The 288,358-nt window shown below is 44.5% G+C and overlaps 5 protein-coding genes and 1 non-coding gene across 10 annotated transcripts; 2 read left to right on the top strand and 4 right to left on the bottom strand.

Moving 5' to 3' along the window:
• The first annotated feature begins 46,108 nt into the window (after positions 1-46,108).
• Positions 46,109-69,141, top strand: HTR1D (5-hydroxytryptamine receptor 1D). The gene is made up of 3 exons (XM_084815497.1): positions 46,109-46,479; positions 65,991-66,165; positions 67,224-69,141. The coding sequence occupies exon 3, from the start codon at positions 67,361-67,363 to the stop codon at positions 68,492-68,494; it is 1,134 nt and encodes a 377-aa protein (XP_084671623.1). The 5' UTR covers positions 46,109-46,479; positions 65,991-66,165; positions 67,224-67,360; the 3' UTR covers positions 68,495-69,141.
• A 17,868-nt stretch (positions 69,142-87,009) lies between these two features.
• On the top strand, positions 87,010-155,934 carry LUZP1 (leucine zipper protein 1). 2 transcript variants are annotated; one of them, XM_084815495.1, is made up of 3 exons: positions 87,010-87,252; positions 144,891-148,175; positions 155,738-155,934. In XM_084815495.1, the coding sequence occupies exons 2-3, from the start codon at positions 145,002-145,004 to the stop codon at positions 155,918-155,920; spliced, it is 3,357 nt and encodes a 1,118-aa protein (XP_084671621.1). In that variant the 5' UTR covers positions 87,010-87,252; positions 144,891-145,001; the 3' UTR covers positions 155,921-155,934. The 2 variants fall into 2 exon arrangements, with proteins under 2 accessions (XP_084671621.1, XP_084671622.1); XM_084815496.1 differs by having other exon boundaries at positions 87,010-87,256.
• An 8,792-nt stretch (positions 155,935-164,726) lies between these two features.
• KDM1A (lysine demethylase 1A) lies at positions 164,727-217,661 on the bottom strand. Of its 3 annotated transcripts, XR_014785128.1 has the most exons (21): positions 217,252-217,661; positions 204,908-205,073; positions 197,404-197,463; positions 188,975-189,108; positions 187,307-187,385; positions 185,541-185,633; positions 184,367-184,473; positions 183,001-183,082; positions 180,026-180,120; positions 178,354-178,496; positions 176,260-176,350; positions 175,826-175,960; positions 175,448-175,521; positions 173,925-174,036; positions 172,283-172,415; positions 171,067-171,254; positions 170,274-170,388; positions 168,876-169,003; positions 168,155-168,444; positions 167,287-167,433; positions 165,211-165,782 (listed from the first exon to the last, which is right to left on the bottom strand). XR_014785128.1 is itself a non-coding variant. In XM_084815511.1 (20 exons), exons 1-20 carry the CDS (start codon positions 217,573-217,575, stop codon positions 165,597-165,599), a joined length of 2,592 nt encoding a protein of 863 aa, XP_084671637.1. In that variant the 5' UTR covers positions 217,576-217,661; the 3' UTR covers positions 164,727-165,596. The 3 variants fall into 3 exon arrangements, 2 of the variants coding, with proteins under 2 accessions (XP_084671637.1, XP_084671638.1); XM_084815511.1 differs by lacking the exon at positions 168,155-168,444 and having other exon boundaries at positions 164,727-165,782; XM_084815512.1 differs by lacking the exons at positions 165,211-165,782; positions 168,155-168,444 and adding an exon at positions 166,413-166,534.
• LOC146337957 (U5 spliceosomal RNA) lies at positions 171,417-171,536 on the bottom strand. Its single transcript, XR_014785230.1, has one exon. It is a non-coding gene; the product is annotated as a U5 spliceosomal RNA (small nuclear RNA).
• A 1,409-nt stretch (positions 217,662-219,070) lies between the features above and the next one.
• Positions 219,071-239,403, bottom strand: ZMPSTE24 (zinc metallopeptidase STE24). The gene is made up of 10 exons (XM_084815513.1): positions 239,210-239,403; positions 233,765-233,911; positions 232,122-232,208; positions 230,683-230,799; positions 229,428-229,580; positions 228,318-228,459; positions 225,826-226,013; positions 224,803-224,907; positions 221,679-221,822; positions 219,071-220,981 (listed from the first exon to the last, which is right to left on the bottom strand). Exons 1-10 carry the CDS (start codon positions 239,330-239,332, stop codon positions 220,757-220,759), a joined length of 1,431 nt encoding a protein of 476 aa, XP_084671639.1. The 5' UTR covers positions 239,333-239,403; the 3' UTR covers positions 219,071-220,756.
• Positions 239,404-249,896: 10,493 nt separating this feature from the next.
• Positions 249,897-285,683, bottom strand: RLF (RLF zinc finger). Of its 2 annotated transcripts, XM_084815510.1 has the most exons (9): positions 285,517-285,683; positions 282,545-282,719; positions 273,175-273,329; positions 271,562-271,643; positions 270,397-270,529; positions 267,306-267,508; positions 265,306-265,442; positions 264,143-264,284; positions 249,897-261,486 (listed from the first exon to the last, which is right to left on the bottom strand). In XM_084815510.1, exons 6-9 carry the CDS (start codon positions 267,465-267,467, stop codon positions 256,738-256,740), a joined length of 5,190 nt encoding a protein of 1,729 aa, XP_084671636.1. In that variant the 5' UTR covers positions 267,468-267,508; positions 270,397-270,529; positions 271,562-271,643; positions 273,175-273,329; positions 282,545-282,719; positions 285,517-285,683; the 3' UTR covers positions 249,897-256,737. The 2 variants fall into 2 exon arrangements, with proteins under 2 accessions (XP_084671636.1, XP_084671635.1); XM_084815509.1 differs by lacking the exon at positions 282,545-282,719 and having other exon boundaries at positions 249,905-261,486.
• Positions 285,684-288,358: the final 2,675 nt, after the last annotated feature.

Below are 288,358 nucleotides of genomic sequence, written 5' to 3'. Positions count from 1 at the left end.
AAATATTGCGTATATTTCAATGTTTGCCCCACCCCTGAATTATGTGTTTTTTCCATGGCTTCAAATTTCTGGAAATTTTATCTTTTCTGGCACCCTAATCACAGTCAAACTACATGATACATTAAATATGTGGGATGTAATTGACCCTCTCTTTCTTTCTTACTCTAATGTAAGTGTGTGGGGCCCTGATCTGGATTGATACCACTATGAACAGTTAGGCGAGGTTTCAGCCTCCCCAGCCACTTGTTTTCTAACATACCCCCCCCCCCAATGTTGGGGCTACAAAAAAAAGAGAGACTCCCCATTGGCGCCAATGCTGTATGCTGCTTTTTAAAATTATTTACCTGCTTCGTGGACATTAACAAATGGTCAGCGTAAATGGATTCTCCGCCCCCTTTTGACAGCTAAAAGCCTGATATTACAACATTGGAAGGATAAATGCTCACCTCCTATAATGCAATGGACCGAGGACCGTGCAACATTTTCAGCATCTGAACAGGTGACATGTAGATGCCACCTTCACATGGATACTTATTTGGATATTTGGTCCACTTTTTTTTTGAAGCCTATGTACAATTGCTAGAAAGCTGTATGCATTTCATATGCATTACTATGGATATATGCAAATCCATGAACATATATTAAAAAAGGGGGGGAGGTTTGAAAGTTTTGCACACATTTTGGGGACCCCTGAGCTGGCATCTGACCATGCCCATTTAGGCCCAGCATTGTCTGCTCTGGCTGGCAGCTGTTCTCCTCAGTCTCTGTCAGAGGAGGCCTTTTCCATCACCTTCTACTTCCGATCCCTTTTAAGCAGCAGTGCCAGGGATTTGAACCAGGGACCTTCTGCATACTGTACAAAGCACGTGCTCTTCTGCTCTTCAATGGCCTTCCTCAAGGTCTTCATGTCACATATTTAAAAATTGGCAAAGTCTCCGTGAGGATTGCTAAACGTGACAGTCGGGGGTTGGTGGGGGCAACTAAGAGGGGCAACGGGCTGAACCTTCTGATCGAAAAGGTTCTACTACCATCTCTGCACGTTGGGAAATTGTACCAGTTGAATTTCTGCCTCTCCTGGAGCTGCTGGGCAGAAAAAACATACTAGGAAACGATAGCAAACCCTAAATTCAACGGAAGAGTTTCCACAATTGCAAAAAACCAAAAAGAAAAAGAGGAGAAAAAAAAAAGCTGTGAGGAAGGGGGGAGACACTACTGTTCATCTTTATTTATTTATTTATTTCTATACCACCCAATAGTTGAAGCTCTCTGGGTGGTTCACAAAAATTAAAAATATTTTTGTCTTCATATTCTGGTCCTCAGTGGTTAAGTTCTTGCTCACTTTCCCCAACACTCTTCCCTCCTTGGTGCCTGTGTGCATTATCCTTTTGTTTTCTGCCAAGGATTTGTTTGCTTCTTTGTTTATAATACTTGTATACCACTTAATATAATAAAATTATATTACCTGTGTCCAGTTCTGGGCACCACACTTTAAGACGGATGCAGACAAACTGGAAAAGTTTCAGAGGAGGGCAACGATGATTATCAAGGGACTGGAAACAAAGCCCTATGAGGAGAGATGAGAAGAACTGGGCATGTTTAGCCTTGAGAAGAGAAGACTGAGGGGAGATAGGATAGCGCTCTTCAAGTACTTCTGAATGGTTGTCACAGAGAGGAAGGCTAGGATCTCTTCTCGATCATCCCAGAGTGCAGGACACGGAATAATGGGCTCAAGTTACAGGAAGCCCGCTTTTGAGATGTTATGTGGCGACATTCAGTTGATCATGGAATGGCCGGCATGGCCTCCTCCAAAGATCTTAGAAGTTGGTTGGGTGTATAGAGGAGTGGTGGGGAGGTCTGCTAGGTACCCTGGTCCCGAGTTATTTAGGGCTTTGTATGTTAACGGTGTAGCTCAGTACCTAATAGGCAGAGATCTTAGCTTAGAAGAGAACTCAGTTTGCCTTTCTTCGTGCTTTCCTGAGACTCATGCCCTGGGCATCATCTTTTTCATTTCCTATTGAAAAAAGCAGAAGATACATTCCCCTCCATGGAGAGATCAGATATGACTTTATTAGATTCTGCCTGAACATGGCTTTTAAGCAAAGGGAGGAAAAATGCCCAGTTATCCTGGCTAAGCCTGCTTTGATTAGGGTTGCCAACTTTTCAACTGACTACTGTAGCTATGCCTTTAACAGTGGCTCTGTGCAGGAATTATCAGGGGTGCTTCCAGATGAGGCTTTTATTGTGCTATCGCCCTGTCTCAGTCACAGAATTTTACAGGGGAACCAGATGTTGTCATTTATTTATTTATTGCATTTATACCCCGCCTTTCTTCCTCTCGCAAGGAACCCAAGGCGGCTTACATTATCCTCCTCCTCTCCATTTTATCCTCACAACAACAACTCTGTGAGGTGGGTTGGGCTGAGAGTCTGTGACTGTCATCATCTTCCACTTATAACATTCTCGTTTTTTTCCCACTGCTGCTTCTGTCTTTTTTCTTTCTGCAAAAACCAAAAAAACACTGATATGGAGGAAAAGAGTTGGAATAGCTGCACAATGTCTTTTAAATGGTAGCTAGGAACTCTCCATCTTGAAGCACCTCTGGATAATCTTCCTTATTATCTCCATGCAGTAGATGTGCCGCCTGTTAATGCCTGCAGATAAAGCCTTCCTACCCTCCATCCCCACCCCATGGCACATCTCACCATGTTAAAGGCATAGCTGCAAGGGCTGATTAAAAAGTTGGCAATCCCGTTTTAAGATGATGACCACAGAAGTGCAGGAAATGTTGGCTTTTCATCCTAGATTTGCTCCTACTCTCTCCATTTTCTACAGCCCTGTCCCTGGTATGTCACTGCCATTATTTTTCCCTTTAGAGAACGTCTTGTTAAAATGTTTCTCTCCACTGTACCCCACCCTCAGTTTGAGAAAGTGGGTAGGCAGAAGTTTTTCCTCCCTCTCTGATAGGGATATCATAAAAATCTGCAATGAATTCAAATTAGTTCAGATTTCTATGAATCTGACCTGTGGATTCTTCAGTTGACCGACTTTTTCCGAGTCATGCGGATTCCATGGACAAAAGTTTTTCACTTTTGGGGAAGATTTGTGCTAATTTGCATTAGCGCAAGTGTGCATTGACACTAATGTGCTAATCCACATTCGTCAATGTGGATTAACACATTTGCACAAGTGCAGAAGTGTGCATTAGTGCTAATGTAATTTACCTCTAATGCAAATCAGCCCAAGTAGAACAAAATTATGGTTTAACAAATCTGATTCCATCAATGAGTGGATGATAAAATGAAAGACCCCTGACAATTGGCAAAACACAGACAGAATGGATTTAACCAAATCCGTACATCCCTACTCTCTCATAATACTAAAACCCAATGGGGGTGTCATCCAATGAAGCTGAATGGTGGGTGTCAGGAGCGCCCTAGCGGCCTCTTTCAATAGACTCCAATAGCCAACTCAAGACAGACGTAAGGAGTCTTTTCAAGGCTTTAATCCTTTTGCAACTTAATGACTCTTTCAGATGCTAATCACCAGCGACTAAGCAAGGAACAGCAGAGTAGCCTATGCTCTGAGTAGACAGTTGATCCCCATTTGCAGGAGAGTCACTTGAAGACCCTGAACTTATGGGCTAGGGAGAGATCCTCCCTCTTTCACTTGGATCCACGGGTGGCGGCCGTTGCTTGTGTGCCAAACGGGCGCTACTCCTCCTTTCTGCACCCTCCATTGCTCGTCACTCCCTGAGTCTGCATCAAGCGTCTAGCAAGCCCCCCTCCCGCACTTTCTCACTGCTAGGATCACTATCTCAGGAATGCCAGCAGGAGGAATCTCTGCCAGCTGCTGTGCCTGTGAGAGATGAGCTGGCTCCTCTCCCACGGATTGCTGATCCTTCTCAGAATCAGAACTGCTCTGGGGTTCTATCCACTCAGTTTCCACCCTGACAGTGGGAGATTCAGGAAAATAAAAGGAAGTACTTCTTCACACGGTGCATAGCTAATGGAATTTGCCTCCTTAAAATGTGGTGATAGCCATTAACTTGGATGGCAATAAAAGGGGATTAGGCAAGTCCATGAAGGGTGAGATTATCAATGGCTACTAGTCCTGTGATGGCTATATTACCTCTAGTATCAGAGGCAGCATGTCTCTCAATACCAGTTGCTGGGGTAAGGTGGCTGCTTGCACATCACCAAAAAGAGGAAACACATCACCCCAAAAGAGACATGGATTTGCATGAAGTTTGCATATGCTGATTTATAGAAAGAGATGCAAATTTGGAAATGATTACTATAACTGAAATAGAAATACAATACATTTCACCATGGTGGAGAAGCCCATGTCCAGGTGACCTCTGTGCCTGCCTGCTCAGTCTGCTATCCAGGTGCTAACAGCAATGGATGAGCAACTTCAAGCCCTCCCCCGGCCCCAGCTCTCCCTTCTTATGGTTTTCTATATTTGAGCTGGACTTGAATCAAACAGCCCTTCAAACGGAAGATGCCTTAAAAATAGATGACTGTCAAACAGAGACACCCTGTCAAACAGAGAACTGTTTGTTCTCTGTAAAGTAGGAAACATGGCCACCCTAGGCTGCACAGCCTCAGTTTCTTATTCTTTTCGACATATTTTGGCTATTATTGGCACAGAGGCATCATGCTTGACTGTGTCCTGAGTTCAAAGAAAGCACTGGGCTAGACACGATTCAATTCCATCTCATAGAGGACACTCTCCCAGAGGTGTGAGTGTATCCTTTGGGATGGCCCAAAGATAATTGTGGGATTCATACTGCTGGTTCTTTATATGTAATTGTCATCTGGGGTCATTGTGCATTAATGTGCATTGTGTGAAAATGACGGTTTTGATTGATGATCATTATTGCATCTGATGAAGTGGACAATGTGCACGAAAGCTTATGCCAGAATAAATGTGTTAGAGCTTTTCTATATGAGGGATTTATTGTGTGCTCCTGATTCCTTACTCATGGTTGTTTATAGGTTCTTTAGATGACATCATGATCCTCCAGTTTCACTTCTGTTTTTTCAGAGCACTTTTCGGGTTGTTCTTTTAAAAAACAACAACAACCCGGGGAAAAGCGGTTATTATTTCTGAACCTACTGTTTCTACTTGTGTATTCACACTATTCCCCTATAGCAGAGCACCACCTAGAGGTTATGTAGTAGAAAAGCAGAAAAGGAAAAGCTCTTTGTGTAGAGCTCGGATCTCAATTCTACAACGAAACCAAAAGGAGATAAAGTGATTAACAGCCTCGGGTGGCGAAGCCCTTAGACTTTAAGGTGCCACAAGACTCTGTTCGTTTTGGTGCAACAGATTCACCCTCTAGAGATAATGATCTTGAAGGGGTCAGTCCCCCAATCACGAAGATATATGAGACGAGATAGTCCAAAGCTTACTTCGAGGTGCAGGGGGATATAAATTTTAGGTCCTTTTTCAGCTTACTGATAGAACTCTGCTTCAAATCTCCATGCCAATAAGGAACAGGGAACTAGCAGCCAACTTCAGTGTCATCCATGTCAGGTTCCTTGTGAGGGCTGACCCTGTGTCAACCTGCAATGTGGATCTAGGGTGATGGTGTGTGAAGGATGCATGCTTTGGGCTAGGGTGGCCACTGATGCGTCACCAAAAAAGAGGACATGCATTGGCACATGTTCATTTATATGTATGTACATGTTCAATTTTTAAAGTTACTATAATTTAAATAGTAACATAACACATCTCTCCCTATGGGAAGATGGTGCCCAAGTGACCTGTGTGCCCGCTTGGTCCGCTGTCCAGGTGTTAACTGTGGATGGGCAACTTCAAGGCCACTTTTGGCTCTCCTTTCTTAGGGTTCTCTGTCTTTAAACCAGGGTTGGACTGGACAGCCCTTCAAACAGAGAGCACCTTCAAATACAGCACTCTCCTCTGATAGCCCTTTAATTAGAGGACTGTCCTCTGTAAAGTAGAATACATGGTGACCCTACTTGGGCATAGGGGACTGGACCTGAAGAACATCCGGAGGCCCTCCTGGTTCTGTGATTTTACAAATCTACTCGAAAGGAGGAAGCTGTCGTATTTCGCTCATTAACGGTCAGCTCAGTTGTCCCGGCTGAACTGCACAAAGGCAAGGCGCGTCGGATGCCTCTCTGTTTTGCAAGAGAAGCAGGAAGGAGACACGCAGAACGAGCCTGGGTAGAATAGGTGTCTCTGATATCCCTCCCCCCAAGATACCCATTTGCCTCTCAGCAGCCTCCTTTGTAAGAGAAACTCATCCACAAAGCAGATTCCCTGCTGCTGTTCCTTCCTCGAGAACAAGCTATTCCCTTTCGACTGACAAACATGCTTTGATTGTCTTCGCTGTCAGCCATCTCCTGTTTGAGCTCGCACAGCGCCTTGTATGTATGATGGAACTGCTGTTCTCTTCATCTCGTGCTCAATGGGGTCAGGGTTACCATGTTTTAATCATCTCCGCCTCTTCATCCCCCAGGCTTAAGAGAGATCCCATTCAGCTAACAAGGAAGTGTGGCAAATAGCTCCACTTCTCTCTCTAGCTGGCTCCAGCGTAGGTAGGAGAAGCTGCAGATGGGAACAGCCAGGCCCCCCCCAAAAAAGGGGGGGCAAGAAAGAAACAGGTGCACAGAATTCTACGGCTATTTGGTAATTGAGGCCAGCCCTACCGTTATTTGTTTGACAAGGTGGCAAATAAAGAAAAGTCTAAAACTGAAAACACAACAATATAATATAATAAAATGCTGACGTTAAAGAATACCCCAAACACCAACAATATAATTCAGCCACAGTGAGAAAACATCCATAAAACAGGAGCCAGACCAATGGTGTAGTGGAGCCAGGACTTGCAGGAATGTGGTGCCAGGGACATGGACATCACCTGCCACCCTCCTCAGAACTCCCTGTTTCTGCTGAGCTTAGTTGCAATCCTCACAGTAGCTGGGGGGAAATGAATTTTCGCAGCATCAATATATTGCTCCCTGTTGCATTTGTTGTGATCTAGCAGGTCTCTTCTCATGTCCTTATAGCCAATGGCCATGCTCCCTGGGCATGATGGGAGTTGTAGTCCAACATATGTGGAGGGCATTAGATTAGGGAAGGCTGGAATGGAATGTGCTGAACAGGAGCACTCCATGCTGCAGCCCTTTGTTGCAGGACCCAGTGGTTCTTAGCTAAGAGCCACTGGCAAGTTGGTGCTCCCATGAATTCGTCTGCTGATAATCCAACGTCTAAGAGAGTTGGCCATTGCTGCATCATTTTGCTGGAATGCATTCCATTCATTATGCATCGTGTGAAGAAACACTTTCGTTGGTGTTTCCCAAACTCGCTGCCAGCCAATCAATTTCAGTGAGAGGGACCCCATGTTCTAGTCCTTTAGAGAGAGAAGAATTACCGTCCCTCCACATCATACATAATGTTATTAAGCTGACTAGCAAAGTAAGCATACAAGAATAGGATGGTTAGACTGGAAGAGATCAGAAGGTCTTCATCTTTCCCACCCACCCCCACTCCCACCCGAGAAGGATCATCTTATCATCCACATAACTGCCACCTACAGGTGCACTGAGGGATTTGTTTAGTTCTGTTTTTCTTTTCTTTTTTAACCTCCTTCTGCCCAGAAATTATACTTATTGTGTCACCCACGCCTGCGAACGTCACCTTGTATCCTTCCGCACAATGCGTTCCTTTGTCTAGTGGTCTGCTTTTAACCTTGAAAGTGGTAAGATCTTTGATAGTTGTGTTTGCTGGGCTCCAAATCATGGGAAATTGGCTGCAGGGTAAGGGGAGGGGGAGCTTATAGGGTAAGGGGGAGGCAAGAAAAGTGGTAATCCTGGAAAGGGGGACTAGGAAATGTGCCCGCAGGCCCAGAAAAAATGTAAAATGTGCCTGCGGGCCCAAAAACAATGGTCACGTATGCCCACTGGCCTGAAAATGTTGCCTACCCCAGCTTACACAAAGAACTTTAAGGGTGCAATCCTATCAAGTGTCTGTTTCTCCTTGTGACCACAGGTAATCCTGCTTCCTTTTGCTCCTTGGTATATCTTTGCAGTTTAAAAATAAGCACACTGGGAGTGCAGTCCTGTGCATGTCTTAGGGTGCTTCCAGATGGAGGACCGAGAAGTTGGACATGAGCGAGCACAATAGCACCCTCCCACTCATGTTCCCCAGCTTCTAGCATTGAGAGGCATGCTAGTAATATAAATGGTAAACTCAGCTGTAAATATAAAATAGTACATTGAGAGGTAATATACAGCCACCACAACTAGTAGCCAGAGGGATCGGGTTGGCTACTGTGAGAAACAGGATACTGAACCGGCTGGGCTCTTCTTTTGAGCTCTTCCCTCACCACAGCAGTTATGTGGTTCTGTAGGTTGTTAGGCACTGCCAGTGTTCAAGTATTTGTCACTGCTATTCTCTTCGGTTCTATTCAAGGTTTGTTTCTACTGATGTTCATTGTCACAGCATTTGATCACCTTCCAATGGTGCATTAGGCAATCTGACTAACATTTTCTGTGTACCTCATTCTCTCTCTCTCTCTCTCTCTCTCTCTCTCTCTCACACACACACACACACACACACACACACATGCCCAGGAAAAATCCTGCATGCAGCGTAAGTTTTGTTAGAGGCTCTTTTGACATGTGTGCAGGGGCGGGCGGGGTTGAGTTTTTCAGAAAATGGTCTTTGCAAAAGAAGATTTTTAGTGTTTTGTTTTTTTTAGAGGGCTTTGCCCATAGGAATAGAAATCGCTGCAGACAGCAACACATGTCAGGAATTTTTAGGTGTTCCAGAATTGGCCTCAGGACTGACCAACATAGAAGCAAACCTAGCTGACCTGATGTGTGATGCAGTGGCCCAAGTATGCTGTTCTTCTCTAGTGTCCATACTTTGCAGGATTTCGCATGGGATCTTGAAAACTGAAAGCTGCGAACCAGGGCCTTTCATTTGTTTGTTTGTTTACTAAAGCAAGTTCCTAGTCCTCATGGTTGGGAAGGATTCTGATGTCCAGGGCGGGACTTCCATTCTTGCCTCACCTGTAGTTATATTTCCTAGACTTTGGTCATACGATATGGGTGCAACTCGCTTATTTTCCTACTTTTCCTACCACGCTATTCTTTGCTAAAAATTACAGGGGGGGAGGGGGTAAAGAAGCAGTAGCAGCAAGAAAGGAGACAAACAGGGCCTGGGGTTGACAGTGGTGTGGGCCACAGCAGGTGCCCGTCAAGGTCAGCTCCTGACACTGCCCCTGCACGTGAGCTCTGGACAGCATCCTGGCACACCCTTGGAGCTGGTAGGCTATATATTTGAATGGTACCAATCGGAAGTGTAGTGGAGCGGGGCTCATAGGGATGCAGCACTTTTTTAATTAGCAGGGATGGTGATGTCATCACCCCACCCCAGAACTGTTCCCTCTGAGTTTAGCTGCAATCCTCACAGCTCCTGGGGGGAAATGAATTTGGCTGTAATTCCCTGATGTATAGTATCAATTCCCTGCTGTAAATGCTAAATTCACTGTTGTAATGCAAAGTACTTTGTGGTTGTTTGGCCTTGAATGACCCATTAGTTTTTTGTTTGTTTTTAAGGCCAGCTCCTGGTGGAGATGAAAACTGCTAGAACAGGTTTGTTGATAAGGAGCAACATAGCTGCCTGAATTTTTGGACTCTCCTTCGGGACATGACTGTAGGCTCTAGACTAGCACAGATGGGTGAGAATTTCATTCGCTTCATTGTTCGATAAGAACATGCCAAAAATGGCAGATCTCTTCATATTCAGGATGGAAAAAACTTGAAATTTGAAAATTTCCAATGCAGGAGAGAGCAAAAAACATAAACACAAACAGATTTATTGGTGCATAGGTTTTTTGTGGACTAGAGCCACAATGCATCTGTTGATCTTGAAGGCATCACCAGACTCGGGGGGGGGGGGGGGGAGTAGCTGAAACAGACTAACATAACTACCCTTCTGAGTGGAACAGAATGCAAGTTTCTGCCACTGCCCCCAGCAAAGTCAGTCTGCCAGCTGACAAAACAAATTCACTGCAAATTCATGGAAGATAAGGCTATCAATGACTACTGGTCTTGATAGCTATATACTACTTCCAGTATCAGAGGCAGTATGCAGTAGCACCATCCTGCTTGTGTTCCCCAGCAACTGGTATATATAGGCATATTTCCTCTGATACTGAATGCAGTGTATAGCCATTGGGACTAGTAGCCATCAATAGCCTTATCCTCCATGTATTTGTCTAATCCCCTTTTAAAGCCATCCAAATTGGTGGCCATCACTACGTCTTGTGGAAGTGAATTCCATAGTTTAGCTAAGTATGTGCTGTGCAAAGAAGTCCTTCCTTTTCTCTGTCCTGAATCTCCCACCTTTCAGCTTCATGGAAGGACTCCATTGGGTTCTAGTATTATGAGAGGTGCATAATTTTGTATGCCTTTGTCATGTCATTTGCACGCAGAAGGTTCCAGGGTCATTCCCTGGCATTCGAAGGGCCAGGTAGTGGATGTGATAGCAAGGAAATCTTCTTGAGGCCCAGGAAAGCCACAGCCAGTCTGAGTAGATAATACTGGGATAGATGGATGAAGACTGACCTCGCATGAGGGCAGCTACATACATTCAGATAGTCCAGAGGGTTTCCACCATTTCGCCCTGCTGGTCTTAAACCTGTGACCACCTGACAAGCAGAAATGATGCAGGTGGAGCTTTTCTTGCCTCTTGATCTCCATGCTTGAGAAAGCTTTACCTGCTTAATTTCTTCATGTCAGGCTGCAGGTTAAAGGCTCAGAAGCAGAGAAAGAAAGAAAGAAAGAAAGAAAGAAAGAAAGAAAGAAAGAAAGAAAAGCAAGCAAGCAGGCAACCAGTGTGAGAGCCAGTGTGGTGTAGTGGCTAGAGTTGGACTGGGAGTCAGGAGATCCGGGTTCTAATCCCCACTTGGCCATGGAAACTCGGTGGGTGACTTTGGGCCAGTCACAGACTCTCAGCCCAACCTACCTCACAGGGTTGTTGTTGTGAGAATAAAATGGAGAGGAGGAGAATTGTGTATGCTGCCTTGGGTTACTTAGGAGGAAAAAAGGTGGGATATAAATGTTTATAACAACAACAACCACAAAACAAATGCAAAGAGGGGTGCCTGGTAAACCTTCCAGAAGTGGTTCTACAATCCCAACACAATCCTTATTGGTAGTTCCATTAAAAAATGTAACTGAGTTCCTGTGCGTGTTCCAAATGCCAATTAGATAGGGGTTGCACCATAGAGATGCTGAGGTTAGAGAGCGATGCTACTCTCCATCCACAACATGAGGGATTGTTTAGCCTGGAAAAAAGGCAAGTAAGGGGAGACATGATAGAGGTGTACAAAATTATGCATGGTGTGGAGGAATTTTTCTCCCTCTCTCATAATACTAGAACCCAGTGGGGTCATCCCATGAAGCTGATTGGTGGGAGATTCAGGACAAATAAAAGAAAGGACTTCTTCACACAGCACATAGTCAAACTATGGAATTTGCTATCACAAGATGTAGTGATGGCCCCCAATTTGGATGGCTTTAAAAGGGGGGTATACAAATTCATGGAGGAGAAGGCTATCAATGGCTGCTAGTCCTGATGGCTATATGCTACCTTCAGTATCAGAGACAGTATGCCTGTGTACAGCAGTTGCTGGGGAACATGGGTGGGAAGGGGCTGTTGCACTCATGTCCTGCTTGTACATTTCCTGTGGACAACTGGTTGGCCACTGTATGAACAGAATGCTGGTCTAGATGGACCCTTGGTCTGATCCAACATGGCTCTTATTATAAAGGATCATGGCAATGTTGGCAGCTTTCAGTTTTACCTGGATGTGTGTGACTCTTGTCCAGTCTTCCCCAACCTGGTGCCTTCCAGATGTGTTGAATTACAACTCCCATCATCCCTGGACACTAATTGGCACAGTTGTAATCTGACACTTCTGGAGAGCACCAGGTTAGGGCAAGATGCTCATAGAGTCTGTCTCTATGGTCCACATTAGACCACATCATTCCAAGGCTGGATGCACCTTTAATAGTTGTGTAGAAGAAGGATTTACAGCAGATTTGTTTCCTACAGACTTGGTCCCTGATTCTTTTCAGTGCCTAGCAAAGCCCCTGCATCCGGCCATCCTAAAAGAGAAAGGAAATATCCCAGGGAGTGTGAAATGCTAGAACATTCCTCAAATGACTGTACAGGGTTAAACAAAGTTTGGGGGTAAAATGGAGAAGACCACAGTTTGCATTGCTTAGTTACCATGGCAAACACCCACTGAATAACTGGAGTTTTAAAAGCTTTTCTACACTTTTATTAACACAGGGAACAAGGGGAAAAATTGGGAATGCATACAAACTCTTTAAGAATACACCAAGACTTCCAGTTGAACAATTTGATTTTTCCCTGCAGGAATTAAAATCCCAGTTTCAGAGCATTTGATGGTACTAACTGTCCTTGGGGGAAGTCTTCCTCAGTGATCTCTGATGAAACAAATGAAGGCAAACACAAAATCGACAGAGAAGCAGCAAGCTAGGGCCATTTTCACAAGAAATGAGTTTGCTATGGTTGTGTTTGTACATTTCGCACACTTGTAATTCTAAGGGGAAATTGACATTGGCTAGAAATGGTGTGTTGTTGTTGTTGTTGTTGTTCAGTCGTTCAGTCGTGTCCGACTCTTCGTGACCCCATGGACCATAGCACGCCAGGCCTTCCTGTCCTGCGCTCTCTCCCGGAGCATGCTCAAGTTCATATTCATTGCATCCGTGATGCTATCTAGCCATCTCATCCTCTGCCGTCCCCTTCTCCTTTTGCCTTCAGTCTTTCCCAGCATCAGGGTCTTTTCCAGGGAGTTTTCTCTTCGCATTAGGTGGCCAAAATATTGGAGCTTCAGCTTCATTATCTGTCCTTCCAATGAGCACTCAGGGTTGATTTCCTTTAGGATGGACTGATTTGACCTCCTTGCAGTCCAGGGGACTCGTAAGAGTCTTCTCCAGCACCACAGTTCGAAAGCATCAATTCTTCGGCGCTCAGCCTTCCTTATAGTCCAGCTCTCACAGCCATACATTACTACTGGGAAAACCATAGCTTTGATTAGACGGACCTTTGTCGGCAAGGTGATGTCTCTGCTTCTTACTATGCTGTCTAGGTTTGCCATAGCTTTCCTCCCAAGGAGCAAGCGTCTTTTAATGTCATGGCTACAGTCACCGTCTGCGGTGATCTTGGAGCCCAAGAAAGTAAAATCTGTCACTGCTTCCATTTCTTCCCCTTCTATATGCCAGGAAGTGATAGGGCCAGATGCCAGGATCTTAGTTTTTTTAATGTTGAGTTTCAAACCAGCTTTTGCACTCTCCTCTTTCACCCTCAACAAGAGGCTGTTGAGATCCTCTTCGCTTTCTGCCATTAGGGTGGTATCATCTGCATATCAGAAGTTGTTGATAATTCTCCCGGCAATCTTAATTCCGACCTCTGATTCATCCAACGCGGCGTTTCTCATGATGTACTCTGCATATAAGTTAAATAAGCAGGGTGACAATATGCAGCCTTGTCGTACTCCTTTCCCAATTTTGAACCACTCGGTTGTTCCATGTCTGGTTCTTACTGTTGCTTCTTGACCCTCGTACAGGTTTCTCAGGAGACAGGTAAGGTGGTCTGGTACTCCCATCACTTTAAGAATTTGCCACAGTTTGTTGTGATCCACACAATCAAAGGCTTTAGCATAGTCAATGAAGCAGAAATAGACGTTTTTCTGGAATTCTCTTGCTTTCTCCATGATGCGGCGAATGTTGGCGATTTGATCTCTAGTTCCTCTGCCTCTTCGAAACCCAGCTTGTACTTCCGGTAGTTCTCGGTTCACATACTGCTGTGGCTCCCTCCTGTGTGAATGGGACAAGAAATTTGTTCCAGACTGAGGCCACTTAGTTTGGAGTAAGCCCCGTTGACCTCAAATGGGATGTATCATGGTGTAAAAAAAAAAAAAGTCAGTAAAATCGGGCTACATGGTTGAAATCTTAAATATCTTCCAGATAGAGTGTCCAGGTGAAAATGAGAGCATGGCTCATGTACCTTTAACAGTGGTGTAGAAGAGAGAGTGTCAGCAGGCATTGCCTGTACGACAAGTGACACTGGCAGCAATTCCCTCTTCTATACCACTATTCAAGGTGCACAAGCCCTGTTCACTTCTGCATCTGGCCACCCTAATTGGGAGACTGTTATACACATCCCCTTGTAGCAGCTAGATCTTTTTTTAAAAAAAGGCAAGACAGTATTCCGTCATAGGTAAGCTTCTGGGGGCCACACACTGGTGAAGCAAAAGCCAAAAGTGGGTGCTTTGTTTTGTAGTTGTTTTAATGGATTCATTTTAACTTGTGCTTTATTGTAATTATATTTATGATTTTCTTTTGTAAGTTGCTTTGGGGGGAAAAAAAACAGGATATAGCTCAAGTAAAAGGCAAATTGAGGTAAAGCTATTTTTTTATCAAGATATGCGAGTCTTAGAGGAGAGAGAGGAGTGCTCCAAGTTGGATTATTTGGCAAACTCCTTTCCCCAAAAGTCGATGGTCTCCAAAGAACATAAAAGCACAAGAAAAGGTGTACTAGATAATAGCACCACAGACTTGGAAGGGACCTCAAAGGTCATCTGATGCAGGAAAGTTTCTGCTACAGTACTCCTAATGTGGCCATCCAGCCCTGATTAAACTGCTTGTGCTGTCAGGAAGTTCTTCCTAATGCTTAGTGTACCCCCCCCCCCCGCATTTGTAATCTGAACTTGTTGGTTCGGGTTCTACCATCTGAAGTGACAGAAAACAAATTTGCTCCATCATCTATGTGACAGCATCACACAGCGTCATCAATATTTGAAGATGGCTACCATATCTCCTCTTAATCATCTCTTCTCTAGACCAAAGGCCTATCTAGTCCAGCATTCTGTTCCACATGGGCAGTGGGAGAGGCTGTAGATCAGTGATAGAGCACATGCTTTGCACACAGAAGCTCCCAGGTTTGATTCCCGCTACCTCCACAATAGCATCTTCCCACTCATGTTCCCCAGCAGCTGATCTGAAAGGTGCATATAGCCATCATATGACTACTAGACATTGATAGACAGACCGTCTGAAAATTTGACTTCTTTTATTATTAATTTTTATTGTAAAATTTCAACAAAACAAAACAAAAAAGAGGAAAGGAAAACATGTAGCTACATAAATTTGAATATATCCATTTTGATGCATGCATGAAGTGTGTGTGTGTACACACACACAAAATATGGCTTTCTAAGAATTATACATAAGCGTCAACAAAAGCAGACCAAATATCCATATAAGTATCCATTCACAAGTGGCGTCTATACCCCACCCATTCAACTGTTTACAGCGTTGTTAGGTCTTCCATCCATTGCATTATAGGAGGTGAGCATTTATCCTTCCAGTGTTGTAATATCAGTCTTTTAGCTATCAAAAAAGCATGGAGAATACATTTGCGCTGACCGTGCATTAACTATCCATGAATTTGTCTAAGCCCCTCTTTAAAGGGGACAGTTCTTGGCTACCGACAGAAGCAATGATAAGTTGATTCAGCCTCTCCCGAACATTGGGTAAGGCTGAGATGCTCTCATTTATCAAAGTTGGACTCATTGGGGGGGGGGGCAGGATTCAGAACCACGTTTACCGATCACCACATGGTAGATTGCAGAGGATGATGAGTTGCAACCCAGAACATTCTTCCTGATTAAAACAGTATTTGTGTGGTACGAACACCTGAGAAGCTATCAGTGAAGGTGGGAGGGTTCTTTGCCTCTTTGCATCAAAGGGGGCCCAATGGAATCAGAGCGGGGGGGAGGGGAGGAGGAAGGACTGTATGAGTGACAATTTGGCACAGCATGGCTTTTGTCATTCAGTCCCAGTCTCTCCCCCTTACTCCCATGAGTCCCATCACACCTCCTCCACATTGCCTTGTCCCTTCTTTTCCACACAGCTCATTCTCCAAAGGCATTGCCTTTTGGAGCACCACCAGAAATTTCGCACATTTCTGAAAATACTTAGGAGTTTAAAAGCCAGTTGTTAAACAAACTAGGAAAGGTAGCCAAAACCACCCAAAGAAATGTTGTAATTGGTGTCTGCCTGAGAGGAGCAGAAACCTTTGCTTTTCTTCATCTTGAGCAGGTGTTACGGGGTGCAGGAGCAAGCACACAGGCAGGTAGTCCTGAACAATGCCAGCACCCTGGAAACTTAAAAAACAACAACAGCAGCTTTTCCTTAGAAGCCTAAGCAATGGGCAGCCTATTCAAACTCAAACTGCTGCTATTTGGCTTATTATCTTGCACATATACTGCTATAGCCAACACTTTTCTACATGAGGCATTTATCGTGGACTCATAATTTCCCTACTCATGGTTGTTTACAGATTCTTTAGATGACATTGTGACCCTCCAGTTTTGCTTCTGTGCCTAACCGGTACTTTCTGCAAGTTTTTGTAGAGCAGGGAAAATGTGACATTTAATTGTGAAAGTGAAAGGAAGTGTGATTTCCTCTTGTGTATTTGGGCTATTCTGCTATATCACAGTGCCACCTAGAGATTATGTAGTGGAAAAGCAGGAAAGGAAACGCTCCTTGTGTAGTGCTCGGATCTCACTTCTACAATGAAACTAAAAGTAGATGGATTAACAGGTCATTAACAGCCTCATGTAGGAAAGCTGTGAGTCTGGGTATACTAGTTTCAGATTCCACTTTACCACTCTTACTGGTAGAGGTGCTATCTATCCACCCAGCAAAACGTCATCACATGCTTTTCTACTGGGGTTACCAAGTCTAGAGCTGTTAAGCACTCCTCTACATTTAAGAGTTGCTAAATATAAACATATATACATTTCACCTGGTATGGTTTATTCCAGCCTTTCTGAACTTGGTGTTCTCCATATGTGTTAGACTACATCTCCCATCATTCCCAGCTAGTCTGACCCCCCAAATGTGTATTAATTTTTTTTTAAAGGAAAAGACTGGTTTTAATTGAGCACTGTTAGCTGCCTTAGATGTCCTTTGTGTAAGAAAGGCAGGATATGAATATTTCAGAGACATACATACAGGCCTCTAGAACCTGGACAACAGGCCTCTAGAACCTGGATCCGGCTCTGCCTCCCCAACTGTTCCTCTGATCCCAATGGCAACAGAAACCCCATAAGACCTTGTGAGGTGTGTGGCCCTTGAACCAAATGGGTGGGGTTGATCGGGGGGGGGGCGGCTCGTTCCCATGCGTCTGGCACTCTACTAGGAGAGAGGATGCTGATCTGGTGGAAGAGACCTATGTGAAAGGCCCTGTCTATGTGCTTAGAAAATCCATACACTACATCAAGGGGCACCTCAGCCCCAAAGACTACATCCAGCCCTCCTGGGGTCCCAGTCCAGCAACAGTGCCCAAAGGGACCAGAAAAAACAGCTATAAGGCTGGAAATCAAAGTCAAAAAAAGAAACAGCTGCACCAACTGAATTCCCAAAGCATTTCGACCCTTGGTCTTTATCAAGGGAAAAACTCTTGGAGATTCTTTTGGAGATTCTTTCTTCCCTATCCCTTGCTTGGAAGAGCAATCCTCCAAAAGAATCTCCAAGAGGTTTTCCCCTTGATAAAGGGAATTAAGTTGGTGCAGCTGTTTCTTTTTTGACTTTGGGTCCCATCCAGACCTCCAGCTCCCCAGATAGCCATGCTCCCTTCCCCTGGCCCCACCTGTTTTCCCCTGAACACTGATCATTGGGTGGTTTCCTGGCTTTTGTGAGGGTTCTCCCCATTCTAAAAAGGTTAAAACGCCTCTCCTAAGGCTTAGTTCCTGGTAGTAAGAGCTTTAAGCTAAAATATGTTGGTATCACCAGAATTTTTGCCCCTGCCCCTTTTGCCTCCCCCCCACCCCAAAATGCACCCTCTCCTGCAAGAGCTCCTCTGAAATGGAATTCTGCCCTCGGCTGAAAAGTCAACACTCTACATGACACACTCCCAAGCAGCCATGTGAAAGACCCTTCCACCTTGGCAAGAGTCTCCTCAACTGCTGGATAACTGTATGAAAGGAGCCTTAGTGAACAACTCTTTTTTTTTTTTTTAATTCACCCACTGATAGAAGCTCCTTGGCTTTTAAAGCCTACCCACAGCAGAGGCTGACAATAATAAATAACTGAATGCTTTTACTGATGTACCCATTAAAGACCTTAACAGATATTCATAAGGAGCCATCACAATGTTTTAAAAGCATCTGTTCATCTTGTGTGAGTGTCTAAAACAGTGCTCAAGATGTGTTCAAGGATATTGGCGGAAGGGCTGCTTGACCCTTCCCTTACCACCACCGTATTGTTTTGCCCCAAACCAACACCCCAGATTGCTTTTCCACATCACAGAGAAAAGACACAACCCTATCTTCCCCACCCATCCCTACACCTGCAATTGGAGAAGCAGCTAGGGGCAGGTGCCTTTTTTAATTGAAAACAGATGGACAAGAAAGGGTTAGGAAGTCCCTCCCCTCAACCATTCTATCATGCCTCCCATAACTGCTTTTCATTTAAACACACACATGCACTGCAGTGGGAGAGAGTGTATGCATCTCCCTTGTAACCTCTGGTTCCAAAGAGACCATAGGGTACCACATTGAGAAGGAGTTCTAATGGCTATATAGGGATGTATCGAAAGAACTCTTCCATGCACTGGGGTATATGTGGTATAGACAGCAGGACCATGCCCACTGGCACTATCTCCCACCCATATATTCCAGCCTTCTCTAACCTGGTGCCTTCCCAGATGTTTCAGATTACAAATCCCAGCATTCTGGACCATTGGCATTGCTGGCTGGGGCTGATGGGAGTTGAAGTTCAAAGGTCAGTGCAATGTTTGGCACCAGCTGTCAGTGTCATGGCTCTTCCTTCGCTCAGGAGTTCCAATCATGCAGGGTTCCGGCTTGGAAGAAGAGCCTACTCATGTACAGTTGTATGCACACAGGCTCCCTTTGGGATGTTGTGCTGTATACACAGATGTTGAGGCAGTGGTGTATTGGACTCAGGGCTTGCAGGGACTCAGCAATTGCACTTTTTTTTATTAGCAGGGACGCTGATGTCATCTGCCACCCCCCTCAGACTTCCCTGTTCCCTCTGAGCTTGGCTGCAGCCTTCACAGCTGATGGGTTTGGCCAGTGGGAATGAATTTTCCCAGCAACAATATATTGCTCGCTGTTGAACTGCAAAGTATTTTGAGGTGACCTGGCCTTGAATGAACAATTAAGACCCATTCGCTTTGCAAGAGGCCCGTTCCTGGCAGAGATTAAAAAACAGCTACAGCTCGTTTGTTGACATGGATCATCACAACAGCCTTAATTTTTGGACTCTCCTTGGGTGCATGGCTAAGGGGACTGTCGTGATGAGTGTCTGCACTTCAACACTGTGAGTTATCAGGGGCTTCTCTGCTGCTAGCTTCTCTCTCCCACCTCCTCTGTACCCAGTGGAAGCTGGTGGCTCCGATGCCAGTGGGGCGGTGAATCCGCTCTGGGTTTCAATCAGAACCAGCCAGAACTCTAAAGGAGAGAAGCACCTTGGATACCTCCTTTAGAGTTCTGACTGGTTCTGACTGAAACCCGGAGCAGATTCACCGCTCCACTGACATTGGAGCCACCAGCTTCCACTGTCTGTACCCCACTCCAAAGAGCCCCTGGGGCCCCCACTGACTGAAGCTTGACCCCATTCTCCACTGTCCTCCTTTCCTTATTAGAATTAGGGGTTCCTCCTGTGCACTTGCATCCAGGCATTGATGTCTTCATTGGTTTCAGCTATGTCATATTTGTAATGGAATGACTGCATATATGGTGCTCTGATCTTTCCATATTTTTAATTTGTTGGATTGTCTAAAAATACATATTGTTGTTGAAGTCTGTGTGAGAAAAGACAGAAGGCTGAGCCCAGGCCAAAAGAATCGGTTGTGATGCACCACAGCCCTCTGTATATGGTGCCCTCTGGCATGATCTCTGCCATGTCAATGCCCACCCCCCCTGTAAACCCAATTGGGTAGAAAAGGGAAGACTGGGACAGAGGTCAGCAGACAGGGCCCCCAGCACCTGCCCAAAGGTACCAGGTGGTGGCGCCAGCCCTGGGTGCATGGACATTGCAGGTGGGTGTGATCCTGCTTCCTCATCCACACGTCTGGCGCGTATATATATATATATATATATATATGTATGTATATAGTGCAGAACCTTAGGCTAGGGGTCCCTATCCAGCCCTCCAGTCCAGCTCTCTAGGGTTCCCAAGAATGCCCAACTCCTTTCCCCAGACCACCAATCATTTGGTGGCTTCCTGGCTTTTGTGCATTCCCCCCGCCCCCATTCTGAAAGGTTGCAAAGCTTTAAGTTAAAATATGCTGATATTTTTGGCCCCACCCCATTTTGCCTTCAGACCCTTGCCATACGGGCATGTGGCCCCCGAGAGCTTCTCCAAGAGGTTCTGCACCCCAGATAGATAGATAGATAGATAGATAGATAGATAGATAGATAGATCGGTCATGATATATTATGATTCCCACTTTCTGTTCTTCCTCCAAGTAGTAATAGCCACACTAGAGCACTTTCAAAGTGGCTTTGAGAGTAAGGCACCGGGGGCGGGGGAGTTGGGAAGAGCCACCCAATGCATTTTCTTCCATTAAACAGCAGCCACACAAGGAAAGTGCATTGCCTTTGGGTGGCTCTTTCCGCCTCCCCCTGCCTCTCATAATGTTTTCATTCCAGCTGGCACCAAGGCTGAAAAAATATTGCAAATTTAAAGGAGCCAGCAGCAAAAAAACCCAACAAAAAATCTGTTTAAGAGTCAGAACTATGTGCTTATAAGAAAGTACTTCTTGAAACAGTCTATCATTAATTTATGGAATTTGCTGCCCCAAGATGTGGCAATACAGCCTGGCTTAGAGGGCTTTAGGGTGCAATCCTGTTCATGTACAGAAAAAAAAAGTCCCACAAGCATGGCTCACTGGGGAATGCTGGGAGTTGTAGGACTTTTTTTCTTTTTAAACATGCATAGGATTGCATCCTTAGAACAGGATTAGACAAAGTTATGTCTATATATGTATATATTAGACAAAGTTATGACAAAGATTAGACATAGATCTGCATTAGCCAGGATTGCAAGATGGAACCTCTGTTTTCAGAAGCAGCATACCTCTGAATATTGGATGGTTCTAGAGAATGCTGGAGCAAAAGCAACAAAGAGCCTTGTGGCACATAAAAGACTAGCACATTTACTCTGGCATAAGCTTTCGTGGACTATAGCTCATTTCATCATCAGATGCATGAAGTATTATGGAGAGCTTCAGGCTTATATCTAGTACATATGGTGGTAGGAGTATGTACTATATATAAACCTGAAACTCTCCATGCATCTGCTGAAGCGGGATACAGTCCATGAAAGCTGATGTCAGAATAGTGTGTGTGTGTGTGTGTGTGTGTGTACATTACCTGCAGTTACCTCCAAGAAATACTTATTTTAGGAGCACAGTTACTAAAAAAACTTATTGCATTAGACAATTGGTAATATGCACTTCCACTAATGTGATTTGTTTAACTGAATGTAAAATGGGGGGGGGGTGTCGTATGCAATATGTAGGGAAAACTACAACTGACCTAAGAACAAGATTCTGGAACCACAAATTCTTACCAAAAAGCTAGAGCAGGCTGTTGCAAGATATTTTAACTCACCTACACATAGTCTCTCAGATTTATAATTGCTTCCAGTTGAACAAAGGACAGTGACATGCTTGACAAAAAGGAAACTGTCTGGATCTACAGACTCAGAACTCTTCATCCATATGGCCTTAATCTGCAGGACAATTCATAAACATTATACCAGTCATACCTCCGGGTTGTTTTTTTCTCCTCAGGAATTTGTATCTCCCAGCATTCTAAACTACCATTATTGGTATCTATTCAACATCACAGCTACTGATGAGGGTGGAAGCCGAAACGTTTAGCTCTAAATATATTTTGAAATTACTCTGTTGTTAGTCTGTCTTTCATACACACACACACACATAAATAGCACGCATGCACGCACGTGCACACATAGCAGCACTACATAGCACAATGCCCATTTTATTAGGATCAGCTGCCAGTATAGAATACTCAGCTGGCAAAGGATGGTGTATTGGTTAGCAATACACATGGCGGGATATAAATATAATGATAAATAAAAATAAAAGAAAATACCCACCCTATGTGCCATGGGCATTTGGGCTATGAAGATATTGCACTCATGTGCACAAACTTTTATGATGATACATGGGCTGATTCAGAAACTTCTGGACATTCACGACAGACTTCTGTTCCTGAATAGCTTCTTATCACCTCAGAAAGAGACGTGAAAAGGGTCATGCATTAAGAAGGCATTTTATACAGCACATGGCACACTTCTGTAGTGTAATTAAATGCTTATAGGGCATTCATCTTTGTTCTTGCTGGCTCTTTGTCAGTTTTATCATGTAAAAGTCAGGAGAGCCCCCCGCCATTTTAAAACGTCATAGCTGGAAGGGTTGATGCCCATGACATTTGGCACAGTTCCTGCTGTGGTAGGTAAAAGTGTTTAAACTGTCCCTGGCTTCTCCTCAGGACTGTCCTGCCCTTCATTAGCCCTCTTCTGTCTGTGCAGAGCTCCCATGACTGTAATGGCAAGAGACAGTGATGGTTCAAACCAAGTGCAACGTTTCCCAGGCACACTTCATGGGCCTCCAAGCATAGGTGTGGAGAATTTCAATGTGTAGGGGGTTTATTTTTTTTTACAGAGATGATGATGATGATGAAGATGCTAATAATAATAATAACTATTATTATTATTATTATTATTATTATTATTTCATTTCTATACCGCCCAATAGCAAAGGCTCTCTGGGCAGTTCACAACAATTCATAAAAATAAATACAAAAACTACAACATTATAAACATTACAAACATTATAATACAGTATTATAATAAAACATGGTCTAATTTTTTTAAGATACAAAAATTTAAAACTTGTTGTTCAGTCGTTCAGTCGTGTCCGACTCTTCGTGACCCCATGGACCATAGCACGCCAGGCCCTCCTGTCCTGCGCTCTCTCCCGGAGCGTGCTAAAGTCCATATTCATTGCATCGGTGATGCTATCTAGCCATCTCATCCTCTGCCGTCCCCTTCTCCTTTTGCCTTCAGTCTTTCCCAGCATCAGGGTCTTTTCCAGAGAGTTTTCTCTTCGCATTAGGCGGCCAAAATATTTGAGCTTCAGCTTCAGTATCTGTCCTTCCAATGAGCACTCAGGGTTGATTTCCTTTCGGATGGACTGAGTTGACCCTATTAAATAGCTAAAAACAATTTCAGTAACAGACCTGTTCAAGACAGCCTACATAAGTGCCCCATCATATGCCATTAAAGGCCATTAAATGCCTGAGCATGGAGGGCAGTCTGAACTGGTGCCAAAAAGATGACAGTGTTGGCACCAGGCGGTCCTCACTGGGGAACAGTCAGGGGGCCACCACTGAGAAGTCCCTCTCCCTTGTTGCCACCTTCTGGGCCTCCCTCAGAGGAAGTCCCCTGATATTTATTCTAGCATCCATGTAGGTTCATGTCAGGAGAAGCATTCTGTCAGATACTGTGGTGAGATGTGTGAGGGCAGGATAAAATCTAAGCCCCACTGAACATAGTGGGACTTACCTACACGCAGGGTAGCACTGTTAATCTGCCTTTTCCAGTGTTCTGTGAGTGAAGGCTTCCATTTCAAATCTTACTAACCTTTTGTGGGGTAAAATGGTTTTCTTACTACTGCAAAGAAAAGAAAAGAGTTTGGGTATCCAAGGCAAACAAGTTAGGTTGCTTCTTCACAGCCTCTGGTCAGCCTCCTTCTTTGACAATGAAGAAACACTTCCAGAACGGAGCAAGGCACAGGCGTTGCATACAGATGCCAATAGCACTTCTTGGCACGATGGGTTTTGGGGGGAAACCCGACACACCAACATGTGCAATTGGTATTGTGTTAGAGGTCATCTAGTCTAGCGCAACATAATTTAGGTGAGCAGTAGCGTCGCACAGGATACTGCCCCGTATTTAAGATTGGGAAAATGAGAAACAGAGAGAAACCAAAATTGACAGATTGGTCTACCCCTAGTGGGGACATGCTGCAACATTACCTTGCAGGAACCACTTTTTAATAGTAACAACAAAAACAACAACAACAACAACAACAACTCAGTGAGCGTAATTGCTACCTGACTCTAGAAAACTCCACTCAAGGATTGTGAAAAGTTGTGGCCACAATAAATGTCCCAATGGGAGCATGTAGAAGGAAGAAAATAGGCCTCCTCTTCCAGTTTCCTTCTTCAGTTACCTACTAATAAAATCATTCTCTCCCACCCCCAATAAATCTTGAAACATATTCTACATATGATTGCCCATGAGAAGGGTGGGTTTGCTGAATCCCTAATGGAGCAGCTCTCAGCGTGGCTCAAAAGAGTGTCCCTGTCATGTTACACCCTAGTTGTCTTTTTGAGATCCAAGCAGCTGGCTTAGCCAATGCAGCATCTTCCCTGTAGAGAGAACCTCACTGATGAAATCCTCTTAAAAGCAAATGGCTGTGATGAATGAAAGGAAGGAGCTGCGCTTTCCTCTCCAAGTGACAATTCTGTATATTTGGTGCCTAGTCCAGCTCTCAGTCCCATAATTCCCTGCTGTGTTCAAAATTAAATGAGAAATATGCCCAGATCTCGACATCTCCGTAAATGGATTTCTATGCCATTTCAAAGTACTTTTAATGGATAGCACACAACAGACCACCTTCTGTTCCTTCAGCATCCATGGGGAGCAACACATGCAACATTTCCAGAAATGTAAAATAATACAATCTGGAGAAGCCAGTGGTATGAAGGCAAATCCCGCTGAAGATGGATTTCTCCCCAGAAAATTACACTATCCAATGTTTCAGAGATGAAAACAGAGACACCCTTGTGACACCCCTATTGACATACCAAAGCGTTACTATCCAAGCTTCCCCAGTCCCTTACATATTGCTGAACGCAATGGCTGAAGTTGTCATTCATTCCTGAGTGTTTGCTCTCTTCATTCATTTAGGCTGCAATCCTTTACATACTTACTTGGGAGTAAGTCCCATTGGACTCAATGGGGCTTACTTCTGAGTAGATATGTATAGAATTGCATGGTTATTCTGCAATATCCCAGTCCTCTACTGATTAAAAAAAAAAAAGACAACAAAAGGATAGTTGTTTTGGTTAAATATGTATTTACAATGTATAAATATAATTGCCCCGTGTTTAGTTATTGACTGTTTAAAATGAGCCTCACCAGTATGTGAAATTGCAGGCAGGCTGTGCACTACCTTACAGCACAATCTGGGGTGGTCACTGATGCACTGCCCCCCCCCACCCAAAAAAAGAATGCATCACCAAAAAAAGAGGACAGATATTTGGATAAAATGTGCATATACTAATCTGTATGCATAGATGCACATTTGTAAATAACAGCAATAATTTAAATAGAAATACATCTCACCATAGTGGGGTAAACTGTGCCCAGGTACCCTGTTTGCCTACTTGCTCAGTGTGCTGTCCAGGTGTTTACTGTGGATGGGCAACTTCAAAGCCCCTTCCCGCTCTCCCTCCTTAGCAGTCTTTATCTTTAAACCAGACTGGGACTGGACAGTCCTTCCAACAGAGGATGCCTTCAATAGAGGACCCTAGTGCAATTCGACATATTTACTCAGAAATAAGTTCCACTGAATTCAGTGGGGTTTGCTCCCAATTAAGTGGACACAGGAATTCAGCCTTAATGTTCATGGGTGCGTGTTGATACACATGTATATTAGAGACAAAATACCTACATGCATACACACAGTTCAGAAATGTAACTTCTAGAGAACCTGCCGAGGGAACTAGATCCTGAGAAATGACAACAATACTGACAACACACAATTACGAGATTTGAGCAAGGCATTCCTCAAAGGCAAAAATAGGACAATCCAAAAACAGGGATAGCTGGAGCCCATCTAGAAAGTTCTGTTCTGTTTTTATACAGCAAACATGAGCTTCTGTGCCATCAGTAAAGCTTGGTTCTCTCAGAATCATGCATTGGATTCAGAGCATGCCAAATACGGTGCCTTTGAAGACCAGATACAAGTCAGATTGGCCATAAAGCACTGACAGAAACTGAGGACCACTTCACACACACATGAGGAGCAGCAGCAAAAGCTTGTTTTTCAGAGGACCAACCCTAACATTAGGCAAAATGAGGCATCCTCCACAAGCAGAAGATGCTGGGGGCAGGGAATGGCAGGCAAGGTGCTGGGAGGACAGAGCTGTGTGTGCCATGCAGTCCGCCCTGCAGCTCCTAAGTCAGTGGTGCGGAACCTGTGGCTTTCAAGATGTGGTTGGACTACAACTCCCATTATTTCTGACCATTGGCCATGCGGTCTGGGGCTGATGGAGCCCAACCCCATTTGCAGGTCCCCAGGTGCCTCACCCCTGCCCTGTTGCCTACATGTGCAATGGAGGATGCTGTCCCAATGCCAGTACTGAACTGAGACTAGTGCTTAGTTCATAGTCTTGAGTTCAATATTAGTCTTAGTGTTAGACTAGTCTTAGTTCATAGTCTTGAGTTCAATATTAGTCTTAGTCTTAGACTAATCTTAGTTCATAGTCTTGAGTTCAATATTAGTCTTAGTCTTAGACTAATCTTAGTTCATAGTCTTGAGTTCAATATTAGTCTTAGTCTTAGACTAGTGCTTAGTTCATAGTCTTGAGTTCAATATTAGTCTTAGTCTTAGACTAGTCTTAGTTCATAGTCTTGAGTTCAATATTAGTCTTAGTCTTAGACTAGTCTTAGTTCATAGTCTTGAGTTCAATATTAGTCTTAGTCTTAGACTAGTCTTAGTTCATAGTCTTGAGCTCAATATTAGTCTTAGTCTTAGACTAGTCTTAGTTCATAGTCTTGAGTTCAATATTAGTCTTAGTCTTAGACTAGTGCTTAGTTCATAGTCTTGAGTTCAATATTAGTCTTAGTCTTAGACTAGTGCTTAGTTCATAGTCTTGAGTTCAATATTAGTCTTAGTCTTAGACTAGTCTTAGTTCATATTGCCAGTCCAGCCAATTCCCCGCACAGCTCCATCAGAGGTATACAGACTGCATCACTGCCCTGCACCCATTGGATTTCTGCCTGTGTGCAGCTACTAAATACACCAAGCATCTGTCGGGAGAGGGGGGTGTAATCAAACATAAAAAGTGACGCTTGGCATCCCGCGCAATCATGGAAATGATATTCCAGAGGGATTAGTTGTTTGCCGCTAAACCCAGCTGCGGGGCCCCAAACTGTTGTCTTGATATGTGTCTTGCAGCAAAGAACAGGTTGCTCACTCACTCCTGTAAGGCAAGATAACTCAAGCTTACCCCATCAGCTAGAGAGAGCCACCTGGAATGTTCAGCATTTGCATATCTACCCGGTTTAATTTCCCAGTCTTCTGCTGCTCAGTAATGTTCAATAAAGCAAATTACTTTGGAATTGATTTACATATAAATAGCAATTGAAAAAGTAATGTTGAACGGCACTTCTTATTCATGGGTAGAGGGTAACAAAGGACAGCTGTGCCTTGCATGCTTACCATGTGGGTCCCTTCCTGCTTGAGAAAAATGTGGGTCTTCTTACTTCATGCGGTCTGCTTGCGATAGGGGGTTCCCACCTCTTCAGCCCACACCCCGATCTGCCAATCCCACACACTGTTTTCAGACCCCTGCTCCTACTGACACAGAGGCTACCAAGCAATGTTCTGCTGCCATCATAACTGAATCACTAGTTCTAAGAAATGTCATGATCAGTTGTCATCTGGTTTGGGGTTTACTTCTTCTCCGAGCGGGATGTAGTTTCCTTCAGATGAGACACCATTGAAGATGTATGGCTTTGGTGGGAATAGTTTCTTGATTTACTAATCAGCTGTCTGATCCAACCATTGGGTACACCTGTGCGCTGTAAGTTACTCAATAAAGTAGTCCTTGTAAACAAACCTGGATCTGGCTTATCATTATCTTGGCACCTCCAAACCTTAGCAGTCCACAGCCGGGGCATACACCCTGCAAAATTAAGTGAGGTGGGTGGCTACTAAGGAGAGGGTGGCTACCACGACCCTTCTCAAAATAGATCCAACCATTTGGGCCTCTGCTTGCTTGGGTGTGGAAGTCCCACCACATAGAATCATAGGGTTGGAAGAGGCCTACAAGGCCATCGAGTCCAACCCCCTGCTCAATGCAGGAAGCCTGATTCCCAGGCGGTCTCCCATCCAAGTACTAACCAGGGCTGACCCTGCTTAGCTTCCGAGATTGGGTGCATCCAGCCCTTTACTCAACCTCATAGAATCATAGGGTTGGAAGGGGCCTAAAAGACCATCGAGTCCAACTCCTGCTCAGTGCTGGAAGCCTGATTCCCAGGTGGGCTCCCATCCAAATACTAACCAGGGCTGACCCTGCTTAGCTTCCAAGATCAGACGAGATCATTTAAGGCTTCATTCCTAAGCATACTTACTAAGGAGTAAATTGCGCCGAACTCAGAATCCTTAGAATTGTCGGCAGAGCTGCTTCATTTTTGTGTTGCTCGCCATCTCTGGGGCCGTTTAATCCCATCCTTTGACTTATGAGTAATGTTTGTTTGTTTGTTTAATTTGTATCCCACACTTTCAGCAAAAAAAGCTCCCAGGGTGGTTAACAAGACATGTAAAAACCAATACAATTCATCAGTAAAACCCAATAACATTGGATAACACCAAGCCAATTAATGCATCAATGTGGTATCCATTAGCTGCAGAACTCTTTTGTTTTATTATCCTGCTTGTTAATTTACTCGAGTTACTCAAATGGGAATCTGAACGATGTTTAGTTTAATGTAATAGAACCTTGATTTAATTTCTGCAATCATCTACCTGCTGAGGCTTCTTAATATAATTGTAATGAATAGTTCACTGTAATATATAACAAACCAAGAGTGCATTCTCTTAAGCCACCAGAGAGAAAGTAACTTCTTCAAGAATACTGAAGAAGAGCTGTTATTAAGAAAGCCGAGAAGGTGCAGACCAGTTTGTCCAGAGAGGCAGAACATGGTGTCAGAATAAAAAGCAAAATTAAAAGCTGGAAGTAAAAAGGAGAGCAATTAGAGATGGTTTCCAGGATCAGATTAGAATCCCCTGAGACTGGTGGCTGAAAACTGGGTTCAGTTGAGGAAGCTCATGAAGCTGACACAAATGGTCTAAAACAGGGGTGTCGAACCTCTTCCAGGTAAGGGCCAAATTCAGTTTCAGAGAAGCTCTTGGGCTCTGCATTCCAGAGATGGGTGAGGCTAAAGGCAAAAGGAGGTGGGAGCAATGGCAAAAAGGGGAAGGGGTATAATTGTAAAAAATCTTTCAGCAAGTTTTAGCTTAAAGCTCTTACAGCCAGTAACTGGGCCTTTGGAGAGGCATGTAATTGGCAGTCTCAGATAAGGTGGGGCCAGGAGAAGGGGTGTGGCAATCTAGGAGAACTCCAGAGGGCTGGAATGGAACTCAAGGCAGGCTGGATTTTGTTCACAGGCCTGTGGTTCAACACCTCTGGTCTAAAAAGTACAAAAGGCTGCACATGCTTCCAGATAACTATTATGCTAAAGGGCAGAGATATCTGTGGGGCTGTGTGTGTGTGCACACACGTGCGTGTCTGTCTGTCTGTCAGTGTACAAGTGACAAGCTCTCTGCAGAGGATCTCCAGAAAAGAACCTCCAAAATTCCTGCAATGGTTTGAGATATACTATAAACACAGAAAAGTGTTACGAAAAACAGCAAGAGGCAACAGAATCAGTGGATGGGTGGGGTTACACAGTTAAAAAGTAACTACAAAAGACAACCTTTCATGACAGTGGTATGAACATCCCCCCCCCCATGCATTAAAAGAAGAGGATTCAGACACCTCCACACACATATTGGCCACAACACCAATGCGCATGATGGCCACAGCCCCTGCCACCAAGCCCAGCAGCAGGGAGTGAGCAGGGGAGGAATGTTGTGACACCATTCCCCTCCCTTTCTCCATCCAGCCCCTGTTTCTGTCCCCCAGAAGCTTTCCTGAGAACTTCTGGCTCAGCCTCACCAGAGACAGACCATAAGTCGTTTGAGAAGATGGTGGGCCAAATCCAATTCAGCCCTTCTTCTGGTGTCAGTGCACTGGCTTCACCTCCATTGTCCACTTGGGGACATCCCGTCCATATGGCGGCCATGTGCGTAGGTCAAAATTCCACAGTTGATGCCTCAGAAAAAATCCAAGGATTGACAATCCCATTTGAACCTACGTGCATAGGATTTTACATATGTAGACCTGTTTGAATGGGCTGTTCCCATATGAATGGCAGAGGTTCAGGGTGTCAGGGCTGGATCACAGTCTTGAAGTCTTGTCCGAATGAGCCCAATAAAAAGCCCCTAGGCACCAAACAGATCTGAAAGAATTATATACAGTTTGAAAATTGCTTGCCGACAGGGAAAGAAATAGCTGTAGCAGACACGATGGCTGCATTCAGATATGGTAAGCCAGACACCTGGAGAATCCTGGCTTGCCATGTTGCTCCTAGCTTCTTGCATTTGTTACAAGCTGGAATCGCAAACCAGGGTTTGTTCTTGGTTTATGGTTCTTGGTTTGTTTGGGAGCAATGCACCAGGAGCCTTGCTTGGACGATGCAGTAAGTGTTTAATTCCTGGTAAGTTTAGCTGCTCCCACTGGCAGGAAGGGTCAAGCAGGAACAACCAGGCCCCATGCACCAGCTTATTCACAGTAACCCAGGCTTCTTCAAGATTCTGGCTTAGTATTACGGGAGAACACAGTCGCTATCTACAACCTTTCTACCTGGAAAGAACGCTAAAGGGAAAGAAAAACCGGAAGAGCAAAGGCCCATGATATTTGAGAACTTTCTAGCCAACAGCCCCAATCTCCCAGAGAAAGATACAACTATGCCAGAGTAAAAAGAGGTTGGCCAAAGCCAACTTATGCGTGGCATGGGGAATGAAGGACATCGAAGAAGAATTAGACATCTGCGGCATCGAAGAAGAATTAGAAGAGAAAAAGGATATACCCTGAGAAGCATGAATTGTAAATCCAAAATTACTGAGAGCAACCATGTTGGGAAAATAGGACATTTGGGTATAGTATTGTGCAAAAATAAAAAAGGGCACATGGCACGCTATTGGCCTGCCAGGAGTGCTGAGGTAGAAGACAACTGTCCCTCCACATGTTTGAAATCCAAATGCTCCACATGTTTGGAATTCCAAAACACAGTCAATGACACTCAGAGCCATCTCTGCCAGGCCGTGGGGTGGCCATGTGTCCTACGTTACAAAGGACAGTCCTCTATTTGAAGGATTGTCAGGGCACAGTCCTCTGTTTGAAGGTATCCTCTGTTTCAAGGGCTGACCAGTCCAAGCCTAGGGTAAAAATAAAGAACCATAAGAAGGGAGAGCAGGGAGGAGCTTTGAAGTTGCTTGTCGACAGTTAGCAGCACCTGGAGAGCAGGGAGAGCAGGTAGCCAAACAACCTTCCCCATTATTATTATTATTATTATTATTATTGCCTCTTTTTCTCTTGCAAGGAACCCAAGGTACCTTACATGGTCATCCTCTCCATTTTATCCTCAAAACAACCCTGTGAGGTAGGTTAGGCTGAGAGTCAGTGTCTGGCCCAAAGTCACCCAGTGAGCTTCATGGCTGAATGGGAATTAGGATCTGAATCCCCCAGGTCTTTGTCCAACACTCTAACCAGTACATCATACTAGCTCTACACTATGGTGAGATGTATCGTATTTCTATCTATAGTATTTCCCCTCCCCTCAAATTTGCATCTGCATTCTCTTTTGTCCTTGTTTTAGCAATGCATTCCTCTTTTTTGAGGATGCATAAGTGGCCACCCTGCCAGGCCATAGCAATAAAGTGGATCAGATCTGTTCATATGGGAATGAAACAACAACCTGTTCATTGTGAACATCACGCGAAAACCCATGGTTAGGAAGCTTAACTATGCTTTGACATGATATTTGAACTGACAAACCATGGTTTGCGATTAGCCAGCAAACCAGAATCAGAAACCATAGTTTACAGTAACTATGGATTGGTGTGATGTCTTAATTGACAAACCACATTTATGTTTTTACTTACATTTTTAGGTTTGGTAGCTGCTTTGAAGGCCTATGGGAAGAGAAGTGGCCTATATATACATAAACACATATAGAGCCTGTTCAGACATCACATTAAGCCATGATGGTTAGAGTTTTTGATCTAACCATGGTGGCTTAGTGTGATTTCTGAATGGAGGTCAGACCCTACCTTGGTGGTTTATTAACCATGCACAAACCATGTTCACTAACCACCTGCTGCAAGATGGTTAGCGGTGCTAACCATGGCTTAACATGACCTCTGAACAGGCCCCGTGATTAACAGAGCACATCCATAGAGCTCCACAGTAAGAGAGGCCAAAAATGGTCATTACAGAAGTGGGGCTACTGTTGGCAGCCATTTTCTTCCTTCTTTCTGATTCTGTTACAAAAATAAGTACAAAATAAATAAAAATGCTGAAAAAATGTGCAAAAATCACCATATCACTAAAATGTGCATTTGTGCAAAATTGCTGTATATCGCTGAAACGCGTGTTAACCCCATATATCGCTAAACCGTGCATATGCGTTTTAGCGATATGGTGATTTTTGCACATTTTCCAATGATTTAATTTATTTTTTTACTATTTTTGTAATGGAATCAGAAAGAAGGAAGAAAATGACTGCCAATAGCCATCAGCAGCCCCACTCCTCTAATGGCCTTGTGAGCTGCTGAGGGAGTGGTGGGAGGACTGCAGGAGGGAGGGTAGTTAGAGAGTGGTTAGGCTAACCATAGCTGCAGGCCATGCTTAGCTGCACATGTGGCAGGGGCTCTTACAGTGGTTAGCAGTAACCACCCCGCACCATGGTTAGCCTAACCACCCTGCATCAATGTGCGTCTGAACAGGGTCACACACAAACACATACACCTTTGTTATTGCCGTCACTATGAACCTGAGGGCTGAGAGAAGAGGAAATTAAAGCAGACAAGCAACTCTCTAAACCACAGTTGTATATTTGGCCTGTTGTATATTTGGAAATGCAAACCCTGGAGTGCATTCTCAACTATGGTTTGCACATAGCTGTGCAAATCACAGTTGATAGCTGGTGAGGCCTTAAGGGATTAACTTTCTTATATTAGGCAAAACCCTGCTTCATCAGATATGTGAGCTACATTTCTATAAAACATGCAAGGTGCTCCTGTCTGAAGAACATAAGAAGAGCATGCCTGGATCAGACCAAAGGTTCATCTCTGCCAGCATCCTGCATCCCACAGTGGCCAACCAGGCACCACTAAGAAGCCCACAAGAAGTTCTAGACAAGCTTCTGTTGGTATAGGAACAGGTATGTTTTAAAGATTTGTCTGGCTGAATTCTGCCCAGTGCAGCTCAAGTGTTTCTGCACTGCTACATCAGTGGTATTTTGGTCCAGTTAAACAAATCACCATATTTGACTGGAATCTTATATAAGAATATGGTAGTTTAAGGCTTATGACTAGAGATCTACCAGACTGATTTTTTTTAACTGAAGCTTGAGCAGTGCAGACACGCAGAAAATTTTGAAACTTAAAAAAGTTCTAAGATCGAGATTTGGGCAGCTCCTGAAGGGAGAGGGATGAGGCAAAGAGGAAGTTAATGCATATGGCCCACACTGTGCATGTAAAGTAACGTGCAATGTGTGTGTGCACGTGTAATAATGCTTAGTCCTGTGAGCTGTTAGAATGCTGGGCCAATGAAAGGACAGACACAGAATGTTGGGAAGCGGACTGAAGAAAAGTCAGTTGGTGATAGACTAGGAGGAAGAGAAACTGAGGAGAAATTGCTGAAAGGACACCAGAAAGAGAGAGAAAAAATCTTACATCATGTGTTTTTGACCTCAAACTTTAAGAAATGGTAAACAATCGTTTTAAAAAGAACATCTTTTTTTGGTTTTCATCTTTGCTGGTTTATTTGTAGTACATTTATTTTAAAAGTGTGAAGTTCTTCCAGTCACAAGGGAAGTAGGGAAATTTATTTTTATCCAATCATTCTCAGACTACTAGCCCCTGTGGTGACATGGGATTTACACTAGTTGTCTTAGAATTTAATTGCTTTTGCTAGTGGTTAGAGAGATGCCGCTTCTTGTAAGGGATGAGATGTTTTGTGTGTGTGTGTGAGAGAGACAGACAGACAGACACAGAGACAAAAAGACAGAGAGAAGGGGGTGCAGGACTTATAGGCCTGATGTATTGCAGCTGTTTATATTTCAAGCCATCAAGCAGACACTTCTTAGAATCTCAATTCCACAATGCTTTGAATTTTGGTATCGCACTTGTCAAAACACATCATTAAGGCCATAACCACAGTTGACAGACGTCACCATTTTGTCAATAAAATCAAAGCACATTGTTTCCCAGGATTTAGTATTTTGGGGTTGAGATTCCACTCACATATTTAATTGCAACCTAGGCTGCAAGGCAACGGAGTGACAGAACAAGGGCTACAAAACTATCACTTTTAATCAGGAACAGAAATATGGAGACACGAACATTGAAATGCGCTGCTCCCAGGAGTCATGCAGAATAGTTCCTGTATAATGAGGGTCAATATTGATCAGTTCAGAAGAGCAAACTTTATATCTACCGTGAAGGAAAATAATGGAAGATGTCCATCCACAAGTGATTTACTTCACAGTAGTTCCATTCAGGTCTCATTGTAATCCATGGAAGGATTCTAGTTTTTGAGCTTCCTCTTCTTCTCTAAATGATAGGAATTTAGGACAGCAGGACTGGAGAACCTATTGCCCCCAAATGTAGTTGGAATCCAATTCCCATCAACTCCAGCAGCCAGCATGGCCAATGGCCAGGAATGACAGGAGTTGTAGTCCCAACAACATCTGGAGAGGCACCGGATGCCCATCTCTGCATTGCAGGGAAAAATTCCTCTTGAAGAAAGTGGCATGGAGACTTAGGATGATTTTGTAAGAATGTATTTACAAATGTATAAGCTGAGTAGGCATTATAGAGCTACAGAACAGGTGCACTGGGAACAGGCAGGCAACACAGCATGAGTTTTTTCTCTCAAAATCCCATTCCTCAAACCTGTTACTTTCCACTTTACTTGCACACTCTTCCTGGCAAAACTGAACCCCATTTTGGGTGCAATCATGGAGGTATGTCACATGGTTATAAGGGCCAGCGTTAAGGGTAGGCATTTGGGCACCTTCCAGGGACCCACATCCCAGCAGAGGCCCAGTGACAAGAGCCCCCTGGAGCTGCTCTTCACCATTGCAACCTTCTTGTCCAGAAGCCTTTCACTCTGGCCCAGACAAAGGTGGCAGTGAGAAGGAGGAGCAGGAGATGCCACTGCCTACTTGCTCACGGGCTCTCTGCCTGTCAAGCAAGCAAGTAGTAGCAATGATGACAAAGAGGATAAGGAGCAATACCAGCTGGTGGTGACAATGGTGGTGATAAGGAAGACTCACCGAGGGGGCCCATTGAGGGTACCTTGCCCAAAGGCCCTCAAAAACCTGGAGCTAGCACTGGGTTGATGACATTTGGTGCAGCTGGGTAATTTTAGACTCCAGAGAATCAGGAGTAGAGATGAGGGAAGAATTTGCATTTTAAGCAAACCAACTTAATTCTCATTTGCCAGATTAATATATGGATCAGAACACAGTTATGCTTCAGACTGCATTTCTCAAAATTTTGTGATGCAGTTCTCGGCTCAAAAGTTGTATTAAAAATGCATACATTAGGGAACATTGTGTACAAAAATGCATATGTTAGGTGGAAATTGTGTACGAAAATAAATGCACTTAACAAACAATTTGCAGACTGATGCAGAAATTGGATGGAACAGAGTGATGACTGAATACATGGAAAACTGGCATGGACTACAAATAGATGGTTTCCTCAATCCTTAATGAGGAGAATGAGTAATTTATGCATCTGTATACACCACCACATCTTCTGTTGAACATCCAAATAGGTTCTTAGGTTAAAGACAGAATGTGTATGATTAGGATCAAAGAAGATAGCTTTAAACTGGGATTCAAAGTCATCACAGCAATACAAGAGACAAAAGCTGATAGGACACTCATGGCCAGAGGTAAGAAATTATAACAGTGTCTGCAAGCATTGTTAGGTAATCCTATTGCAGTTTATTCTAAGTAGAGGGTAGTAATTTCTTTTTCTTTTTCTTTTTCTTTCTCCTTTCCCTTCCCTTCCCACATTGTATTTCTTAAGTTTTGTTAATGATACAGGCCAATAAGTCCAGTTAAGCCAAGAAAAACCAATGAAACAAATAAACACAAGAACCAATACCACAGCCAACTCCAATGGATAATTCATTGTATAAGTATGTAGCTGCAAGATGTCAAACATAGATGTCAATGGAGAAATCTCTTCAATCAGCAAGGCTCAATGTGTAACAGGTAAATAATGACTATCTCTCAATTGATGCCTACGGCAGCCCTGCAACCTCCTCTCAGCTCATGAGTCTAGGGATACAGATTTGATGCATCAGTAAAGATGTATGCATTACATTCTTTCATTGTGTTTTTCAGGGGGTAAGCTTTACAAGCCCCCAAATTCTTCTCCATCTTGGATTAAAATCCAATTGCAGAAGCCCTTGAGAGGCTCCCATAGTCCTCCATGTTCCAGCACACTGTTGGCCCAGCACAACAGTGGGAAAGAGAAGGACAGTGGGGAACCCTCTCTTCTCTCTGTGTGGCTTTGCTGTCATGCTGTTTCCACCACTGTTGATTGAAGGGAAGGGATGGGAAGGGGAGACTGTGTTTTTCAGTGGGGGTTGGTGAAGGCGTGGGAGTCACTGCATTCTTCTGAGCCATTGGATTGGCTTGGGAAATTTTCTGGACTTTTCCCAATTTCCCCCCAGGAAACTCAGTTCAAGGAGAGCTTTGGAGACCTCTCCCATCAAGGAAGGAAGGAAGGAAGGAAGGAAGGAAGAAAGAAAGAAAGAAAGAAAGAAAGAAAGAAAGAAAGACTTCCCTAACTTGACACATAAGCTTTGGATAAGCCATTATGCCCACACTTTTGCCATCCAGTCCTTAAGACTAGAAGATGGAATCCTTCACTTTTCTGCTGAGGCTGTTTTAGATGCCAGGGACAAGAAAAATAGTAAATTTCTATGGGAATACCATGGACAATCACCATTAATATTGTGCAATGCCACATGTTTGAGGCACATCAAACCTTCCCTACCGTTTGCCAGCATCAGGTTCCAGAATTCTGGGGCACCTGGGCACTCCCATCCTATGTGGAAGAATGTGCCAACCTGACCACACTATTTGTCAGGACCAGCCCTACAATTAGGCAGAGTGAGGCACCACTTCAGGTTGCAGATGCTGGGGATTCGCGACAGATGTCTTGGACTAGCCCTAGGGATGAACAGAACAGACCTTGGGGTTCTCCACGTAGAGGCTTTTTATCCTTCGATTTTACTGGGGCTTCTGCTTCCTGATTCTTTGTGGAATTAAGCTCAGCCCTTTACATGTGCTTCCTTTTTCTCTGCCTTTTCTCCCCTTTATCTGTGAGTTCTATATGTTTCATTATACAGCCACTGGATGGCACTGTTGTTATAGTACCACTTCCTCTTTACATGGACAAATTCAAACTGATTCTTTTTATTACCTCATTATTTCCATCTCAAATTCAGCCATGGAAATGGTTGGAAACCACAGGAGAGGCGCTGGAGGTTGATGACATCATGTAAAGGAACCACAATCTTCTACTAGCAACCAATCTCAATCGCAGGATAAAAACCCCATATGGAGAAGCCCTTAATCTGTTTCAAGTCCATTTCACCTGTGTTCACCAGTAAATCTATTCCATCCCATTTCTGTGTGCATTTTTTAAAAAGGAAATCCTTTAAAACCTGCCCTGTTTCACTGAAGGCAGCCCTCAGGCCACATCTTATGGGGAGGAGTGTGGATTCTGGGATGGACTATGTTCTGGTCCACAAGTTAATTTAGAATCTGCAGATCAGGTCAGTTCACTCCCGAACTCAGAATCCCCAAATTTCTTAAGCATCCCTAGTTAGCCCTGCCAATTTCTATCGCTTTGGACTGTGTACATTTTGTGTAGTCTGACAGATGTGAGCTACCTTGTACTCAATGGGTAGGTAAGGTAGCACCCATGGGCACCAATACACTCCTGGACACTTTTTTTGGCACCAACCAATGTGCCCTACCCCTCCCACTTAAAAAAAATTGACACATTTTCTTACTAGCAGCTGGGATTGCTGTACAATAGGTTTCTGTTGGTGATAAAAACTGTGGGTTCAAATGCATTGTTTAGTGTATTGGGGCTCAGACTCCACCTCTGCCTTCTACTCAGTCTCTTGGGAAGGTTACTTGTCTTTGGCCACTCCTCCCATGGCAGTCATTTTGTAGTGGTTCCCAGGACAGTTTCTCAAATGCCAATTTATTTATTCTTTAATTTCATTTCATTTCTATACATTTCTGTGCTCATGGCCCACAAAGTTACGCCTGATTGACTCATTACCTTAGTTATAGGAGAGTGTGGAGAGTCATAGGTCCTTGCAGGGTGGGAGCTTTGCCCAGACTGTTTGGTGGTGGCTGGTGGGAGATAAAAAGGAGTCAGGGGAAGGGGGCCAAGAGAACAGTGGAAGGACAGGAGGGAGAGCACAAGGAGGGAAAACACTCAGACAGGACACCCTGCTGGACAACGGAGATTCCATTCCGAACAGCTGATAATGAGGTGGAAAGTTCAGGGCTGGCGTTAAGGGTCGGCATGTTTGGGCATCTGCCAAGGGTCCGCACCCCAGCAGGGGCCCACTGACAAGATCTCCTGACAAGGGTGGTGAGAAGGTAGACTCACTGAGGGAGGGGGCTCATTGAGAGTGACTTGCCCAAGGGCCCTCAAAAACCTGAAGCCAGCAGCGGGTGAGTTCCCCTGCCTGAACGACCAGCTATAGGGCAGGTAAAAACTCAAGTCACTCAGCTGTCTGTGTACTTGGAGGCCCTCCTCTGTGCCCTGAAAACTCAAGGCACAGGACAGGGCTGCATTCCCTGAGCTCCCACTCTGGAAAACATGCAGGGGCACACTTGCTAGAAGTAACTTTGGGAAGGGACACAGTTCAGAGGTAGAGCACCTGCTTTGCATGCAAATGGTTCCAGATTCAATCACTGGCATTTCTGAAACCCTGGAAAGCCACTGCCAATCAATGGAGACAATACTGAGCTTGACGGGACAATGGCCTGACTTGATATAAAGCACACCTCTCTATGCCCTGATAGGAAGTGGCGTGTGACTCAATAGGTTGCAATTTCTGACAACTCCTTTTGGGTCCTGTCAAGTTCTGTGACTTCCCCTTCTCGTTCACTATTTCTTTGATAATGACTAGCGTGATTGGTGCTCTGTGAAAATGCTCAAGTCTTTCCCAAACCTTCCTCCTCGGACCAAGCTGTAGCCTCACTCTGTTTCGTTTTCACCCTTTCCTGAGGGATGTCTTTAGATGCCCTTTGACAGAACTACAAAGTCATTCTCTGTGAGCCCCTACCAAAGAAAGTGAGGTGGGTGGCTGCTAGGAGGAGGGCCTTTTCTGCTGTGGCGCCCCGGCTGTGGAATGAGCTCCCTAATGAGGTTCGCCTGGCACCTACACTGTATTCCTTCCGGCGCCAGGTGATGACCTTTTTATTTTCCCAGGCATTTTAGCATTTTAGCTTTCTAGTCTTTTAGCTCCTCTGTTTTAAATCTGTATTTTAAATCTCTGCATTGCTGCTAGGTTTTATTCTGGTTGTATTGTAACATTGTGGTTTTAATGCTTGTATATTTAATATAGATTTATTGTGTCCTTTTTGGTTTTAATTTTTGTGAACAGCCCAGACAACTTTGGCTATTGGGTGATATAGAAATGAAATTAATAACAACAACAACAATAATACATGACACCCCCCCCCCCCATCCTGCTGCTTTAAGGACTGCACCTGTTCCAGCACTGGGGTAAACTACAAAGGCCTTGTCAAATTCCCAGGTGAACTCTTAATTGTGGCAGTTCTTCAGGCCTCCTTCTGACTATCAAAAGTCTTCTGACAGAAACCCATCCAGCATACTCCATCTGATCTATCTTTAGAAAGGTGCAGCCATGGAGCTGACATTTGGAACAAAAGCCCAGCAATAATATGCAATGCCTATGAAAAACTGAGCATTTTTTGTGCGCTGGACCTTTATTTATTACATATCTAATGCTGCCCAATAGCTGAAGCTCTCTGGACAGTTCACAACAATTAAAACCACAAAATACAGCATAAATTACATTATAAAAATGTAAATGTTTTAAAAATTACAGTATAAAATAAAAATAAAAACCCAATAAAAACCTAGCAGCAAATATGCACAGCAGTGTTGGTAGCAGTGGATAATTAAAAGGTAGTGTGGTGTAGAGGCTAGAGCAAGGGTGCTGGGGAACATGGGTGGGAAGGTGTTGCACTCACGCCTTCTTGTGGGTTTCCTGTGGGCAGCTGGTTGGCCGCTGTGTGAACAGAATGCTAGATTGGATGGACCCTTGGTCTGATCCAGCAGGACTCTTCTTATGTTCTTAAATCTAAGGCCTGAGGGCAGGAGCACCTTACCAGTGTCAGCACACACACAATTCCAGCAGGCTGTGCTAAGGGAGATGAGAGGGGAAATAGGGACATTCTACCAGCCCTGAAGACCATCTTCCTGAAGGCTGCTCCTTGCCCAACATCACCACCAGCAGCCTTTCCAGCAGGCTGTTATTGAGGGAGATGAGGGTGAAGCAGGGCCATTCCACCAGCCTGCTGACTGACTGTCTTCTACCTCTGTCTTCCCTCCCCATCCCTTTTTCTTTTTCTGTTGTGTCTTTTTAGATCAGAAGCCTGCGGAAGGGACTGTCTTCTTGTACTGATTATTTGTAAGCCATTCTGGGAGCCGTTTTGGTCAAGAATAAAAATCATCATCACCACCATCACCACCACCATCTTCACCATCACAGCAACATACTCATGCATCCCACACATATGACTGAACCAGGATATCTCAAGGACTGTCTGTCCTCATTTGACCATGCTTACTCTTTGACGTCATCTGGGGAGGTCCTTTTTTGGGTATCCTCAGTTCAATCAATCAATCAATCAAACAAACTTTATTTGCAGTCAACAGACCAATAGTACAACATATGAAGTATACACATATTCATATGCATATTAGTAAGATAGATACAAAATCAGTGAAGAACTAAACATTAAATATGTCTTCATAAGGGGTGTAATTAAGCAATCATAAGTGGTCTAGTGAGGATAACCAGGTTCAGGAATTTAGCCACTTGCTCATTAATTAACTTGTTGATACCCCAGGATAAAATAATCATAAGGGACTCAAAAGAACAGCCAGGGAAAAACTGTGTCATAGGATATATTAAGTCTTTTCTGGCCTCTTGATAATAGGCTACAATAAAATAGAACATGTAAGATGGACTCTACCTCAACATTGTTACAGGGGCAGCATCTCTTATTCACTGGATTTTTATTGAATCTGCCCTCTAATGGTTTGGAGGAGAGAACATTAAACCTTGCCAAGGAGAATGCCATCCTATATTTAGGAATAGTAAGCCATCCTAAATAGGGCATTCCATCTTTAGAAGAGAGGCATGGTAGACCCAATAGCTGAGGGGAACATGGCCCCTGAGCAGCTCCTTGGAGTTCCTGATAATCTATGTCCAATAATCTCTGGGGTTCATCACACAAGGCTGTTTATTTTGCAATTTACCAGGGCTTTTGTTTCCAGATTCTAAGCAAGATAAAGATCAGCTCTTTACACAGACAGATTCTCCACAGTCTCGGGGCAGACAGCAAGCGGTGAATCAGTGGGGCTCCCAAGGGATTCAAGTATTTCTCACTTGCTCTTTCTGTCTCCCTCTCTGCAAAGCTGTGTAGGTGTGTCTCTGTGTGTGTGGCTTCGTTGCTGTCAGCTGTTTACATGGGGAGTTGCCATCTTCTTCCTCCCCTGGCCAGCTCTGTGTTCGCTTTGAGCCTCTCCTTGCCCGGCCAAGAAAACTCTCCTCCCAGCCCAGGTCAACAGGCAGATATGCTGGAAGAGGGGATAGCAATTGTGATTTTCCTGATCTTCTCAATGGCTTCTTCTTTCTAGGCTGTGGTTATAGCAGAACTGTACATTTACACACAGCCATTAAAGTGGATTTACATTTAAATAGTGGATTATCTCAGTTTTTTTTTTAAAGTGGGATGAAGATCAAATATAGCATGATGTGCCCTGGAGGTTGACGGCATCATGTAAATGACCAGCAAACTTCCATGAGTGATCAGTCACAAGCCCATGATAAATGCCTGGTGTAAAGACAGCCTCTGTTTAACAACCAGTCTGGCACTTTCTAGGTCCAGAGATAACAAATAGGAAGGCACCCTCAAGTTACTGAGGTTAGGCAGGTGGTGACTGAGGATTGGACCATCTCTGTAATGGAATTCCTGGCTCTGGTATGCCCTTCCTAGGACCATGTGGCTGGAATCCCTATTCAATGACATTCTGATATTCCTTACATAGTAGCCTATTATACCTTATGGTAGTAGTGCTGGGGAGAATTCTTAGGTGTCCCCTGGGCTGTGAATTTGCATGAGACATCTCATTTTGATAGATTTGTGGGATTCAGAATCCAAAACTCAAATGTTAATTAGTCATACCGGGCTGCCTTTTGGCAGAAATGGCCAATGTTCCTATTGTGACAGTGAATCCCATCCATAACCAGTGTGGGTACCTTTTTAATGAGCTGTTATGTCCAGCAAACATCTTTGGTTAAGCATCTCTTAGCATAGGGCTGGCGAAATGCCCCTTGAGATGTTGCTGTACTCCAACTCCCATCAGCCCCAGCAAGCATGGCCAAATGGTCAAGGATGATGGGGGCTGTAGTCCAACAAAATCTAGAGAGACACAGGTTCCCCACCTCTGGTTTGGAGGGGGTTATTGCCTTCATGTGCTTACTCATGGGCATCTAGTTGGCCACTGTGGGGAAACAGGGTGCTAGACTAGATGGACTCTTGGTTTGATCTCACAGGGCTCTTCTTATGTTCTTATGTCCCTGTAAGTCTCCCCTGGAACTTCCTACCAGTTCGAGGGTGTTGAAACAGCAGTATTAGCAACTGCATCATGCTTTCATAATGAAAGCTCCTTTTTTTCTTCTTTTCCCTAGGTGCTTTAACATTTGCTTTTTAATAACAAATCTGTCACTAAGAAAATAATCTGTCGATTGGAATACACACTCAACCATCTAAGTATTTGTCTAGTCTTTTGAGTTCATGGAATTCTTGTATGCTGTATGACTCATCAGCTTTTTGAAAGATTGTGTCATTTTCTCACATTCATAACTTCTCCCCTTCCTATGAATTTCCTGCTGTGCATCTTCTTTCATCTAAACCATCTTTTCTTCTATGGCTACCCTTAGCAGTGAGGAAATTAAAATCAGTGAGGTTAACATCTCCTTCCGCACTTGCCATGTCCTATCAATAATTTGATCTTTTAGCTTAAAACCTGTGTTTTGGAATGTGTTTGATGGAGTTTTAATAAGGTAAGCAGGACCCTTCTGTCTCCTTTGCCTTCTGGAACACACGTTCAGAAAAGAGGCATAAACAAGGGAGGAAATTAACATTCACTTATGTTCCCGTTTCAAATTCTCTTTTGGTGGGAAAGGATGCTTGTAGCGGTTAAGTGACTCCTTTACTGGATAGACCTGAGGCATAAATAAAATGCTATTTGCATTTAACTGCAGATGAGGGAGATTTCCCAGGGTCTTGTGTCTCTGACTGGGCCAACCATATGCTGTGCAGGGCCTTCACCCTCTTGACAGCTGCAACCATCTCTGGTAATGGTGGTTTCTTCATCTCAGCCTTCACATCATCACCCCAGTTATATGGGAACCGGGAAAAATTGAAGTCTACTCAGTGAAGCTGGAGCTATAGTGATGGTGGTGGAGAATCAAAACAAAACACCCAACAGGTAGAACATCTCCTGGTATAAAGATGTAGTGGTGGTGGTAGTGGGGAACAGAATCATCTGTTCTGTTTCTTAAAGAACCCTGCCAGAACAAGAAAAAAGGTGCCAACCTGACTCCCGCCTTCAGGCTAAAACGTTCTGCAGTTTTAAACATATCAAAGCTGCATTATTCTGTGGCAAACCACTGGTCCATCTAGCCACGCTAGCTTTAAGTAAAATAGCACCCTGGGTGGGGAGTGCTGTTGGCACATACGTACACACACACACACACAGCTGGTCAGCTTACAATTTCTTCTATTATTTATTTTTATTAATTAATTTCTATACTGCCCAATCGGCAAGTGTTCTCGGAGTGCTTTACAATCATCACACACACACACAGACACACCAAAACCAATAATAAAATAACAACCAAAACAATAAATAAAATTTCAAAATATTACATAAATCTATACTCCTGTATAGTATAGTATTTGTAGCTCTTATGGTGCTTGGTAATGTTTTCTCAAAGTAAAGCAGTGCTCTGTTGATTTTTAGCTAGAACAAATGACATTAAACTGGAAACTCATGAAGGAACATCGATGGGAGTTCATTTTTATAGTCCCCAAATTGTACAACTTTGAAAAAAAAAGCTTGGTATCTTGGGCAAGTGCCCAGCTTGCCCTTCCTTAAGGCTTGCCCTGCATCTAGCCTAGCACTACTGATCTAGACTTATAGCAACTATTCTTCCGTGAAGGTCACATTCCCTGCCACTACACCTGAGATCCTTCTAACTGGAGATGCAAGAGACTGAATCCGGGGAAAGTATTCCTCTGTCACTGAGTTATGGAGCCTCCCAGACCTTTTTCTCCCTCCTCCACCTATAAGCAGGACTTTAAATCTTCCCACTCCAGAAACAAGGCATTATTTAAATGCATCACATTACATGTCCCCAACAGCACATATGACAACCTTCCCCAGTCTGGTGCCCTCCAGGTATTTTGGACATCACTTCCCAGCACCCCCTGCCCACAGCCAGCATGACCAGTGGTCAGGAATGCAGGGGATTGTAGTCCAACAACATCAGAAGGGCACCAGGTTGAGGAAGGCTAAGGTATGGCCTGTTTGATAAAGGCACTACTCCAGCCAATGATTTCCCGCTGCGGACAAATGTGCTTATTCCATATCCTGAAGTTATCTCAACAGTCCTCTTGCGATGGTTGCAACAACTACTACTGGATTTTCTGGAGGTCACTACTGTGGTTGCAACAGAACCACCATCGGGGTTGAAAAACTCCTTTCAGTGGTACTTTGGGCATTATAAGTCTCTGATAAAATGAGTGCAACCTCGTGTTTTGGTTTCTAAAGGAAAAGCTACTAGTTATGCTGTCGTTTTAAGATGCCCTTACTGCTCTCAATCTTTTTCTCCTTCTTAAATTTCCCTGAATTTTTCGAAGCAGAGAGGCACTAATAAAAGCTAAGCTCTCTCCCCTACACCCCCCCCCCCAATTTGGAAATGGAAATCTAAACTTGTGTTTAGGCAGAGCCTTCCCTCGAAATAGAAACGACACGTCTCATCCCATTTAGGTTTTCTCCTCTTCATAATCAACACGGGCGCTGGAAAAAGGCATGATTTCCCTTTAAATCTGCACTGCACTTAATAGTGGATTAAAAAACAAAACAAACACACAACAAGCATCCGGATGGCTCGGTAAACGGTGGGAGGGCTCTAATATGGAATAAGTGATTTTTCATGCAATAAAAAAGGAGGAATCTTTCTCCCCGGTGAGATCTAGGTTTGCAGTAATCGCGACGAATTCTGTGTCCTATCTGAACAGAAGTCGCCCTCCGTCCCCCCGTCCCCGGCAGCTCCTTATCAAGCTAGCTTCTCACACTTTCTTTGCCACTTCGGGGAGATCGCAGCCGCCCAAGCAGGGCAGAGAACCCGAAAGACACCTCCAGAACTTAAGAACTGACCACCAGCCCCTAGACGGGAAATAGACGGCGCTTCCTTGGTCGGGCCGGAGTGAGAACCGCGCTTCAGAGTGGAGACGCCGTCTGTCCAGCCCCAGGCGGAGGTGGCTCCTTCGCTGAGCGGATCCGAGCGGGAGCTGCTGCGTTCGAAGGGGCCCACCACGTGGAGCGGCGCAAGCAGGCTCTGTTCTTGCGCGCCGCTCCTTCCGACCGGCGCACGCCCTTTGCAGCCACGCCAGGGGGGAGGGGGGAGGGGGGAGGGCCCTTTCGCTCTTCCACCCCATTGATCAGACCTGATCGCCTTCTCGTGCAGCTAAACGACAACCGATTTGCTCGGCAGTCCTGAGGTTGCTGCTGGGGCCGACCACCTGCAAAACTCCGCCAACATGGGGTCTTTTCTCCGTCTCTCCCGTAAGTCGTGTGGATGTGTGTTTGCGTGTCGGAAGAGGAATGAAAGCTGTGGGCGGCGGGAGGGACGCAGCCAACGCAGCCTCAGACCACTTCAGCCGGGCAATGCTTGGTGCTCGGGAGTCATTAAGCCTGTCCGTTGGCCGTGGCAATCCACAAGCCGCTTGAACGATCGTTGCGTTTCAGTCGGTGCCGTGAGAAACCATCGCGCTGGAATTCCAGTTCTGTGCAACTTAAAAGTGGTGTGTTGCGTTGGCTTGCAAAGGGATCGCGAGAAAGGGCACTTTCGTGCGCGCGCGCGTGTGTGTGTGTGTGTGTTTTCCACATCTGGGAGCCCAAATTACTCAGGAGAAAGAGCCAAGGGTAATAGGTAGCATGGTGGCCTGCGTAGAAAGGGAATTCGGCTTGGCGAAATGCGGTGTTTGATGGCAAAGGTTCAGACAGTCTGATTTAGCCGACGTTTGATCCTCTTCTTCAACCCTTGGCTTCCCAGTCGTTCTCCTAGAGATCTGGGGCAGCCCCCCCCCAATCTGGTGCCCTCCAGATGTTTTGGACTACCACTCCCAGGACTCCTGACCTGATGGGAACTCAAGTCCAAATCATCTGGAGGGCACCAGGTCGGGGAGGGCTGATCTGGGGAGCTGGTACCTGAAATCTAGGCACTTGGCCTTTTGCCTTGCCAAATCAAAGTAATAGGGGTTGGCGATCCGACCCACCCTGTCTGTGGCTAACTGGTATGAGAGAAAAGGGGAGTCCTGTGTGTTTTCATTTGCAGGCTTGACATTTTTCACTCCAGTTCTCAAATCTTGCTCTGTTAATCCCCCCACCTCACCCTGCCAATCTGATCTGACTAAAGAGCAACCCACTATAAACTCTCTTCTCTTTATGTAGAGATGTGCCCAAGCTAACCTTGACCTGGACAAGCTGAACTGAATTGAAATTGGGGGCAGTAGAAGCAGAAAAACCACAGTGAAAGAGTCCTGTGGCTCCCTGAAACTTACACATGAACTGAACTGAACTGAATTGAAATTGGGGGCAGTAGAAGCAGAAAAACCACAGTGAAAGAGTCCTGTGGCTCCCTGAAACTTACACATGAACTGAACTGAACTGAATTGAAATTGGGGGCAGTAGAAGCAGAAAAACCACAGTGAAAGAGTCCTGTGGCTCCCTGAAACTTACACATGAACTGAACTGAACTGAATTGAAATTGGGGGCAGTAGAAGCAGAAAAACCACAGTGAAGAGTCCTGTGGCTCCCTGAAACTTACACATTTATTATGGTATGACCTTTCATGGGCTAGAGCCTGAATTTGACAAAGTGGGCACCAGCGCACAAAAACTTGCGCTGATATAAATTGATTCATCTTTAAGGTGCCTGGTACTCTTGTTGGTTTTGCTGCAATAGACTTAATTTAACTGTTCCCTTGAAATTTTTATAGTTGTGGAAGGCAAGCAGGGAAAGATATCTCCAAATTGAATTGTGCAGCAAAAATTGCTGCCTCCTCCTCCTCCTCCCTGTTTATTACTTGTTGCTCTTCCTGCTACACATCCAAGAATTATGTTAGCCTATTCTGTCATGTTCAAGGAGTTGGGGTCATTTGCTGCTTCTTAAACAGAAATAATGTTCTTGCGTATGTAGATTGAGCTTAATCTGGTAAGGGTTGACCTTCCTGCCTAATAAATCCCACTGATATATCAGTGAGGCTTGAGCCTTCTGCTCCGTTTTTGATATTGACTAATGGATGTATTTTATCTTTGATATCAGGTTGCCTCCTGTTGAATCAGCTGTTAAACTGGAGTTTTCCTTTTCTATACATCTACCTGTGTGTGCGTGTGTGTGTGTGTGTGTATCTCCTCTCCTTATCTCTCCACACTCATATCCTGCTTTATTCATGCTGGTGACTTCCACTCCACTGGATCGACTCTGGGCTCCCTTGAATAACTGTCCTTTCTCCCCTGCCGTCCTGGAACTCTCTCCCATCTCTTCCAGCAAATCCCTCCCCAAATCTACCCTTTCTGCAAAGCTTTTGTCTTTTACCCCTTAGTCCTCATCCTGTAAAGAAAGGATATTTAAGCCAGTCTTTCCCAATTTGGCGCCCTCCAGATGTGTTGGACTGCAACTCCCATCATTCCCAGACAGCTGGGGATGATGGTGGTTGGAGTCAAGTACACCTGGAGGATGCCAGGTTGGGGAAGGCAAATGTAAGCTGAACTGAACCCAGAGGATTATAGAGTTGGAGGGGGTCTTATAAAACCATTTAGTCCAACTCAATGCAGAACTGCAATGTCCTGAGCAGATAGCTGTTCTATCTCTACTTGAAGACCCCCAGTGAGGGGGAGCCTAAGCCAGCCTTCCCTAACCGAGCATGCTCCAGATGTGTGGCCATGTACGCTGGGAATTATGGGAGCCGCAGTCCAACTCTTCTGGTGGGTGCCAGTTTGGGAAGGCTGGCCTAGGTAATTGACTCTTGCCTTCATCTTCCTCCCCTTCCTCTGTTGCCTCTCCTTGTGTCCGATTTTAGATTGTTAGCTCTTTGGGTCAGGGACCTGACCTTTTTGCTTATGTTATTCTGCAAAATGCCATTTGTATTGTGGCGCTCTGTAAATTATACAGATCCATACGTACCCTCCATTGTCTTAGTCTGGGCATGGATCCGAAGGATGTAGGCTCTTCCCTATTTGAGATTCAGTACAGCGTAGTGGTTAGAGTGTTGGACTTGGACCAAAGGAGACCCAGGCTCAAATCCCTGCTCAACCAGAAAGCTTAGTAGGTCACCTTCGCTTGGTTGATCACTCTCTGTCAGCCTAACCTACCTCACAGCATTGTTGTGAAGATAAAAAGGGGGCATAGATGTTGCCTTAAGCTCTTTGGAAGAAGGATTGGATAAAAATGTAACAATAATTCCTGTGGAAACTCATGCTAAAATAAACAGGTGAGCTTTTAGGGTGGCACAAACCTTTTCACCATTGCCATTTGGATCTCCTGGGCCAAATGCTAAAATGTGATTCATCTCTCCCCCACCTGCCCCTTCACAACTCCCTAGATTTTGAAGGTAGTAACTTTTTCTTTAAGATACAAAAGGATAAAATGTCTTATCAGACAATGTGAATATGGTGAGTGTCATTGCACTGTCTTTTAATAGTTTTTAAAAATCTATTCTGGAGTACATACATTGTAAAGAATAGTAAAAGCAGTTATTGATTCCATTATAATGGGTATACCTGTGGTATCACCGAGGAGGAACTTTACAGCTTAAGATGTGCCGGGCTTATAAAAGAATAAAAGCAATTATGTTCAGCATCTTTGGATATCAAAATCTGATCTGATGTTTTGCTTATCTGACTGTGGAATAAATGCCAGTCCTCTTGTTTTTATATTGGATTTTTCTGGCCTGGGCCTGTGGTTCTCCTCTCCAGCCTTTGTTAGCTATAGTGACCTTCCTTCCAGGGCTGTAGCCATGATGGTGGTGTGTGTGTGTGTGTGTGTGTGTGTGTGTGTGTCAGGGGGACTTGGGCCCCTATGGATTTATCACCAGTCCAGCTCCCTGAATTTTTAGCCTTCATTTTAAAAAGAAGTATGTGTTTGCCCTTTTTACTTATCAAGCTGTATGGATGGAATCCTACGCAATTAAAAGAAACAAAGAGTCTTGTGGCACTTTCAGGATTAGCAAATTTATGATGGCATAAGCTAGACATGTTAGCCTTTATGGTGCCACAAGACCCTTTGTTGCTTTTGCTGCAAGCAACAGACTAACATGGCTACCCCTTCGGAAACTATCCAGTTAAATATCTTTTAAGCATATTAGTCTATGTACACCGGTTGCTGGGGAACGTGGGTGGGAGGGTGCTGCTGCGCTCATGCCCTACTTGTGGGTTCCTGGTCGACAGCTGGCTGGCCACTGTGTGAACAGAATGCTGGACTAGATGGATCCTTGGTCTGATCCAGCGTGGCTCTTCTTATGTTCTTAGCCTACCTGTATTTGTGTTGTGGATGTTCTGCAAAGGTTCTCGGTTTCCTTACCCTGCCCCCCGCCCCCAGGCCATGTGCATGCCTCCGTCACACAGCCTCTCATTTGCCACCCAGCTATGCTGCCTTGGACTGGGACTTGATCGCCCTTTCTGTTTGCCACTAAGCCCTGGATATGACAGCTTCAGACGAGCTATGCACCAGTGCTGTCCCACACTGCATAGGGGTGCCTATTGCTTAGCACTGGTTGGGCAACAAGGACTGTGTGCTGTAGCAGTTGGACTGGGACTTGGGAGATTAGAGTTCTAGTCCCCACTTTGGGCCAGTCGCTAACTCCCAGACTAACCTACCTCACAGGGTTATTGTGATAAAATGGAGAGGAGGAGGATCATGTAAACTGCCTCAAGTTCCTTGCAAAAGGAAGAAAACGGTCAGCTATAAATGTTATAATAAATAAATTAACAGTGTTACATACATAATAGCACTCCCCCTTGCAGCGCCTTCAGTTTTTTTTGAGGTCCTTGGTTAAGACACCTGTAACGGGCCCCCTCCCCCAGTGAGTCTACCTTCTCACAGCCAATGTCACAAGCTGCTATTGCTCCTTCTCAAGAGGCAGGGAGTAAGTAGCCAGTGGCATCTCATGCTCCGTCTTCTCACCACCACCCTTGTGTAGGCCAGAGCAAGAGGCAGGTGAACAAGCCGGTGGCAGTGGTGAAGAGGAGGAGCAACTCCAGGGGGATCTTGTCAATAGGACCATGCTGGGCTGTGGGCCCTTGGCAGGGGCCCATCCATGCCTACCCTCGATGCCAGCTCTGCCCCTTTGCACTCTGTTTTAATTAAGATGGATTCTGCTGTCTGTCTTCTGAGTATTGGTGCCTCTCACAGCTTCCTTCTTGGGATGAATAGCTGCTTGCGGGGATGATGGTTTTCATCACAACTGTGGAGGGGAAGGGAAGGGTTAAATCCCCCACGGGTCTTGATCTTGATCGCCTCCATCCCAGCTGGTATTTAAAGATAAATCAGGCATGCTATACATGCATTGAACATACTGTCTAGCTTGGCCCTAAGAGAACTGATTGTGTGGTGTCATTAACAGTCTGTGGGCTGACTCAGGGTAATGTAAAATGACATGCTGTTAATTGTATGAGTGCAGGAAAAATGTATGAATGAAGGCAGAGGGGCTGAGCAGTATTGAGACCACAGGGGGTGGCGAGGGAGAGTTTGACCCTTCCCCTGCCTATGGTCCCAAAGAAAATCCCCCACAAGCTGCTATTTGCATCAGGAGGGAAGTGGAGAGCGAATAATTAGATTCTCCTCCCCATGCCCTGTAGGCTGGTGCTGTGGAATTAACATCACATCTAGTTTGGCCTTAACATAAAGTAGATGTGGGGAAACCTCTTTGTTGACTAGTAACTTCTGTGAATGTATTTGCAAGACTGGCACAGACTTGCATGAATTCCAAGTTGAAGTGGTCACATTAGAAGTCTGACATGCGTGCCTGCCCCATAAAGCCAACGGTTTGGGGCAGAGTATCCACTTTAATGGGACTCCAGTTCCAGAAATGTAACAGGCAGGACTCTTCTGGGGGTTGTCAACATACAAAGCTGCCGTAAACTGCCTGATTCAACTAGTATCCGCTTTCTAGAGCAGGGATGGGGAATGTGTGACCCTCTAGATGTTGCTGGACTGCAACTTCCAGTATCCCTCACCATTGGCCAGGCTGGCTAGGGCTGATGGGAGATGGAGTTCAACAAAATCTGGAGGGCCACATTCCCTGGCCCTGATGTAGAGCTGAGGTCTCTCTTGGTGCCCACCAGGCTCCCTCTCCCTCCTGATTTTTACTTTACTTTTATTTTTAAAAAGCTGAGATGCTGCAAAGTGAAGAGCTGCCTTTCAGCACCATCTTCATTTGCGTTCAAAATAGTCTTTTTGTGTTTTGGAGCTCATATGCCACCTCTGCCTTGTATTTAGCATCTTAGGCAAGTTACTTTTAGCCCCCCCCCCCCGCCCCAGTTTTCCTTCTGGGATTGAGTGACTGGCCATGCCCACCACGGCAGCCATTCCATGAATGGGCAACACCCCCCACCCCCATGGCAGCCAGTTTTTGAGAGCACTCACGGCACTCTTAGAATTCCAAATGTGCCCACTGCCCCAAAAGTATTTCCCCAGCCTTCTGCCTGAGGTCCTTTTCACTGGAGCTGCAGGGGATTGAACAGGGGACTTTATGCACGCATACCATATGCACCACCACTGTACTGTAGCCTCTCCTTTGATATGCCATGGAAAATATTGGCAGAACCACATGCCAATTGCAGTGGAACTTTTTTCCTCTGCAGAGAAATGCGTGTGAAAAGTTTACATTGAAATGCCAAATCCACATCATTTTTTTGCCAGAAAGTCCAGAGGAGTTCTGTGGGTGGGAGTCTAATCTCTTGCAGGTGAACCTTGCCAGCACTTGCCTCTCCTTTCTGGGTGGTCTAGTTTTGACAACACAGCCTGAGCTGAAAGCCAGTTCTAGGCTGCCCCCTAATGTCAAATCCTGGTCAAACTCAGAGGGTTAAATCCAAATTTAGCCGTACTTAAAGTAATTTAATTGAAATCAATGAGACTTACGTTAGTCAAGAGGAACTTATGTCCCATTGGTTTCAGTGAGTGTCCTCCAGGAATGACTAAGGGTAAAATCCAACATAAGTCCTACTTCAGTTAGTCACGATTTCAGTCATGACTAACTGAAATCCTATTATTTCAGTGGGTCTACTCTAAGTAGGACTTATGTTGGATTTTATCCCTAAGTCTGGATACAACTCAGGGAAACTTGTGCATTTGGACTGGGAGCATGTTATAGGCCAGCAGTGATCTTCAGTCTTCTCAGACTTGGGGGTGGTGGAACCCACCTTTAACCACAACCTAAGACATGGAACCCACTTTTAATTGTTTCATAGTTTACAAAAACTTGAAATAAAATGTTAACAGTAAAATCCAGGCCATAAAATGATTTATGAACCATAGTGTCCCTTCGGCTTTGGCCCAGCCGCTTCACTCTTTCTGGCGCTACTTGGAAATTCCCTCTGCTCTTCCCCAGTAGTATATTGGACACCTTCCGACCTAAGGGGCTCCCTACAGCGTCATATCTTTCAGCCTTGCGATACGTTTGATGGGGTTTTCTTGGCAAGAATACTGGAGTGGGTTGCCATTTCCTTCTCCAGTGGACCACATTTTGTCAGAACTCTCCGCCCTGACCTGTCTGTCTTGGGTGGCCCTGCACAGCATAGCCTATGGCTTCACTGAGTTACGCAAGCCCCTTCGCCACAACAAGGCAGTGATCCATGAAGGGGACAATTCAAACACACAGCGCCATATAAGAGACAGAGCAGCAGCAGTAGGGCAGCGATAAAGATAGTCATCCATTAAATGTATGCATAATGAACTTGTGGAACTCATTGCCACCAGATGTAATGACTGCCGCTAGCTCAGTTTTACGGGAGGAGTGGACAGGCTTCTTGATGGCTATTGGCATGGCTAAACGGAGCATCCATGCTTGGAGGCAATATGCCATTGCGTACCAGTTGCTAGGGGTGCAGGGTGGGGAATATTCCCTGTGAGTGGGCTTCCTAGAAAGCCTTTCGTTGGCCCACAGTGGCAGTCAGGATGATGGACTAGATGGGCCATTTGTCTGTTTTAGCAGAGCTTCTCTAGCATTTCAGGGGAAGATATCTCACAGCCAGGGTGCCAGCACAGAAAAGGCCCTGTCTGTGGTCGCTGCCTGCCTCGCCTCTAAAGCAGGGATGTGGAATGTGTGGCCCTCCAGATGTTGTTGGATTGCAATTCCCATCAGCCCTAGCCAGATAGCCCATGGTGAGGGATGATGGGAGTTGCAGTCCAACCAATGCCAACTCTGGGTTTTTGAGGGCCCTTGGGCAAGACACTTTCAGTGGGGCCCCTCTCTCAGTGATGCTACCTTCTTGCCACCATTATCACCAGCTGCTATTGCTCCTCCTCCTTTTTTTCAGCATTGTTACCACTTGCTTGCTTGACAGGCATGGAGTCAGTGAGCAAGTAGGCAATGGCATCTAACTGCTCCTCCTTCTCACCACCACTGTTGTCTGGCCCAGAGCAAGAGGCAGGTGTACAAGCAATGCTGAAGAGGAGGAAGAAGTCTAGGGGGCCCCTGTCAGTGGGCCCATGCAGGGGTGTGGGCCCTCAGCAGATGCCCAACCATGCCTACCCTTGATGCCTGTCCTGAGTCCAACAATATCTAGAGTGCCACATGTGGCCCACTGTTGCTCTAAAGGCAGAGGCACCTGAAGAGAGCCTCAGATAATCTTGAGGAACAGGCAGGTACATACAGAAGAAGGAGAGGATAATTTCTACAAACCCTACTGTACCCATGAGGCTTTCTTGTACACTTTAGATCTCACTGTTCCCAATCAATATATTTTTGGCCCTTCTTTTTGTATTTGTTGGACAGATGCCTTGGTCTGAATGCTGCAATTCGGGAGAACTAAATGAGCCCACAGTAAGGATGGTTCCAGCTTCCATTGAATCCCTTTATTACAACCTCTTGAGTCAGTAATTTTCAAAATTAAGAGTGCTGGGCAATATGCGACAGTGGAGACCTAGTCAAGGTTAAGGATGGGAAACCCCCAACATTGGCGTATTGTAGTCAACATCCCACAATATAATAATTGCAACCATATGTTATCTCAGATCAGAGATAACAGTGGGGATTTACTGCAGGGAGGATTTTTTCCGGGGAGGAACCTCAGGAGGCTCCGCAGGCCAGATTGGGGAATGCAGCAAGGCTGGATTAGGCCCGAGGGGTGGGCTTTCTGCACCCTGTCATATGATGTCATCTCATGGAGCCTATTTGTTCTGTTTGTATCACACACTTTCTCCAAGCAGGTCAGAGCATCGTTTTATATTTACAGCAATCCTGTGAAGTGGGAGAGAGAGTGATGTTCCCAAGGCCAGCTAGTGAGTTCCACAGTCGATTTAAGGTCTGAATTGGGGTTTCCTACATTTAAACCCAGCATGTTACCCTCTAAACCACATTGATTCTTGGTGGAGGAGGCTGTTAGCTTAGGAAGTAAAGACTGTATACCCAAAGTTTTGACCCTAAAGAGGGACTCAGTCTTTTCTGTGGTAGTACCCTGTTTTGGAACATGCTCCCAGGAAAGTGTTCCATCTGGTGCCTTCTTTTTGGTGCCAGTTGAATATGATTGTATTTGCCCAGGCCTTTAATTGACAGATATTTTGTTTGATTGACTCCAGCTCTCTGATAAACTTTTATTGCTCTTGCCATGTAATACTGGGCTTCTCCGCACCAGCCTTTTTATCCCACAACTTTACCAAGGCTTCTGCTTCTGTATTCTCTGTGGGATTAAGATCGCCCCTTTTCATGCACTTCTGCTTCCCCCCGCCCCGGGGAGTTCCTTTATCTGCAAGCTCTATATGCTTCATTATACAGCCACTAGATGGCACTGTGTTATAGTGCCACTTTGTCTTTTCATGGAGAAAATCAACTCACGCCATGGCTAAATAGCTCATTATCCACAATCTTTTTATAAAAAGGATAAAGGTCAGAAAGCACATGAGAGGTCTTGGAGCTTGCTGATGTCATGTAAAGGACCCACAAACTTCCGTGAGTAACCAATCTTGATTGCAGGATAAAAGCTCCATGTGGAGAAGCCCACTATTTTTTAAATTACTCATTAGTTGTTGTTTTTTGTGTGCTGCCTCTTTTGGCAGATACTAGGAATGGCAGGCTATAATCAAAAGCCAAAATAGTGTAGTGATTAAGAGTGTTAATCTATGACCACTGAGCCATGGACCAAATTGCACTGAGCAATTTTGGACCAGTTACTTTTTCTCAGTCTTACTGTCCTCCTAGGATTGTCGTATAGATAAACTGTGTGTGTGTGAGAGAGAACTTTGTAGACCACGCTGAACTCTTTGGAGGAAGGATAGGTTATAAATAGAATAAATATCTTAAAATAAATAAGCATAGATTGTTGTTTTTATTCTAATGCTACTTGATACAAATCTGAAACATAGGAAGCTGCCTTATATCAGGTGAGACTACTAGTCCATTTAGTCCAGTATTACCTACTGCTGAGATCTCCAATGTGGTGTCTGTGGTCTCTTTTCTTGGCACCCTCCTGATTTTTATTTTATTAAGATTTTTTTTAATTAAAAAAAAATAACTGGAAGTTTGGCATGCCACAAAGCACAGGGCTGCCCTCCAGTGCCATCTTTATTTGGGTTCCAGTTCTGCCTTGTACTTAGGTTCCTCGGCAACTTACTTTTCTTTTTGCTTCACCAGTTTGCCTTCTGGAAAATGAGTGTTTTGTGACTAGCCATGGCAGTCATTTTATGAACTCGGGACTGAATCTAGGACCTTCTGGGGAGTAAGTCTGGGACTATCTGCATGCTCTACTACTGAGCTATTGTGCCATCCCACCAAAAGATACCTGGATAGGTAGCTGTTGGAAGAAGAGTAAGTTGTCATCACAGGCTGCAATCTTAAATGCACATATTCATATATGATTTCAGTAAAGTTTATAGCAGGGGTGCAGAACCTCTTTCTGCCTGAGAGCCAAATTCCATTTTGGAGAAGCTCTCAGGAGCCACATTGGATGGTGGGTGGAGCCAAAGGCAAAAAGGGGCAGGGCTAAAATACAAAAAATACCAGTATATTTTAGCTTCAAGTTCTTACTAGGAGAGGCATTTCAATGGGGGGAAAATTGCACAAAAGCCAAGACACCACCAAACGATGGCTGGGGGAAAGGAGGGTGTGGCCCACTGGGGAATCCCAGGGGGAATCCCAGTAGGACCCCAGGATGGCTGGATTTGGCCCCTGGTGCTAAGGTTTTGCACCCCTAGTTTACAGGGCCAGTGTCACCACCTGACATCTTTGGGCAGCTACCAGGGCCCCAGCAGGGCCCAATGCTGAAGCTCATTCTGGGCCCTTCTTGGGGAAAAAAATCCATCCTGCCACTTCAAGCAGCCATTTAAATTTCCCATAATGCCTTTGAGATAGCATTGGGCTGAGCCACTGTGAGAAACTAAAATGGTTGCTTAACCCAGCTCCCTGCCATTTTTTAGTGTACTGCCACCGCCAGGTAAACCTAATAGGTCTCACTAACAGAGGACAGGCCTCACCAAAGAGCACTGGGTTGAGGGCTGCCTCAGACCTGGAGCAGGTCCTGCATGCTTATATATAACACTGTTACGTAATGTGTGTCAATATTCACCCTTTATGGGAGTGGGAAGTCTAGATGATCATAGAAGTATGTGGTATGGAAGTGTGGAAATCCTTTCCCAGCATTCATCAACAGTACAATTTCCTGTTTTTAATCATTCCCTCAGTATCTGAATTGTGAAGACGAAAATTGTTGTAGATTCTTGAGCTGAGAATTTTTCTCAGTGCTGGACCGGTTTGCTGTGCTGGTTCCAGGTTTTTGAGGGCACTTGGGCAAGACACCCTCACTGGGCCCCCTCCGTCAGTGAGTCTACCTTTTCACCATACATTGTCACCACCAGCTGCTATCGCTCCTCATCCTCTTTCTCATTATTGCTACCACTTGCTGGCTTGACAGGCAGAGAGTAACCCAGGAAGCAGGCAGTAGCATCTTCTGCTACCCGTTTTCACTATAACCATTGTCTGAGCCAGAGCAAGGGACTGGTGAACAAGCAGCTTGCAATGCTGAAGAGGAGGAGCAACTCTAGGGGGCTCTTGTCAGTGGCCCCCACTGGGGTGCAGGCGCTCGGCAAATGCCCAACCATGCCTGCCAGTTTGTGCCAAAGGTCACTGAAAAGCACCACTTAGTTTTTCCACAGTTGCCAAAATAACTAGCCGATGAGTGTTCTGGCTGCTGCCTTGGTTGAGTTAATTCACCTCTCAACTTTCGTGCGTAACTCAGGGAATATTTAACCAAATTCATGTAAACCAGGCGGCCCAAAGTTTATCAGAGGCCTGGGTGGCAGGGGGGGGGGGAGCATTTAACTGGAGGCCTTTAATCCTGTGACAATTGATACTGCATTTCCTCCCCATATATGTACACATATAGCATAAAAATGTCCATGTGGCATAAACTGCAAACAAAACTACTGATGATAAGGATGGCACTGAATACCAAAAATAACACACAATATTTTCTGAAGTGAAACTACTTTCATTATAAGTGATACAGAGCAGCAATAATTAAACCAGAGGCAGGGAACCTCTTTCAGCCAAAAGGCTGAATTCAGTTTTGGAGAAGCTCTTGGGGGCTGCATTCAAGTGGGGGGGGGGGTGGGACCATAGGCAAAGGGGGGCAGAACCAAAAATATCCATATATTTTAGCTGAAAGCTGTTACCACCAGTAACTTAGAGCCTTCCTACATGAGGCTTTTATTGTGAGTTTGTGCTTCCTCACTCACAGTAGTTTGCGAGTCCTTTACCCAACATCGTCATCCTCCAGGGCCTCTCCCGTGCTTTGTAGCTGTTATCACATTTTTTTTCCTAGCGAGGAAAGTCTAGTATTTTTTCTCAATGGCATTATAGAACCCTTGTGTAAGTGTGCAGTTCCACTATACCACAGTGCCACTTAGTGGTTGTGTAACTGAACATATAGAAAGGCAGAGAAAGAAAAAACCCAGGAAAAGAACATGTGTAAAGAAGCCAATCTTAATCCTGCAAAAAACCCAGAAGCAAAGCCTAGGTAAAGGTGTGGGTTAAAAGCCTCATGTAGAAAAGCCCTATGTCTTATGAAAGGCATTTCAACCTTTTAGAATGTGGAAAAAAGTGCACAAACCTGGGAAGCCACCAAACAATGGCTGGTTGGGGGAAAGAGGGCAGACCGTTTGAGAACCCCAGAGGGCCAGATTGGAATCCTAGGATGGCTGGATTTAGCCCCTGGGCCTGAGGTTTCCCACCATGCCTTAAGAGTTACCATAGGGACCGCCATTGCTTGTCCTTTGTAGACCATGTCTTTGTATGCTAGAGTCACAATATGTGACTCCTTGAAATGTTTCCAAATTCAGCTCTGGACACAATTATACTGAACAAGTAGGGAGAAAGGAAAGAGAAGCTGATTAATGTAGAAACTAGGCAACATCATCTTGGCACCTAGGAATGTTTCCTTATTCCCTTCAGCCAATGCCAGCCTTCCCCAATCTGGTGCTCCCAGATGTTTTGGACTACAACTCCCATAATCCCTGACCATTGGCCATGCTGCCAGGGCCTGGTGGGAGTTGTAGTCCAAAACATCTGGAGGGTACTAGGTTAGGAAAGGCTTCCCTACATGTTCAGAACAACTGCATCAGAGTGCAGAAAGAAATGTGTTTGTATTTATTTTATTTTAATTATTTATGCGTTGCATTTTCCCCCAAAGTGGCTTACAAAAATTACAAATATAATAACAAATAAGGACAGCCATTAAAACAAAATGAAATATCAAAAAAAGACAAGAACCTGACAGTTTTTTACAACCCAAGGAGATAACATTTAAAAAACCAATAGAGATTGGTTATAAAAAGCCTTTCAGACTAAAAAGGGCTTCAGTGCCCATCTAAAAACAAGGAGAGGGGGTTTATTTTATTTAGAAATATTTTAGGCCACCTTTAAGGGTCTCCCAAGGGATAGAATGTCACAACTGTAGTGCCACCACTGAAAAGGCCCTGTTTGAGTCTATCATTTGCCACTCTTTGCTATAGAAAAGGACTTTCATTGGCTTTTCTTTGCGGGGGGGGGGGGGCATTATCATGGTCCTATGGAGCACTGTTAAAAAAATAACTGATAATAAGACTGATTTCACAAGTTGCCCCTTGCCACTCAAAATGGGATCTGATGCAAGAAACACTACCAGAAATTAAAAATTGGGTTGAATACACTGATGCTTTTAAATTCTTTTCTAACCTACCATGTTATTCCAGCTGATTAATCTAGCTGATGTGTGCGTGCATCTCTAAGGCGAGGGAAATATACTTCTTTTGTATTTCTCTTGTTGAATTCTTTTGTCACTAACTTAATGGGTTGACTCACTGGATACTGTTAAATTAACTTCCTGGGCCTATGTGTTGTAATAATAGCATCTTTTAACAACAAAAGGTGATGTGATGTGCCCAGGGTTCTTCAGAAACAAGGTTGCTCTTTGGTACTTGGACAGCTGCACTGAGAGGAATAGAATCTAAAAGTGTTATGCTTTGGGATTTCAGCAGCTTCAAGGCTTGTACTAAGCCTTGGCGTCCAAGGCTCTTTCTGGCTGTCTTTAGCCTAGGCCTCAGTGAAGTGGTAAGCCTGCATCTGAGCTGTATCGCTTCAGCGTTCAGGTTGGCACTTGCATGATAGATGAATGATATTGTGCCTCCATACAAAATAAAACAATAATAAAAATCCCTGCAGATGCAATACTAAAGCTGTGCAACTGCATATACCACGGGTAGGCAACACACAGGCTGTGGTTTGCATGTAGCCCACCAAGGCTGTTTGTACAGGCCCCTTGGCTGCATTGCCAGCCTGCTGACAATTGCTGCCACTGTGCCACAGTGATTCCAGCCTCCTACTTAAGGCTCAGTCTTGATCTGCTCCTTGCTGGAGCAGACAACGCTGTCTGGCTTCCAGCCCCAGCACCACTTAGAGCTTTCTGTGGTGCTGGTCTCTTCCCATCTTGCTTCCCTGAGGAACCCGACCCCTGCTAAAGATCGGACCATAGCAGAGCCCTGCAACTCAGGCTATATCATAGAGCATCATCTGAACCCATTGCCTGAAATGATACACAAGGGCATGATCAGCTCTCTAGCTCTGACACTGGTTGGACCATTCCTCGCTGGCAAGGATTCCAAAGTTGCAATGTGTGTCTGAGTTGGCAGAGTGCACAGAAACGCACATGTATGCCCCCCCTCCCTGGTCACACAATATAGAAATGTTCCCTCCACACAGAAGCGCCACCTGTCATAGCGAAGGGCATTTTACTAGCATATATAAATGGCAGAGAAGCTTCAGTTATGCACGAAGGACATCTTACTGCTTGTAGTGCTGCTACTGCTCTACTTACAGTGTATTCCTGGGCTAACACACTTTGTTTCCTCCTTTAGATCCAGTCAGGAATAACAAGCCATGTCAGCCAGCCAAGCCTTTCTCCTCTCTGGGGTCATGTTGCTTTGCAGTTAAGGATAACAGTACATCCCTGGCCAATCAGGAACAACTTGCAGAAGTTAAATTCTAAGACAGTTGTCCATTCAGAGTGGTAGGTGGCAGCACAATCAAGGAGTGTGTAGCAGTATACAAGCAATGGTGCTAGTGCTTGGTAGCAACAGTGGCGGAGGCCTATTACCTTCCTATGCTGTTTTATGGGCCTCCCAGAGGCATCTAGTCAGCCACTGTGAGAAATAGGATTTTAGACTAGATGGGATGCGAATAGGATTTTAGATTAGATGGGATGGGAATAGAATTTTAGACTAGATGGCCTTGCTCTGATCCAGCAGGATTCTTTTCATATCCTTATGTTATGTTCAAGTACTGTATCATAAATACTGTGATTCCTCCATTAATTTGTCTGGCCTTAAAAGGGGTTAGACAAATTCCTGGAGGAGAAGTCTATCAGTGGCTACTAGGCTTAATGGCTATGTGCTACTTCCAGTACCAGAGGCTGTATGCCCATGTACACCAGTTGCTGGGGAAAATGGGGAAGAGGGTTGCATTCATGTCCTGCATGTGTTTTCCTGGTCGACAGCTGATTGGCCACTGTGTGAACAAAATGCTGGACTAGATGGACCCTTGGTCTGATCCAGCATGCCTCTTCTTATGTTCTTATTTATTTATTACATTTATATCCCGCATTTTTCCTACTTAAGGAACTCAAGGCGGCATGCATAATCCTCCTCTCCATTTTAGCCTCACAACAACAACCCTGTGAGGTAGAGTCTGTGACTGTCAGGGATGCTCTGACTTGGATTCCTGCACTGAGCAGAGGGTTGGACTCGACGGCCTTGTAGGCCTCTTCCAACCCTACTATTCCATGATTCTATGACTGGCCCAAAGTCACCCAGTAAGCTTCCATGGCTGAGTGGGGACTAGAACCTGGATCTCCCGACTCCCAGTCCAACATTCTAGCCACTACACCACACTGGCTTATGATTGTGTTCTGCCTGTAAAGACTTTGTTTGCATTAGCACTTAACCCTGAATTTATCATTCAGTGTGTACTGTTACTTCTTTCTTCACATCTATAGCTTGTGGTCTCCTAGGGGCTTGAAGAAAGTCACATGAGTTTCCTCGATTGTGATACCGAAACAAATAATTTTTATCCATGTTCCTGAAGGCCTTACAATTTAATGGTGCTTAGAAGTGGAAAATAGCATATTTAAAAGCTATTTAATGCTTCAGCGAACCGCATTCCTTTTTCTCTTATGAATCACTGCAAAACGGCAGTGGAAACCTTTCCGTGCTGAGGGAGCCCTTATTTCTGTCACAGAAACATAGGAAGCTCCCTTACGCTGAATCAGATCCTTGGTCCGCCTAGCCCGGTATTTTCTACCCTGACTAGCAGTGGCTCTCCAGGGTTTCAGGCAGGAATTTTTCCACCTGGAGATGCTGGAGATTGAACCTGGGACCTTTTGCAGGGAAAGCTGGTGCTCTGCCACTGAGCCACAGCCTGGGCAGACTACTGTGCTAAATGAGTGGCCTTTGTTGTTGTCCTTCTTCCTTTCCCAAAGAAGTTATTATTTTTTCTCCGGAAGCTGCAATACCTGAGAATGGAGGAAAGGCAGTTTGCTAAGGAGAACAATTGGGCAGGTGAATCACTACTGTTATGAGAATTCAATGAGAATCTACACATATGTACACAAAGTAACTTACTATCTGAGGTTTTAGTTGGTGAAAAAAATGCAACCCAAGCACTAGAATATCCAGGGTCAAAAAACCTTTCAGTTTAAGAGAAAAGGTGATTACACATTGGGGGGGGGACGCAATCCAGTGGCCCCTAGATAGTGTCTAGAGGAACATAAGATATTTTGGAATCCTGGATCCGAGGTCAGAGACAGCGCTCTGTTCTTGGATCCAGGAATCCGTGCTCCAACTCCCCCTTGCAGCTGGCGCAAGAAGAACCACACTGGCTGACTCTCTGAGGCTGGAAACCCAACCTCAGAGAGGGGGTAAAGGGGGTGTTCTGGTGGGTGGGGAGGGGACTGGAGAGGCCGAGATACAAGCTATCCCAAGGCCTTTCCAACCTCCTTCCCTCCCCCTCTGAAACGCCCCAGCTAGACAAGCAAAGAAGTGAAAATGCAGAGTGGGAGGTGTGAGAGGTGAAGATCACCTCCATTGCTCCTCCCACTTTGCATTGGATGACCATAAGCCTCCGGGTTCAGATCCTTATGGGGATCACGATAGGATTGCGCCCTAAGTCTTGGAAATTCTACTTTAAGGTGTCTGTCTTAACTTCCATGCCATGTAAGCAGTAAATCCATTCTGCAGTCTCATGTATTATGCTCACTTACAACTTCGTCCCTGTGCACCCACACCTTGGTCCTGTTTCTCTGCAGGTTGGGGGCAACACTGAAGCTCAGGACACTATGACAGCACTGGCTACCTAGCTGCATGCTGTCCCCTGCCCCTGCTCTCCTTATATGGTTTAATTGGGGTTTGAGAGAATTACATGTGTTAGCAGTGTTGGTATCTGGCATGGGGAACCTCTGGCTCACAACTTGGATACACCCCACTGGGGTTCCCTCTCCAGCCTGCCAGCTTCTGCCCCAGGCCCCTTCCCCTTTTCCCTGGCAGATAAAAGCTCTTATCTGTGATTAGCAGTTGATCAGAGATAAGAACTTTTCCTTGCTGTGTGGTAAGAAAGGGAACCTTCTTCAGTGCGCAGTGGGGAAAAGTTTTTCCTGCTCAGCTCTGAGAAAGTGAGCTGAGAAATACTCCCCCTCTTCAGCTGAAATGCATGGATCAGCTGAGAAGAGGATGCTAGGAGGTGGTGTTTGTGTGAATGTTGTGTGACAGAGGGTGGTAGACATGCTACATGTGAGCACCAGGAAATTTCCTGGGTAGAAGTCTGGCCCTTGGGTAGAAGTCTGGCCCTTGGGCTGATAAAATTTACCTACTCCTAGTATATGGAGAAGAACAAGGCTGATAGATGGACATAGTAGAGAGGGACACAAGACAGTCATTGCGACAAGTGTCTATATTGTGCTTCACAATGTGTGTTGGCAAGAGAAAGGAGGAAGTTAGTAAGCCCCGCATTTATGATCAAACCTGAATAGGATTGGCCTTCGAAGCAAGTTGGCTTTGTTTAAAACAAATTAACGAATGAATGAATGAATTGAAAATACAGATTAAGCTCTGGAATACAATTGAGAAATGCAATCACTTTTAGAATGGCTGTGTACCTATTTTTTGTTTTTGTTTTAATGCAAGAAAATATGGCACAGCCATAAGCTTTGAGTCCACCCACTCATCAGGGAACAAACAAGAAAAAGAACAGGAATAGTTCATTCACCAAGTCAATTGTGGCGACAAGCCATTGCGGCTTGTTAACCCTGCCGCACGTGCCAGTTGGAGTCCCTTAATTACCCTCACTAGTGTGACTTGCTGTATTGTCTGAACCAATAGTTTGTTTGAAGGGGCAGCAGCCCTCAAATAACCATGGCTGTTGTTGGGTTATTTGAGGGTTACTCCCCCCCCCAAACAAGCCATGCTGCCTGGGTTCGGACAACACAGCAAGCCACACCAGCGATGCTCTGACTTAGATTCCTGCATTGAGCAGGGGGTTGGACTTGGTGGTCTTATAGGCCCCTTCCAACCCTACTATTCTATGAATCTATGATTCTATGAGGGTAAGTAGGGAAATCCAGCCAGCCCACAACTGGCATGTGCAGTGGAGGAAATAAGCCACCATAGCTTATTTCCCTCTCTGTATTCGTGCAGACTGGCACATTGTATGTGCAAGTGACACAGAAATGAATTTATTGGTGCAAAAATTAATATAAGAGTATAATCTGGCATAGTTATTGCTATTTAAATGTGGTAGTTCAGGGGTGGGCTGAATCTGGATCTACTGATAGATCTCTGGGTTATTTGAAGGAGATCAGCAAGGATTTCTGACTCCCAACCACTGGAATAACAATGTGGGGCTAATCATACAAAATGCTAACCCACACTCAGTGGTTGAGTGTGTGCTGTTGTTGAACTGTGGGTTGTTTGTTGAACCGTGGGTTAGTGTATTGTCTGAACCCAGGGCATTTTCAGCAGGGTGGCTTGTTAACCATGCAGTGTGGCTTGTTAAACACCCTGAACAACCCAACAACAAACCATGGGTTCTCAAGGTGGGTTGTCCAAGAAAAATAACCTGCACTGCATGGTTAACAAGCCACCCTGTGGAATATGTCATGGGTTCAGACAACACACTAACCCATGGCCCAACAACAACCAACACTTAACCACTGAGTATGGGTTAGCTTGTTGTGTGAACCCAGTCAGTGAATCCCAATGATAAAATGTGTGAAAGGACGGTGTGCTCATGGCTCAGAATCCTTTAATTCTGAGTGTATGTTTTTTGCACTTGGCTCCAGTTGGTGGATCTCGAGGTTCTGGTTGAAAACAAAGTAGATCCTGCAAGCCTGAACTCTGCCCTCCCCTGTGGTAGTTGACTGCACAGCAAAAGAACTACCTTCTCTGAAAACCACATTATATCTTTGGAAAGACAGATTAACCTAAAAGCGGTGGGGTGGGGAAGAACAAAGAACCGTAAGTATTTCAGTGGTTGTTCAGAGGTACGCTCCAGCCTTGCTAACTCCAGACCTTTTCAGTTAGAGGTACTAGGGACTGAATCTACATTCAGCTTTCAGAGTATTAACTTTACCACTGAACTATGGGCTGTAGTGATGATTTTGATGCAATGGTGAAAGTTATGAAATCAAGGCTGCAGACTTAATCCTGTCTGTGGTGTAAGTCCCACTAAACTCGATGAGACATAGGGCCAAAGTAAAACAGAGGTGGGCAGAAGGTAGATCTCCAGATATTTTGGACTTCAGCTCCCAGCCATCATGGCCAATGGTCAGGAATGCTGGGAGTTGAAACATCCGGCGATCTAATTTCTGCCCACTACAAAGTAGAAAATACATGAAATTTGTGATTGTAAACATGTGGCCCTCCAGATGTTGGACTACAACTCACACCATTCCTGACCATTCCTTTACCCCTGTTGTAAAGGTTTAGCTCTTTAAAGCTTTCCTTTCCTTTTAATTAATTCGTTTGTTGCATATCTGTCCCACCCAATAGCCAAAGCTCTCTGAGCAATTCACAAAATAGAGCTAAAAACCATAAAATAGAAGAACTTAATAAGACAGTATAAAAACCTATTTTTTTTAATTATAAAAGCTACAGAATAAAACCAAAGTAAAACCCACAAGCAGTAGAAAGATGTAAAAAGGACAAGCACGGCTTTTGAAAATAGCGTTTTTCCTCCAGGGCCAAATAACAGTTGGGGGTGATTTTTGTTGGGACATCAGAAAGGGGGGGGAATCACCCACCCACCCACCCACTCTGGTCCTGCTGCTCCATTTAAAGAAAGAACACAGATACATGAAGTGCATTCATGCATTTCCCATGTTGTCCACTTATTTCTGAGTAAATATGTTTAGGATTGCACTGCAGTAAGGCAGTAGCCTTCTATTCTCACTAGGGATTGCATATTCTAAGTTAGTATGTACCTGAGGATTAGCTACTGGAGTTGTATCTTTACCAAACACTGTAGTCCATGCTTGGTTAATACTTTTGTTGTTGTCTTGGCTTCTGTTTAACAGTGGCGTGCTCTCTCCCCGACCTTGAAGTCCCAGTCCACAAAGCCTGGTTTCGGTAAAGTCTGAGAGAGACATTCTCAAGTGTATGAAAAGGATTAAGTTAAAAAAAAAGGAAGAAAAAAAATCCAACACTGCCAAGGATGACCCAGTACAACTGGTCCACGGAGTTTACATTCCAGAGCATGTCCAACAAATCTCTCAATGCCAGCGAAATGCCAGAGGGGTGGGATGAGGCGACATTGCTTGGCCTAAAGGTTTCACTGGCTGCCATCTTGGCTGTGATCACTCTGGCAACGATGCTTTTCAATACCTTCGTCATCATCACGATTATTCTTACCCGAAAACTCCACACTCCAGCCAATTACCTCATTGGCTCCTTAGCGGCCACAGACCTCTTGGTGTCTATCCTCGTCATGCCCATCAGCATCGCTTACACTGTCAGCCACATCTGGACCTTTGGCCAAATCATGTGTGACATCTGGCTGTCCTCAGACATCACCTGCTGCACAGCTTCCATTCTGCACCTTTGTGTTATTGCTTTGGATAGGTACTGGGCCATCACAGATGCTCTCGAATACACCAAGCGCCGGACTGCCGGCAGGGCCGCCCTCATGATTGCCATCGTTTGGGTGATTTCCATTTGTATCTCCATGCCCCCGCTTTTCTGGAGGCAAGCCAAAGCTCATGAAGAACTGGCCTACTGCACAGTGAACACAGATCAGATCTCCTACACCATCTACTCCACCTGCGGCGCCTTCTACATTCCAACCGTCTTACTCATTATCTTGTACAGCAGGATTTACGTGGCTGCTCGATCCCGAATTCTGAAGCCACCATCTCTCTATGGGAAGAGGTTCACCACGGCCCACCTCATCACCAGCTCAGCGGGCTCTTCCCTCTGCTCCACTAGTTCAAACCTTCATGAGGGGCATTCTCATACTGGTGGCTCCCCAGTATTTATCAACAATGTGAGGATCAAAGTCACCGATAGCGTCCTTGAAAGGAAACGGATTTCTGCTGCCCGAGAAAGGAAAGCCACAAAAACTCTGGGGATTATTTTAGGCGCGTTCATTTTCTGCTGGCTACCCTTCTTTGTGGTCTCCTTGGCCTTACCCATTTGCCAGGATGCCTGTTGGACCCATCCCATCCTGCTTGACATTTTCACATGGCTAGGCTACCTGAACTCACTAATCAACCCTGTTATATATACTGCTTTTAATGAAGAATTCAAACAGGCTTTCCAGAAAATGATACAATTTAAAAAGTGCTCCTAGCCATCTGGTTCCAACACGACTGCCAATGCATAACCTTTAGCTCACCTGTGCACATAGTTTCCAGTGGGATAGGTGATACATTGTTGCTCTCTTTGTCTCATTAGCTGCATTTGGGTGATCATATCTCAGCTTAATAAGCTGATATGAATGAGCACTTTGGCTACAAATGCAGCCCCTTTGTTCCTCCCTTGGCAGAATGAGCAAACAAACCAGGTACTCTTCAGTTAACTATAGTTTGCCATTTCATCCAAACCAGGAAACTATAATTAATGACTTTGGAACAAGCCAGGATATGAAACCATGGTTTGAAGTATGGCTTAATATCCTGGTTTGTTCCAGAGTCATTAACCATTGTTTCCCAGTTTGCATGAAATGGAAAACTATAGTTAACTGAAGAGTTCCTCGTTGTTCACTCTTGCCATAAAGAAAGACCCAAAGGTTTGTTCATATCTCAATTTATTAAGCTGAGTTGTGATTGTCTAGACCAGCCCATTGTTGCTTGTGACTTTTCACTGTCCTTTCTTTGGCTCTCCGTAGTAATAACTTCCAAGAGTTGTTAGTCTGTACAGTGAACACATGTATCTGCATCACCAAGCCATAGGACAAGATTTGTAACAAGCAGAATGAAATAAATAATGGAGGAGCTGTTTTGTTATTTATTGTGTTGCTTTAATTAATGTGAATTAGGCAGTAGTAGCAAAATACCTGTCTACATTATTTGTCTTAGACACACACACACACACACATACATACACACATCTGTAACATGGGAATAATGCTAGCCTAACTAGGGTTGGGTGGGTGTGTTTTTTTTTAAAGGATTACACAGCAAATCATATGCAACACTTTAAGCACTCAGGAAAAGAGGTATGTAATTCCTAATTATAATTATTAGTTGAATCCAGACTTAGGGCACAATCCTATTGAGATAGACATCAGCATCCAAACTCGGAGGCCGACGCCTATCCAATGCAGGTCAAATGCAGCATGGAGGGGATCCTCTCCTCCGTGCTCTAGCTGTCCTGCATTTGTGGCTAGAGGCATGTTTTCACGTGTTTAGCTGCAGGTTTGGGAAGGGAAGGGGCCTGGAGACCGAATAGGAAGCTGTCCACAGCACCTTCTGCAGTCTCCTCCCCTCCCCTGGTACCGCCTCCTTTTCACCCTTTCTGCACTCTGTTTATGAGCATGGAGATGGCGGCAGCACAGAAAGAACCACACTGCCTATGAGGGGGAAGGGAGCGTGGAGTACGGTTTCCAGAAACCGAAAAATCCTATGGCTGTCTAGACGGCGTCTATTTGCCATAGGATTGCTCTCCCCATCATACTTACAGTGGGCCCATTGAAATGAATGGCACTTAAGTTAGCCATGACTAAATTAAGTCTCATTGATTTCCATGGGCCTACTCTAAGCATGACTAGGTCTGGGTCCAGCTTGTTATTTATATACAAATTATCGGAAGAAATTGTACATTGTTGGTTGTAGGAAGATTGTAGCGAAGCAAATGGGTGGGAGCTTTACATCCTGTCATCCTAAATTCACTTTTCCTCAAGCACAGCTTTTCTCTCTAGTTGAAATGCTTTAGCAGTTTTCATCCCCTGTTCATGATGTTGTGGGACAACAGCAAATGTAGGTTCCCTCCTCCTCACAAAAAACTGTTCTCAATACCCAGGAGGAAGCTTACGATGGGACTGTTTGATGAGGACAATTAACCTGCAAGATAGCTTGTCTGCCATTATGGATGCACATAGGAAACATGATCCTGTATCAGTTATTGTCTACTCCAGGAGTTGGATCATGTACCTGTTATTGTCCACTCCAGCCTTCCCCAACCCAGTGCCCTCCAGATTTGTTGGACTGCAACTCCCATAGGTGGCTCTGCCAGCTGGGAATGATGGGAACTGCAGTCTAGCACATGTGGAAGGTACCAACTTCGGGAAGGCTACTGTACTCTAACTGGAAGCACCTCCCTGAGGTCTTAAGTAGTTTTGCTACGTGAGGCCATTTTGCCAAGAGATGCCAGGTAATGAACCTGAGTCGTCCTGCATCCAAAGCATGAGCTCTTATTGCTGAGCCTATGCCCCTTTCAAACTCTTTCCTTCCAGTGAGGCACTATGGGAAAGCGCTGAGCAACCTTCTAAGGTAGGGGTGCCAGCTAGGCCCAGTGTGTCTTAGAACATGCCTCCACAGTTCTTTGCAACAAGTAGGAATTCCACAGGTCACACACAATTATGTGACAGAAAAATCAATACGGAAGAGATTCCATCAGGATACTGGAACTGAGCTATTGAGCAGGGGCCAAGAAATAACTGGTGTAGCTCAGGCAAAGTCCCAGTTTCAACAGGAAGCCTTTGTGGTATTTCCAGGTCAGGAGGAGTCAGTGGTTAGCCTGGAGTCCACAAACCCTTTACTGCAGGGATGGAGAACCTGCGGCCTGAGGACCTTACGCAGCCCTCAGCTTGATATCTTGCAGGCCTGCAGAGATGGGGTGGCACAGAGAGAGGGATGGCATGGCATACATACAAGCGATGTTGTGCTGTGTATAATCGTGCAATGCTGCAAACTTCACACACCTTTGCCTTGGTGTATTAATTTATCAAAATCCAATAAAGTTTTCCTGGCCAACTTTGCATCCTGTTCGTGATGCCAAATGTGTTAACACACACACACTTTGTGTGTATTTGTGCTAATGCACTTGGGCTCCACTTACCGTTGGCATGCAGCCCATGACAGAAAAAAAAGTTCCCCACCCCTGCTTTAGTAAGTAGACATACTCCAGTGTGACAACTTTAAGGCTTTGCATACAAGGCAGCAGCCCATCTTATCTCTGCTAGGTCCCTAGTTTTAGTTCTAGTCTGTTCCTACTGGTAGGAAATCCACCGTGCTAAGCTATGGATTTCTGGGAAGAAAATCGGCATGCTTGCTATCTGAAGCACTTACACATTTCTTTTTAATATCACTAATTATGTTTAGGAACCAAGTATTCTGTGATTATTTTTCGCCCTTATAAAATGAGAGTGCTGATTGAAATTATTTTTCTACATATTCTCATGTCAAATCTGAATTGTCTGATCAGATCCAATGTCCCAGCAAAATAAACAGCATGAGAAATTATTTTAACAATGTGTTTCTTTTCATTTTTATGCCTTTATTACTTTTCTTGAGAGAAGGCAGAGAAATTTTTTTTTATTTTATTTATTATACACATGTCCTGCAGTTACATGAGATTCCCAGTCATCTCTATCTAGATTATTGATTTAGGGTGCAATCTAATGCATGTTTAGACAGAAAAAAGTCCTACAACTCCCAGCATGCCCCAGCCAGCATGGTTGGCTGGGGCATGCTGGGAGTTGTAGGATGTTTTTCTGTTTAAACATGCATCAGATTGTGCCCTAAATCCACACCTGCCTAGCCTCAACAATGCCACAGGAGCTGTGCTTTCAGACTAGCCACTGGGCTCGAGAGAAAAGAAATTATTTTGTGATTTCATTCTAGGAAAGAGATCCATTACATACATACATAGCTATGCATTCACGGTGGTTTACATGTTAAAAATGAATCAGAAGCAATATTAAACAAAGCTAAGCAGCATAGCAAAAAAAGAAAAGAAAAAGAAGAGCAGAACCTAATCAAAGTCTTTCTGAAAAATAAAGGTTTTAACCTGCCTTTGAAAAGATGTCAGGGATACAGCAGTATATACAGAAGAGAATTCTAGGGTTTGGGGGCTGCTTCCAAGAAGGCCCTGCTTCTTGTAGAGGCTGACCCATAAGATCTGGAGCATGACCTCATCAAAAGATCTAAGTGTCAGGCAGGGGTGGAACTTGGAGTGAGATGTTCTCAGATAATCAAGACCTAGGCCAGTTTGGGGTTCAAATGCTAAGCCAGCACTTCAAGCTGGGCCCAGAATCTTAAAATAACACCATTACAATCTCACTGTATACTCTGGTTACTCTGAAAATCAAAATGTATGTGGCACAACGCAAGGACCTCCTCAGATTTCTTTTTGAGCCTTTTAGCCAGCCACCAACGCTTTGAGTATAAGACTCTTTAAAGCAAGGAGGTAATCAGATGAGTCAGTCACCGCTCATGTAGGGGGAGAGGAAGCAATCAAGCTCATAGCCAGAGATTTTGTGGTGAAGGCACCTATGGCTTGGTTTCTGCTCAGTGATAACATCCCACATACACATGGGCCCTCTTCCCTGCCTTCTAAAGGTGTGTGTAAGGAAATGCAGCATAGAAGAAGTCCATGAAGGTGAGCCAAACTCTTGGCCCGTCTAACCTACCATTGTCTGCTCTGATTGGCAGCCATTCCCCATGATTTCAGGAAGATATTTTCCCTGTGACTTGCTACTTGAGCCTTTAAACATTAGAAATGCCAGAGAATTGACCTGGGGCCTTCCTCATGCAAAGCACGTGCTCTGCCATGGAACTGTGGTCACTCCTAGGGATGTCAGAGAATTCCGCCATAGATCTCGGTGAGGCCGAATGCCAGTGCATTCGGCCCCCCGAAATCCATGGCAGAACAAAGCCCCCCGCCCCATGAAAGGTGCGCGAAACGGGACACCTACCTGCTGCCGTTCGCGCTGCGTTGCGAATGGTGGCTGCATCCACGGCCGCCATTCGCTTCATCACTATAGCCGTGATAGGCTATGTAAATAAATGGCATCCCTGCATCAGCCGTGATAGGCTACATAAATATGTAGCCTATCACGGCTAACGCAGGGATGCCATTTGCGTCCCTGCGGAAGCCATGATAGGCAGTGTATTTACGTACCTATCACGGCAAAAAAAAAGGGAATGCAAATGGCGGCAGCCACCATTTGCGTTCCCTTTTTTGTGTGGCCGTGATAGCCTATGTAAATATTTACGTAGGCTATTACGGCAAAAGAGAGGGGCGCAAATGGCATAGTGACCGCCATTTGCGCCCATCTCTTTTGCCGTAATAGGCTACGTAAATATTTACGTAGGCTATCATGGCCACACGAAAAAGGGGACACAAATGGCATCCACCGCAGCAGCCGCTGTTTTGGGTTTTTTTTTGCCATGATAGGCTACATAAATATTTACGTAGCCTATCATGGCAAAATACAGGGATGCAAATGGCAGCGGCTTTGGCAGCTGCCATTTGCGTCCCTGCAGGCTGCCCAGTGGCCGGATGTCTGGCTGCGCCTGGAGAGAATTTCGGGGGGGGGGACGGAGCGCCTCCCCCCCACCGCGAATGTCACCCTTCGAAAGGTAAGTGACTACGTAAATCCCTAGTCACTCCTCAATGACCTCCAGCAACTGTATATTTCATAGGTGTGTAAAAGATGGAATCTTGGCAGGTGCAACTTGTCAAGCAGAAGAAACAAAAGTCCATCTCCCTTATTGTATAAAATTGAAATTTTGTCTGATATTTCTATTCTGTACATGTAAGTGTGTAGCATGAAGAGTGTTTTTTAAAAATCATTAAGCTGGTCACCAAAAAAAGGGGAAATTCATCACCCAAAAAAGAGGACGTCAATCTGCATAACATAGGTGCAAATTTAGAAAGAACTATAATTTATATAAAAATACGATGCATCTCACCATAGTGGAGAAGACTGACTAGATGACCTGTGTGTCTGCTCAGTCTGCTGTTCGCTGTGGATGGGCTACTTGAAGGCCCATTCCTACTCTCTCTCCTTATGGTTCTTTGGCTTTAAACCAGACTTGGACTGGGCACCTCTTCAAAAGGAGGGCACTTTCAAATAGAGGACTGTCCTCTGCCAGCTCTCCAAAGTAGAGGACTGTCCTGTGTAAAGTAGGACATCTGGCCACCCTAAAAGTCTTAACTGCTAAAATTTCTTCTCCCAATGACTGAACATTCAGGAGCCCTGTCTTCTTATGCATTTTGCCACTCAATTTGAACCGCTAAGGCAGAGCTTTCCAAACTGTGTGCCGCGACACATTAGTGTGTCGGCGGCAGTGTGTAGGTGTGTCACACAAAATGCAGAAAATTGTGTGGAAGGGCACCGTGGAGCTCCCTTACTCGCGTTTGCTTCCCTTGGCCCCGCCCCCGGAACTTCCTAAAGCAGCTAATGTTAAAGCAGCTAAGGCTTAGCTGCTTTAACATTAGCTGCTTTAGGATCATGTGGCGTCTTGACGTAGGACGCACAAGATTGGCGGCGTCGGAGCAGTACGGCGAGGTAGAGGCGTGGGGCAAAGAGGGGAGGGGAGGTGCCGCCCTGGGAGCAGAGCTTGGCCGACGCCAGCGCAAAGTGGCAGCGGTCACCAGCCCTGCGAGATTTCAAGCGTGCCCTTTGCGGACTTCTGCACCGCGCTCCTGCGCGACCAGGCCAGAGTAGCACGCAGGTGGAAACGCCGCCTGGGACTGCACCAAGCGGGCCGTCTGCCATCTTGGCCAGTTGGAACGGAGCTCAGTGGAGGCCAGAAGCCTCAGAATCAGCGTGCTCCCAAGCACCCGGGCGAGCGCAGCTGCAGGCTGTCACCCAGTCAACCCACCTGCTGCTGGCTGAAGGGAGGCCACCCTCCCAAACCCAGTGTGGCAAACAGCAAGCCACCCACCACGTGGCACTTATAATTTGATTTCTGCCATTTATTTTTATTTTTACTCTGCTGTAATGGTGGATTAACCACCCACTGGCAGTGTACCACCATAGAGTGCTGGAACTGGACTCTGGACAGAGGCATTGCAAATATTTACAGCAATATAGCCTTGTAGTGAGACATATATATTTATACCATTTGTGTTGGACTTTTGCTTCTTTACTACATGTGTTTTTGCAGCTGAGCTCCTACCTGGGCCTATGTGTCCTAATATGTATTGTAAATACTTCAGTTAATTTTGTTTATTTTTCACATTTTATTGCACTTATTTACATACTGTTACTCATAAATGACAACAATGTATGTTATTATCTCACAAATCATATATTTTTAAAAATCTAAATGAAAGGTTTTCATGAGATATGTTCTATCCCCATTGCTGTTCAGTCGTTAAGTCGTGTCCGATTCTTCGTGACCCCATGGACCATAGCACGCCAGGCCTTCCTGTCCTCCACTCTCTCCCGGAGTGTGCTCAAGTTCATATTCATTGCATCGGTGATGCTATCTAGCCATCTCATCCTCTGCTGTCCCCTTCTCCTTTTGCCTTCAATCCTTCCCAGCATCAGGGCCTTTTCCAGTGACTTTTCTCTTTGCATTTGGTGGCCAAAATATTTGAGCTTCAGCTTCAGTATCTGTCCTTCCAATGAGCACTCAGGGCTGATTTCCTTTAGGATTGACTGATTGGACCTCCTTGCAGTCCAGGGGACTTGTAAGAGTCTTCTCCAGCATCACAGTTCGAAGGCCTCAATTCTTCGGCGCTCAGCCTTCCTTACAGTCCAGCTCTCACAGCCATACATTACTACTGGGAAAACCATAGCTTTGATTATGCGGACCTTTGTCAGCAAGATGATGTCTCTGCTTCTTACTATGCTGTCTAGGTTTGCCATAGCTTTCCTCCCAAGGAGCAAGCGTCTTTTAATTTCATGGCTACAGTCACCGTCTGCGGTGATCTTGGAGCCCAAGAAAATAAAATCTGTCACTGCTTCCATTTCTTCCCCTTCCATATGCCAGGAAGTGATGGGGCCAGATGCCATGATCTTAGTTTTTTTAATGTTGAGCTTTTGCACTCTCCTCTTTCACCCTCAACAAGAAGCTCTTTAGATCCTCTTCGCTTTCTGCCATTAGGGTGGTATCGTCTGCGTATCTGAGGTTGTTATAATTCTCCCGGCAATCTTAATTCCGACCTCTGATTCATCCAACCTGGCGTTTCTCATGATGTACTCTGCATATAAGTTAAATAAGCAGGGTGACAATATGCAGCCTTGTCGTACTCCTTTCCCAATTTTGAACCAATCGGTTGTTCCATGTGTGGTTCTTACTGTTGCTTCTTGACCCTCGTACAGGTTTCTCAGGAGACAGGTAAGGTGGTCTGGTACTCCCATCTCTTTAAGAATTTGCCAGAGTTTGTTGTGATCCACACAATCAAAGGCTTTCGCGTAGTCAATGAAGCAGAAATAGACATTTTTCTGGAATTCCCTTGCTTTCTCCATGATCCAGCGAATGCTGGCGATTTGATCTCTAGTTCCTCTGCCTCTTCGGAACTCAGCTTGTACTTCCGGTAGTTCTCGGTTCACATACTGCTGAAGCCTAGCTTGCAGGATTTTGAGCATCACCTTGCATACATTTCATTATTACAATTTATGTATGCGTTTGTATCTCTTATAACGGGTTAGTTTAACCTCCAGTTTGCTAGTAAAACTGAATTACCATGTCACGAAATGATGTATGTCTAAAAAGTGTGTCACCAACATGAAAAGTTTGGAAAGCTCTGCCCTAGGGAAAGACACATTTCTAAACTTAAAGCAAATTGTTTAGAAAGAAGCTCGTGTCAGTCAGTGTAATCATGGTCTTGTGTCAGGAGATGGCGCTAACTGCATGCATTTTGAAGAGCAGAGCGGCTTTCTTTAAGGGGCAATGTTAAAAGAATGTTCTCAAAAGATTGCAAGGACAATCGGGGGAAAAGAAAAAAGAATCCAACCAAATTGCTCTTCTGTTGTATGAAGTATGGTGTCTGTTGAAAAACTGAGATAACGTAATTAAAGACTATTAATATCTAGAGCCCTTTCTTTAAAGATACAGCTGGAGAGATACAACTTAATGCACGCATTTATTTCCTAGTGAAAGTGGCCAATGCCATGCAGCAAAATACAAGAAAGAAGCCAAACATGTCTGGCTCCACGTTTTAGAGGCCCATAGGCAAAATACTCTCTGATGGGGGCCCTTCTTTGTCAGGGGGCCCTGGCCAGCTTACCTGGGGATGGGAGGTAGCAGTGGCAGAGCTATGAACAGCGTGAGGAGTTGGGTCTAACCACCATTCCCACAATGGCCCAGGGAAGGGAGGGTCCTCCTCCTCACCCTTTCAGCCCCCTGCCTCCCAAAATCTGCTCTGGGGAGAGTCCCCCCAACCCTCCAGAGAAGAATTTGAGGTCATGCAGGGGGGCTGAAGGAGGGAGATCACTCTTTCCCATTTCGCTGATGGAAGCAGTTCCATCAGTGGGAAGACTTAACTGGATACCACCCATCAGGTGCATTGAGGGAATTAAAATGGCGGCTAGACCCAGGCTCCTGGCACTGCCCAGAGTGCTAGACTGGGGGGGGAGAAAGGGGGGCACAAGGCTGGTATTGGCACTGAGGCCCTGACACCTGCCCAAGAACGCCCAGTGTGGACGCTGTCCCCAAGTAGAAAAAACTGATGTCTTTGATGGAAAATAGGAGGGACCATGGCTTAATGGTAGAGAGCATGCTTTGCATGCATAAGGGTGCTAGTTCAATTACAGGTATCTCCAGTTAAAAAGGAACAGATAACAGGTGATGAGAAAGGGGCCATTGTCTGAGACCCTGGAGAGCCATTGCCAGTCAAAGGAAATGATACTGATGTAGATGGACAAATAGTCTGACCTGCAGTAAAGCAGTTTCTGAAGTTATCTTTCCAATATGCCATTTACGTGCATCTTCAGACTTGTATATGTATACCTATGTTGTAAAATATGAATGCCAAAAGCAGATCAAACGGTTAGAAGTATAAAAAGCTGAATAAAAGTACATGGGGAGATCCCTTTATTGGGCAGCTTCTATTGGTAAAAAAGTTGAATCTCTATATTCATCCCCCATGGAAAAACAAATAAACATGTGCTTCTTGGTACAGTGGACAACTTAAAACCAAGTAAGGAGAAAGCTGTAGAATTCCTAAAATCCTGCATCTGTGTAAAAAACACCCCAAATCCAATGTGAGTCAGTTTCAGGGAGCTTTGCCAGATGTGTGCATCATTCAATTATTTACGATTTGCACATCTCTGTAATTTTCTGTCCGCTTTCCTTACCTAGTCCATATCAACCATCATAAATACAGCCATTTTAACTGAGCAAGAATAAAGGTCCTGACAAAGTTGTACTGTCCAACCTGTTCCTTTGCATATTTTTACTGACAAGGGAGGCCACTGAATCTAATGGGATTTACTTCTATATAAGTGTGCATAGAATTCCCCCACCCCACGCCACCTCAGTTTTTGCTCACATGAATCTTTTGTAGGCTGATCATGATGTTCAATTTGTTGTTCAGTCATGTCCAACTCTTTGTGACCCCATGGACCATAGCACGTCAGGCCTTCCTGTCCTGCGCACTCTCCCGGAACGTCCCACAGTAGTAGATATAATTGTCACCTGAATTAAATTCGCCCATGCTTGTCCATTTTAGTTCGCTGATTCCCAAGATGTCCATGTTCAATCTTGCCATCTCATGTTTGACCACCTCCAGCTTACCTTGATTCATTGATCTTACGTTCCAGGTTCCTAAACAATATTGTTCTTTACAGCATCGGATTTTCTTTTCACCACGAGACACATCCACAGCTGAGTGTCCTTTCGGCTTTGGCCCAGCCGCTTCACTCTTTCTGGCGCTACTTGGAAATACCCTCTGCTCTTCCCCAGTAGTGTACTGGACACCTTCCGACCTGAGGGGCTCATCTTCTGGCATCTTATCTTTTGGCCTTGTGATAGTTCCATGGGGTTTTCTTGGCAAGAATACTGGAGTGGGTTGCCATTTCCTTCTCCAGTGGACCACATTTTGTCAGAACTCTCTGCCATGACCTGTCCATCTTGGGTGCCCCTGCACGGCATAGCTTATGGCTTCACTGAGTTACGCAAGCCCCTTTGCCACAACAAGGCAGTGATCCATGAAGGGGATGATGTTCAATAGTTCTCTATTAACATTTTTGGGCTCTGCTGTTTTGAGAAGGGGACATTGGAAGAAGATTAGATAGTCCGTTCCACAACTCAGTGAAGCTAATTAACTTAGATTTTAAAGGCACAATCCTATACATGTTTAGACAGAAACAAGTCCCACAGCTCCCAACATTCCCCTGCATGGCTGACTGGGGAACACTGGGAGTTCTAAGACTTTTTTTTCTGTCGAAACATGCATAGAATTGCACCCTAAGTTCATTTAGGAGGGACTTTGAAAGATCTTTAACATGCTGAATCCATCTCTTTCCTTTCCACACACTGACATGCATGTCTGCATATGCTATCATGTTGCTGGGCGCTGATAGAGCTTCCTTACATGAGAATTTATTGCACACTTGTGACTGGTCACTCACGGAAGTAAGCGGGTCCTTTACATGACATTGTCAACTTCCAGTACGTCTCCCGCACTTTTCCCCGTTTATCCTGCTTTCAAAAAGATCAGAGATAACGCAAAAAGGGAGGTTGTTCCTATCTATCTATCTATCTATCTATCTATCTATCTATCTATCATCTATCTATCTATCTATCTATCTATCTATAATGTGCTATAATGACTGAGCGATCTAGTGGATGTAAACTGAAATGCACAGAAATGTATAGAACTTGCTGAGGAAGGACTTTCCTCGATTCAAACCACGTGTGTAAAGAAGCGCATCGTAATCCCGCAAAGAAACCGAAAGCAGAAAGCCCTGGTAAGGATGCGGGGGTTTTGCTTAATGTTGAGAAGCTCATAGGAAGCTGCTGCAAACAGAGATGAAGGTGTTTATAGTGTTCTCTCCTCAATATCATATGATAACATGAGGACATTGCATGTTGCTACATGATATCAAAATTCACCCAGAAGGAAAATAAGCCATTCAAGTGGTTAAATAAAAGTAAATATTCATCTACCCTTTGAAATCTGTGGCATGCACCAGCCTTCCCCAACCTGGCATCCTCCAGATATATTGGACTAAAACTCCCATTACCCCCAGCCAGCATGGTTGTTCTAGCTGGGAATAATGTAGTCCAACACATCTGGAGGACACCAGGTTGGGAAAGGCTGGCATACAGCTGAGAACTTGAGCTCAGCTGATTTGCGGATCACAATCCAAATCTTGTTTAGAGCACAGTGACATAAAAATAGCACAGAGATTTCCCATATTCATTGATTCTGCTGCACATCCTCCCCTGACCTTCATGTGGAGTTCAGTAAAATTGCCAAAGAATCAGATTTTCCTAAAGTGAAACCAGAGAGCTGCATAGAACCCATGGGATCTTGGTTACTTTTTGAAAGCTGGAAACCTCTCAGAATAAAGAAGTGCCAAAAGGAAGCCAAAGAACACAATCACAGCAATATAATATGCCATCAAAAAGGACTCCTTGCTTTTCAAATATTGTGGGAGTGCATTGCTTCTCATATGGTAGGAGCCATCTGTCTTGCCCCAGCCACCCCATACCCCCTGTTGTGGCTTAAGCATGGATGCTCTGGGAAGAGATCATGAGGAGAACAGCCCCATCTTTGCATGTTCTCCCTGTCCATCCTGAAGATCATTTGGATTCTAAAGGCTGGCATACCAGCCAAGGGACTATCTTTCTCCTGGGTTGGAAATTATGCTGAGAAGCACAATCAGCCAGCAAGCAGAGCAGAGATTTAACCAAGTAATTGCCGGCACGATTTTGCACTGCAGCAGCACACGCTGCCTCCATACTGGGATCATTGTGCAATGCTGCATTTCACAAAAGCAGCTGCCTGCCCCAGCATGACTGGAAGCAAGACTTCTTCACCCTACTTCCAGGTATTATTGAGTTTCCCCCCCTCCCTCCATTTATTTCCTATTGCCTAGTTAAAACAGGCTTTTGTAAAATCCGGTGATTTCTCTCTATGCTTTATTGTACTGCATTATGCTATGAAAATATGATGGTAGGATGGGATGTGTGTATGTGTGATCAGGATATTAGAATACGAGTCATTTAGAAACCTGAGGTTCAGCATACTTAGAAGTAAGTGTAACTGACACACCAACAGGAGTTCCTTTCAAGGATATGAGTTTTAATAGTGTAGGGCTACAATCTGCAACCTCTTGAACTCAATGGCAAACTTGTCAATGGTTCAGTGTTGCACCATCACATCCTGATTTACATGGGAGTAAGTACTACTGATTGCAGTGGGACTTACGTCTAAGTAAAAGTGCATAAGGTTGCACTCTTAGGAACAGTTCACTGTAGTCAGTGATGGCTGCAGTCCTCAGTTCAAATATATATCACAGTAGCCTTGTGAGTTTTGGTAGGATTACTCTAGAGTAGTTTATATTTGATGGCTTTAGGTTAACCTGCACAGGTTTGTTGACTAAATGTTCAGAACTCATAACTGGATGATGTCATAAAACAAAACAAAAACATTGAATCACTACAAAACCACCTTGCAGTGCCTATCTGTCCTGTATAACCTTGATGAGCTTGCAAATTGTTAAAGTCTATGGAGTCTTGAGTGTGCTTCTGTTCTACTATGATTTCTTAAGGGAAAAGGAGTTATATCCTATAAGACTGAGGATGTATCCTAAAACCCCTTATGGATCGGACAGGTTATACTGGAATGGGAAATACAGGAAGGAGAAATAATGCTTGAGTTAGCAAAGGACAGAAAAATGTGTCTCAAAGCAATGAAAAAAAGCAGCTGCCACATGGAAGATCAGGATTTGCTGACATTCAAATGCGAACATACGTGACTATCCCCCACCTGCCCTGCTAGATTCACTTCTATAAAATATTAAAACACTGGGAGTAGTGGTGGAATATTGATTGCATTGAATGCCTCCCATTCTCTAGCAACATTATTACTGCTGCATTCGCCCATCTATTACTTCATGCAGTTAATAATTCTATGGGCAGAAACAACACACTGTAAATAGAGTCTATATGCCAGAATTTAAGGCTTTTAAGGTAATTAATTATTTATTACCATGTCAGTAAAGCCACTATAAAACATCAAGATGAGTGGAACTTTTTCTTCTCTCGGTGTTGGATAAATCCATTGTACTAATACTCTGCAAATGTAACTGATTATTTCTTCCCTTTCCCATGCCCTAGTGTCTTGCCCACTGCTATGAGTGGAAGGGTGTAAGCTTTTATGAAGTGATCTTAGATCATACGTAAATAAGGGAAAAGAATCAAAGGAGAGTCTATAAATTTAATAGGCCTTTTAAAAGGAAAGATTTGGGGGCGGGAGAGAGAATGGGAAAAAGTTATCTGAGACTAGAGCAGTTAACCAATATAAGCAAGGCTTAAATAAGTTCCAAAGCACTCAGCAAAGGACAACCATATCAGGCAATCCTCAAGTTTCTCCCATTTTTCTATAAAACAGTTTGTACTTCGCTGATAATCTAACTAGTTGCACCAGTCTCTTATGCACTGATGGCAGACATTAAGATTTTCATGCTGCTATTAGTTACTTGGTAACTGGAAGAGCTTGTTACCCATCCTGAAAAGTCCATATAGGCAGCATTTAGCATAACACAGCTTTTCCGTATCTGGTGTCCTCCAGATATGTTGGACTACAACAACCCACATCAGTTGACTCATAGACTACAGTCCAGCAATACACACTTACCTGGGAGTAAGTCCCATTGAAAATAGAACTTACAGATATAGACCTATAGATAGCACCATCAGTGTGCATGGCACTTTACAGAGTATAAGAAGACTGTCTTGAGGAGCATACAGTTAAAAAATCGACATGGGGAAAACAGTGGAAGGGGAGGGAAGTGGAGGCATGGGTAAACAGGGAAAGATATACAGCTGTTTCTGCAGTTACTCATTCAAGCAGCCCTCTGAACAGTGTGTGGTCAAAGCAACAATCTCATGCAAGATCACCCCTTCCCTTCCATGAACTGGGGGTGGGTGGGTGGGAGGACATCACAAGGCTGTGGTTTTTCTAAAGCTTCCCTTAAATATGAATTTCAACAGCAAAAACTGAAGATGTTCAAAATTTAAAAAGTTGCATTCATATGCTGAAATGAATTTTGAATGTGTACTAAATTTAAATGACATGGGTTGAGTAATCAAGCGAAGACGACAAAGCAAGTGATAAATATGCATGTGTGTACTTGGTCCTTAAGATTACTGTGCACATGTTTAAGGGCATCTCCACATGTGCCAACTGCTCCTATTTAATGGGGACAGTATTTCTAGTAAAAGTGCTGGATTAAACATTATCCTTGTTTTGCCTTGTGGGCATTTTTTTAATAGAATGTACACACCTGTGCAGTAAACATGTGCAGTAGTGGAGTTCTTTAAGTCTCAGTCCCTTTTCTTGGGTCTTTAGAAGTTAAGTGGAGATGCCATGCATTGAACCTGGGATCTTCTGGATGTAAAGCACGTGTTCTGTCACTCTTCAAATACCCATGCAGTGCTTCTTCCATCTCCCCATAATCGCCTGTCCAAATACTAAATGTTGCTGAAATGTTGCAGCCATTTCATAACCAGAACCATTCTGTGGCTAAACATTCTATCAAACGTTCTTAAGCTATTAAAAAAGGAAGAAAAGGAAACAGTTATGCAGTTTACTCACTCCCGTTTCAGAAGCCAGTGCTGAACAGGACAGCAGAAACTATGAGAATACAGCAAGTGAAGAAAAAGAGTTGATGGACTCTGTGTGAGGAGTTACAAATTCATGAGCACTCCTATAATTCCATATATAAAATATCTCCATATATAAAACGCTGGAAGGTTTATATGCACCCCTTCTTCATGATGACTTCACTTTGTTGCAGGGTGTGTCACAGCACTGGACACTGGTTCTGGGGCTAAGCCCTGGCCTTCTGCGTGCTGGTCCAAATTAAGCCCATTTTTAATGGAAAAACCCCACACCCCATGGAAAAGTTAGGAAGATGGTATGATTGCCAATTACCGCTGCTGTGAATGGTGACCACACTTAGCTTGTATACATTGCGGATATGCATAGATTTGTCTCAGACTATGCCGCTTGAATCTGGTGTAGTCTTTGGATTGTTGGCTGAGGAGTAGGGAGACCTGAGTTCAAATCTCCAGTCAGCCATGGAGCTATACTAATTCATATATATAGTACTAATTAATGTATCTCCAATCATTCTGGATTTATATGTAAAATCTGTTAAACATGTAACTAGTAGTTATTTAGATGATGCGGACGCTGTGTCAATTATATTTAATTATATTTATGCATTGATGTATTAATAATAAAAATACATTTTAAAAAAAAGAACCTGGTATAGCGCTGGGACACACAGTGCAGTTAAACTATGAAACTCACTACCACAACATGTTGTGATGGCCACCAATGTGGACAGCTTTTAAAAGGGATTAGAGAAATTCTTGGAGGATAAGGCTATCAGTGGCTACTAGTCATACATGACTTCCAGCATCAGAAGTGGTACGCACAGCTTTTCTTTTGTCTGTTGGATGAGGAACAGGGAGAGCAGAGCAGGCCTGGCCCTAGCATTAGGCAGAGTGAAGCGGTTGCCTCAGGCGGCAGATGCTGGGTGGTGTGGAAGGGCAGCAGTGGCAGCCTCTTGGCTGCTTTCTTCTTCAGGGACAAAGCTGTGTGTTCCAGGCATCCTACCCTACACCCCTAAACTAACCTTCTGCCATCACGTGGGGTGGAGAATGCTGTCCTATCACCAGTATTGAAGTAAGATTCAACTGCCAGTCCAGTTGGCTGCAGTAGGGGATGGAGGCGCCATCTTGTCCTTTGCCTTGGGCAGCCAAATGTCTTGGGCTGGCCCTGAATCAGATTTCAAACCCCAGTCAGCTATGAAGCTCCCTGGATGGCCTTGGGCCAGTCACACACACCCTAACCTGCCTCACAGGGTTGTTGTGAGGATGAAAGCACAGGCAGTGGTGGTGGGGAGAACCATGCGTGCTTTGGAGAAAGGCTGGCATTTAAAACAATTAATAATAGTAATAGTATATGCAACTGCTGAAGCAGCCCCTAGTTCAGGAAACCTGCTGCCACCACAAATACCTTAGCCTCAAAGGTGCCACACAAAGCCGCGGGCACAATCCAACACAAGTCCTACTTAGAGTAGTCCCACTGAAGTGAATGAGGCTTAAATTAGTCAGGACTACCTTAAGTCCCACTCATTCCAATGGGCCTACTCTAAGCAGGGTTTAGGCTAGACCCACTGAAATGAATGGGGGTTAAGTTAGTCAGGACTACCTTACATCCCACTCATTCCAGTGGGCCTACTCTAAGCAGGGTTTAGGCTAGACCCACTGAAGTGAATGGGGCTTAAGTTAGTCAGGACTACCTTAAGTCCCACACATTCCAGTGGGCCTACTCTAAGCAGGGTTTAGGCTAGACCCGCTGAAGTGAATGGGGCTTAAGTTAGTCAGGGCTACCTTAAGTCCCACTCATTTCAGTGGGCCTCCTCTAAGCAGGGCTTAGGCTAGACCCGCTGAAATGAATGGGGCTTACGTTAGTCAGGACTACCTTAAGTCCCACTCATTCCAGTGGGCCTACTCTAAGCAGGGCTTAGGCTAGACCCGCTGAAATGAATGGGGCTTACGTTAGTCAGGACTACCTTAAGTCCCACTCATTCCAGTGGGCCTCCTCTAAGCAGGGTTTAGGCTTGACCCGCTGAAATGAATGGGGCTTACGTTAGTCAGGACTACCTTAAGTCCCACTCATTCCAGTGGGCCTCCTCTAAGCAGGGTTTAGGCTTGACCCGCTGAAATGAATGGGGCTGAAGTTAGTCAGGACTACCTTAAGTCCCACTCATTCCAGTGGGCCTCCTCTAAGCAGGGCTTAGGCTAGACCCGCTGAAATGAATGGGGCTTACGTTAGTCAGGACTACCTTAAGTCCCACTCATTCCAGTGGGCCTCCTCTAAGCAGGGCTTAGGCTAGACCCGCTGAAATGAATGGGGCTTACGTTAGTCAGGACTACCTTAAGTCCCACTCATTCCAGTGGGCCTCCTCTAAGCAGGGCTTAGGCTAGACCCGCTGAAATGAATGGGGCTTACGTTAGTCAGGACTACCTTAAGTCCCACTCATTCCAGTGGGCCTCCTCTAAGCAGGGCTTAGGCTAGACCCGCTGAAATGAATGGGGCTTACGTTAGTCAGGACTACCTTAAGTCCCACTCATTCCAGTGGGCCTCCTCTAAGCAGGGCTTAGGCTAGACCCGCTGAAATGAATGGGGCTTACGTTAGTCAGGACTACCTTAAGTCCCACTCATTCCAGTGGGCCTCCTCTAAGCTGGGCTTAGGCTAGACCCGCTGAAATGAATGGGGCTGAAGTTAGTCAGGACTGCCTTAAGTCCCACTCATTCCAGTGGGCCTCCTCTAAGCAGGGCTTAGGCTGGATTTTATCCCGTGTGTGTGTGTGTGTGTGGTGTTTACACGTGTGGAGAGGACACCGCTCGTTCCTTACCGGCGCTTCTGTGAGGGGAGCCCCTCACCGACCCGACGCGCGGCTCTCCTCGCAGGCCCGGGGCGTTCGGCGGGCGGGCGGGCGGGCGGGCGGGCGGCTGAGCGGAAGGCGGCTTGGGGCGGCGGAAGACGCTCGTGAGGCGCGCCGGCCGGCCAGGCCCGCTCGCCGGCCTCCTCCCTCCCTCCGCCGCCGCCGCCGCCGCCCCGCTCCTTCCTCGGCCCGCCTCGTTCCCTCCTCCTGACGTCAGGGCCGCCAGCCAGCAGCCAGCCAGCCAGCCAGCAGGGGCTGCTCCCCGCCTCTCATTGTCAGGAGGAGCCCCAGCGCGGCAGCCCTCGGGTCGCGGACCGGATCCAAGCGGGCCGCCGCCGCGCGTCGCGGAGTGGCCCCCGCCGCGCCCGCCGCGCCCCGCCGCGGGGGTCTCCGGCGGCCCACGGCGGGGAAAGCCGGGCTGCTGGGGCGGCGCAGCCGCTGCGGTCCGGAAGAAAGCCCCGGGCGGGCTCGCATCCCTCGCCCCTAAGGTGGCGGATCTGGCGCGGGGAAGTCGGTAGGTGAGATTTGGGGGGGGGGGTGCGGGGGAAGTCGGGGGGGCGGCTCTTGCTTTCGCCTCTTGCTTTCGCCGCCGCCTTCTCCTGCTGTTGGGCTGATCCTGGGCTGCAGCGCGCTGCCAAAACCGAGCTGGGGCTGGGAAGGAATTCAAGGCATCCGCTTTGTTCAAGTTGCCAGTGTGTAGACGGATCCTTAGGAAAAAAAAACCCAATTAGCGATTGGAACTGGGGGGGGGGGGGTTTCCTGTGGCTGCCTCGTTCCCCCCCCCCGTCTTTATTAGTATTATTACATTTTTTTTTTTTAATGATGACTATTATTTACAGGACGAGGGCGATTGCCTTTGAGGTCACCTTTGCTTAAAAGAGATTCTCTCTCTCTCTCCCTCCCTCCCTCTCTCTCTCTCTCGTTCTGGGAACTTCCCAGCCATCCAACTTTTCTCCCCGGGTGACTCTCTTTGCAGGAGAGGGCCAGGCCCTTCCTGCAGAGGAAATGCCGCTAGGAAAACGGCTTTGGGGGAAACGTTGCACCACGCCAAGGAACAAGAGGGAGGCGGTGGATTGGCGGGGGACGTTGGCGCCCGATCCTAGGCGTAAGTTTACTCAGAAGCAAATCTCATCGGGTTCCGGGCGACTTCTACCCCCCTCCCACACGCACAGACAGACAGACATGCAAGTAAATGTGCGTAGGGTTTCGCAGCCCTTCAGCAGAATCTTAAGAGGGTTTACTCAGAAGTCAGCCCCATTGGTTTCAGTGGGACTTACTTTGGAGGAGGACTTAGGACTGCAGCACCCTTGCTGATCTGCTTCAGTAACCTGTTAAGACTCACTGTGTAGAAAGGTTGTTGTTGGTGTTTGTTCCTCTAAAGAATTCTGGGCGGTGTAAATGGTTCCCCTACTTTGATCCTCACAACAGTCCTATGAGGTAGGTTAGGCTGAGAGAGAGTGTGTGGGGGCAGTGGGGCTGACTTGCCCAGTTCTGTGGCTGAGCAGTGATCTGAACCTGGTTGGCTTCTGTTATGAGTCACAACACTCCAGTCACTGTACCGGATTTCCCTAATCTGGTTCCCTAGATGCGTTGGACTGCAACTCCAAGCATTCCTGACCGTTCGCCATGCTGGCTGGGAGCTGATGGGAGTTGAAGTCCAAAACATCCAGAGAGTACCAGATTAGGGAAAGGCTGAATTACACTACGCTTGTTTACTCAGAAGTAAGCCCCACGGAATTCAGTGGGATTCGAGGTCTAAGTACATTTACTTGGGAGTAAGGATCCTTAAACTCAGTAGGATTTACTTTGAAGTAAACTTGCACATGAATGAGCTGCCACGCTGCAGTCCTATACATACTTACTTGGGAGCAAGTTCCCACTGCTATCCAAGAGATAAACTTCCAAGGAAGTGTCCTTTTGCGGTGTCACATTTCAAAAAACATCATACTGGGAAATCTCTGACTCCTGTTGATTTTCTGGGTATTCTTGGAAAAGTTATTCTGTTGGGACTTAGTTTCCCAGTCTTGAAGATGGGAGTAATTGTGACATATCTCACAGGATTGTTAAACATTAGTGAGGGAGGGAAATGTTACCTCCACGAATCCTATGGGGCAGCCTTAGGGTTACCACCATCTTTTTCTAACAGGATTTCTGTGTCTTTTACAGGGCTGTGACAGGTTGAAATTCAGCAGATGTGGCTTCCCATATCTGCTGAATTTCTGTCTGTTATGTAGCTGTTATATGTATAAGAAAACTTGCTAGAAAAAAGCATGCAACCTTCGAATAAGGTTAGCAATGAATAAGGAATTTAGCTAGGATGAAAATTTTGTATGGAGCACATGACTCTGAGGATGTGAAAACTTGCGATTTGGAATTTGAATTATGGGATCAGGCTTGACTGCTTAAGTATTTGGGAGATGGACTTCCCAGTGGTGGGCTCTTTATTGCTGGAACAAATATGGCTTATATTTCTGCAATGCGCTGTTTTGTTTATTACATTGTATCCCTCCCTTCTTCCAAGGTGCTCAGAGCACATGACTGTCTCCCAACCTTTTGTCCTCACAACAACCCTGCGAGGTAGATCAGGCCAAGAGATAACAACTGACTCCAAGTCACCCCATGTACTTCATGGCTGAGCAGGGATATGAACTGAGCACTCTCTGATCCTAGTCTGGCATTCTAACCACGCTGCTACACTGCTCAGGGTTCTGTATCCATGGACACCCACCAAACCATGGGTAGGAATGGAGCCTCTGTCTTCACCTAATTGAGTTGAGCCTTGGCCTTTACCTTTGCCAATTTTGAAAATGACAGAAGTGGAAATGGTGACTGTTTAAGGAGACTTGTAGTACCTAAACCAATCCTGGTGGCTGCACCTTCTGCAATAATAATAATGATGATTATGATATTTTTTACAAAGGAAAGAAAAAAGAACAAGTACAGCATAGCACATTAGGGTTCCTGGCTCTCTTTGTCTACATTTACAGTTTCAAATGACGTCATATCAAACACATATTTGTCAATACAGAAGCTGGACTACTTTGCAGAAGGTCATTATGGGGCAGGGGGAGGTGAATGTGGATACACTAGAAAATGTCTGCTGCTTTTAACATTAGGGCAGGACACTGTATAGGTTCAACAGTCTCTGAAACGGGTCAGTCTTAGTGTGTGTGTGTGTGTGTGTGTTTTGCTTTGCTTTGCTAGAACTGTTGTAAAGGCGCATAGTGAGCACCTCCATAGAGCAACCCTTCCTATGTGCAGACAGAGCAGGGAAATCTTTAAATGTAGTAAGAAGTCAAGAATTCTTCTGCATCAGAAAGATTTATTTTAATCAGACTTCACCCCCAGGGCAGCGATGCTTTTGCTCAATTTACTCTAAAGAATTTTTTTTCCCTAAAATGAAACCATCTTCCTTGCTCACAGAGGCAGATGCTGGGTGTGAATCTAAGCATGTTTATTGCCTTGTAAGTCCATTTTTGTTCATTCAGGGCTGATGAGTGAGTGAGTGAGTGAGTGAGTCTGTTTGGGGAGGACTGGAAGAAGCCAGCCCGTTAACTTTCCGAGGAAACATGGCATTTGTTTTCATTGAAGAGCCATGGAATTCAGCCCTTTTGGCTGTGGCCAGGCTATTGTCTGCAAGAGATGCAGGGCCAAGGGCTTCAGCTTTCTTTAATTATTAAATGAGCCTGGTTGCTTTGCTGTGGCCACAGTACTAAATCCAAGGTGATTAGTAAGCCATAGGTGGCACCCCCTGTCAGGTAACTTTCTGCCCACCCCATCCCTCCCCCATCAGTAGGAACTTCTCATGTACTCGAGAAAGCTTGATGCTTTCAAACTGTGGTGCTGGAGAAGACTCTTACAAGTCCCCTGGACTGCAAGGAGGTCAAATCAGTCCATCCGAAAGGAAATCAACCCTGAGTGCTCATTGGAAGGACAGATACTGAAGCTGAAGCTCAAATATTTTGGCCACCTAATGCAAAGAGAAAACTCTTTGGAAAAGACCCTGATGCTGGGAAAGACTGAAGGCAAAAGGAGAAGGGGACAGCAGAGGATGAGATGGCTAGATAGCATCACTGATGCAATGAATATGGACTTTAGCATGCTCCAGGAGAGAGCGCAGGACGGGAAGGCCTGGCGTGCTATGGTCCATGGGGTCACGAAGAGTCGGACACGACTGAACGACTGAACAACAACAACAAATCAGTATTGGAGTAGAAATATTTAAATAAATAAATACCTGTGTGCACCGTGAGGTGGAAAAGTTGACCCTCTGGGCCGGGGATTTTTAACACCCTTCCCCAACCTGGTGCCCTCCAAAGCATGCTGTTCCCACAGTGGCCAGCCAAATGCCCCCACTGGGAAGGCCACAAGCAGGACATAAGTGCAACAGGACTCTCCCATCGGTTGGGTTCTCTAGCAACTGGTGTTCAGGGGCATACTGCCTCCGATACTGGAAGTAATGTATAGCCATTATGGCTAGCAGCCATTGATAGCCTCATCTTCCATAAATTTGTCTAATCCCCCTTTAAAGCCATCCAAATTGGTGGCCATCACTAATTCTTTTAGAAACGAACCCTCAAGTTTAGACTATGCACTGTGTGAAGAAGTAATTCCTTTCACCTGTCCTGAATTTCCCACCATTCTGCTTCTTGGGATTTACCCCCATTGGGTTCTAGTATAAGAGAGAGAGAAAGACCTCTCTCCCTTTCTCCACACCATACATCATTTTATATACCATTATCACATTTCCATCAACTTTTCTCATAAGGGAGTTGCTCCAGCCCCTCGATTATTTTTGTTACCCCATTTCTACACCTTTCCCAGCTCTTTATGGCATTTATGGGGTGCCTCTTGGTGTCCAGTGGTAATACAGAACAAGGGATGTGCAGATCTCAATCAAGGAATGTCATTTTGCATTGTGGATTTTGTAGCTTTAAAGATGGATAAACAACGAAAGTGCTTTTTTTTGCAATTCTCATGCATGCACATTTAACTTGTTAGGCTAAAGATGGCTTGGTGCTCTCCTCCCCCCCTTTCCACAATGCACTTTGCCTTGCCATGCAAGAGGGTGATTCCTGCTTCAGACATCACTATAAGGGTGGATAGATGAAGTGGTGTCTAGGTAGTGCAGCAACACTTGAAAAAAAGTTTGCTCTAGTGAGAGGGTGAACCAGAAAGGATAATACAGTGCTGGTGCAGAGTAATGTTACAAACCTTTAATATAACTCTGTGCATTTCAGAGTAACAATTCCTTCTTCAGGAGCTTGAGAAAAAAATGGGAAAAATAGTTGCAGGAATTCTTCACAAGTGCGGAGAATAAGAAAGCTTTGCTCCTTTGGTTTTGCAAGATTGTCTACATACCTACAGAACATGCACTTCTCCTAAGTCTGAAGAACTTTAATTATTTATTTATAAATTTATTAATGTATTACATTTCTTAAACGCCGCATAAAATAAATTTCTCTAGGTGTTTTAGTAATAAAACTACAAATGCAATCACAATGAAATCAACAATATAAAATGTGCCAGCACAATGCAAGATACAGTATCAGGCATAAGAGGCAGAACTACATTGTAGAGAGTAGGATAATAAAACACAAAAACAGTAAAACATTTAAAAATGTTACATCTGAAGTGTGTTACATTACATGTAATGTAGCGTAGAGCTACAAAAAAGTACCCCTACAAAAAAGGGGCCATGGTGACTTAGTGGTTAAGACGCTGAACTGCAGACCGGAAGGTCGGCAGGACAGCAGTTCGACCTGAGTGCCGTGTGACGGAGTGAGCTCCCGTCTTCAGTCCCAGCTTCTGCCCATCCTAGCAGTTTGAAAGCAAGAAATTGCAAGTAGATAAATAGGTACCGCCTCGGCGGGAAAGGTAACAGCGTTCCGTGCACCTTGGTGTTCAGTCATGCCGGCCACATGACCACAGAGGCGTCTTCGGACAGCGCTGGCTCTTCGGCTTAGAAATGGAGATGAGCACCACACCCTAGAGTCGGACACGACTGGTTGGGGACACCTTTACCTTTTTACCTTTTAGCGTAGAGCTACATTAAAGTTTTCTGCCATTACTCAGCACCCAAAGTTATATTCTCCTTCCTGGTTTGCCTATTGGAGGCGCTGTTTCCCCCCCTCTTCTTCCCACTTTAGTGCTGGGGGGAAGGCACCATTTTTGCACTGCTTCAGGCAGCTAGCTTGTGCAAGCTGCCTTTGTCGACACAGTGGGGCACATTGTTAGGAGTGTGCGTGTTTGTTGGTGAAAAAATAGGCAAAATTTGGCCACCAACTCATTAAAAACAAACAAACAGGGGCCATATTTTAAACTGAGCAAGGACTCAAAACATCAGCATGGGCTCACAGAGACAGAACAAAGGCACACAGCCCTCATTTTTGCTTTCTGTCTGGATACTGCTGTATGCAGGGCAGAAGGCAGAGCCAGGAAGCCACTTGACCTCCAAATCCCTATGGTTCCCTGCCTTTTCTTTGCGTTGATTGCTCCACATGTTCAGTAGGGAACCAGCAATGTCGCTATAGTTTCATTTTGAGTCCATCATGACCCCTTCGAATTGGCTCCACTTTCTGACTCAGTCCCCATACTAGGTGAGACATGGGCAAAGGGCTCTTTAACTTTCATTCCCAGTGCAAATAGCATTATGAGGCTTTGGGCAAAAGTCTCCCCCTTTCTGACTACCTCTGCTGCTGTATGTGAACTAAGGCAGGAGTGAGCAGACTTCAGGTTTGCAAGACCTGCTTTGGTTTTCTTGTTTTTAATAGAAACACCCCCCTCCCATCCATTCATCATCAACTGAAGCTAGAAGCAAAAGACATCATTCAGAACTAAGGAGTTCTCAGTCCAGGAATTTGTTACGAGTACCAGAACTCAACAGAGCTCACGGTTCTTCTACACAAGCATCCAATCCTGGTTGAAACCAGCTTTCTTCATTTCAGCAGTTATTATTTAGAGCAGGAGGGGAGTCATTTCATGGCTGCTATTTATTAAACAATTGGAAGTGAGAAATCCTTGCTGATCTACTTCAGATGATCTAGAGATCTATCATTGTGGGCTCTTTACATTGCACCGTGATCGTTCAAGGCATCTCCTACACTAAATGCCCTTTGTTCCGTTTTTAAATAATGAGCTATCAAATTACCTGGTTGTGTTCCACTTCAGTTTGTTGTGTTCCACTTCAGTTTCCTCCTGAAAAGAATAAGAGCGGCGAGAAGAGCAAGATCAATGAAAAATAATGGAAGACTCAGATACGGGGAGAAGGAGAGGGAAGGGCGGGGGGAAGGAAGCACATGAAAAAGGGAGTCTTTGTGATTCTGCATTTAAAACAGAAGCAGAAAGCCCCATTTTAAATGCAGGATTTTAGGCTGGTGTAGAGATGCCCAAGATAGCGCCCTTCAAGTACTTGAAAGGTTGTCACAGAGAGGAAGCCCAGGATCTCTTCTCAATCATCCCAGAGTGCAGGACACAGAATAATGGGCTCAAGTTACAGGAAGCCAGATTCCAGCTGAACATCTTGAAAAACTTCCTGACTGTTAGAGCAATACAACAATGGAACCAATGACCTAGGGAGGTGGTGGGCTCTCTCACACTGGAGTAGGGATGGGGGAGAATTTCTCCCTGAAACTTCGGGGGGCCGAGCGCCAACGTATTCGGCCCCCCAAAGTAGTTTCGGGGAGAAATTCTCCACCCCCCGCCCGCCCCCCGGGATGGGACTTACCTTTCCCGAATGTCCCTCCCGGCGGCGGTTCAGCAGGTCTTCGTCAGGGGCGGGGGCAGCAGCCGGTCTTTCGACCGGCTGCCACCGCCGCCATTCCAATAAAAGTAAAAAAAACAACAACGCCCCCGTGATAGGCTACGTGACGATTAATGTAGCCTATCATGGCTAGATTTGCAAAGTCAGCCGTGATAGGCTACGTAAATCGTCACGTAGCCTATCACGGGTGACTTAAAAAAAAAAAAAAAGCGTGTACGGCTAATGGCGGCCCCCATAGGGAGCCGCCATTCGCGTTCCTTATTTGGTCGCTGTAGTCTACGTAAAGATTACGTAGACTACAGCGAAAATAAGGGCAACGCTATATAGAGGGAGAATTCCCCATTGGCACCAGTGTACACATTTCTTCATTAGGCAAGTTCTATCGAACAATGCTATGTAAGAGAGGATAATGCCATAAAAGATGTCACCCTACCTATTCTGAATCTTTCTTCTACTTTGAGGTCAGTAAGACAGCAACCAGTTATACCTGGGTTTTTCAAACTTTCTCACAGTAAGCCTCTCCTAAGTCAAGAAACAAACATTTGAGCCTCCCCTCAACCCCACCCCACCACTGCAGTGGAGATAAAGCCAACCTGAACCATAATGCAAGGTGTGGGAACAGGTAGATCAGTGGAAAATGTTGAAAGCAAGGCCCAGAAGAGGCCAAGGTATGCTTTAAGGATTAGAGGACGGGGTGGAAAAGTAATTCCTCAGTTATCTCCATCACGCAACAGAAGTATGAAACTGCTGGTTGTAGGATGGTTGGAATTTGGGTGTGTGTCTGTCTGTAAATGAACTGGCCCATTCAATTTGCACACAAAATCTTGTTCTTCAGCCAGGAAAAGGCTAGAGTCTAGTGGCCATTTTGACTGAGAAGGCAGTCATGTATTTGAAGGATCTTTCCAAACTAAGTATTTAAAATTATCATAGAAGAGTCACGCCTTGTAGCCACTGTACATGAGATCAAGGGTGGAGGGTGGCAAAACTGTACAATTGGATGGGCAATTTGTTATGAAATGGTAGCTATCTTGAAATTATCTATTCCACATATCATTCCCTGTATTTCCAGTGCTCAGGTATGAGTGCTGATTCTTATGCAGAAAAAACAGCACCATCCATGCACAGGAAGGGAGGTATCATCAGGCTTGGGGAAACTCAAAAGTTTTGCAGATGGACAAAAAATCTTCAGGAAAAAAATCCTAAGGGAGAAAAGCCCTAAGGATGCTCAGAGGGCACAGAATGTTGACTGTTGGAGGGGTGGCATGGAAAACTGGGGGTGGGGAGAATGAAATGGAATATCATGGAGGAGGGCGTGGCTCGCTGGCTGGAACAGGAACGCTTCACAGTGCAACATTTTGTTGCAGATCCCACTTGTATTATATATTGCATATATTTTATATTTCACAATGGTATCTTCCTCATACTTGGGGAACTTTTCTACACTATTTAAAAATTATCACAAGAAGGAAATGCCTTGTAACTATGGAAAATGTCAGCCTTTAAAAAAAGTTATTTTAAAAAGTTCAGGGAAAAGCTATACAGTTGTGCGGGCGAGAGCTCTTGATAAATCCACTCAGCTGTTTTGAAATGGTAACATTTTGAAATTATCTACTCATAGAGGCGATGTGAATTACCATATTAGTCACTTGAGTTCCCACGTAATTCCTTTTCCTCCATTTATGATTAAATGTCAGTTGTTGAATATTTTGGTTGTAGTTTGGGACACTTTATGATGCAGTAGACTCATAGTGTTGGATCCAGACTTAGCCATGTGTAGAGTAGACTCTTTGAAATCAACTGGATTTAAGTTAGTCATGAGTTAAATTAGGGCACAATCCTATGCATGTTTAGACAGAAAAACGTCCCACAACTCCCAGCATTCCCCAGCCAGCATGCTGGAGTTGTAAGACCTTTTTCTGTCTAAGCTGCATAGGATTGCACCCGTAAGGGCACAATCCTATGCAGGTTTAGACAGAAAAAAGTCCTACAACTCCCAGCATTCCCCAGCTAGCATGGCTGGCTGGGGAATACTGGGAGTTGTAGGACTTTTTTCTGTCTAAACCTGCACAGGATTGCACAGTAAATCACTTATTTCAGAAGGTCTATTTTTAGCATGACGAAGTCTGGATCCAACCCAAGGTTTAGAAGATGCATTCATGAGAACTGTTAAAACTTCGGGGGGGGGTTGGGGGGTAGGAGAAGGGAAGAAATCTGACTAAGCAAATATGACTTTCACAGAAGATCTTAGAATCGTAGAATAGTAGGGTTGGAAGGGACCTATAAGACCATTGAGGTCAACCCCGTGCTCAATGCAGGAATCCAAGTCAAAGCATCCCTGACAGATGACTGTCCAGCTTCATCTTAAATGCCTCCAGTGTGAGAGAGCCCACTACATCCCTAGGTAACTGGTTCCACTGTCGCATTGCTCTAACAGTCAGGAAGTTTTTCCTAACGTTCAGCTGGAATCTGGCTTCCTGTAACCTGGGCCCATTATTCTGTGTACTGCACTCTGGGATGATCCAGAAGAGATCCTGGCCTTCCTCTCTGGGACAACCTTTCAAACACTTGAAGAGTGCTATCCTATCTCCCCACAGTCTTCTCTTCTCAAGGCTAAACATGCCCAGTTCTTTCACTTTCCTCATAGGGCTTTGTTTCCAGTCTCCTGACCATCTTCATTGCCCTCCTCTGAACCCTCTCCAGTTTGTCTGCATCCTTCTTATAGTGTAGTGCCCAGAACTGGACAGTACTCCAGATGAGGCCTAACCAGTGCTGAGTAGAGGAGAACTAGTACGTCACATGATTTGGAAGCTATATTTCTATTGATACAGCCCAAAATAGTATTTGCGTGTTTAGCAGCCACATCACATTGTTGGCTCATATTCAGCTTGTGATCTACAACAATTCCAAGATCCTTCTCACTTGTAGTATTGTTGAGCCAAGTATCACCCATCTTGTAACTGTGCATGTTGTTTCTTTTTCCTAGGTGCAAAACTTGGCATTTATCCCTATTACATTTTTGTTTCTGTCTTCCAGGGTATTAGCTATCCCGCCCAATTTTGTGTCATCTGCTAATTTGATCAGCATTCCCTGCACCTTCTCATCCAAGTCATTAATAAAAATGTTGAAGAGCACTAGGCCCGTGACTGAGCCCTGCGATACCCCGCATGTTACCTCTTCGCAGTTTGAGAAGTTACCATTGATAAGCACTCTTTGAGTCCGATTCTGTAGCCAACTGTAGATCCACCTGATAGTTGTTTCATCTAGCCACTTTTAGCTAGTTTGCTCATCAGGATATCATGGGGCACTTTGTCGAAAGCTTTTTTGAAGTCGAGGTATATTATGTCCACAGCATTCCCACAGTCCACAAGGGAGGTTACCTGATCAAAAAATGAAATCAGGTTAGTCTGGCAGGGTTTGTTCTCGACAAATCCATGTTGGCTTCGAGTAATCACTGCATTGTTGTCGAGGTGCTTCCAGATGGATTGCTTTATCATCTGCTCCAGAATTTTCCCAGGGATTGATAGCAGACTGACTGGTCTGTAGTTCCCTTCTTTCTTTTTGCCCTTTTTGAAGAAAGGGACAACATTAGCCCTCCTCCAATCATCTGGCATTTCACCTGTCCTCTATGATTTATCAAAGAGAATAGGCAGTGGTTCTGAGAGCTCCTCTGCCAATTCCTTTGCTACTCTAGGATGCGGTTCATCTGGCCCTAGAGAACTCATTCAAAGTAATTAGGTGTTCCTTGACCATATGCCTATCAATCTAAGCTGCAATCCTGCCCCTTCAGCCTGTACTTGGCCTTTGCCAGGGGGGTCATAGACCCTCTTTTGGGAGAAGACTGAGCCGAAGTAGGAATGGTGCACTTCTGCCTTTTCTTTGTCATCTGTTATCATTTTGCCATCCTTATTTCATAGCTGAACCACCATTTCTTTCCTCTGCCTTTTACTATGCACGTATCTGAAGAAAGTCTTTTTGTTGCTTTTAGGATCCCTCGCTAACCTCAGCTCATTCTCAGCTTTAGCCTTCCTGACGCCATCCCTGCAATTCTGTGCTACCTGCCTGTAGTCTTCCTTTGTAGCTTGGCCTTCTTTCTTATACGTGTCCTTTTTTGTTTTCAGGTCATCTCTAAGCTTTTTGTGAAGCCACATCGGCTTCTTCTGTTGTCTTTCACCCCTTTTTCTTGTTGGAATTGTTTGTAATTGTGCCTTTAGAATTTCCTTTTTTAAGGACTCCCACCCATCTTGGACTCCCTTCCTCCTTAGATTCACTTGCCGTGGGACCTTACTTAACATTGTTCTGAGTTTATTAAAACTGGCTTTCCTAAAATCCAGGGTATGCGTTCGGCTACACTCGGCTTTTGCTTCTTTTAGAACCAAGAACTGAAGTATAACATGGTCGCTTTCCCCCAGAGTTCCCGTAACTGCTACTTTATCTTCTGTAATAATGGGATGTATATAGCACTTTTCAGTAATTGTTTATTTAAGGCTGCAATCCTATACTCACTTACCTGGGAGTAAGTCTGATTAATCCCAATGGGGCTTTCTTCTGAGTAGGCATGGATGGGATTGCACTTCACAATACAAATGTTTCATTGTATTTTATTATTTTAACGGTCTGTAATTCACCCAGAGAACATTCATTACTGGGCAGATTGAAAATATAATAAATAACTAAAGTAAATAAACTTATACTCCTCCATTCTTAAAAAATAGTCCAAGGTGGTTAACAACTTCACTTATTAAACCTATAAAATTAAAAATTAAATTACAATGCCTAAAAGTGGCTTAAAACAGTAGGATGAAATATAATCTATAGAACCTGCAGCAGAAAGTAAAACAACAACAACATTAAGCACCTTATCTCAGTAGCATAAAACTATATCATCCAACTATTAAAGCCAGATATTACAGGCCAAAGGGCCTTTACAAAAGAAAGCTCTTTACTGTCTGCCAGGACATCATAAGGGAGAGACACTTTTTCTGAGTGCTTTACAGATTCTATACATGTCTAGTCAAAAGTAAGTCCCATTGAATTCAGTGGGGCTTACTGCCAGGAAACTGGGCATGCACACTTGGAATAAGTCTTATTGAACTCAATAGGGATTTACTCAGAAGTAAGCATAGGATTGTACTGTAAAGCTTTTTAATCCATCATTGCAGTAATCTTTACAACAAAACTGTTAAAATCAGCCCATATTGAACATAGGAAGCTGCCTTATGATGAGTCAGAACCTTGGTCGGGTCCATCAAGCTCAGTATTGTCTACTCTTGATTGGCAGGGATTCGGGCAGAGAGGGAATCTTTCTCAGCCCTGCTACCTGATTTCCTTTTGGCTGGACATTACATGCTGGGCCTTCTTTATGCAAAGCATGTGTTCCAACACTGGGCAGTGGGCTTTCCCTAATAAGCATTGCTCCATCTAGCCAAGGGGTGTTGAACCTCTTTCAGAACCTGAGTGCTGTATTCCATGTTGGAAAAGCTCTTGGGGGCTGTATCCAAGTGGTGGGCATGGCCAAAGGCAAAAGGGGTGGAGCCAAAACACCAAAAATACCAGTGTACCTTAGCTTAAAGCTCTTCCAATAACTAAGGAGAGGCATATCAACCTTTTGGAATGGGGAAAAAGCTGCACAAAAGCCAGGAAACTACTACATGATTGGTGGCTGGGGGGAAAGGGGCACGGCCAGGGAAAGGGAGCATGGCTTCCTGGGCAACCCTAGAGGGCCAGATTTTGAACCCAGGTCTCAGCTTTTGCAGCCTTGATCTGTCTACTTTACCAGTAGTTCTCCAAACAGTCAGTAGACTATTTGCAGCCTTATGGCCTGAGATCCTTTAAACTGAAGATGCCAGGGATTTAACCTTAGACCTTATGCCTGCAAGGTATGGGCTCCATCACTGAAGTAGAGAACATAGGAAGCTCCCAAATACCAAATGTGTCCATTGGTCTATTCAGCTCTGGATTGTCTTTAAGCGCTAGACTAGGGGTGTTGGAAGTTCTTTCCACCAAATTCAGTTTCATAGAAGCTCTCGGGGGCTGCGTTCCAGTGATGGGTGGGGCTGAAGGCAAAGGGGGCAGTACTAAAATCCTCTTATTCCCAGGAACTAAACCTTCAGAGAGGCGTTTCAATCTTTTAGAATGGTGGGGGGGGGGACATGCAAAAGCCAAAAAACCTCCAAAGGATCAGCAGTTGGGGAAAAGAAATGTGGCCAGGGGAAGGGGGTGAGGTCATCTGCAGGGTTTCAGACCGGAGTCTTTCCCAGCTCTACCTGGAAGTGCTGGGGATTCATTAAACCTGCAACCTTGAGCATGCAAAGTATGTGCCCTGCAACTGAGCAATGGCCCAACCCTCCAGAGCCTGAGGATGTTTAAGGAAGGAGCTTGCCTAATTGGTTTCATTACCGAGACTTGAACTGAGGACTTCAAGTGTGCGATTCATGCACTGGGTAAATGAGGTATCTTTGAACTTTGTTGGTTTTTTGCATCTTGTAATTGGCCGTGGTAGTCACTCTGCCATGACCTGAAGGGTGAACAGCCATGCTATGTATACATCTATTTATTTAACAAATCTTCCACAGCCAGGCATGCAACTTGTTCTGGAGTTTTAGCAACTCATCTTGCGCTCTTTCGCACATAATTAGCCATTTGCATCAATCTAGTGGACAAGTCCCATCTTGCTGGAAGAGATAACAAAGGGCCCAGGTATTGTTAGCTCCAAATGCTAAAAATAATGACTTAGCCGCAGAAAATAAAGAGATGAGCTTAGAAGACATGAGCATTGAAAACAGCATCAGTGTGTGCAACTTCCTTCCGGCAACAGCTACTGGGTAACACTGATTGGATGGCAGCAGTTTGCTACCCACCAGGGATATAAGATGAGACCAAAGATCCATCTAGTTCACCATCCTGTTTCGCTGAGTGGCAAACCAGATGCCTTTGGGAAGCCCACAAGCAGGACATAAAGGTAATCGCCCTTTCCTGCCATTGTTTCCCAGTGGCATACTGGCTCTGAATACACTTAGCCATCATATTTGGTGGTAGAGCTGTCCTCCATGAGTGTGTCTAATCTCCTTTGAAAGCTCTCTGAGCCAGTGACCATCAGCACATTTCATGCCACCAAATTCCATAAGTTAATTGAGCCTCCAGTGAAGAAGCATTCAGGCTCTTCATTCTGGGCTCTTTGTTCTAGCTGTGAAAGCTCAAATTCTCAGCAAAGGCTTCCAGACCGAGACACCTCTACTCTCTGCACTCAGTTTTGTTTTCATTGCCACAGTCTGTAAATTCATGAGAAACACTACTGGCTGACAAGCTCTTCTTAAGGGCTAATTCAAATGTTCACCAAAAAGGTAAGCTTGTACCATTTCAGAATGCCGGTCGAGTTTTGCATGTTTGCAGTGTACCCGTCCACTATGTTCAGCATCTAAGGCCCTTCTTCAGGTGCCTCCTCTGAGGAAGGCTCAGAAGGTGGCAACAAGGGAGGGTCTTCTCGGTGGTGGTCCCCCAGTTATGGAACAGTCTCCCTGATGAGGCCTGCCTGGTGCCAATATTGTGGTTTTTTTGGCACCAGGTTAAGTCTTTCCTCTTCTCTCAGGCATTTGGCAGCATATGATGAGGTTTTAATCAGGTCCTGGATTTTTCTTACTGTTCATTGTTTAAAACTGTGTGTGTGTATGTGTGCTATCTGTTTACATGTTTGTATGTAAATGTTTTTATAGATGTATGATGTATTTTTAATGGTTTTTAATCTTTGTAAACTGCCCAGGGAGCTTGGGTATAGAAATGTAATAAATGAAATGAAATGAAAAATGAGTGCTTTCATAATGTGGAAAACTTCGCACATAAGGAAGAGGCTGGAACTCTTTTCCTTGACTTGATAGCTCTCCAGATAAAATTTGATAGAATTCAAGTGTGTGATTCTCCATCCACATCCCTACATCCCCAAATATTTCTTCTGAGATGATATTCTTCTGGGAGGACTGTACCACATGCTTTTCCTGTTAGAATTGGCTCTCCCATATTGGACAATGAGAGGATGTTTTTCTCAGAGTTCTTTCCCATGTTAATTTTTTCCGGACATAGGGATTAATACATGCCTCTGTCTCCATATATATATATATATATACATACACACACACACACACATACACACACAAATTAGGAGCTAGACAGACATGTGTATCCATTTCCACATTATATTTTATCCTTTTGATTGACACAGTTGTTAATATTCTTGTTAATAAGGAAAAGAAACTTAGGGTACAGCCTCAGTTTGAGAATAGTTTGACAATGAATATTACTCTTAGCTTTCGCTTAAAATCTTTGAGGGGTTATAATTAGAAAAGTGTTCAAATTTCATCCCTCTGCTTTTGGTAAGAATTTATAATTATCCTGTCAATGGAGCTTCTAAATCAAATTAAAGAAACCTAGACGAGCTCTTAAAGTGTATTGCTGCTAGCTTTTCAAGGCTCAGATTTTAATCCCTCGATGTCAGTAATCCTTAAAGTCTCCATCTCTCTTCAAAGTCCATCAAACAATGAAGTGATCGTAATAGCAATATGCATAGAAGAGTTGATTGAGGTGTGAGGGTATGTGTTTGTCATGCACATTTGCGCATGCGTGCACACACACACGGTGTAGTTGCATTGCTTTTAAATGTGTGAGATGGACTTCCCTAAGAAAATGCACAAAAAGAGTCTTGTGGCACCTTAAAGTCTTTCCATATTTACTGGGTTGCATCTGGACTAAGTTAGTTATACTAATGCCCCGTTGAGATCAGTGTGAAAAGTTGGAAACAGCTAACTAGCCCCATTGATTTCAGTGGGAACTAAGTGTGACTTAGTCTAGATCTAACCCATTGTAAAGTGCCACAAGTCTCTTTTCAGTATCTGCCTAATAGGTACCTTTCTGGAATTTCTTCTGTAAGGAAGTATGGACAGTTGTTATTGGGGTCAGTGGGCATCAGCATGAACTTTCTCTTAAATAAATAATTTTGTACCTTCAGGGACATTTTCCACATTGGTGTGTTTACCGCCAAATCCTTCTGCATTGTGAAGGATTTTGGAGCATGTTTTAGGGCAGCCTGGTACCATCCAGATATTTGGACTACAACTTCCATAATCCCTGGCCACTGGTCTATTGGTTGGGGCTGATCGGAGTTGTAGTCCAAAGCATCTGGAGGCTGCCAAGTTGTGGAAGGCTATGCCATGACCCAACTATTAAGGAATTCCATTTCAATTTAATAAGTGGGCTAAAATGGACCAGGAGTAGGGGTGGGGGGAGAGAAATAGGAACCAGAAGGCATATTTGAAGGGTCAGTTTTCACAAAGGAGCGAGATCAGCAGCAGAGGAATTTTTCTGGGGTGTGGGTTCTCTGCAATTTTTTAAAAATGTATTAATTCCAATAACTTACAGCAACATTAGAAAACACTGAAACATTAAGAAGAGAGGAGAGAATCATTAATAACAACAAAAGACCATAAGAGGTGCCAAAATAGACAACGGAAAAATATCATAGGAATCACATTACAAATATTTGGGAGGAAAACCCACCTCCTCTCTGGCTGCAGTGACTTGCAGGACTTTGGAAGTGGTGGATCATCCACCACATAACTCCCCCCCCCGACCGGTGCACTCTCTCTCTCTCTCTCTCTCTCTCTCTCTCTCAAGATCGCTCTGTAAAACACAGCCCTGAAACAAGGAACAGCGATAAGAACACATCTTAAAAGACCCTAACCAAGGTGAAGTGAACCTCTCTGGCCAGCCCCAGCCAACATTGCCAGTGGTCAGAGGAAGTCCGCAAGAGCAAAACATAACACCATTCCATCAAATACATCATTATACTCCATGCAAGAATCTGTGGGGGTTTTTGATGCATACATTAATCATGTTGGAAAGTGAATGCTTGAGTGAAGCAACAGAGTTTGCAGATAACACCAAATAAACTTCAGGCCCTGATCCACAGTTCTGTGGTACCGTGTGGCACTGGAAAGCACTGTGCTGATGATGCCCCTTTCCCCAGCCAATGTTGGCTGTACCTGGGGTCCACAGGCTGCATAGCTTCCAGTAACACTGTTAGGAACTTGGAGAGCTGCATAATGCCAGGCCTGACTATTTGTCCATCAAGCCCAGTATCGTCTGCTCTGACTGGCAGAGGCTCTGCAAGGGCCTCAGGGAGAGATCCTTTCCATCACCTATTACCTGATCTCTTTTTTTAACCATAGATGCCAGGTAGCGAACCTCAGACCTTCAGTATGCAAAGCATCTGCTCTGTGGTGTTGTGGCTGGGAAAGCAGTTTCAGCAGCTGTTGACCAGGAGCTGCAGCCTTGCGGCACTTGATTCCCAGACTGGGGGCTCTTGTGGCTGGTCTGACCAGTCGCAAAAGCTCTTGGCCAGGAATGGGGAAGCGCCGCTGGGTTGTTCAGGGACTGCAGTCTCTCAGGCTCCCAGGCATGCCTGGTTTTTTTCCAGGGCTTGGCTGCCTGCACCGATGTGGGTGTAGAGAGGCACATAGGTGCATTGCGCAGGATGGAAAGTGGTGGATTGCCCCCTGTAGCCATAAACACACTTATTTCAAAGTAAGCCTTATTGAAACAATTGTATGGGACTACCAGTGGAATAATTTGATTTGTTTTTTAAAGAGGGTAGTCAAACTCATGAAAGGTAGTCATTTCAAGAGGTATTCAGTTGCATGCTCAAGGCCTCCATTGATTTTGTGAATATGTTAAACATAGTTGGTGGACACGTGGGCTGTTCACACAACATGGTAACCCCTACACAGTGGTTGAGTGTGGGTTGTTTTGAACTGTGGGTTGTTCGTTGAACCATGGGTTAGCATGTTGTCTGACACCAGGACACTTTCTGCAGGCTTGTTAACCATGCTGTGTGGCGTGTTAACCACCCTGAACAACCCGACAACAAACCATGAGTTCTCAAGGTGGCTTCTTCAAGAAAATAAGCCACACTGCATGGTTAACAAGCTACCCTGACTGCATTCAGACAACACACTAACCCACGGTTTATAACAACCCACACTCAACCACTGAGTGTGAGCTAGTGTGTTGTGTGAACAGCACCATTGCCTTTGTTTTGTAATAATCTTGATTTTATTCTGCTCCATTTTTGTCTTTTGTTTTAATGTTCATATTATGTTTTTGATGTATTGTACCCTGCCCAAAGAACTTTGGTTACTGAACAGTTTAAAAGTTCACTTAATCAATCAATTACTCATTTTGAAATATCTTCAAATGTACAAACCATTGAGTTGGCTCTGAAAAATCATGATAGTAAATGGATCTGAAATTGTGTGAGTTGGAAAGCATAATGACTTTGGCTTGTTTGATAATGTGCTTCATGCTTATCACGCCTCATATCACATTGCCAGACCTATCACTCTAACCATGTGATCTAAAGTATGTTCATTTCTGCTAGAGGTTTTAGGGAATGGAGCTGCAGGTTATTCCATCTGGCAGGAACTGTAGCAAATCATGTTGTTCATAAAAGGAATTGCTGGATCTCATGAGAGAGACCTATGTGCACACAGGTGTGTATGCTCATGGGTCTCGCCTCACATGTTCTGTGCTGGGCTCATATCTGCCTTTCCTCCAAGGTTCATTTCCACACCTCTCAGTGCATGAAGACAGAGCATGGCATTTGTGTGAATCGGCCCATAGTTGTCATATTATCAGGTCAATTGATGTCATTATTTGCAAGCCAAAGGCCATGAATAAAACCTATACAAAATTACAAAATGTACAATGTATACTTACCTGACAGGGGAGACTCCATGATCATGAAAGTGGTTTTCCCAGTCTGAGGCTCAACCATTGCACTCTGAGTGTGCTGACCCATGCAATTTCCCCAAATGCAGGAAACTCAACTGTTATCAGGTAGGACTCCCAGGCCTGATTTGCACGTAATGACAACCCAGAGTCTTGGTTGAGTATGGGTTGTTGTTCAATCATGGGTTGTTGTTACATGTGAATTCTGCACCCTGGTTTAGCTATGGGTTGCTAACCATAAACAATTCAGAAGACAACCCATACTTTGTTGTTGGGCTGGAAACTCTGGGTTGTTCATGGTTAAGAACTTATAGTCAAACCATAGTGCAGGGTTTGCATGTAAAACAACCCATGATTTAACAACAGCCTATACTCAATGTGTACTCTGCATTGTCATTATGTGTGAACCAGGTCACTGACTTCCCTCAGTTGTTTCTAACTGAAGTCCACTTCCCATTAGTCCTCAAAGTGCATGACTTTACACTTCATTCCTTTTCCACTTGTGAAGTCTAACTTACTGGATATAACTTCCTGATCCTTTCGTTTGTCAAAAGCACCACCTACAAACTTAGTATCATCTGCAGATTTCAACAGACCTACGTCCCTTCATGAGGCCATTAGTAAAGTGTATGAGTAAAACAGATCCATGACTGATACCTGAAGAACTTCACTACTTCCCTCCAACTCATTTAGGAATATTTGCACTGTTAGCAGCATGTATTTTTTTCCATCTGTATCAAGGCAATTGAAAGCCAATACAGCATCTGTTCAGTGTTTGTCTCTTTCAAGGCTTCACAGAGATTTCTTTCTGTGTCAAACTCTGAGCCTGGTTGTTTATAGCAATCTCCAGATTCTGCTTCAGCTGAACCTGCCCTATCATTCTTTACACACATTAATCCTGCATTAACCAGCTTGTCATTCCTTGTTTCATCACTATCAGTGGTGCTGTTGATGAGAAGGTAGATCTCCAGATGTTTTCAGCTTCAACTCCCCAAAATGTCTAATAGCATGGCCAATGATCAGAAATGATGGAATTTGAAGTCCAAAACATCTGGATACCTACTTTCTGCCCAACCTGTGCTGTTGAGATAACAATGCTAAGCCTTTATCAATGCTAAGCCAATATTGTAATGCCTTTATAGAAATATATAGAGGAATACTGTGTACAGCACTAGACATCACACCTTAAAGAGGATAGTGTAGCGCTCTTTGGGGCTATTTACTTTAGACAAATGGGGAATAAAGGACATGATAGAGGTGTATAAAATTATCCATGTGTGCAGAAAGTGGATTAGAGTCATTTTTCTTTCTCTCTCATAATACTAGAACCTGGGGTCATCCAGTGAAGCTTAACATGTGTGTGTGTATATGTGTGTCTGTGTGTCTGTGTCAGGATAGACAAGTATTTCACACAACGCATAGACAAATTTGGGAATTTGCTTGCATAAGATGGAGTGATGGCTGACAAAGGTGATTGGGCAACAGCAAGAGAGGGCTATTGCCCTCATGACCTCCTTTGAAATTTCCCATAGGCGTCTGGTTGGCCACTGCGTGAAAAGGGATGCTTGATGAGATAGCTCTTTGGTCTGATCCAGCAGGGCTTTTATGTTCTTACCCATCTTCCATTATTTCTGGTTTTCCTATGTGACATGTATCCATTACTGTGCATTTCCCATTTGTGCCTATTTCACCAGGTTTTATTTAGCACTGTAACATAGTTTCACGGGTTGGATGATGGTTCCAGACTTCATAAACTATCGTTTATGAAACAGGGGACTAGTGTTGGAACTTCACAGTCTCCTTTACTCCTTTCAGATATGTTCTTTGGAAATCTGCATGGCCAACATAGAGATCATCAGTGCTAATGCTTTTCTGTGATGCTTCTGTTTCTCCTGTGAGCTGCGGGCAAACAGCACAGAACTATGATCTTGCACGACTTTAATTTATTTCAGGAGGTGAAGAAGGGAGTCCTTTCTGTGGATCGGGCCCCATATTTTCTAATGTGTTTTTCATCTCACCCTGGGTCTATGAAACTTGATCTTCCCCTTTTCACTTTATTGCTTTTCAATCCTGGCTGTAATAATGCAAGTCACACAATGCTTCTGGTATTTGTTGCGTAATCTCTTCGGAAAATGAAGATGGTATATCACTGAACACGTTGAGGATGGGGGGGCGGGCAGAATCGAAAGCAGAAAGCTTTACTCTATAGTTTATAATTAAGCTAATTAACTCTGCTGGAGGAAGAAGCCTTTTTTAAATTCACTGTTTAGTGCTAAGTGGTCTGTTCATGAGATATTAAGAAGAATCTTGGTACATAATGCAGGGCTTCATGTTCTTACAATAACTTTATAAAGCAGGCCCATATTATTAATCCCATACTACTAGCTAGAGCAGAGAGGGATTAGCTTGCCTAAGGCCACCCTATCAGTTCATGGCTGAGCAGGGATTTGATCCTGGTTCTTCCAGGTCATAGTTTATGTTTCCTAGAGTGTCTCTTAATCAGCTTTGGCTAAGTTCCCAGTGGTACCAACTCCTGGAAAAGAGGGACATTGCAACTACCAACAATGCTTTGGTAACTTACAGATGATATGCACTCTACATGGGGCTGCCCTTGGAGATAGTTTGGGAAGCTCAGTTGGTCCAAAATGCTGCTGCACAAATTCTAACTGGTTCTAGCTGCATGGATCATATCATGCCAATGCAAGAGAAGTGCCATTTTGTTATTGAACTAAACTCAAAAGTACTGGTGAGGTCCTTTAGAGCCCTACATGTCTTGGGACTAAGCTACCTTAGTGTGGACCTCCTCTATGAGCTTAATTTGGCATTGAGATATTTTAATGGCAGCTTCTCTGGCTGAGGTGACATCGATATCTATAAGGAGCAGATCCTTTTTAGTGGTGGCACCCCAGTTAAGGAATGCTATCGCCTAGCAGTCCCATATTGCTAGCTTGCTAGATTTATTTTTCCAAAAATGGGTTAAACCTAGGGATTTACGAAAGTCACTTACCTTTTACAAAAGTTGATTCGCGGTGGGGGGGAGGCGCTCCGTCCCTCCCCCCGAAATTCTGGCAGGGGGGGAGGCGCCCCGTCCCTCCTGCCGCGAATTCTGTCCTGCCGGGACTGCAAATGGCGGCGGCCATAGCCGCCGCCATTTGCGTCCCTGCAGTCAGCCGTGATAGGCTACGTAAATGTTTACGTAGCCTATCATGGCTGAGTTAAAAACAAAAAACCAAAAACCACGTGTACGTAAATGGCGGCGCCCATGGGCGCCGCCATTTGTGTTCCTTATTTTGGCACGTGTAGTCTGCATAAACAGTTACGTAGATTATGGAGAAAATAAGGGGAACGCAGATAGCGTAGACACTACGCTATTTGTGTTCCCCTTATTTTCGCCGTAGTCTACGTAAATGTTTACGTAGACTACACATGCCAAAATAAGGAACGCAAATGGCGGCGCCCATGGGCGCCGCCATTTGCGTACGCGCGGTTGTTGTTGTTTTTTTAAACTCAGCTGTGATAGGCTACATAAACATTTACGTAGCCTATCACGGTATTTTTTTAAAATCTAGCCGTGATAGGCTACGTAAATCCTTACGTAGCCTATCACGTTTTTTTGGTTTTTTTTTTTAAATTTGGAAATGGCGGCGGCGGCAGCTGGTCAGAAGACCGGCCGCTGCTGCCGCCGGAGCTACCGCCGCCAGGGAGATTCGCCCAAGGTAAGTCCCATCCCGGGGGGGGGCGGGGGGGCAGACCATTTCGCCACTGATTTCGGGGGGCCGAATGTGCTGGCATTCGGCCTCCCCGAGATTCGTGGCAAAATTCTCTGACATCCCTAGTTAAACCCTTCTCTTTGCTCCTGGACTTTTGAGGAATACACATCACCTGTTGTGTTTATTGCAGCCATATAAATATGCCCACAAAACTTACTAGCCTGCAGAAATGTTTACTAGCCTGCTGAGGGCTGGCTGAGGAGGAATGGGAAGCTTCGTCCTGGCTCTTGCAGCAATCTGCTGCATTTCTATACAGAGCACAGAGATAGGGGATTCCCTCTTCTAGCAGCCCACTTGGTTTCTATGCTGGATGCAGAGGAAGGATGGAGTACTTTGTCCTCCTCTCCCAGCCTACTTACTTGCCTGCATGGAATTCTATGTGCTCGCCTACATGCAGTTCCTTGTTGCCTATGGCTACCAGTCTAGTGCTTAAAGGCAAGGCTGATACATCATAGTACTACTGTTTTAAATGTTGGTATTTTATTATTTCATTGTGCCATTGTTATATACCCTAGGCTGGGATGGGGAACCTCAGGCCCCAGGGCCAATTTGGCCCTCCTGGGGTCCAAATCTGGCCCTCCACTGTTCCCCAGATGGCCCTGCCTCCTTCTGCTCCCTGGCCTCTTCCTCCCAGCCCCCAATCAGTTGGTGGTTTCTTGGCTTTTGCGCAGTTCCCCCCCTCTTCTTGAAGATTGAGATGCCTCTGCTATGGCATAAGGGCAGTAAGAGCTTTCAATTACAATATGCCAGTATTTTTATATTTTTGGCCCCATCTCTTTTGCTATTGGCTCTGTCCCCATTGCAACTCTTAATTTGAATTCGGCCTTCTGGCAGAAAGACGTTCCTCATCCCTCCACAAGACCAGCCTTCCCTAAACAGATGCCCTCCAGATGTTTTGGACTTCAGCTCCCATCAGCTCCAGCCAGTATGGTCAGTGGCCAGGAAGTCTGGGAGTTGTGATCCAAAACACCTGGAGGGCACCAGGTTGGGGAAAGCTGGCATATGCTGGCTCCCACTGCAAGACATGATCTGGCCTGATTGTCCTTGGATGTTCTTTTCTGATCATCGTTTACAAGCTGCCTTGGAGTCTTCTGTCGAAGGAAGTATTATTTCGTTATATATCTGCACTGATTCTCAGGATTGTGTCTGCTGAAAATAACGGGAGACATTTTTCTCCCTCTCTCAAAATACTAGAACCCATTGGGGTCATCGCATGAAGCTGATTGGTGGGAGATTCAGGACAGATAAAAGGAAGGACTTCTTCACACAGCGCATAGTTAAACTATGGTATTTGCTATTGCAAGCTGTAGTGATGGCCACCAATTTGGATAGGTTTAAAAGGGGGTTGGACAAATTTCTGGAGGAAAAGGCTATTAATGGCTACTAGTCTTGATAGCTATGTGTTTTCTCCAGTACCAGAGGCAGTGATCCTATGTACCAGTTGCTGGGGAACATGGGTGGAAGGGTGCTATTGCGCTCGTGTCCTGCTTGTGGGTTCCTGGTCAACAGCTGGTTGGCCACTGTGTGAACAGAATGCTGGACTAGATGGACCCTTTGTCTAATCCAGCATGGCTCTTCTTATGTTCTTAATGCACTGTTCTAATCTGAGAAATTGGCACTGGTTGTACTGAGGGTGGGGCCATAACTTGTAAGAACAGCCTTCCCTGACATTGTGCCTTCCAGGTGTGTTGGACTAAAACTCCCAGCATCCCCAGTCAGCTGGCTAGGGATGTTGGGAGTTGTAGCCTAACACACCTAAAGGGCATCCGGTTGGGGGAGGCTGCTTTGGAATGTAAGAAGAACCCTGGCACCTGATTGGTCAGAACGCTGGAGTAGGCAGGCCTTTGGTCTGATCCAGCATGCCTCTTCTTATGACTCAGGCTGTATAGTTTACCCCCCTCCCCACGACAAGAATGTTTCACAATCATGATGATTTCATTAGATTTAACATAGGTTTTGATTAAAGTTAGCGACGTTGACCTTCTCCTTGTTTTCTTGTTGTACTTTTGCCCAGCTCTGTTAGTGAACCTCTTGAAGGCAGCATGTTCATTTTTAGCCACTCTTTGTGCATTCAGCCCTTCAGTTGATATCAGTAGTAGTTCATTCACATGCAACAGACGAGATCTCTCAGAACGTGACATTCTTCTATTCAGTGCTGAGAAAGATTACTTAACTGTAGTTGATGCGTATGGAAGTAGCGGGAGATGAATTCGTACTTTGTTCATTCCAGGAAACATAAGCAGCCAGACTGGATCCATATTTTTTCGCTCCAGTTTGAAAATGGAAACACTGCATCTGACAAGTTGATCTTGGGTGTGGGTTTGGAGAATTTGGGCCTGGTTGTGGTGGTGGTGTAGGACATGAAAGCAATCACCTCACCCTGTTGTTGTGCCCCAGCAGCTCAGTGCTAGAGCCGGTATGTTGCATGCTAAAGGGCCCAAGTTCAATTCCTGGCATCTCTAGCGAAGTGGATCAGGTAGCAGGTGATTGTAAAGGCCTTTCTGGTGCCGGAGTAGAGAACACTGAGGTAGGTGGACCAATGGCCTGATGCAGTATAAGACACTTCCATGTGATCATTCTTGGTTTTCTCCATTTGATCGCTGGCATGTGTATATTGGTGGGTGGACTAGACTGATGATGCAGAAGTGGTAACTTATCATGGGTTGGATCCAGGAGCTGCCGTCCATGAGAGGGAGAGACCTTCTGCAAGAGGAGCCTCTCTGCTTGATTGTTGGGGCTCCCCCCCACCAGAGCTCACCCTGTTCAGCAGGGTCTCCTGATTCTCTGTGCAGTATTTTTGAGGGGGCTGTCATGGGAAAAAGGGGGCAGGGAAATCCACGTCCGCCAGCACAGTTGATCCAGCTTAAATGTGGATCCAACCCATACTGTGCACCTACAGTTAACCATGGGGCTACACTAGCTGCTTATGTATGACTTGTGCCTACTCAGAAATTTCCGCAAGCCAAGAAACCACCTGGCTAGATTTAAATCTAGTGACCTTATTTATTTATTTTATTTATGTATTAACTATATATCCCACTTTCTCACCAAAAATGGCATTCAAGCCTGCTGCATTTATATCCTAGCTTTTCTTTAAGGAGGTCACGGCAGCATTCCTGGTCCCCCTTCCCCCATTGTATCCTCATAACCACCAGCTTAACCAACCTGTGAGGGTGGTTAAGCTGAGAGATAGCGACTGGCCCAAAGTCAATGCTCTAACCTAGCCTTCCCCAGTCTCACACCCTCCAGATGTGTTGGACTGCCATTAGCCATCTCAGCTGGGAATTATGGGAGTTGTAGTCTAACTCATCTGCAGGGTGCCAAGTTAGGGAAGCCTGCTCTAACCACTATGCTACCCTGGCTCTTTTAGAACCACGGTATCATTGTGTCACCTATTCTTGTGAGTTATGAAGGGCATCTTTGCTGCGTCAGCCCACAGGCACCAGTTCTTGTACACAAATGTTGAACTCTTGCTGTTGACAGCAGTTTAGGGGAAGGCAATGGGGTGGGTGGTTCCCCTGCTGAGGCTGCATCATAGTGGCCTGACCATAGCCCCCCGCTCCACACATGTTGGACAATGATGTCGTTGCACCATGTAACATGGGAAAGGCTTACTGCTTCTTAGGAGCCAGATGGAGGATATGAGTCAATAGGCTTTGCCGTTTAATATACCTCAATTGGTTTTAATAGGCTCTTTCAGGCTCACGCTGGTAATCTGACACAAAATTAATCTGTTTAAAGTTTGGTTTTAATTATCCACTTGGAGCTACACCCTGGTCTCAGGCAGGCTTGCATTTTTAACATCTCCAATAGGAACACAAATATCTCTTAACAGCCTTGAGAGAGTGTTGGCTTTGTTGGTTGCTTCCTAGCGCTACCAATCAAAAGGGATTGGGGGAGCTGTTCTGTCATTTCCTCCTTAATCATTTTTTCCCAGTAAGAACAAAGATGGAAGAAGCAGTGGGAAAACTTGGGAGGGCTACAGATGGAAGACTTCATCATCTGGACCTCCCCATAAAGTTCTGTGAAGGAGGCAGGGCAATTGCAGGATAAAAGCCGGGTCCGGACGCACCCTTTGTGAGCACTTCCTCTTGAATAGTCTTCTGCAACATGGCAACAGAGAAGGTTTTGAGGCCTTGGGTGAACAGAGATCCCTGAAGAAAGCAAAGGGGGTGTTCAGCAATGACACGAGCATGGATTGCCCAACAATGTGCAATTTTAGGAGTATGGAACCCAAATAATGAGCCAGCTGGATGTATGAACACTACCCTCAGGTTTCAATGTGTTTTCTACACTGTAACCCAGGGGTCAGGAACCTGAGCCCTTCCAGATGTTGCTGGACTCCAACTCCCATCATCCCATGCTGGCAGGGGCTGATGGTAGTTGGAGTCTAACAACATCTGAAGGGCCCCGGGTTCCTCATGCCTGGTGTAACAAATAAACAGTAAAAAATGGAATTAGTGGCTAGAATAACGTTCTGTTGGACCAAGGCAGGGGGGCAGACAAGGCAATGGAAGAAAGAGGGAGGAGGGACACCTCTTAATCTCATAGGAATTTAGATGGTGGCCTTATGCTGGGTCAGACTATTTGTCCATTTAGCCTAGCAGTGTTTAGTCTGACTAGCAGTGACTCTGCAGGGTCTCAAGCAGAGCTTTGACAGGGAGGGTTAGGTAGAGCACGAGCTTTGCATGCAAAAGGTCCCAGGTGGCATTCCTGGCATCTCCAGCAAGGGGTGGAAAAGATTTCTGTCTGAAACCCTAGAGAAGCCACTGCAGACAATACTGAGCTAGATGGACCAATTGGTCTGACTTGGTGTAAGACAGCTGCTCCTGTGGGTTTCGCATCACCTGCTTACTGACCCTTATACACACACACGCATATGCACAGGCACACGCACACTGGAGTTGCCAGAGATGGAACTGAGGAACTGCCGCATGGATTGCATGTGCTGTTCCACCTACCTACCGTCCCTCCTCTTCTGTGTTTTAAATCTCCAATAGAGAGACATTGGAGAAAAGAAACATTGCCCCATCAGTCCAAACAAGCTGGCCATTAGAAATTCGGAGAGGCTGAGGAAGTCGGCATCCTGCCTTGTGAGCAAACTTTGGATTGCCCAATTTGGAAGACACGTCCCCCACCCCCGTTAGAAGTGAGCGGGCCTGTTTTGGGATCTTTGCCATTAGATGGTTGTGTGAAGGAAAGTCCCAGGAAAGAGCTCAAGTGAGAAATACACTCTACACCAGGCTTTAGGAACCTGGGGCCCTTCAGATGTCCTTGGACTACAAGTCCCATCACCCCCAATTGTTGGCCACGGTGGCTGGGGCTGATGGGAGTTGGAGTCCAGCAACACCTGGGGGACCACAGGTTTCCCCACCCCTGTGCTGGGCCAGTGAGCGTCAGGACTGCTCCTAAGATATTTGCCCAAAAGTAGGAATGTGTTTTGTGAAGTGTGTCCAGGGCTGGGGAGACAACAAAAGCAAATAGCAGTAGATGAGTTGTCCCCCTACCTCCTGCAGGCAATAACCAATTGATCCATGCCTGAGAGAAGTGCAATTTTAAGATAATTTTTCCCCATCCCCCCACTCCTTTTCAGGGTTGTGTTCTTGAACTTGCCAGTATCCAGGCTAGTCTACATATGCAGGAGGATATGGAGGAGTTCTAAGGTGGTAGAATGAGCAGTAGCATGTCAGACTGCAAGTGTGTGTGTGTGTGTGTGTTGTGTGATCCAAATGACACTCCCTGCAAGTAGAAAAGTAGGATGTCAGGGGGAAAGGTTCATTCTCAGCTCTTTGCCTGCTCTGCTGGTTTTCTGTTTGCAGAGTTAAAACTAAACGGACATAGGCAAGCATTCAAAAATGGTATCTCCCACTTGCAGTCTGAAGCAATGCAGTCCATTCCATCGACTTATTCTCACCTCATTCTACTGTGTGCATGAGCCAAATGGCAATTCAGCTCCCTTCACTTATTGGATGTTGGGTCTTCATCAGCAGAAAGTGGAGATGGCCAGCACCTGCAAACCTGGAATGTTCTGATTTAATTCAGTATAATCCCATTGTATTGCCTAGAAGCTCAGTGACATATCTGCCATCCTCTGGGCGTTTGCTCGACCTAAGGAGAGGGGCTGTATGTGGAGAGGCTTAATGAAAACTATGAATCTCCCACTGTGATTCCACCCCCCCTACTTTTAGCCAACTCATGGCCTACCTCATCTTTCCCCAACCTGGTGCCCTGCTGATGTGTTCAACTACAACTCCCAGCATGCTGGCTGGGGATGCTGGGAGTTGCAGTCCAACGCATCTGGAGGGCACCAGGTTGGGGAACATTAGCCTCCCTGTTGCCTTCTAAAAATAGCAGCGAAGGGGGCCATGTTCTCTTTGATCCCCCTGTAATTTGGGCCTTTGCTCTGCCTGCTGCCAGGTTTGTTTGTTTATATGTTTACTAGCTAATTTGAACTGCATGGAAATTGGTATGGGTTGAAGTACACACATAATATACTTAGGGCCTGACTCCCACTGGAGAATGTTACCATGTGTCTTTTACACCTTCCCCACTGAAATCAAGGGGAATTCAAAGTGTTTAACTATGGCTGGGTCACGCTCTCCCCACTTTTTGCATGGCTCAGTGCAAATGTAAAGGTCAGAATACATGGGCAAGGAACTCCTAGTTTGGAGATACATGTTTGTGGGGGTGGGGTGGAGGGAAGCATTTGATTGGGGCAGGGGCCCGTTACCTTTGTTGAAACAACTTCAGGCCTTGCTTGTCAGATCTCAGCAGAGAACAAGATGTCCCCTGCATTTGCCTCAAGGGAGTGACAGGAATGTTGTGATTTGTCGACTTACAGACCATCCTGTAACAAGAGATTGGGATGGACGACAATAACCATCCACACAGTAACCCTGCAAGGTAGGTTGCCTTTCCCCCCCTTTCTTTGCAGATTAGGGAAGTGAGGCTGGGCCAGTGATTTGCCAAATTCTAACGAGAATTCACATGCTCGTGTTCATCACTTAGCTGGTTCACATGTCACACTAAACTATAGTTTAGCACAGCCTTTCCCAACCTGGTGCCTTCCAGATGTTTTTTATTACAGCTCCCATCATTCCTGCATATTGGTCATCCTGGCTGAGGCTAATGGGAATTGTAGTACAAAACATTTGAGGGGCACCAGGTTAAGGAAGGCTTGTTTAGCAAGACATAGCACAACCGAGAAGAGCCTCGGGCTTGTGCTGTTTGGCTGCATTTAGTTTTGTTGTTACAGAATCTTGGCTTGTTCTTGTGTATAAACCAGAAATTGTGGTTTATAGCAAGCTCTGGTTAGTTTAACATGCCAGCTTCATAATCCATGGTTTGATGTTGGCTTGTTTTGAAACTGACCAGAATTTGTTATAAACCACAATCTCTGGTCTGTATACAACAAGAAGCCTAGATTCTTGGAAAGCAAAGCTAAATACTGCCAAGGTTCTCCTCCTGGCCATGTGGGAGAACGAGAGGGGAAGAAGTGTGTGCACGAACTTGAAACTTGTGGCTGCTACTTCCTTCCCATGCACATAGCCCTAAACCATGGTGTTGCATGGGAATGAATGCCTGCCACAGCAAGTGATGACTTGCATGTACAAGACACAGGTCAGACACCACAGACCAAGGGGGCTTTCTTGTCCCCTGGCCCTCCTCCATCAAATGTAGTATTTTGTAAGGGAAGCAGTTCACGTATTGAGCTGTAAGTGGCATAAACCGACGGGAGAGACACATCGTACATTCATGTATGGATCTTCCACCTGAGATGGTGTTTGCTGTCGAACTTTCACCAAACAGGCTCCTGACAGAATGGGAGAATGCCAGCTCTTGAGCAGGTCCAACCTGGAAAGAGGCTGGTGTCAACTTTGCTTGGAGCGGAGTGCAAGTTTGACTAAAATATCAAACTAATGGACTCAGAGCTGGTTCTGACAGGGTGGCTTTTTTCCTTCACTATTGGAATGCTTTTTGGTGTGATATAGATAAACACTGCACCAGAATGGAACATCCAGGAATAAGAAAGAATGCCAAACATCAGGAGAAAAATAATGATTATTTTGGAAGTGACTTGTTTCATCTTTATGGCACACCTATACACTGCATCAACTGCTTTGAATCCTGTCCCGCTGTCATGAGTTCTTCCAAAGGACCCTGGCAATTATAGTCTTGCAAGGCTGCCGAGGCTTCTTTAAGATCTTTCGCAGAACTTATAATTTCCCAGGTTCTTTGATTGAGATCCGAGACAATTAAACCAGTTTGATCCTGGTTTAGTAGGTGTAGGGATTCCTAATGCAGTTTAGTTGTATTCAGAATGGCATGATTCTTTTAAATTTTAATGCACTGATAAATTACACTTTTATCCCACGTTTCTTCCAAGGAGCTCAGGGCTGCTTTTATCATTATGACAACCCTTTGGGGTAGGTTAGGCTAAAAGAAAGTGACTGGTTCACCTGGTGAGCTTTGTGGGGATTTCAACCCAGGTCTCCTCAGTCCTAAACCAACACTACAGCTTGTACACTTCTGTCCCTTAGATCAGGGTGGGCAACCTTCTTCCCACTGAAGTCTGCATTACCTCGGTCAAAACCTGTTGGGGGCCAGAGCCAAAAGTGGGTGGAGTTACAGATGTTAGCACGTTCAATGTGCAACGGGGGCGGCGGGGAGACATTTGCATCCAGATATTCTCCTTCCTTAATTTGTGCATGGTTCCCTTCATCAGCTTTGTAGCTGGGGGGCAGAACGGGACAGAGTAAATAATATCCTTAATCTGGAGTGGAACTGGTGAGTGTGTCCTGGGGAGAGTCTAGGAGCCTGGAGTAAGACACCTGGAGGTCAGAATTTTTTACAATACATCATTATTCAAACCAAATGTGTTTAGTTAGTTCATAGAATTTTCCACATATTTAGTACATAAAGCGTTTTTAAAGCCAAACAGTAAAACCAGGATAAATTAAGACATGAAAAAGAAATAGAATGAGGTTTAATGAGCTTCCGCCACTCATTAAAAACGTGGTTGTTCAGGCAGGCATTTGAGGTGGGTTAGGGTATTTTTAGAAATATATTGTTTTAAAGTAGAATTTTCTTGTTTTAAAATTGTATTGCTGTACATCGCCCAGAGTGGCCAGGTGCCAGATGGGCGATTAAGAAATTCCATAAATAAATAAATAAATCAGAATATATGATCCAAACATCATGAAGAGATTCATTAAAAACATAACACAGAATCAGCAACCAACTTTGCATGATAAAAAGTGCTCATTTATCTCCCAATAACCATTACTGTCAGCCATTAATGAATTGCAATCTCATCTTAATTGCCACAGCAAAATATTGAGTTGTTTGTTCTGTTTCAGTCATTATTATATTGTTAGACCCTGTCTTCCTCCAAGGAACTCAGGGTAATATCTAAGGTCCCCTTCTCTGTTTTATGCTCACAAGTGTGGCAGGTTGGGTTGAGAGAGAGAAAGAGAATGATTGGTTAAGCATTACAGCCAGTGATCTTGACGGCTGAGCAGGGATTTGAACCTTTGTCTCCCAGGTCCTGGTCTGACACTGTGTAGCCACTACACCACGCTGGAGATACAGTCTGGTGAAAGCAAACTGTAAATGCCAGCAGGTATAGAGGCAGCATCCCTCCCTGGCTGCACAGGCGTGGTTGTCTGCTGACTGTTCTCTTAGCCTGCTGTAGTTCTACTGCATTGAGCAACACCGTTGAGCATTCTGAATGGCAGATTCTTTTTTTGCTGCAGTGCTGCGGATTTCTTGTGTCCTCCACCAGAGTCTGCCCTAGTTGTTATTTTTTTGTTGTTAGTTCACTTTTATCCATCAATGAGTTTAGTTGTTTTTAATAGACCGTGTCTTCCAAAAGCCAAGGAATGCTGCTTGTATGATTTGGGGAGGGGGGGAGAGAGAGAGAGAGACTTTCTCAGCAGAGGTGATTGCAAACACTGGAAATGCACGCAGGTCACCTGATTCCATTGCAGCTCTTTTTCAGCTAGCTCATGCCTTGTTGGCCCATCCCCTTTCTCATGGGAGTGTGAGAAGCAAGCTTGAAAGGGGGTGGGGGGAATCTGACTAAATGTCTTTGTGAACTTGTTGTTACATGTGGTACTTCAGTGAAACATACCAGAGGAGAAAGCAGAGCAGAAAGTGAGCTGTCTTTCATTTTCCACCATTGGTTGTCGTTAATAACCTGGGCAGGCCTTTTGTTGTTGTTGTTTTCCCCCCTGTTGAAGAAAACGATTCTGTTCTAGTTTGCAAAATCAATCTATTAATTTGATTTCAAAGTGGAGATCCTTGATGTGGGCTGTGGAATCCTCCTCCAATCCAGAAAGTTCTGAGCGAGTGTTACAGCTAATTTTAATCTATTCTGGCAGCCCAGGGCAGATGACAGCACAGAGGTTGCCTGGTAACCTCCATTATAGACTACTGCAATATGTTGTCCATGGGGCTGCCTTTGAAGATTACCTGGAAAGCTGTTAGTATGCGGCAGTTAGGTTACTGACTGGGACCGGCTATATCTTGCTGTTTCTTAAGAGATAGACTGCCTACTTACTGGGCTGTTTCTGGGCACAATTCAAATTGCTAGTGCTTACCTATAAAGCAGAGGTTCTCCAACGACAGTCTGAGCGCCATTCAGGTGGTCCACAAAAAGTTTGTGTAACAGTCAGGAATATCTATACTTGGCCTGCGCTTGATTTACTTTTTCTGATGATGGAGACCAATGCTCTTTTGACCAGGGCCGGATTATCAAACAGGCTAACATGGCCCTGGCCTAGGGCCCATTACTTTTGTATTACGGCGCTAGTGCAGTCTGCTGATTTTTCCCTAAACGTTTATCAGTTAAAGAGTCCCTTCTCAGTGGCCTGTCAAGTGCATAATATGGAGCCGGTTTTGCTGATGATGCTAACACTAATTTTAAAAAATCAAACTTTGAGCTATGCATGTGCTTCAATTTGTAGAACACAAACTTATTAAAGGGTCTGCCAAGACCCCAACAATTTTCAAATAGTCTGCAAAAAAAAGTTTGAGAACTGTTGCTATAAAGCTTGGGCTCTGGGTCCCTATGAGGAGAGACTGAAAGAACTGGGCATGTTTAGCCTTGAGAAGAGAAACCTGAGGGGAGATAGGATAGCGCTCTTCAAGTACTTGAAAGGTTGTCACAGAGAGGAAGGCCAGGATCTCTTCTCGATCATCCCAGAGGGCAGGACATGGAATAATGGGCTCAAGTGACAGGAAGCCGGATTCCGGCTGAACATCAGGAAAAACTTCCTGACTGTTAGAGCAATACGACAATGGAACCAATTACCTAGGGAGGTGGTGGGCTCTCCCACAGTGGAGGCCTTCAGGATGAGGCTGGACAGCCATCTGTCAGGGATGCTCTGACTTGGATTCCTGCATTGAGCAGGGGTTTGGACTTGATGGTCTTATAGGCCCCTTCCAACCCTACTATTCTATGATTCTGTGATTCTACCTAAAGGACCCTCTTCAGCCACATGGCCCTGCCCAAACACTGCGTCTATCCACAGAATTCAAATCCCCCCAATACCCAGCTGAAGTTAGGTGAGAGGTGACTGCAGGGAGGGCCTTCTTGGTCATAGCACCTCCTATGTGAAACGCCACCCCTAGGTAGGCTTGCTTGGCATGGCACCAACTATGATGTCATTCCAGCACCAGGCAAAGCATTTTTATTTCCGGGGCATTCCAGCACTGTGCTGCATTTATATGTTGTACTTCTGTTTTGTGGTTAGTGCACTTCTGTTTTGTGATTTTATATTGATGCTGTTACTTTTGTTGTAAGCTGCAGTGATAGTTCTGAAGGGTGGCATAAAAATCTTTTCAATAGGTTGAAGGGGTCGGGGGAAGAAGACCAAGGGAACCCCACACCCAAATACACACACTCACACTTGTTTAACCCTGTCCACTGTGTGGAAAAGGTCTTGCTGCCCTTCCAGAACTGCTCTCTAGTGGCAGGGAGTTCCACAGTTGTACAGTATCCATTGAGAACACCTGTGTCTATGCATGACTCACGACACAGATGATACTGTTAATGGGGCTCTCTCGGCGAATCTTAAAACTGGCTTGCACATTAAGATTGTCACATTAGTTAAAACTGCCTCAGTGTGACAGTTGCAACAAAGAGAATGAATTGCCACAGATTTTGCTTTAAAATGTAGAGAGAGACATGCTAGGTATTCTCTGGTGGTGGCTTGGGAGTTCTTTCCATGATGGGGAATGGCGAGCTGCTGTACGTATTATGGCTTTTTGCTGCAACTGTTTAATGCAGGCTTCATGTAGACCAGGGATGGAGAACTTTTCCCCTGTTCCTTGAGGGGTAATCTGTTAGGGGCCATATGCTGGCAGAGGGTGAGGCCAGAGTCAAAGGTGGTGGGGCCTCCTCCTTTACTCTCTTTCTGCCACCCCTTTTCGATCTCGCTCTCTATGCCACCCCCTTCTCTCCCTCCCTCCCTCTTTCTCGCTGGCTAACAGGCTTCCTGGGTAGGAACATATTTCTCTTGCCAAAGGTCTGAACTGATTGCTTGCAGAGGGCTTTTGAAATTAGGCCGAAGACCTCAGACTGCCTACCCCTGGTGTAGACCAACTCTTAGAGGACATGGTGGGACCATTTTCTAGTGTGATGATGCACACATTATCTTCCTTCCTAAGAGTGCTGAACATATAATACATAGTTGGTGTCTTCTTGTGTGTTCCTTTTTATCTCTGTGTTGAAATAATTATAGGTTTGTATGTGTGGCCAGTCCTACTCCTGAGGCCTGTTTATTATGGAAATGTTGGCCAAGAACAAATTCATGAAGGATAAGCTATCAATGGCTACTAGTCCTGATGGCTATATGCTACCTCCAGTATCAGAGGCACTTGCCTCTGTAGACCAGTTGCTGGGGAACACAACTGGAAAGATGCTATTGCACTCACGTCCTGCTTGTGGGTTTCCCACTGTGGTTGGCCACTGTGTGAACAGAATGCTGGACTAGATGGACCCTTGCTCTGATCCAGCATGGCTCGTCTTATGTTCTTATGACCTCTAACAGAAAACTCTCAGCACTGTTGTAGGTACCTAATCACACTATAAATATGTTCCCTTATCTATCCCCAAGGAATAGTGAGAACTGAAGTTCTGGGAAGAGTTGGGGCATATCTACACTACATGATTATATTGGCTTTATACCATTTTTAATATTATTTTTCAAAACTGCAGTTTTCCAGACTGTCAGGAAGGTTAGAAGGGACTATATGGTGGTGGTCAGCTTTCGGTCCTCAAACAATGGCCAAATCCCCATGAGTTGCAGATGGATTATGTATGTGTGGGAGTAAGTTTCTGTGAAGGCTGACCAAATGGCAGTTTACGTATCCATAAGTTGCTTTTATTATTATTATTAATTGCATTTATACTTTGACTTTTTCCCTCTTGCGAGGAACCCGAGGTGGCTTACATAGTCCTCCTCAAAACTGACAGTTCATAGATCAACATGGAAAATAGATCCTCAATCCATCCGTTGTATTGATGGCACAGATCTTGCTTTCTTTCCAGTGTTGTAAAACTAGCCATTTGGCTATTTAAAAGATTGGAGCATCCATCTCTGCTGGAATATTAATATGTGAATATCCTTAAAATATAGCAAGGCCTCTAAGACCAAGTGAATAATCACAGGGCACCTCCATTTTAACTGTTCCCAAAGAATCTTTGGAACTGCTGGTTTGAAGGTGCTGAGAATTCTGTGCTAGCAATTCTCAGCTGACCTCCCCAAAGAACTATAATTCCGAGGGTTCCCTGTGGGGTAGGTATACCCTTGGAAAACTGCTCACCAGTATCTAGTGTCATAAGTAATTTCTCTTTTCTGAGTGGGTATGAATGACAACAGATTTCTCAGTCTGGCAACACTGTTCATAAGACATGGCTTAATGTTGGTATAAATTGTGCTAAATCGATGAAGGGCATAATCAATTAATTCAGAGCGGTGTACACATCTGTTATTCATCATACATGTGAAATGGACTCTTGTCCACTAGGGCATTGCAAGTGAGATCTGGAAGAAAAAAAAGTTGCAGCATAGAGCGCTCCTATTCAGGATATTCCATTCCATTTCCCTTACCCCCACCCTGTTTTCCACTCCCACCCCCCACAATCAACATTCCATGGCCAATAAGCACACTCAGTGCTCACTGGATTATTTGGAGGGTTTCCCCTCCTTAGCTTTTTTTCTAAAGGGTTTTTTGTCCTTTTGCAAACCTTGGGGTTTTTCTGAGCCCACTGATATCTCCTTCTTGTGCATGGGTTGTGCCATTTTTGATACGTAAGGAACCTGAACATTGGAAATAGAGGGAGAGATGAGAAATAACTCAAGACAATAGAAAAGTATGGACAAATTCCATTCAGGAGAAGTTTTCATTATGGACACAGCTCCTGAAATATGTGAAGAGCTATACAAATCATGAACATGTGGCAACCTTTCTCCAACCCCACCTCCACTTAGGAGTACATTTAGTGTGTCCTGATTGCCTGGCTTTCCTGCGTGGCTCAACCAGAGTTGTGTTTGGGCGGTATCGGTTGTGCATGCATCCAGAAATAGAACAATGGCTTACCCACCCGTGTTTCGCCATAAGAGCAATTGCTTGAATTGGTCGTAATTAAGGGCTGATTCATTCATAAGTGTACATTAGTTGATGTCTCACCACTTGATGACTTGCAGCCACAGATGTGAACTGCCTCTGTCGAAAAGCACTGTGTCTGAGGTGATGATGTTGGGTGTTGAATCTAAGATGGCTGTTTTGGACATACATGTCATCCCTTGAGATTGCAGTCAAATGATGGACACACATGTGAATGCACCCAAAATAGTAATGAAATTGCTGTTTTTAAATAGTTTTTATCATATTAATATGTTTGAAGAAAATGCTTCATTTTTTATATGACTAAGGCTGTGATCCTATACATCTTGATTTGGGAGTAAGTCCCGTTGAACTCAATGGGACTTAATTCTGAATAGACACATAGGATTACGCTGTAAGAATGGCATAAAAGACCATCTGCATTCTGGATGTAGCTGACTGGGATTAGGTAGCGTATGATGGAATTCAAGAAGTGGTGGATCATTTTGGTACACTTGTTTAAGAATTCCATAATCTAGGGAAGGATCTTCTAATTCATGGGTGGGCAACCGCAGGCCCGGGGAGCAAATATGGCCCTCTTGCGGTCCCAGTCTGGCCCTCTGGAGTTCCCCAGATGGCCATGCCCCCTTCTCATGGCCCCACCCGCTTTTCCTCAACCACCAATCTCAGTGGTTTCTCAGTTTTTGAGCAGTTTTTCCCCCCCCCGTTCTAAAAGGTTGAAATACCTCTCCTAAGGTTTAGTTACTGGCAATAAGACCTGTAAGCTACAAAGACATTGGTAGCTTTTGTGTTTTTGGCCCCCATCTTTTTTGCCTTTACCCCCCACCCCTGCCTTCGCATCTCCACCACCACCACCACCACCACTGAAATGCGTCCTCTGAGAGCTGCTCTGGACTTTAATTCAGCCCTTGGATGGAACTAAGCTCCCCACACCTGTCCTAACAGGAATATGTCGCATTGATATAGTTTATTTCTGCCAAAGCAAATCAAGGTGGTTTACAGTTTAAAAAACGACTTTACAATCCAAGAGATGTGATACAAAAGGAAAAAAAGGAGTAGAGAGGGAAGAGGAAATTTAGGTACCTTAAACGTTCATACTGTTACATAATTTTGTTGTTCATTCGTTAAGTCGTGTCCAACTCTTCGTGACCCCATGGACCATAGCACGCCAGGCCAAAACTGATCTTACATTCCAGGTTCCTAAACAATATTGTTCTTTACAGCATCGGATTTTCTTTTCACCACCAGACACATCCACAGCTGAGTGTCCTTTCGGCTTTGGCCCAGCCGCTTCACTCTTTCTGGCGCTACTTGGAAATTCCCTCTGCTCTTCCCCAGTAGTATACTGGACACCTTCCAGCGTGAGGGGCTCATCTTCCGGCATCATATCTTTTATCCTTGTGATACATTCCATGGGGTTTTCTTGGCAAGAATACTGGAGTGGGTTGCCATTTCCTTCTCCAGTGGACCACATTTTGTCAGAACTCTCCGCCATGACCTGTCTGTCTTGGGTGGCCCTGCATGGTATAGCTGATGACTTCACTGAGTTACGCAAGCCCCTTCGCCACAACAAGGCAGTGATCCATGAAGGGACTGTTACATAGTAAAGTTATGCAGTGACCCATTGGAGTGGCTGCTGTCGGACAGTTTGGGGAGTGGAGGAGCCAAATGTCCCCTAGTCCCAGCCAGGTGGATGGACAGAGCCTCTCCCTCAGATGCAGTCAGATGCAATGGCCCCTGATGGAGCCAGTTCTAAGAGGGGAGGAGCTACAAGGCAGTTGGCCTTAGGGCACAGTCCCATATTTGAACTGGCTGGGGAATGCTGGGAGTTGTAGCCCTTAGCACTTTTTTCTGTCTAAACACACATAGGATGGATTGCGCCCTTAGCCAGGCTGACGGAGGACAGCCATCTTGTCTCACCTCTCCCTTTGATTTTTTTCCCTTACAGGCAACCCCTGATGCCTTCAGATGGGCCTAAAAAGGAAATTGGGAGCATAAAATAAATCAGAGGTTAAAGATTTTTTTCTGGAGGCAAATAGTAGGCATCTTATAGATATAAAATACAGCTTCAGCCAACCTCTCTCCTTTCACTGAAGAACTAACTTTCCTCAATTAAGGAAGAACAATTTGGTTTGTAGACAAATCTTGCCTCAAGCAAGAAGCTGTACAGTTCCTATCTTTGCTGAAAACAAGGTTCTTTCTCCTCTAATGACTCAGGAGGGGGCATTATCTAGTTGCAAGTAGGCTGTCTGAATGTGCTATTTGCTATTAGCGATGGGTTTTGGACCCTGGCAAAATCATCTGAAGTCTAGCTCTCGTGTTGTGGGAGGACTGTATTTAAGAATGTAAGAAGACCCCCGCTGGATCAGATGAAAGGCCTATCTAATCCAGCGTTCTGTTCCCACAGTGGCCAACCAGATACCCCCAATGGGGAACATGAGTGCAATAGCACCCCCCTGTTCGGGTTCCCCGTACAGCCTCTTGATACTGGAGGTAATATATAGCTATCATGACTAGTAGCCTTTAATAATCTTATCCTCCGTGAATTTCCCTAATCCCCTTTAAATGCTGTCCAAGTTGGTGGCCATCACTACATCTTGTGGTAGTGAATTCCATAGTGTGGCTATGCGCTGTGTGAAGAAGTCCTTCCTTTTCCCTGTCCTGAATCTCCCACCATTCAGCTTGATGGGATGACCCAAAATTCAAGTATTATATATGAGAGAGAGAGAACCCTTTCCCTATCCAATTTTTCCACAACATTCATAATTTTTATTTTATTTTTTACAATGCAGACAAAAGTGTATAAAAGTATACAAACAAATAATTGGACCAAGTATTATCAACAATTTAACAATAGAGAATATAAACAAATTTACCTACAAAACCAATGAATACCACAAGTTTCCCAGTAACACAAAAGGTTGCACATTCTCTTGAGTCTTTTCTATAAATCTGTTATTTTGTTGTCTTCCCTCCCTTACCCTGTGTATTATTTCCCATAATGTAATAATCCAATCATCAATTGTGGGAGCTTTCATTTTTTTCCATTTTGCAGATATCAGAATTCTGGTGGCCATTAGTAAATACACTATTCTCTCTATGTCATCAGACCAAACAACTTCTTTGACATAACTGAAGAGAATAACTATTGGATCCAGTGGTAGTCTATACTCTGATATGATTTTAATTTCATCTATTATCTTTAGCCAATAGTCCTTAATCATTGGGCAAACCCAAAAAATATGGGCCATATCTACGTTAGGCATTTTACATCTCCAGCACCTGTTTACCAACTTTAGGATAAATACGGTTAAGCTTTGCAGGCATTAAATACCAGAAGAAGATACATTTTTTAAAGTTTTCTTTCAGATTTGTCTTAGTATTCTGCTGTGATATATTATTCCAGATCCAAGTCCAGGTGCATACTGGAATCAGATAAGTTGCATAATTTTATACACCTCTATTGTGTCCCTTGCATTTTTTCTAAGCTAAAAGCCCCACTGTAATGTTTTCTCATAATGTAATGTAATGTTTCCTCACAGGGGAGTTGCTGCAAACACCTTATTGTTTTGGCTGACCTTTTCTGCACCTTTTCCAGTGCTATAATATCCTTTTCAAGGTGCAGTGAATACTCAGTAGTTCAAGTGTGGTCCCATAGGTTTGTATAAAAGCATTATACAAATGGAGTACTGCGTCTGGAGTACTATGCATCTGGAGTACTGTGTCCAGTTCTGGGCACCACACTTTAAGAAGGATGCAGACAAGCTGGAGAGGGTTGAGGAGGGCAACAAAGATGATGAGGGGACTGGAAACAAAGCCCTATGAAAAGAGACTGAAAGAGAGAACTGGGCATGTTTAGCCTTGAGAAGAGAAGACTGAGAGGAGATAGGATAGTGCTCTTCAGGTACTTGAAAGGTTGTCACAGAGAGGAAGGCCAGGATCTCTTCTCGATCATCCCAGAGTGCAGGACACAGAATAATGGGCTCAAGTTACAGGAAGCCAGATTCTGGCTGAACATCAGGAAAAACTTCCTGACAGAGCAATACAGCAATGGAACCAATTCCCTAGGGAGGTGGTGGGCTCTCCCACACTGGAGGCATTTAAGATGAGGCTGGACAGCCATCTGTCAGGGATGCTCTGACTTGGATTCCTGTGTTGAGCAGGGGGTTGGACTCAGTGCTCTTATAGGCCCTTTCCAACCCTACTATTCTATGATTCTATGATTATGATATTGGTGGTTTTTATCTTTGATTCCTTTCCTAAGGAAAACATGAAATTTGCCTCAGACCCTAATGTTGTACTAGTTGCTAATCATACCAGAGGGTCAAAAATTCATTCTTTTCCTCTGTCAAGCCCTTGCCTTGTTTAAATTCACACCTAGTGTCAGTCTTTGGCTAAAATGCAGGATGACAGCTGTCTAGTTTTGATTACAACTGCCTTGACAATGCAGCAATGCTGTAGGGAGGCTGTAGGGGAAGATGGAAGCGTAGAGTGGAATCATTTTGCTTTTGATGGCTTGGAGGCATAGGCCGTTTGCATTGTCATCTTTGTAATGGCTTTCTTGTATGAGACATGGATAGAACATGTTTTTCCAAGCTCACAAAGGTCAAGAGTAACGTAACTGGCTAATCCATAATTGGGATGCAAATGGTAGGCCCCCAGGAAGAAGCTAGAAGGCTTTGATCAAATGTTATTTTCAATTGAGTAGTCCGCCTGTTTTGATTCCCCAGAGCAATGTGAGCTGAAGAGTTAGTGTAGATCAGGGGAGCACAAGCTTTTTTGCCCCAAGGGCTGCATTGGGCAGTACCAGAGGGTCACAGATGTGCATGCATGCTTGCAGACACACAAACACAAGACCTAAGAGTGGGATTTCCCTTGCTAGCACTAGTGCTAGCAAGGCAATCCCTGGGTATTCTCTTGCTAGTGCCAGCAAGGGAATCCTCTCCTTATCTTCAATCTCTCATCAGAGACTGGAGATAAGGAAGGGATTCTCTAGCTGGCACAAGAAACCCTAGGTGGTACCATGGAAGTGACAGATGCGGGGCTGGGGGTCCATTGAGCCCACTTGTGACACATGGGCGGCACATTTTGCACCCCTGGTGTAGATAAATTCAAGGTGCATACAGACGTAGATAACTTGAACAGGAGAGCTGCCGTGAAGGTACACTCACTGTGTTTTGTTCAGATGTATAATATTCTCTTGGGGATCGAGCTCAAGGGAAACCAGTTCGGCCAGCTTGCAGAAAGAAGCCAGCTGTGCAATAGTGCAGATTGGTTGTCACTGGTGCTGTCATGAATTCACCTCCCTCCCCCATATATCTCCCTGAATACATTTTTCTACTTAGAAAAAGAAATATTCTTGTTCTTTTCTTTCTCTTTTTTTAAAGGTGCCAAATCAACTTTGAATTGCATAAACGCACACGTGGCACTTAAAAGAATGATTTTTAGAAAGGCAGACATTGCAGAAAGGACAAAACCAGGGCATAGGTCCACCTTGGTGACAAGTGCATCTATCACTTGCAGGTTGAAGCTGGGAGCACCTTGCAGGAGAAGCGGACAACAACCCTGTGCTATCCACCCTTTATACTTTGTAAATACTTTTGTGCCCCAGCTTTCATGAGCTAAGGCAGGGAAAGGCAGAAGGTAGATCTCCAAATGTTTTGGACTTCAACTCCCAGAAGCACTTGTCAGCATGGCCAATGCTCAGAATGCTGGGAGTTGAAATCCCAAACATCTGGAGATCTACTTTCTGCCCACCACTGAGCTAAGACATACAAAGCTTTAGAAGCCACCAGAAAATATTGTTTTGAACATCTCTGTCTACCGTACTTTCACTGGCTCTACTATTTCACAATGGCAATTTGCTTCTAATTCTTCTGTAGTTATTTGTTATATTTATATCCTGTCCTTCCTCCAAGGAGCTCTGGGCAGTATATGTGGTTTTTCCCTATTTTATCCTCATAATGAGCCTGCAAGTTAGATAGGCAGAGGGACAGTGACTGTTCCAAGGTTACCCAGTGATTTTTGTGGTTAAAAGGAGATTTGAATTGATGTCTCCCTGTTCTTGGTCCAACACTCCAACCACTATGCCAAATAGAGGATGGGAGCCTTACCTTGCCTTACCTTGATGTCCCCTCACTCACCTTGAAGCTTCCGACAGCCATGGGGCACCAGAGGAGGCCAACAGAGGGGTTGGCAAGGAAGCATATGCAGTGAGGATGTCCCAATTCCTGTGTATGTACCTGGCCATGCTAGCAGGGGATGATGGGGGTTGTAGTCCAATACATCTGGTGGGTGCCAGGTTGGAGGGGGCTGGCCTAGAGCAGGGGTTCGCAGAAGGTAGACCTCCAGATGTTTTGGACTTCAACTCCCAGATACCTCTGCCAGCATGGCCAATGGTCTGGAATGCTAGGAATTGAAGTCCAAAACATCTGGAGATCTACTTTCAGCCCACCCCTGGCTGAGAGCAGTTTTAAAAAGTTACTTGCTAATGATCAGTAAGACTGGAACAATAGGCCACATGTCGTCTTCAGCTCTCCATGGCTAACTTCCATTCTGATTACTCAGAGTTTATAAACACAGATAAAGTAGGCCATGGATTTTTAAACTAGTAGGTGTCACAGGGGTTCTTAGAGGTACTCCACCTCTCGCTCTCCACCCTTTTTTTGGAGTCAGGTTCTTATCCGGCTCTTCCTCCCAGGAGCACAGGGTGGTGGTGGTTTCAATTGTTTAAAACAGCCCCTGGGCTGAGAGATAATAATGTGATCAAGGGTAGGCAGAGATGTTCATGGCTGAGTGAGGGTTTGGAGGTGAAGCTCCCACCTTCACACTCTATACTGGGCATATGTGCCCTCCTTCTGCTGCCCCCCCCCCAAATTGTAGCCCTCAACATTCAGACCCAGGAGAGACCCACCCCAAACTACAACATGTGACAGGGGACACACTCTTGATTGTTTACCCACACATGTGAGGTTTTAATGTAGGGAGTCTGAAGTGAGGCAGTTCACTCTACCACCTTGGTCTGATGCATGTTTAGACCAGGCCTGATTTTTTTCCCACTTGTAAAGGATTCTCCTTCCCCGCTCCCATCCTGTGGAGGAGTATTCAAGCATGCAGCTCCTCATCTGCAGTCTGAAGTGGTACAGTCCAGGAAAAGCTGGACTGTACCACTTGATCTAGCTGCATGAACAAACCAGGCCTAAGGGGCACTTGCCCTGTGCACAGCCCGGATAGGGCGCAACATCTAATTAGACTGACAGTTTATTAAAATAACTTTAAATTACATGGTGTTTCCTTTTCAGTAGGGAATAATTGGATGCGCTTTCAAGATGAGAAACCAGATATTGGAGGCTTAGCGAGGGCACTATTGTGGTTCCTTGTTGGCCCTGTTCTTACAGCCTAACACAGTAAAGCGCATTCAGCCGCTAAATATTGCAGGCAGAGTAGAAGAAAATTGGAGGCATGACAGTGGACAACGTTACGTTTGGGGTTTTGTTTTTGATTTGGCATGATAGCTGCTTTGCAGGAGCAGTCTGAGTAGTGAGGACTTTGAACTTCAGCAGTGGGACCCTTAAAAGTCTGTAGATATTCATAACATACACCGTTTACGGTTCTAGGGTGTGTGGGGGGAGAAGTTCTAGAACTGGGAACCTGCCTCAGGCATTGCAGTTACAGCACTTGCTAGAAGCCAATTTTTTGAAGAAACAAAACAACAAAACGAAAGCCGAATGTTTCAGGATGTTGGCTTTTGCTCCAGATACCAAATTCCATATATCCATTTGGTTAGTTCACAGGCAAGTCAAAAGGCCTGGCAATGCCAAACCAAAGACCAGTTGGGCCAGCGGCAATGTTTGCACCCATTTCTTTGCGGTTCTGCTCCGTGTGGCGCTGGCAGTAGTCGTGTGAACCATTCTTGTGGGTCTGTGTTGCCCCGGTCGTTGAGGCCCGAGCTCAATTTTGCGTCTCGTCAAGCTGGATTGCAGGGGCCCGGCATTGTTTTTCTTACAGAGAAAACGCCATGAGGAAGTCTAAGAACAATAACCACAGCATGGAATGCTGTGAGCCAAGCAGCCAAGTTCCGGAGAGTATGTACAGCAATAAAGTTTCAAGGATTCAGCAATTTCCTTGCTGGCCGTGGTTCCGCCACCTAGCTGAAGTGCAATTCCAGTGAAATCGCATCGAGGGTATTCTCCTGGTGAGCTGCCCAGCTCTGAGTCAGTGTCTAGCTGAAAGGGGTGGGTTATCTGTCATTTCTGATTAACCCAAAGGCAGGGTTTCCTGATGTGCAAATCATAACTTGCCTTGCCTGTCCCCTCTGCCTGTCCTTTGCTCCCAGTACGGAGTCACCTGGCTGCAGTGAGTGTAACAAGGCAGGGCGCTCAAGTTGGGCAAAGGCAGGCCTGGAATCTGTTGTTTTCGACACCCTCGCCCCAACAGGGTGGGCAACATGTGGCCCCTGCCGCCCTGCTGAATTTGGGGTGCCCCCCAGCAAAAAAATCTAAGGGGAAAAATCACATTTGTAGCTGCTCCAGAGCACCAAAAGGGTCAAATTTAGTTTGCAAGTAAGCTAAATTTGATCTTTTGGGCAGTTATGGACACAATGTTTTCCTTTAAAAAGTGTTTTGTTTTAGTTTTTTAAAGCAGATTGCGGCAGTGTGTGTGTGTGTGAAAATGGCCTCTGGACCTCCCCAAATTGCCTGCCCCTGTGTTAGTATAGGTGCAGAACATCTTTCAGCTGTAGGGCCAAATTCAATTTCTGAAGAAATTCCAGTGGTGGGTGGGGCCAAAGGCAAAGGGCAGGCCCCAAATACCAGCATATTTGAGCTTAAAGCTCTTACTGCCAGCAAATAAGCCTTAGAAGAGAAACTTCAGCTTTTTAGAATGGGGAAAAACTGCACAAAAGCTGGGAAGTCACCAAATAATTGGTGGCTGGGGGAAAGGGGGTGGGCCCAGAGAAGGAGTACATGGCCACCTGGAGAATGAATGACAGAGGGCCACTTTTGGTCCCCAGGAGAGCTGCTTCCGGTGTCTGGGCCTTAGGCTCTGCATTCCTGCTTTAAAGTAAGGGTGAGCAACTTGTGGCCCTTCAGATGTTGTTGGACTGTAACTCCCATCAGCCCTGGCCAGCAAAGCGAATAGTAAGGGGTGATGAGAGTTGCAGTCCAACAATTTCTGGAAGGCCACAAATTGCCCACCCTTGCCTTAAAGCAAGCATCGGTTCAGCTTGATTCAAGGCAGATCTAAGGAGCGGTTTTTGCAGTATGGCAAGCCAGAATGTTGGCCTTCTCTGCTGGGACACCCAGGCATTGGAACAGCTTGCTTTGAGAGGTTCATCTGGGCCTGGATTGCTACCCACCCTTTCTGCAAGGAAAGACATGGCAGCTCACGAGAATATTGAAACAATAAACAAGCCAGTGCAACAGTAAAATATAAATAGCAGCAGTTGAAATATAAATAAAAGAGGCCAGAATGCTCTGGCATAAACCATTGTCATTAGTCTTGGAAAGGTGATGGTTTCATTCCAGGGTGCATTTTACTGGCCTCATTTTTGGTATACTTTGATGCTATTTATATTATATCTCAGGTTGGTAGTCATAGGTGAACAGGAATTCCATACAGATGAGCGAATGTGCTGGTGGGACCATCCCTCCTCCATGCCCAGCATAGAAATGGAGCTCTCTCTGTCTCCTCTGCCAGCCCCCCAGCCCCAAGCAGGTTACTAAAAATGTGTTTGCAGGCTAGTAGCTTTTGTGGGTTTATTTCCAAGCCTGTTTTATCTTTGGCTTGGCTTGGCAGTTGATTTCCTTCTTTGAATAGTCTCATAAACCACCATGAGTGCATTTGTTGCAGAAAATTTGGGTAGAAATTCTTCTAATAAAATCATTAGTAAGTGTGGGGCTTGAGAGCAGTAGTATTCAAGGAAGTCTAGGGGTCATTTCTCTATAATGAGTCCCCACCCCCAACCCTAAACATGAGCATACTATCATGGAGAGAAGTTCCCCTACACATGCACTGTGTGGTGGCCAGAAATTGGGCCCATCCTTTACGTGTATATCACATGGAGAGCAGACAGACACACACCCAGTCCTGCAACATCACTACAGTTACAAACCTGACTGTTCCCTTGCATGGCAGTGTGTGGGAAATTGGGAAAATGGAATGTGAGAATTGACTTTTAGCATGCAGACCATGGACACAGGCTGCCAGTGGAGCTCAATCCTATTTAAGAGGGAAATCACAGTGGAGGATCAAATTATCAACAGCTGTTAGATGGGATAAACAAATGGAACCTCCATGTTCAGAGGCAGTGAACATCTGGGAGAAAGAGCATGGGAAGGCTGTTGATGTCATGCGCTGCTTGGGGTCTTCCTGGAAGCACCTGGTTGGCCACTGTTGGGAACATGATGGGGAGCTAGACGAGGCCTCAGTCTGATCCAACGGATGTTCTCAGTGCTGTGTACCTTCTTAAAGCCACGGGGGCTGTCATTAAGCTGGCCGGTGACCAGCACTGTCACTGCTGCTGCTTCAAACTCCAAACTTGCCCTTGGTGCGCGAAAAGGAGCTGGCTGTGTAAAAGAGGTCATTTCAGGTCTTCTGCCTTGCTCTCACCCATCCAATGCCGGTCGTGGCAGCGTGGATCGGTTGCTCTCGTGCTCATGGTTTGATGTGCTCGGCCTGCCTTGGGGTTGGGGGATTATTTGTCCTGGGTCACATGTGGCTATTGACCAAATGTAATTGGGGGTGGCGGTGGTGTTGTGGTCTTTCCAAGTTGTTTGACAGAGGCATGTGGAAGCTATTGAGGTGCTTGCGCTCTGGTTGTGTCACACGCACTCTAGTCTGCATGGTATAGATTATTTGGCGGAGTGTGGAACAGCGGTTCGGATGACACAACGGCTCACTGCGGGTTAATTCACCCTTGGGATGCCATCCACCATTACGAATATGCACGCTTCAGCCTGGGGCTGCCATGGCTGGTTGTGTCATCTGAACCTGGGTGATGGGGGTTATTTGAGGGTTAAACAACCCGCGCATCACTAGGGATGTTGGAGAATTCTGCCATGGACTCCAGTGAGGCCAGATTATTTAGAATCCAGCCCCCTGGAGTCTGTGGTGGAACGGACTACCCCCCCGTCACCCCCTGAAATCCCCGCCGAAACGGACCTACCTGGCAGCGGCTCCGGGGACAGCTCCAGCGGCGGTGGCGGCTCTGGGTTGTATTCTGGCCGCAGCTGGGCTGTGGCCGCAAATGGCAGCCACTATGCTGGCCGCCATTTGTGCCCCTGCTCTTTGCAGGCTCCCCACAGTTTGGCTTATCTGGACATGCCTAACCAAAATGGGTCCTTCCTGCAGCCAGTCAGTTGCATAGCTGGACAAACGGGTGTCTGTTTTTCCCTAGAACATCAGCAAATCAACAAGAAACCTATGTTTGCTGGAGTCTCACTGAATTGGTGTGTTTAACTGTGTTTCTGAAGGAGCTACACTCAAGAAGTGGTTGAATTTTTGGATCCAGGTTGAAGCTGGATCAACTGTACTGGCAGAAGTGGAGTTCTCTGCCCACTCCTTCCCACGGCAGCCCCTCCAGCCTCCTGAATACGCTACACAGAGAGTCAGGAGACCCTGCTGAATGGGGTGAGCTGTTCGGGAGGGGGGAGGCATATCCCCTAAAATTGGGCAGAAAGATCTTCCACGAGAGGAGCCCTTTCTCTCACAGAAGGCAGACCCTGGATCCAACCCCTGGTGTTTTCAGGATAAGAAAGGAAACAACTAGACAGAACTGGGACGTGGGGGGAGCAGAGATGGTCAAGATACTAAATTCTGCATCATTCCACATTTCTAGGGACTTGGAGTCCTGTGTTTGAGGGTCACTATAGTAATCAGAGCAGCATTAATATCTGAGGAGGGAGAGGGCATTTTACATCTTTTCCCCTTCCCAAAACAGACCTCACTCGCTGCTGCTGCAGGGAAGAGACACAGATTGCCCAGCTGTCTGGCTGAGGGGACATCCTGCCCCTTAGAGAAGAAAACATCCGGTGTTACCTGGCCCAGGTGGCTAAGTAACAGACTCCCAGGGACGGGGTCCCCCTGGGCTCTCTTTGAACGTTTAAAGAACAGCAGCAGTAACATGTAAGGTAGCCTTCCCCAACCTGGTGCCCTCCAGATGAGTTGGACTGCAACTCTCATTGTCCCACAGCCAGACAATGGCCATGCTGGCTGGGGGATTATGGGAGTTGTTGTCCAACTCATCTGGAGGACATCGGGTTGGGGAAGATTGATCTAAGGACTGGGGAGAGGACATTTTGCACTGTTTCCCCACCCACCCCCATCACATTGTGCCTTCATCACCAGTGCTTTATTCTTAATTTTATTACGTTTATTGTGCCTTATTTTTCTCATATGATCAGCTACCTTGGGGGCCTGTCATTGAGGAGAAAGGCAGCATTTAAATATTTCCAACCAAAGAATCTTATCCTTCTTCAACACTCCAGTTTTCTACAGCAGTCAGGCCTATGCATGTACCCCACATTTCTGGAACCGCACCACACTAGCACCAAATTCAGCATTCTGACTGCCGGAGCATTATTATTTATTTTTAAACATTTCTGGCCTCTAAGGCTGCAAAGATACAGTAGGCTTAGAAAGTGTGGGGGATCTGTCCTGTCAAATTAAAAAGGAACAAGAGCGGTACATGCTGCATAATTGTGCGGAAGACCAGAATCGATGTGGTGTGGTTGGAATGCTGTGGGGGACCTCAGAATGGGTGGGTATGTGGGGGAAATTTATAGGTTCTGTGTAAGAACAGAACACTTGGTAATGACTTGTGTATAGTGCTGGACAGGACCTAGTCTACTTTTAGGTGCTTAAATACTGGGATGAATCCAGGTTTATACTGCATCTGCTACACTGGTGGAAGTGGACTTCCCCGCCTGCTCTTTTCCGGGATCTTGAAAACAACCCCTTGTGTGACTCACCACTGGGAGATCAAACCAAGGAGACTGAACATCTCAAGTTTCCTGGTGTGACTCAGTGATTGCTACCTCAATGATAACTTCCTGGATATTCCACAGGAAGTGTGTGTGCGTGCGTGTGTGTGTGTGTGTGTGTGTGTATACTAATGGAAGCAGGTCTTGCTGCTGCTATTGTTTTCCTAGTACAAGGGCCTTTCCAGACACTGTCCTTTTCCCAGGAGAACTGTGTGACAGTGACTGGAGCAGCCAAGTGATGTTGTTTCTGGGAGCACTCCTGTTGTGGGAGAAAATTACTATTTGACATCACTCATACCTCTAAACAGCAAGCCCTGTTCCCAGCTAGAGTGACTATTGAAAGCCCTTTGCTGTGAAGATGGTGGGTATTTGTCATGGGTGTTGATAAAACAATTGGGATAGGCAAAGTGGTGAAGATAAAAAATATGCAGAAACATCTGATAATATTATTTTATCTATGCAGGCTAAAAATATAAATTAAAAGACAATAGGGGAAAATACAATACCGTTGTGCTGTAATATCCAGCAATACCAGCAGTAACCTGTACCAAGCAAAACCAAACACGTTTCGACCTAAAATCTTCGCCAGTGGTCTAGTGCATAAAAATGGTCTAGTATGTAAAAGGTAGATAAGAAGATGAAAAGGTTTATATATAGACACACATTTTACAATCCAAGTTCCTCACAATGGTAAACAATATAGGACATTGCAGTGTCTCCTCCATTGAATGTTGCCTGTGATGTCGGTGGGGCATGTCAGAAGTCCATCACCAGGCTACCTGTAACTCTCCCTCCCTTCACCAAGTCTAGCACCCCAGACAGGAAAGAGTTCCTAAGGGCATCACAGCCACCATCCAGTCATTGCCTACGATTCATAACGTGCAGACACAAACCTATCTGCATGTTTGTTAGAACAAGGATGTTGAACCTCTTTCAGCCCAGGGGCCAAATTCCATTTTGGAGAAGCTCAGGGGCCGCATTAAAGTAGTGAGTGGGGCCGCCAGTAAAAGGGGCTGGGCCAAAAGTACGAATACTCCCAGCATATTGTAGCTTAATGCTCTTACTGCTGGAAAATAAGCCTTAGGAGAGGCATTTCAGCCTTTTAGAATGGGGAAAAACTTCATGAAAGTGGAGAAACCACCAAACGATTGGTGGTTCAGGGGAAGGGGGTCAGGCCAGAGAAAAGGGTGTGGCTGTCTGGGGAACCCCAGAGGGCCAGATTGGAAGCCCAGGTGGGCTGGATTTGGCCTCCAGGCCTGAGGTTCCACACCCATGGTTTAGAAAGATTAATCCTGTTAAATAGCCATTTTGGGTACAATGAGAGTACTCACAGGGATATCACTTGGCTGCTTTTGAAAACTACAGGAACTTTTTCCCAGGCATTTGGCAGCACATGATGAGTTTTAATCAGTTCTGGATGTCTCTTTAGTTATGACTAACAGTTCAAAGTTGTTTTTAGTTATATGTTGCTTGTGTACATTGTCTGTGTGCTTTTATGTAAATGGCTTTTAAACTTTTTATATTGTATTTAATGTTTTAACTTTGGTAAACCACCCAGAAAGCTTCGGCTATGGGGCGGTATAGAAATGTAAATTATTATTATTATTATTATTATTATTATTATTACTATTAATACTGGGAAAAGGCAGCTGTCACAGGAAGGTTATCCAGACAACAAGGCTAGCCCCTCCCCTTTTTCTTATGTAGAAATGGGGTTGTTGCTGCCTGGCATCAATAGAACCCTCCGAGATAGCTGTGCACAAAGGAACTGTCTGCCTAGAAGTGCATTAAAAGTAAAACCGCTTAAATGTATATTTCCGAAGGGCGTGCAAGTGCTTCTTGTTCAGTGTTTGTTAAGTGCTAAGCCCTTTTAGGTCACGTTTCCAGGTCACCTTTTCCAGTCTGGTTTCTGTGCTGTCTACAGGACAGAGGCAGTTTGCCCTGGTAGATGATCTTTGTCGTTAGCTTGATAAGAGGAATTCCTCTTTGCTGATATTGCTGGACCTGTCGGTAGCTTTTGACCCTGTGGACTGTAATACTCGGTTGCACCACCTCATACATCTGGCAGGTCTTTCAAGGAAAACCATCCAGTAGATTTGCTCCTTTCTGTCCAAAAGGAATTGGAGGATGATCATTGCTGAGGCTGTCATCTCCCTGGGAATTGTTGTGTGGGGCTCCACACAGTTCTGGGTTACCAGGGATGCCAATTAACATCATTTAATGTTGTTGGACTTCTTTCAGCCCGAGGGTCAAATTCAATTTCAAAGGCAAAGGGCATGGGGCCAGAATAACAGGATTTTTTTTATTTATTGCATTTCTATCCCACCTTTCTTCCACTGTGGAACACAAGGTAGCTATGTGCGGTTCCCAGGTGGTCTCCCCTCCAAGCACTGACCAGACCCAGACCTGCTTAGCTTCAGCACTGTGGCTGCCTCATGTGCCTTCAGACTATGGCCTGGGACTTATCTTAACTTAAAGCTCTTCCTGCCTGTCACTAAGCCTTTCGAAGGGCATTTCAACCTTTTAGAATAGGGGGTGGGGGAAGGCACAAAAGCTGGGAAACCACCAAATGATCAGCCATCAGAGGAAAGGGGCATGGCCAAGGGAAGGGGCCATGGCCTCCTGGGAACCCTGGAGGGCCAGATTTGCCCTCTTCTCCTGATGTTTTGCACTCCTGATCTATATGAAGCCACCAACAGGGATCACCCATAGCTTTGGAGCAGTCTAGCATCGATAAGCTGGTGACACTCGGGTCTGACGATCTTGAACAAAACATCCAGGAGCAGCTGTCTCTGTCCAGAAACAGTGTTTGGATGATGAGGGATAATTGTTTGAAACTGAATCCGATCAAGATTGAGGTGAGGTTGGAGAGCAGAGAGGGGAGCGTGCGACCCCAAGGCTTCCTGTAGCTCGTCCTCGTAACCCTAAACCAGAGGTGGGCAACTTGTGGCCCTCCAGATGTTTGGGCTTGCAACTCCCATCAGGCCTAGCTAGCATAGCCAGTGGTGAGGGATGATGGGAGTTGTAGGCCAAAATACAAAGTTGCCCACACCTGTCCTAAACCATGGTTGAGGGTTATGTGTGAAACTACTCTATTCCTTTAAAAGTGTGGTGGAGGCGTTACGTGCTTGAGCGGGCTGCCTGCAAAAAATTCCAAGTCGAGCAATGATACAGTTTGTGCTTTTTGCACATGAGTGATTGGTTTCAGTATTGTACCCCACAGACTGCTGTGCCACTACAGTTTTGTCAGACTAAGGCCGGGTCTGCAGATGCAGCAGAATTTGGTGTACAGTGCTGAGGTAGTTGAATAGATTGCAGCAATTCAGAGTGCCTTTGAATACTTCCCTACATTAAGAAACAACACCACCACACACCTCCCTTCAAGTAGAAAACTAACCCAGCAGGGAGAGGACTTGGAGGTAATTTTTCTCCCCAATGTGCTAGTGTTCTACTTGCAGGGAGTTTTTATATGGCGGAGTATTTAAAAATGGTATTCTCCACCTGCAGTCCGAAGTGGCCCAGCCTCACTGTACCACCTCAGAATTCTTCCACCTTGCTGTACTGCATGTATAGATTGCATCGTATGTGGTTGGAATCCAATTCAAAAAGCCAGAAGCATAGGTGGCTGGGGTATGCTGGGAGTTGTAGGACTTCCTTCTGTCTAAACATGCATGGGATTACACCCTTCCAGTGCAATCGTTCTGCCTCATTCACAGAATTTTACAGGGGGATCCAGATGACAGCGTCTTTTGCTCGAAGCCCTCCCGTCTTTTCTCACCATGTCTTCTGTCTTTTTTCTTACCGCAGATAATCCATTAAGGGGAAAAAGACAATTGCTGGCCAGTATCTTCTTGACAGGTAGCACCAGGAGCCCTCCATCTGGAAGCAACCTAGGAGAGGTCCTAGATCCAGCATTGCTTTTAGAGAAACAGAATGTAGCTGTTGCCAGGAGTGCTTTGGCACATCAGCTGCTTTTCTCTTTTCTGGACAGGCCAGACCTTGCTGCACTCTGGCCCATGCTTCTGTAAATTTGAAACTTGATTCTGCAACACATTTTACATGAGTCTCCCCTAGGGGACGACTCGGAAGCTTCAGCTGGTGCCTAAGGCTGCTTGCACACTTTCTGGCAGGTGTTAGGAGCTACCTCAGTTTCGCATTGACTGGCAGCAGCTCTCCAAGTCTGGAGAGATTCCAAGGATCAAACCTGGGACCTCTTCCCTATGAAGTGCATGGTCTACCACTGAGCTGCGGGAGGCGCTGCCATTTTCCTACCTGTTCTGTGCTAGTTTTGCTGGTGGTCCATTTGCTTTTGTGATCCAGTTCAAAGTCTTCCCTGGACTGCAGCAAGTATGGGGCGGTCAGACTGAAAACCCAGCCTCCAATCCAGGCCCAGTCTCACCTCCCCAAATAGAAAAGAGTCACTTCAGGACATTTATAGCAATAAAGCAACAGAGCAGGCTCGTTTCCTCCAGAGAGTAGCTTGTCCTGCCCCGTATTGTCGTTCAGCAGTAGACAGGGAAGCAGAAGTTACTAACCCTTTGGAGAAGAACAGAGACTGCTATTTGCTAAACGGAGGGCTGTGTTATGACCCTGCGTGAGATTCTCGTCTGGGTGGGGATTGGGGCAGGGGCTTTTGGCCTTGAAAACAGATGGCACTGGGATGTGTTTGAAAAGGAAGGTCACTGCCAAATAAAGGAGGATACAGGAATATATATTTTTGGCTTGCTTAAATATGTGATATCATAAAGTTACAGAGAGTCTTGTGGTGTTTTTTATCACTCTTTTGGGGGCCTTCTCAATAGTTTCTCCTCCTCCTCCTCCTCCTCCTCATAATGGAGCTCATTATGATCTGAGCTGAGGATGTTTTGTTCACTTCCACAAATGCAGCCTCCCCCCATCTGCCAAAACCGGGGTGGGCTGCTGCACTCCCTTGAAATTCTGGCCACAGGTGGCCTGGAATGCAGCCCGTGCCCTCTGCTCCCTTCAGGAAGGGAGCCTGCCCTGCCCGCACAGAGGCTGCAGGTGGCTGGGCTGCTGCTGAACGACCTTCTGCCTCTGGGATATGAGTCACTTCCAAACAGGCTTCACAGCAAGGTGCCACAGTGACCCTTTGTGCCCCCAACAGTGTTCTTCTTCTCTTTCCACTTGGACCCTTGGGAGGGCACACTCAGAAGCACTGGCCACCTCCGTCTTGCCTTTGTCAGGCATTCTGTGTGGCAGTGTAGCACGTTCTGAACCTGCTGTCCTTCTCTCACTGAGGCCTGCTCTACATATGCAGTAGAATTCTTTCATGGAATTTATATCCCACCTTTCCTCACAAGACGCTCATGGTGGCATACCTGGTTATGCTCCCCATTTTATCCTCACAACAACTCTGCGAGGTGGGTTAGGGTGGGGGAACGTAGCTGGCCTAAGGTCACCTGGTGAGCTTCATTGATGAGTGGGGATTTGAACCTGGGGCTTCCTGGTCCTAGACTGGCAATTAAACTGCTACACCACTTTGGCTCTCAGTAATGAATGTGGTGGTGAAGTGCTGAGGAGGCAGAGCACCTGCTTTGCATACAGAAGGTCCTGGGTTCAGGCCCCAGCATCTCCAGGTAGGACTAGGTAGGAATCCTGCCTGAAACCCTGGACTGCCACTGCCAGTCAGCACTGACATTCTTGGGCTAGATGGACCAATGGTCTCACTCAGTATAAGGCAGCTTCCTATGTTCTTATGTTCCTGGACTGTAGCACTTGTGGATGGAGGTGAGGGAATCACTTTTTGGAACGTTCCCCTACATTAAAGCCTATTTGCAAGTGGAAAACCATCATAGGAGGGAAAAGACTGGGCAAGAACCATTATCCTTGAGATGCTAGTTTTCTGTTTGCAGGGAGTTTTATTTTTTTTAAACTGGAGGAGCAGTCAAAAATGGTCCCCCACTCCTGCAGTCTGACATGGTGCAATCCATGTTACCACCTCATGCTCCTGCATGTACAGACCAGTCCTAATTGTAGTTTGACATTACCATGACCCAATTCAGGCATAACACTAAACCATTGTTTAGCATTACAAGGATGAGCCACAGTGAGCCTTTGGCATGTGAACCCCTCCCTCCTCTCTGGCATGACTGTGAGGAGGAATTTGAAAGCTTTTGCTTCCATTTTAGATTAACCACAGGTTGCTGTGTTGTTCGAACCTGACAAACTGGTTAATCTTAACTATGGTTTGTTGAAACAAGCCAACTCATACCCTAGTTTAAGAAGCTAGCTTGTTTCAATAACCCTCCATAACGGAAGCAGAAGCTTCTAATCTCCTCATCATGGCTGTACTGGAGCTGGAGAGGAGAAAGGGGAGCGTGCGACCCCAAGGCTTCCTGTAGCTCATCCTTGTAACCCTAAATCAGAGGTGGGTAACTTGTGGCCTTCCAGATGTTTTGGCTTACAACTCCCATCAGGCCTAGCTAGCATAGCCAGTGGTTGAGAATTATGTGTGAACTGAGTCTATTCCTTTAAAAGTTTGGTGGAGGTGTTACGTGCTTGAGCGGGTTACCTGCAAAAATGCTAAGTGGAGTAACGGTAGAGTTTGTACTTTTTGCACATGAGTGACTGGTTTAACTGTTGTATCCCACAAACTGCTGTGCCGCTACAGTTTTGTCAGACTAAGGCCGGGTCTGCAGATGCAGCAGAATTTGGTGGTACAGTGCTGAGGGTGATTGAATAGATTGTAGCAATTCAGACTGTCTTTGAATACCTCCCTCCATTAAAAAACAGCACCTCCACACACCTCCCTGTAAGTAGAAAACTAACCCGGGACAGGAGGTATTTTTTCTCCCCAATGCGCTGATGTTCTGTTTGCAGAGAGTTTTTACTTGGAAGAGTATTAAAATATTGTATTCTCCACCTGCAGTCTGAAATGGCACAGCCTCACTGTACCACCTCAGCATTCTTCCACCTTGCTCTACTGCATGTATAGATTGCATCTTATTTTGTTGAAATGCAATTCAAAAAGCCAAAACAAAAATAATCATTAAATCCCCAAGCCTCTGCCAGCTTGATCTTGGTTTCTGAAAGTTAAAACACACTCACACACACAAACAACTTCACCTGGGACCTTCTCCATGCAGAGGATATGCTCTACTACTGAGCTTCCCCTTCCAATCAGAGGGAATTGGATCACAGCTCTTGAAAGGAAAAGTAACAGGGAAGAAGACATTCCTTTTCATTATACTCATTTTCTGCTTTCTCTTTTCAGGTGCCAGTCCTCTCCCTGAGAAATTTTATGAAACAAGGAGAAGAATAAAGCGTTTACAAAATTCCTTGCTCCCATCTGAAGAATAGGGAACATAAACTCCAGACGTCAAACATGGCAGACTATTCAGCTTATAAAGAGACCTCAAACCGCCATTTGCGCTTCAAGCTTCAGAGTCTCGGACGCCGCCTTGACGAACTGGAGGAAGCTACCAAAAACCTCCAAAAGGCCGAGGATGAGCTGCTGGACCTGCAGGACAAAGTTATCCAGGCAGAAGGCAGCAACTCGAGCATGTTAGCCGACGTGGAAGCTCTGCGGAAACGAGTTCTGAAAATCGAAGGGAAGGACGAGGAGATCAGGAAAGCAGAAGAGCTCTGCCAGTTGATGAAGGAGAAGCTCGAGGAAGAGGAAAGCCTCACCCGGGAGCTGAAATCCGAAATCGAGCGGCTTCAGAAGCGAATGGCAGAGCTAGAAAAGTTGGAGGAGGCCTTTGGCCGGAGTAAGAATGACTGTACGCAGCTGTGCCTCAGTCTCAATGAGGAGAAAAACCTGACCAAGAAAATTTCTACGGAACTGGAAGTTCTTAGGGCAAAAGTAAAAGAACTTGAACAATCTGAGGACCGGCTGGATAAAACCGAGCAGAGTTTAGTGAGTGAACTGGAAAAACTGAAATCTTTAGCTCTCGCCTTTGTTAGCGAAAGGAAACACTTCACTGAAAAGGAGAAGCAGAACGAGAAGTTGATACAAGAGCTGACCCAAAAGCTAGAGCAAAATAACAAACTGAACCGAGCAGATCAAACGTGGAACACATCGAACCTGCTGGAAAGATCATCCAATGCTATCCTTGAGAGAAACGACCTGAGGATTGAAGTTGACTTGACCACTTCAGCACTGTCCTCGAAAGAAACCCGACGAAAAGGGAGTCTAGACTACCTGAAGCTTGCAGAAAATGAAACTCGAAACAAATCAGAAAACCAAAAGAATAAAAATCAAGAAGACAACAAAGTGAAGGACCTCAACCAAGAAATCGAGAAGCTGAAGACTCAGATCAAACATTTTGAGTCTTTAGAAGAAGAACTGAAAACCTTGAGAGCCAAAAATAATGACCTGCATGATAACTTCTTGAGTGAGCAGAATAAAAACAAGCTCCTCATGGGCCAGCTTGAAGAAATAAAAATGCAGATGAAGAAGCAAAAAGAGCTGGAGAACGGTGAGGCAGAAACCGAGGAAATTAACTTTCCCGGCCGAGTGAAGCATGACAGACCTAAACACCGAGCGGTCACAGCTGAGTCAGCGGTTTCAAAGCATAAGTCTCGGGAGCTTTCTCCTCAGCACAGACGGGAGAGGATACGCAGCCGAGAATTCTCATTTAATAATGAGAGCTATGGCCAAGGTAGCAAGCGGGTTACGAGCCCTAATCTGAACAGGAGAGCAGCCAAAGCTTCTAGTACGTCAGCATTATTAGACACTTTAGCAACTGATGTTAAACGAATGGAAGACAAACCAACCCCAGGTGTGCACCTTTCCTCACAGAAAGATGGTGGCACCCCACCAGCTGAAGTGAAAAAATCTCGAGAGCAGCCGTCAGTGCTTAGCCGTTACCCACCCGCAGCGCAGGAGCACAAATCTTGGAAGGCCTCTTCAAAACCCAAGACTGAGAATGCGTTGAGGGGCAAAGTCGAGAAAGCGGGCCAACCTTTTAATGACACTCATCACTGTAAGTCCAGTGAACTTGAAGTCAAGCCCACCAAAGCAGAAACAACTCTGTCAACTTCTGAAAAGGGAATTAAGACACAGAATCCTGCAGAATCACCTGCTCTTTTGACAGAGGCTCGCGTCTCAAAAACAAACCGTGGGCCATCCAATGGAGCTGCTTCTTCCTATAGGCATTATCTTTCTGCAGAAATATTAGCCACTGAACCCACCAGCTTAAAGGCAGAAACCTCATCTCGCAGACAGCACTTGGAAGAGAGCTCTCCAAAGATACTGAACTCCCAAGAAAGAGAGTTTATTGAAGCTCCACTTGAAATTGCAAAGGCCTCACCTTTATCAAAGTCTAGGCTCATTTCAAGAAGTCAGGAAGATCTCTTGCAGAGCCACCCAGTTCCTCGGAAGGAAGAAGTTGATCAGTCCACTGCCTTAGCTGTAAACTCAAACAACATGGGCATAAAATCCACTCCTGCAAGAGCCAAAGCTATCAATCCCAGTAGCTATGAAAAATTCAGCACTAACGAAGAGACAAGCAAAGTCACAACCACTCCTACAGCTTTCGATTTAGGGATAAAAAAGGAACCTCTTTCCAGAGAATTCACAGGCTCCAGGGGAGCTGTTCGAACATCTCCCTTTGAAAATGACAAAAATGCTTGCAATGAAGAAGAGGTTGGCAGGTCATCCAGAACATCTCCAGCTACTGCCCCCATAGGGTTGAAATCCAGAAGGCAGTTCAGTCCGAGGGAAGCTCTGAGATCTAAAGCAGTCATCAAGCCTGCGATTGTGGAAAAGGACGTGAAAGAAATCATGGGTGGTACAGGCTCAGGGCCAGAGGCCAGCTCTGATAAACAGCACCCTATCTTTAAGACTGTGTCGCACAAGATGACAAGCAGCATCACCATTTACCCATCTGAGCCAGTGACTCCGAGGACCAGCACAAGCGAAGCCCCAAAGGAGCAGCCACATGTGTCCGCCAGCAATATTAGGGTCATTCCAAACGTGAGCTCTTCAGGAGTGAACGCAGCCAGTACGCCTTACGAGATATCGATAAACAAGGCCAATATATCCCTGAAATTACCTGAGACTGATAAAAATGGGGACTCCATTCTGAGAAACAGGGTGGAAACAGTAGTCTCCAAAAGCAGCATTATGATAAAACCTTCTGAGTTCATGGAGAAGAACAGTGAACCGGCCGTAGAGACAATCAACTGGAAGAGCCATGGCTCTTCTGAGACAAACTCAGCCGAGACCAAACACGTCACGGTGAGAAGCGCGTGGCGAACGAGGCGGGGCTTGCCATCTTTGGAAGACTCTGCAGCCAAAGTGGTTGAAAACACAACCCCTCGGAATCCGTATAGGTCATCCACGGACCCTGCAAAACCGGAAGGAACTAGTGCACGCATATATGCGATTGAGCAGAGTTCCAGAAGGGCCAGCGCTGGCATAAACTCCTGGAATATGCCAGAATTAGACTCTAGAAGGACCAAAAGTAGCTTATGTTCATCTGAGATGCTCAGCCAGAAAAGCGGCATCAATGATCCCGTGACAGCTTCATCTTGGAATTGCACAGTATTACCAGTAAGTGTGTTCTGCGTTCTTTTATTTTAAAAGTTTTGCATTCTTAAATCAAGGTTGTGGGGAGGGGGGTGTCTTTTTTTTTAAATCAAGGGGGAGATGACTTTTTTGGGGTAGCAGCACTTGCCTTAGGAAAAGTTACATTCTTTCTCAACCATAGCTCTCCTCCCATTTCTAATATGATCATAATAATACTGGCTTATTTTATTTACTGATTTTGGCAACTATCCTAAACTCTCCCCTTAGGACCTTAGGAAGTGGCACAAGTGCCACTCTGCCAGGAGAGAGAGAGTTCTGCTGGTGGGACAGCATGTACACCGTCGGAGGTCTCTTGGTACACGCACAGAAAGCTCTGCAGGCGTAGATGTCCCTCTGACAGTGTTCTGCCAGCCGTGTACGGGCAATATGGGCATGTTGGGGCATTGCTGGGAGGTGTGGATTTGCCAGTTCTAAACCCTCCTTGTTTCCCCCCAATATGCCCAAAGAACCACCCCAACACTAGTTATTTCCCTCCCATTGCAATCAGTGGGAGGGAAGAATAAAAAGCTCCACCCACCCCCCAATCCTGGTTGCCGCCAAATCTCAGAACACTGGAAATGGTGATTCCTTTGCCTGCAGATCCCCCACCACCACCCTGCTCACCTTGAATGTGAGCTATGATTGCTTTGTTAATATATTTATGCTCTGCCCTTTGGCATGACTCTTTAGAAGGCAGCTTGCAACGATTCTGAAAACATCAGAGAGTGTAATATAAAATACTTTATGGGCAGGGGTCCACAAATGTTGGCTTACTAACCAGCCATTATACATGGTTGCTACCAGTCCCCTCCTCTGCATTCTCTGGCATCAATGGGCATAAGGCAGAGGGGTGGGGGCTTCTCTCATTCATGTGGCTATGGAGAAGGTAAGAAATAGCAGGAGTTACTTGTGTTGCTCACAAGGGACCACTGTTATTTCTTACTTGCTAAAAACCTGCAGTGGAAATGAGACCTCTGGGGGTAAGGATCCACATAGTGCCAGATTTCTTGCACACCAGAGGCCTGTGTGGACATTTGCTGCTGGTGAGCTGACAAGTAGGGATACTGGAGAAATTCAAGATGGATTAAAATGAGCTCGGATTTCTAAGAATCTGGCCTGCGAAATCTGCTGCAGAGCGACCCCCTCAGGCCGTGCGAAGTCCGTGGGCTTTCGGCCCCTTCAGGCCGCGTGAAGTCTGTGGACTTTTGGCCCCCTCAGGCCATGCGGAGTCCATGGACTTTCAGCCCCCTCAGGCCATGCGGAGTTCGTGGACTTTTGGCCCCCTCAGGCCGTGCAGAGTCTGGACTTTCGGATGATTTTTTTACTTTCCCGAAATTTACGCATATAAATCCGTAGAAAAATACATAAGTTTCTGCTGAGGAAACGTTGAATGGAATGGGGGACAATACACTAAATGTTACGCACTGAGGTAAATTATGTAAATACTTACGTAAATACCTAAATATTTACGTAATTACTTCCATATTTTTCCGCATGATGAAAAAAGATATTCGCATCCGTCTGTGGGTGGATGATGGAACGAAAGGCGCCTGACAATCCACGAAACACAGACGGAGCAGATTTTACACAGTCCATACATCCCTACTGACAGGTGGGTCTGTGGATGCCTGCTTCTAGCTAGGCCTGGCATAAGAACTGCTGAGATAAGGTACATGGAACACTTTGAACACTCAGCAAAATCTCTATGAGCTTATTGTTCAGCGTTATACTAAAAGAAAGAGAATTAGGGTGTGTGGGCTCTTCCTTGCCCTTATCAAGGCCTATTTCTAAGAAGTCGGGAAGATCTCTTGTACAGCCTCGTAACTCTTCGGAAGGAACACATGGATAGCTTTAGTGGTGGAGTCTTAACAATGAGACCTGTTGACTGCAGGTCATGGGATCTCGAGGGAGAATCCCATAGCCTACAAAACAGAGAGAAATGATCCTCGATCCAAGTGAGGAGTCAGTCATAAGAAATGGCTGCTCTGTGAGGCAAGGTGAAGCAGCTGTCTCAAGCAGTGGATTGATTTTATTTTATACATTTATCCACCACTCTTCAACCACATGATTCCCAGGGTGGGTTATATCAAAATAAAATAACAAAGAAAAATCTATTAAAAGGTCACACATCGACAGACACGTGACCAGCAATTAAAAAGCGGTAGATGCCAGTTTAAAAAATCAAAACTTGAAATATCTGGGAGAATAAAAAGGGGGTTACCTAGCTCCAAAAAGATAGCAAAGTGGGTGCCAGGCAAGCCTCTCTGGGCACTGAGTTCCATAAATGGGGAGCCACTCCTAAAAAAGGCTCTCTCACTTCAAATGGAGGGGGCACCCTAATTTTGGATGCCATTAAAGATGGCAGAATGGGAGAGATGAGGAGATCTGTTCCACTGGGCACAATCCATAGTGAATTTCTCAAGGGCAAACCTAACTGCTATCATGCCCTTTAGTATAAGTTTTATTATTTCACACACCATAAATTTCACATTCACTTCATCAGCTGAAGGTGCAATCCTATGTGTGTTTAGACAGGAAAAAGCCCTACAACTCCCAGTATTCCTCATCCTCTTTGCTTAGGGCTATGGTGTAGAAATGGCTGCTTTTTGGTCATGCTGTTATATGAAATGAAACCCCTTATTAGAGTGGCATTTGTCCTATTGCCTGTGTTGTACAGCAGGGGTTGGCAGAAGGTCGATCAGCATCGCCTGGTGGATCCCTGGGTCCTTCTGCAGTAGGACTTTTCCCTGTCTAAACACGTACAGGATTGCGCTATGCATTAAGTTGCTTTCTTATAATGGGGCCAGCTTCCTGGAGGACTGTGCCCCGTAGGGCTGATTGTGCTCAAAAGCAGCCCAGCGAGGACTGAGCAGTCTCAGTGGGCCCAGAATTCTGAATGAATGTTGTGGGGGGAAATGCAAAACCTTAGGGTTAATAAGTAATAAATGATGGAGATAGGACTAGATCAGTGGTGGGGAACCTCTTTCAGCCCGAGGGCCAAATTTAATTTCAGGGAAGCTCTTGGGGGCCACATTCCAATGGTGGGTGGGGCTGAAGGCAGAGGAGGCAGGGCCAGTGGCAAAAGGGGGTGGGGCCAAAATGCAAAACATACTAGCGTGTTGCAGCTTAAAATGCTAAGAGATGCATTTCAACCTTTTGGAACGGGGGAAAACTGCACAAAAGCTGGGAAACAACCGAAGACATCGAAGGCTGCAGGAAAGGGGGTGTGGCCAGGAGAAGGGGGCATGGTGATCCAAGGAACCCTGGAGGGGCACATTTGTCCCCCAGGCCTACCATTTGTCCCACAGGCCTGCCAGGTTTGGCCCCCAGGCCTTGACAGTGGTTATAGGATAGTGTTCTATAATCCTTTCTTATACATTTTAATCCTTTCTTATACATTTTGGCACCTTTAATCTAGAATGCAGCGAGGCAGGAAGTGCTTGTTACACCCAAATCAGCTCTCCTGTCTTTTAAACCTGCACTATAAATATCCTGTGACTCAAACAGCTCCTTCCATTGCCCCAGTACTGTCACAGGTAAGACACGGTTGTTGTTTTTCCCTAACAGAACTGCGCAGACATTCCACAAACATAAATGCCTGCTGAAAGTGGCGATGACAAAAGAACAAGAGCAGCCCGCCACGAAAAACATAAAACCAAAATACCATCCAAAATGAGCGTGTTGCAAAGTCTGATACATAAATAATGGTATTGGCAAAATCATTATCGAACACTCGGCAACAAAACCGAAGTCGTAGTCACTCAACGTATAAGGGGAACATCTGCAAATTAAAATTATTCAGGAAAATAGACCAATTGTACCGATAAAATCCACAAATAGCCATTTGATGATCCAACCACAAGGATGTTAGATAGTTTAAGAGGGAAGCTGCTCAGCCAGCCTGTCTCTTTAACAGCTTGCATCACGAGCCTAAGATGCACAACTTGAACAGGTCCTGCTCAGTATTGGCTACTGTATTGGCTACTGGAGGATTTTTATTTATCCCATTTATATATCCCTTTTCTTCCATTGACCTCAAAGTAGTTTTCCTATCCAGGCACATTGACTCTACCCAGAGCTGCCCAGCTTCAGCAAAGTTGGCACGTTTGCGTGCCTTCAGCTCATGTCCTGAGGATGCTAGGAGTTGTAGTCCAACACATCTGGAAAGCACCCATTTGGGGAAGGCTGCCTTGAAGGAATAGTAAGCATTTTGGGTGCTGCCAAAAAACCTGGAGACATGCCAACCTCCTAAAAGAACTGGAAGGTCTCAAGTAGTTGGGGACCTATTGCTGAATTGCCGTATAAGAGCGGTGGGCAGACTTCAGGCTTACAGGATTTACTTTGGTTTTTTACTAGAACTCCAAGATCTGCCAGATCCAGGTGCAAAAGACATACACTTCACATTACAGAATTCTGAGCCCAAGAATATGTATCGAGTACCAGAACTCAACAGAGCTTTGAGTCCTTCCGCTCCTGCTTCTCTCCCCCGGCTCCTGCTGCTGCCTCCTTCATTTCAGCAGTATAATTTAAGGTGGTTGCAGGGACACTGCTATTTTTAAACAGTCGGGAGTCCTTGCTGATCTACTGCAAAAGTACCCACACATCTGCCAGTAGATGCTGATCTACCCTGTGCCAACCCCTGCTGTACAACACAGGCAATAGGACAAATGCCAAGGGGTTTCATTTCATATAAGAGCATGACCAAAAAGCAGCCATGTCTATGCTATAGCCCCTGAAATACTTGAAGCTGCAAATTAAATTGTCTTGCTTTTGCTTCTGATGGTGCAGCCGCACTACGTATGAGTTATCAGACGTGGGCAGTGAAAGGAGGTGGCAAGGCTGACCTAAAGGGAGGAACAACACTAAGCACAGTGCTGTCCCCATCACTAGGATCTCTCATTGCACTGCAACCAAGCTTGTTTTAACCCCAAAGTGGAAGCAACTCAAAAACAGCAGCACCAATTCCTAAGGTCCATAGTCCAAACAGACCCCGGGGTGCCACCTTAGGAACAGCCTTCCGACTGGCTTTTGCCAATAGCCCTTCCCTGTCACCCAAAGGTTCAGAGTTTAAGGGAGCAACCCTATGGCCCACTAGACACTGTCTAGAGGGCCATAGGATATGCTGTTTTCCGGGAACCGACCTTGGAGCCCGTGCTCCGAGGTCGGTTCCCGGAAAACTGACCCCCTCACACACATCCGCACTGCCTCGGAGGCAGTGTGGAGAAGCCCCATCCTCCACACTGAGAAGAGAAGCATGGAGCATCTGAAAAGGGGCGTTCCGGGGCGGGGAGAGCGGAGCTGCGTGTATGACACATCCAATGTGCCATACAGCAGCCTCCTCTCCCAGTCCCCTCCCCCGCCTCTCCTGCCTTGCTTTGGATAGGCAGTCAGTCACCTCCGAGCTTGGAGGTGGCCACCTATCTTGATAGGATTGCGCCCCAAATATGATTTTCCAAATTGCTCTATTCCAATCAAATGGTACAGGCTTATAAATAGCAACCAGCCTAATCACCTGGGGTGAGTACTAATTGCTTCCAGGTGAAGCCTTTGTAAATTGGAACCAGCTGGTTCTCTCTCCCCCCCCCTTTCAGGTCATTTATGCACAATAAACAATAGGAATGCCTAAACAGGTTAACGGACAGCATTTTTCTTGTGGACTAGTAGCCTTCGTAGACTTATTTATACGGCTGAAAAAGTAGCTCCTCCTAAGCGTCATCTCCAGAGAAGGCCCTGGCACCTCTGCTTGCGGTGGAAACAGCTTTTGAGTCCGCTGGTGCTTGTGCGGGTGAAACTGGGAATGCTGGAGTCCAAACCTCTGACATTTGGATAATAAAATCCTGTGAAATATCATAGAATGCACATTCCTTGTGGCAGAGGAAAAGCTTGACACGGTCCCGCGAATGCTTACAAAACCAGAAGGGGACAATTTAAGATGTGTGTACATCTTTTTTTAAGACACATGATTTCGAGGGCAGCTTAGTTGTGAGCATTGCAGGGTTTGTACTTGGATAATGCAGCTAGCTTGGTCTTGTGGCATAGTTCCCTCTGCTGGTGGCAGCATGTAAGTGCAGTAAGACCATTAATTTAAAACCATGCAAAGCCATTTAATAATAGAAAGCAATCGGGAAACAATATCTCTACCATAGGATAGCAAATGATCCCCACTCCATGTTAACAAAATTTCTTATTAAATGCCACCCAAAGCTCGGCAAACATTTTCAAGCTAGCAAGCTGCACATCCTATAATCATCATCACAGGAACTCCTGGGGTCGTAAAGCTAGATCAGCCCTTGAAAGAGAAAACTGCTTGGGCAGAGTGGAGGCATAAAGCCAGGCCCACATCTAACAAATCTATTCATTAGAACCATAGAGTTTTAAAAGTTGGAAGGGGCTTTGGAGGTCATCTAGGAAGAAAGCTAGGCTCAAATCCTTCTTGCTGATACACTAGATTTCAAGCATGTTGAAATCTGGAAGAAGCAATCAAGCATGCCCCTCCTCTCCCCAATACCTGCAGTATGAAGAAGCACACGTAGCTTTTTCTTCCTGTTTAAATCAGCTCACGACTGGAACGGCCAAGCTTAAATCAGAGCTGGATGAGAAGGTGGCACATTGCTCTCAGGCTAGGCAAAAGCAGGCTATGAATTCCAAAAAGCCCTGAATGTCTAGTCTTCCCAGGGAATGGCTCTGTCTTTCTCAGGCATATCCCTCTTAAAAGGACTGACCTAGCTTAGTGACCCCAGAAGTTTCTTTGTTGATTTGGGGGTAGGGTGCGCAGTTACTAGAATTAGCTTTTGGCTACTTTCAAGCCTATAACAGCAGTCGTAAGGACTAGAAACTTAACTTTTTCAAGAAACAGAAGCTGATATTCTCAAGGTGCTAAATTCTTCACCCAGTACCAAAATCTGCCCTTGTGAGGCAAAATCCTAGGATGCTCACAACCCTGATTATGCCTATGTCTTCCTCCCTCCCTCCCCTCTCCATCCACCTGATTTTTATCCCACCCTTCCTCCAAGAAGCTCAGGTTGGCATACATGGTTCCTGTCCTTTACCCTCAGAGCAACCCCGTGAGGTAGGTTAGGCTTGGAGAGAAAGAGGAAGAGAGGGTCGGAGAGGGGGCAAATGAGAGTGAGTGTCACCTAGTAAACTTTTAAATTGACTGGGGATTTGAACTGAGGCTCACCCATATGGCAAGCTTCTCCCTTGCCTCCATTTTTTCTGCCTGTTTAGTGTCTATTTTTTTATTTTATTTTTTACTTATTATTTGGCCCACTCACTGCAGCTTGACCTCATGGGTGGGTGCTGCAGTTAGGATTTGATGCTGCTCTAACGTTGGCACCTGTGCTATTTGGCATTTCTCAGTTGATGATGATGCGTTTTTCCACAGCCATCCCAGTAAAGCTACAGTGCATTTGGGGTGTAGGAAATCACCATGAGGGAAACGAGAGGGCTGGGCCAAACGGCTTTGCCTGCACTGCTTGACTGGAAGCGGTGACAGCAGGGCTCCACCCTATTAAAGCACCCAACCTTTTTTCCTGGTTTTGGTACAGGAGGAAAACAAAGATTTTGTTCCCAGTTCCAGAAGAAAACCGTTTGGCTCTTCAGAGCAGCTTGCCTGGGCTGACACGCCGAGGAAGAGGCCAGACACCAAACTGGAGCCATCCCGCCAGCTACCGGGCAGCAAGGCCGAAGAACGGAGACGTTGGTCCAAAGGCTACTCAGAAGACAACTGAACCAGCTGAGGGTGAGGCAAGTTCTTGTGCTCTTGTTGTTGTTGGCGAGAGATCCTCATGCCCACTTAGTCTGTTCATGGTCCTCGTGCCCGCTTTGTCCTTACAAGGTCCTCCTGCCCACTTCATCCTTTCATGAGAAGTGCCGAAGAGCTGATTCAAACACTGAGCAGACTGCATGGTATAGTTCCTGCAGGGCTGAACCATCTTAGCTATGCTCTTAACTGGCAGGAAGGTGTGCGCGTGTGTAAATTGTTTGTTCAAAAGCATCCCCAGATTAAAATCTGACCCCTGGCCCCTGTTGTGGTCACTTTGCTCTTCAGGGGAGAGTTTGATGTGTGGTTCTTGTTAAACAAACCATCCGCCCTCCCCACCATACATATCTGAGGCAACACTGAGTTTGAACTGGCTTTTACACAGGACAGCCAGTTGGGAGTTGGGGGGCAGTGTCGGACTAGGACTAAATCCGCTCTCAACCATGCAGCTTTCTGGGTGACCTTGGGCCAGTGACACAGTCTGAGCCTGACCTGCCTCACCAGGGTGTTGTGAGGATAAAATGGGTAAAAGGGTGGGTAGAAACGTGTATGCTGTGTTGAACTCCCCTGAGGAAGGGGTATAAAAATGCAGTAGTATAACCATGTAATTTAATAAGTGCGGAGGTTGTAGCTAAGACTGATGATGTGCCTTTCCTGCCCCAGCAGGGAGAAAATGGTATTCAGTAATTATAACTGTTGGACACAAACTCATGGAGTGGGTGCCCTCCAGGTTGGGGGAGGCTGAACAGAGCTGATGGGAATTGTAGTCCAACATATCTGGAGGGCCCCAGGCTGCAGAAGGCTGTCATAGAGGATAGCTTTATGAACAGCTGCCAGCTATCATACCTAAATAGTTCACAGCAGTGGAGGCTGGTGGGTCCCATGTCAGTGGGGCGGTGAATCTGCTCCGGGTTTCCGTCAGAACTCTAAACCAGCATTAGAGCAAAGCACCTTGGAGAGCTCCTTTAGAGTTCTGACTGAAACCTGGAGTGGATTCATTGCTCCACTGACATTGGAGCCACCAGCCTCCACTGGTTCACAGTATGCCACTGGGTACCAGTTGCCCAAGGGAGCAGCGGGGAATTTCTTGTGGGCTTCCCAGAGACATTTGCCTCCTTATCGTGGGAAATGGGCCACTGGACCAAATGGAACCCTTGGTCTGATGCAGCAGGGTTGTTCTTCTGATCCAGTGACCCTCCTTATCTGTGCCTTTTGCTGTGAACGCAGGTGATGCTTGGCTTGAGTTGTTTCCTCCAGTTGCCTCAGTGGTGGCAACGTGTGAACCCCATGCACGAAGCAGCTGCTCCCCTTTTTAAACCACAGCCAGGAGTTGAACCCTCACATCCAGGCTGAGTAGGGAAGGCAAACACAGAGGTTTTGGAAGGTGGCAGTGATTGGTGCAAAAGATGGATAGTTGTCCAAAGAGTCCAGTGCTTGATTGGTTGTTTCTCTCCCTCTCTCTCCCTCTCTCTTACTTTCTCCCCTCCAGGGTCTTTCCCACCCCAGTTGCATGACTCCCAGAAGCTGAACCTCATCCTTCCCCCTCCACTGGCCTTCGGTGCAGCCAGTCCACCACAGGGACATGTACAGTGCCTGACTTTTAACCCTTTCAGCGCTCAAGGCTCCCCTTCCTCCCCCCACCTTCCCCTAGCCTTGGGTGGACGTTTTTGTGTTTTGTTTTTAAAGATGGCTTTGCGTTTTCCTTCTCCTCCATGGAGGAGGCCGCAGAGACTTTGCTCAGGGGAATCCCACTCCACAGTCTTACCAAGCTTGAATCAACGGTAACCCTTGGCTAGTGACCAACTGAGTCTCTGTAGAGGCATCCAGGAGCTTTGGATCCTTGGAGCAGAGGACCATGACCTCCATCTTCTGTTCTGCCATGTCCTGGAGAGGCAAGAGGTGGGGGTGTTTTTTGCAGGGCGGGGAGTAACCACTGCACGTGGAGAGCTACGATCATCTCCTTGCAGAACCTCAAGGAGCCCAGACTCTACACAGAAGCCACGCAGCAGCACCCTACGACTCGTCGTTGCTCACTGTGGATTTTTGCTGCTCTGCCTTCTGAAAGCGGTTTACACTGAACCTGGATGCCGCAAGCGCCCCCTGAGACGCAGCTCTGGAAGGGGTTGTTCAGGCAGAGGAGGCCACTGCTTCACATGTGCCACAGCTTCTCTCCCCCCTTCCCACCTGCACTGCAGTGGCTTGCCCACTCATAAAAAAACCTTTGCCTAAGCCTGGCATACAAGCAATAACCTGAAACCCACCCTGTACACGCCCATCTCCCACTCCGCAGACTGTGTGAGAGAGCAGCCCTCTCTCCCCTCGGCTCATAAGAACCTAAGAAGAGCCCTGCTGGATCAGACCAAGGGTCCATCTCGTCCAGCATTCTGTTTGCACAGTGGCCAACCAGCTGCCTGTGGGCTCCCCGCACCCAGGGCCTTGCTTTCTTCCTTGACTGCGAGCCATGCCCCTCAGCTCCTTGGGCTTCAAGGCTAGCAAGATCCGGACGTGCAGGCTCTGGCTGGGATGGATCAGGCGAGCAAAGATGCCTCACCACCTCCTCCAGCCGCATCTCACCCAGGCCGAGGAGGCAACACTCCCTGGGGCTTCGCATGCTCGGCGGAGCCTTCCCTGCATTACTTGAACAGCCTGAGGTCTCAGCGTGGGCTGCATTGCTCCTCCTCACTGGGATTTTGGGCACCGTAGCTGGTGGGGCAGGAGGGAGAGAAGAGTCTCCTTCGTTCAGCACCTCAACACATCGGGGCGGGGGGCATTCCTTTATTTCTGCTACCTCACTCTTCACTCGCTTGGGCAAAGGCACCAGTGGGGAGACTGCCAGAGGCCCTCTTCTTCCACAGTCAGCAGCCTGAATGTTGAACTCGCTGCTGTCCCCGGCCGCCACGCACCTGCCTCTCCTTCTTGGTCTTCCTCCGTGCATCTGGCGCAAAAGGCTCTGATGCTGCTGCACTGTAAGTCTTCTGCTCCACCTCGCCCAGCCTGCTCCCGAAAGGATGGCACAGCATAGGACGCCACCCCCCTTTTAGAACACTCCCCTTTGGGTCTGTCCACGCATGCCTGCACGTCACGCAGCGGCTTGCTGGATGTGTAAATTCATGGCACTGAAAAGTGCTGGCCGTGGAGAGCGGAGGGGAGTCCTCTGGGCCGTTACGTCTCTGGGACCCAGTTTGTACATGCGAGCGACTCAAGGCTCCACTCATCATCAAGCAACAAACCTGTGTGTGCAAAAAGGGCCCTTTGAGGATAAAACCACTCATTACTCCAGCAAGCAAGTGCGTGATGGCCAGAGAATGGTAATGTTAGTGTGGGGGGGGATTTGCAAGGGAGGATCAGCAGGCAGGAGGGAGGGATGCTGAACTTCTCCCCTGCTCACCTATACTCACACCACTTTTTTCTGCTGCCCAGGCAACTGGGAGCAAATATGGGGAGAATTTTTTACTCTGGAGGTGGGAGAATCATGGGGTGGGAAATGAGTTAATCACCTTTCCATCAGTTCTCCCTTGCAAATACATCTTGTCTCTCCCCCCAGCCCTGCCCCACCCTCCACTCTCACATTAGCGTTAGGAAGCAAACACAGGTTTGGGAACACTATTGATCCTGTGTAAGGTCCCATTGTGCCCCAAGACTTGCATCTAAAGTCTGTTTTAACAGTAGAATTTGAAGAGCTTCTCTTTTCAGCTCCCAGCTCCATGGGAAAGACTTTCCATTCCCCCAGTTCTTTTGCCAGTCTGCTATCAGCAACCCTCGTCGTTCTTCTCAGGAAGGTGGCTGTTGTGTGTGCACTCCAGATTAGTCAAAGCCATAGTACCAGCGTCCCTCTGTTTGCAGAGAGCAAATCAACACGCAAATCAATTTCTCCCTCTCTTGTTCTGCCTCCAGCCCATGCCTGGCTTTCCTTTGATAGGAGGTCCAACAGCTTGGCCTAAGGATGCAGCGTTGCTCCTTTTAGAAAGACTTGCCTACCCCTCTCTCGCCAAGCAAAGGTGAACAATCCAGACATATGCTGGAGGCAGCTCAGTTGCAATCCCCACCAACAGGCATCAGGAACAAAGTATTCTTTTATAAGTTAAGTGGGGCTGTCTCTCTGTCCAGGGCCAGAGGTGCATAAGCCCACATCCATTTCTCTCTCTCTCTCTCTCTCAGAGGTGCATAAGCCCACATCCATTTCTCTCTCTCTCTCTCTCTCTCTCTCTCTCTCTCACTCACACACACACACACACACACACACACACACACACACAGTTAGGTCTGGCCTACAACTGTTGCAAAATGAACAGCCTGGCTGACCTTTTGGAGTTTCAAACCAAGAGTTTGATTTGGGAACAAGGCCCGGCATTCACTCCTTTGCCTTGTAACATTTCAGAAATCATAGCTGAGGCTTGTCTGTGGCTCCTATTCTCTCCCTCACACACCATTTTTTTTTAATGTAGCACAGGTTTTTAAAAGGAGACATTTACTGCTCTGCTCCTTTACTATGTGAGGCACAGAACGTGGACAGTGGTACCTTTTGTTGGACAAGCTTTTAAAAGTGTCTGTAAGCTTCCCAGTAAGCAGGGCATCAAACATGAGTTTCTTGGGGTGGGTGGGGAGAATAGTTTACATGTCCCTGGTTTGGCTAATAAAAAGGTACTATTCCCACCTGTTCTTATCTCACAGTGGATGAGTGGAAGGTTGTGTGCCTTGTTTTTTGTTTTGTTTTTTAAACACAACAAACGACCAAGCTCTGTGCTTACAAAAGCTAAGTTCTACAGCATGTATAAATTACTTACATTTGCACATGTTTGATAATGTGTTCACCTGCAAGTTCCTTGGAAGGGCAATGCGCGATGGATTCTACTGAACCCATAAGCCGTGCCGGCTGAACAGCTTGCTCAGCAATTGAGATTATATCAAGTATTGCTCACTCACTTTTACACCCAGCTTCACAACCTTGAGATCTAGAACTTCATATTTCAAGCTCCAGTACCTTGGTGATACTGCCCCATTTTTATTCACAAACTATGGGCATGTCATAGTGCCCCTGTCCCAGGGCAATACTCATGGACTAGTTGAGATAAGAGCCATGCCACTCAGCTAATTCTCTTCCTTCCATTGATGGTAGCATGTTTACATAAAGGTAATTTCTCTCAGTAATAGCAGATCTGGGGAGGCTATTTTAAATTAACGAAACTTGCATGTGCTAACTGTGCCCATCAGGCGATGAACAGAGGCTTGCAAATTAATCCAAAGTAGGGTGTGTGTTTTTGCTTCACACACATACACGGACACACCAAAAGCCATTCCACTGTTGATTCAAGAAAGCACTTTAAGCACCTGAAACATAACACACGTCATCCATTCCTCTCAAGCTGGAAGCAACACTGATGTTGGAACTCAGCCTACTTGAAAATTAAAGCAACCCACCAACCGTGTATGCTGTGTGGCTATCCAAGCCATTCCTTTGGCAAAGTCATAGATGCCTATAATTTCCTGTGAGGGGCAGCAGCTGATGTGAAGTCCAAGACCCGTAGTGATTTATAAGTGATTTATAGCTCCTTCATAACATATTTATATGAAAATAAATTCCCCTGGAATTTGCTTATTGGTAAGTATATTAAGGATTGTAGCTTAAATGCCCCCCTTTCCTCCTCTGCATGATGAACTTGCTGTAATTTTCATTGCGCAATAACACTTGGGCGCCCTTAGAAACATCCTGTGATTTTCTAGTGCTGAAGCTACCCCACACCAAGGATAACAACCCAAGAGATATATTATTTCTTACAGGAAAGATTATCAGCATCCAACACTACATGGCTTTTCCCACAGGACCAGGAAAACCATCATTTCCTCCTCTTCCTCCCCCTCCCCCCAAAGCAATCGAGTTCTCTAAAGTTACATTGCTCGGGGCTGCCACTTAATTTAAAATGGCTACTTTCTGCATTACTGTATTCATAAGTTCAACTCCCACTCCAAACACATGCACACACTTCATGTCACGTGTGGATGGCACCCATGGTCACCCGTTCCTCCAGGATTCAAAGCTCAAGGCCAAAGAGCTTGATGATAGAGGTCAATAAAAATTTGCCCCCCTCTCCAAAATAAGGGTTCACATTTGCGCGGAGGAGCAGCCGCACCAGGGGGAGGCTGGGCTTTGTTCCTAGGCAGAGTCACTCTTAAAGATGGGATGGATGCTTTTCCCCCGTCAAGTGGACACAGCAAACATCCAGCAGCACACCTTCATCTCGGCAAACAACAAGCAACATCCATTTCCATCCGAACAGTCCACAATCTGACATAAAGGGGAAAACCAAGAGGCACCAGCTGTCTATTTCTTAGGGCCCTTATTTCTTACAATATACTTGAACAGCCGGGAAGCAGAGCAATGAAAGTAGTTTCCTTGAAATCAGTTTGGGAGCTTTTATAACATTAACCCCTGGACTCTGCTTCTGCTCTTTTTAATAGGGCCAGAATGGATCAGGTAGCTTGCCTCTTTTCTGTAGACACATTATAGAGTCCAGAGAGAAAGACTCAAAAGCAGGGGCCTCCAAAAGAGCTGGATCTGCCCTTGATTATGTTTTAGCCAGCTTGTTCACTATTTCAGGGTAGAGTGTTTCCTGTTTTGCTGTCCCCAGGGTCTTTTAATAGTCTTACATTTCACTAGGCATAGATAATGAATGTAAATATCCATTATAGTATAGGTTGGGGGTTATCTGATTAATGGCCCCATAAAAATCAGAGGATTATAAAACCCTACAGGGACCCTAACCCCGAGTGCAATAGGAGCTGATTGTATTATTGAACAGAGACTTGTTTGGCTCAAGTTGCACACTTTAAAAAGAAACAGCTGTAAAGTGTATTTGTAAATATTGGCCAGTGTTTGGGCAAGTTCATTTTTGTTTTAACTGTAGCATATATAAATACAGTAGGGAATCCCCCGGGGACTTTTCAAATGCTGAAAATGTGTGTGTAAAAAGAAGAAAAATCCAATGTTGTAATTGTCTGTGCTGCATGTGTTAATTTCATTTTCTGTCAAGAAGCGAAAAATGCAACTTCTTCCAACTGGAGGTTAGGAGAATTGTCCTCATGTGTAGGCTGCAGAGCGTCGCATCAGTTCTGCTCCTTCACCTTCCTTCATTGTGAAAAGCAAAGCTGCAGCTCCCATCAAGAGCCAGAGAGGGGCCATAGCCTTGTGGTAGAGCAGATGCTTTGCATGCAGAAGGTCCCAAGTTCTCCAAGATAGCTGCTGCTTGTCAGAGTAAACAGTACTTGCTAGATGACCCACTATAAGGCAGCTTAGTGCATTCATATGCCATTACGGGTCAAGTCTCTGATGTGATAAATTTGATGTCTTGAGTGCCAAGAATCTAGGGTTTTAGCCATAGGTCAATCAGAAGGGACCCTATACAGCAGGGCATTTCCTCTCAAGCTTTGGATCCCCGCCCCCAATGTGTATGAGATGGGAGGGGTTCACAGAGAGGCTTACATGCCTCCCCTCCATGCTGGGCATCAGCGGAAGAAGAGACCACAGAAGATTTTGCTGCTTGTTGAAACCCCAACTTGATATCCAAAGAGGGAAAAGGGGTGAAGGTACTGCTGTGCAGGGGTCATCCTTCCTCCTCTTTTTCTTTCCTCTTGGCTGGAGACCAAAGGAACTGCTCACCCTTTTTGCAGCTGTTGGAAGTGCAAGTACACTTTCCACGTCTGCACAAGGGGGGAGGCACTTTGGTCTTCCTGCCATTTATAACACTTGAGAATCCTTCAGATTGTGTGGAATGTATTTTTAAGAGATAAAAATATATTTTTTCTATTTGCTAATGTTAAGACTGGGTGGAAAGGGATTGCCAAACCCTGACATGTGAGTGCTACAGGCAGATGAGCATCTCCTGCCTTACATATTCCCTCACTTTCAGGTTAAGAAAAAGCAAGTGCAATTTAGCAAAGTGACGCGAGGTCCTCATTTGCCAGCCCTCCAAAATCCAGCAAACTACCAGCACTGTCTCAATCACTCCTCCCCACCTGACTCAAAAGGAAGCACTGTGGTGCTAGCATGTTCAGTTGGGGGAAGGCCCCCTCTTTCACCTTCCAAACTTGCCTGTGTACCGGACAGCAGGTGGTGCTGACCTGCCAGTTACACAGCAGTATGTCTGCATGCTATGTTGAAACACAAACGTTTGTCCGCATGGTATCTTCTGACTAATGCTGTCTGTTCTACAGTACATAACCAATAAAAACTATTTGCTATTCAAATGTGTGAATTACTTGAAGATAAAAGAGACCTGTTTCTTCTTGGGGAAAAAAAAAACCCTGGCCAGTATTGTACATCCTGCCCGAACATGCTGACTTTGTCAAAATATAGAAAACTGCATTGAATTGATCAAGATCCATGTTGTTGCAGACTAGTTAGCACTTTTAGGGCATTTTTAGACCTGTACGACACAGGTGCTATTCCTGAAGCTAAGCCCAACAATAGAATAGGGTTTTCAAGAGCACCTGCTTTTATGCACACCAGGATACAGCTTGCTGCCCACTTCCAACCACCCATGTCAGAACAGGGTTGAATTAATTTCTGTGCCCTAAACACTCATGGATTCAGAACCATGGCAAGACAAGTGGTTATGGGTGAGTGAGGAGCTGATGATAAATACTGCAGATGTTCAGAGATTGCCTGGCTGCTTCCAAACATGCATTCTAAGAAGGCTGGATACAGATTTTGTTTTTGAAATTAAAAGGTTGATTCTCATATAACTAAATACTAATTGGCAACTCTTAAGGGACAGTATGCAGTCCGATCGATAAGAGTTTACTTCTCTGAAAGAATATCATGACAAAACAAATATTGGCATTTCCAGTTATTGTGGCCTCCAATTTAGCTCTCTCTTGCATTGGCCTTTGATGTACTATGTAATAACTATACAAAGTATGACTGACCATTCCTTTAGCCTCCCAGTTCAAACTTTGTCTGCACCAACTATGATTATGCTTTAGCTTCTTAGCAAGAATCAACGTTTAACTGCAAACATCCCAGATTCAATATACCTACAAGTATCCATTTCTAATTGCCTTGGCAAAAAGGCAGTGTATAAATGCAATACGTAAAGAGCAATGGGTTACTGAGCTCCATCCCCCCCACACACACATTTGAGTGAGTCCACATCTGGCATGATGTGCAACGTCTTAGATGCACGTATGAAGAAGTAGGGCATGCTTTCCATTGCAGTCTAACAAAAAGGAAGGCTTTTGGTGTCTTGGGTTGTTTTGTTTTTTAAAAAAAGCTTTATTTTTTCTTTCCAAAACAAAATCCACTTAAGAAAATCTTACCTTAATTACTAACAGCAGCTAACTTAAAAGAGTTCCTAAACCCTGGGAAGAATCTGAACCAAACACACATCTGTACCAAAACAGATCCCACTCAAGAGAAACCAGGAGTCTGTATTCCACAGGACAAGCACCACTCCAGCAAACTGGGATTGGGCTGGAACTTCATGCTCAGACGATGGATGTCTTTGGAAGGCTGCCGAACGGGGTGATGCTTTTGACTCCTGGATACGCCTTTTAATTGGTAGTGCTACAGACCAGGAAAGCCATTTGCTTCTAACAACAAGTCCATGCAAGGCATTCTGAAGCCCCTGCACCACTTCCTTCTGGCATCCTTACATGGTAGAAGCCTGCTGTGCAGTTGCCACAGGAGTGGCTTGGCGAGGCAGAGTGTACATTGCACCGAGGAACTGGTCTGCAATGCGCCCCGCTTCTCTCAGTCCACTCAGCAGAGCTCCATGAACAGTTGCTGGGTAGTTGCGAATTGTATGTTCTCCAGCAAAGAACAGGCGAGGAATGGGCTAGAAAACAAATAGGTTGGCAATGTTATGAGAGCCCCTTTATACCTATTGAAGATAACGAAGCACATGCAAAATGAGGAAGGCTGCAGGAAAGCTGTTGTTTCCAACAATGCCCCCCTTCCTCCAGGATCCCAGACTGCTGGAGATTCAACATGGGAATGGTTTATTGTTTCTGCAGAAGCAGGCATGTTTCTGTAACAATTGCAAATCTGTCAAGCCTCCCATAGAGATGCCTGTGGAGGGGGCAGCAGAAAGGGGGGAGATCTTTTCGGGGTTCATTTTGACAGGTGGTCATATATATTCAATTTCCCTCCCTGTGGTATATGAGGAAGAGCAGAGTGCAAATTTAGCCACATGTTGCCATGAACCTGAAAACAGGCTCAGCATCTCAAGCTGGTTTGTATTGATTGTTTCTGCATGTGCTTGGGCAAAATGACTTAGCCCAAGTTTACTGGGGTAGGGATCTTGGATCGGATCCCTAAGTAGATAGCAGTCACCACTGTCATCTCTTATGCACCAGTCTCCAAGATATACCTTATTTTTAGCCTCGGTTTCCACTTCAGGAGTTTGCACAGAAACCCATGTGTGTGAAGTTTGTCCCTTCATTCCCCATTACTCAAACATCCTTCCCTGTCCGCCAAATGTGGACTGAAAGCCTGCAGGGCAGGGACCAGGTCACTTCTATAGCCTGTACTGCACCCAGCATTTGGCTGCTCCTAATAAATATTAATGAATAGCAAGGCTGTCAAGTTCTGTGGGGAAAAAGAAACCAAAGAATTGAAGAGTCCAAACTGCCACAGACAAGTAGAAAAGGTCATTTCAAGGAAGACTGATGTACATCCTCAACAAAGAGCAGCCTCCTACCAAGGCACCTGCAAGCTACAGAAGGAAGTAAAGTTATATCTCAGATTAAAATTATGAAACAAGGGAAAAAGTGCCAGAGTCAAATCAAAGTTTCTCAATTTCTGCTTCCTGGTGCTAAGATTTAATGCTGTGGTAGGCAGCAGTATTGCAACTGAAACTCTCTCCATGACCTGAGTTCGATCCCAGAGGAAGCCAGGTCTCAGGTAGATGGCTCAGGTCGACTCAGCCGTCCATACTTCCGAGGTCGGTAAAATGAGTACCCAGCTTGCTTGGGGAAAGGTAGTCAAGACTGGGGAAGGCAATGGCAAACCACCCCGCTATAGTCTGCCATGAAAACGTCAGCGTAAGCGGCATGCCTCTAGGGGTCAGTAATGCTTCACAGGAAGAACCTTTCCTTTCCTTTCCAGTTCTCCCTAGGGATGATGGAGAAATCTGCCGGGGACTCCAATAAGGCCAGATTCCCAAGAATCCGACCTGCAGAGTTTGCAGCGGAGTGGCTCCCCTTACCTTCGCACCCACTGGCCTCTGTGCGGGACAGCTTCTAGGTTTTAAACAGACAAGGTCCGCAAATGGCAGCTGCCCTGTGGTGAACCTCCCCCCCACTCCAGACTTCAGGGGGTTCACCCATCCCTAGTCTCACCTGTGGAGCTCCTGGAATGGCTGGTCCTGGAGTAATTGGCTGAGCCATCAAGTCATAATCATTTCCTGAAGATCCAGCTGCTACATAGGAATAGGATCCTCGGGCCCAAGGGTCAGCCCGCCAACGAGATACCACTGTCTCCTTGGGCTAAAACAGAAGGGGTGGGAGGAGAGAACAAATGCACTGAAGTGTTTTGGTCATTAATTGAGATCCACTGCAAGTAAGGCTTCATGAAGCCCTGGTACGAGGAGGCATGAGCATCTGCACATGCATATACACATGCATACAAAACATGCTTTTTACTAGGTTGAAAAAACCCTATACGAAACAAAAAACCTCAAAAGATACAGAAGTATTTGTCCAAAGATTCTCTTCTCAGCTGTGTTTTGAGAGGTGTAAGATCACTTAATACCCAGAAAGGGTAACTTACAAAGTGACTGCTGACATCACATCTCTTACCCCAATTTATGCAAATAGGAAAGGACTTTTTCAAGTTCATAAAAATCCCTTTTAGGAGCCAGCAATGTGTTTGGGATGCCATTGCCTGGGACTCAGTCAACCACTGTTATTATTTCCACTTAAATTCCCTCTCAAATTAGAGCTGAAAGCAGATTATATTAATAAAAAATAAGTAACACATCAGCAATACTAGCATTAAAACACTAAATTATCGAAATGTGAAGAGATTTCCTACATACAACTCCCTGTATGAGGATCTACTCTAACTTTCCCGGTGCTAATTTTGAATGTATAGAGTTTTTTTTACATGGAGGGGGCAAGTCAAGCATCCAGTCCCCCACCTGCATTATGAAGTAGTAAAAGTCCTACAACAGACACTTCGCGAGAGGGTCCCAATTGTGCATTTCACCTGTTAAATTTATGCAGAATGAGGTCTTCCACAACGAGTAAGCAAGCAACCAATTCCTCTGTCCTAATGATCTGCGAGAGTGCAATAAATATCACTGCAACCCAAGAGTAATGTGGGTTGGCATAAATGCTGGCATGCACCAGCTGAAGTGCATAGATGGGTAAAAGCCGTCTGTCTGGACCAAAAGATTTCTCATCACAAGGCTGACCAGGAGCGCTAATACCTCAGTGCATCACTGAGAGCAGATGTTGATGCTGCCCACTCTTCCTGCTTTCAAGGCCTGCTCATATCTGCAGAACAGAAAGCAGGGACATCCAAAGAGGGAGAGAGGGACAGGCAGACAGGAAGGGAGTTGCTCCCAGTTAATGGCAGAAGGTGGCAAAAACAAAGCAAGCCTAAAGAAGTGAATACGCAGTCCATATCTAGCCTAAGTTATACATCATAGAGGTTTAACCTATTAAAAATATAGCTGTGGCCTTGAAACAGCACTCTTTCCCTCATTTTAGGAACAGCTTCTCTCTGTTTTGAAAAGTCTGGTCCAAAACTAAATCCCTTTAATGAAGTTGCAAAACTCGATCATGATAAAGGTAGGTAGACAGAGCAGCTCTTTTTATGGTGCAGCAGCCTCAATGCCACACTGCACCATACAATGATACATATGCATTTATCAAGGAATTTGTGAGTTCTTGCACAGGTGGAACAAAAGGACTCAACATGGTACCTGAGGGACAGCACTGCTGCCAAAAATGCCCTTGAGAATTGCAAGGCAGCGCCCAACAATGACATCATCACTGATATTCTCCATGATTCCAGCTGCTTCACCTGCTACCAAGGCCAGAAGAATTGGTGCTGTGTGGGGAAAAGAGATTATTAGGACATCAGCAGACAGCAAACACTAGTCAACGGCTTTGGTTCCATCTTCTGTTTAAGAGTATTTTGTTACGTTCTTTGGCAAACAGCCTAAAAGTGGAACAGATTTCTCATGAAGATAAAGACCCATCAAAGAAACTGAGGGAGGTTGGAGGGGGAAAATTTTATCATCTGCAAAACAGGACATAAGGCAGAGAAGGTGTAGGGTGGGGGTAGGTTCCAGTCATTTGAAAAGGGGGGAGGGAGAATCAAACTGAGTTTCCTATTCAGTTATGTCTACTGTTTCTGGTTGCATCTGACTAAACATACTATCTCCAATTGAGAACAAAGAAAAGGGAACTCTCTCCTAATCAAATCATGTTCTGCTAGGGACCTTAAGGCATTCTTATACCATGGTTGCCAAAGGGCAGTCTAGCTCAGTGGCAGAGCACGTGCTTTGTATGCCAAATCTCCCAAGGTTAAATCTGGGAAATTCCCAGTTAAAAGGATCCAGTAGCCAACCTGAGACCTTGGAGAGCCGCTGCCTGTCAGAGGAGGCAATACCAGCCTAGATGAACAAACGGTCTGACCTAGAATAAGGCAGCTTCCTCTGATGCAAACACTGGGTGCTGGGTGTTCTATACGCTAAGACTTTTTCTATGTAGCAGTTTGCCAGGCAGATAAACTGCACTACTACCACATTTATACCCATATTGTTGAGACTCTATCAGTTCACAGAGGGAGGTGTGCAAGGCTTGGAAGGTCCAATCTACTCTGCCTTCTGATAATATTGGTAAGCCATGTTAGCTGATGGTCAGAAATGGTCAAATGACCTTCCTGTGCACTGATACCTTCAACCTATTACTCTGTAGCCTCTACTGAGGTGTTTATGCCACCCCATCAATGCAGATGTCAAAATCCTGCCTCTGGCTCCACACGCCTTCCTGTAACATGGCCAAACCCTACCAATTCCTCTCCTTTGAGGTCCCTGCAGCTGTGGAACTCCACAGCATTTCCTGTATAGTTGTTTGTTTGAGTTTCAAACAGCCCCAGCATACAGAACAAAAGTGCTTGAACGGAAGATAAACAAAAATATATACAAGCTGTAACAGGATATACTGGTTAACATTTTAAGAAGTTTGATTTCTGTTTCAAAGTGCTATCTTAAGACCTTACTATAAAGTATCCAGCAACTCCTGCTTAGGTAGATTAAAGTATTCTCCTGTTGCTCCCATGAAAACAACACAGTTACATGCTTTGCTGCAACTACCTTTGTAAAGATTCCAAAACAGGAAAAGCTCTCCTCTGCTCGCCGTTGTGCTGCCAACATGACCAAACAAATTAACACTTGGATCCCAAAATACACGGTCAAAACATAGCACAACCTAAAGAGAAGAGAAATGTTAGCATCTAGGAAAGACTATTTTGCATTACAGGTTGATTACATTTTGAAAAGCTTCAGAAAACAACAGGTATCTTTTTGTTCTTCCAGGAAATATTTCAGGCATTGACATGCACACATTTTATTATATATGAAACGCACACACATAGCAGGATATATAACGAAGGCTATGCAGCTATACGTAAGTTTTGAAAATGTCTCTCCAACTTGCACCCAAGATCCACTGTTATTCCCAGTGGTGTAGTATTAGGCAACACAAGAAGAACAAGCTGAGCCTTCTGATTCAATGTTGTGATGTGCTGAGGTCTGAGCAGGAATTGATTGATTGCATTTCTGTACCGCCCAATAGCTAAAACTGCTATGTAAAGTGCATGATCAAGAAAATCATGCCCTAGAAGAGACAAGCCGATCCCAGCACCTGAAGCAGGAAAGGTACAGGATTTTTCTATCTTCTAAAAGGAGAGATTCCGCTCCAAGCACCCTTAGAGGACTCCAGAAAAGGGTCTCTTGTATATACAAATGGTACTACGCTTTTATTCTCAGCTGTGGAGCACTGAAAGAAACTGAGGAAGAAAGCTCCCACCCATTCCAGTAGCAAGTAAAACTATAGCCATTATGCTTGTTCCCCTGCTACGCAAATCCCATGCGCATTTCAAATTACCTTGTTAAGGTTTCCAAATCCCATTCTCTGCACAGCAGATGTCTTCCACTCCGGAAGAGGAGGCACAAACTGTACCGCAGGAGGCTGCTGTTTTAGCACTCCCAAGGGAAGGGTACACAGAACAGCATCACACTTATAAATAAACGTCTGGCTGGTGGAGCGGGTGTTGACAGCTATCACTTCACATCCTGGTGAAATGGAACAGGGAGGCGGGGGGGGGAGAGATTGCCATGTAATCATGTGACTGCTATTATTGGATACATTTATAGGGGTGGAGACACCCTATAGGCTGCATAGACACCCTACATGACTATTTATTTATTTCATTTCTATACTGCCCGATAGCCGAAGCTCTCTGGGTGGTTCAAAGCCTCAAAAATTAGTTGAAAACTCATAAATGTTCCTCCTCTCCATGGAAATCTTTAGTAAAAGGCGAAAGATTTATACGATCTGAAGAGAAACCAGAGTATCACATCTACTTTTTCAGTTCCTTGCCTTTGACTATTAGGTGGATTTAGGTTCTAGCAGGTCAGAATACTATGATCCTTTCTGTTGGTCTTTCCAGTCTACAACTTGCTTCACAACCTCAGATAGATTCACTACCACTTTGCAACATTGCTTGCTGAATGCCACCTTGGGAGCATCATAGCTAAACGGAGTTTTAAACCTGCCTCTCCCTTCTCCAAACCAAGAAATGTCCCACTAGCACGGCATTATCTTTGACCCGAAGCCACTGGGTTAAACCATTTCTCACACATCTCCCCTTATTTCTCACTTCAGTCCCCACTGTTCTATGCAAGCTCATCCGCTATCCCTTATTTTACCACCACATCTGCTTCAGGCATTGCTCCCTGTACCTGAACAGCCGCCCACAGCCTCAGTTTGAGCAGGTGCCTCTTTCCTTCTGTATCCTCCCTCAAAACAATGTTCGTAACATTCTCATAGCCCACCATAAATCTGTATTTTTGGCTGCTGATAGTTAGTCTCCCACCACCTTCACACTCTGGTTTTCCCCTTTCACTCTCTACGTACATCAGATTCTGAGACCAGGGGCACCATGTCAGCTCTGCATTAGGTAGGAAACACATTGCCAAGCAGTGACAGATGGTGCGCGATACGAGTGTGCAAATCCAGCAAGTGGTTTGTCCCAGAGTGGTGACCCCAAAGCAGTCTTATTTTAACAGAACAACCAGAGAGGTCTACAAGTTTTGCTCACCTGAAGCAGTGTAGCGAACCTGTCGAACGGCTGTGTTTAGTTTAATGTCTAATCCTTCAGCCAGAGCAACAGGCACACAGGAATAGCCATTTCTCACAGTCAGATGACTGCCTGTGAATTCAAAGTCATCATCCTAAAATGGAGGGGTGGGAAGGAGATTCAGCAGTCCCATCAGTGCATTTGTAAGACAACCGGTCCCAGTGAATTCCCCTCATATTGTGCCATGTTTACTATGTGGTGACAAATCCCCACGGAGGGTAATGACAAAAGGCTACTGCTTATATGAGTGTGATCAGCAGGAACAGGATTTTACAGTCCTATAAAGTCTCTAGGTGTGTTGTTAAAATCATTCATCTGTATGACTTACCTGCAGCAACAGATGAAAAGAGCTCTCTGGAACTGCTTGCAATATCTCACGCTACCACACTCTGAATGCTCTGAGACAAGAGGGCTATGATTCCCTTACCCAGATCTGCTCTCACATACATGGGGGTGGGTGGGAGAGAAAGCAAGCAAGAGCATGCCTTTTCTTCCTGCCTGCCCAATGTCCTTGTCCCACCTCGGAAAGCCGACACATGAGAGCAATACTCTTAAAGACATACCACATGTAAAATCCAATGAACATGAGGCCCAGATTGTGTGGTCAATTCCTTTATTTTATTTATTTATTTATTTATTTCATTTATATCCTGCCTTTTTTCCTCTTGCAAGGTACCCAAGATGGCTTACATTAACCTCCTCCTCCTCCTCTCCAATTTATCCTCTCAACAACCACCCTGTGAGGTAGGTTGGGCTGAGAGTCCGTGACTGGCCCAAAGTCACCCAGTCAGCTTCCATGGCCGAGTGGGGACTAGAGCCCGGATCTCCCAGCTCCCAGTCCAACACTCTAGCCACTACACCACGCTGGCTCTCAATTTTATCTGGAATATCAACTGCACAATTTAGGCCCATGTGCATTGAATTTTATGTACGCATGATTTTAAGAATGTGACACCATGCATGGGCATCTGGTGGTGCTAGAAGTGTGCCAGGTGGACAGGGAGGGAAGGAGTTCCCTCATTCCACACCATGTGTACATAGGAGAGCTAATTCAGGTAACACCCCATCCAGCCCAAAGGACAACTGCTGAAGCAGTAAATTTAAGTGGCATCTAGTCTTCTAAGGTCTGTAACATTGCAACAGATACCAACAAAAGTGCAGGTGGTGAATTCTGGAGCACTGCTTCAATCTTATATGTCTGTGCCTCCAAGTTACATTTTAGAAACATTATGAGGGTGCTGCATATCCTGCAAACCTATCTCAAAAGCACAGAAATTGGGGGGTGTGCATCTGTGTGTTGGGGGGAGCAATTGAGAAATATTTTCAATGATCAAAGGGTGGAACCTCTGTGCCTTAAGTGGTTCTTTGCCTCTTCCCATGACTAGCAGAAGCAGAATTATGAAAAATACAACAATCAGGCTTCTTTAGGGTATAGAATTTGTGTGAGCCCCGGTGCAGAATTATAATTTTTGTTGAAGGAAGAACATATACAGCCTTGACCAAAGGATGCTCTACTCTACCATCAATTGCATACTGATACATTCAGACTTATTCTGAAATAGACCTATTTAAACTTCAGCCTGGAGAAAAACTGCATAGTTACCTGGTCCCAGTGTTTCAGCGACAGAGTAGAGAGCGGTGTGGCGTTTGCAAACTCAAGATTTGCAAAATGCCAGTCAAGAATCTGTCTGTCTCTTGATGATAAATAAACATCACTATAAAATTTTAAGAGAGAGGGAGAGAGACTGACGGTTAGGGGATGCTAAGAGTGGATGCTCCCCACCATCAGTTGGCCTGCAACTCTTTCTTTCAACAAAATTACACAGCTTATGCCCTTGCCACTCTTACATTCATTTTTGACATTAGTTCATTCGTTGGCCTGCAGTACAACTTGGTTTCTAAGTGCTGTTCAACATTTTGCCAAAATATATAAAAACTCCTTCACGCTAGGGCTTCAGTTACTGGCCAGAGGAAGAAAGGCTGTTGGAAGGTCACACGCTCCCTCCCAGCAAGAACATGAGCAATTATAAATGATTGTGTAAGTCATTCAGAACCTTTAGGGCAGAGATTAAATGAATAAATGTGAGAAAGCCACTCTTAGCTAGATTTTATCATTTAATAGTACTCTGCTTTTAAAATTTTGATTACAGCGCATATTATGCCATGTGCTCAGGGTAGGTGTATAAACAGGAAGAGACTCCTTCCTGTCCTGAAGAATCACTACTTACATTAAACACAGGCTACAGAAAGAAAACAAGGAGAAATATGGACCTAACTCAGTCCCTTACACTGCTGCCCAAGAGTCCTCTTCTCCCTATGTACAACTCGGCACTCTATGGCCTCCTCTTTTCCTTTACCACCCAGTCCCAAAGGTTCCATGTTACCCCAATTGCACCCAACCCAAATCTTCCCCACGCTGCTTTTCCCAGAGTTCCACCTCTTCCTTTCACATTTTCAGAATTTTAAGGGACGCTTATTAACTTCTGTTATTCTCTGCTTAATCTGAGCAAAGGTACTGGCAACATCTACTTCCGGCTTTCCAATTTAATGTGCCGTGGTGGCCTATTGTGGTTTCGCCTGTTGTGAAGGGGTAGGGGGTGGGGGGGTTGCTTTACAATCCATTACTTACTTGCAGCTTCATTTCAACAATGCTGTATTGAAGACATTTCTTTCCCTTATGGCCTACTGTGAAGGATGATGCTTGAAAAGCATAGGAATCAGACCTCAATTGCTGCATTTGTCATCTACCGTTGCAACAAAACCAAGCAGTATATGCACAAGGGATACAAAACTGCACAGAGCCAGAAGTTTCTTTGAGGTTTCCACTGTATGAGAGGCAAACCACTTTTTGGTTTAAATTGTAATGTTTAAACTGCAAAGCAAATTCCCTCTTCAACATGTGGTGGAAGCGTCAAAGAAACCTCCAACTCTTCAGAATGTGCAACTTGGGGGACAAGTTGCAACCCGCTGGTAGTCCGCAGACCACAGTTTAAGAACCACTGGATTATTCTTTGCCCTAAGTATTCCACCACATCTATTTGACAAGCCCAAAGAAGGGACATTTAAGAGCACAAAACCATCCATACTAACATCCAGCCACTCACATAGGCAGGTTTACACTTTTACCTTGGAGGATTGGCTTCTAGTTCCTGAAGCTTCTCTTCCAGCTTTGCTTGTGTTTCTGCCAATTCATCATATTCCTAATAAGAGGATTACACAAGTGCATAAATATGCAGGACACACTGGAAGACAATGCTGAAGAAATCTCTTATGAAGAGTAAGGAGATAGTCTCCCTACTGCTATAATAGAGGTTTCCACATTGACTGCACAGACTTCTAAATCATTATTTCTTTATGCATCAATCCAAAAACAGATTGCCAAATTCTCAGGTCAGATGCAGCAGAGCTAAATATTTGAGCTGTGACATGCAGCTATTGAAGGGGTTTTCCTTAAAATAAAAACACACATTCAGAAAGCAAAGCCATTTTCATGTTGCTCCATACCTTGCAGAGAGCAGTAAGATCTCTATGCTTGCTCTTCACAAGGAATTCTGAAGTAATGTCTCGAGGTGGTTTGACTTCGGATGCCTCCTTGTATTGCTGGTGGAGCTCCTTTATTTTTTCTTTTAAATTCACCATCTATATAGAGAAGGTGGGGAAGAGAAGGAAAAACCATTAGCAGAAGAAGAGAGAAAAAACACTTCATACTCCCTCATCCCGACCCCTTCAGAACTCCAGAGGATTCTGTGGCAATGGCCTACTGCACTCTCAAATGTAGGACCGCACAGAGGCCACAACGAAGAAGTTCGCTTATAATCCACTGCAGTGGTTCCTGAATACTGGTGGAGTAGGAAACCTCTGCCTATTCCATGGATTAATGCAAGTTTCAACTGGAAGGAAAAGAGCAGTACGTGTCTCAAGCTGGCTGAACATCTGACCTTATTAAGGAGATCTTTAAGTTCTTCTTGAGTTTTCACTATCTTCTTCCAGTGTTCAATCTGTTCATCTTTCACATGCTTCTCCTGTAGTCTAAGTAAGGGAAAGAGAGAGAGAAGCCATCACAATATGAGAAACCACCTCAAACTGTGCCACTCTTAAGTGAGGATGACCAGGTGGTGTCATTTCTGCTTTAATCTTCACACTGATTCTTCTCAGAAGGAAGAACAACCAGAAATCTAAATATGGGACTACTACACAATTTGCTAAAACAACACCATACAACCCGCTAAAGCAAATTATGTCCAGTGTGCGCAAAATGCTTGGTAATCTGGTCTTGTGAAGGTGAAAGAATGCCAGATGGTGAAACAGAAGAAGCTGATAAAGAGCAGAGGTAGACAGACAGACAGACAGACAGACAGACAGACAGACAGACAAACAGACAGACTGAGGATTTTAGGCTGCAGCAGCATCTAGGCCATATTGCTCCCTTAGATCACAGTTCAAGCAGTTGCCTCAAGCAGTTGCACAGGACACATGTAAAACTGCCTTCCATCAGCAGCCAGGACCATCAGTTCTCAAAGTCTTAAGAAGAGAACAGAGCTATTGTCCTTATAAATGTGAAGGAAGCATGTAAATTAATGCTTTGGTCAAGTAAGGTCCACATGATGCAGATCAGGTGGCTGAGATTGCAGAAAGGTTTGGCAAACATTTTGAAAACTTGCGCAACACATGCTTAGCAGTAAGGGGAAAGCTGCAAGACACACACACTGGCAGGGCCCTTTATCCCTTGGATAAAGGTATAATAAAAATATGTACGTATCTAAAAGTTTAGTTTGAACTTATACAAGATTCCTTTGATGGCCCATGGAAAGGAAGAAAGAGCTGACAGTTAATATACTGCAAGACACATTTCAGTGAAAAGGAAAAATACTTTACACCTGTGTCAATCACACTGAACTCAATCCAGGCTTCTGTCTTCCTGGTTTGAAGAAGTGTGGGAAAACAGCTTTAGAAAATATAGGTTGACAACCGATGATGCAGGAGACAAAATGTGTTCCCTTAATTGTCAAGTTGCCCACCCCCTCTCCCACTTCAGTCTTCTTTAAACACCTTGGAGGATAAGCAGAACTGAGTACTTTAAGCCAAAAGAGGGACCAATTCTCTCACTAGCCCTGACAGGAAAGGAAGAACAAAGATCAGGGCATCTCTGAAAAAGGAATGGTAGCTGTGCTTGCCAGAGTGACATGCTTGAATATGACAACTTGTCATCCCAACTCCACACTTATATTCTTTCCACATGCAAAACCAGCTTTTAAAATTATTCCCCAGACCTTCAAATGTGACAAATACAAAAGAAACTAAACTAGAAATTCAACTAGAACTTTAACCAATTTAAGCCCTACCTAGTCATTTTGTCCCTCACACCATTATAAGCACATGAGGAAGAGGAAATAGCTGGCCTGTCTCTGCCACCATCCACATGTTGGGCTTGAGGGGCTGAAGCGGGGAACCTCCTATACACACCTAGGCTCCCTGCGTGATTTGGAACCCTTCATGATCAGGGTGTGGAATCACCTGGGGTGCCTAGGCATGTACAGCAGGCTCCCAGCTTCAGACCCAATGTGCATGTGTGGAGAGCGGTGGGGCGGGGCCGGGCCATGAGCAATGCAATGGCAGGGGTGGGACCAGCAGGTGCAGCCCCGCTATCCTGGTCCATGCAACTGTAATTGGATGGCCCGTAACAGCAGAAGAGGGCTCATGTTCATATTACATGTACATGAATTTCACCTGTGGTTTTATTTGCCCTTCATATAAAAGTGGTATATGATTCTAAGCCATCAAGAATACTTTGTGTATTCAGCCTATTAAAATCCCTTGAAGGTTTAACAGAACATTTTCATTCTAAAGGGACTAATATGATTACAAGGCACAGTGGGAACTCGCATGGGCAGAAAGATGCCTGCATACAAATCATGAACACTGAACTGAACAGAAAATCACACCATGCATCGCAGGGAATGTAAATAGTTTCACTTTCTCCACCACCGAGGACGATGTTTTCCAAGTTATCAATGCTATGCAATCCCACTTACTGTATGACAACTTCCAGAGCCTGACCCAGAGAGACAGGCTTGTTATTGAGGACATTGAAGTCCAGCTGGTGGCTGAGATACGAGGTGGCTTCTAGCAAACGATTAAACTCTTGCTCTACCATTTCATCTTTCTCCTTTGGAACCTGCAAGAATTATGCTTGAAGTTAAGAATGTGATATACAGCAATGAACGCTCAAGAATGGTCTTCACATTGGGGAAGTATTTTCTGCTCATGTATTGGGGGCGGAGGGAGATAGAGAGGAGTGCTGGATCCCAGCCATGGAGTTGTCCTATTTTATCTTCATAAATACCTTCTGAGCTAAGAGGAGAGATAATGACTTGCCCAAGGCCATGGTGTTAGCTTCATGGCTTTGTAATAATTTGAACCCAGGACCTTTTGACCCATCCAATTCCAGCATGCCATCCATTACATACTACTGGCTCTTTTTACATAGCATAAATGGTACCATCATATCTAAGACTCACAATGTAACATTCTGGTAGACTCAGTACTGGCTGCTTAGCTTGCTGCTTAGAATTAGGTTACCACATTTCAGGAATGCAAGCAGGAAAGGAATCTGAGAAAGTTATGGGGCTACTTCACGCATTCCAGAAAAAATGGGCTCCTATGTTTCCAGAACAGACTGATTGTACCTTCTGAGCAATAACTGAAAATATGTGGAAAAGATGTGTGTGTGTGTTGGGGGGGGGGGGGAATAGCTTGTTGACTGGTTGAGTGACCCAGAGAGGGCACATTTACTTCCTCCCCTCACCACTTTAAGGCAGTTCCATGGTGCTCCAATTTCTACTGGAGCAGAAGTACTGGGAAGACAGCCTTTTCTTTTAAAACCCATTCCCCCTGCACCAGATCTCCACTCCAAATTGCCATCCTGAAGCTATTAGATTTGCAGCAGAAAAAGGACAGGTACAACACAGGTAGCTGTATATTTTCCTGGTAGGGCAATACCAGCATGAGGTGTGGGATCGATGTTAAATCAGGGGAGCAGCATGAGGCAAAAGGGTTAACCCACCCCCTCCCTAAGCATCTTTGCTTAAAACGTAACAAAACCCAGAGCTCCCCCACTGCTGCTTGGAAGTGTATGTGTGGGGGAGGGCGAAGAAAGTGGAGATCCTGCATCATGAATGCTTTGTTTTTTATACCCCATTTTTGTGCCACATAGCAGAGTTTTACTGAATTTTTGGGATACGCAAGTACTCTTCCAATGTTACACAGTGGACACAGTCAAACAGTGGAAATGTGGAATCTCGGCTTTTTTTGTTCACATGAGAATGAGTCCTAAAAACCATTTCTTCTGGGAGCCAGGAACATCTAGGTCAGGAATGGGGAATATCTGGCCCTCCAGATGTGGCTGAACTGCAACTCCCATCAGCCCTAGCTAGGAAAGCCAATGGTGGAGGCATGATGGGAGATGCAGTTAAACAACATCAAGAGGACTCTGTGTTCCCCATCCCTGATCTAGGCAAAACGATAATAAAGCGGGGGGGGGGGGGAATACTTATTCCCCATATGCAAAGTAGTAATAGGGCGTTAAGTTGTAGGGAGGAGGAGTTTGGTTAAACAACAGGAAAATCTTCTAACATATGACAGCAGAAGTCGTTTGGCTCCAAACTATTCCATCCATAGAAGGTTTCCAAGAATCATCGGACTTACTGCTTGGCCGTTGGCTTCATAAAGTGGACATTTTTGTTTTATTTTGGCCAGTTCCATGTTTACTTGCTTGCTCACCACAGCCATGGGGTTTCCTCCTGCAAAAGGGTTTGTACAGAGAAGAACGTAGTCTAACAAATGAAAGGGTCAAAATCTGGAAGTATCTTGTAGTACAGTTACAGGAGCAAAGCACTTCACCTTTGAAAAAAGAGCTAGATAAAACATGGCAAATATTGTATCGCTTGAATCTGGTGGGGGATCTCAGTAGTGGCCTACTGAGAGCGGGAAGGGCTCCTCTTTCTCTTAGGTTTCACTTCTTTTCTTGACTCAAAGAGAGAATGGATTAAGACTGATCCACTATTTAATGGCATGACCTCCCCTCGAATACTGTGTCCAGTTCTGGACACCACATTTCAAGAAGGATTCAGATTAAATCAGGACAAGTTCACAGAAGGGCAACAAAGGTGATCAGGGGACTAAAACTTAAGTCCTACAATGTAGACAGAATGGACTGGGTATGTTTAGCCTTGAGAATAGAAGACTGAAGGGGGATATGGTAGCACTTTTCAAGTATTTAGGGATGCTCTGACTTGGATTCCTGCATTGAGCAGGGGGTTGGACTCGTTGGCCTTGTAGGCCCCTTCCAACCCTACTATTCTATGATTCTATGATACCTAAAGGGGTGCTGCACAGAAGAAGGCCATAACCTGTTCTCTATGATCCAAGATTGTCAGACACGAAGTAACAGGCTTAATTTACAGGAAGGCAGATTTCATTTGAACACCAGGAAAAACTTTGTAATGGTCACAGCAGTCAGACAGTGGAACCAAGTCCTTAGAGAGGTGGTGGGCTTTCTGTCAGTGGAGGTATTCTAGCAGAGACTGGACAGCCATCTGTCAGGGATGCTTTAAACTGGATTCTTGATCTGAGCAGGGGGTTGGACTTGATGGCCTAAATGGCACCTTCCAACTCTATGAACTAAGAACATGAGAGTAACTCTGCTGGATCAGACTGAGGGTCCACCTAGACCGGCATCCTTTTTCTCACAGTGGACAGTCAAATGCTTTCAAGGAAACCCACAAGCATGGAGGCTTCAGTTAGCTGCCATGGCTAGTAGCAGTTGACAGACATATCCTCTGGTGAATTTGTCTAAACTAATTTTTTTAAGTCATTTAAGCTATATCAATTTAAACTAGCATGAGAGGCTTTCCTTTCAGAACTTAGTGAATTCTGTTTGCCCACTCAGAATTTAATGGTTTAACTGCCTTGCCACAGAGGTAAAATGATATGTAGACCACCCTAAACTTGAATACATGGTTCAGCCTGTTGGGGATGTTGGTATTAAAGATCCTACCTCAGTGTGTAACTAGTCTCATGACATTCTGGTCACCTACAGCCCTCCTATTCTAGGTTTCCATAAGTTGCTTCTAAAAAGCAGGTGCCTTTTCAATAGAGTGCTATACCTGCAGGCAGAAGCAGGTTTTGACACTGATTACTATTCCAGAAGAAAAACGAATGACTCAAACTTTGTTACAGAGGAGACAGCCTTTTCTGTGCTGGTGCCCCGAAGTTAAAATGCCCTCCCTAGGGAAGTTTGACTGGTGGTGACATTACAGTGGTCTTGGAGCCAGGTCAAGACATTTTTATTTGTCCAGTCATTTTAACTTGATATACTGCCTGTCCTTGCTTTAGTGTTGTTGCTTTTCTTTCTGGTTTGTAGCCTCTCAGTTTTACTGTCTGTATGAAGGTTGGTTTTGCTATTTTTTATAGCACTGTATTCATCATTATAAGGGGGCCGCGGTGGCTTAGTGGTTAAGACGCTAAACTGCAGACTGGAAGGTCGGCAGGTCAGCAGTTTGAGACCCGAGTGCTGCGTGACGGAGTGAGCTCCCGTCTTCAGTCCCAGCTTCTGCCAACCTAGCAGTTCGAAAGCAAGAAATTGCAAGTAGATAAATAGGTACCGCCTTGGCGGGAAAGGTAGCAGCGTTCCGTGCAGCTCGGTGTTCAGTCATGCCGGCCACATGACTACGGAAGCGTCTTCGGACAGCGCTGGCTCTTCGGCTTAGAAACGGGGATGAGCACCGCACCCTAGAGTCGGACATGACTGGTTGGGGACACCTTTACCTTTTCATTCATCATTATATGTTTTTATGTCTTGTACATCACCCTGGAATCTCTGGAATTCTCATTTCCAGGGTTTCTCATGCCCTGGAATGCTTGGACAAGGGGCAGTTTTAGAAATTTTAAAAATAACTAAAATCAATCACCTCAATGTTCACATAGATAACCAAAATTTTAAGAACCTCCCAGTATTTCACTGCCTTGATAATATCAACAGAGGCAATCCAGAAGTGGCTGGAATCATTTAAGGATGGTGGCAAGGAAGGAGAAGCATGTTGTACTCATCACTAAACATGCATTTTCTCCTACAGTTTCAGGCTGAGATTTCTCCCTCTGTTTGGCACCAGGTCTCAGTTTCAAAGCTGCATCTTCAACCACAGAGAAAGCAGCTTTGAGATTGGCCGCCCACAGGAATGTTCAACTAACACAACCTTCCCCTACCTGGTGCTCTCCAGATGTACTGGGCTGTAACTCCCATCAGCCCTAGCCAGGTGGGCTGGGGATGGTGAGAGCTGTAGTTCAACACATTTGGAGGGCACCAGGTTAGGGAAGGATGAACTAACATGTGATCGATTTGACTGAGATTACTGGGCATAAAAGTGTAAGACTCGCCTGTCATGACCTTTTCTTACTTGGAAGGTCTACCATTGCAAAGAACAGTGACAAAAGGAACTTGGGTCTCAACTCATACCTAGAAGGACAAGACGCAGAAGAAAGAAAAAGAAAAAAATCCCTCTGAAGAAGTTCAGCTGAGTACCGCTATTGCTAAAACAGACACCAAGGGGTTGTAATTTGCGCAAGGCTACTTAGTAATAAGCAGTGTTTGAATTCAGGCTTGTTTTTAAGTTAAGCCTCACCTAGTCCTGTTACTACCATGGCTCCTAGGTCTGCAACATAGTTTCCTTTGCGAAAAGTGGCAACTCGGCCCCCTACACGATCCTGTAAAAAAAAAAAAAAAAAAAATATATATATATATATATATATGTAATGGATTAGATTTAAAGGTTCAAGGCATTCAATAACACTATACACTAATGTTAGTAAATCCTCTAAAATACAGTAGAGAAAGTAGCTTTCAGTCTGGCTACCCATAGGAATGTTCAACTAACACAGCCTTCCCCAACCTGGTGCCCTCCAGATGTACTGGGCAATAACTCCCATCATCCACAACAGTCCTCCAGGGTGTCAGGCAGAGAACCCAATGGCTCAAATTAAGAACAGCAAGACCACAATGTTGATCAAAATTTCACAGTAATGCTTCTAAATGTATTTAAATAAATGTTTATATGGGCCACTTCATTTTTTACAGTGGCAAATTCTTATCTTCTGCAATGACCACAATCAATTCCAATTCCTTAACACTCACATCCCTATTATACAAGCTACACTTGAAGATGTACACATAACGCTGCAGTTGTACATCTTAAAATGTGAAAGCCCATTCAATAGTAAGAAAAGGCCAAGGATCCAGAAGACATCTTTCTTTTTTTAAACACACTGTTATACCTTGCCTGAATTCTACATTTCTCATCTCTTTCTGAATTCATTGTAATTTGTCACTGTAATCAAACCTTGTGGCAATGCAGGCGGGGAAATGAAGAGCGTAAACAAGGCAGAAAGAAACAAATCTTTGATATGCTTATTTAATTATTTGTTATTTGCATTTTGTTGTATGCACAGCCCCCTAAATGGTTTACAAAACAAATTAAGAGAGTATCAAACACACACACATACATGCTAAGATAAACACAGTAAGCCATCTACAACACACTACCAAAACAGCCAGATAATAAAATAAAAAATAGTGCCAAAACAGCCACTAAGTAACAGCCTGATTAAAATGCTATGCAGCCATTTAAAAAACAGCACAGACCGGCCTGTATGAAAAAAACTGTCTTTAAAGCTTTCTTTAAAAGCCAGTTGTTTACCTGGCAATGAAAAATCATCCTCCAGGGGGCCTGATGCACCCAGTGAGAAGAGTCCATACTCTAAGTTCCCCTAAGAGAAAGGCCATCCCCACATCCTTGGGGCTTTCAATTTTGCAAAACTACTATACAGAATATCATCCTTAAACGCAGTTTTTTTATATGCTTTGGTGTGTGGTGCTATCACATGAACTGGTTGTCAATGGGCTACAAATGACTAATACAGGTATGTGTGAGCATGGGCCAGTAACCTCTGGGCTTAATTCCAAGGTTGAGAGGTACTGCCACAGGCACTTACCCTTGCTTCTAAGAGTGTGACATCCATCCCAAAGCTCTGTAGTTGGCGAGCTGCTGCCAAGCCAGACACCCCAGAACCAATAATGATCACCTTGCCAGTCTTCTTAGCTAAAAACATAAATGCATGATGAACAGTGGTGTGTTGTTAGTGAACTGCTTAACATAATCTGGGTTCTGACAAAATGAGCAATTGTGAGCTATGTTCACTGTGTGTGCACTCGCACGCGCGCGCTCTCTCTCTCTCTGAGTTGCTAATATATTTTTAGTTTACAAAATTTCCTTAACACTTCATATTACTAGAAAGGAAAGCAAAATATAGGCGGTATATTTTGAACAAAAGGCAACCTGCCTGAAAAAAATCCTGAGCTAAGTTGTTCAAGAGCATCAGAAGATAGCAGGAAATCTGTAACCAGGAAAGATGCTCTGGATCAAACTTGGAATTCTGGAAGAAAATCCTTCCAAAGGGGGCAGATTTCCAGAAATAGTGACCTTCTGAACAAAGTAAGATGCTTAATAGGCATACAGTCAGGCCAGATCAAATCTCTACGAGCACACAGTATCATTGGCAGCCCCTTTACTGGCAGCCAGACACTCTGTAGCTTAGCAGAAGAACAGAAAGAAGACATTGGCCTGCTTGGCCCAACTACTACCCAGCCCTTCCCTTCTCTGACTCCATCAGTGGCCAACCATTCTGCAGGGGAAGAGAGGGAGGGACCTTTCATTGCACTGCTGTGACCCATTCAGATTTTATATTTCTTTTGTTAGCTGCCTTGAGTTTTTCTGTTGGAAAAGGAGGACTGGGGTCAGAACCAGCAGCTCAAAGGCTCAATCTGGTCTCCAACCTGCCACCCTTTAGCCCTCCTACGTAAAGTTCTTCAAACAGCTCAAAAGGGAAGGGCTGCAACATAGGAGGTAAGCCAGACAGGCTGGGGTGCAAGAGAAAGAGCCTTCAGCTTTCAACTGCAATTTACACATGGCATAAACCACATCAGTGAAGTCTGTACCTCAGAAGGACAGCACCATACGACAAATCAAGTCTGAAAGTGAAGAGGTATACAAAAGCAACTATCCTACCATCTATAACAACTGAACTAAAGTCTCAAACCTTGATTCTAAAGATAAGTCAGGCTACACATTTTGACTCAAAGAAAAAGTCTTGAAATTGAACTACTTACTTGGTAGGGGCTTCACTCTTTTGTAGATGCCAAAATTGATTAAGCCATGCCGTTCCAGATAACTGTGTACTCGGTGAACTAGCACAGTATCACCTATGAAATCAAATTTCAATACACATTAATTGCAGTGGGAAAAACCTCATTACTGAAAAGCAATATACTTTTGCTCCAGTCCGTATCTCCAGTTTGCTCCCATTAATAGCCAATACATTGTTCAATGAGAGTGAGGGGAGAGGTCCATGGAACCGGAATTACATGTACATAGACAAGGCTCTTCCAGAGAACACCTCCTTGCTTCAACACAAAGCTGGGAAGCCCTTTGTCCAGAAATACTCCAATTTTCAAAGTCACAAGAAGCTTTTAACTCTGAGCATTGCTCTCTTCTCCAGTTCCTAATCTATCCAGGGAAAGGGAGACATGCAGTGTACAGATTTAATGTAGCCCAGATAGAATCAGTATTAATTGTGCCCACTACATATATATCAATACTTCTTGGCACTGACTGCATGGATTTAGCACTGATTTGGCACCAAGAATCGATCTTCTCGATCATCCCAGAGTGAAGGACACGGAATAGTGGCCTCAAGTTACAGGAAGCCAGATTCTGGCTGAACATCAGGAAAAACTTCCTGTTAGAGCAATACGACAATGGAACCAGTTACCTAGGGAGGTAGTAGGCTCTCCCACGCTGGAGGCGTTCAAGATGAAGCTGGACAGCCATCTGTCAGGGATACTTTGACTTTGATTCTTGCACTGAGCAGGGGGTTGGACTCGATGGTCTTATAGGCCCCTTCCAACCCTACTAGTCTATGATTCTATTATTTTTGTTTATTATTTATATCTAGGCAAACCATCAGGGGCATGTGGCCTTAAGGGGGGGCCTAAGGCACAGAATGGAGCTCATAGCCCTTTACCAAGGGTTCACAACATAAAGTTAAATTAACAGAGGCAACCAGGGGAAAGGAGATAGAGGAAAAACAGAAGCCTATATAACCAAGGCCAAGAGCCCATACTGTTTTTCACTAACAGTGTAGAACCAGTATTTTAATATAACTGTATTCTCTAAAAGAGGTGGAGAAAAGTTAAAGAACGTTTCCAAAAGAACTAGGCTTTCAGTTGAAAGCACATTAAAGATATTACAAGTGACAGACCAGGCAATTGGGGAGGGAATCTGTAGCATCAGCAGCCATATGTGTGACTGCAACACACATACCGAGAGAAAGGCTGAGAAGCACTGTTTTGAAACTGTGTTGGTAATATGGTGAAATCTCAGAAGCTAGAAGGGCCCCCAAACAAGACTCCCAGTAATCAGGGGATCTTGGGCATCAATACTCTACATAACCCTTTGCCTATTCCCATGGCTAGCAGAAGCAGAACAAACAATGTAAATATAAACAATTTTGTTTAATTTGCATAAACTGTACGGAATTTAATTTGCCTTGGCACAGAATTTTGATTCTTGTTTTGCAAAGCACAGACTATGCACTGCTTTTGACATAAGAGACAAGAAGAGAAATGTCCCAGTATACATGAAGGTGACAGCTCTAAGCACGAAGGTCAACACCGTTGGAGGTAAGAAACAAAATTGTAAGGGGAGAACTAAGTAGAGGCTTGAATGTGTAAGTGCCAATTTGTGGCAGCTCTTCAGATTTACTACTTCAAATGTTCTGCTATTGAATGATTTGGATTGTTTCCTTTATTCTACCTTCACCAGTCAAAGTCACAAAGAGATCACAATTGCATGTAAGATAAGAATGGCAACTCACTATTATAGGGTGCTTCCAACTGCTGTAGCGTTGCTTCAAATGTCAACTGGATCTTTGGGTTATCCAACCAAAGTTGCAACTGTATTTAAAGGATACAAACACACAAAATTGTTGTAAATGCTGTAATTGAGCTGATCTTACTAGAGAGCATTTTTTTTAAAAAAAACCTACAGATTTTCCATTGCTATTTTACAGGCACAAGCATTAAATTAAGAAAGCTCCATATTGTGAGGAGCCATCTGTATGTAGAGCCTGCCAGATGAAATACATAAATGCAATGTTTCGGCAACCCTGCCCCCTCCTCCTCAAAGCAACTGACTGGAAAAAAAACATGTTACACAGTACATTACTTGGCACCCATACCCGAAACTGAGAGGAGAACCAAGTTTGGAAAGAGCAAGAAATGGGAAAGCATACAGGTCACAAGCCCAGGTGGTAAAGCGGAAGCTCAGAGTGTCCAATAAGAGGAGGGGGCTCTCCCAGCTGCAGCACTTTGGAAACAGAAGGGTGACTGAGACCTGTCATCACTTTAAACTATTTAAGACTTCTGTATAGGAAGGGGCTGTGCAGCCTCCAGCAATTGCGACTGGAGGCTGCAACAGCATACTGACTAGGAATACCTCCTCCCTCGAGCCCTGCATCCCAACCACCCAAACATAATCCACTATTAATCCACTTATTAAGCCTACTTGCACCTTTATATTAAAAATATTATTTTCCAGTTACAGAAGGTAACATTTGGTAAGTTGATTTTGATGCTTTGTTTGCATAACCACCACATAATCATGAAACTCCAACCTCAAACATCTTCAGTTGACATAATGTGGTTACTAGTCTATCATTTCAAAATGCTGCCCAAACTGAATGAAACATGGTGAGTCATCTCAGTCATGTTGGGAGAAAGAGAGATCACTGAAAGTGATTAACAGGAACAGATTTTTGGATCTGCCACATATATGCTTTGTAAAGTTGAGCATGTTACTTAAGCATTCTAAAGCCTGGCAGTTAGCTGCTTACCCTTTATTTTATGGGTAACCTTCTTAATATATGTGGAAAGACTGACTGACTGACTGACTTTCTCTTTCTTTCTTTCTTTCTTTCTTTCTTTCTTTCTTTCTTTCTTATTGCTTGCTTGCTTGCATTTATACCCCGCCTTTTTTCCTCTTGCAAGGAACCCAAGGCAGCTTACATTATCATCCTCCTCCTCTCCATTTTATCCTCACAACAACAACCCTGTGAGGTGAGTTGGGCTGAGAGTCTGTGACTGGCCCAAAGTCACCCAGTGAGCTTCCATGGCCGAGTGGGGACTAGAACCCGGATCTCCCAGCTCCTAGTCCAACACTCTTGCCCAGTGATCTTCCCCAGTGATCCCCAGAAGGTAACTTCAGAGTAGTCAAGCAACTAAAATGCAAATAACACAGAAGACTATAAAGCTGTTCTTCATAAAATAAAAATTTATCAGGATGTGCCACCAGAATCAACATTAGACAGCTGGGTTTGGGGCTGAACAGCCATATACATTTCTAGATACACACACAAGAGCTCTGCAGTAGGGCAAGCCAACCAGATTCCAAACACAAAAATAAAGACTGCACATCTGGAGACATGCAACTGGGAAGTTCTTTGAGACAAGAGATAATTGCATTGTCCCTCAAGTGATTAACATACCGTCCGATTTCTGATGTAAAGAAACACCTTCTGAGTCTGTTGTGGCCCACTTATAATATCTGGAAAACAAGCTGCTTCTTGTGACGTCATCCGATCATGTGGAAGTCTGCTCTGGAAAGCTGCACCCTCCACACCTACAATGAAAGAACACGCATGTGACAAGTATGTAAAAGAACCTGGAATGCAAGGATGTTGTTACCCAGGAGCCACCTTTAATCCTGGCTAATCCACTGAGATCAGGACTCAGGATGTAATCACAGACCCCAGCAGAAGGTAAGCTGTCTGGTACATCTGCAGAAATAGGGAGCCTATAGACTGGATAGAGTAAAAGGGGATTAGGCCTTGGGATCATGAAGACTGAGGAATGAAGGCTGTCACATCAAGGGATATTATTTTAACCATTTAACCTAGAATCCGAAAGGTTTTGCAGCCAGCACCAGTTCTACAATCAGGAATGCCAAAGCACTTTTGTTACACAAGGTTATTGGAAATGTTTTCTATTTTTAATTTTGCAGAGCCTTCCCCTCATCACAACAGTTCTCAGTGCAGTTTTGTGGCTATTTATCTGAGCATGAAAGTTGTTTAATATTGCAATGCTGTACTAGCATTTTCATACCCTGGCGTTTTATGGCTACTTTACACTGAAGCAAAAGGATTGTCTTTACCAGAGGGCTGCAATGTTTAATTACTAGTAAAGGGCTTCAGTGTTTAATTAATCTGTTAGATTGAGTAACTGATGAAAAAAATAATAGATTAAAGTGAAATAGCCAATTAATTGGGCAACATCTTTTAAAAATTATTTTTAATAGAAAGTACTCTACAAAAATGACAGCAGATGCCAGCTTAGATGTATTTCCCCTTTCTCAGAGGAGGAATGCCTCTTAAGACTGCACTTCCTATATAGATACATCCACCAAAAATGAAGTATACTTTTTTCTTTAAAACTATTGTTTTAGTCATATGCAAATGTTTGAAGATTTAATTGATCAATAAAATTAATCTGATTAATTACATAAAGTAGCCATTTAATCAGGTGACAGTTCTACCAAATCCTACTGTACCTTTACAGTGCAATCCTAAGTACCTTTACTCAGAAGTAAGCATCTGATCTCAAGGAAACTTATTCCTTAATAAAGTGTTTAGGATTGCAGCCTTATTCAAAAGTAAACCCCACTGAGTTCAATGGGACTTACTCCAGGTAAGTGACTGTAAGACTGCAGCCTTAATGGCGATAGGCATACATCATGATAAACCATAGTTTAACGGGACGTATTGAGCATGAAAGAGACACAACAAACCACAGGCTTGCATGCTCCCCCTCCCCTCTCTTCCTCCCACACAAATCAGTAGAGGAATTAGGAAGTTTTTCCTTCTGCATTTAGTTAAGCACGCCTTCCCATGTCATCTAAACCAGGAATCATGGTTAATACTAACTATGGCTAGTGTCAATACGCCAGCTTTAGAAACCACAGTTTCAAAACAACTCTGTCCCATAAAGCAGAGGTGGGCAGAAGCTAGATCAGGATTTACCAGTAGATCTTTCGATGATCTGCACTGGATCAGAAAGTTTTTGACTCCCAGTTGTTTAACAATAGCACCAACTAAAAAGTGTCCTCCCTCCTAAATAAGGTTGCTGAAAAAAAGCCATAAGGGGAAAACTAGGAGTGGATTTTTGAGTGAAAGTTGGATCTGGTACCAATAACAAATTACTGTGCTGAGCATGCACTAAGAGGCATCCTCCTCCTTAATTCTTAGTGTATGCCTGCTAATGCCACTATTTTGCACCAGCCCCTGGCTGGTGGATCTCAGTGTTCAAGAAAAATAAAGTAGACCCTGCAAGGGTGAAGTCTGCCCACCCTTGCTGTAAGGAACTAAAAGGCCAGAAAATACATTTAAGTCATTGGTCTCTGCACCAATGGTTCAATCTATGCAGACCTGGGAACTTAACGCCAAATCCTAGTAATATTTACACAAGTGCCTGAAGATGCATTGAAGCAGCTACATGTAGATCTGCTCCAAAGACCACTGAAACCAATGGGAATGCTTAAATCAAACTGACAGTGCAATCCTATGAATGTTTACTCAGTTCTGTGTCATCAATGTGGCTTACTCCCCAGTAAGTGTGTTTAGGATTGCAGCCTGAGTAAACATGCATCTAATGTTTGCATAAGTATTTTCAGGAACAGAGTCCTTTTACTAACAGTATTAGAATCACAGTATGGGCTTATAAAACTGAAACGTGCATCTTCAGTGAAATAAATTGTGCATCTTCTAACACATGTTAAGCCATTAAAGCTAAATTTAACTTTAGCAGGCTTCTGAAAAACAAGGTCATTTCCAATTTTAACTTAACATTTCATCCACATTACCTGAGGTACAGAGATGGCAGCTGTGAACACCAACCAATCTTCCAAAGCCCTACATATACTCAGTAAATCTCACCCCAACCTAGAGGGCTAGCACTTAATGTGCCAAACAGCCTACTTGAGGACTAATAGCTTTATAGTGAAAAATAGATAGTAAATATGAACATTACAAAGCATAAGTTTGACCTAAAAACCTATGGCCCACTGGCTTCAGACAGGAAATTTTTGTAATTTCAGGCTGCTATCTATCAAGACACCAGTACCTGTAATGGACATGGAACAAATGCAGATCAAGAGAGACCAGAGCTACAAATGCTACAGATAAGTAAGGTAATGCTTTCCTTTTCTTGGCACAGTGGCCATTATTTGAAAATGTTATGATAAGGAGACATTAAAGGAAGGTCCTCTGGATCAAACACTGATGTCACTGAACTGCCCACAAATAACTTCCTATGTCTTGACATACAGAGTCAGCAGCAAGGTGGATATAGCAAGATCTATGGAGTAATGAACAAGCCTTGTGTAAAAGGTACTAGCTTGTATCAGTGAAGAACAATCCCAAAAGATGGCAGCAGGTATGTAGCTACAAAAACACTGATGAATGTCTGCTGGAAGTGCAACGGTGCCATTTTAAATGATAAGGGGATAGGGCATGCTCTAAGACTCATGTAAGACAAATGAAAACGCGTTTCAGAGCATTTTGGTCCCATGACAATGCAAAAAAGACTCCAAGGACAAACTAAGGGTGCAGTCCTATGGGTTGCACCCTCATTAGATGGAGGTCTCTGATCTCAGAGGCTTCTGAGTATCCTACACACTCCTGGGGCGGCTGCTGATAGAGTGAGAGGAGCAACAGAGGCAATTTTCACCCCCATGTCCTCCTTTTTATACATTTTCCTCTAGACAGGCCTCTGACCCCATGTAGACTAGTCAGTCACATTGCCAGGAGCAGGAGAGGCTTTTAAAGCTTTGTGACTATTAGTACTGCAACTGCTGCAGGTTTGTCATGGCCATTAAGATTTAGGAATTTTCCAGTCAGCAAATAGGGTTCAGATGTTTGGTTAATTGGTTGCTGATTTCACAACTGTGCACTGAGAGCCTTTTCCTTAATGCTGTTTCTAGAAGAATGGGGCATTTGGGGGACTTTGTCCCTGGTGAAAGGTCACAGGTTCCCCATACAGACTATTACCTTCCCCTTCCTTTCACCTTTCTGTTGGCTTGTGCTGGTGAAGTACCTACAGCTTGTGCTGGTGAAGTACCTGGAGAGAAGGTGAGCAGTCTCATATTCTCACAGACATCTGGAATGTTATACAAGATAGTGCCCCAGGGTAGAAAAATGCTAATTGTGTATTTTCAAGAATGCCTAATTCATCCTTGGGATTCTGCACAGCAGCACTCATACAAGAATTCAAGATTCATCTTTGTAAACGCATACCTTCCCCAATCTAACCAAGATTATGTATTTACGCAGGACACTGCCAAAGAGATTCTAGCAAGGTCTAGTTAAGCCCTTAATGTGCTAAATGAAAAATCAGACTTTCCATGCTCTTTACAACTTCTTGGTAAAAGCACAAGTATGCTGCTGGGAACTTCCCAAGAGGATTTCAGAAACTGAGGCACAAAAACATGACCACCAAGCACAAGCTGATGAATAGCTAGAAGCCTCTGTCCAGATTTCCAACATTAATATAAAGCCGTCTTAGCTTTGGCTCAGAGTCAAGTACATATGCAAATATATCTTAAATTACAGCCCTTCTGGGACTCTTACACTTCAGAAAGGAGATGGAGGATTTTATGTTTGGATACTCCAAATGATCAGAAACTACCTGCCCATGGAAAGATAGCATTTGAGAAAGGATCCTAATCTAGCTTTCCCTCTATGCTGTTTTTTATGTGCAGAGAGGACCCCTACAAATCCCCTCCCTGTGAAGGAGCATGCAAATATGCAATTCTCTCTATATTCTGAAGTGGCAAGAATCTCCCAGTGGGAGTAGGTCTGGCTGAAGTACAAGTAAGCAGCTACAGGATTAGGCTCTAACTCATTTAAGACTCAGGACAGTTCCTTGTGTTAGAGTACTTTCCACAACTAAATATATGGTGGAAGCCACACAGTGTGCAAAAATGAAGTCAGAGTTGTAATATATATGTCCTCCTCAGAGAGGAGATCTATGATCAGCAAGACCACAGGCTGTGTTCCAACATTATACTATCACACATGTTCAGATTTCCACAAATGTATGCTTGGCTTAGTACCAGCCATTGTTTATGGTCACCAACCCCTTCCCTTCCCCCATACCACTTGTCTTCAGTATCTGTGCTTGCTGCACAGATACACTGGGCAAGAAACAGGCTCTTGTCTCACTTCCTGCTGGGTTTTTGCCCTTGTAGCTTCTGCTTTCTGCAAAGATGCAACATGAAGTGAAAATTCCCCCCATCCCCCACTCCATTTCTCTGACATTTACAGGGTACTCAGGGAACATCTTTATGCTAGGTGTTCATGGGATGGGGCAATTGTCCCTGTCAAGTGAATCTATGGACCCCTAAACCACCACCAGTGTTTCTGTAGTGAAGTGTGATTTATAAATTCACTAAATAAATATTCACAAGATGTCAAACTCCCAAGAGCACACTTGAATTTTAAAAAATGAACTGTGAAGTCTGGCCCAGATAAGACAGTGCAGTCTATAAAGTTAATTAACAGCCCTGCTGCATCAGATTAGTCCAGCATCCTGTTTTCCTAGAAATAACTCCTCTATTAAAAATGTCTGCACAAAGCTCCTTCAGCTGCAAATAAGCTATGTATAGTTATGTCTTAAGAAACAGTATTTAGTAATACAGGTAGGGATGCAGGAGTTCTGTGCATCTGCAATCACAGAGTGGATGTGCTGGAATTTGGTCTCTGGCACAGCATTCAACACCTTGAGATCCTCATATTTTAAATAATTAGATCTCTAGCCCTTCTAACCTCAGATATAAGCCTAAAATGGCATGGCACAAACAGAAACATGCAAAATAAGCATTACACAAATTTGCGTTATTTACTTAAATGTGGTTACCTCTGCACTACTCTTGGGTACATAAGGAAGAATTCAGGCTTATCATGAATGAACAAGCGTGCTGGTGCATGCTGCTCGATCCCTCCCACTGGCTTTGTTCCTCCTGCCAGTCAGAGTGGCTAAACAAACCAGGAACCCTTCATTTGTGGTTTGTTTAGCATTATGTCTGAACCAGGATCTCTCACTTCTTCCTCTCCTAACAAGCCAGATTCATCATAAGCCAGAGTTGGTTAGGAGAGCAACAAGCCAGAGATTGCAATTCAGACCTAACACTAAACAAACAACAGACGGAGGATCCTGGATTGTTTAGCCACTTCCACTGGCTGGAAGAGCAAAGCAAGGGTGATCAAACAGCATTAACTAGGGTGCTCACTCATTCTTGATCACTCATAGATTGTAAGTCCTTACGTTAAGACACTAGACAAACCTGTATGATATTGTTTATGAAGCCACTGTACACTATGAAACTGACTTGGAAATCAAGTGGAAGTGTGTAGGATATAATCAGTAGCACACAACATGTATTTTTATACAGGCGAATATGATTTCATATTTCAACTGAGAATGTCTTCCTACTAAAGTAAGAAGGGGAGCAAGCTAAATAAACTCTGAGAACAGATAGTACTACTAAATATTTCAACTTATTTATTTAGAATAGCAGTTCCTATAGCAAAGTCAAGAGCTGTCCCAAGTGTAATTAAGCCAAATACAAATAAATAGCCTAGCAGCATTCCCTCTGATTTTCAACCAAACAGGCAAATAAGAAGAAGAGCACACTAGTAAGGCCCCAAGGGTCCAAAGTATACCGGTTGATCCCTGGAGGGAAAGGTTTAAAGCTTAAGAGTCGGAACCTGCTACGCTGATCTTCGGCAATTACATGAATCTACTTCTAATGCAATGATTGGGGGTTGATGCCGTCTCACAGTTTAAATCAAGATGTCTATTTGGCTTGATTAATGTATATATAACCTTAAGGTTTTCTCCATCGCTGCTTTTCTCATATGGCCCTGATAAGGCCAGATGTTGATAAAGCTAGATCCAGCGTGTTAAAGATATAGATTATCAAGATTCACTTGCAGCAGCAAGTAAGCCCTGCTCTCCTTTGGCACTTGACATTCATCTAGCTGCTGCTAATTCGCAAGCCAAATACTTGCAAATATGAAGCATCTCAAAGTATAGGAGATGCATTTACTCTTGCACACTTTAATGTGATAGCCCTCTTGGATGGGAGATGTAGGTAATACTTTATTCCAACAGACTATGCCCTTGTGGCTCAGAAGAAATCAAAACAGGAAGCCATGTTTTTCTTTTCTGTAATTTTTACCAAGATCTCTGCAATGAGTTAATTAACCCATTCATTTCTTAGAATCCTTTGTATCCTGAAGGATCATCTGAATACGATGTTCTTTTTCTTCTTTCTGATACAAAAGAGTCTGTTACAGAAATTGTAGCTAAATATTTGCTGAGAGCAATGAGGATACAGTCTAAAACATTATCGAACTTGACTGTTTTTTCTGCTTGTTTGTTTCTTTTTTATTGTACAAATTTGGAATTTTACTTTTGTAAATCAAGCAATGGCTTTGTATTTTATTCTCCCATATCTATTGTTGTAAGAGGTCTGTAGACTGGATCAATAAACTGACTGATTACTTGATTAATGGAACTCATGCCTTCCCAGAAATTGCCTAGAAAATAGCATGAAGACAGAGTTCCACTTCTGAAGCCACGCAATGGCTCTGGCTAGTACTCGGCAAAACCAACATATATTGCTCCAACATCTTTGGCGGAAGAGCAGAAAACAAATTAACAAAGAAAAAGCACAAATTCAGTGCAATTGATTTAAGAAGGCAAATGCCACTAGAAGCTCAAAATAATTCCAGCACAAAAACAAATAACACATTCTTGAGGTCTTAAAATAAAACCTGAACTATTTGGATACAAATGCTTAGTAATTAGCCTTTAAGGTCTTTTCAGCTTCACCAAATCTCATCAGAATTATGGCAAAGCAGCACTTAACAGTTCTGCCCACCTACAGTTTCAGAAACTAATACTACAGGCCCTCCAAGAAGTATCTAAAATTCTCACAAAACATTTCAAAGAAATCTTCTCAGAGATTTTAGGATGAATTTCTAACCATTTACATTTTGACTTACATCCAATCTACCCACTCACCCAAATAGGTGAGGCTCCAGAAATTAAATACAAGATGCATATAGCTCAATGGAAAATTCTGCACCCTAAATCCATAGTATTTGGGGAAAGCCTGTCTTATCAGCACCAGCTTCATAATTTGAAATGTATCCAGAGCCAACCCTTTGGAACTTGCTTCAAGAAAGAGAAAGAGCCTTAGAAATTCTGGCTTCTCGCACACTTAAATTCTAGCCCGCATGCATCAATTGGCTATTTGAGGGGAACTGACCATTTTGACAACATTCTTAATGAAGCTGTCAAATAGAAACCAACCTAAAATAGTTGATAAGCCCTGGGGATTTTATATATGATTTACAGCATAATCCTATGCATATTTACTCCAAGGTTTCTGTGTGTTCAACAGGGCTTACCCCCAGACTATATACAGGATTGCAGCCTAATTCTATTAAAAGGAACAGCGACTGACAAGAAAGGAGGGCATTCCTCTTGACATCACTGGTTGGAATCATATACAGGATTATACCATACTATGTAAAAGGCCCTATAGCTCTGAAAAAAGGGAGCTAGTTGCCTTTTCAGCTTGTAAAAACGGGAGAGTACTCTGATTTCCACCAAACACAGGGAAGTGTGGAGGGCTGTGAAATCTGCCTAAAGAATGTCAGAGTATTTTTAAAATTTCCCATAATGTTCTCCAGCTGTGGCACAAAGTTATCCATCCCTTTTTCAACGGGCAAAGGCATTTCTCCTGCACCTCATGCTAAGACCTGGCCACCCACATCCACACACACTTGCAAGCATCAATTCCTGATTTGGGGGCTCTTCCTACTAAGTGGCAAGCATCAAACGCCACCCTCACCTGATGCTTGGCAGTCTCCATACCCTCCAGAACTGTCGTCTTGAAGTCCTCCTGCTTGCCCTGTGGAAGGAAAGAGGAGATCTCAGGGACCTTGCTCCACAAGTTCAAGTCATTGGGGGGACATGAAGACGTGATAGTTGGCGATTCAGGTTTAGTAGTTCACCAACTAGTGGGGAAGAAAACATTTTCTGAAAATTCCATCTTCTGGAATCTGGGTCAAGGGCATCACATTCTGCAATCTTCTAATGCTTCATCCTTGTTGTTGGAACCCTTTGTCAGACTCTTATGGGAAGAAATAGATATATACAGTATTTGCAGAATACCTGGTTGGTAAACACTTATTAACCAATTTATTAACAGATTAGAGCAAAATAAGGATTATGCTTCCTGCTACCAATAGGAAGAATATGTAGATGGATAGTCTAACCAAGGGTTTGAAACACCAAGGATTTTATAAGCTGGGGCTTCCTTGGAAATATATCTCATTCTGAAGGGAAAGAAATCTGATACTACCTTACTTCACTTCCACGATCTGTGAATGCCTAAGCCTACAGTACACATTGACTCTGTATGAACCCTACAGCCACCCAAATGCTAAATAACCTTTATGGTGGCTGCACTAGCATTCACCCATATATACATCACTGGCATGAAAATCTACATAAGCAAAACTGAACAGTATTTCAGTATTTACAGTATTTAGAGCTTTCAACAGACCCAGAGACAGAAGAATGAAGAACACACACCTGAACAAATCCTTAAATTAACTTGATTGGCACCTCACTCTGCATATAAATAATATTAATAAATATTAAGCAGCTAACCTTCTTGCAGAAACCAATTTAGACACAATATCTCAGTCTTGAGCAATACCAAACTGGCCTAGTTTGGACATAATGCTAACATTTAATGTTATGGGAACAAGCTGCTCAAGTGCTCTTCTCCTCCCTTTTTGGCGCATGCCAGGAGGAGACTGGAAGCATTTGCTTTCTGGTTTAAATTAATAGTGTGTCCGAATTAGGAACTGTGAGTAATTTAAACTATGGTTTGTTGAAACAAGCCAGGATCAGAAACCACAGTTTGATCTTGGCTTGTTTTAATAAACCGGGGGAAAGCACCCTGGTGCACTCCAGATGTTTTGAACTACAACTCCCATCAGTCCCAGCCAAGGGTGAAATTATGGAAGTTGCGGTCCAAAACATCTAGAGGGCACTAGGCTGCCTACCCCTGCAATAAACCATAGCTTAACCTATGGATTGTCCTTGTCAGACATAATGATAAACTGTGGTTACCTTAAGCCAGAAAGCAAATGCTTCAAATCTACTCCTCTGGGGCATGCTGGAGGAGTGGGAACAGTGGGGAGCACTTGAGTCCAAGAAGGCTCATTCCCATAAACTAAGCTATGATTTAAAGTCATGTCTGAACCTGGCCACTCTACTACTTCTAACTGTACACCGCATCTCCCAAAGGAAAAGGGTTAGGAATGTTTCAAGCAACCATCGGGAGCCTACATCTACATTAAGCAAGGTGCCTTCCGAACAGTACTACATGGGAAGCGCCAACACCCTGAACAAATTACAGTCCACCACAATGTCCTATGTGTAAAGTGAACTTCTAGGGCTCAAATGTTACTATCTGGATCAATGGGCAGCAGCACACTATACCATTTCTCGTCTAGCCTGAATACAGTATAACCTCACAGGTTTTGCTGAGTTAAAAGCAGCAGGGAGACACGGATACAATAACTGATAATTATCTATTCTAAATTAAACTACTATCATAAACATTTTCTGTTCCATATACTAAAAATGCACTTTGAACAGCAGTCAGCTAATTCTGGCTTGTTTTACAAGCCAGACCCATTACTTGTGTTACCTTCCCTAAGTTCCATGGCAAGTATGATGAACTCAGGGAAGGGAGTACAGAGAACTCATGTTTGCCCTTGAGCTGGGGTTTTGCAGAAGTTGCAAGCAGCACCCTGCTGCAGCTGCATGAAAAACCCCAAAGGGAAGGGAGAAAAATTACCACTCCCTTTCTTCTACATAGGGGGAGGGGGGAGAAGCTGGGCTTTCGCAGAAAGCGCCAGCAGTATGTTGCTGCTGCCTTCTTGAAAATCCTAATAGGAAGAGAGAGAGAAACGATTTCCCCTTTATCCTCCCTCCCCAACAAGCTCTCCATGGAGAAAAGAAGGGGTAACTTATTTTCCTTCTATTAGGATTTTGCAGGAAGCAGAAGCAGCAAGACATGCAGCAGATTGGAAACCACCTCTTATTTCTTCTTCATTCTTCCACAGAGAATGGAAAAGAAACTGTTTCAAATCTCACAATGAACTGAGCTTTCACAAAAAGCAACAGCCGTACCTTCCTGCTGCCTCTTACAAAACACACACACAAAAAACACCACTAGTGGAAATGAAAAAAACAAACCCTACCACTTCTTCCCACCCCGAAGGGCAGAAATTGAGGAAGTGATTTTTTCTCTTTTCCTATTAGGTTTTTGCAAGAGGCATAACAAGGAACAGCTGGCACTTTCTTAGAAAAGCCCCAACTTAGAGCAAAACCATATTTCTTTCCCATCCTTGGGGAAGGAAAAAAGAGGCGTTTCCCCTTTTTGCGAATTGGGTTTTAAGAAAGCACCACAAGCAGCATCATTCTGCTATTTCCTGCAAAAACTGAATAGGAAGGGAAGGAATCTACTCCATGTGAACTGCCCAGAGAACTTTGGCTATTGGGCGGTGTGGAAATGAAAGAAATGAAATGTTTCAAAGAAAGGGGGCATAGCTTCTCTAAATTCCCATTTAGTTTTTGCAGAAAGCAGGAATGAAATACTGCTGATGCTTAAGCCCAATTTGCAGGAGGTAAAACATCTTTTCTTTTCTCCCCAGAGAACAAGGAAGGGAGAGGTAGTTTCCCACAAGCAGGGCTTTTAATGGAAGCACGGGTGCTTGCCAGATGGGGGAAGGACATTCACCTATAGCAAGGAAGCAATTTTATTGAATTCTTGATTTTGAACTACTAAAAAATCAACAGATGGCCAGTAAACAGTAGCCCAGTGGTACCACCTCGCTCATTTTTGCCCTTTTTTACTTACTCCCCATCCTTCAGAAGAGTGGCAAAGGAGAAAATAGAAGGGCCATATAGGCATACTTGGATTTTCTTTTTGAAGAGAGATGATATGGTATTTATCTCTTTTCATCTGCTGATGCAGCAACAGGGAGAAAGAAGTTCTACACGCACATGCCATGAAGTACCATGGTGGGGGCAGTGGCAGTGCAGGAAAAAGAAGCATGCATGGGAATGAGCAGGGGGAGGAACACAATGCCAGAGGAAGCGCAGACAAAGGGGGAGACCTGGAGGGATTTGGCTTCCTACCCAACACTGGTACTATATCTGGTTCCCCAGTTACCAAATACTGACATAGAATGGAAAGACAGATCATAGGAAAGATGTGCGTATAAATCCTTCATTTCTATTACGGAAATGTGAAGCAGTAGATTGGATATACTGAGTGAAGAAAAAACAAGCAAAAAACTTTAGTATACTCCAGTTATAACACACATCCTTCTCTGCTCCTCCCACCCCAATAAAATATAAAACTATGCATTTATTGCAAGAGGGAAATTACGTTATTTGTAGGAGACCGGACTGTAAACATACATTTCTATGAAGATTTCTGAATTATAAAAGATTAACAAATATTTAATTGCTTAACAAACTATATATGGCTAATCATATTGGGGTGGGGATTTGCCAAGAACTGTTGTACCCAAAGAGATGTTTTTAGGAACGCACAGTAAATCCTTGCATTTAAATCGATCACTTTTGTAGCCTATTCTTTATCCTTATGAGTTTTTTCCTGCATGTTATCCTCACCTGAGAGGTAGGTTAGACTGAGGAGACTGGCCAAGGTCACCCAGGTACAGTGCAGATGTAATGCTGACTCCCAGTAATCCATGGTCTGCAAACTGGGAGCCGGCCTCAGGAGCTTGTGCTCCCTCCTTTCCCAGCATTAACCATGATTTTGCATTACACACAAACTACATCCCCTCATAACTATGGTCTGCAAACTTGCATTCCCTGGATTCAACCTCTGGTTAGTAAAAGAACTATGGTGTATGTTGGTGCATGTGCAATGTGAAATCATGGCTAATGCTGAGAAGGGAAGGGGAAATTGCTCTGAACAGCAGAGGAAGCAATGCTCAAAACCACGGACTTGCAAAGTATGTACACTGAGCCCCAGTAAGATTCAATGCATTTGAACCCAGGTCTCCCCAGTCTAAACTGGCACTATATCCATGACAACACACTGGTTCTCAACAAACTTCAAAACAGAAGCCTTTTGAGCTATCAAGTTCATAACTATGATACTAAAAGCATTAATTACTCTCACTACAAGACACATCAAACTGAGTCATCGTATTTCATTTGCATCCCTTTGCTGTGGCAAGAACATTAAAGCAAGTGCCCTAACTGCAACAACAGCTTGTAACGTTTTGGTGGCAAAAAATAAAGTCAGCAGTGTCTCTCTCTAATCCAGTGTTCACATGTAGGGAGATAACAAAAAATATTTGTGGGTCAAAAAAGATGTCTACAAAGCTGTTTTGTTAAAATGTAATGGCTCTTTTCTGACAAGCTCCAAAAATCACAGGAATGCAGTTGGAGAGTATAAAATGTTTTATTCAGACATTTTGATACAGCTTCTCTCAATAAATCACAAAACAGATTTATGTTTCATACAAAGAACTAACTCATCCAATTCTTGCTGTCCTACCTAACTGCAGAACACTGAAGTGGCCAACATCTTAATGTCCCATCAACACAAGATGATGGTTTGTGATGATGCAGCCAAAAATGAGATCTCCACCTCAACATGAAAAGCAGCATGGCTGAAGATTCCACCAACTTGGGCTAGTAAATGACTAGTTACCTGCTACAAAAAGAGGCAAAATATGTCACTTTTGTGTTTTAAGTATCAATACACAAAAGAAGATAGTCAAGAAATACCTTACGCTAAAGCTAGCAAGTTGTCAAAAATGGGGTCGGGAGGAGGAAGAGGAACAACTAATGAACAATGGGTGAAGAATGGACCTATTTGAAGCCTGAAATAAAAAAAACACACCACCTAGTAAATTTAAGATATTTATTTATTTTTATAATATATTTATTTTTATAACTGAACTGACAGTAGAAAGATATTGAAAATAAATAGTTCCTAACTCTAAGAACGTAGAAGTTCCCCTAAACTAGACAGAAGTGACAAATCAGTATTTAAAATGGAAAATCTTATCTTTATGTTAATAAAGAGAGTGCTCTCACATACTCTGTATTACCATACAGTCTTGTCAGAACATCTGATTATTAATCTGCTAACTCTGCCATTGTCAGTATAGAGACTTTCTAAACAAGACTGCCACCAAATACTGAAAGCAGACTTTAGTAAGCAGTACCAGACATATATTAGTCAAAACTAACTAAAGTTCCTCTAAGCACTAAGTGGGAAACCCCTAATTAATTAGGCTCACTTGGTTTTAAACTGTCAGTGCAAAGTTTTCTACTAACAAACTCATATACATCATAGGTAAAGAAGCAAGTTCAAATAACTGTACAATCCTAAGCATCATACAATAATAGGTTAGCTAATGATGTCAATGTTAAGGGTTTTTTCCTGTTCAGTCTGAGATATGCAGTTCTGGGGTACACCAATGCCTATAAAATAGTCAGCTATCTCTGCTTATTATATCTTTCTATCTCCTGAGTGTCTCCATACACCTCTCTCTCTCTCTCTCTCTCGCGCACACACATTATATATATAGATAATATTGTTTACTACAGCAGTACTTCATGACTGTATCTGAACCTTCCCCACTAATAATATTTCTGACTACTTGCTTGTCGACTGACATAATCAGTGAGAAGCATGTATACATCGGCTTCCCTCTACTCCAGAGGAGGGAGATATGCCCTTACTATCTACTCAGTGAAACTGGGCTCTTAAAGGCACAATCCTATGCACATTCCAACTTTTTTCTGTCCAAACATGCACAGGGTTGCACCCTAACAGAGGTGGGATATGAAGAAATTGTAGCACAGGTAACTACTGGTAAAAATAACCACCAGCAGAAGCCAACACTTGCATCTTGCATGAGATGGACATCTCTTCCAGACAGAATGGTGATGGAAACTGCTAACACAACATCTGGCGATTTAATAAGGGCGCAATCCCATCCTGATGCACGTAAGCCTCCAAACCCAGAAGCTTATGAGCATCCAATGAAGAGTGGGAGGAGCAATCTTCGCCTCCATGCTCCTCCCACTCTGCATTTTCACCCATCTAGCTGGCACATCTCAGAGAGGGAGGGAAGGAGGCTGTAGAGGCCTGGGGATACTTCATAAGCTGGCCTCTCCAGTTCCCTCCCCTCCCCGGCCAACGGAATGCCCTCTTTACCTCCTCTCCGAGGCTGCAAGTCTAATTACACTTAAACATTTTGTCTTAAACCCACTCGAAAGTGACACAAATGAAATTCTGCTCACTTAAGTGATGCCTCCTCCCTGACCCAAACAACAGGGTAGGAATTCAACAGCTGGAAGGTTGCTGCAACTCCATTTAGGTTTCTTTGTCAACCCTTAGCCAAACTGTAAGGACAGTATGCCATGCAGAATGGATGCAGCTTGCCAAAACAGCAAAGCTATGTGAAATGCCATTTTGCTTAAAAAAAATCGGTATGATATGATGCTACAACGTGCTACAACTGGGGCTTGGTAAAGGTGGTTTTAGAAACACAGACGCCATTTCTTTGGGTCATCCAGCTAGCAATCCCCCTAGGATGTGAGTTTGGCTCACAACCACCAGGAAGTTGTATTGAGAGAAAGTGCACTCATTGCTGTCCTTCTGAAACTGAATGTTCAAAATTTGATAGAAATAAGGAACCAATTGTGGCTAGTTCACACAAAAATAATTTTTTTTAGGAAATCAAGAACCACAAGAGTCTTAATATTTAGACCAGATGGAACCAATTTGATAAAATAGCCCAAGAGTGCTAGTCCTGCTGCCAAATAGCTAAAATGTATGATAAAGTCCAGTATATTAAAAAAAATGAAAATGACTATATTTAGCATAGCAAAGGCAGAAAATTTCAATCAAACCATTTCTGAGATTCCTCTCCAGCAGAACACAGACAGAATGAAGACTAAGATGCTTGGAAGCATCTGGCAAAACTAAAGCCAGGTGAAGTAGTAATGGAGTCAAAGGTTAATGATGTTTGATTGAACTTGTCAGACTTCTTAAGCAAAAAGGATCTTCCAGCTCATATCAACATTTTGCATGTATGGCCCATCACTGAAACTTTCTGCATGGCATATCGTCCTTCATTTCATAGCAAATCTAAGCTGAACTCAGGGGAGAGGGCATGTGAGTGTGTGTGCATCACCGTACTGCCTCCAAAAAAGCACACATATTTCAGGCACAAGACAATTGCTGTCCTGCTGGATGGGGACCTTCTACTCACCAGATGGCTCTTCTGGCTCACTTTCATTCTCTTCCTCAGGAGGTGGGGGTGGAGGTGGAGGAGGCAACTTTTTCTCTTTCTCTGCTTTAGCATTCCTTTCCTCTTCAGAGTAATACTCATCTTCAGAAAGGTTAGCAAGGCTCTCATCCATTTCTCTATATTCTACCTGTAAACAGAGCCATCAAAAGATAATCAAAACCGAACAAGCAAATTGATGCAACATAGCAATTAACACCACAAACAAAATTTAAAGTGATTCTCATGGATGAATTGAAGCGGTCAACTTTAATTGATGGAAGAAGGGATAAAACACAGAAAATGTCACAGTTAAAGAGACCTGTTATCTGTATAAACCAAACATTTTATGTTTTCAATAAAACCTTCTATATTTCTATCAAACATAAAATATTCTAACAGAGATCCTAATCTGAAAACACATTAAATTTACTTCAACCTTCATTGGTCTGTGTGCAGGCGCACATGCACAGTAAAACAAAGTCTTGTATCTCTCTTCTATCTATGCTTAGCATGTAATAAAGCATTCTATTCTCTTAGAGAAGTTATTTAAGTAATTTGTCAACAGTTTCTTCTTCTTGGTCTAGAATTCTAGAGAGCTTGGTCTAGAGAGCTTCAGCTATTGGGCAGTATAGATATGAAATAAATAAATTCCTATGTATTTCACAGTTTACACTATATATATTTAGCCCCGGGGGTTCAGTACCATCCTGAAATATTTAGTTAGAAGTATGCCCAATTGAGTTCAGTATGACTTCATGGTAAGTATGCTTAGCATTGCAGCCTTGGGCCAATATCCTATACTGCCGCTGAGCTCCTGCGGTTTCTTTTGCGGCACTGGAAGCAACTGTTGGCACAACAGAAATCTAAAAATAACCCCAGAAACACTCATATCCAGATCAGGAGAAGTAAGCAGAGTGGACCTGCCCTGTTCTGGAGACAAGCGTTTTCACTTGTTTCAGGTTGCCTGTAGAACCGCAAAATCCCTGTTGCGCAAATGGTCACCCCTGCTGGCATGTGGACACAATAGGATATTGCCCTTGATGTTCTTGAACAAAACACACTTTTAAAAACAAAAAACACCCCACCCGCAGTTTATGCTGTTCTCTGAGGGAGTTGCAATGCACTCTCCCTCTCTCCCACGTGCATGCGCACGCACACACTGCAGGTACAGCTTCAGCAAGTTGACTTTCACTCAAGACCCTAACCTTATGTAGCAACAGCAAAAATGATGAAGTTCTGCTTGCTGTAGGGAGAGTTGTAGAAGCTCAGAAAACATTCAAGAATATTGAAGTGTTTTTCCATCCTGATTGTAACATTCAGTACATTATTTTGCATATGGTAAAGAGAGTTCTGAAAATGGGAAAGGTCAAGATACCAACACAGATACATCATGGCCCCATCTGCAAAGTAACTAGGGTATTAGAGTGACAATGGAATACCAAGAAACTACCCACCTCCAATTTAGTCATGGATCTATGCTATGCCGATATCTTAGGACTGTAAAATTAAGGGGGAAAGCACCTCAGTTTAAAAGGCAAAAGAAAGAGAGTGAACTCAGGGTCTAAATAGGTTTTAGAACAAAAAAGCAACATTTTTCTTTCTTTCTATCCTCATGAACAAACAGAAAGTTGCTCTTTTGTTCTAAAAACAATTTTGAGGCTGCTATATTTCAAGAGGTACTAGCTCCCAAGGAAGGAGTCTTTGATTCCAAAACACGTCAAGCTACGTTAAAACCATTTTTGCCCTATTCAGCACCTGAATTCATGCTCTTTTTCTGCCTTCTGATATCTCAGAACTGACACATTTTATCAGAATATCTATCATGTCAAATCAGTCATCACACAGTCCATTAGAAGAAACACTTGTTATAAACAGTAAGAGTGCTTTCCCCTTTTCACTGAGAGCAAACAAATGTGCCTTCAAAAAAACAGGTATTAATATACTCTAGAAAACACTGCAGTCTGTTTCTGAACTATATGTCTTAGGCCATATGGTAACAGAACAGCAATTTACTCAAACACCTCATAACATTTTATGAAACGACAACGCAGAGTACTGATTTAATTGATTTAAGTCCAAGTAGGAATATAGCACAGACAAGCATTAAAAAGTAACTGGTGTTTTTTATTGCATTAACTACACTGTTGTGAAAGCAACCATGGGGCTAGAGGATGCAGGAAAAAACACCGTTGAATGGGGAGCTTGGGGGAGAGGAGAGAAAGGGCTGGAGATGATTTGTATTCCTTTGCCCGTCCTCCCATTTTTCTGCAAGGGTGTCTCTCCTATTCTTCCCAAACTTTATTTTGTTCCTTCGGTTTAGAAATAGGAAAGTATTGAATACACACACTCCACAATGAAGTCCAATATATGACATGCAATTTTAGTAACCTCAAAACTTTATTCCCATCTTCTAAATTCCTGCTGTGAGGAGGAGGAAGTCAAAGAGGATGACAATGAGCCTGCTGTCAGGCAGTAGCAACACCTTCCTGATGTTCAGTTTCACCTTGGCAGTGCCCCCTGTTGTTCTGCCCGCTCCTCCTCTTCATCTCCACCCACCCACCCACCCACCCCCTTACCATGGTTTCTTCCCTTATCGCACACACCTCATACAAACCACAGCAGAGGTGAATCAAGGAAGAAACAAGCAAGCAGAATGGGTCCCAATGAAGCACAGAGCGGGGTGGGGGTGGAGACACCAAAAATAACTCTTTCTCCTATTCCTTCATCCAGTCATCATCACCATCATCATGTAGTACGTACAGAGATTGGGAATACAGTAGTGAGGGGCAAAGAAGCTTCCAAGGCCAGATACGAATGAAGGTGAAAATACTCAATCCTGACAGTAGGGCACCCTGTGTTCTCTCCACCCTGCCAGGTTAACTGAGCCTCAGAATAAACATTTTATGAGTTCCATGTGAGCCAAATGGAGAGGTTCAGGAGGCTGCTGCTCTGTGGTGGGCTGGGAAAATACTGTGGCCCCAGGAAGAAGAGAGGATGAGGGGTGGGGGGAAGTGGAAATTCAGCAAAAGATTAGAGGGTGGGAGAGAGAGAGGTGGAGGCATAATAAATGGCAAGTGAGGCAAGACAAGGTGAGCGAAGCAAGAAGATGGTCATATCCTGCCATTCTGTGTTGAATTTTTCATCAAAAAGCACAGGCAAGAACTCAGACAAAGATATGGCTGTTTGATCTCAGGAAAAACTAATTTTCTGCGAGGCAACTGTGTGTGGGCCTGTGTATATTGTGGGCTTATTTAAGGATTGGAGAAGAAGGAAGGCCATGACCATTTGACCTATCTAGGGCTGGGATACCAAAATACAGGAGTGGAGAAGACAACAGGAGGAGTGGAGAACAGGAGTGGAGAAGACAACTGGAGGCAGCAGGGGGACTGTTGGGGGCCAGAACATAACGAGGCTGGGTGGCAGGCGCTGGCGGAGCGCTAGGGGCAGGCCATGCCAGTTAAGGGGAACAAGGGAGAGATGTGTAGTATCTGTCCCCTGCTCCGGGCCTGAGCCAAAGGATGGCTGGGGGAGGCGTGACTCCATCTTCTGGCCTTCGTTTGCTGGTCTGCAATGCTAGGTCTGTTTCCCAGAAAACCTCCCTCATCCATGACATGATCCTGGATGAGGGTGCAGACCTGGCATGTATTACAGAGACCTGGCTGGCCAAGGCTGCTGCTCCAACTCTTGCGGCCGTGTGTCCAGCCGGATTTTCGTATGCACAGCAGCCGAGGGCTGGGGATCGGGGAGGGGGAGTGGCTGTTATCTACCAAGAGTCCTTGGTCTTCACCAGACCCCCTCTCCAGGAGACCAAGGTTGCTGAGTGCATGTACTGGAGGTTGGGCTCGAAGGGCTGTCTGGGGATACTGCTCATGTACCGTCCACCCCGCTGAACGACTGACTCCCTGGCCGAGGTGGTCTCTGATATGCGTGTACAGTCCCCTAACTTATTGGTGTTGGGGGACTTCAACGTACATTCAGAGGCCATCCTCACAGGAGCACCTTGGGACTTCATGGAGACCATGGCTTCCTGGGAGCTGCACCATATTCTAACTGGGCCCACCCATGTAGCCGGTCATGCACTAGACCTTGTGTTTGTTTCTGGAGAAGCGGGGAGTGATCTGGGAGTTGGGGGTATATCCACCACCCCCTTGTCATGGTCAGATCACTATCTGGTGACCTTAGACTTCTCGGTTCCACAACCCCTCTGCAGGGGTGGAGGACCCATTAAAATGGTCCGCCCCAGGCGTCTTATGGATCCAAATGGATTCCTGAACGTGCTTGGAGATTCTCTGGGGTGCGCCAACGGCCACTTGGTCGAACCCTGGTGGGTGGCTGGCATGCCGCAATCACTGGAGCATTAGATCAGGTGGCTCTGAAACGCCCTCTCCCCCTGAACAGGGCTCGGACTGCACCATGGTTCAATCCACGGTTACAAGCTCTGAAACAGGAGGTGAGACGGCTAGAGCACCAGTGGCGGAAGTCTCGCTCCAAAGACGATCAGACACAGGCTAGAGCTGTATCTTCAGCCTATCACGTGGCGGTGAAGGCAGCAAAAAAGGAATATTATGCTACCTCTATTGCGTCTGCAGAGTGCTGTCCCAGGAGGCTGTTCCAAGCGGTCCGGAGCCTGGTCGGTCCTGTGGCTCCTGAACCACTGGAGCATTCTAAGGCCTCCTGTGAGGCCTTGGCAAGGCACTTCGCAGATAAAATTCATCAGATTAGGAGCATTACTCCGCATGCTGTGGATACAGTTAGCGAGCAAGAGGCGGCCTGTGACAAACCGGTTTTGTGGGATCGGTTAGAGCTTCGTCCTCCTGATGAAGTGAACAAGGTGCTGTCATCTGTAAGGCCAACCACCTGCTTACTTGATCCTTGCCCATCTTGGCTCATTATAGGCTGCAGAGAGAGATTGGGTGAGGGGATCAGGGCGGTGGTGAATGCCTCCCTTGAGGAGGGAGTGATGTCATCAGCCCTCAAGGAGGCAGTGATAAAACCGCTCTTAAAGAAGCCCTCCTTGGATCCTCAAGTTCTGAACAACTTTCACCCAGTCTCCAATCTGCCATTTTTGGACAAGGTGATTGAGCGGGTGGTGGCGGTGCAGTTGAAGGCACACTTGGAAGAAACTGATTATCTAGACCCATTTCAGCCGGGCTTCAGGCTTAGGCATGGGACAGAAACGGCCTTGGTCACCTTGGTGGATGATATGAGGAGGGCTCTGGATAGGGGTGAATGCTCCTTCCTTGTTCTCCTCGACCTCTCAGCGGCTTTTGATACCGTTCACGACGGTATCCTCCTGGACCGCCTGGAGGGGCTGGGCACTGGAGACACCGTATTGTGGTGGTTCCAGTCCTTCCTCTCCGGCAGGTACCAGAGGGTAGCACTGGGAGAGGAGGTTTCAGACCCGTGGCCACTCACTTGTGGGGTGCCACAGGGTTCCATCCTCTCCCCGATGCTATTTAACATCTATGTGAAGCCGCTGGGGGCTATCATCAGGAGGTTTGGGGTGCAGTGTCATCAATATGCGGATGACACGCAGCTCTACCTCTCATTCAAATCTTCACCAAGGTTGGCCGTAGAATCCCTGTCCAAATGTCTGGAGACGGTGAGTGGCTGGATGGGGAGGAATAAGCTGAACCCTGACAAGACCGAGGTACTTTTGGTGGGAGACAAGAGGAGGCTGGGGGATGTTGACCTGGTGTTGAATGGGGTACGGCTACCCTTGAAAGACCAGGTCCGCAGCCTGGGGGTCATTTTGGACTCCCAGCTGTCCATGGAGGCTCAGGTGTCAGCTGTGAGCCGGACAGCGCTGTATCAACTCCATCTGATACGGCGGCTGCACCCCTTCCTTCCCAACCATCTGCTCCCATCGGTAGTACATGCCCTGGTCTCCTCTCATTTAGACTACTGTAATGCGCTCTACGTGGGGTTACCCTTGAAGACGGTTTGGAAGCTGCAGCTGGTACAGAACGTGGCGGCTCGCCTGATTAAAGGCAGCCGCCGGCGAGATCACATCACTCCAGTGCTGAAGGAGTTGCACTGGTTACCAGTTGTTTTCCGGGCCAAATTCAAGGTGTTGGTTTTGACCTTTAAAACCCTGTATGGTTCCTGCCCAGCCTATCTTAAGGAGCACCTCCAGCAACACCAGACAGGCCGCTTAACAATATCAGCCTTGGATGGCCTTCTCTCTGTCCCATCAGCCAGGACAGCTAGACTGGTGGGGATGAGGGAGAGGGCCTTTTCTGTGGTGGCCTCCACTCTGTGGAACTCCCCCCCTAGGGAGCTCCACCATGCCCCCTCTTTAATGAGCTTCCGCCGTACATTAAAAACGTGGTTGTTCAGGCAGGCATTTGGGGTGGGTTAGGGTATTTTAGAAAACGTTTTTATTGTAGAATTTTATTGTTTTAAACTGTTTTATTATATGCTGTACATCGCCCAGAGTGGCTGGGTGACCAGCCAGACGGGCGATTAATAAATTTAATAATAATAATAATAAACTAACTTGGCTGCTCCCCTTTTCACCTCCCGCCTCCTTCTGAAACAATCAGCACCTGCCAATGGGAAAGTCTCCTGCACACGCCTCAATGAGGAGGGGAGATCACAGAATAGTAGGGTTGGAAGGGGCCTATAAGACCATCAAGTCCAACCCCCCGCTCAATGCAGGAATCTAAGTCAAAGCATCCCTGACAGATGGCTGTCCAGGGATGCTCATAAATGGTCACACACACACACACCTCTGCCATCTCATTCATTATTTCTCTCATGACACCTTTTGGTGGGTGTGGGTGTGTTTTCTTTGTGCATATCAGCACAAGCTTTTTTTCCAGAGCAGACACTCTTATCAGGTAGGAAAGGTAGTGGACCTGTTCAAGGAAGAGGACAGAGCCTAACAGAAAAGGAAAGGAAGAAGGGGGCATGAAGTAAATAAACACAGTGTGAGATTAATCCAGCAGCATCACTTCCCCTTGCTGCTCTAGGCACATACACAAACACAGATACAGGCAAGCTGAGAAACAACAGCTTTCCTCTCTCAGTCCTCGCCTAGAGTACTACATCCACCACCACCACCACCCTAAGCACCACCAAAATATGAGTGCAAAGCGGGGGGGGGGGGGATAAATAAACAGCAACACAAAAGTAAAGTACTCCTTTATGAAACACATTTTTCTGCTCCAGCAGAAAATCTCCCTTGCGCTAAAAAGGCACACAAGAAGGCAAACTCACCCAAACTCGCACAACACCCTTATCAGGTAAGGGAGGGAGTTGACCTGTTCAAGGAAGAAGAAAGCACCAAATGGGAAGGGAAAGGAATGACGAAGCATGAAATAAACAATCATGTGAGATTAATACAGCAGCTCTGCTTCCCCCTCCTCCCCTAGGTATGCATGTGAGGCAAACAAAACCAGGAACCAATAGCTTTCCTCTCTCAAAGCATCATCCAGAGTAGTATGACCACCACCATCATGAGTGCAAAGCGGAAAGCCGGGGGGGGGGGGGGGGGGATCCACACACAGCAATACAAAAGTAAACCAGTAAAGCACTCCTTTTCAAATCACATTTTTCTGTCCCAACAGCAACCCCTCTCTCCACTGAAAAGGCACACAAGGCAAACTCACCTACATTCATACATTGGCCTGGTTTGTGCATAACGCTAACCCATAGTTTATTTAACTCATACCATAGCTTAGAGTTATGTGCGAACCAGGCCATTCCCTGTCCCTGAATTGTTCACTCTCTTTTTCTGGGCTGCCTAGAGATGTAAAATTTCCAGAAATTTTAAAGCCATGGTAAAAAAAATCTGGTGGTTGGGGTTTTTTCTTCTTTTTTCTGAGAAAATGTGAAAATGTTGGGTAAAATGGGAAAATACGTAATAGTGTTACGTATTTTTTAGTGCTCTTTACAGATTAAAGTCACTTGGTTATTTTAGCAACACAAAGACCCAGATCATATGTAACGACTACCTATTGGCTTAAATGACCCATAATTAGTCAGAGCCATGGCTAGAGGGAGTGATCACTGTTGCCTGCCCACCACTTTCACTTTGCATCCACTTTCATAAACAACCCAGGAATGCCTCATTCATGGATTTTTCATCATGACATGCAAGTTTGTTTGTTGGGTTGTTTCTCCCTCAACAACCCAGAGTTCCATGTTCACACATCACAACAAACAATCCAGGGATGGGCATTCCTGGGTTCTTTAGCAAAACAAATGCAAAGTGGAAGTGGCGAGAGGCAGCAGGCTAGCTTGCTCTGGCACAGCCCCAACTAACTATGATTTGCTTCACCCATAGTTAATCATTGCGTAACTTGGTCAGAATGTATTATGTATAACTTGGTTTGTTCAAAACATTATCATTAAACTTAAAAACATTTAAAGTAAACTCACTGTAAATTTATAATTATTTAGATTTTTATTTCATGACTGACTAGGGGAAACTTCAGCAAGCAGTCCCTGAAACCAGAACAAGACCACGACTCTATAGAACAAAACATAAACTGTCAAGAACACATTTTTTCCCACATAATATGATATAGTAACACTAATCACATCTTTAAGACTGAGAATGACTTGGAGCAACCTAAAATATCTAACAGTAAAAGATACATTAGATCAATGATTTTAATAAGGAATGGAAGAAATAACTATGCTGGGAATCTTTACAGACAGGATTAAAAAAACATTTCCCCCCCATGGCTTCAACATTTCTAGAAATGTCACATCTATAGTCTTACGTAAAAATCTTCCTATTATGTAGTTTTTCGAAATCATTTTGGGGGAGTAAAGGCCACATTGTAATACATGACCACAAACATCTTATCAATCATTTAAAAATAAAATATTTCATTATTCAAAATTGTTCAATTTTTCAGAAAAAAAAGGCTTCGTGGGGGTAACATCCCCCCACCCCAATTTTTTTCAGGTTATTTTCTTTAGCGCTGCTTATTGCTTTTAATTAAGTATAACAGGCCAGGCCAACTCCAAGGCTCAGTCAGTCAGCATGCTGCTTGAGACAATTAGCCAAGTCAGGCAAAATGTGTCTGGTCTGGGCCAGTGCTGCATGGGAGAATAAAATACATAGATGTCAGGCACCCATTGGCTACGGGGATTCTCCATTACATCTATTTCACCAAGTAAAACAGGGTTCTCTGCACAGGCATGGGGGAACGGAAGCAGACCATATATGGGAGTAAGGCAGTGCAGAACTCCCCAACACCCTGCCTTCTGCCTCTGTCCATAGCCTACTGCTCCATAGAGGTCTGAACATGCACAGCCACTGTACATGTGCAGTTAGCCCAGCTAGCAGGAATAGAATGGAAGAGATCTATACAATCTTACCTCAAGAGTTCTCAGTGAACTTACTGCCTAGTAGGTGTTAGCCAAAGAGGGACACAAGGGAAGACCAAGGATGAGGGCATGGAATGCTGCTGGAATAATCCTGGCACATATGGACATGATGTTATTTCTGTTCCCGATGCTACATCACAATGCTATCATACTGTGCACAGCTTTTGTGAGCTGCTTTGAGAGCCTCTCAGGGCTACACAATAGAATAAAAGTATTCTAAATAAAGACATGTAAGTTGTGTGTTATCTTCCTACACAGAAGTGCCTTCCATCATGTTACAGCCCTTACATCTAAGCTTTAATTCTATTTTTCAATGGTGAAACCAGACTTTGTCATGCTTAAGAGTAGACCCACTGAAATCAATGGGACCTGAGTCAGTCATGACTAACTTATGTCCCACTGATTTCAGTGGGTCCACTCTAAGCATGGCTAAGTCTGGATCCAACTTACAGTCTGTACTTTCTGCATTTCATTACCATTTACCCGTTTATTGTCACCCCCCCACACACACACACATACATACATACACATACACACACACACTCTCTCTCTCTCCCCCCCCCCCAACTGAGGATAGCACTTCATGAAATGGAATAAGTAGACTCTAGATCATGAAAGTTTATGCCATAACAACTATGTTAGTCTTTAAAGTGTCACAAAACTCTGTTTTGTTTTTGCACATTACACAGCAGTTTAAGGCTGTTTTCTTATTAATACAGTATCCTACAGCCATGTATACACAAACACAATTACCAACATATATGTGAGCCTCATAGAGACCTGGCATTCCAGGAGTAGGCAGAAAACTCTGTTGAGCGATACAAGTACAAATCCCATTCCTGTTCAGCTGCTGCTAGCCATCAACAAGGAGAAAGACAGCGTAGTTCGTGTTTTCAAAGCCCTCCACAAATGAGGGCCCTGCATGTACAGCACTGTACAAACTGACTCAAAGTAATTTTGTATGGGTTTACAGCTAAACAATAAAAAAATGTATAGATCTAACTGCAAGCCCTCACTTTAAAAATAAATACCTGTAGCCTGCTGAGATAGGGCACACATTAATTAACGGCGTTTAAACATTTTTTCTACATGCAAAGCATTTCCTTGTAAAAAAGATAATACACAAGCGCAGAAAATTACATAATGATTAGACACCCTTTCCATCAAGCATACATGCTCTGCAAAGCTGTGACCAACAGCTTTCCCATGCACATACATGATGCAAAATATAAAGATGTGAAAACTGCAACATGCAATTTGAAAGCTCTCCGCTCCTGTAAAGGGAATTTGTGTTAGAAAAGCATGAGAAAAGCAAGGGAAGCAGCCCTTGATTTTGTTAGGATTTACTGACCTGTGCTATTAAGGTGACTCAGGGTCAGTTACTCATTATACACAATTGAAAATGCTTCTTTGAAACAAAGGTAGCATTCTAGGCCTGAAAACCTACAGATCAATAGACAATCAATGAAACTGATTTGTGACTTAAGAAGGCACAATCCTATGCGTGTTTAGACAGAAAAAAGTCTGGGAGATGCTGGGAGTTGTAGGACTTCTTTCTATCTAAACATGCATAGGATTGCTACTTTAATTTTGTAACATGGGATCTGGCAACTGTAAGACTCTTCAGCACTTCAGTACCACTTTCCAAAGTCTTCCAACGACCAAGCCTGGATCTACACATAGAACAGAAGGAGCTAGCATAAATCTGAGTGATTCTGGAGGAACAGCAGTACAACAAATACAATCCAAAAGAGAACCTTGTGGCACACTTTAAAGCCTAATAGACTGATTACGACATAAGCTTTTGTGCAGCAGATCCCAGTTGCATCTGATGCTGAGGAACATGAGTGGGAGGGTCCTGATGCACTCATGTCCTGCTTGTAGTTTCCTGGTCAACAGCTGGCTGGCCACTGTGTGAACAGAATGCTGGACTAGTTGTATCCTTGGTCTGATCCAGCATGGCTCTTATGTTCTTAAGTAGGCTCAAATCCATACAAACCATATGCCACAAAAATCTACTAATCTTTAAAGGTACACCACAAGACTCTTTGGGTGCTTCCAGACAAGGCTTTGATTGCACCATCATCCTGCCTCAGCCACGGAATTTTATAGGGGATGCAGCTGACATCAACTTCCACTCCCATAACCCTCCCATATTTTCCCACTGTTTCTTCTGTCTTTTTTCCCCTTCCTTAAATCTACTAAGAAAGAAAAAAAGGAATAGCTGCTCAACGCCTTCTGATGTTTAGTGGTAGGGCCCCTCTCCATCTGAAAGCACCGCTTTTGTCCAGATAATAAAATAAAGGGAGTAAAATGGACTGCACCATTTTGGGTGATGAGATACCACTTTTCAATGCTCTTCCACAGGAGTTAGGGAAGAGACTCTCAGCAAGCATGGAATCTAGTACAAGAGAGAAAAAGATGCAGTCGTAAATTTCCTATTTATTTACGGTGCGTGTGTGTGTGTATGTGTGTGGGAGCTTATCACACCCTCCTTCCAAGGAGCTCAGGGTGATGTGTATAGGTTCTCCCTCCCATTTTATCTCCACAACAACCCTGCGAGGTGGGTTAGGGTGGGAGACGGTGGCTGGCTCAAGGTCACCGAGTGAGCTTAACGACAGGGATGGTTTTGAAGCGAGTCCTCCCCAGCCCTAATTTAGCACTCTAACACATGTATTGCTTCGAGCAGTCGTTTTGCTTCAGCGTGGGGAGGGAAGCCTTCAAAGGCCGTCACCCACCGCGCCGTGGCCTTTACGCGGTGCAGCTCACCATAGCCACCGCCTCGTTCTGTACTGCCTGCGGAGAACAAACGTTTTAAAGGAGATCCCCCGCCCCGCCCCGCCCCGCCCCACCCCACCCCACCCCACCCCACCCCGCCGCCGCCGCCGCCGCCGCCGGCACGGAAGGCGAGACGGAAAACCCAAGCGAGCCTCAGCCACGGTAGGCCCAGGTGGAGGGAGGGGCCGCAGCAGCACACCCACCTTGGCCCGCTTCCGGCGGCTGGTCCTGCGGCCCTCAGGAGTCTCAGCGATGCCGGTGGTCTCGGAGCCCACCGCAGGCCCGGGCCCGGCCGGCGGCGGCTCGGATAAGCCCCCCGGCGGCGAGGCGCGCGGCGGCTCCTTCTTGCGGGGCGTGCGCTCCGAGGCGCCCGAGGCCCCGCCGCCGCCCTCCGCGGAACCCAAGGAGCCGGAGAGAGGCGGCGGCGGCGGCGGGGGCACCGGGGCGTCGGGAGCGCCGTCGCCCCCGGCGCCGCCCACGCCTACTGGGGCCTCCGCCGCGGCCGCTTTCTTCCCCGACGACAGCATCGCCTCAGCCGCTCGCTCAGGGGGACAAAGGCCGCCCCGCGCGCGAGGGAGCGAACGCGCCGCAGGCTCCGCCCCGGCGGCGCTGCGACGTCGCGTGCCCGCGGCCCCGCCTTCTCCGTCTCGGGAGGCAGCTTGTGAGAGCCCGAGGCGAAGGCGGCTCGTCTTGAGGAACGAGGCCTTTTGTCCTTTCGCACATGCCGTAGCCCAGCCGCATGGGGCTTTTTTTTTGTCCCGTGCGGCGCGCGGCCGCGTTCCCGCCTTGCTGAAACGGGGCGCGTCGCGCGCTCGAGGGGCAGTGGCCAATGCGAGCCCTGCGCAAAGTAGACCCATTGAAATGAGCGGGATTTAAGTGAAGTCGCGACTAAACTAAGCCCCCCTTTATTTCAGTACAGTGGGTCTACTCTACATAGGATTGACATTAGGTGCTACCCACTGGAAACGGAGGACCCCTTCTTTTCCACCCCAAAACATAAGGGCGCCGGCCAGTTGAATTAATTTTAAGGCCTCTTCAAGGTCGGCAACTTGGGGCCCTCCAGGTGTTTAGGCCTACAATTCCCATCAGCCCAACCCAGCATAGCCAATGGTGAAAGATCATGGGAGTTGCAAGCCAAGTCAAGTTGCCCTGTCAATTTAAATGATAGGGGCCTACAAAATTATGAATACTGTGGAGAATGTGGATAGGGAGACATTTTACTCCCTCTCTCAAAATACTAGAACCCACTGGGGTCATCCTATGAAGCTGGCTGGTGGGGGATTCAGGACAGATAAAAGGACTTCTTCCCAGAGTGCATAAACTATGGAACCACAGGAAGTAGTGATGGCCACCACTTTGGATGGCTTTAAAAGAGGGTTAGACAAATTCCTGGGTGAAAAGGCGATCGATAGCTACTAGTCATGATGGCTGTGTGCTACTTCCAGTACCAGAAGCAGTGAGCTTCTGTACACCAGTTGCTGGCGAACGTGGGTGGGAAGGTGCTGTTGCACTCATGCCCTGCTTGTGGGTTCCTGGTCAACAAATTTTTTTTTAAAGAATGCTGGACCAGATGGACCCTTGGTCTGATCCAGCATGGCTCTTCTTAATTTCTTACCCGTTAAAAACAACGCATAACAGTGCAATCCTATACATGTCTACTCAGAAGTATTTCCCTTAATTCAGTGAGGCTTATGCCCAGGTAAACGGACATAGGATTGTACTCAACAGAAGGAACAAAGGAAGTTGCCTTATACTGGGTCACACTACTTTGTCTGTCTTGCCCAGTATTGTCTACTTTGACTAGCAGCAGTTCTCCATGGAGGTTTCAGGCAAAGAATGGTGTTTTCCTATCATCTGATCTTTTTTAAACCAGGGACGCAAGGGATTGAACCTGGGCCCTTCCCCATGCAAAGCATGTGCTCTATCACGATGATGTGGCCCCTCACCATTTGGCTACAGTCCTGCTCCACAGCCTAACAGCAGAGAGGCAGGAAAGAGTCAATGCAGGACAGCAAAAACATGACAGCTTGCTTAATATTTAATGAAATGAAATTAAAACATATTAATAAAACTGTACATATCAGTTATCGCAGCACCTTTGCTCTCAGTATCCAAACAGTGGGATGCTAGAGACTTAAAAAAGAACAACCTGAAAATTCAACAAAGGGGTCTGAAACAGCTCTGTGGCTAAGCAAATGTAACCTGCTGCTATGCAAAGCAAGGCATGCCAAACACCTACAGAACTTTGCACTGGATCCAGCAGCATAAATAAATGAATTTTGCCTCCTAGCAAATATGCTGAAGAATAGGATGTTTTTAGCTGCTTTAGGTGGGAGAATTTTAAAAAAAGTTTTATAATTATGGCTAAAGGTTTTATTTTTGAAACAGTCTCCAAAAGCTCCTGCCGTGAAGAACATGGAAGCATATGGTCTTCCTAGAGCAGGCTACCCAGCTGGTTTTTTTCAAATGTCGCATCTCCCATTACGATTAGAGACATCCAGAGGCCTTTCAACATTTTCTGATAGGACTTTTGTGCCTCAAGCAGTATTGAACTGGCAATTTTTCTCCCCTTATAGCAATAGGAAAAGCTGCACACTGAATGTGCAGTTCATTATTATCATCCTTATATATCTATAAGGACATATGGAAAACAGTAAAAAAGAAAAGATAATAAGCAGCCACATTATAATCCAGTAAATAGTTATCATCTTCGGGCATAGGATGTAGGACAGCTATCCTGTTTACCTAAGTCAAACCTAATTTTGGCAAAGGTTTCTTTTTTCTTAATTGAGAGGACAGGCAACAGGTATTACTTCCCAAAGTCCTGGTGTCCAGAAAATTGAAGGGGGTGGGGTTGAAGAAACAAGCTGAGACAAGTTCCAAACCATCATCATACATCACTATCATCCACCATCACAATATATGCATATCGAGGGTATTTTATCAGCTGCAATTTATTGTCTTTTCCTTATTCAGGGATAAAGGTGACTTTAGTATCTCTCTAGAAAGCCTTTTTCATTCATTGCAGGGATGCACTTGAACCTACGGGAGAAAACTCACACTTTCAATCTAGACAGTGTTTCGTTTACTTCAGCCTTTCCTGACCTGGTGCCCTCCACATGTGTTGGACTACAACCCCCCCCCATCCCCAGCCAGAATGACAAATGAGTGTGCTGGCTGGCGATGATGGAAATTATAGTCCAACACCAGTGTGAGGTGCTGGGTTGGGGAAGGCATGTTTAGATGTTTGAATCCCAATGTTCAAAAGGAGGGGTAGAGTAGTTTTCCAGGTCCTTACTCCACTGCCATGTGGATGAGGTAGGAAAGCTAGAAGTTTACCATATAAGAACACCCAGGTAAAGTGCTTAAAAGATACAAAAATCACATTCAAAGCTTTCACAAATTCAAGCATGGACACTTCAGGTTGTGACAAATAACTTTTCCCTCAAGAGCTGTTTTCTGATCAAGATAAATGTTACACATTACATTCCGCCCCAACTCAGTCCCCACAAGGTATTTCTTTTTCAAAGTCACATGTTAGCTGGATACAGGATTTTTAGGGGCTAATTTCAAATCAGGTGTACAGTGCATGTTGCTATGCAGAATGGTGTGCTCAGGAATAGAATGAGTATGTATTTAAAAAAACAAACAAACTGGGAACTTGATTTGGAGATGAAAGCTCCTTCTCTGATCCAACAGTTATTTCATTCAGTCTTGCTTTGATTCCTTCAGTGCTTGAAGTCTTTCTAACAGTGGAGGGTGAGAATAATGCCACATTGAAAACAACCAGTCTGAAACAGGGAATCCCAGATTATCTTTGTTCAGCTTGATCAGCGCAGAATACAAGTCTTTAGCCTTTCCGAGATCTTTGGCAAATGCATCCGCTTGAAATTCAAATCGCCTACTTAATACAGTTAAACAAAAGGAGAGAACCTGTAGAAGAAACAAGACAGGGAAAGTTGCATGAAATCTCAAAATGCGTTTCAGAGTCCTTCAAACCACTGCCCCAGTCCCATCACTGCACTGGCATCCACTAGCTTTCTAAGTATTATAGGGAGGGCAAAAAATCTAGACCACATTGGACATTAATGCTTCACATACTATGGGTTGGAGCCAGATATCCACCTATGGAAGGAAGTGGGCAGAAACTGACCCTTGACCTTTTCTCTCCCCACCAGTCCAGAGTCCTCCAAAAATGCTTTCCTGAGGGTCAGGGGACCCTTCTTATTAGAGCGCTCTATGGTACTAGTGGTTGGATGGGAGAAGGTGAATTTGCAAAAGATCAGGCAGAGATACCTGCCCCACTCACAGAAGGTGTCTCCATCCAATTTCCTGCAAACTTCCATTCCTGCTAGCCCCCCTACTCCAACTCAACAGGGTCCCTGACAATCAGGGAGCATTTTAGTGGGGGATCTGAGGGCTGGCAAGGAGAAAGGGAGGCATGAACATTTATTTCCACCTACCTCCTTCTGCAGGCAGATATTTGGATCCAAATCCATATACAAAAACCAAAATGTTAGGAACCAGCATTTTACTTCAGAACACCAATAGCTTTGGCATAGAATTTGAGATCACAAGTCAGTGAAGCAAATTTAAGCAGTCAATGCTGTAATTCTAAGCGATACTTTACCTCATTGTAAGGTGAGAAGATAAACTGAAAGATGATCAGCAGGCCTATCAGGGTAGGTTGGGTATCATAGAATCCAAAAGCAGCAAAGAGCTCCTTTCGACCAATCAACACCGCGAATAAGAAGAAACATAAGAAGGAATTCATCTGGGGGAGGGAGGAAAAAAAATGTTCCCTTAATTATTTGTTAGCCACCTTGAATATTATGGTGGAAAGGTGGAAACTGTTACATAAAATAAGGATCTCGCAAATGAAAACTTCCCCAATCCAGTAGCTTCCTGAGTATAAGGGGTCCTTCAACATGCCCCTAGAATTTCCATGTGCACAAAGGCTTTTGCTTTTACTTAGTAGTTTTGCATGCATAAAAGGCATGAACAAGCAAAGCTGTAAATAAAGTAGCCCTCACTACAGCTAGATACACTATTTTATACAACACGGATGCTTCTCCAAAGCTATTTACAGAAGTTTGGGTTATGTTTTCAGCAGCACCATCACAGTGTGCCAGAACAGCAATGCCAGGTATTTCTAGGTTTAAAAAAAAAAAAATATTTTAGGCAGCCCACCTTATCTCAATGTCTAGGGTGGATAACAGTAATTGGACCTTAATAGACTGAAGGGCCAGTGTTCCCAAATGCTCGCATGCTATCAAAACAGAGCACAGGGAAATGAAAAGGGGGGGTGTTCGTATTTTTTATATCTCAGTTTAAAATTAACTGGCGGTCCATGAGTTTCATTCAGGTGGTCCGCTGAAAGGTCATCCACAGATATATCTTATTTGGATCCTGTGCATCACTCTTTTTCTGACAAAGAAGATCAAGGCCATCTTGATCAGGGCCAGATTATCTAACAGGCTAACAAGTTGCTGGCCTAGGCCTCATGAGTTCCATAATACAGCGCTGCTACAGTCTACTGATTTTTTTCTTATCATGTACCAGTTAAATGGGCTCTTCTGAGTATCCCTATTATGTTTTTCATAATACCTGCTGGTTTCTACGCTGCTTCCAGTGCTGAAGGGAAAAACGCAATTAGAATATGAGTTCTGTGTTTTGATTTTGTAGAACGAAGAAAGTTTAAGTAGTCCACTAAGACCCCCAGAAATGTTCAAGTGGCCTGCAGAAAAAAAAAGTTTGAGAACCCCTAAACTAGACCAGGAGACCTTAGGGAAGAATGCTTCATCTAGTCATCTAACCTAAATCCACAGGATAAACCACAACTCCCAGAATTCCTGACCACTGGCCATGCTGGCTGGGGCTGATAAGAGTTGGAAGTCCAAACATCGGGAGGGCACCACGTGCAGGACGGCAGGCTTAAGCAAACGAGAGGGAAGTAGCCAAAGTCCCTCCTGCTATCTTATACTGCACAGCCAACTAAGGGCCTGTGCAAGGACTTTCGTTTCCAGCAAGCATTTGATTTGCCAATATGATAAGCTCTCTGTTCTGTCATTTTAACCTGAACATGTTTGATCAGCTGTCTTTACTTGCTCGTTATGCTTTCATTGCTATTCAAAACATGTCACCAGCCGCCTTGGGCATATTACGTATGTGAAAATGCAGGGTTAAAACTATTTCCATAAAATGAATTATGGCGCAATCCTACGTGCATTTAAACAGGAAAAAGTCCTACAACTCCCAGCATTCCCCAGCCAGCATGGCAGTTGTAGGGCTTTCTTCTGTCTAAACATGCATAGGATTGCGCCTTTAAAGACTTAAAAGCAGCCACGGAGAGAAGAATGAGATTGCAGCCACGGTGCTGGGGGAAGCTAGTTGTTCTTATTAAACGTTTTCCCTCCCATGCAGTTTCCCTGCTCGATAACTACCACCCCTCAAGTTGTGGTCCTCCCCTACTCTGGGAGAGGACCACAATATAGCCTTTTCCCCACCCCCACCGTGGGTCCTAGCAACACACAGAGGAAGATCTAAAGTAGGGAAATGGTGTGGGGAAAGTGGGGAGAGAAGAGCTGAGCCCCACTCCATCATCACTTAAGCCAGGGATGTTGAACTTCAGGCTCGCGGGCTAAATTCGGACCACCCGGGGTCCCAATCCAGCCCTCTAGGGTTCCCCAATGGCCCCTCTCCTAGCCCCCTTTCCCAAACACCACTTATCATTTACTGGTTTCCCGGCTTTTGCACAGTTTTTTGTCCCATTCCAATATGTTGAAATGCCTCTCCTAAGGCTTTGTTCGTTCATTCATTCATTCATTCATTCATTCTTCCATTCCATTCCATTCCATTCCTATACCGCCCAATAGCCAAAGATCTCTGGGCGGTTCACAAAAAAAATAGTTACTGGCAGAAGGAGCTTTCCGCTAAAATGTGCTGGTATTTTTGGTCCTGCCCATCATTGAAATATCCCTCCTACCCCCGAGAGCTTTCCTGACATTGAATTTGGCCCCTGGGTTGAAAGAGGTTCAACACCCCTGACTTAAGCACTGATCCCTTCTGCTCCCCAGGGCTGCTTCTCAGTCTTTAAAGAAGTGGAAGATCAACTACATAATTTGCTGTTTAGCCCTGAGTCACCACCACATCCACACACTCTCACTTGCCCTCATAACTTAATCCTTCTAGCATGAAAGTGGAGAAATGGTAAGAACATAAGAACAGCCATGCTGGGTCAGACCAAGGGTCCATCTAGTCCAGCATTCTGTTCACACAGTGGCCAACCAGCTGCTGACCAGGAAAACACAAGCATCCTCCCGCCCATGTTCCCCAGCAACTGGTGCACACAGGAATACTGCCTCTGATACTGGAAGTAGCATAGAGCCATCAGGACTAGTTTGTTTGTTTCATTCATTCATTCATTCATTCATTTATTTATTTCATTTATATCCCACCTTTCTTCCATCATGGAACTCAAGGTGCCTACATGCAGTTGCCAGGTGGTCTCCCCTCCAAGCACTGACCAGACCCAAACCTGCTTAGCTTCAGCAAGGTGGCTGCCTCACGTGCCTTCAGACCATGCCCTGGGACTAGTTGTGTATCAAAGCATTGGGCATAATCTTATTTTCGATGAACACACACAACACATGGCTGTGTGCTACTTCCAGTACCAGAAGCAGTGAGCCTATGTACACCAGTTGCTGGGGAACATGGGTGGGAGGGTTCTAGGAATTCCCCCCCCCCCCACTCACCTGGCTGATGACAATATTTTTAATAGTGTGGCCAAGTTTCCAGTGTCCCAGCTCATGGCCCAGCACGGCCAAGACTTCTTCATTTTTGCAACCTTGCTTCTTATTCTAGAGTTAAAGTAGGCGGGGGGGGAGGGAGGGAGGAGAGAAGAGAAATATCATCATCCCTGTATGGACAAGGCCAATCTTCTCCACACTTATGACTGCAGCAGGACAGGAAGAAATAATTATACGATGACACAAAGTACTTGCCCAGATCGCCTTCCAAATCTCCACCATGAGAGTAATTGCACAAAAATACGGCGGTGCCACCAAGATGTGACCAGAGTTCTCCACCCGACTGCAAACCCTTCCTAAGTCAGCTACTTTAAAAAATAAATTGGGCATGCACTTGCCAGTTACAGCATGTGTGAAGCACAGCACAATTAAACCATGGTGATTACGCAGGTAAAACCAAACAATGCAGGAGATCACAAGGTTCCATAGAAAAAGGATTACAAGACAAGTTACTGCCTTTGGAGGCATGTCTCTCCGGACACAAGTGCACCACTGACCACTCAGAGCTTTGTCCTAGAGAGGAAAAGTGCAGCACAGCAGTGGATTCCAAAAAATAATGAACTGCACAGAGACCTGTTCCTTGGGTTTACCATGTTAGGGGCCCTGTTACAGCCGTGGTTTTTATCAGCAAGGACTTGGTGTGTGCAACTCCGCTCTCCTAAAAACGGCCCTGCTTTCATCTGAGGCCTGTCTTCCCCAACCTGGTGCCCTCTAGATGGTTTTGGACTACCTCTCGCAGCGTTCCTGGCTATTGGCCATGCTGGCAGGAGCTGAAGTCCAAAACATCTGGAGGGCACGAGGTTGGGGAAGACTGTTTTAGACAAACCACCTTCTTTATTTGGGAAGCCTGGATCAGGAGAGCTATATTTGGGAAGCCTGGATCAGGAGAGCTATATTTGGGAAGCCTGGATCAGGAGAGCTCTATATCAGTGATTAAAAATTAAACAAGCAATAACATGGAATGCTTACCTTGGCTTTAGCCTTTGCCTCTGTATCTTCCTCGCTTCCTCCAGCTGCTTGCGTCTCGGACCCAGGCTCCTCAGAGTGTTCTTTGTTAAGTGCAGAATAATCCTCCAAGAGAGTGTCAAACAGCACGATACGCTTATTCTTGAAGAAGCCATAGAAATAAGCATTGCTATGGGAGGACCGCTTGGAACCTGGGGGGGGGGGGGGCAGGAAGAGGAGTGGAGAATTCAGTCACATTCCGGAAGCAAACATCATAACCCAGGACCTTCCAGATGTGTTAGACTACAACACCCATCAACCTCAGCCATGTTGGCTCAGAGTGATGACAGCTGTAGTCCGACATATCAGGAGAGTCCCGGGTTGAGGAAGACTGTTGGAAACCAAACCCATGTGGCTTGCTGTGCAAAAGGACAGGATCAGGTTCAACCTAATCTTTTAAATTTGATTCATTACATTTATATCTCTTTTTTTCTTCTTGCAAGGAACCTAAGGCAGCGGAAATGGTCCTCCTCCCCTCCATTTTATCCTCACAACAACCCTGTGAGGTAGATCAGGCTGAGAGCCAGTGAGTGGCCCAAAGTCACCCAGCGAGCTTCATGGCCTGAGTGGGGACTAGTGGTTAGAGTGCCAGACTCCCAAATCCTAGTCCAATCTAACCACTACACCACATATGCAATAATGCTGCCATGAGGTTCTCAGATCTGGACCGAAGCAGATGTTCTAGGCTGCGTGGCTGCCACAGAAAAGTTAGATGTGCAGGCAGAGGGGATGCGGCAGATGTAGAACACCTAATAAATAAATATTTTACCTGTCTTCCACCACAGACCTCAAGGAGATCACCCATCCAGCCATTGACCAGAGCCAGACCCTGCTTAGCTTCAGCAAGGATGCCATATCATATGCCTGCAGACCATGATCTGGGATCATGCATTATTTTACTAGCGGTGACTGAACTCAATGTTACTAGGCCAACAAGGTGAAGGCCTACACTTGTACGGCTACAATCACGCAACGCTGAGCATTTGGTTTCAAGCATTAAGACTATAAAGTTGAGAGTCTACAGGATGCTAACTAGCTAGTAAGAACATAAGAAGAGCCATGCTGGATCAGACCAAGGGTCCATCTAGTCCAGCATTCTGTTCACACAGTGGCCAACCAGCTGTTGGCCAAGAACCCAAAAGCAGAACACAAGTGCAACAGCACCCTCCCACCCATGTTCCCCAGCAACTGGTGTACATAGGCTCACTGCTTCTGGTACTGGAAGTAGCACACAGCCATCAAGACTAGTAGCCATTGATAGCCTTTCCTCCAGGAATTTGTCTAACCCCCTTTTAAAGCCATCCTAATTGGTGGCCATCACTACATCCTGTGGTAGCGAATTCCATAGTTTGACTATGCACTGTGTGAAGTCCTTCCTTTTATCTATCCTGAATCTCCCACCGATCAGCTTCATAGGATGACCCTGGGTTCTAGCATTTTCAGAGAAGGAGAAACATGTCTGTCTATCCACATTCTCCACACCGTGCATAATTTTGTACACCTCTATCATGTCTCCCCTTACCCTTCTTTGTTCTAAGCTAAACAATCCCAGCTGTTGTAACCTTCCCTCGTAGGGGAGATGCTCCAGCCCCTTGATAATTTTACAGTAGTTGCCCTTTTCTGCACTTTTTCCAGTTCTACAGTATCTTTTTTTATGTGTGGTGACCAGAACTGTACACCGTCTTCCAAGTGTGGTCGCACCATAGATTTGTATAAGGGCAGTACCAGTTCAACTGCTGCTGCAGTAGCCACCCCTCTGCAGGCACCCATAGAACCATAGCCTGCCAGCTTTCAGAGTTCTCTGACAAAAGTGGTTATTACTTGCTTTTTACTAGATGACTTGATTTACTGGCATGTCTCTCTCAAGAAGAGGGCAGTTGCAAATGTTTAGCCAGAGCCCAGTGTTTGTTTCTGGCTTTGCCTTATCCTTTCTCTGAGGGGTGGGGAACCTCTTTCAGCCCAAGGGCCGAATTCAATTTCACAGCAGCTTTCGGGGGCCGCATTCCAGTGTTAGGTGGGGCTAAAGGGTTGGGGCCAAAAATACAAGCACACCCAAAAATCCAGCATATTGTAGCTTCAAACTCTTACTGTCAGTAATGAAGGCTCAGGAGAGGCATTTCAGCCTTTTAGAATGGGGAAAGACTGCACAAAAGCAAGGAAACCACCAAACGATGGGTGGTTGGGGAATCGGGCCCTGAGGTTCCCCACCCCTGCTCTATGTGCAACAATGGGCAAAGCACACTATGCTAACATCCAATGGATCAGATCTGAAAGTCATCTCAGTTGTATTGTTCATGTGCCCCTGCTTAAAGCTCTGGTGGGTTTCCATCGTCAACAGCAAAGGCCGCACCCACGGTAGTGTAATTTCACAGAGCTGAGGTGCTTCGGCAATACCCAGATCAGAGTTCGAGACCTCACAAGCCAAGGCTGCCCCATTAAAACTTGTGAACTCCTACCTTCCACAACGTAAACTTTGGTCAAAGGGAAGTCGATATTCTTGGCCATTGCCTCGATCTGCTGCTTGAGCTCCCCCTCGGGGAGTGGAATGAATTTATCAAACAACGGAGCAATGTAGTCTGCATAGATTGTGACAAGAACCTACGATGGAGCACAACTGTTAAGACGGAAACACCTTCAGCCCGTTTCGTCCATTGGCAACGTTTATTCCTTGGAACATGCAACTAAGCGTTTCTATTAGCCTTCCACAAGCTGGCACCCTCCAGATGTTCTGGACTTCAGCCCCATCAGATCCAGCCACCATGGCAAAGGGACAGGAATGCTAGGAGTTGTAGTCCAAAACATCTGGAGGGCATGAAGATGGGGATGGTTTATAACTTCCCGGTCATGAATTCCAAGTCACATTGGTCTGGTTTGCTGAAATTTATTGATTTATTACATTTCTTTACTGGCCAATAGCTGAACCTCTCTTCGGGATAACATTAACCCATGGTTTCTTTAACCCACAGTTTGTTGTCCTGCCCAGGGTTTGTCTGGCAATCTCTCAGTCTCTGGATTGTTTCCCTCCTCTCCTGTGTACTCCCTCCCTATATCCCAAATGCCTTTACAGCACTATAATGCTGGCATGTAGAGCAGTTGGGGTTTGGGGTTTTTCACCGCTCTTGCCCGCCACCTCTGTAGTCTGGCAAAACCCAAGAACAACCCGTGGTTCTAGGTTCAGACATAAAAACAACCCATGATTTAAACAACCCAGAATACACAACAACAACAACCACAACCCATGAGTTTAGTAAAACCGCCCTGGTGGCTTGAACAAGCCAGCCAAGTCACCCTTTTATAAGGCAAGCTGGAAGTGAAACCAGGATCAGCAAAGGATCTGTTTTAGTGATCGAGACCATTTCCCTCCCCCGCATTTTAATAGAATCATACATTTATTTATTTATTTATTTATTAAATTTATTAATCGCCCATCTGGCTGGTCACCCAGCCACTCTGGGCGATGTACAACACACCAGAAAACAATTTAAAACAATAAAATTCTACCATAATTTTTTTTTTTTTATTTGTCAGCTTAGGACAAAATGGAGAGCCGGTCATCACATACTCACCAAAGAAACTACTAAAGTGAAAAGCCACGCATAAATGAAGAAATAATCTCCACCTATTTTAATGATGTAAAGCAGAAGCGAGGTCACTGGCAAAAGGATACACTGAGTCACAATGAACTTCTTGACTGCATCTTTAAAAAAGAATCCCAGTGTCTGTAAAAGAAGAGACAGCGAGATGTTTTGAAGTGAACTTTATGAATGCAGTTTGCCGGTTTGGATGTAATGCTAGGTTGGCATTCTTTCACATTCTGGCTCTTCAAGAACGAGGAAGAGCGCTGGGGCACGCTGCTCGATCCCTCCCACTTGGCTCCTCCAGCTATTGGGAACAGCTCCACCAGCCTTCCCCAACCTGGTTCCCTCCAGATGGGTGGGACTGCAACTCCCATCATTTCCAGCCAGCATGGCCATGCTAGTTGGGAATGATGGAAGTTGCAGTCCAACCCATCTGGAGAGCAGCAGCTTGGGGAAGGTTGGGTTATACAAACCAGGAAGCCTCTGTCCACAGCTTGTTCAGCATGACATCCAAGCCAGGATCCCTACCTTTCGTAGCCAGCCAGAATAATAAGCCAAGAACAAACCCTGGAACCTCTTTCTGCCAGAGGGCTGAATTCCATTTTAGAAAAGCTCTTGGGGGATGCATTCTAGTGGTGGGTGGGGCCAAAGGCAAAAGGGGTGAGCCCAAAGAACAAAAATACCAGCCTATTGTAGCTTAAAGCTTTTACTGCCTGTAACTAAGCCATAGGAGAGGCATCTCTGCCTTTTAGAATTCCATTTTGGGGAAGCTCTCAGGGAAAGCATTCCACTGGTAGGAGAGGCTGAAGGCAAAAGGGGTGGGGCCAAGTCACAAAAAAACCCAGCCTGTTTTAGCTTAAAGCTCTTGCTGCTAGGAACTGAGCCTTAGGAGAGGCATGGAAACTGCACAAAAGCTGAGAAACCACCAAATGATCAGCAGTTGGGGAAAAGGGGGCGGGGACAGGGGAAAAGGGGGCATGGACAAGGGCAGGGACAGGGAGCAGGGAAAGGGGGGACAGGGAGCAGGGAAAGGGGGGACAGGGAGCAGGGAAAGGGGGGACAGGGAGCAGGGAAAGGGGGGACAGGGAGCAGGGAAAGGGGGGGCAGGGCCTTCTGGGGATCCGCAGAGGGCCGGATTTGGCCCCTGGCCTGACATTCTGCACCCCTGATTTACAGAAACAGGCACAGCAGAATGAAAGGAAAATTAATATTAACTTGACAGCAAAGAAACGCTAAATGATACCTGCTGATTGAAGCCATGTTTCTCCTCGATGACAAAAGTATTATACAGGCTCCAGGGCAGACCGGTGACCGCGCTGAAGAGCGTAGCAAGCAGCAGGAACACCAATGACTGAACGATCTAGGCATATTGGGGAGGGAAAGAATTACAAGCATCCTCATTTAGATACATACAATTGGCTCCAGACTTGGTCATACTTAAGTTAGTCATGACTAACTTAAATCCCATTAATTTAAGGGTGTTTGCTCTAAGTATGACTTAAGTGTGGATTCAACCCATAATGGGGAGGGTTCCACCCTTAAAGGCATCCTAGAAATCATTGTAAATAAATAAATAAAAATAAAGAATTCTTTTGCACTTTTGGGTGAACATGTGGTGGCCCCCTTTCTTTGGAACTCCCTGCCCCTGGAGGTCAGGCAGGCACCAACACTGTGTTGTTTCTGACACCTCCTGAAAACAGCACTGTTCCAGGAGGCATTCCTTAATTGACCAGCCATGGTTTTTATTGGCATTCTCTTTTTTAAAAAAAGCATAATTTTAATATGGTGTTTTCACCTTTTAATTCTTTTACTGTTTCACCTTTTGTCTTCACTGCTCCGAAATCTGTTTTAGATATGGAACGGTATACAAATATTGTGAATAAATAAAATACAGTTTCCCCCTAGGCAGATCACATCGTTATTAAATTATGCCTAAAATTTCTGTTAATCCCCTCTATTCCAAACTAGATTCATGCTTGAGATTTGTTCCCAATCTCGAAATATTACTGAATGCTTCCAGTGAGCATAAAACCCTGATTACAGCACTGAAACTAAATCCAAGGATATGCTTCCGCTGGAGCAACCACTTGCACTGCGGTGCAGAAGCGTGACAATTGTTACAGAAACCAACCGCACAGCCCAAAGCTTTCTGCATGCTCTTGTGCAAACATTTGCAGAATGCTGCCAACAGCCATTTTCCTTCTGCTCACGGTTCTTTGGATTCAATCTTTCATCTTATTTTTTTTAGGCCCGATCCCATATACAGTTAGGAAGAAAGATTTCTAAGGCACCAACTTTGACATTTTCACTAAAACCTTTTCAGATGTCCAGTCCACAAAACAGGGAGGATTTGTCCACTGTAGCCACGTTGCATGGAGGATAAGTCTATCAATGGCTACTTTTCATGATGGTTAGATGAAGCTTCCAGGTTTGGAGGCAATATACCTCTGCATACCAGCTGGTGGTGAGCAGCAGTGGAAGAAAGCTACTGCCTTCCTGCCCTGCTCATGGGCTTCCTTGAGGCATCTGGTTGGCCACTGTGGGAAACAGGATGTTGGGCAAGACGGAGCTTCAGTATGATCAAGTAAGAACATAAGAGCCCTGCTGGATCAGCCCAAAGGCAACAGGAGAATTACCTGGGAAAGTCAGTATTATGGTATTCAGGCAAACAAATTCACCTACCTCATATTCAGGCCCAAAACCAGCACGAATAGAAATATCTCCAGATACAGACCAGAGGAAAGGAATTCCTCCACACAGAAGAATCACCTATAAAAGCAAAAGCGCTGCTTTATAGAACAGGCTAGCAGAACAGTGAGGAAGCTTGAGAAAAACAACAGAATCAAGCCTTTCCTATTTTCTATCTTTGCACTGCCATAAAGCATCTCTGAAACTGTAAAAAAATGTAACGCTAAATCATGACTCATGTAACAGCAAACCATGGTTTGACATCCCAGCTAAGCCAGCCGAGGACCACAAGCCAGCACAGCAGGGGAAATTCCTCCCTCAACTCACCCCAACATTAAATGATCAGCAAGATCATTACAATTAGCAGGCACCAACTTCCAAGACATCCACCACAGTGGATGTTGGGGAAGCTGTGACCCCAGGCCTAATTCATGCAGCCCCAGAAAGGGAGTGGCACAAAGAGAGACCCAGTTCACACATCACAGAGGCAAATCACGGGTTATTTATTGCACCACCAGTGTGCTGCTTCTGGTTTCTGTAAACAACCTCCAATTGGCCCAACTGGAGGTTGTGAGCATGACATGTGAACCCAGAGGGATAGGTTATTTAGGGGCTAAACAACCCAGTTTAACTCATGGCTTGTTGTTGGATTAACTGCTGGGTTAATCTAACAACCAATAACCAATAATCCAACAACCCCTGATCAACCTATCGGTCCAGGTTCACATGTCACACTCTCAACCTCCGATCAGAAGTTGTTTACAGAAAAGTGAAGTGGCTGACGGACAGTGTACATCCTTACAAATAGTTAATTAATCCAAATTGGGTTAATTAACCCACAATTTGCCACCGAATGCCACCACGCCCCAGAGAGTATGCGCTACATAATATTGCAAACTCTACCCACTTTTTGCTCTGGCTCTGCAGACCGCTGTCTCTGATCTCATGCACTGCTGGCATGAGCTCCACCAGCAACAGATTACCCCTGTGAATGTAACCCCCTCAACAGATAATAGATTCTTCACCATTGCCTAAGAGAAACCTTCTTTGGCTCTCTAGGAAAACAACTGCTGCCATCCAATGTATCCTTATTCTACTCCACTGGCCTGACAGCATTCTAGTAAACTGGGAAAACCAGAAGATTCTTACATTCTGTCACAACATTCTGCATTTTCTGCTGCTCAAGTGAAAATCCCATTCCCAGTTTATTTTTTAAAAGGCTATTTTAAATTCTGACTGTATGGGCAAGTTTCTTTCCCATGATAGCACACTGTAGGCTATTTAACCCACAGTGAAGCTGTGGTGCACATGAGGCTGCCACTGTGCATATCCAGCCCCTGCTCAGAGGTTGTTGTGTCATGCAAACCCAAAGAACGTGAGTTATGTGAGGGTTAAGCACCCCTCACATAACCCTAGAACAGACCACTTTAGCTTTTTCCACTGGTGGGAGGAGACAACCTATGCTCTCTGGGTTCACACAACAGGAAAACTCCCTGTGCGCGGGTTGAATATGCAAAGTGACACCCACAGGCACCGCAGCTCATCATGGGTTAAATAACCCATGATGCACTGCACTGTGTCGTGCAAACCAGGTCACTGAAACACACACTAAACCTGAGAGGAGGAAAGATACTTACTGTGCCCTCTATCTCTGAGTATAGCCCCGACCAAAAGCTGAAAGCACTTTTATCCAGTTGATAAAGGCGGGATTTTTCAAAGGTTTCTGAGTCCATGATTGGTCCTAATTCCAGTGGGACGTGGGTGGTGGTCCTATACACAGTCCTCTGAAATATTTTAAAGACAGGAGTAAATACAGCTTCCACCCACCACAACGGAAGAGAGGTTCTCAGCTGCCACTGGAAATCCGTCATCCCGCAATCTGAGGATTGTTAAAATGTGAAAGGGCACGTAGCAGGGTACTGGATGTACTGCATGTCTACAAAAACCACACAGGTGCTATTGGGAAATATGCCCTGAATTCAGGACAGGACACCAAATCGATGGATCTAGTTTCTAAAAGCTACCCCGGTGGGCAAAAGGATAAATCCTCCAACACTGGAAGGCAGTTGCTATGTCTGGCAGCAAACAACAGGCTGCAGACATGATGGATCAGGCCACAAGATGGAAAGGTGGGTTTTGCCAAGAGGGATGACCCGAAAAAGTTTCACAGTATCCAGCAGGCCTTTCTAAATCGATTTGGAGACTTAGGGAGCAATCCTATCTAGATAGGTGGCTGCCTCCGAACTTGGAGGTGACAACCTATCCAAAGCAGGGCAGGAGAAGCACAGGGGGGATTGTTCCGTCCGCGCTTCTCATGCCTTGCTTTTTTGGCTACACAGCCGATTGCGGCTGTCTAGCCGCAGGAGCACAGAGCGGGGAAGGAGGGTGCTGTACAACACATAGGATGTGTCATACACACAGTTATGCTCCCCCACCCCAGAACGCCCCCAGCCACACCCCTTTCCAGCCGCTCTGCACTCCTCTTGTGAGCTCGGAGGATGGGGCTGTTCCACACTGCCCCCGAGGCAGCGTGGAGGCAGGGGGAGGTCAGTTCTCCAGGAACCGACCTCGGACCGTGGGCTCTGAGGTCAGTTCCTGGAAAACAGCATATCCTATGGCGGTCTAGCTGCTGTCTAGTGGCCATAGGATTGCTCCCTTATTTATTTAAAATATTTCTTGGTGCCTTTCAGGGCAGAAGCCCTCCCAAGGTGGCTCACAGCAATAAAATACATAAAAATAATTAAAATATTAAAAGTGATAAAAAGATAAATCACAGTAAAATAGCAATAAAAGTCGACAATAAAACCAACAACAACGGCAAGAACAGCAACAATAGTAGACATATCAAGAGAAGGCCAAAGGTAAAATGTTTTCAGGCCTTCTTAAAAGCCTGCAATGTCGGAGCATGGCAGACCTCCAATGGCAACTTCTTCCAAAAGTGTGGGGCCACTGCAGAGAAGGCCCTCTCACGTGTGGTCACCCACCTCTAACTGACTAACATGAGGCCACCTTAATGCCCTCCACATCTTCCTCAAGGGCAAATGTAAATAGAATATGTTTCCTGCTCTTTGGTCCAATGGGGAGAAAGAGGTGAGTGTGGAGACTAGAAGGAGAAACACTAGGGGGTAGGGCAAATGACAGGATGTAAGGGATTAATCTGCATTCTTCATTACTTCAGCATCAAGTCAGCCTCTTCCCTTTGCACCTCATTTGTGTAAGATCATGCCTGATAAAAAGATCTGGAGATCTAAAAAATGTGCACTTTCAATTTTGTGCATTTCTGGTCAGTCCTAATAAAGGGATCATTTGATCATTGGTTTTTGGAAGGTTGTTTTTATTATTATTATGGACCAACACAGCTTACTTTGTTTTAACTTAGAAAACGCTGGATTTAGCCTTTCAGGAGTAGGCTCCTACAACTGGAGAAAGATGAGTTTCTACCACTTGAAGATGGGATTTCACTCTTTCAGGGTTACTTTCCTGCCAGTCATTATTTAACACTATTAGCTTTGCTAGTACAAAAACTGGTGCCCTCTACCAAGGAACCCATGTGTTTCACCTATGACCAGAGACAAATCAGAGTAACCACTGAATTTAAAATGATCAAAAACGGGGGAATCACCCATTACTAGCTTTATGTCATTATGTAAATGGGTTTTTATATTTTATATAATGTATTTGAATGGCTTTTAATTTTTGTGAACCACCCAGATTGCTTTGGCTATGGGTGGTATAGAAATATAATAAATGAAATGAAAAATATATATCTTCCTTCTCTATCTCTTATTACAGGGGAACCTCAGGCCCATGGACCCGATTCGGCCTGCCTGGGGCCCTGATCTGGCCCCAGATGGCTATGCCCCCTTTCCCCAACAACCAATCATCGGGTGGTTTCCTGGCTGTTGTGCAGTTTTTCCCCATTCTAAAAGGCCAAAATGCCTCTCCTAAGTCTCAGTTAGTGCTAGTAAGAGCTTTAAACTACAATATGCTGGTATTTGGGGCCCACTCCTTTTGGCTTTGCCCCAGCCGACCACTAGAATGTAGCCCCAAAAGCTTCTTCAAAATTGAATTTGGCCCTCAGACTGAAAAAGGTTCAGAACCCCTGCCTTATTCCGTAAGGGTCATGCCTTAAATTTGGACTGTAAGCCTGAGGGCAGGAGCTGTCATGCTACTTACCTTTGTAAGCTGCTCTGTTTAGGCTAAAGAGCAGGGTATAAATGCTTCGAAATAAATAAATGACAATGGGTTTGCTGTAACTGGTCTCACGCCATGCTATTTTGTGACCTGAATTAACCCAAGAACCCTGTCATTAGGGAGTTTTCCCAAAGTTAGATGTCTTTCCAGAGAGGGCACACAGGAGGGGTACTACAAAAACAGAGAATACTAAAATGCCTTCTTCATCAGCATAAATAACATGGAGTGAGAAACAGGGATACTACAGTGGCAAGAGCTAAAAACTATACTACACTGATGACAGTGTATGGCACTGGAGGAAGCATTTAAAGTATGTTAAAACAGCCCTGCTCTGATTAAAAAGTAGAGCTTCCACCCAATTAAGGATATTTAATCAACCAATAAAGTTTGCATATGAATAAAGAAAATAGTTTCAAAAAGCACACTTTGTTCTTAGATGACACACTTGTGCATCATAGTGGGGATGATCTAAATTGGGTAAGTCTGCCTTAGATTATCTTATATTCTAAGATAATATAAGGCAACCATCCCCAACCCTCCAAATGTGTTCTACTACAACTCCCATCCTCCCCAGCCAAGATGACTGTTCTTATGTTAAGAACATAAGAAAAGCCATGCTGACTCAGACCCAAGCATCCATCTAATCCACCATTCTGTTCAAACAGTGGCCAACCAGCTGTCTATGGGAAACCCACAAGAAGGACATGAGTGCAACAGCACCCTCCTGCTCATATTTCCCAGCAACTGGTGTACAATTGTTATGTTCATAATTCCCTCTTTTTAAAACACAGCATGACCAAGAAACAAACATAAAGACTGCAGCCTTAATGCAAATCACTACACATAAAAAGCAAGCAGAGCGGGCGGAAAGGAAGTTACTTACAACCCAATCCTATATATTTTTACTCAGAAGGAAGTCACATATTACACCCAGTTAAGTGAGCATGAGACTACAACCCTTCAGCTCAATCACACGGGTTCCTTCATAGGTCCCAGGGCATAGTCTGAAGGCACAGGAGGCAGCTACCTTGCTGAAGCTAAGCAGGTTTGGGTCTGGTCAGTGCTTGGAGGGCATTGCAGTGCTGGATTCAGTACAACATAAATACTCAACAAGAGCCCTGGGAGTCCCTAGATCTTCTTCTAAAGCAGTGGTACGCCTGGAGTCTGCCTGCGTTCAGTGAGAACTTTGGTCCAGAAAGCAGCCATTTATTACTGGCTCAAGATAATTTTCCAACAGGCCCCTCCTCTTGTCTTAACGGCATATGAGGAAATGGTCCCAGAATCACAGGCTACTAAAATTGGCCACCTTGTATCTGAATTGGGATTTTAAGTAGGTTATTTGGCTGCAAAGGGCTATCTATACTAGTGCCAGACCGGAAGTTGCAAGGGGCTTAGCTGATATTGATTTCCAGGATACTAGCACATTAGCATTCAACTATCATTCTAATGTATTGTATAAAAACTTTACTATATATCCTGGGAAACTGCCCCTATATTTGACCTCCACCTGCCCGCATGTCTTCAAGAGACTCTTAATCAAATGCAGACTGAATACTTTACCACTGATGGAAGCCAAAGGGCGCCATGCTAGTTTACCAAATACAAATAGAGAATACCTTAATCTAATGGCTGCAAGAAGACAAAGGACTTACTCTATTTCTTCCTAGAATGCTCTCTGTATTCATAACTAAGAACTCAATATCTGGACCCCCTTATTGATAATATTAGAGATTATTCCTCTCTAAAGAAAACTGTATTTTTACTAGAAGGAACAGATTATTATGTATCATATTGAACTGCTAAGTATGCCAAGCTGGCCTTGGCAAAGAGAGAAATTGTTAATCTGCCTGGTGATACAATATGTTGTTAGAAGTATTTAAACTTACGACCCTCAGTTTCATAGCATGTTCTTATGTTGATAGCATTGATCTCTTACATTTCTTTTTAAATACTGTCTTATTATGTGTTTGACTTATGTGTGCTTGGAGGGGAGCCTACCTGGGAACCACATTTAGCAACCTTGAGTTCCATGATGGAAGAAAGGTGGGATATAAATGCAATAAATAAATAAATATATAAATCCTGGGTCTGCAAAAAGTGGGGGGGGGGGGCGGTTGTTCCCAGGAAAACAAGTATGGGATTGCAACCATGCAGCTCAAATCACAATTCTCATGTCAACCCACTGCACACAATAGGAGGGAGCACTTACTCCAAAGTAAATGTATACTGGATTGCAGCCTTAAATCAGCAGCAACCAATGGGCACCCATAGGAACCTAGGCAGCTTCCTTATACTGGGTCAGGCCGTGGGTCCATCTAGCCCAGTATTGTCAACTCTGACAGGCAGCAGCCCACTAGGGTTTCAGGCGGGATTCTTTCCCAGCTTCTCTCCCCTTCCCTCCCAGCCATCTGGAGATGCTGGGGATCAAATCTGGGACCAACTGGGTACCATGAATGGGACTTAAGTTAGTCATGACTACCTTAAGTCTCATGTATTTCAATGGGTCCACTCTACATAGGACTAAATTTGGATATTACCCTCTGCATACAAAGTCTCTCGGATTTCAGTAAGTCTACTCTGCGCGGGACTAACTTTGGATACTACCCTCTGCGTACAAAGGAGGTGCTCCGCCACTACCCTCAATCCCTCCCAACTTCCAGGGCTTGGGCAGGATTGCCAACTGACCAGAAAAGACGACAAATCTAAAAAAAGAAACCCTATCCTGGCCTGCCCTTGTGTCCTTAACAGCAACCTGGCACGCTGGACTCCGCAGGCGCGAAGTCTTGCCTTGCCCAGCCCAGCCCAGCCCGGGGGCCAACAGGAGCAGCTTGCTCGTCGCTGCCTCCCGGCCAAAGCGTGGCCTCAGGGCGGGAAGAGCCGGGTCTGACCTGCCGCCAGGCGAGCAGCGCCTCCCATAGATAGACGGCCCAGGAGAAGAGCAGCACCGAGCAGAAAATCCGGCTCTCCATGGGGGCCTCGGCCCAGAGGTCGCCCAGCAACGGCACCGCCATGCTCGGCCCCAGTCCGCCGCTCTCCCGCAGCGGCCACACGCCTGGTCACTCAGCTGGCTTCCGCCTGAGATGACACCGGCAGAGCCACCCCAGCTTCCGCCTCCCGCGCTTCCGGCGGAAGTTGCCCTCGCCTCCATCCGACCCAGTCTTCATAGTTTTCTGGAGAGATTTCCGGTTCCCGATTGCGGTAGTCGGTGTCTTTCATGTGGGGGGCAAAAAAAGAAAGGAAGACGGAACGGCATGGGGCAAGGCTGGGGAACGTGGGCAATCGAGAGGCTGTTGGACTTCAACTCCCATCATCCCTGGCCAGCATGGGCAAAAGTGAGGGATAGTGGGAGCTGCAGTACCTCTGCAAGGCCTCACGTTCCCCAGCCATAGACGATGGAAGTTTTTAAAACCCCTCAAAATAAAGGAGGCGGGTTTGAAGGGCCTCCTTTTCGTTGCAATACTTTGGAATAATGGCGTAAAAGCCAACATAAATCCTACTTAGAGTAGTCCCATTAAAATGAATGGGGCTTCGTCTAGTCATGACTAACGTAAGCCCCATTATTTAAATATGTCTACTCTAAGTAGGACTTACATCGGATTTTACCCATTGTGTCAGCGCCGGCACTCCATCCCAAGGTACATAAAAAGCTAGTCTAAGAGGGGGCTCAGTTTCCTTTAGAGACAGCATGCCAGAGACGGAAAGGGAACGACGGAAAGGGAACAACGGGAAAGGCTCTGCCTGTTGAATTTCTGCATGGTTAATGCAGGAGTGTAACTTGGGTGAGGGGAAAAGGGGCAGCCACAGCAACGTTTTTCAAAAAAGCCTGTTTTTGAAAATGGTTTTTAAATGAGACACTCATGCAATGTTTAATGTACCTATTTGCAGAGGTATGTTTCAACAAAAACAATGTAATTGTTGTAAAGGTTTATTGTAGCTTACGCTTTTGTGCAGGGCCACCCAAGACAGACAGGTCATGGTGGAGAGGTCTGACAAAATGTGGTCCACTGGAGAAGGAAATGGCAACCCACTCCAGTATTCTGGCCAAGAAAACCCCATGGAACATATCACAAGGCTAAAAGATATGACGCTGGAAGATGAGCCCCTCAGGTTGGAAGGTGTCCAGTATACTACTGGGGAAGAGCAGAGGGAATTTCCAAGTAGCGCCAGAAAGAGGGAAGCGGCTGGGCCAAAGCCGAAAGGACACTCAGCTGTGGATGTGTCTGGTGGTGAAAAGAAAGTCCGATGCAGTAAAGAACAATATTGTTTAGGAACCTGGAATGTAAGATCAATGAATCAAGGTAAGCTGGAGGTGGTCAAACATGAGACAATCTCAAAAACAACAGAATGATCTCAGTACGAATCCAAGGCAAACCATTCAGCATCACAGTAATTCAAGTCTATGCCCCAACCACTGATGCCGAAGAAGCTGAGGTTGATCGGTTCTATGAAGACCTACAGCACCTTCTAGAACTAACACCAAAAAAAGATGTCCTCTTCATCATTTGTTGTTGTTCAGTCATTCAATCGTGTCCAACTCTTCGTGACCCCATGGACCATAGCCAGGCCTTCCTGTCCTCCACTCTCTCCCGGAGTGTGCTCAAGTACATATTCATTGCATCGGTGATGCTATCTAGCCATCTCATCCTCTGCCATCCCCTTCTCCTTTTGCCTTCAGTCTTTCCCAGCATTAGGGTCTTTTCCAGGGAGTTTTCTCTTCGCATTTGGTGGCCAAAAGATTTGAGCTTCAGCTTCAGTATCTGTCCTTCCAATGAGCATTCAGGGTTGATTTCCTTTAGGAGTGACTGATTTGACCTCCTTGCAGTCCAGGGGACTCGTAAGAGTCTTCTCCAGCACCACAGTTCGAAAGCATCAATTCTTCGGCGCTCAGCCTTCCTTATACTCCACCTCTCACAGCCATACGTTGCTACTGGGAAAACCATAGCTCTGATTATACGAACCTTTGTCAGCGAGGTGATGTCTCTGCTCCTTACTATGCTGTCTAGGTTTGCCATAGCTTTCCTCCCAAGGAGCAAGCGTCTTTTAATTTCATGGCTAGTCACCATCTGCGGGTGATCTTAGAGCCCAAGAAAATAAAATATGTCACTGCTTCCATTTCTTCTCCTTCTATATGCCAGGAAGGGGCCAGATGCCATGATTTTAGGTTTTTAATGTTGAGTTTCAAACCAGCTTTTGCACTCTCCACTTTCACCCTCAACAAGAGGCTCTTCAGATCCTCTTCGCTTTCTGCCATTAGGGTGGTATCGTCTGCATATCTGAGGTTGTTGATAATTCTCCCGGCAATCTTAATTCCGACCTGTGATTCATCCAACCCGGTGTTTCTCATGATGTACTCTGCATATAAGTTAAATAAGCAGGGTGACAATATACAGCCTTGTCGTACTCCTTTCCCAATTTTGAACCAATCGGTTGTTCCATGTCCGGTTCTTACTGTTGCTTCTTGACCCTCGTACAGGTTTCTCAGGAGACAGGTAAGGTGGTCTGGTACTCCCATCACTTTCAGCATTTGCCACAGTTTGTTGTGATCCACACAATCAAAGGCTTTAGCGTAATCAATGAAGCAGAAATAGACGTTTTTCTGGAATTCTCTTGCTTTCTCCATGATCCAGCGAATGTTGGCGATTTGATCTCTAGTTCCTCTGCCTCTTCGAAACCCAGCTTGTACTTCCGGTAGTTCTCGGTCCCATATTACTGAAGCCTAGCTTGTAGGATTTTGAGCATCACCTTGCTGGCATGTGAAATGAGCGCAATTGTACGGTAGTTTGAACACTCTTTGGCGTTGCCCTTCTTTGGAATTGGAATGTAAACTGACCTATTCCAGTCTTGTGGCCACTGTTGAGGGTTCCAAATGTGTTGGCATAATGAGTGCAGCACTTTAACAGCATCATCTTTTAGGATTCTAAATAGCTCAGCTGGAATACAGTCATCTCCACTAGCTTTGTTGTTAGTAATGCTTCCTAAGGCCCTCTTGACCTCACTCTCTAGGATGTCCGGCTCAAGTTCAGTGACTGCACTATGATGGCTATCAGGGACATTAAGATCTTTTCTGTATAGTTCTTCTGTGTATTTTTTCCACCTCTTCTTAATCTCATCTGCTTCTGTTAGGTCTCTGCCTTCTTTGTCCTTTATCATGCCCGTCTTTGCACAAAACGTTACCTTGATCTCCCCGATTTTCTTGAAGAGATCTCTAGTCTTTCCCATTCTATTGTTTTCTTCGATTTCTTTGCATTGTTCATTTAGGAAGGCCTTCTTGTATCTCCTTACTATTCTCTGGAAATCTGCATTCAGTTGGGTATATCGTCCCCTTTCTCCCTTGCTTTTTGCTTCCTTTATTTCCTCAGCTACTTGTAATGCCTCATCAGACAGCCACTTTGCTTTCTTGCATTTCTTTTTCTTTGGGATGGATTGAGTTGCTGCCTCCTGAACAATGTTACGGACCTCCATCCATAGTTCCTCAGGCACTCTATCAGGTCTAATCCCTTAAATCTATTCCTCACCTCCACTGTATATTCATAAGGGATATGATTTAGGTCATACTTGAATGATTTAGTGGTTTTCCCTACGTTCTTCAATTTAAGCCGAAATTTTGCAACAAGAAGCTCATGATCTGAGCCACAGTCAGCTCCAGGTCTTGTTTTCACTGGCTGTATGGAGTTTCTCCATCTTTGGCTGCAAAGTACATAATCAATCTGATTTCGATGTTGAGCACCTGGTGATGTCCATCTGTAGAGTCGCCTCTTGTGCTGCTGGAAAACAGTGTTTGCTATGATCAGCGTGTTCTCTTGGCAAAACTCTATTAGCCTTTGTCCTGCTTCATTTTGTACACCAAGGCCATGCTTGCCTGTTATCCCGGTGATTTCTTGACTTCCTACTTTAGCATTCCAATCCCCTATGATGAAGAGGACATCCTTTTTTGGTGTTAGTTCTCAGAGGTGTTGTAGGTCTTCATAGAGCCCATCAACCTCAGCTTCTTCGGCCTCAATGGTTGGGGCATAGACTTGAATTACTGTGATGTTGAATGGTTTGCCTTGGATTCGTACTGAGATCATTCTGTTGTTTTTGAGATTGTACCCCAGTACTGCTTTTCCCACCCTTTTGTTGACTATGAGTACTACTCCATTTCTTCTAAGGGATTCTTGCCCACAGTAGTAGATATAATGGTCACCTGAATTAAATTCACCCATGCTTGTCCATTTGAGTTCGCTGATTCCCAAGATGTCGATGTTCAATCTTGCCATCTCATGTTTGACCACCTCCAGCTTACCTTGATTCATTGATCTGACATTCCAGGTTCCTAAACAATATTGTTCTTTACAGCATCGGATTTTCTTTTCACCACCAGACGCATCCACAGCTGAGTGTCCTTTCGGCTTTGGCCCAGCCGCTTCACTCTTTCTGGCCCTACTTGGAAATTCCCTCTGCTCTTCCCCAGTAGTATATTGGACACCTTCCGACCTGAGGGGCTCATCTTCCGGCATCATATCTTTTAGCCTTGTGATACGTTCCATGGGGTTTTCTTGGCCAGAATACTGGGGTGAGTTGCCATTTCCTTCTTCAGTGGACCACATTTTGTCAGAACACTCCACCATGACCTGTCTGTCTTGGGTGGCCCTGCACGGCATAACTAATGGCTTCACTAATTTACACAAGCCCCTTCGCCACAACAAGGCAGTGATCCATGAAGGGGCCTCTTCATCATAGGGGATTGGAATGCTAAAGTAGGAAGTCAAGAAATAACTGGGATAACAGGCAAGCATGGCCTTGGTGTACAAAATGAAGCAGGACAAAAGCTAATACAGTTTTTCCAAGAGAACATGCTGATCATAGCAAACACTGTTTTCCAGCAGCACAAGAGGCGACTCTACACATGGACATCACCAGATGGACAATATCGAAATCAGATTGATTATGTCCTTTGCAGCCAAAGATGGAGAAGCTCTATACAGTCAGTAAAAACCAGACCTGGAGCTGACTGTGGCTCAGATCATGAGTTTCTTGTTGCAAAATTTCGGCTTAACGACTGAACAAACGACTGAATGACTGAACAAACGCTTTTGTGGAACAGAGCCCACTTCATCAGATGCATGAAATGTTCTCCTCAGTTGGCAGGGACAGATAAAACAGAATATATGCACACACAAACTGCTAACACACGTGGTGCAGAGGGAGGAACTGCATTTGATGGACTTGTTCACAAAAGCATATGCCATAATACTGCAATCCTATGCATGTTTACTCCAAGTAAGTTCCAGTGCAGAGGTGGTTCTATATTGGGCGCAAGTGGGGCAGAGAGCCTCCACCTGTCCCCCACCCACTTGTGGCAGAGACAACCAGGTTCATGTGCAGCCACCGAGTGCCACACATGATCTTCCCGTACCCTCCTCTGGCAATCCAAATAGAATATTGAACATCTGCCCTGTCTTTTGCCCTACCAGCCCCAACAGGCACCAGGCACCATTGTTCCAGTGTACTGAAGAGCTTACCCTAGGTAACTGTATATACTAATACATATTGTATAGGACTGGAAAGTGACAGCGCAATCCTATACGCCTCTACCCAGAAGTCCCACAGAGTTCTGTGGGGCTTACTCCCAGATAAGTGGGTATGAAGTTGCAGCCTAAAGTTGTACTTACAAGGTGCCTCACAAGACTCCTTGTTTTACCTACAAAACAGACCAACACAGCTACCCCTCTGTTTTCACCTTCTGGGAATCTGTTGCTTGCTTTCTTCCTTCCCAACCTCGCCCACAGCCCATATACCCTTTTCTTTTTCAACACTAAGGGTGCAATCCTATGCATGGTTAGTAGACAGAAAAATATCCTACAGCTTCCGGTGTTCCCCAGCCAGCACTTTTTTTCTGTCTAAACATGCATAGGATTGGGTCCTAAAACAATTCAGCAAGAACCAATGAGGGAATAATACGCTCTCATCCACTGAGCAACACAACTGGGGGAGCAAAAGGGAGCCTCTGTCCTTGCTATTTCATTCATTCATTCATTCATTCATGTGAAACTATTATTTAATAAGCATAATTTGCAATCTACTGCTGTAATAATCGAACAAGTTGCCCACATCCACCGCATAAGCAGTAAATTCACAGCAGTTCATCAGCTGCAAGAGAACTGTCAAAACACTGCTCCCTGTTTTTATTTAGGAGCCTCGTTTGTGAAATGCACCGTAGCTGTAAAAGGCAAGTTTAATACAACGGTAGCATATAACTCTAACAAGGAACTCTTAACGTTCTGACACACATTACACATCCTTTCCTTACCCCCCCCTCGCACACACTGCGTCTCTTCTTGTGTCACATTATTGGTGGCAACCCTACTCGCAGTGCAGTACCATGCATATTTAACCAGATGTAAATCCCGGTATATTCAATGGGGCTTATGCCCAAGTGTTTATAGGACTGGAGCCAAAAATAGCATAAGCAGCAAAGAAAAAACAAGGCAGCCAAAGTAAACCCCAAGAAAGCAACAAGCCTATGTGATAACTTTTTTGGCATTCGCATTGTTTATTCTATGTTTGATAGGAACTACTCTGCCTAGCTGAAAGGTGGTATAAAAACATCATAAAGAGGTAGAAGACTGGTTACCAGGTTGGGTGAAAAGGGAGGGGCATCTGCAATGATAATCCATTTTAGATCGACCGTCTTCAGTACTTTCAGATCAGGTACTTACCTTATATTTCCCTACCTCACTTTTGTTTGGGGGGGGTGAGTGGAGAATTTGTTTGGAGATCCCACCTTACCCCTTGATGATCAACATTTTAGAAGGTAACAGCTTCCATTTGCACTTTTATTGCTGCTTGAAGAGCTCTGTTCAACCCAAACTTTTGGCACCTTGCTTAGAATCATAGAATAGTAGGGTTGGAAGGGGCCTAAAAGACCATCGAGTCTAACCCCCTGCTCAGTGCAAGAATCAAAGTCAAAGCATCCCTGACAGATGGCTGTCCAGCTTCATCTTGAATGCCTCCAGTGTGGAGAGCCCACCACCTCCCTAGGGAATTGGTTCCATTGTCATATTGCTGTAACGGTCAGGAAGTTTTCCCCGATGTTCAGCTGGAATCTGGCTTCCTGTAACTTGAGCCCATTATTCTATGTCCTGCATTCTGGGATGATCAAGAAAAGATCCTGGCCTTCCTCTCTGTGACAACCTTTCAAGTACTTGAAGAGCGCTATCATATCTCCCCTCAGTCTTCTCTCATCTGTAGCTTCTAAATTCTCTAATATGGATGGTTTGTTATTCTAGTCCAACCCCTTTTACCTTCAGCCCCAACTATTACTGGAATGTGCCCCGAATACTTCTCGAGAATGGGATTTGGCCATCAAGCTGGAAGAGGTTCAACATGCCTGTTCTAGCCTCTAGAATAATGGAGCATCTGCATCAGGAAATTCAGAGTTTCATGTTTCAAGAACATTGATGCAATCCAATTTTCTTATGTTCAGCCTATACTTGAAACCCTTCCCTGCATAATCATGACTTCGTTAGGAAAATACACCTTGTTACTATCATACTGCAGACAAAACCTCACTAGAACCTATTTTTAAAACAGCCCTTTGCCTACTGCTTATACTTATGGAAGTTCTTTTAACACAAGCATGAGTGAAAATTCAACCTACTTTCTATACAAATTAAACAATTTTAACAGTACACTCCAAAATTAAGATTAAGTTTCTACAAAGCACCAGAATAAAGTGGCAATGTTTTTCATACTGTGTACAACATCCAAATGCAGGTGAAACATTTTTGAATGCTCCCTAGGGGTGGGAGAAGCTCCCTATCGATAAAAATAAAAGGGAAGAGATGGGCTTAGCCTATCTACACAATAGTTTTTATGTGAAAAGATAGGAATATAAAACCACCTAGAGCTTTCAGTGTACATAAAAAACATATGGCTGGAACAAATGTCTTTTTGGCTGCAATACTATGCACTTACCTAGGAGTCAAGTCCATGAACACAGTAGCACTAACTTCTGAGTAAATATGGATAGGATTGCTCTAATCGGTTGGTATACAGTCAGTAAAAACAAGACCTGGAGCTGACTGTGGCTCAGATCATGAGCTTCTTGTTGCAAAATTTCGGCTTAAATTGAAGAACATAGGGAAAGCCACTAAACCATTCAGGTATGACCCCAATCATATTCCTTATGAATATACAGTGGAGGTGACAAATAGATTTAAGGGATTAGACCTGATAGACAGAGTGCCTGAGGAACTATGGACGGAGGTCCGTAACATTGTTCAGGAGGCAGCAACTCAATCCATCCCAAAGAAAAGGAAATGCAAGAAAGCTAAGTGGCTGTCTGATGAGGCTTTACAAGTAGCTGAAGAAAGAAGGGAAGCGAAAAACAAGGGAGAAAGGGGAAGATATATCCAACTGAATGTAGAGTTCCAGAGAATAGCAAGGAGAGACAAGGCCTTCTTAAATGAACAATGCAAAGAAATCGAGGAAAACAACAGAATGGGAAAGACTAGAGATCTTTTCAAGAAAATCGGAGATATCAAGGGAATGTTTTGTGCAAAGACGGGCATGATAAAGGACAAAGAAGGCAGGGACGTACCAGAAGCAGATGAGATTAAGAAGAGGTGGAAAGAATACACAGAAGAACTATACAGAAAAGATCTTAATGTCCCTGATAGCCATCATAGTGCGCTCACTGAACTTGAGCCGGACATCCTAGGTCAAGTGGGCCTTAGGAAGCATTACTAACAACAAAGCTAGCGGAGATGACAGTATTCCAACTGAGCTATTTAAAATCCTAAAAGATGATGCTGTTAAAGTGCTGCACCCAATATGCCAACAAATTTGGAACACTCAACAGTGGCCACAAGACTGGAATAGGTCAGTTTACATTCCAATTCCAAAGAAGGGCAACGCCAAAGAGTGTTCAAACTACCGTACAATTGCGCTCATTTCACATGCCAGCAAGGTGATGCTCAAAATCCTACAAGCTAGGCTTCAGCAGTATGTGAACCGAGAACTACCAGAAGTACAAGCTGGGTTTCGAAGAGGCAGAGGAACTAGAGATCAAATCGCCAACATTCACTGGATCATGGAGAAAGCAAGAGAATTCCAGAAAAACGTCTATTTCTGCTTCATTGACTACGCTAAAGCCTTTGATTGTGTGGATCACAACAAACTGTGGCAAATTCTTAAAGAGATGGGAGTACCAGACCACCTTACCTGTCTCCTGAGAAACCTGTACGAGGGTCAAGAAGCAACAGTAAGAACCGGACATGGAACAACCGAATGGTTCAAAATTGGGATAGGAGTACGACAAGGTTGTATACTGTCGCCCTGCTTATTTAACTTATATGCAGAGTACATCATGAGAAACGCCAGGCTGGATGAATGACAGGTCGGAATTAAGATTGCCAGGAGAATTATCAACAACCTCCGATATGCAGACGATACCACCCTAATGGCAGAAAGCGAAGAGGATCTAAAGAGCCTCTTGTTGAGGGAGAAAGTGGAGAGTGCAAACGCTGGTTTGAAACTCAACATTAAAAAAGCTAAGATCATGGCATCTGGCCCCATCACTTCTTGGCATATAGAAGGGGAAGAAATGGAAGCTGTGACAGATTTTATTTTCTTGGGCTGCAAGATCACCGCAGATGGTGACTGCAGCCATGAAATTAAAAGACGCTTGCTCCTTGGGAGGAAAGCTATGGCAAACCTAGACAGCATAGTAAGAAGCAGAGACATCACCTCGCTGACAAAGGTCCGTCTAATCAAAGCTATGGTTTTCCCAGTAGTAACGTATGGCTGTGAGAGCTGGACTATAAGGAAGGCTGAGCGCCGAAGAATTGATGCTTTCGAACTGTGGTGCTGGAGAAGACTCTTACGAGTCCCCTGGACTGCAAGGAGGTCAAATCAGTCCATCCTAAAGGAAATCAACCCTGAATGCTCATTGGAAGGACAGATACTGAAGCTGAAGCTCAAATCTTTTGGCCACCTAATGCAAAGAGAAAACTCTCTGGAAAAGACCCTGATGCTGGGAAAGACTGAAGGCAAAAGGAGAAGGGGACGGCAGAGGATGAGATGGCTAGATAGCATCACCGATGCAATGAATATGAACCTGAGCACACTCCGGGAGAGTGCGCAGGACAGGAAGGCCTGGCGTGCTATGGTCCATGGGGTCACGAAGAGTCGGACACGACTGAACAACAACAACAACAATGTATGGCTGTGAGAGGTGGACTATAAGGAAGGCTGAGCGCCGAAGAATTGATGCTTTCGAACTGTGGTGCTGGAGAAGACTCTTACGAGTCCCCTGGACTGCAAGGAGGTCAAATCAGTCCATCCTAAAGGAAATCAACCCTGAGTGCTCATTGGAAGGACAGATACTGAAGCTGAAGCTCAAATCTTTTGGCCACCTAATGCGAAGAGAAAACTCTCTGGAAAAGACCCTGATGCTGGGAAAGACTGAAGGCAAAAGGAGAAGGGGATGGCAGAGGATGAGATGGCTAGATAGCATCACCAATGCAATGAATATGGACTTCAGCACGCTCCGGGAGAGAGTGCAGGAAAGGAAGGCCTGGCGTGCTATGGTCCATGGGGTCATGAAGAGTCGGACACAACTGAACCACTGAACAACAACAATCGGTTGGTAGTGTGGCTGAATCCATACATTATATGAAAGTTTTCAACCTGCCCCAGTTCCAGATAAATGATTTTCCTCTTTAAGGAATAATGAAAAACCCCAAATACTTGGAGAAAAATCTGGGTATGTGAATTACAGAATCTGAGATGGAACACTTTAGAGGAATCCAGTTTGGGCAAGGGCTATAAATTATTCAGCAAGCCAGTTAACATTCAGATCCTAAATGGCTCAGGTTTCAATCTCGTACCTTCTGAAGTAGGCAAAGGGAGGGGGGGTGTTATGGCGAAAGGGTATTTCATTGGAGAAGCCCACTTCTAAAATAGGGCCAAAGCTGGCATTGCGTATATGTTAGGACACATTACTACACAAATAAAGTATATGGCTGAAACCAATACTAATCAGAAACAGAAAGCGTGTGGGGAAAGACTTTGAAGACATGCGATTTGGGGACCCGCACTTGCATTCAGATGCACAAAAAGCAAAGGTAGCCGTGTTGGCCATGAGAAAAATTCCAAAATCCATATTAGGGTTATACTTTTATCAGGCCAAGTCAAGGTCACAAAAAATGTGCACGTTTTTGAGATCTACAGATCTCTTAATCAGGCAAGATGTTACAAGAAGCTGAGGGCAGGGGACTCTACTAGGCGACGTGACTTTCAGGTTGCACTGGAGACTGCCCCTAGGATTGTTGGGACAAAGAAACGAACTGCTTTACCCTAGCATATGTTCTGCTTTGTTTTAAATGAAGTGGCTCTTATTTATCAGAATTTCCATGCAAAACACAAGTTTCACTAGTGTACCTTATGATATAAATCAAAGGTAGTTTGGATGTTCTGCAGCCTGAATGCCCACACATTATTTTAACAAATACACATGTACAAACATTTGTTGTAATAACTGAAAAATAGACCCAAAGTCAGGCCAAACGGAAGGCAGCATTTTGAATGAAACAAAACCATCTTAAGCCCTGGAAAGCCCACTGGTGCAACAAAGTTTTCGTTTGGGGTTTGGTATGCCACGGTGGTTTAGTGGTTAAGACGCTGAACTGCAGACCGGAAGGTCGGCAGGACAGCAGTTCGAGACCCGAGTGCCACGTGACGGAGTGAGCTCCCGTCTTCAGTCCCAGCTCCTGCCAACCTAGCAGTTCGAAAGCAAGAAATTGCAAGTAGATAAATAGGTACCGCTTCAGCGGGAAAGGTAACAGCGTTCTGTGCACCTCGGTGTTCAGTCATGCCGGCCACATGACCACGGAAGGGTCTTCGGACAGCACTGGCTCTTCGGCTTAGAAATGGAGATGAGCACCACACCCTAGAGTCGGACACGACTGGTTGGGGACACCTTTACCACCTTACGCATTCTGTAGGGCTAGGGATGTATGGATTGTGTAAAATCTGCTCCATCTGCTTCGTGGATTGTCAGGCGCCTTTTGTTCTATCGTCCACTCCCAGACAGATGCGATTTTTTTTGTCATGCAGAAAAACATGCAGATAATTACATAAGAGTTCTTTGTAAGAATTTTCATCATTTATCTTAGCATGTAACATTTAGCATATTGCCTCCTGTTCCACTCAACTTTTCCTCACTAGAAACTTGTGTATTTTCCTATGAATAAATATGCATACATTTTGGGAAAGTAAAAACAAAATCCCAAAGTCCACAGACTCCAGGCAGCCTGAGGGGGATCACCCAACAGCGGATTCTGCAGGTCGAATTCTTAGAAACCTGAGCTCATTTTAGTCTGAGCTCATTTAGTTTCGAATTTCTCCAGCATCCCTATGTAGGGCCAGCTATTTTCTGCATTTTTGAACTTATTTTGGTTAAAATCATAGGGTTGGAAGGAGCCTACAAGACCATAGAGTCCAACCTCCTACTCCTACTCAATGTAGGAAGCCTGATTCCTAGGCAGTCTCCCATCCAAGTACTAACCAGGGCTGACCCTGCTTAGCTTCTGAGATCAGGCACATCCAGCCCTTTGCTCGCATGCTAAACTTTTTCTGATGCTTCTCTCTGATACAGCCTCTTTCATCATCAGTGCACATTCTCACACTATATTTTGTACTCTAATAAACAGTGAGACACAAAATATGCATGAACTATACGAGCTAGAGAGAACATATTTACAAATAACCACACACACCCCTTTAAGATAGAGGGGGCACTCTCCTTCCCTGATCACCATTTCCATGTATTTTAAAAGGTGAAAGTCATTTTTAAGACCAGCCAATGAAGCTCTGGTACAGGTGACACAGGTACTATCAAGTACAGACACTAGGGCAATCCTTGGTAAACAGGATTTTGGAGAGAGGGATCATGGCTCTATGGTAGAGCACACATTTTGCATGCAGAAGCTCCCAGGTCCAAGCCCTGGCATCTTCAGTTAAAAAGTTCAGATAGCAGCTGATGTGAGAGCGGCTGCCAGTCAGAGCAGACAGTACTAGGAAAATGGGGAAATAGTCTTAAGCAATTCAAGATGGCTTCCTGTGTGTTCAGCAAGTTAACAAATAACTGGTATGCTGATGCTCCCATTTGATAGTCCTGCTGTTGCTGTTATTTGATTAGACTGTTGGCCTATTCCAATTTAGATATATTTTGAGCCATGAATTGCTTTGTCAACTGTTTCACTGGCAAGCATGAGGGATTTTATATTATATATAAAATATAGAAAGAAAACGTGCACACAGCACAAGAAAGCCTAAATTTGTTCCAAGACTCAATCCAAGCATATGTTCTCAAGGCCAGGGCTCAGCCCTCCAATTTATGAAGAGTAGACGAAAGTGAGCCTGAGCAGGTACAGAGTGCATTTATCTCTCACGTGTGTAATATAGAGTCCTCACCCTGACAGATTAGAGAAACAGCTTTGAATACAAAGAGTGGAGTCTCCTGACAGACTTGAGACCCAGCATCTTTTGTCCTTTTCTTTTTGAAGTTCAGCATAGATAAGAAGCCACCTTTATAATAGCATAAGAATAAGTTTAAGAATATTCTAACCTGACCTATACTGGTTATAGAAATTACATACATCTCTGATACGAAGGCAGGTTCTTGATGGCATCTGACAGCAATAAATCCATCTTGCATTCCACATTTTTTACATCCATCATATATCACTTTATTCAATTTTTAAAGAATTCCTGGGTGAACTGTAGCTGGTGCTGTTAGTCCTTCAACTTAATCTAGCCTATTTGTTCTAAAGTGTCACATGATAACAGCAGCATGACTAACCTTTTAGTGTTACTTCCTAAAAGCGGTACTTCTAGAGTCGGTGCACAAGATAAAAGGAACTGAAAGAATGCCAACATGCCTAAACAGTAGTATAAAATTTATTACAATGGGTATAATTTTAGGTAGTGGAAATTCAATCCATATGAATACGGAAGACAGTGCATGGACTAACTGAAGACACTGCATGGATTTTGTCAAGTTATGACAGACAGGAACAGAAGATAAGGCAAGGATTTTTTCAAGGCAGCTAAAGACAACCCCTTAAGAATTTTTTTTAAAATGTATTAGACATTGGACACAAAGAATGAGATCAACGTTTAAGAGGACCACTGGAGGATACTAGATCCTCCAGTGTTTATGCCAAATGATAGAATATTAAGAGCACAATCCTATGCATGTTTAGACAGAAAAAAAATCCCTGGGGAATGCTGGGAATTGCAGGGCTTTTTCTGTTTAAACATGCATAGGATTGCACCCTAAGACAGGAAAATGAATGACACATTCACACAAGAGTTTTAAAGGAATAAAATGGCATTGATAGATTATAGCATGTAATAGTTTCTATTAGCTATCTGTGATCAGAAACGTTGAAATGTAACATGGCTATTACTTGGTATGCTCTCTCAAAGTCCCTGAGATCTTTAAGGCTACTTTCCTTCAGTACAATTCCCAACATTAAATGCTGGCCATTTAAGACGTGCTCTGGAGGGGCAATAAGAGCTCAAAGAGCTGGTGGCTTACAGGAAGAATTCTGTAAGTCAGACTGGCTGTGAAGCCTGGCTCTTACTGAAGCCCCTGAATTATTCTCTCTGAATCACATATGGCACGCCTTATTTGCTCCTGCTAGAATTCAGATGTCTTGCAGATTGAAGCGTTAAGGATCTCTTCCAACCTTATAAAATAGTGCATTCACTGATAATCTCACAAACCTATATTTAATACTGTACGTCTAGTTTTCTGCCCTTTGACCTAAGGTTTAACACAAGAGACTGTTCCTGGAAACAGAAAGGCCAAATACTGCCAATATTGGGAAAAACAATGTCAAGTTTAAAACAGAAAATGGCCCAAATGTACATAATTATGTTACACTGCTAAAGCTAGCAAGTCCCAATAGCTAGATTGGAAAATTCCTAGAAGCTCCTTGTAAGCTGCTCTGAACATGTATGTTTAACAAAATAACTACACAGACCGGACTGATTAAACAGACAGATATGGAAATGGTGAGATTTTGAAGGAATCTATAAATTGCAGCAGTAGGTCACTGTGTTCCTTCTGAATCCCTATGATTCCCTGAAACAGAGAAGAGTCAACATGGTCTATAAAGACAAATCACAAATAATGCTGCTAAGACAGTGAACATGGATCTTGAGAAAGACTTTGTTAAGTCTGCCTTTCTCACTTAATATGCCAAAGTGATCATGAAAGAACTGGAAGAACCCCTTCCTTAATTAACAACTGGTATGAAAGACAAAATCTGAAAAAAGGTATGACTGGCCAGTTTTAATACCGCACACCAACGGGGGTTCGTGCTCTTTAAACTCCTTCGTTACACTCAAATATATTACTGAAATGGAAACAAGCAAGGGACAGCTATCTCCATAATGCCCTAATTGTGAACTTGCTGCTCCAATTGTAAACTTGCCAGGGAAATCTGGCTGGACATTATTTGAGACAGTCGAAAGATGAATCTTTGGTCTGATCTTACAAAACAATTCTTATCTTTTTAACACATTTGCTAGTTAGCACTAAGAATGTATTGTACAGCAGCCAATTTGTATCAGTGAGAAAATTTCCAACTGATATCCCCAATGTCTGACATATCCATTAGCATACAACCTGGATGGATGACACATTGAGCAGTGTACTAACAATTATGACCTCAGCAAATTAAGGGCAGAAAAGAAGTTAGAGACAATTGGGAAAGGGATAATATAGGGTGTTAAGTACCAACGCCCCTTTATATAATGAACTGTGCTATTGTCACATTTCAAAGATGGAAGAAGTAGCACTCTAAGGAAAGTGAGTGTAAGAGGGCTGGATGCTTCAATTCTTCTAGGGGGAATATATTAGAACTGAACTACAGGTATGTAAGCAAGGTTTTTAAAAACAAAGCCCATTTTATCCTTACAACCAACAGCACTAGTTAACGGTAGACAACACACAGAGGTTTTGCATGGAATGCAACTGCTCTTTGAAAACCCAGTGATGGTCAACAGTATTCGATAAGAACATCAAAAAAAATGTACAGTAGATCGTCAATGTAACTAATAGCACTTACATTGCCAGGGCATATGAATTCAATGCAAATGATTTTTTAAAGCCTTATACCGATCTATTGCTTTTGTTGTGTTAGCTGTTTGACATTTTTGGAAGAAGAACAGGATATAGGCTCAAATAAAAATCCTTCCAGACAATGGAAATGAAGAAAATCAAATGCATGTCATACTCTTGTTCTTTTAAAATCCCAAACTTTCAGCTGACAAAACCAGGAAAATGGCTGATTAGCAGTGCTAGCCTATTTATCAGAGTACCCAGGGAAAAAATCTAAATGAATGTTTATTATAATGTTCTTTCCGCCTATATTTGATCTCTTTTCCCATATGGGTAGCTTTGGCCACCTAATGCGAAGAGAAAACTCTCTGGAAAAGACCCTGATGCTGGGAAAGACTGAAGGCCAAAGGAGAAGGGGACAGCAGAGGTTGAGATGGCTAGATAGCATCACTGATGCAATGAATATGGACTTGAGCACACTCCGGGAGAGAGCGCAGGACAGGAAGGCCTGGAGTGCTATGGTCCATGGGGTCACGAAGAGTCGGACACGACTGAACAACAACAAGGACCCTACATTGGACACATTTCTTACATTTCTCAGACAGCATCAGAATACAGAATTTCACATCTTTAGCCAGCTGCTCATATCCTTCTTGACATACCGTATACAAATGCTACATTAATCTTGCTAGAGCTCCCCCATTTTCTCTTTAACAGATTGCACTATCCTGGCAGTTTTTCCCCAGCCAGCCATCTATACATAAACACATGTTCACATTCAGGTAACGTGCCAGAATTCAAAATTATTACACGCAACCCTCAATTCAAATTTATCTTAAGCTATGGACATCTGGCTATACAGTCAACCAAACTGGGTGAAAAAATTCATTTTATTGAAACTCATAACTCAAAAAATATAAGATGCTGTAGTGTACAATATGTTACACAAAGCACCCTGGAGGTGCACATTCAAGTCAAGTAAGATCTCCATCCTCCCCCCTCCCCACCACCCCAACCTTGGTACCCTAAGTACTTGTTCCATATACAATCATGCACATTTACTCTGCAAGAAGAAGCCCCCCCTCAATATTCTGTTAATTAGCACCAAAATATCAGTTCTCTCTCTCTTAATTTAACAGGGGAGCTATATTAGCCAATACTGTAGACAGATGTCATACATTCATGGAACTGAACAGCCTAATCTAACCTCAACAACATGTGCACTGAACCAAATTAGCAAATTTTCCCCATGTAGCAGTAGTGGAGGCAGTCTTTTCTCTCTTAAATAAACACAACAATTTATGAACTTCCCACACAAAGGTGATCTGGTTTTTTTGTTGGAAAAAAGTCTATGAGGGATGTGGAAAATTTAGATCTTTCAAGAACAACTACTGGTCGTAAATAATGAAGTTGTTTTAAGGCATGGTCCCCACAGTTTGTTAATGCCTTGTCCAATATGAGCCTCAGGTTCTCAAGAGAAGGGATAGAAGGAGAGTCCGTTGATAAGAGAGGCTGTATACCTCTCAGCTGCCCATGAGCTTTGGAGCTACTGTTCTTCTTGGGCATGGTTGCCACTGTGACATTTTCATATGTGACCCTGCTCTGCAACACATCCCTTTTAGAGTCTTTATCTTTTTTTACCACACCATCTATTTCATATTGTTCAGCTGGCTCCCACTCATCCTCAATATCATCATCATCTTCATCATCCCTTCGTTCCTCACTTTCTTGAAGGAACTTCAAAAATGAAGACTCAAATCCCATTGGCTTGAAGGACTTTATATCAAAGGGCTTGGGCACCGACTGCTTCTGCATTTTGTCTTTTGTAGCAGAAAGGGGAAGTTTTCTAATGCTCTGCTGTGACATGTGTTGCCAGTCACTAGCATCTTTCTCCCTTGGTAACTGCACATCTGATCTTGTGCAGTAAGAGGTATTTTCTTTTCCATCACTGCTGGGCAAATCTTCTGCTTTAAACTGTTCAGGTGACTCCACTAGACTACATTCTTTAAAACATCTGGTTTTGGGATTATGGATATGTTTTAAAGTGCCTGTATACAAGAAGACACCAGTCTCATGGGCCTTGTCACCGTCAGAACATCTGCCATTTTTACTGCCTTTATCATCATGATCACAATCTGAGATCAAAACAAGATGTTCTCCCCTATCATGTTGATATGCAGAGTGTGCTGCTCCCTCCTGTTTAAAGTCACCATTTGCCTCTTTATTTGAATCCTGACTTGCTTCTAAACAGAGGTCATTTATCACAGTACCACATTCGACACAAAGTACAAGCTCCTCATACTGCTGTTCAATATAAGCACCGGCCATCTGATGGGTGCGCTTATAATGTCTCACAATACTGCTTTCCAGTTTTACTACAGAGGGACACCCCTGAATCATGCAAGGATACTGTGTCTGGTTGCAGTTGTCTCTGCACATCTGCAGGGCTTCCTCCTTTGTTCTGAAGTTATACAATTGCTTTCCTTTATTTTTGTTATTATTCTTTTCAACTTTTTCATTGATCTGTCTCTTTTTCTCACTCCCATCATGCCTGAGACACTGACCTTTGAAGCAGCTTTGCTCCTCTTCATCTTTAAGGTGGTTCCCTTTCTCTTTGGCACCTTCTGGGATGCCATCGTAATCACTGTGTCGAAAATATACATGCTGAGAATAGAGACTGTAAGTTGTGAAAACTGTGTTACAGCCATTAAGATCACAATGGATTTCAATCTCTTTGTTTATTTCTTCTTCTTCAGCATGTTCTTCCATCAGGTGATGCTTTAATTTGTGGAAGGAATAAAATGCAGCAGGGCAATGAGGATGATGGCAAGGAAATCTCACTGACTCAGTTTCAGAGAGCACTTTTGAATCCTCTACATGGTCGAGGGTATGAAAGTCACTGCAATGCTTAGCAAGAGATTTAGAGCATAAGAAACGCTTGCTGCATGCCTTATGTTTACAAACAAATATTTTTTTACATTTGGCAAGTTCTCTCTTTGTTCTTGCTTTGTCTTTTTCTAGGCAGAGCTGCTCTTTGTTATACTGATGTACAGTTCTGTAGTGACGAATCAAACCTTTCTGATTAGTAAATGCAGAATTGCAGTTTTTATGAATACAATGGAACGGCTTGTGGTATTTATGTAAAATGTAACATAAATTTCCTTTGGCAACTGTTCTTTTACTTCCCCTCCCCTCTCTCGCTTCCAATCCTTTCCGGTGACTTTCTAAGGCAGAGAGTTTAGCCTGTTTCCCAGTTACACAGCTTTCTGCTTCTTCACTAGATTCCAAATCTGTTTCAGAACTAAGCTCTTCCTTCTTGGGATGACACTGTGGTTTTCCAGTGAGCTTAGCTTGGTCATCAAGTTCTTCCTCTGTATTGGCATAGAAAGAAGACATTGAAGCCACACTGCTGTTCAACATATCCTCAGCACACTCCCCCATATCCTCAAAACTGTCATTCGCAAATAGTTTCTGAGAGGCTGTCACATTGCCAAGCTTATGCTTGTTTCTATAATGGACTCTAAGATGTGTTTTTCTTGTAAATGATCTTTGGCAAATATGACATTTAAAAGGTGAATACCGATGTTGAAACATATTCAACTGAAGCACCATCTCCTTTGAATAATTGTGTTTTCTAACGTAATGCGTCAACAGCGCTTCTCTGGTCACAAATTCACATGTACAACCTTGACGCTCACAGAAAAATGGCTTGGCTGCCAACTGGGTAAGGTATTGAGTCGGTAGTTTGCCTCGCTTCTCTTCAAGGAAATGGTCTGAGGTAGATTCATCTTCTGAGTTGGAGTACTTTGATGAATACGACTGCAGCAGCCTGGAGGAATTTCCAATATGACTGCTAGAATTCTTTAAACTTAAATGCTTCAAGCCCAACAAAAGTTCCAGCATTGAATCTTCTGTACTTGACACTTTAGAATGTTCAAAAAAAGACGTTTCTGGGGAAGAAGGACAGGGTTCTTCCTTTAAATAGCTTTTGCTCTTACAGCTTGTATTACAATCTATAATACCTGGAGAGTCTGCATTTGTATCTGAAATATGTTGGAGCTCTGAACTAATCTCTCCAGCAGTGCTGTTATGAAGATTTTCATTGCACTGACTAATATCTTTCGCTTTCAGGGCCAGCTTCCTTCTAGGTTTGAAATGGTATGGATGAGCCCTTCGAAGATGTTTTTGCATACCCTTTGAATTTTTGTATGTTGATCCACAGCCTTCAAAGCCACAGGTAAACCTTTTCCCATCAAAGTAGACAGCCACATTTGAATACCGTTCTTTTAAATTGGATGGAAGGAAGACTTTTTCATGGGGTAACAGAACACCAGAAATTGCCTGGCCACGATCTACTGTTTCAGTCAGTAAAGTCATCTGCTTCTCATTGGCTAGGGGTCCAATATTGCTTCCAAAACTGCCATTACTTTTGCCATCCACCTCTCCATCAGATAAAGGCTCTTGTTTAACTTCCAGAACTCCCTCTGAATTTGTGGATCCAGAAGGCAAACTAAGACTCTCATGCAGATGGGAAGGGTCTTTTTGTTCAAACACCTCAGAATCAGAAAGGCAAGCAAGACTATTGCCGGAAACAGTCTCCTCATGCTTAATCGGCATCTCCTTCATTTCACCATTTGAAATATGCATTGAAAGGTGATTTGTAAACTCAGTTTTTGAATAGTAGAACTTTTTACAGCCATGGAAATTACATGTGTAAGATGCATCCCTAAAATGCTGGGCTTCATGGTGGTAGAGTTGCGCCAAGTCACTGAAAACAATGTTACAGCCGCTGAGCTCACATTTATAACGCAGATCATCATGTTGTTGCTTGTGATGCAGCAACTCGTTCACTGAGCCAAACCGAGCATAGCAACCCACAGACACACACATGTAAGGCTGAGGGCCATTGTGCACTTGCTCATGCTCCTGTAGATGGACTGCCGACATGAAATGCCGCCTGCAATACGAACACTTCTCACGCTTGTTTTTCATGTCCAAGTAGTGCATTGCGTTTTCATCATTGTTTTGGTGTTCAGCTTTCAAATGGACACTTAAGTACTTGAATTGCTTAAACACTCTGGTACAATCCGTACCTGGGCATGGGTACAAGTCTCTGTCTTGCAGGTGGCAGTTTTCGAGTTTGCTAAATGTGACATAGTCCTGCGTGTCAATCCTGGGTTTTTCGCATGGCATTATTTTCGGCGGCTGATTTTCTTCAAGCGCTGCAGAAGCAATCCTGGCTAGACTGCTCTTTGCCCGTCTCTCTTTCTTGATCAGCATCTTCGTCTTAGCACGGTATTTTCTACTAGGAGGCATTTTCACATGCTCCATTACATGCGTCACAAAGACATCCTTTCTCTTGAACTTTTTTATGCACACTGGACATGTAAAAATGCCATCTTCCATGTGCATCTTAGAATGGTGAAGTATTCTGGCCTCTATACACTCCCTTTTGCAAATCACACAAAAGAATTTGTATTGGAGCCATCTCTGGTACCTTTCTGAGGAGCCAATTGGCTTTTTGACTCTCACTCTCTCTTTAGGCCGATTTATTATATCGTGACCTTCAAAATTATTCTCTTCCCTGCTTTCTTCACAGTCACTTAAGAGACTATCTAACAGTTCAGTTTCATTGAATGACATCTCATTGCAACTCAGGTCATCCTCCGACTCGGAAACCTCTTTCCCTAACAATTTGAGACAATGCCGCTTCAAAGTTTTCCAGTCCCAAAATTCTGGATCAAATGGCCAATAAGCTTTCAAAGCCAACAGGAGCTCACAACGGAGTGAGTTTGGAACTGGTGCATTTTCTTCATCAAATTTCTGATCTGGTTGCAGGTAGAGCTCTTCTAGCAGATTATATCCCTCCTCACTTGGCTCAAGTAAGTATTCAGTGAGCTGGCATGCTCTTCTAACTTCAAGGTCTTCCGGAAGTAGGCATGCAATTGTTTTGCATACAGAAGTCTTCATGTCGTCATTTTCATTTGATCTGAGCTGCAGGGCTCTCACACATAACAAAATGGACACAGCAAGCCCTACTTCTTCTGCCTAATATATAAAAAAAAAAGGGGGGGGGAGAACATCAATTAGTTTAATTGTTTTTTCTAGACAACATTTCTTAAAAGACAATAGGAAAAACAAATGAGGAAGCTTATCCAGATAATCTGTCCAGTAAAGATGAATGGCTCTTTCTGAAGATTTCTGGATATTTCAAGCCGGACATGATTATAATGCAGCCTTAACCAACCTGGTGCCCTCAAGATGTTTGGACTACAACCCTTAACATTCATTATTACCATTGGCTATGCTGACAGGGGCTGATGGGAGTTAAGCCCAAAACATCTGGAGAGCACCTGGTTGGGGAAGGCTATTATACGATTATACATACTCTTAATTCTCCACTGTTCTTTCAAACTACAACTTTTTCTTAAATACATACCCCAATTTACTGTTACTTGCATTTAATTTTTAAATAAGGCCTCTGTTGGCAGAATTAAAAAATGAAATTCAAGTGGCTTAGGGCAGCAAATATGGTTTTCCTCCAACTGACGTTATCATTACAAGAACCCTGTATGACAGATCAGGCAGAGAGATAACCCAAAGCCATCCACTGAGTTTCATGGCTGAGTAAAGAGTTGAACCTGCGTCTCTGTAGTCCTAATCTGACACTATAACCCAGGGGTCAGCAGTGGAGCCCTGGCGCCCTCCAAGACCCCCAAGTGTGCCTGCCAGGCCTACTGTACTACAGACCTTTCCTTCCCCCATTGCTGCCTTTCTTCCTCCTGCTGCTGCCCCCAGACCCTTCCTTCCACCGCTCCCAGCACACCTTTCCTTCCCCTCTCCGCTGCCACTGCACATTCGCAGCCACAGCCTTTTCTTCTTCCCCTCTAGAACACCTTCCCGTTTCCTCCCTGCTGTTGCTGGTTCTCACTACCGCTGCAGCCTTTCCTCCCTTCCTTCCTCCCCCGCCCCCATGCTTCATTCGCTGATGCTGTGTCCTTTCCTTTCTCCCCTCCACTGGCACAGCCACCATGGCCTTTCCTTCCTCCCTTCTCCTATTTCAGTGCAGCCATTGTGTGCCCACAACCACCTTTCCTTCCCTCCCACTGCACTCCCACAGATGGAGAGATAAGGTGAGTAGGGCAAGAGTTGAGGAAGGAGCAGAAGGGGGTCATGACCATAGTGTGTGTGTGGGGGGGGGGGGGGAGAGAAAGACAAGGAACAAAATAGCAACAAGGAGGAAGAGGAGGAAATAGAAAGCGAAGGAAGAGAAAACAGTGATCGAGGAGAGGAAAGAAAAAGGAAGAAGGTGCACCCATTCTCCCCAAAAGCAATTTTTGGTGGTGGCCATGGACCCCTTTCCAATGTGAAATGTGCCTGCAAACCCAAAAGATTGCCTACCTCTGCTCTAACCATTACACCACACTGACAAGCTTTTTCTCCATTTTAGCTGCTAGGCCTTGCATTACATCATATACATGCAAGCAGATTGAAAGCAATCAACATGCAAGTTCTATCAGTTTTGAGAAAGCCTGAAATGGTATATCCTATGCATACAAGATCCCTTTAATTTCAAATGCACAATCAAGTCATCTTATACTTATTAGAACAAAGGCAGTAAGTGTTGTAAGCCATCATCCATTGCCACTCTGGCCAATGCCCAGCAACTTATTTATAGTTCAGTAACTGCTTAGAGTCTACATGCATCAGATCAAACTGAATAGAGACCACTGTTGTCAGTATCTGGCCATGTGGCATATCAAGGTTTATCCCGTATATACCTGCCCAAACCATGAGATCATCTTCAGAGGCCCTCCTTCAAGTGCCCCTGCCAAACGAGGTGAGGCAGGTGTTTACTAAGGCCATTTCTGTGGTGGCACCCCAGTTGTGAAATGCTCTGCCGAGAGAGGCTCATCTGGTGCCTACATTGTGGTCTTTTGGGCATCATGTGAAGACCTTTTTATTTTCCTAGGATTTTTAGTTCTCCTGTTTGTTTTTAAATGTGTGTGGTTGTGTTTTTAGATCTTCCTTTGTTGCTGGTTTTTATTCATGCTTTATTCTGTTTTAAACGTTTAATGGTTTTATATTATGTTTTATCATTTTTACTACCAAACTACTTCCATTATCTTTTCAGATAGAGACACTGCAGAAAAGTCAATAGTACTGCAAAAACAGCAACATAAATACAGCAATGGGGCAAAGGCCTGGTTAAAATTTGAGGACTAGAACATGGGCCTTTGAAAGATAAGAAATTTCACTATGCAAGAAGGCAGAAGCAGCCCGAAACAGTAGGAACGCAAATAGGCAGAAGCTGAAAAGGGTAAGAGATGTAGTTGGCTGAAGCTAGAAGTAACAAAGAATGTGCAAACAAGAAGGCAAGAAATCTAGTCTGGACTGCAGCATAAACGTTCAGGGAAGCCCACATGACTGCAGAGATGGGTCCAATCTGTCATGTGTTCAAACCTCAGCCAATGAGATCTGCCCTGGGTAAGCATAACCAATTAAGTCTCTCTTGGGTGACCGTAACTGCTATAGTCAAATACAGAAATAGTGAAATTTTTTGGTGCATTCTGCTATGGCACAGCAGAATGCACCAAAATGTCTATTTCTGTATTTTCAGAAAATACACGGGTTAATCCTGTGATACACTTTCTCCATCCAAATTAAGATAACATAAATCAGCAGACCACAAATAGGCACGTACTTCAGCTTGTATGACTCTTATCAGGAAAAACAAGTGCTGCAACGTTCTAGCAATGATACCAAACTGCCGACATCGCTCCAGAAAGGAATCCAAAGATGGGTCAATTCTTCTTTGCAATTTGCTCCAAAATAAAGTCAGTTCCCTGCAGAGAAAGAGAGATTGAGAATTTAGGACAAATGGGTAATTAGAGAGAGAATGCAAGACAATTCAGATGAATGACATTTTACAGCTCAGACATCATGCCCAACATGACAGCACATACTAGAAATTTTATAGCCCTTCCAGGCCTCCAGAATATTGAACTACTGAATGGAGCCCAATAAAGTACAATATTGATAAGGATATTAGGTCTGACCTATTGGGAAAGGTTTAATGGTTTTGCCAATAAACTTACTTTTGAACATGTATATGAAGCTGCTAGAAGAATTAGGGTGAGAAGGGGGGCAAGGTGGCTGAATGTAAGCATCAGTAGCAATATTGAGAAATGAGAAGACTGAAGTCAGACAAAAAGAGAAGTAGCTCAGAAGGTGCACTGAAAATAATTTATTTGGCCAAATGTTTTCAACACGCTGGGCGAAATAAAATTACTCACAGTATAGCACCAAGGTCTCTTCTCCCTTTGTACTGGTGCCTTCCTTTTTTCCCCCTTCCAAAATCAGACTTGACCTGATAGAAGGGCATATTCAACGATATGGAGATGGAAATAACCCTCATCCTTCTACAGTGTGCTGCTAACCAGGAGCAGATATTTCTAAGCACCTCCCCCTCATGAAATGAGGAAGAAGAGAAGTGAGCATGCTCACCCGATTCTCACCACTGCCCATTCCTGAACTTCCCAATCATGCTCTGGAGTCTGGAGGATCTTCTGAATGCAGCCAAAGATCTATATGGTTAATTTTATGTTGTTTAATGACATGTGGATCTTGCTATCAAGACCCCCTCTATTAGTTCTTAAGAATTAGGAGAGATGTACTCAGATTTAACAGCATACCAAACAGAGTAGTCCAGCAAGTTTACAGATTTTTATTTTTATTTTTAAAAATGTAAGTTTCACTTATACAGGAGGAAGAATGACCATGACCTACTGTAAGCTACTTAGAGGGCTCATTTGGGCCAGAACAAAAATACAGATTAGAAAACAAATATTTGGACACATCACTTACCAAGAGCAATATACACTTGCAGTTTGAAGCTGCTGAGTGAGGTACGTCGTACAAAGAATAAATGCAGTACTGTCTTGGCCCTCAGCTTCCAGATTACATATCATATCCAGGACCTCTTTACAATCCACCTTTGCAATCTTTCAAAGAGAAGTGAGGTGGGGGGAGGAATTACACTGTAAGTAGTTTCATTGAAGACTCACAACGAGACTCACGTTGTGTCTCTGCACAACGCGACTGACAGAAACACATCCTTATCCTGCTGCAATACCATTCACTGCTCCTGTTAAAGTCCACTATGTGCAACAAAGGCATTTATAAGGCATTGTGGCTCAGTGACAATGCTACACGCACCTCAAAACACAGCGCAGATCTATTCTTCATCTATAAAAATCAGAATGGCAACCACCTATCTGGGCTATTAACCAAATGAACAAGTACAGAATCCCTGGCAGTCTCACAGAATTACAGTTCACATGATTCCTTTGGAAGGATTTCAACAATGGAGGGGGGGAAAGCACAGAACTCCAGATCCCTAGGTCATCTCTATATACTCAGTAGCAACCTTTATTTATTTAAACACATTTGTATCCCACTGTTCAACTACTTAAGATGTCTGTCTGTCCCTGTCCACCACCACCCCCAACATACACACACGAATGACAATCCATCCGGGGGCTTGGTAAGCACTACCACCTGTTCCTCTCTCTGCAAACAGTTACATTAAGGCAATGCAAGCAGTAAGGGTCTTTCTTAGATTGATGAGGAAGCATACGTCTGCCCACTCCCTCACAGTCTAAACAAAGTAAAGCAACTCTGGAGATTCCATTTGTGGTGTCACCTTTAAACTTGTCAGAAACACAAGTCAATAGGAAGGATGAAAACCTAGTAAAAGCAAGTTGATTTAATTATATATTTATTTCCTGGCCCCAACCGCTGAAGCCAATATCCAAAACTGACTGAGTTAGGGCCATCCTATACGTGCCTAATGGCAGTAACCCCTTCAAGAGAGTGTGTGTGTTGGGGGTGGGTATTTTGCTTTTACAGAATGGCCTCACCCCTGTAACTAGCTCTATTGGTCTTCAGACAGGTGTCGCCAGGGGTTATATATAAGCCCCAACAAGTCAGCAAGAAGCAATGGAAAAGGTGGCGTAGGTAGCAGGAAAAGAGTGGATGAAGGGTCTCCTTCCACCCTATGCCCAGCACTCTCCACTCACTAAAACCTATCACAAGGGCACATTTGTCTGTATCCTAATAAGTTTTGTATGAGTTGCTAAGGCACTTACCATGGTCAGAGGTATATGAGTCAGGTATCAAATTAAGCACAGGACACAGATTTGCAGAACAGTGTTCATGCCAATTGTCCAAAAATAGCCAAAGGCAAGAAGACAATCCAAGGTAAATGCAGGCTACAGACTGAGACTATACAGTCTCCCTAGCCATAAGCAAAGCTGCTCTGATATCACAGAAGCCTGGTTATCAAAGTTACCACAGTGCTGGCTTTTCTGTCCTGAAGTGACACTCCTGCCCCACCCCCACAAACAACACTGGCAGAGAAGTTGTGATATCATAGAACGTTAGTGAATATTTTAACTTCTGAAGAGTTATACTGTCGCCACTAAGAACCTAAACAAAGAATGGGCTAGAAAGCTGTTGGTGAGAATGAGTTCAGGAAAGCAAGAAAAGAAGCACAGCTATGGTTAAATTTTATTTACCCAATAAAAGCATTACATATGGTTAGGCCTCTAAGCAAGACATCTATTACAGATACCCTCTTGTTTCTGCTGAGAAGCACAAAGGACTGTGCATGCAGAACTCCCATCTTGCTCGAGTCAGAGCCGGATGGAAGCTAAGCTTCTACAGAGAAGGAAAAGGAAGCGATCTTTAGCTCCCACAGGGAAGCCAAGTCCCACCACACCAGTTCTAGGATTTGATCACAGACATCTACTTGCAAGAATTTTTGCAGTTTTGATAGAAACAAGCAACAGTGACTGCCCACTCACCTCTTTGATAGACTCTTCATTTGGAAGCATGGAGCACAAACATGTGATGTAGGCTTGGAGAAAAGGCGATACATCTGAAATTTCAGGTGACTCTTTACAAAGTTTGGACAAAGAAGCAGCTTGAGGAAGGCAGTTTGTCTTCATCAGATGTTTTATTCGCATCTGCAGAAAGGCTGGTCCTTCTCGTTTAATCAGCTTATTGACTAGAAAAATAAGGTGACGAGATGTTAGTGCACACTAATTTATCACTAGAACTTAGCTTAAGCAGGGATATACCAGCCTATATACTTGGCCAATTTATCATGGAATCCCTGAACTCACTTCTAAATCTAATTTAGACCTTCAAGGGTCTTTGGGGAGGGGGGATGATATCGGTATGGGCCACATTCCACAACCCATGAGTTAAATAAATCATGGGTTAGTGTATGTGTGAACCAGGTCAGTGTTTGAGATGCCACTGCTCTGATTCCCAATCTAAGAACTAATTTAAAAATCAGTTTTCTATCTCTCCCTTTCCTTACAACTCCACTTGGATGAATTAATGCTTCACATCCCTAAACATCATTTGTTCACAGTACCACAACAAAACACAAATTTCTACAAACTCCTTTATAATATATGCAGAATGGAAAGGATTTGTTCAAGATCTAGCAACAAACCTGGTTCTAGGTTGTCATGATGAGCGAACCTAGCCATGCTAACAAACCATGGTTTGTTAACCACAAATAACCCAGAAAGAGTACCCATGCTTTGTTGTCGTGTTGTGAACGCTGAGTTGTTTAAACCATGGGCTGTTGTTACATGTGAACCCAGAACAGTGGGTTGTTTCGCCAGGTTAGAGAGGTGGCAGGCAAGAGTCATTAAAAGCCGAGTAGCTCTACATGCCAGTACTATAGCACCACAAAGGCATTTGGGATACAAGGAGGGAGTGGGCAAGGGAGGAGGGAAACAAACAACCCAGAGATTGAGAAAACAAACTACAGTTTGTTCAATTGTCTGCCAGACAAACTCTGGGTAGGTCAACAAACCTTGAGTTAACCATGGATTAAATAAACCGGTTAGTGTTATGTGTGAACTAGATCAAAATAAAATATTATTCTAGGGTAAAGAACAGTTAAAGAGCCCAGCTGCATGTCTTCAATGAAAATACACTCCAATTATTCATCTGCAATATTTAAGAAATGGCACTGATTGTGCCACCCAAGATCACTACATATATTGCTACAAGAGGTGCTTGTTTTCTAACCCATGCTGCTGTGGTCACAACTTAAAGGCTAGGACCATGTGGCAAACCCAATCACATGGACCCTCCCATTCTATTGTCACTCTCACTTACCGGCCAGGTGGCAATCGGGGGGGAAGAGCTCACACAACTGGCCCTACTCACTAGGTTCCAGCCTTTCAAACATTGCTACAGTGATATGAGATGAAACAGAAAAATGCCTCCTCCACCACTGTGGTAAGTATATGAAGGGCCCACCTTCCAGCCTTCACAGAAAACTGTTGAGCAAGAGCGCTATAATAGAGGATAAGGCTTGTAAACAGGGCCACAGAACTAACCAAATCAATTATCAATGGTGGAATTTAGACTGAGAGACACAATACATTGATACATTTTCTGTTGGTGCAAGAGTAAGCAAGCTTTCAAGCTGCACAGAAGTCTTGGCTGGGAATAACAGAAGGGCAGCTTAGATCTCTCACAAGCCAATTCTGCCAGAGGAAAGGGTGCCTGTGCATTTAATAGCAACAAGGAGAAAAGGAAATTTCAGTTAAATATCAAGAATATCCTGATTGTAAAGACACCTTTCCTACGGAATGAGATGTCTGAAGAGACCATAAAATGTCCTTGTTTGTAGCTTTTAGAATTTGGAGCTGGAAAAGTGTCTGTTGGAGATGTTTTAGGTACCAGAGCAACATGAAATGATCCACCAAATCACTTACAACATGGTTGTATGGGTTATTATTTCGAAGGCTTATATCCTGCCTTTCAATTGAATGACCGTAACAGCCATACTGGATCAGATCAAATGGCTATCTAGTCTGGCCACTGTGGGAAGTGAATGCTGATCAGATACCTATGGGAAGCCTACAAGCAGGACATGAGCACAATAAGCACCCTCCTGCTTGTGCTCCCAGCAACAGGTATTGAGAGGCATACTGCCTCTAGAGGCACTATATAGTCATCATGACTAGTAGCCATTGACAGCCTCATCCTCATGAATTTGTCTAAACCCCTTTTAAAGCCATCTAAGTTATGGTAGTGAACACACACGGTGTTTAACTATGCATGTTGTGAAGAAGTAGATTGCAACACTGTATAGTCCCCGCCTCACAACTCTGTGGTCCCAGGATAATTGACAGTCACAGCAGGGTTATTTCTGCAAGGGCTCCTTCTTTGGCCAATGGACAGGGTCAGGGTTGACACCTGGTCAATGGCAAAGGCTGCAGTTGCAGGGCAATGACATGCACAACAAAACTGAGTACAAATGCTAAATATTGTTTATCATTCCACATAGCAAGTACATTGATTGTAAGTTTGGTACCTAAAGTACAATACACATAACCACAGGGACATCCCAGCTGTTGCAACAACCCTAGAATCATTCTAGTCCATTCATCTCACAATTCCCTGACACTTGGCAGGTTGAAAACATTTCAGCGTCACAAAACTGAGCAGGTCACCGACAGGTTATTTTTTAAGAAAGGGAGGCAGGTTTTACTAGAACAGAGGGAAGTTTTAGGGCAGACTTCCCTAACCTGGTACCCTCCAGATGGCTGGGGGATTCTGTGATCTAAAATATCACATAATATTTTAAAATATAAAATTGTAGTCTAAAATATCTGGAAGGCACCAGATTAGAGAAGGCTGATCTAAGGCAAGGAAAATTACTAAATAAGGGAAAGATAAAAGATTGAAAATGATGATGCAGGTAAGTGAACAATTAGCATACCACACACAAGAACAATTTATGAACACCTATCAGCTTGCTCAGGTCTTCAGTAGCATTACACAGCAAACTAGGTACTGCTCACTCCAGAATATTGATAGGGAAATGGGATTTTCATTACAGGTACAGTCTCAACATTTTACCTTCTTCTGCTTCTACTGGCTGCTGTGATATAATCTTTAAAAGGACTGGATTCTTCCACACACCTTCCTTGGAGATGTCAGCCAATATTTCAAGGCTATTATCTCCAAACTCAAGTAAAGCATTATGGGAATCCTATGTGGCAGAAAAAGAAAAAAGCTTTTAAAAAATAGGTAAGATTCCAGTTGGGATCACTACCACTTGAGTAATCTGTATGTGCTTGAACTGAGTTGTAGCAGATTAGATCCTATGCAAACATGTGAAGAATTAGGAGGAAAAGCTACAGTATTAAGGTTTGGGAGGATGAAGGTCTAAGAGCCCTTCCACACCATCATCCATGCAAAAATAAACCAACAAACCCGAAATCAGTTGTTATTCCTCTTGTAGAGCATCCAGACATATTTCTTCTAGATAAAATATGCTGATGTTGCATTTTTCCAGTACTTCCATTACATTATTTTTAAAGGTGGGAAAAATAATTTCCCCCTAGGTCAGTCTCTGCTAAAGTACTTATCTGCTTGAGCGCTACAAATCTAGCCCGCTATATGGTTAACACTAGAAAAAGCTACCATCCCCCCCTCGTCCCCCATAGCAAGGCCTCATCATCTTGCATCTGTTTGGCTTTGTTAATACTCTATTTAGTTCTTTGAAGACTGGGTGTTCTCCCCTTCTAGTACCCATTCCCCCATTTTTAAAAAAAATCCTCTCCAACATACACACTTACTCCCATTATGTGAAACAGAGGATATTGCACCACTAAAGCTGAATTTGTGCTACCGTACTGCATAAAAGTACTCCATTCTTTTTAATCACCTAAAAAGCTGCCCACAACCTCAGTGTATATTAAGGGCTCCATGAAGCATTGAAACTGCGTACATTATCATGTACTGTGTCCAGTTAACAACACCACTTGGAATCCTCATAATGTATTTCTTCCCATTTCATTTCCAAGTTCTTGCATTCACCATTTCTCAAGGGATTACTGGGTGAAATCTGTATGTCATTCTAATCAAGAATCTCTCTCTCTCTCTGACGCGCACGTGTGTGTGTGTCTGTCTCTCACGCACATACAAAGAGCCTCTTTAATTACAATTTGAAGAGAGTTGGTTTCTAGATGCTAGCTGTTGAAACAATGTCCCCTGTAGAAAAGATATAAAATATACTTGCCTGTAGGGACTGAAACAATTTCAACAATGGTTCACACTGCTCTTCACTTTCAGGCACAGAAAGCAGTAGTTCAAAACAGCTCCTGAAATAAAAAAGCCACAGAGGTAAACTTGTTGATACAATTAAGAAGTGGCACTTTCTGTTGTTAGGTCATTTTGTATCTCTGTTTATTATCTCTCCAGGCCAAAAGAATGTGCAAACATAAAAGAAAGACATCTACAGTCATGATCAAATAGCATAACAATCGCTACAAGCAGTTAGGCTATCTTCCCTGAGAAGAACCAAGAGAGATACTTGGTAACAATATTTAGATATTGGTATTACAGCATGGTGTGGTTGCACTGTCAGCTAGTCCTCAACAACATAGCTGATCTAAGAAAACCACTATGATGCATATAATCATAGAATAGTAGGGTTGGAAGGGGGCTATAAGACCATCAAGTCCAACCCCTGCTCAATGCAGGAATCCAAGTCAAAGCATCCCTGACAAGCGGCTGTCCATAATAATGATCAAAGTATTGCAGTATCATTTACATTTCCTAATTTTCATGCATTGAGTTTGAAAGGAAAACATACTATGTGTAATATATAAAGACAGGAAACGACAGTAGATATTCAGGCTTAAGATACAATAAGAAAGGGTGTGGGGAGGAGACAGCATGACAGATGCTGTTTACAACTTTATAAGAATGCTTATTTTTCCACAAATCATTAACACTTGCATTCCACCATTCCTCCAAGGAGCTCAGGGCAAAGTTATCCATCTTTCCCCCTCACAACAACTGTGTGAGGTAAGTTAGACCAAGAGACGATTCCAAGGTTACCCAGTGAGCATCCTGGATGACTGGGATTTTGAATTCAGGTTTTCCGGATCTACATCCAGCACTCTATCCACTTTACCATTCTGGCTATATGTTTCGTATAGTCCTAAAATTTGGGAAAGAAGGCATATTGGCTTGGAAGATGTCTGCCCTCAGATATCATTCCTGAACCTCTTGCGGGGTGTGTGTCTGTGTGTGTGTGTGTGTGTGTGTGTGTGTGTGATTGATCGATCATAAAGCAGTTGTATGCACCAGCCCTCTTCCTACCCTAATTGATTGGTTAAACTAAAAGGGAGGGGATTACCCCTTGTTACAGAATGATGGTGATGGTATTAGCCTTAGAGAAGTCACAACACAGGGCTTGCATCCCTCAAGCCCAGTTCCTTTTCTACCCATTGGGTCCCAGGCTTAAGGGAAGTGTGGTCTACCTGCCAAACTTCCAGCCCTGGGTAATTGGAGCCTCAAATCTGTGTGTTGCTCTGTGCTGTCAGGGTACTGACCCCACCAGTTTTAGGAGGAGTAACAGGGTGAGGCCCATTCCAACCTCCTGTATCTCAGGGTTGCTTTTTTTACCTGTAGTAATGATCTTCCCATGCCTGTCCTTTCCCACCCCCAAAGCTCCCAGGATATCTGCACACACATACCATTATCAGGTTGATAAATGGAGCAATGGTTTACATATCCAATAGCAATACAGGTGCACCTAGGCAGGTAGACACAGCAATTTCAAAAGTTTTGCTCTAGAGAAAATTTTCTTTTCAATGAAAAACAAGCGCCTCAAACCATACTTACAGCACTAGCCTGCCAAGTACCAGAAGAACTTCTTCACATTCTGTAGTCAAGTAAGGTCGGGCACTGGCAAAGCTTTGAATGGCAACTCGATACACTTCCAAAAAAGGCAAAACGTGCTCTGAAGCACCCCGACTGCCAACATATTGTAGCAATGTCTAAAAAAGAAAAAAAGGGCAATACTCATTACCAACTCTGAAATTTAAAAATACCTACTTGAAAGGAATTATATAATCATGTACTGAGGAAATTAAAACTTTGCAACTTGTCACTCTTCTCTTTGTGTCCTCCTCCTAAAGCAAAACTGCAAATATTAATTACTGTTATTAATGGACTCTTAAGAATGCAGGTCTTGGAAGAGCTTCTGTCACAGCAATAGTGTATAAACTCCTGGACTAGGAGTTTTGTCTACTGCCTATTGTAGACACAACACCTGCACTCAAAACAATCTTTACATCCCAAGGTAATGTTTCACAATGAACATTTGCATAGAATCCATTCTTGTGGGTGTGATCAACACCCACTGAGCTTCCTTACATGGCAATAGCATTTTTGTTTTTTTTAAGGATCAGGTTTGCTGGAAGAACACATCTCATATGTATTTTCGCAGCCAGTGACGCAGTATAGGCAAGGTTTCTGCCAAATACAGGTGGGCTATTAGCAGAGCTCTCCATAGACCTCTGCATGGGATGTGGGAGAACCTGACAATTTAGGGCTAAATTAGGTGTGATGTGGGAAATCCATGACTAGATTTCCCAATATCTTTTCCTTTGATTAAATGCAGCTGCGGTACCCATACCATTCCTGTCTTTCCCCACCTAACAGCAGCTTGGGGATGGGTTAAGTTGGGAAACTGTGAAAGAGGGAATATACATGCAGCCCCCAACTGAAATCCTCCCACCATCCCCCTGCCCCAAGTCTGCTTTTAACCAAAATAACATTTCTTGACACTTTTTATCACAGATCTTTCACATCACATCTAGCCTGTTCCTTCATTTACCACCATGCGCGGCCTTAGTTCTCCACTTCCCAATTAGGTTGCATGACAGAGGAAAACCACTACTCTGCAATGTCTGAACAGGAACAGCAGATCTGCTAGCTCTATAACTTTATGCCTCTGCCTCATGATCACAATGGCTAGGAGCAAGATCGCATGTATTCCATGCAAGGGCTGAATCTGGTACTGGGCACAGGACTGGCCTGAGAACCACAGCTTCCATTTTCTTAAATAAAGTAACTACGGCAAGTTTTAGTACTTCTGCATGTCTGAGGCAACTTTGGGCTTCTGTTTCCTCAAACAGCAGTCACTCATGCTACATACAAAAACAACCAGGGTGAGCTTCCAATACAATTTGTTAGCTGGGCAAATTTCTGAATGCTTAAGCTGTGTCATCCCTAGGAGAACGGTAGAGGTCCCAACACACAGTGCCTTTCACCACTAGTGGGAATGACAGACCTGTGAGCTTGACTTTACTGCTAGCAGACAGTTCCATTTCCTCTAAACACTTAAATTAATTGTTTAATTATTTGCTTGAATAGTTGAAGTTAAGCTCATGTGAACAGAGGTGTTTATATTTGCTTCCCCTACCCCCAGTCTTCTGAGACCACTGCAGTTCTCCATGAATTCTCAAATGTCATAACTAAATACTCTGAAATTTGCCCAGCTGGTTAGATAAATGTAATTCGGAACACCGGCTTGTTTATTCAGATTATTCAAGTATTCGGCCATGCTCCTTTATTATTCTGAAGAGCAACCTTTCCCACTCCTTTTATTAAAGTTGCAAATAGTCTCACCTGGGCTTTCCTTTTTTATAAGGGCCAGAGAAAACAGATTCAGGCTTTTTTATCCACTGTCATGTGTCTGAGATAACAGGGCAATATTGCATAGGTAAAGTTTTGAATATTTGGGGCCAAAACAAACAAAATACACAGGAAAAGTTATGTTTCCCCCACAGAAACACAGATTGGTCCATCTCTTTGAACTGTGACTCAAGGGATCATCCTAATAAGCCAAATGAAACAAAAAAAAGCAAAAACACATACATATATGAGTCCTTCTCTGTGGATGAATCTTTGATCTACTGCAGGGTTCTGCTAATAGAAAAGAGGGAATTTTCAGTGATTCCCCCTTCAGCCTCTTGCACCACCTTCCACACTGTTCTGGAGGGTTTCCCAATCCTCCGGACCAGATTTTTAGGGAGTGCAGAGTGAGGGGAATCAACTAATGTCGCTTCTTCTCCTGTACCACTGGCAGAAGCATAATCTGGTTCAAAAGCCGTTCCACAAATAGAAGGGCACAACTGGATTCAACTTCATGAATTCTGAATTAGTCAAAGTCCGCTTATTAAAAAGAAACCCAATGTACTTTATCAGTTTTCTTTTCTCTGAATAGGGATGGGGAAGAACTTTGGTGAGTTTGTATTCTGATAAGAATGTACCAAATTTGCACTTTCCAAATCAATATGCAAACCAGAACACCATTATCTTTGGTATTTGCAATTCCCAGAATTGTGTGATGCAGTTCTCCAACCATAAAATGGACACCAAAATGAATATATTTGTGGTGAAAAAAAAAGTATAGAACAGCATCATATGGATGAAAACTACTAGCAAACAATATATATTTGGCAAAATTGCACACAAAAAATCCACGCATTAGAAAAATTCATGCAAAAATGCATATGCATTTTCATGCACACTTTTTCAAGTTGCGAACTGATGCAGAAACAGTATGGAACAAACTTCAGATAGAAAACAATGAAAAGGTGAGGGAAACCGAAATTGACAAGATTCATCTATCCTTATCTCAGGATCTTCTGTTCTACCACTTCATAAATGCTTTCTCCCCGAGTTCCTTCCACCTTCATTTTCACTACAAGTTGCTTTTGTATGGGTTTGAACCAAATTCAGAATAGCTGAGCACGATTTTCTTCAGTTTTCGAGGGGGGGAGTTGCACTAAACACACATGATCCTTTTTGTTGGCCTGACATACATTCTACTGTATTTAGCTTCCAACAAATACCAGAATAACAAAGTCTGACAAACTTAATCAGTTCACAGCCTTGGCTTATTTTAGTTACCTTCTCTAAGAAATGTACTTGCTCTGTCCAATTTGTTGCCAATATCAGAGTCATACAATGGTTGTACTCCTCAGCCATTCCCCTTGACTTATAATAATTTATCATTCTCTCTGCATGTTCCCCATAGTCAACAGCATTTCATTCAAAATCTATCACGGAGAGTGTCTTCAATTAGACAGTGCTCTTATTCTGAGCCATTTATCCACAACTCTTGTTTCTTTCCATTCTTTGAAGCCTGCATCCTTAATATTCCATATTATTTTGCTGTTTTTAATACGCGCTTGCATGTTTATTTGTTTTGTGTTCCTAATTTTTGTTAGACACCCTGGGAGTTCCACTGAAATCTCTAAATAAATACAATGTATAGATTTAGATCTATGTGTAAGGGCATCCTTATCTGATTGCTAGTATCTTATCCGATTGCTCTGGACCTTGTAAAGTCACATCTCATCTTCAGCCAGCAATGCTTGCTTCTGGCTTGAGAAGCCAAATCCGTCATCGTAGCAGTTTTGCAGCCAAGCATTCATCCTGAGGGTATATCAAGTACAAAGCCAAAACTTTCCAACGGATGGATAGGACTTAAATCACCACCGGGCTGAATCCTTTGCTTCTCTGTCTTACACCTATGCAGGTCATTCTCGTCTGCTCAGTGTTGTACTCTGCAACAACCTACCTCAAGCTGGTGCCCTCCAGATGTGTTGGCCTACAACTACTATCAGCCCCAGCCAAGTTGTACCCAACACACCTGAGGGGCACCAGCTTGGGGAACGGTGCTCTGCAGTATGATTACAGCCCTTTATAGTTACAAGATAGAGTCCTGCAAAGATTGGATAAAACTAAACCATTCCCATGAGCTCTACAATGTTGCCAGTGATAGGGAATGAAGAGGAGAGACCCTCCCAAACTGTGTGCTACGGGAAACAAAAAAGATTTAGCGAGCCCAAAGTACCACATAGAGCAGGGGTTAGATGTGGACTCCCAGAGGGCCAGATTTGGCCCCCAGGCATGAGGTTCTGCACCCCTGATGTAGAGGCTGCCAACTGTCTCTGCATGACTTATTGCTCTGGCTGCCCTGTCTCTTTTCTGTCAGCCTATGCTGGGTAATTCTGCTGCATCCAGACAGGGCATCAGCACACTATATCCTTGGGCAGGTGCTTGGGCCTCAGCAAGGCTCACCACTGAAGTAAGCCTTGGTGAGCAGTTCCCAGATCCCAACTGGAAACCATCCAGCACTTATTGGGGTGATGTAGCAGCTGCTGACTGCTGCTACCAACAGCTGAACCTACAAGGGAGGCACGAAGTAGGAGAGGCCACCAGCAGACACTTTCCAATGGGCCCCCCTCAACTCTGGAACTGATCCTGACAGGATCTGTATTTTGGTGCAACAGAATAATTTAAGGGTGCAATGCTATATATGTATAGACACAAACATGTCTTACAGCTCCCAGCATTCTCCAGGTGTACATAGGAAAGGTTCCTCCTGTGCAAGCACCGAGTCATTACTGACTCCTAGAGGGACACCGCTTTCACTGGCATTTTCATGGCAGACTGTAGCGGGGTGGTTTGCCATTGCCTTCCCCAGTCGTGACTACCTTTCCCCCAGCAAGCTGGGTACTCATTTTACCGACCTCGGAAGGATGGAGGGCTGAGTTGACCTGAGCCGGCTACCTGAGACCCGGCTTCCGCTGGGATCGAACTCAGGTTGTGGGGAGAGTTTCGGTCGCAATACTGCCGCCTACCACTCTGCGCCACACAAGGCTCTTGGTGTACATAGGATTGTACCCTTAATCAATTGCCTCCCCTCAGGGGAGAATTCAGGTGCATCTGCGCTCTAGGCTTGCCTCCTTCCAATGAAGAGGAATGACTAGATCAGCAACTCATCCAGAATCATACGGATTGGTAATTGCAACCTTTACACATTCTAAAAGTAAAACACTTGGGATATAGGGGTGAAGTGTTTCAGTGATTAGAAGTCTGGGAAACACTGCAACAGAGTTTCACTTGAGTAACATCCACAGGAACAGCCATGGTAGTTTTTTGCAGCAGAACAAGGAGTAAACTCCAGGCTTAGTCATGCTTAGAGTAGGCCCACAGAAATCAATGGGCTTTTGTGTTAGTCACAACTAACTTGCCCCACTGATTTCAATGGGACTAAAGCATGAGTGACTTACTCTGGATGCAATCCAAGACGCTGGGACAGAAGCTGAGGAAAGTCAGTTGTGAATATGCTAGTATAATACGTAGCCATAGGAATATAATTGGCAATGCCACTGGCCTGAAAATTCAAATCTTTAGGCCAACAGGTCAATGCCGTGAATGGTCACTTAAGTAAATTATCAGTGTGTATCTTTTGCATTTCACCACCACTTGACCCCACTGTTTACAGTTTTTCCCCTCTACACCTGTATGTATATAGTCACAAAGGAAAATATTTCATACACATGATATAGACTCTAGTGTATGAAAGCTGATGCCACAACAAATTTGTTTGCTTTTATGGTACTACAAGACCCTTCATTGTTTTTGTATTCCCAAGACGTATTTTTAAACACTGCCATTACTGTTATATCAGAGAACATAGCTCACAACAGTAGAAGATACTGACGCTCAAGTATCTTCCATCACAAGCTAGAAGCATCATGCTCTGGAAAGCAGGAAAATTCTAAAGTGATTTAGTATCCTGTAGTTCAAGCGTGCTGAACCTCAGGCCCATGTGCCCAACCTGAGGTTCCTGAGATGGCCATGCCACTCCCCTGGTCCCACCCCGTTTCCCCCAACCACCAGTCATTTGGTGGTTTCCCAACTTCCCATTCTAAGGGTACAATCCTATGGGATGCGCCCTGGCTACTCGTAAGCTTCTGAACTTGGAGGCTTAGGAGTATCTTATGCAGAGCGGGAGGCACCTTGCACTTCCCGCTCTGCAGCTAGGCAGGCAATTTCTCCCATCTAGCAGAGGCTTTGGGGAGGGGGAGGAAAGGAGACTGAGGCAGCCCCAAATTTTTTCATGTGGCAGTGGCCGCCCCAGTCTCCTCCCCTCCCAGGAATACCTCTTGGAGACAGCTCCTTTCCCCTTTCTCCTCCCCTCCCGGGACCGCCTTCCAGAAATGCCTTCCCCCACTTGGGAATGCCTCCTTTCCCCCATCTCCTCACTCATTTTGTGAGTGCAGAGAGGTAGGTGGCACAGTTCTCTCCGCACCAGCTATGATGGGGGCGGGGAGCACTGTTTCCTGGCTACGACCTCAGAGCCATGCCTAGGAGTTCGAAGCCAGGAAACCAAACAATCCTAGGTGTGTATCCCCACCCCCAGACGCTGTCTAGGGAGCACTGGATTGCTCCCTAATAGGATGAAATTTCTCCTAAGGCTTAGATACTGACAGTAAGAACTTTAAGCTAAAATATGCTGGTATTTTTGGTCCCACCCCCTTTTGCCTTCATCCCCCATCCACCACTGGAACATGGTCCTTGTGAGCTTCTCCAAAATTGAATTTGGCCTTCAGGATGAAAGAGGTTAGACACCCCTGCAACATTTTGTCACAGATATAGATGAAAAATACAGGTTTGATTCAACTTTGTCCTTGTTACCTTTTAACCTTTTGTCCTAATTCTGGTGTCAGTACTATTGATGTCCATCTGTATGTTGTTGAGATTAAACGAAAGGGCAATGGTGAACTATAAAGGACAATGCCTTAGATAAGATGGGGTCAATGATCTTTGGGGAAAAGAAAAAGAAATAATACTGTTTGAAGATAACCGTGTTGAAACGAATAGGGGTGGAAAGAGGTTAATTATAAATCTAACGTAGGAAAACTATAGATCAAAGAATAAAATGCAAACATATCCATGAGTAGTGAAACCTAAAAGCAGAAAATAATTTAGAAAAATCTATCATTACAAGAGCTGCAGAGACATCTCCTTAGTCTAATTATCTTTGTTAGTCATGAGAAAAAATAGCATATAAGATTTTTAGTCCAGAGAAGGGACATGGATGCAGCCAAAGGACCATGTCCCTCACCAGACAGCTTTTAGCTGCTGTGGTAAGATTCTGAAATTAAGACTGAGCTCTTTGTTGTGTCATGATTCTCATACTATGTTTTTCTCACTGAAAATGTTCCATTTCATAAGTTCATCAGTAAAATTTAATGCATGCCAATTACAAATACAATATTAGGCAAGCTTGGCAGTTTCAAAGTTGTAATTAGTGTTTTTCAGGTGATTATCCTTAGCAAATATATGAGAGAATACATATATGTCTCAGCAAGAAATGGAACTAATAAATAGTAACAGCGAAACTAAAGGTGCCCCAACAACCTTAGCAGACGACAGTGGAACTCTGCTGAAAAAGAAGACTGGCTGTCAGCATATCACGCACATTTCTTTGGGTTGCTAAGGAAGCAATCCTAGGCATGCTTAGGCAGGAAGAAGCCCAACAACTCCCAGCATTCCTCAGCTAGCATGGCTGGCTGGGGAATGCTGGGAGTTGTAGAATGTTTTTCTGTCTAAACATACATAAGATTGCATCTTAAAATTAATGAGTGTCAACAGTTTTCAGTACCTTTATTTGTGTGTGTGTTAAATTTAAACAATGTAAGGGAAGTTTTAAATTTTTACACATCTTCCAATCAAAATATCTACATAATGTAACATTTAAATCACATTAAGTGTGCTTTAATTCCCCTCCCCCACATTTTTCAGATCAAATACTTGTGGTGTATTGGGACAAACTTTTTTACAGCTTTGTTTACTAAATACAAGTAAAATAAACATGCTAAATTAGATCCCTGTAGGGCGGGGGTGGCTAACTTGTAACCCTCCTAATAGTTTGACCTACGGCTCTCATTGGCTCTAGCCAACATAGACAATGGGGAGGAACATTATGCGAGCTGTATGCCAAAACTTCTAGACTGCCACAACTTACCCAGGCCTTCTTGGGCATTAGAACATTTTCTGATGCAAACTGAAAATTTTCCTATGCAAATGACCCTATGAAAATTAATTTAATTTGCACTGGGAAATTTTCCGATTTGAAATTTTCCAGAAAACCCACATCACTGATCCATTCATACTCCTTTTTATGTCTAAAGCAGCCTTCCCCAACTAGATGCCCTCCAGATGCTTTGGCCATGCTGGCTGGAGCTGATGGAAGTTGTAGTCCAAAACATCTGGAGGACACCAAGTTGGGGAAGGATGGTCTAAAGGAAGGTGTATTCTCCTCACAGAAGGGGATGCACTAAGTCTGCTGAGCAACCTAAGGTCAATCTAAATACTGGGAAGTGGGGTGTAAATCTAGAAATGCAACACAGATGTCACCACTCAGGTAACACTACATGGTACCAAAAATTTAAAGCTATATCTTAAAAGAAAACTTGTTTAATTCTTTAAAATGCATTAAAAGAAAATACATGTTATATTTAAGTTGAATTGTGAAGAGAGTAAAAGAGCTCATCTGACTGAGACATCAACAGAAAGATACCATTTTAGGAAAGTAATCCACTCAATTTTTCTAAGGCTTGGAATTTATTTATTTAAAGTATTTTTAGGCTGCTTTTTAAGGCTACGCCCTGCTCCCAAAGTAACGTGCGGAAGTGAGAAACAAGGTAAAAATGACAAGTGATCACATCAGAAAAGATGTTCAGAAATTACTTATGAAACTCTTCTGCCAACATATGGACTCAACCAACGGGAGCCTTGAAGAGAAAGATCTTCAAGGGCTGCCTAAAGGCCCAAACTGAAGGGGCAATGCGTAGGCTCATGGGAAGAGGGTTCCAAAGATAAGAGGCCACTGCTGAGAAGGCCATGTCTCCAGTATGTGCCAACCTCACTGATCTTAACCATGGGCACTGAAGGAGGACCTCCAAAGAAGATCTTTGCATACAGGCAGGATTGTAAGAGTGAAAGCAGTCCTTCAAATCAGCTGGTTCCAAACTGTTGAGGGCTTTAGAGATTAAGAGCAGCACTCAGAAACATATTGGTAGCCAGTGCCGCTAGTGCAAGATTGGAGTTGTGTGTTCAGATTTTATAGCCTTCACCAGTTGAAACCTTCTGGACCATCTTCAAAGGCAGCCCAACATAAAGCACATTTCAGTAGTCTATTTTGGATGTAACCAGAGCATGGGTAACGCCATGGCCAGGTCTGACTGCATCAGACAGGGCCACAGGAAATGAAATAGCTACAACAACACAGCTTGTATATGTTTTTGTACGAGTTAAAGCAGCTGATCGGATTGATTCTTTTACAACTCACTGAGATGCACCAATTTATTTGTTAAACGAAGCTGACTATGCAGGAACTAACCTGGCACTTTTGCAGTGTGTACTTTCACCCCAGGTTCTCTGTAGCTGGTACCAATGGTCCAGATCCACAGAAGAGCATGTCTCAGTCTTGCAAGTCCTGGCGGGATTAATTACACCTACTCCAGCCATCCACAGGCCACATTTACTTCTGGCTCATGCAGTCCGCACTCCTCCTCCTGGATTAAAGGAGTTGTAGTTCAAAACATCTAGACGGCACCGGGTTGCTTACCTCTGCCCTAATGTAATTTAGCAGGCAATCCTATCGAGACAGTTGCCAGTCTCCGAGGTTGTAGACTGGCAACTATCCAATGCAGGTCAGGCGGAGCACAGAGGGGATCCTCTCCTCCATGCTCCACCAGCCCTGCATCCTTGGCTAGATGCACAATTTCATGTATCTAACCGGGGCTTTGGAGAGGGGTGGGAACAGGCTTGGAGACCCCACATGAAGCAGCATAAAGGCGCTTCTGCAGTCTCCTCCCCCGGGAATGCCCCCGTTTCACCGTCTCCAGGCTCCACTTTATGAGCACAGACAGGGAGCTGCCACAGTTCTCCCTGCACAGGCTCCAAGCGGGAGGAAGAACGGAGTGTGGTTTCCTGGCTCCGAGCATGGAGCACTTTCTCTGAGTTCGGAGCCAGGAAACCAAAAAATCCTATGGCCCTCTATACTATACCACCATTAGAAATTTCTTCTTAGAAGTAATCATGACAAAATTGGACTTATTCATTCCTGATGCCAGATCAGATAATATCTTCATCACAAATGTTACCTTTTTTAGGATTTATACCCCATGTATCAATGCAAACACCCTCAAGGTGGTTTATAATACGTAACAAAATACAAGCAAGACAAAACAAGAAAATCACATGTATATGAACAGCAGACCCAATAGATTTTAAAAACCAATACAAAGGCTCTTAATTATCATTAAAAGCACAAGAGAACAGTATGGCATTCACTCAACACTTATGTAGTAACAGAGATGATGCCAGGCAAACATGTCTAAAGGAGAGTTCCGCTGTTTGGGCACTACCACAGAAGAGGCCCTGTCTCTGGGTGCCTCCCATCTGATTTCAATTGATAAACCACAGGCATTAATACAAGAACCTCTTCTAACCCCCTGATAACTTCCAAGCTGAATTCTCTCTCTGAAACAAGTATCGGACACTGAAAGCAAATTCCCCCTTGGCAGGGGTTCCCCTAAAAACAGTATATAAATATTTTAAATGAATTAATAATAAAGTTATCTGAAAAAATTATCTAGCCTACTACTAGCTTGTAAAGGAAACCGCATATTAAAGTGGCACTCATTTTTACACACTCCTCACTCACCAACATTTTTTGGCAATTTCAGCACAGTACTATTTCCTTACTACACACACACACACACACACACACGTCGAATGAATGAGAACCCCATTTTCAAATATAGTCACACCAGTAGAATTATTCTGTCCAGGAGAGCACCATACAATGGCGGACTTCCAAGTTGTCAACAAAACTTTTCGTATTGCAAAGGTAAACAAATGTTCAAGGCCACTTCAAAACATAAAACCAGATGCAAAAATAAGAATAAAGCTAGATTAAAATACAACTCCTCTACATATACATACAATAAAAAGGTACATACAATGCCTCTGTAATATTATAATACAGATACAGATCTGTATCTTCAAAACAGTAGGACTAACACAGATCAAGCCAACTGTTGTCTGAAATTAATATTTGCTAAGGCTTTAGTAAACAATACTTATCACCTGGCATCTAAAGGAGATCAAGTAGGTCCCAAGAAAACACATTTGGAGAGGGCATTCCAGAGATGTGGAAACTACCACAGAAAAGACCCTGTCCCTGGTAGCCACCTACAAGTCCACCAAGAGCTCCTGAAGCAGGGTCTCAACACATGATTGGGTAGGCTCATTCATCTGAGAGACTTATACACAGCCCTAACAGCAGCAGAAAATTTTTTGTCCCCTTATGAGGACCGGCAATGAAAGAAAACCAATCATGAAAACCCGTTAGACAAAAACACAAAAGAGCTATGGCAGCAGTTGACATCAGGAACAGGCCGGACACCAAAAAGCAGGCCTGGATCACACAAGACATTACAAGTCCACCAACCCACCCACCTTCCATGAAGTCACCCTGAACTCTGCGCAGAGAAGTGCTCAAATCATGGAAGCAGGGGGTCAGGTTGTTGCCAGGCTAAAATCGGGAGGGAGGCATGTACTCCTTCCGCTCCTTGGAGGAAAGGCAGGACATCAATATAATTGATACATAAGGTTGCCGTCCTACACAGGCTTACTTGGGACTTACTTTTGAGTAAGGATTGCGCTGCAAAGCATATCTGGCGATGCCTCTCTCAAAGACCGTTTTTAGAAGGTGACCGTTGGGTCTAAAAACCTCTCAACGGCCGTTTTTAGCAGGGGAGGGCCATGATTTACCCAAAATTGGGACGGGGGTGGAATCAGACAGTGGGGGAGAGGTTATGGATTTCATTAAGTGACCCCCACACACACACGCACGCACACTACCTTTTCTCCCATAATCCTAGCACAACCCCGCACAAAAAAGGGGGCGGGGGGCGGCTCCGACAACAACAGTAGCCCGAGACAACCTCCGAATGCATTGCGGGGGGGGGGAGGAGAGGAAGAGAAGCAGCGCCGGAGGGGAGGGAGTTCCCAAGGGGGGGCCCAGAAGCCAAACCTCGGGCGAACCGGGGAGACGGGAGCGAGGGGGAAGCGGCGGCAGCAGGAGCGAGGGTGTCGCGTCCCAGCCTCCCACTACGGAAGGTCCCTCCGCCCCGCCTCCCAGGCTCCAAGCAACGGCTCGCCGCCACCTTCGCCGCGGCGCACCTCAAGGCCCCGCCGGCCCATCCTCGCAACGGGCCGCACCAGACGGGTCCGTGCAGCCCGGCCCGGCCCGGCCCAGCGGGCGCAGCCCCCCCAGGCCCGCCCCAGCACGTCCCCCCTCACCTGACAGAACCCTCGGCAATAGGCGCCCGACGACGCCTCGGCCACCCCCTGCTCGCTCAGCTCCGCCTGCAGCTGCCACAGCCGGGAACGGAGGCCGGCGGCCAGCCGTTGCATCTCCGGCTGCAGGGCCGCGTCAGCCTCCGCGTCCGCCATCTGCACCCGGCCCCACCGCGCGTAGGCAGCGAATCACGTGACCCCGCCGCCGCTGACCACATCGGCAGGGGACGGCCTCACGTGACCGCGAGCCCCGCCCCCCGCACTCCTCTTGCGCATGCTGCTGCCGCCCGCCGGGAAAGCCGAGAGCGGGCCGGTCCCATTGGCCGCTGGGCTCCTAGGGTGATGACGCAAACACATCGCGCTGGGTGGGGTTTGTTTTCTCGTTCCTCGCCTCGGCCAATGGAGCGGCGGGGCGGGGTTACTTCTTCAAGGCGGTTGTGAGGGGGGAGCTTGCGCCGTGATGCTACAGCAAGAAGGTCTAATGCGATCCCTCTTCTTTTTGGGGGGGTATTCTAGGCGGATTTTGTTTATTCGTTTGTTATAGGTTTGTATGGATTTCCCTTGCTAGTCAGATGTCTTCTTAAAATATGTTTTTATTGAAAAGGAAAACGTTTTCATACACTTTTTCTTATAGTATCTTTTCCCTTTTCAATAAAAACTTCAGTGTAAAACAAAAGTAGAGAGACCACACCTTCAATCTTTCCTGTTAGTGCTACTTAGTGTTAATTATTTGTTATCAATTTAGTTTTTCTTTCTGAAAGCTTATGGCTGCAATCCTACAAACACAGAGTGAGTACCATAGACTTAATGAGGCTTACTTCTGAATATGTGTATAGGACTGCAGTGCAAGTTACATTTCACTACAGTATAGATGTTATCGTTAGCCTGAGGTACTGTGATTTATCCATGGCCATTCTGAGTTCCATCTTATTGTTTTCCCTTTATACTTTAACAGAGAACCAAAAGCAATTATATGTGGGCACAATAACAACCCTTTTAAGGGCAATGGTGAAGGCCATGCATTTACAATACTACCACATATTACCATTGAAAGCACTGGAACCAAATTTAAAATTATGTCCTGGTTATCAAGTTAAGAATATGTGGATTCATTATTGCAAGTGCTTTGCTTCATCTCTATTCATGGAAAAAAACACACCACAGATTTTAAAGTTTTAATTACTGCAACTACATTAAAGGGATTGCTAGATTTTATTGAAATCGGATTTTATTAAAAATAGATTCAAGCTTAAATTATAAATGTAGCTGTCCCAGCATCAGCTTCCCATTTACATTACCCCACGAACAGACATAGATTGGGAAATGCATCTTGACACTGATTATTAATATTAATATGAAATAAATTTATTATACAGTAGTTTCATTGGTACTTGACTCCTTTAAGAGGTATAGTGTAATCCATTGCATGTTTACTGAGAAGTAACAACAACAACAACAAAAATTCTCACTGGGTTCAGTGGGACATATTCTCAGGGAAGTGTAGTTAAGATTGCAGGCCAAAACATAATAAGTTACGGTACAATCCTATACATATCTGGTCAATAGTAAGCCCTGTGGTGTAGAAGTATTTTGAAGTGCAGGAACTCATCATGACCACCCCCATAGCCACACCTCAAATTAGACTCCAAAAATCCAGGCAGCTGTGTTGATCCCTAGACAGCTCTGTGTGTGTGTCTGTGTGTGTGTGTGTATATAAATAAATAACTGGGTGACCTTGGCCAAGTTATTCTTTGAGTCTAGCCTACCTAACAAAAAGTGTGTACAACAGGATCACAGCCTTAAACATGCCAATAGCTGGCACCAGGTGCTGTCTTTTACATGTATTTTAGATATACCCTAGGGTGGCCATTTGTGCATCATCGAAAGAGAGGCCAGATTTGCATTAAATGTGTACATGCTAATTTATATGCATAGATGAAAATTTGGAAATAATTAATAGAAATAGAAATGCAGTGCATCTCACCATACCGGGGAAGACTATCCAGATGACCTGTGGGCCTGTTGTCCTGGTGCTAAATGTTGATGGGTAATTTTAAGACCTCTCTCTCCCTTACGGTTCTTTTTCTTTAAATCAGACTTGGACTGGACAGGCTTTCAAACAGAGGATGCCTCTAAATAGAGGACTGTCTTCTGTTAAGTAGGACACCAGGCCACCCTAATCTTATACATTCATTTCATTCTGTTTGTTTATTTATTTATTTATTTATTACAGTCAACCAGAAATAAAGCCAAACAAGACACAACAATATTAAATACAAAGCAAAGTATAATGACATAGGTACTAACAGCTCAGATATACATATACCAGGTGGCCCAAAAGTATGTATACAGTTGTTTAGAATGTTGATGGGAGAGGGAGAGAATGTGTGAGTAGAAGATGTGTGGGTGGAGTCAGAATGACAGTTGGGAAGAGTGAGTGACAGTTAAATCAGTTAAGTGTAGAGAGTGAGGGGAGTGAGGCCCTTAAGTAGGTATACAGTTGTTTAGGTGTTTAGTTATTTTTTTTACTGATATTGTGAATGATAGCAGCGAACTTGAGTCAAGAACAAAGAAAGTGGATTCTAAAGCAGTACTGGAAGACTGAAAATGCCGAGCAGGTGCGCACAGCGTGGCAAGAAGCATCTGACACGCCTCCACCAACACGTCTGACAATTTATCGTCTTAGAGATAAATTTGAAGCAACAGGTGCAGTGGCTAATCCACTGAAATCTGGACGTCCTAGGACGTCTATGACAGAGGAAAATGAGATGAGAGTCACTCTGACATTTGTGAACAGTCCGAAAAAGTCCACACGACGTGCGTCTAAGCAGCTATCCATACCTAG

Source organism: Heloderma suspectum, chromosome 10, assembly GCF_057233095.1.
Source record: "Heloderma suspectum isolate Gila_16-S chromosome 10, 16-S_ref, whole genome shotgun sequence".
Classification (NCBI taxonomy): Eukaryota; Metazoa; Chordata; class Lepidosauria; order Squamata; family Helodermatidae; genus Heloderma; species Heloderma suspectum.
The sequence above is the reverse complement of the archived record's forward strand: the minus strand, read 5'-3'. Positions and strand labels throughout refer to the sequence as shown.

What these genes read in the sequence shown, in the direction of transcription:
- KDM1A (XM_084815511.1), bottom strand. Translation starts at nt 217,575, where the DNA reads ATGCTGTCGTCGGGGAAGAAAGCGGCCGCGGCGGAGGCCCCAGTAGGC. An exon ending in ATCTTACTGCTCTCTGCAAG is followed by an intron (nt 175,522 to 175,825) that starts GTATGGAGCAAC and finishes TCCTCTTATTAG; the next exon opens with GAATATGATGAATTGGCAGA. An exon ending in CCATTCCAGGAGCTCCACAG is followed by an intron (nt 165,783 to 167,286) that starts GTGAGACTAGGG and finishes TTTGTTTTCTAG; the next exon opens with CCCATTCCTCGCCTGTTCTT.
- ZMPSTE24 (XM_084815513.1), bottom strand. Translation starts at nt 239,332, where the DNA reads ATGGCGGTGCCGTTGCTGGGCGACCTCTGGGCCGAGGCCCCCATGGAG. An exon ending in GTTTTGGGCCTGAATATGAG is followed by an intron (nt 230,800 to 232,121) that starts GTAGGTGAATTT and finishes CAATATGCCTAG; the next exon opens with ATCGTTCAGTCATTGGTGTT. An exon ending in TCTTCTCACCTTACAATGAG is followed by an intron (nt 220,982 to 221,678) that starts GTAAAGTATCGC and finishes TTTCTTCTACAG; the next exon opens with GTTCTCTCCTTTTGTTTAAC.
- HTR1D (XM_084815497.1), top strand. Translation starts at nt 67,361, where the DNA reads ATGACCCAGTACAACTGGTCCACGGAGTTTACATTCCAGAGCATGTCC.
- LUZP1 (XM_084815495.1), top strand. Translation starts at nt 145,002, where the DNA reads ATGGCAGACTATTCAGCTTATAAAGAGACCTCAAACCGCCATTTGCGC. An exon ending in GGAATTGCACAGTATTACCA is followed by an intron (nt 148,176 to 155,737) that starts GTAAGTGTGTTC and finishes GTTTTGGTACAG; the next exon opens with GAGGAAAACAAAGATTTTGT.
- RLF (XM_084815509.1), bottom strand. Translation starts at nt 285,669, where the DNA reads ATGGCGGACGCGGAGGCTGACGCGGCCCTGCAGCCGGAGATGCAACGG. An exon ending in GCCAGTAGAAGCAGAAGAAG is followed by an intron (nt 267,509 to 270,396) that starts GTAAAATGTTGA and finishes TTATTTTTCTAG; the next exon opens with TCAATAAGCTGATTAAACGA. An exon ending in ATGAAGAGTCTATCAAAGAG is followed by an intron (nt 265,443 to 267,305) that starts GTGAGTGGGCAG and finishes TCTCTTTGAAAG; the next exon opens with ATTGCAAAGGTGGATTGTAA.